The sequence below is a fragment of the Budorcas taxicolor genome, chromosome 17 (assembly GCF_023091745.1).
Source record: "Budorcas taxicolor isolate Tak-1 chromosome 17, Takin1.1, whole genome shotgun sequence".
Classification (NCBI taxonomy): Eukaryota; Metazoa; Chordata; class Mammalia; order Artiodactyla; family Bovidae; genus Budorcas; species Budorcas taxicolor.
In genome coordinates, this window is record NC_068926.1 from 53303096 (window position 1) to 53547694 (window position 244599).

The following is a 244599-nucleotide window of genomic DNA, read 5'->3' on the forward strand; positions in this document are numbered from 1 at the left end:
TTTACAGGAGAAGAGATAGGAGGTGGGGTGAAAGGGAGTGTAAACAAATCAGAGCATTCACTGGAGGCAGCTGGCAGAGCAGCCCTGGGGGTCCCCGCACCCCGGCTGGGGACCCCAGGACAAAGGTCAAAGCTAGGGCCACCCCTACCCCCCCGCCCCGTCCGGCCAGACTCGGTGGGCAAGACTCCCAAACAAGAAAACTTCCGGAGCAAGAAACAATTGTGTCTGTGTTAAGAAATACAGCTTTGTGGCCCTATAGCCGTGATACTGGTGAGCACCAAGAAAAACGGATAAGTAAATATCTCAAAACATGCATCGAGTTAACCGTCTGCTGGGACACATCGCATACACACACCCGCACGTGCGCGCGCCCACACACAGACACACAGACACACACACGCGCGCCCTTCAATGCCTCATACAACCTAACAGCTTTAAATATTAAAAAAAACAGAATCGTGAACATTAAATCAGCCAAAGGGCAGGAGAGGTAGGCCAAAGAAGCAAGAGGCCAATTTTATATCCCATGGAGCTAAAAAAAAAAAAAGACTCCCCAACATGGGGTGGGGAGAAAGCTATCGATCTCAGAGAGGTCGTGGCTGGGCCGAGCTCCACGGCCGCCCACGCAGTGGACAAAGGCACAGGAATGGGCTGCGGCTGAGCACAAGACCCTCTGCAGCCCCTCGCGGCCGGGAACGTCTCTGATTTTCCTTTGTTTTCCTTTCAAGCCTCGCAGTGCTCTTCCCCCTTGGAGGGAGACCTTGTGTCCACCCGGGGGGAGGCTGGGCTCTCATCCCACCTCCCAGGGGACACGCAGGGCTGGCCCAGCCTGTCTTGTGCCCGCCCCTCAGGAGAGCCATCCGAAGGCCTGTAAACACGTTTTCTGGGGAGGCAGAGGGGGCCGCTGGGGCGCTCCTGACAGGGCCGGAGCACAGATGAGGGGATGGAGGCAATGGCACGGCTGGCCACCCGGGGAGGACCCCCCTCCGTCCTCCATCAGCGGAGGCTGAGGTGGGGCTGCCCCCAGGGCACCTTCCACAGGCCTGCAGGAGCCAGTGGGAGCCTCCTAAAGGATCCGAACTTCAGCGGGCGGCCCGCAGCAGCCCCGCCACAGATCTGCTAGCCCCGCAGGACTCCTGGCCTGGCAGCGGGCAGCCCGCAGCAGCCCCGCCGCAGCTCTGCCGAGCCCGCAGGACTCCTGGCCTGGCCCTTGCTCGGGCAGGTCTCCATCTCAGGCAGGGAGGACAGAGGTTGAAGGGGAAGCCTGCCGGCCTCTGAACTTCACAGCAGGACATGAAAAGCACATTCTTTAAATGAGGAGGTAGCCCTGGCTGGGCTTCCTGAGTGTTAGAGAGCATCCTTCTGCCTGGAACTGCTCCCGCAGACATGGCGCGAGGAGGACTGGCCCGGGGCCCCCTCCTCCGAACCCTTCCAGGTGTAACTCCCACCTTCGGAAACAGCCTGCTGCCCCCACAGTCCTCTGCATGGACCAAAGCGGAGTTCAACTCCTGACTGTCTGATCCGGAGCCGCCTGGAGACAGCTCCGAGGCAGCCACCTCGGAGCTCTGTGTCGACTGGTCAATTTCTGCCTCCAAATGCAAGACAGGGCAGATGCTGGGGGTGCTGGCGTCTTTGGTCCAGGAACTGGGATGGATGGGCTGGGGCTCCCGGCTGGACAATCCAGGTCAGGGGACCCGGTCGATGGCAGCACCATGGAGCCTGGTGTTTCACACGCCGCACCCACAGGGCTAGTGGTGTCCATCAAGCACGGCTGTTCCTGGCTTAGAAGCAGGCGGGGTGTGAGGGGGCAGGGCCTGGCTGAGTCCCCGCCACGATTCCCGGGTTGGTGCCATCGTGACTGCCGCAACGCCAAGTGGAACCAAATCCACTTGTGAAACAGACCGTAGCACTGCCCAGGGGATCTCCAGGACTGAAGCAGCTCCGCGTCACTGGTGCTTCCATTATCCTCTGGGGCATACACACCCACTGCTTTGCATACATGTGCTGTAGGGTTTCCCGGCCCTGCGAAGCCCGAGCCGACATCCGCTCTATTAGGTCAGAGTCAGGGGAGGAAGGAAGCCTTCCAACAGCCCAGGGGTGCCAGAGACGCGACAGGAGGGCGCGTCCGACAGCAGCTGGGAAGGACCCTTACGCGTCCTAACTTGGGGGAGTGGGTGAGGCCTCCTCCTGCCCGTTGGCTCCCTGCACTGGTGCCACGCCCCCTCCCCCCCTCCCCCCGACACCCCCCTAGCAGGACAGGACAGGGAGGGGCGGCGTCCCCTCGTTTCCCTTCATCTGGGCTTCTCTGAGGCGAGGGGAGGTCGGTGACTGAGGTCGCTGAGTCAGAGTTCACAGCAAGGGGTTCCCAGAGCTGGGCTATTGCTGTTGGCAGGACCCAAACCTGCTTCAGACCTGAGCGCAGCATTCGGAGCGGCTGGGGCCACAGGAGGAGGCTAGGAGGCCCTAAAGCGGGAGAGGTGAGGGGTGCGGCCTCCTCTCCGGGGGCGGGGAAGGGTCTCCTCGGCATCCCATGCAGCCACGTGTCCACTAAGCGCTGCTAGGACTCCCCGGCTCTCTGGCTGATTCTGGTGACAGCCTCTGCTGCCTGCTCGGGGAGCTGGGAAGGGTCTGTCAGGATGGACGTGGTAGTGCTCAGGTGCCGGAGGGTGTTCAGCACGGCTGCAAGACAGAAGGGGGAGCCTGCAGATGCGGCCTGGGGGAACTAGCTCCGAGCCCCCGAGAGACAGAACATGCAGTTACATGTGTACACCCCAAGGGGCGATCCTTCGGGGCCCCCCAAAGCAGGAGACGCATGAACCCCAGGGGAGCCTCTCTGCTGAGGTCTGGACACACACCTCTGCCTTTAAGATGATGCCCAATCCTATCTGCCACCCTGCAGGAGAGTGGAGAACACCCTAAGCTGTTCCTGCCTGTCCCTGTGACCTGAATACACAGCTTTGATCCTTATTAGAAGAACTGAACATGAAAGTGTATCTGAAAACAAACTGATACAAGGCCAGGGGAAGAGTAGGTGCTCAAAAAACACAAGCTGGATCCGATCATCAGCCGGACACATGGAGACGGCAGAAGGCCGAGGCGAGGCGCTGGGAGGCACCCCCTCACCCTGCAGGGCCTCACCCTCCTGCCCCAGGTGCGTGCAGACCAACTACGGCAGAGCCTGGGTTTTCTGCAGCCGCTTCCATGGCTAACACCCCCATGCAGCCCCCACTTACTTGGCCTGAGGATGGGCAGGGAGCAGTGCTCGTCCAGCCAGGACAGCGCCGTCCGGTGCAGCTCGTCCAGGCTGCTGGTGGACACCACGCCCTTGAAAGACTCGAACAGCGGCTTGATGATGACGCTGAACTGCACGGTGCTCAGGTTAAAGAAACCATAAGCAAGCACAGAGAGCGTGGAGTCCAGTCACAGGCGTGCCCGTGACCGACACCCCTCGGGACTGGCAAGGTGTTGTGCACAGCTGGGGAGGGGGATGGAGGGGTGGGGAGAGATGGCCCTAACCGTTCCTGCGCTCAGACTGTGACCTCGGTCCCCGCTCTCAGCCTGATGCCGAGGAACCTGCCACTGACCACAGAGGTTCCGACTTGTCCCAGCTCCACTCAGGGACCAGAGCAAAGGGGGGCTGGAGCTGGTGTCGGTCATCTCTTCCTGTAGAACCCACCCAGGAGTGCACACGTGGATTCCCCCACCCTCGCAGCCTTCCTCCCTGTGAACCCCTCCTCAGCCTGTCAGTCCCATGGGCAGGGGTGCGGTGGCCGACCCTGCATGTGTGCCCACTGTGTGTGCACTCGGGCACAGCGGAGGCTGGGTGGAGACTGACAGGGCCAGAGCCGTCCCCTGTAAGGGTCCTGCTGCCATCTGGAAGGCCAAGTGCTGGGAGGCCTGGGCCCCAGGGACAGAGCCCAGCACTCAGGCATCCCTGCCTCGTTAACAGCTGTCAAGGGCATGCGGTACAAACCCAGAGAACAGCCCGGAGGGAACCAGCTTCAAATCCAGGCTCTGTCACACAGTCGCTCTGTGAGCCCCAGTTTCAGGTGGCAGGACAGAGCTGACGCCGGGACGTGCCAGAGCAGATCCCACCTCCTGGCTCCCACCAGCGGCTCCAGCCTCCTCTTCCCTTCTCAAGGACTCGGCAGTGCACAGCAGGCCTGCTCCGTGTCCCCGGGAAGCCCTCAGCCAGTACACTCACCAAGGACAGCCCCCTCCAACACTGCAGGTCTGGCCAGGCCCCCGTCTCTCTTGAGACAGAAACTAGCATTACCTGTCTTGACAAACTCAATGACAACCATTTAGAGAGCCTCTTTCTAAAGGAACCGAAGGGTCAGTGTCTGCTGTTTCAGGTCACGGGTTGTGGGCATGTGGGGGGAACGAGCAGAAAACACTCAAAGATACAATCCAGAACTTCCAATTCTGCAGAGTCCGGCTTTTCACATACTCGTCAAACATGTCTCGCATGTGATCGAACTGGCGCCGGGTGACGGGGACGCCCGTGGCAGGGAGCAGCTGCTGGCAGGAGCTGAAACGACAGCAGGAGTCGGGGGCGCTTGGCGGGGGTGGGGGTCCAGCAGGCAGGCCCGAGAGAGCGAGGGGAGGAGAGGAGGGGGCGGCGGACAGAAGCTGCCTCTACCAGCCCCCGCCTCCCCCCAGCCTCACAGGATGGTGGCGTTGAGCTCCTCGATCTCCTCTCGCAGCCGCCGGGCCTCCTCCTGCATCTGACTGCGCTCCTGCTGCAGCTTGGTGATGTACTCCACGGTCTTCTGCAGCGTGATGGCGTGGCTGGTCTGCGAGGGGGCCGGGTCAGGGCGTGCAGCACACCAGGCGCCCCCACGTGCCGGGCCTGTCGGTCCCCGTCCTGCCCGCCCTCTCCCCGACCCCCACAGCCACTCACTAGCTTGGTGTTGTTGGAGATTAAGCTGTTCAGGGTGTCGAAGCCCATCTTGATGTTGAAGCGCCTCTTCTGCTCGGCTGAGATGTGCTTCATCTGCCGGTTCTGCTGGCGAACCGGCCCGTCACTGCGCCACAGGGCCCCCTCCCCATCCCCACCCACTGCTCAGATTCTCTATAGAGAGGGATGTGGAAGGAGGGGGTAACAGGGAGCTCAGAGGCTCCAGGAGGAGACAAGAGGAGACAAGATGGGGCTAGAGAACCATCCCTACAGAACAAAGCACAGCGAGGGCCTGGCGCTGCAGGTTCGGCCCTTCCCGGCCACCCCCACACCTCAGACCCAGTTGTGACAGCTGCCAGCCCTGCTCCACAGAGCTTGGGGCCACTGTCACCACAGGGCTGGGGGCAGGTGGGGCGGGGAGGAGCCAACATGCTCAAAGGCAAAGCAGTGAATGTCCCCATTTCAGGTGTGGGACACCTGTCAGGTCCATGGGCCTTCCCAGCATGTCTCCAGTAGGGACGTAGCTGTCCCCACGGCCCCTGGGTATGCTTCTCCCTGCTTCCCAGCCTTCCGAGGGAATCAAGACCCAAGAGGTACCTTTAAAACAGCCACGTTTTTGGGGTCTGCAGGCAATTTCCCTGAGCAGTTGTTCTGGGGGGACTGAGGACTAGGGCTCTGCTCGGACGCGCATGGAGAGGCCTGCCCTGAGTTCGGGCAGTCCCGACCTGGGAAGAGCAGAGATTCCCCTTAGAGACCAGGCTGTGCCAGCCACCTGGGGACTCAACCACAAAGGGACACACACTCTCAACCTCCCAGGGTAGCCCAGAGCAAAAACTAGGCGAATCCTTGAAAGCATCTCGGGGCGGGTGCAGCGAGGCGGTCCTGGCTAGGCCTGCCGGGTGCAGTGGTCACAAGTCTGGGAGAGGAGAGAAGCCCACCTCCCAGGGCACCAGGGGCCCCTCTGCGTCTGCAAGGCTCTGGTGCTCACCCTGGGTGGCAAGTACTTAAGCTCTGTTCTTTGAACTCTATGTGTGTTTTCTTATACTGCTTTCAATTTTACCCACCCCAGAAATCTTTTAATTAGGAAAACAAATGAGCTCTTGTACCCACAAATAACTCGGTGGAGGAAGCCTGTGGCCCCGGCTCAGGAGCTGCCCCCAGGAAACCCCTCCCAGCCCTGCTCACAGCACTGACGCGCGGATGCCTGAGGCTCTGTCCTCTTGACACTGCTCTCCTCCCTACCCTGCTCTCAAGCCTCCAGCATGGCTCTGACCTCTGGGGATCCGCCTCAGTGGACAAGGTGATGTTTTCCTGAGCCCCCACATGGCGTTTCAGGGCCCAACCCATAGCCAGTCCGTGTCTGTATTTTCCCAGACAAGGGTCCTCATTCTTTAAAACCTGTCCTCGGACGAGTCCCTGTCTGACCCCTGTAAGCAGAGAGCTAGCTCCCTGCTCACCACGTTCTCTCCACTTCAGAAAGATGCTTCTGTAGAGGGCTCTGGGAGCCGCCACCCTGGTCTTCTCTAAGACAGGAAGACACTCTGGTCTCCCTCCCCGAGGTGGCATCTGGCTCCACCCCTCCCCAATGCCCCCCGCCCACCCCCACCAGCAGCAGAATCTTGGGAACATCATTTCCCAGACCTCTCAGACCTCGCTGGGCAACATCAGTCCTACCCCGGCCGTCTTACCAAGCGAAGTCCAAGCCGGGGAGGAAGGAATGGGGCTCCTGAGGTATGCTGCCGGCACACAGGCCAGGGACAACCAGCCCAACCCAGACAGGCTGGGGGTGCCCACGGCCACAGCAACCACAGGTTTGCGGTTTCTGAAAACCGCCAACGAGGACCGCTCAGTCCCTTTTGTGGATCAGGACTGGCAGCTCAGAGCCAGGTCTTTTTTATTTTTAAAAATCTTTTTTGGCATGGCATGTAGGATCTTAGTTCTCCAACCAGGGATCAAACCTGTACTCTCTGCAGTGGCAGCACAGTCTCGACCCCCGGACCAACAGGGATGACCCCATCAGTGCAAAGCCCTTCTGAAGGAGGCTGAGCGGTGTCCCCATGCGCACAAGAGCAGCCGGCACCACAAGGTGCCGGTGGCTCTCTCTCATTGATCCTGCGCTTAGCCTAGGCCACCAGCAGCTTCGGATCCCTCACCGCCCGGCCTGGCAGCCCAGGCTCCACCCGGGTACCCTTAGCAGCCTCCCCGGTCCAGGAGCGGGGCCCCTACTCCACTCACGTGGTCCCAAGCGGTCCAAGCGGAGAGCTGAGTCACTGGCGCCCACGGCAGGGACCTGGGCAATGCCCCCGTGCAGGGGGCCCTGCTCACCCTTCACCAGGGAGTCGGGTACCATGCTGGGAGGGAAGAGCTGGGACACGGGGGCATGCTGGCTACCCGGGCCGGGGCCGAGGTCCGTCACCAGGATGCTGCTGGGGAACTCTGTGACTCCAGGAGCCTAATGGGACACAGAAGAGGGAGGCCACCCCTGAGCACAGCTAGGCCAGGTGAGGGCCACCCGAGGTCATAAGATGATCAAGGCCTGTCCCAGCCACTCACCCTGGTGAGGGCAGCAGGCGTGAGGACCACGCTGGACTGGGACACGGTGGAAGCCAGCATCCCTTCTCTCTTCAGAGGGCCTGATGTCATGATCACTGCCTGCGGCTGGCCTGGGAAGGCAGCTGCCGGAACAAGGGGAGGTGAGGGCGGAGGCCCAGCTGTGCACCTGCTCCTGACACGGGTAATGAACCTGGGCCAGCCAGGCTGCATGGGGGCATGGGGGGGGGCCTCAGGAGCAGCACACGAGCCCTCTGCTGCCACTGAGACGTCGCCCCCTCACTGTAGGGCATGGAGAGACAATGCTAGATTTTTGCAACTTCTCCTTGGTGGGGACAGATTACAGACCCAGGCAAGAGATGACCAGGGCCACGTTTTTTTCCACACTGGGTTGAGACTGGAAGAACACCACAGAATAGAAAACAGACTCGATCTACACACATCATCTTTCACAACCCTTCTGCTTCCAAGATCACGACGTGTGTGTGTCACGAGTTTGCCAGCCTTGGGGACAGGAAATGTCCTGAGGGGGGGTCACACTTGCCTTCCCCCCACCTAACTCACCTGGGGTGAGGCAAGCGTTCTTCAACACCACGGACACTGGCTCTGGTTTGGGAGCAGGCACTATTTTGGGGGGCTGCTTGTGCCTCCCCCCAGGCAAGGAGACGGGCTTGGGATGCACAAAAGTCATACGGGGTTGGGGAGGCCCGACGGTTGGTGGCCGGGTGACAGGAGACAGCGCCAGGCCATAGGGGGACCCGGAGGGGGGTGGATAGCGCGTGGTGATAATGAGGCCCTGGCTCTGGCTGAAGGTAGTGGCAGAAGCGTCATGGGTGAGGGTGGCGGAGGCCGTGTGGGTGATGACGGAGGGCGACTTGCCAACTTCGGCAAACTTCTGGGGCTGCAGGAAGGCGGAGGGAGTTGAGGGGTTCAGGGCAGTGGCGGGAGGGGGGCCTAATGGCAAGACGGGGGAAGGAGGGGGCGGGGCGGGGCTGGGCGAGAGCAAAGGCATGGTAAACACAGGCAAGAAAGGCTGGGGGCCGCTCAGGGGCGGTGCTGAGGGACCCAGGTCTGCGGGCTGGATGAAGGGGTCCCCAGGCTGGGGCGGGTGTTCACAGCCCTGCCCACTCGTGGGGTCCAGGGCAGAGGCTGCGGGGGGCGCGATGAAGCTGTCGGGGAGGCTTGCAGTGGGGAGAGCGGTGGTTGGCAGGATGCTCTCCTGAGGAAGGAAGAGAAGAAGTGAGCAACGAATGCTGAGGTCACACAGCTCGCCACCACTCTCCAGCGCTACACGCCACGGAGCCCAACACGTACACCGTGTGTCTAGGACACAGCCCCAGGCAAAAGGGTCAGAGGCAACGTCTCCCAGGCCCAGGACTCCTAATCTGGGGGAGATGGAGCTGGGTCTTCCCAGGTGCTGGCAGGGGTCTTGTTTCCTTTGGGGACTTGTGATAACACAGGGCTCAGACACAGTGACTGTCTGCATACACTTGGCTCACAGCCTGGGGATATCCTGTTTCTGGAGTCCGGCGGGGTCCCCCCAAAGTCCCTGCTATCTTCTGTTACAGAGCAGGGGCAGCCTGGCTCACAGCTGCTCAGGAGGCTCCCCCAGGACACTGTCTCGTATCAACTTCTAAGAAGGTCAGGTCCTCCTAAAAGGGAAACGCTATAAGGAATCAATTGTTCTGGTCTCGGTCACTATAGAATAAGCTCTTCCCCGAGCCAGATGGAAGAAGCAGGGGCCACGGCACACTAACTAGATACTAACTGAGAGCCTCTTAAGGGCAACGAGCCGTGCCTCCTTCAGCTCAGCGGCCCCAGCTCCTGGTAGCCAACTTGTGCTGAGTGCATAGCAAAAAGGAAAAGAAATACAAGGAACTTCTTAGCAACCATATTTTTCTTTGCTATCTCACTGGTCCTTTCTTTTTTAAAAAAAATTTATTTATTTTTCATTGAAAGATAATTTCACTGGTCCTTTCTTAACTGGTCAAGACAAAGCTCGCCACATACAGGTTATCTGGGGCCTTAGTGGGGAGCATACATTTACTGAGAGCGTCTCCCACCTTGTGGACACCTATGGATGCTCTCTAGGAGGGCTAGAATAACTTCTCTACACATTATATTTGAGTCCAGCACACTTCGCTGCAGAGGTCTGATGACTGGAAGCCCGGTGCCCTTTCCCTTTCGCCAAGTTCTCTCTACCTGAGCAGGTGGGCTGTTGGGATCTGGGGCAGGCGTTGAGGCAGGTGCAGGCAGCATGGAGCCAAAAATGGAGCGGCTGGAAGAGAAAAGGTCTGAAAGACAACATCGGGGGCCTGTGAGTTCTGTGTCTGTCATTTCACTGAATAAAGATCCAAACAAACTCGGCACTGAACCCCACCTTACCCAGAGGAATGCCATGGCAGAGGGCACCCCTCCACCCCCACTGAGGTAACTCTGCTGAAACAGGCCCTCTGATTGGAGCTGTACATGCTGGCAACCAGGGTGGGCTCTGAAACACCACCAGGCCTTGGTGGCACCCGCGTTTAATGATGGCGGGAGCTCGAGGATCATTTCTAACTGCAGGGAACCGCAAGGCGGCAGCTGTGTTGCTAGCGCCCCCTGCTGCCTACAGGGAGAACTGCTCGCAGTCAAGGCCGAACCTGCGGCTCTGCGACCCACAGGGTGAGAAACACTGCAGGCCTTGCAGCTACTACCTTTGGACGAATTCTAAGACCGCTCCCTGGCCCATTCTAACAGTTCCCCTCTATGAAAGGGAAGCCCAGTCCACTCTGTCCTGGGCAAAGGGAGACTCAAGCTCTTTCTCTGCCCCAAGTCCTCACCCTGGAAGGGCTCAAAGGTGTCCATGAAGTCCAGGTTGGGCTGCAAAGGAATCAGCCCAGGTTGAATCATGTCTGCGTTTCCCAGGTGTGCTGTTAGAATAAAAAAGGAGACAGAGAGATTGTCTGGCCTTCTCAGCCCATGCTGTGGGAAGGTATCAGGGGCCCAGGTTGGATCTTCCGGGCCCTACTTGCATTCTCCTGGGAATAGGAGGAAGGCAGGCCACTGGCTAGGATTTCTCCGGGGGGTTCATGGGCATTCTCCACCCTCAGAGGGTGGGGAAGAAAGTGAGTTTGCAGGGGAAAGGTAAACTGAGCATCTGGGAGCAGACGCTCTGCTGTGAACAGCTCTGCAGAGACTGCTCGGTGCTGACTTCAGTCCATGGGCTCCTCCTGGAGGGTTAACTGGATGGCTGCAAGCTCCCAGGTGAGAGGCCAAATGATGAGTGCAAATGATTTTCTCGAGAGTGAGTCTCAGCCCTGTCACTGGCCCCAGGCCCATGTCCTCAGGTGAGGGGACAGGATCAGAAATGTGAAGCTCATTCAGACCAAACCCCCCACTGTTCCCTGGCAGAAGCACCATGGGCCCAATGGGGACCCCATACAGCAAGGAGGTCGGCCACGCCTTCTCCTCAGAGCTCCCCCCAAACAAGCGGCAGAGGCTCGGGGATGGCCCCAAAGCAGAGCCTGCCCTGGGGACTCCTCCTGGGGTGGAGACGGCACCCTTTTCAGTCAAGAGTCTGGGGGTGGGTTACCTATTTCACGGGGGTTGGGCCAGGCCACGGGCGGGTGGGAGGAGAGTGTGGAGAAGAGGGTGTCACTGAACTCCGACATGAGCATGTCCGTGTCCAGCAGCGTGTCCTCCTCCATGGGGACTGGCGTCTTCCAGCCGTCCCGGTGCTTGTGCCAGTAAAGCATGTCATCGTCCTACCACCATTGGGGGAAGGAAAAGCCAAACGGGCACCGGTGACTCGAGAGTTCTCAGTCAAGTCACGCTGGGGAGACACGTGGCCCAGTTTCTCAGAGCAGCAAGGGCTGCCAGGTAAGAGACGAGGCCAGGGGACGGGGACCTGCAGAGAACTGGCTTCTTTCCTTTATGTCCCTCCTCTGGCCCCAGGGAGAGTCCATGTCCCCACCACCTTCTACTGCGGTGCTGGGCCAGCCACGTCACTGCTGTTTCTTGTGAAGGAGCAGGTCCCATGAGGGTCCTCGTGGCCCCACACTCGCTCACCTGGGCCAGGCTGGAAAGGTCCTCATCCTTGTGCTGCTGGAGCTGCAGAGAAAGGGGAGAGTGACAAGGTGGTCCCCCAAGGCCCAGAGGGGGGACAAGGCCCTCAGCCTCTCCTCCCCAGAAGAAGATCACTTTCAGAAGCATCTAGGCCTTCTCTCTCTGGGAGGAAGGTGGCAAGAAGGATCCTGCCACTGCCATCCCCAGGCTGAAGCTGGGCTCAGAGATTCCTGACCAGCGTTTGTGGAATAAACAGCCCCAGCTCCAAGCTGGACAGACTGAGAACAAGGTCACACAACCAAAGCAGGTCACCACTTGGGCTGGGCTAGAACGAGGGGCTGCAGGGGCAATGGTGGGGGGCGGTGGGCAGTGGGTGGACAGCTCTGAGCCAGAGCCTCAGGGGTCAGTGTACTGAGTAAATATGGGCTGGAAGTCCTTTTCAAATGTATTTGGCTGCACCGAGTCTCAGTTGTGGGATGTAGGATCTATATAGTTCTCTGACCAAGGATCGAACCCGGGTCCCCTGCCTGGGGAGCACTGCGTCTTAGCCACTGGACCACCAGGGAAGTCTCCAGATACCCTTTTCTTGAAGTAGGTTCTCCACTTGTGATACTCCCGGATCACGATCTCTATGCGGCTTTTCCAGTACTTTCCTTCCGTGGTGATGGCCTGTGGGAGAGACGTGGGGCAGAGGGATGAGGCAGTATTGGGTTTTATTCACAGAGCTCACCCTGCTAGCAAACAAGCGTCTGGCTCCAGACGTCAGGCCTGGGCAATCCAGCTCTGAGTCGCCAGCTGGTTGCCTGCGGCTTCATCTACAGAGTGTGTTGGCCTCTTCTGGGCCATGCTCAGCCTCTGAGTGAAGGTGAGCTTCCACTAGGTTATCGTACCCCCCCAAGATAACCTGGGGGACTTTGGGGGCCCAGGGTCCAGAGGTTGGACTGGAGTAAGGCTCAGATAAAGTGCTAGGCAGGGGAGAAGCACAGAGATCCCGGAGCTGGAACTGCCAGAGACTTGGGCTGGCTCTCAAATGCCCTGAGGATCCGCCACATTTCCAAAGGGTGAAAACAAACAGCCAGTCACAGAAGGTTCCAGCAGAAAGTGACTTCCAAGGTCCAGCTCAACCTCCCCACCATGCAGCCCCTTTCACAGTTATCTCTGAATTCTGGTGACCAGGAATCATGACAGCCTCAGAGAGACCACCTCACTTTCACATTTGTTTCTTTTGATGGCTGCAGAATATTAAAGCAAGTCCCAGACATCCTATCATAAATGTCATATAATTTCACCTAAAGTACTTCACTACGTGTCTTAGTGAAGAATCTCCACAGTGAATACAATACTATTCAGTTCAGTTCAGTCGCTCAGTCGTGTCCGACTCTTTGCGACCCTGTGAATCGCAGCACACCAGGCCTTCCCTGTCCATCTACCAGACCTAAAAAGTGATGAGATTCTTTCCTACGGTCTGATAGCAGATCGTGTCCCTTGGCTCCAAGCTGTCTTGTGTTAGGTTACTTTCCAAGGTCCCCTTTTCATCGTAACAGTAAGACAAGCTTGGATGAAACTAAAGCAATACAGAAGAGTAGAAAGTGAAAGTGGAGTCTTCCCTCCTCGCATAATCCCACAAGTCAGGGTTCTGTATATCCTTTGACACATTTCCTACACATGTATAATCACACAGATACACGCTTCAAAAAATTAACCTGAAGATACTAAAACACTGTTGGGCAACTTGCTTCTTTTCATTTACTATGTCTTCACCATCTTTCCCTCTCAGTTTATGTAAAGATCTGGAGGTCATTCTTCAGTGGTTAAAGATGTCTGCCTTGTCCCCCCACCGCCTCCCCAGCTGACCTCCAGAGAAGCACCGAGATTAAAGGAAAGCAGAGGGTAAGTCTTGTTTGGAGGAAGCCCCAAGTCCTTGGATCAGCCTGGCCTGAGAAGGGCGAGCCTCTGCGGGGTATCAGGGGCCACGTGCCCCCACATGGCCGTTGCATCTCACGGTGTAACAGCCACCAGGACGCAGCACCCTGAGTGCTCTGCCCCGCTGCCTTCCTCTGTGGGGATCCAGCCTTCTCCCGAGTGAGGGCCCATTATCTGCCAAGTACCTCTGGCCGGCGGTGCTCGTCCACTTCCACAGAGCCGTCCAGCGGAGTGACAAAGTGGCACACGGGGTTCTTGCGCTTCTCCAAGTCTGGGCAGGGAGGGGTGAGACACTCACTGAGGAGCCCAGCCCTGCTGTCTACACCCCGCCCCTCGGGGGATCCTGAAGTGTTCTCCTTCTCTTGGAAAATGAGATTTGGGGAAATAAAGGGTCCAGGTCAAAGGAAAAGACTCTCTCGGTGATGCGGGAGAGAGAAAGGGAAGTATGCCCGATCAAGAGGAAACACCAGCCTAAGCCTAGGGGACCCCGGGCACACTGGTCTCCTGCAGGAATCACCAGACCCCCCAGCACCCAGGCCAGCCGGACACAGGCCATGGCCCGGGCCTGCACCTTCTCAGGCCCGCTGAAAACGGGGACTGTTCCGAATGTCACCTCTCAGCTGTACGCCCATCCCTTCCCCTCTGCCTTACAACACTGAGCCTCCTGTAGACACTTGGATTTGGCTTGGTTCTCCTATCTCCGCAGATTGCCTGAGAGAGACTTCTGTTTGACACGCAGGGTTCCAAGGCCCGGCTCCAGGCCCCAAGGAGCACAGGTTTCTCGGGGGCAGAACGTGCAGGGTCGTGGGTCCAGCCACGCAGCACTTACACTGCATGTACCAGGCCCGCCAGATGGCGTTGTTGAGCCGGATCTTGTCTCTCCACTGGAGCTTCAGGCCCTTGAAATTCTTCCACTTCGGAGACACCAACTTCCCACTGAAAGGTAAAATGAGGATGGGGACACTCAGTGGTTTCTCTGACAATGAAATGTGCCACCCCATCACTCCAGGCCTCAAAATTCTGGATTAATCCATACAAGCCACAGGCTAGGCTCAATAGGATATACAGTCACTTTCACTATCCCATTTAGTCGACTTTTGCATATCTTCAAATTTTTCCATAATTAAAAGTGAAAAGTCTGTGGATTTTGCCTTATACGTGTATCAAATCAGCATGCTTTACACCTTAAACTTAATGTTACACATCAATTTTATTTCAACAAAGTTAGGGGGAGGAAAAAAGAAATCTGACCACTGAAGGAAAAGCCAGGCTCCTTGAACCTGGTCTTGACACCAGTCCCCAGGAGGCACTGACAACCCAGGCACACAGATGCCCCACTGGCCCTAGAACCCGCAGGGCCCTCTCCTGCCTCCAGGCCCCTGCACTGGCAGTCCCCATTCTTCACGGAGCTCCCTCCGCTCCTGGCCAGCTGCTCATCCTTCCAAGTGATGCTCAAATACCATCTCCTCCGAGCCGGCACTGGCCTCTCCCAGGCTGCTGCCAGGCCCTTCAGGATCTCTGAGCGCTGTTCACACCTCAAGGACACACTTATCCACTCCCCGTACGGCAATGTGTCTCTACACCTCCGGCCGCCAGACTGCAGCTTCTCAGGGGAGGGCCCTTCTAGTATTCCCATCCTAACCACCCAGCACCGAACTCGGCACAGCGCAGGGCCTCGCGCAATAAGCCTTCACTGACTGAGTTAAAGAGCCTTTGCCAACAAAGCTGGTGGCAGGCAAGGGACGCTCCCTGGAGGTACAGACTGCTCAGATGGTTTAGTTTTCCACGGGCTGTGCCAGAAGCCACCTCTGAGCCGCTGGCATAGGGCTTCCCCTCTCCAGATGGCTGAGATGGGCAAGGCATTCTTTCTGGTCCATACCAAAGGGGGTTTTGTGAGTTCTATACCACTGCAGGCCACAGCCCTGCCCCGTTCTCCAAAGCCACTCAGAGAGGCCATGGGACAAGCAGAGATGTGCCAGCAGTCACAACAGCTGGGGTCTTCAAAGAGAGCGCCTAAGTAATAAACGCTCCCCAAACCTGAGCACCTGGTTTCTTCATCAGAAGCTCTTGGCAAATCTCATGCCCCATCCTCCAACCCAGCACCGGGCCAGGCTGTGGATTGTAGGAGAGAAGGCTGAGACCCCCACAGAGAAAACATCACAGCAAGTCCTCTGAGAACTGGAGGGTCAGACAGACAGCAGCAGCCTCAGCTCAAAGGGTCAGGGGCTTTAAGCCAGTCACATGCCTTTCTGCCCCTGCTCCCCCAGTCCAAAGGCACTTCGACTTCAGCTGTCACCCATGTTCACAGCCAGCAGCCTCGTGTTTCTGAGTCTCTGTGCTGCAACTGCATACTAGAAGTGAACTATTATAGCCACGTAACTCCTCTGACATGCCAGTTTCCTGGGTAAAATCACAATAATACCATTGCCTCCAGAGTGTTTTAAGAAGGATTAAATGTACACACACGCAGCCACATTCTTAAGACACAGCAGAGGTAACCCCTAAAGAATATTTTTTTTAAAACCCACAAAACTAACCAGCGGGCTTAAATAGAAACCCACCCTTACTTCTGCTTTGTTATGTAAGACGTCGTGGATGATGAGAACGTAAGAGCGCCTTAGAGAAGTCAGATGACACCGACATCTTCAATTACTTACCATGAAACGGGTGGGAAGAGTCAGAGAGAGGCCAGACCCTGGAGGCCAGAAACCCGCTCTGATAAAGTAACTTTCGGGTTCTCATCTTCTTCCCCCTAAAGTGCGGGATGCCTGCCTCTTCCGACCATGGGGACGTTCACTCCTTATGTCCAACGGCTACCAACCATCACCCCAGGCTTCTGTAATACCGCAACAGCCGACAGGCGGCGCTCAGCTGACACGAACAAGCCAGTCTGAAACCAAAACTAAAACCTAAACCGCCCTGAGAGGTGGAGAGGGTGCCAGCAGAGGCGATGGCTGATGGGACACTCGCCCACACACGGCAACCTGACTGCACACAAAGCGCTAGAAAAATGCAGGACACACATCTAGATGTCTCCTTACCGGAAGGGCTGCTCCCGCCTTTGATGTGGTGTCACTGTTAACCTTCGATGAGGACAGGAGACATTCCCCACGCAGACACCCACAGACAAGGACGGGGACCCTTTCTGTGGAGGCACCCCAAGTCTAGTTTCCCATGGGATGTACAAGAGAGGCTGCTCTAAGGAGTTCTAACGGGCAGCTCCTTGGCAGGGATCCCTAGAGCAGGATTCCCAGAAAGCACCTACGGTCAGACTTCTGCTCCCCCCAATCCCACCCCAGCTTAACTCGGCTTCCAGACACGGTTGACTGGGATGCTTCTTCGCCTAACTCAAGGTTCTGCCATATTCCTTCTTTAAAGTGTAACCACAAACACATTATTAAAATTTCTGAGGTCTTCTCTGGTAGTCCAGCGGCTAACGCTTTGTTCTCCCAATACAGGGGGCCCAGGTTCGATCCCTGGTCAGGGAACTAGATCCCACATGCCCACAATGAAGATCAAAGATCTCACGTGTCCTGACTAATACCTGGCGCAAACAAATAAAATTTTAAAATGTAAAAAAGAAAAAAATATTTCTGAGACTACTGGCTTCGCCCTCAATAAACAAAAGACCTCCTCTGGCCTTACCTCCCAACCCTGCCTTCTTAAACATCACCCCCCACACCAACACCAGGGCTTCCTGGTTAGAACAGGGACCCTGGATTCAGCCCTTACTCTCCCAATCTGACTCCGGGAAGGCCAGGGTCTGGGTCTGACTCATCCGAGCACAGTGCCTGACATGTGGGAAGTGTGATTAAATATGGAATGACTAAATGAAAGCTAAACTTTTCCATAAAGAAAAGTCTTCACACACCCCCTACCACGGCCGTCCTTCTTAGAAGACAGGTTCATGACACAGGGCAGGAAGTCTACAGCACAACAAACTCTCTCTCGAAACTGCTGCTGAGTGGAACGGCAAACTGAATTCTCTGGCAGTCTGGCAAGAGACTGCTTTGGAATGAAAATTAAAATGCAAGCCTTGCACAGACAGGAGCTGGCATTAAGAATGGGTAAGGATGAAACTGAGGCGGGGATTTGGGGTTCTGCTGGTTCCAGCAAAGATGAGCTCTGAACTCCTGGTTAGAGCATTCTCGGCAAAAGAAAGCAGGCACGGGCTCCAAGGTCTACTGCTGTGGGGCCCAGACAGTGGTGGAGTCCATTCATTTGGTCATGCAACCATATTTGCTTGTAAGGTATTACTTTTTCACCATTCCTCACACTTCCTGGAATCCCACTGGCAAAATGTTCCCAGGCCTATATTACCCAAAGTAATCTACAGACTTAAAGCAATACCTATCAAAATACCCATGACATTTTTCACAGAACTGGAATCATCTTAAAAATGCAAATGGAACCATAAAGGACCCAGTTCTGCCAAAGCAACCTTGAGGAATAAGAACAAAGCAGGAAGCATAACCCTCCCAGACCTTCAGATGATACTTCAAAGCTACAGTAATCAAAACAGCATGGTATTGGCACAAAAAGAGACATATGGATCAATGGAACAGAACAGAGCCCAGAAATAAACCCATACACCCATGGGCAATTTATCTTCATCAAAGGAGGCAAGAATACACAAGGGGGAAAAGACAGCCTCTTCAGCAAGTGGTGCTGGGAAAGTCAGTTGCGTATAAATCAATGAAAATATAACACTCCCTCACACCACACACAAAAATTAATTCAAAAATGGCTGAAAGATTTACATATAAGACATCATAAAATTCCTAAAAGAGCACAGAGGCAGAACATTCTCTGACAAAAATCGTACCAATGTTTTCTGAGGTCAGTCTCCCAAGGCAATAGAAATAAAAGCAAAAATAAATAAATGGGACCTAACCAAACTTACAAGCTTTTGCACAGTAAAGGAAACCATAAACAAGTCAAAAAGACAACTTAAGGACTGGGAGAAAATATCTGCAAGTGATGTAAGTGATAAGGGCGTAACTTCCAAAATATACAGACAGCTCCTACAATTTAACAACAACAACAACAACAACACAACCCAAACAACCTAATCAAAAAATTGGCAGAAGATCTAAATAGATGTTGCTCAAAAAAAGACATACAGATGGCCACTAGGCACATGAAAAGATGCTCATCGTCATTAATTATCAGAGAAATGCAACTCAAAACTACAATAAGGTGTCACCCCACCCCAGTCAGAATGGCCATCATTAAAAAGTCTGCAAATAATAAATGCTGGAGAGGATGTGGAGAAAAGGGAACCTGCGTACATCGTTGGTGGGAATGTAAATTGGCACAGTCACTATGTAAAACAGTATGGAGGTTCCTCAAAAAACAAACTAAAAATAGAGTTGCCGCATGATGGGGCAATCCCACTCCTGGGCATACACCGACAGAACTATCATTTGAAAGATACATGCACGCCAGTGTTCATAGCAGCGCTATTTATAAGAGCCAAGACACAGAGACAACCCAGATGTCCATCAAGAGATGAACGGAAAGGAGACACCGTGCATACACACAATGGAATATTACTCAGCCATTAAAATGTCATTTTCAGCAACGTGGGTGCAAACAGAGATCACCACACTAAGCGAAGTTTTAAGTCAGAAAGACGGATGCCACAGGATATCACTTATACGTGGAATCTGAAATACAATACAAACGAACATACCCATGAAAGAGAAACAGACTCAGAGAACAGATGTGTGGTTGCCACGGGGGAAGCAGGGTGGAGGAGAGCAGGACTGGGAGTCTGGGATTAACAGACGCAAACTAGTATAGACAGGATGGATAAACAAGATCCCACTGTACAGCACAGGGAACTATATTCAGTATTCTGAGATAAACCATAATGGAAAAGAATATGAAAAAGAATACATATATATGTGTGTGTGTGTGTGTGTAACTGAGTTGCTCTGCTATACAGCAGAAATTAAATGTAACACTGTAAGTCAACTGTACTTCAATAATTTTTTATTAAAAAAAAAAACACAAAAACACATTCCTAGCTCTGTCTCCTTCTCAGGGAGGGTGAGTTGATATGCTAAAGATTGTAGAAGGGACTGGCATGGGGGTTACAGGCCCTTCTTTCCTCTTGGGGACAAGCTGTCTGCTGAGGGCCCTGTCCCTCCCATTCCGTGCCTAGAGAGCAAGCCTGGGGTGGGGGAGGCCTCTCCTAGTTCTCGGCTGCCTGGGGCTGCTTAGAAAGACAGTCTGGGGTTCCCTTACAAGTCACATTCGCAGCTTGATCAACGACACAGGGAATAATTTGGCCAATATCTGGTGGTCATTGGAAGGACTGATGCTAAAGCTGAAACTCCAGTACTTTGGCCACCTCATGCGAAGAGTTGACTCATTGGAAAAGACTCTGATGCTGGGAGGGATTGGGGGCAGGAGGAGAAGGTGACAACAGAGGATGAGATGGCTGAATGGCATCACCGACTCGATGGACGTGAGTCTGGGTAAACTCCGGGAGTTGGTGATGGACAGGGAGGCCTGGCGTGCTGCGATTCACGGAGTCGCAAAGAGTCGGACAGGACTGAGCGACTGAACTGAACTGAACTGAACTGATAATATATGTAACATAAAAGTTACACCACGTTGACCATTTTAAAATGCATAGTTCACTGGCATGAAGCCTGTTCATAACGCCATGCAACCTTCACTGCTATTTAGCTTCAGTGCTGTTTTCATCACCCCAAAAGGAAGTACCCGGTAGCAGTCACTCCCTACTACTTCCTCCCCTGGCCTCCGGCAACTATGATCTACTTTCTGTTTCTATGGATTTGTTTCTGCTGGACATTTCACATAAACCCAACGATAAAGTATGCGGCCGTGCCTATCTGGCTTCTCTCACCTTGCGCAGCAGTTTCAAGGCTCACCCACACAGCAGCATGTGTCAGTGCTTCCTTCCTTCCCATGGCTGAATCACATTCCACTGGATGGAGAGACCACAGTTTGTTTACTCCTCCATCTGCTGACGGACGTTTGGGTTGTTTCATGTTCTGGCCACTGTGAACAGTGCTGCTGTGAACTGACTCCACTTTGATTTCCCAGTCAGCTCAGAATTCTGGTAAGCGTTACACTGGCACCAGGGCCGGGATGTGATGAAGGGCAAAAACAACTGTGACCTTTGTTGGAGGGCAAGTGGGCAACTGTGTATCAACATTTCAAAGGTGCATCCCCCCAACTTCCCATCCCACTGTTAGGAGGAGACTCTACTCCAGACCCATCTGCACATGGACACAAAGACATAAAGAGAAGACTTTAAACTACAGCCCTGTCGGTGGGAGGAAAAGGCTGGGAACAACATACATTTACATGTGCTGATGGCTCAGACAGTAAAGAATCTGCCTGCAACGCAGGAGCCCCAGGTTTGATCCCTGGGTCGGGAAGATCCCCTGGAGGAGGAAATGGCAACCAACTCCACTCTTCTTAACTGGAGAATTCCATGGACAGAGGAGCCTGGTGGGTTACAGACCACGGGGTTGCAGAGTCAGACATGACTGAGTGACTAACACTAAGTACCTAACTAACAGCAAGATCTGGAAGATGTATTAAGTGGGAAAGAAAAAAAAAAGGTGCCAAGATACACCATATGGCCACCATTTGTATTTTCAACAGAGAGACGTGCACACAGACACACACACAGGAAAGGAGGGAAGAAAACGACCAGTCAGTCTCAGGGAAGACACACAAGAAAACAGGTAACAGGAAACAGTGATTCCCTTTGGAGAGCTGAACCAAGAATTCAGGAGCCTCAGTCGGCGAGTTAGTTTTCACTGTTTACCGTTGTTTTCTACTGCTCAAATATAACATAGGAATGTATTTTATACATATATATATATTTTTTTTTTTTCTTCAAAATAAACAAGGGAACAAGACCAGGTACAGTCCAAAGCCTTACAGGGCTTCCAGTTAATTAGGGAAGGCAATTCATCACATGAGCAGATATGAAACTTGTGCACAAGTCGGTTTTGTGCCCCAGATCCAAATATGAGGATAATGGTGAATAAGCAGTTTCTTACATGAGCGAATGAGTGAGTGACGCTAGACAGGCCTCTCTTCCAGGACTCCGACTCTTTTTCTTCAAAAGAGCAGTCTCCACTGGCTTTTCCTGGGATCTGGGCCTGGTTCCACAGGCTGCCAGGAGCCAAAACTAACAGGCTCCAGACGGACAAAGGTTCATTGAGGAGCCGAGGCGTGGGGAGCGGCCCTGCGTGAGGCACGGCAGGCGGAGGGCGCAGTGTTCAGGGGAATCGCCCTGAAGCCATGGGCCCTCCGCCCTGGGCCACCTGCCCAAGCAGAGCCGCCGCCCAGGGAGCGCCTGCGAGGTTTTCAGGGCCTGCTCCCACGCCCAGGCGTGGGTCCTATCTCCTGCACCCCAAACTTATCCCCCTCCTGGGGCACTTGGCATCTTTTTTTTTTTTGAACACTCAAAGAAAGTCCTACTGGCGAAGCAGGCTCAGAGGGCGGCGGCAGCAGGGCAGGCATATGGGCTTCTGAGGGCTTCATTCCAGGTCTGTCCTACTGACAAGGTGAATGTGTGTGTGTGTGTGTGCGTGTGTGTGTGTGTCTTCATGGTGGTGTGCGGTGAGCAGGTGTGTCTCGGGGGGTATGCGTGTGGTGTATACGTGTGTGTGTGGTGTACACATGAGTGTGTGGTACGTAGGTATGGGTGTGGTGTGCGTGGTATGTATGGTGTGTGTGAGTGTGTAAGTGTACCTGCGTGTGCAGGTGTGCCACTGCATCTAGGTGTTGTGTATGAGCACGTTTGTGAGGACTGTGGTTGTCTGTTTTGTGTACTTAGCTAGGAGTGATCATTTCCGTGACAATCAAAACCTAGAGCACCTTGATGGAGCTGAGACGGGTAAAATCGGGCTGGCCGCAACAGTGACTCCCCTGGCCCTGAACGTGAAGGACAGTGGCTCGTGTCCTTGCCTGAGCGCTCCCTCTGTGTCCCAGCCACCCACCTGGGCACAGACGCCACCATGCTTACACCATTCCCAAGCAAATGAGGAAAGAGTGGTTTCCCTTTCTGGACTGCTGGCATGAGCTGTCAGAGTCCCGCCTTTGGTAAATGGATGCCGATGTCCCCTCCTCTTTAGGGGAGCCTGGGACCACAGGGGGCGTGAAAGGACCCGGCTGGCGTGGAGTAAGTGATGCCCAAGTCTGGGGCATGTTGCTGAACACTGAACTTCAGTCTTAGGTGCGTTTCTGGGTGTTAAAGCCTGGTGTTTCCTGTCCGCCTCAAGCCACAATTGGCCTTTTAGGCAGGAGCAGTGATGCTAGGCAGGGCACCAGTTAAAACCATAACCTTATGTCTATTTGCCAGGGCTATAAACTTGAACCCAGAACCCAGGGTGTTCCCGACTCCTCTGGACTGAGGATGGGACTGGACTTAACAACAGGAAAAAGTGGTGCCTGACTTCAACTGTATCACCTGTTAGTAAAACGCTTTTAAAAATCTGTGTATTAGCTATGTGTCTCTTTGATGAGCTATCTGTGCCTTTCGTCTTTTAAAAAACACTATTTTGAAATAATTACATAGACTCACAGAAAGTTTAAAAAAAAAAAAGCTATAAAGCATCCCCTGTACTCTTCACCCACCTTCCCCAGTGGTGGTATCTTCTGCAGCTGGAGCACGACCTCAAAACCAGGAAGCCAGCTTTGGGATACTGTTATTACCTAGACGACAAATCTTAACTCACTTTTCAATATGTGTTGAAATGTTAGTTGTTTTTTTTCTTGCTATTGTATATCAGTAATACTGTAATATTAATGATAGTAACACTCTGTGATACTTCTCTGCAAATGCTTCCCCTAGGTTTGGGTCTTTACTTCTTTTTATAGCATGTCTGTGAGTAAGCTGCACAGCTGTAAAGAATCCGCCTGCCAACGCAGGAGACACAGGTTCAGTCCCTGGGTCGGGAAGATCCCCTGGAGAAGGAAATGGCCACCCACTCCAGTGTTCTTGCCTGGGAAACCCCATGGACAGAGGAGCCTGGCCGGCTACAGACCATGGGGTCGCAAAGAATGGGACACGACTGAGCACACGTGCATGCCTGTCCATCCCCAACTTACCCAGAGACTGACTTTTCATTTTAACCTCTTTTTAAGCCTTTTTTAGTCTTATTTAACTTTTAAATAAGTTAGATACTCATACTGAAAGAAAATTCAAACAACACAGAACAGTACCAAGAATGAGAGCAAAGTCAACTGCAATTCCACCACCTAGAAATCACCCTTGTTTAAATTTTGGTGATAACATTGTGTACTGAGAAATAACCTTATCCAAAGAAGAGTCTAGCCCTTGCCCTCAGCTCGTGGGGGTAGGGGGTGACCTCCAGGCTGCTGGAATGTCCTGCCTGACAGTTGTATCTGAGTTTGCCTGGGGCTCAGGACAATCTCATTATGTGATGAGGATGGGGGCGTGGAGCAGGGAGCAGGGGTATCGGTTCCAATCTCCAGAGGAAGTGATGACTAAGAAGTATCGGCAGTTTCCAGGAGGGGCTGGAGACTAGAGGTCAGTCACACGGGCAGTGACCCAGCCCAGGAGAAACCTGAGGACCAAAGGCTCAGGTGCGCATCCCGGGCCGGCAGTGTCACACATTGGTGGGAAGGCGGCAACGCGGTCCAGTGGGAGGGCGGACAGAAGCACCGCATGAGGACCCTCTCAGGCCCTGCCCTACCCGTGGCTTCCCTTGGCTGATTTAATCTGAGTCTTTTTCCTGTGACAAACTAACCATGAGTCTTGCAGCGTTCAGTGAGTTCTGTGTGTCTTTCTAGCAATTACAGGACCCGAGGATGGTTTGGGAACTTGCAGTTGGTGTCAGAAGTGGGGGAAGTCTTGTGGACTGTTCTCTCTCACTTTGCAGTTGGCCCGAAGTCCTTGTCATGTATGTTTATTTGATTATGTATATGCATACATTCAGATTAAAATCTATGAAAAAATATTTAAATATATGGGATTATCTTGTTTTATAGTCTATTTTTCACTTACAGGTCATGAACATCTTATTATAGTTGGGTACAGATTTATTGGTTACAGAATATTCCATTGTGTACATTTAAAACAATCTACCTAACCACTTTTCCATAAATAGGCATTTGTTTATATTAATGGACATACACTGCTTCTGTTTTTCACTATTGTAACAGTGCTGAGAGGACCATATTGCTACTTATATTTCTGTGCAATGGCATGACTGTTTCTGTGAGATAAATTTCTAGAAACTGGAAACCTGAATCAGAGGGTATGTGTACATTTATAACGTTTTAGTCAAAGACTTTCAAGGGTTATACTAATTTACACTCTTAATAGCAGTGAACACTGCCTACTTCCCAGACCCTTGCTCATATTAGTTATTATTGTTTGCTAATCTTACAAAAAAATTCAGATCACTAATTTTTTAGTTCCCACTTATTAGTATCTTTTCATGTTTACTGGTCTCTGGGTTTTTCATGGTAACTGTCTGCACATCTTCTGTTCCTTTCCTGTCGTGTGAGAGCTCTGAATTTGGCAGAAATGTCTGCAGCATACACGGTAGAGTTAGTGTGTCTGTCTTGATTCTCTTCGCCTCGACTATTTCAGTGTGCTTTGTTTTGCTTTTTCATTCTACTTAACTTTTGCATACACGATGAGCTTTGGGTTGTTATTGTTTTCAGTTGAAATTGTTCATTAATACAATCAGAAATTTAAAGTCCTGTCTTTTATGTTTCCACCTTCTGTGTCATAATTAAAAGGGCTTTTCTACCCCGAGACGGTGGAAACGCCTATCTGTGTGGTCTTTCACAGCTTCCCATTTTGTACCGTTATTCCCTCCGTCTGGAAGTTGTTCTGGTGTCATGAAGATCCTGGGACCCTGCGTCAGCCAATGGTCCCACCTGTCCACTCAGTTACCCGACCTTTCCCCTGGAGTAAACTGCCGTCATCATCATACCCCACACTCTCATACGTAACACTGGGGCCACTTCTGAGCACCCCAGTGCTTTCGGTGTTTTGTGCCTATGTCTTAAACGGTTTCCATTTTTATATTTAACTCAGTTCACTCTTTACACACGGAGAAGGCAATTGCACCCCACTCCAGTACTCTTGCCTGGAAAATCCCATGGACAGAGGAGCTTGGTAGGCTGCAATCCATGGGGTCGCTGAGTCAGACACGACTGAGCGACTTCACTTTCACTTTTCACTTTCCTGCATTGGAGAAGGAAATGGCACCCCACTCCAGTGTTCTTGCTTGGAGAATCCCAGGGACGGGGGAGCCTGGTGGGCTGCCGTCTATGGGGTCGCACAGAGTCAGATACGACTGAAGCGACTTAGCAGCAGCAGCAGCAGCAGCAGCAGCAGCAGCAGCAGCAGCAGCAGCAGCAGCTCTTTACACAGCTCACCGAAATAAACTCCAACTGGTTATCTGATTATCTCATCTTCCCTCACTAGTTGATGACACTTCCATTAACATATATTAAATTATAATATACACTAAGGTCTGTTCTGGGGGGGCCTCCTATCACTGATTCGTGTCCACCTGTCTTAGTACTACAGTGATTTAATAATTAGAAGTTTGTGATACACTTTACTAAGGAGAGTTAGTCCCCATCATTTTTTTTTTTGAATCCTTGCCTGTTTATTCCTCCATGTTCCAACTTTACGGTCGTGGTGTCAAATCTCAAAAGAAAACTATTCTGGCATTTTGATTGGAGTTGCCCTTAACAAATACACTACTGTGGACAGCACTAACCATTTCAGCTGGGTCACCTCCACCTTAGAATGGAGTATGTTTCTCTACTTATTTGAACAACTTAACCTATTTAAAAAGAGAAATCTGAAGCTGCCCTCTTTAATTTTCTTCACACATGTCCCTTTCATTTCTAACCATAACACTTAACGTCAAAAGGAAGTTTAGAAGGTGAAGCCAGCAAAACAAAACAAAGTCGCATGGTTACACACCCAAACACAAGCACTATTCACATTTTATTGTCTCCAGCACAGCCCCACCTCGCTGATCCGGCAACTGCCACCCTCACCCCAATCAAAGTGGCCAACCCACAGGTACAGGTAAGGGGTTTCAATTATATTCAGTACCAGGAATAACTAACCACCCTCAAAGAACACGGTATTTCCCTAGCACTTTCATTAGCCTACAGGAAAAGGTAATTAGCAGGTTCAAGTATTCACCAAGGTTAAGATTTTTGTGTGGAGAATGGAGAAACTCCACCGCACTGCAGACACCTGGCATACAGAGGACGTAAATCAGCACAGGTCTCCAGCCGGAGTACACACCTGGAGACGAGAAACTGGCTGGTGGAGATGGCATGGGAACAGGTCATACTTACAAATGTTTCTGAGTTCCTATGAAGGCTGGCAAGAAAAGAATTTGTTATTATCACCATCATTAGCCATCTTTGAGGTACCGCCAGATACGTAACCTACTTAACAGGCACAGAAATCTGAAGCTGTCTGATGCATTTCAAAGGATAAGGTGACACGCTTCAGGTAGCCAAGACCTATAAATAGGCTTTAAAAAGCAGTGGCTACATTTTTAAAAGGCAACGTTGACTATTAAGAAAAAAAAAGATGGACTCTGTTCTGTACCGCATTCAAAACTCCAAACCTTTGGCAATGTGACTAGGGTCACAGTGACACTACAGTAAGTTAACTAAAGTTGCTCCGGAACATCTATCAAGTTCTAACCTTTCTGGGGCCCGAAGCTGGAGCCAGTAGTTAATTCTATGTTGCACCTATCACAGCATAACGCGTGTATAAAATGGTGCTTAACACCAGCAGCGGGCTGATGGCAAGAGATGGATACAGCACTCCTACTGTGGGCAGATTCATCCAGCTGAAACATCACTTTCTTCAGGACCCAATCCTGATCCACTCACCCAGATCTGTTATTTAGGGCGGTTCTAGGTGCAAGGACAGAGGAGCAGACGGCACCAAGTCCCTAGCCTCGTGGAGCTGACAGACAGGCAGAAGACCACATGTGTGCTGTGGAGGGGGCCCTCAGTGGTGCAGGGCAAAGGCTAGGGGACGGAGAGCGGGGAGGCAGGGTTGACACAGGGCCCCTGCCAAGGTCCCCCAGTCTTCCTCTCTGGGCTCCGCCCTGCCTGCCTCCCTCCCACCCAAGAGGCCAGAACAACCTGGACCAGGACAACACATGTCTGTTCACATTTCTCCCCCAGTGAGACTCCTTCAGGGGTTGCCCTGCTTGCTAGAGAGAATGGCTACATATTCACCCAGGTCCAGGTCCCCACAGCTACACATCTGGGTTAAACAAGAACCTTATTCACCTTCCTTGGCTCCCTCCTGGAGTAAACGACTTCTCAGTGTAAATGACTTTGTTGGCTACCCCTGTACCAACCATAACCTGCGACAGCCTCTGTGTGTGTGTGTGTGTGTGTGTGTGTGTGTATGTGTGGACTGACGGTGTGTCTTCACAACCAACTGCGTTTTCCACGAGGCGGGTAGTGACTCGTCTGTTTTGCTCACTAGTACTTCCCCCACCAGAGGGAAAATGGTCTTCCCACCTCCCAGTTCAGTTCAGTTCAGTCCAGTCACTCAGTCAAGTCTGACTCTTTGCAACCCCATGGACTGCAGCATGCCAGGCCTCCCTGTCCATCACCAACTCCCGGAGTCTACCCAAACTCATGTCCATTGAGTCGGTGATGCCATCCAGCCATCTCATCCTCTGTCATCCTCTTCTCCTCCCGCCTTCAATCTTTCCCAGCATCAGGGTCTTTTCCAATGAGTCAGCTCTTCGCATCAGGTGGCCAAAGTATTGGAGTTTCAGCTTCAGCATCAGTCCTTCCAATGAATATTCAGGACTGATCTCCTCACAGTCCAAGGGACTCTCAAGAGTCTTCTCCAACACCACAGTTCAAAAGCATCAATTCTTAGGCGCTCTGCTTTCTTTATAGTCCAACTCTCACATCCATACACGACTACTGGAAAGACCATAGCTTTGACCAGACGGACCTTTGTTGGCAAAGTAATGTCTCTGCTTTTGAATATGCTGTCTAGGTTGGTCATAACTTTTCTTCCAAGGAGCAGGCATCTTTTAACTTCATGGCTGCAGTCACCATCTGCAGTGATTTTGGAGCCCAAGAAAATAAAGTCTGTCACTGTTTCTATTGTTTCCCCATCTATTTGCCATGAAGAGATGGGACTGGATGCCATGATCTTAGTTTTTTGAATGTTGAGTTTTAAGCCAGCTTCTTCACCCTCCTCTTTCACTTTCATCAAGGGGCTCTTTAGTTCCTCTTCACTTTCTGCCATAAAGGTGGTGTTATCTACATATCTGAAGGTATTGATATCTCTCCCGGCAATCTTGATTCCATCTTGGGCTTCTTCCAGCCCAGCGTTTCTCATGATGTACTCTGCATGTAAGTTAAATAAGCAGGGTGACACAGCCTTGACGCACTCCTTTACCGATTTGGAACCAGTCCATTGTCATGTTCAGTTCTAACTGTTGCTTCTTGAGGATACAGACTTCTCAGGAGGCAGGTCAGGTGGTCTGGTATTCCCACCGCTTTAAGAATTTTCCAGTTTTTTGTGATCCACACAGTCAAAGGCTTTAGCATTGTCAATGAAGCAGAAGTTTTTCTGGAACTCTCTTGTTTTTTCTACGATCCAACAGATGTTGGCAATTTGATCTCTGGTTCCTCTGCCTTTTCTGAATTCAGCCTGAACACCTGAAAGTTCTTGGTTCACATACTGTTGAAGCCTAGCTTGGAGAATTTTGAGCATTACTTCACTAGCATGTGAGATGAGTGCAATTGTGTGGTAGTCTGAACATTCTCTGGCATTGCCTTTCTTTGGGATTGCAATGAAAACTGACCTTTTCCAGTCCTGTGGCCACTGCTGAGTTTTCCAAATTTGCTGGCATGTTCGGTGCAGCACTTTAACACCATCATTTTTTTAGGATCTGAAATAGCTCAACTGGAGTTCCATCACCTCCACTAGCTTTGTTCACAGTGATGCTTCCTAAGGCCCACTTGACTTCACATTCCAGGATATCTGGCTCTAGGTGAGTAATCACATCATCATGGTTATCTGGGTCTTTAAGATCTTTTTTGTACTGTTCTTCTGTGTATTCTTGCCACCTCTTCTTAGTATCTTCTGCTTCTGTTAGGTCCATACCATTTCTGTCCTTTATTGTGCCCGTATTTGCATGAAATGTTCCCTCGGTATCTCTAATTTTCTCTAATTTCCCCCCACCTCCTGCCAGCCCCATTCCTGCCTTCACTCAACCCACACCTCCCCACCCTTCCAGCAGCCCTCCCCGTCTCAATACCTGCCCCCTCCCACACTGAAGTCCTCCTTGGCCTCAAGTCCAGGCTCTCACAGGATGTGTTACTGTCCGTTTGTTCTCAGTTTATGTCCCCCTCTCCCCATTCCACCTCCCATCTCCTCCCCTCACCCTTTAAAATCAGGCCACAGGGCTTCATGAATTAACTGACTGCTACTTTTTCCAGGCTTGCTTCACTTTGGAGAAGACACCTAGATGAAAGGGAAGGGTTTACTCCAAACTGGAGAAGACGAAACCAGGAGGCCTGCTCCAGCCCCAGGGTCCCAGTTCTGATGTTAAACGGCAAAGGGACACCATCTCTGCCCCACAGGTCATTCCTTCACCCCGGCCTCAGTTTCCCTTTTCTCGATGGGGGAGATCTGAACCAGCTTTTCCCAACGTCCTTCCCAGTTCATAGGTTCTGAACTGTACCCCTCCCCAGAGACTGGCCCTAAGAACACAACTGAGAGGCACCCACAGTAGGAGGCGATGGGGTAACACCAGCCACCATTAAGCAAAGGAGGGATGACAAGGTCTACAGCAACCCCACAACCACAGACCTCTGACCTATTGTCGAGGACAGGGACTATAAAAGGCACGAAAACTCAAAGTGTTGGTCGCTCAGTCGTGTCCGACTCTTTGTCCCATGGACTGTAATCTGCCAGGCTCCTCTGTCCACGGGATTTCCCAGGCAAGAAAACTGGAGTGGGTAGCCATTCCCTTCTCCGGGGGATCTTCCCAACCCAGGGATTGAATGCGGGCCTCCTGCATTGTGGGCAGACTCTTTACTGTCTGAGCCACTGGGGATGGCCCCTTTAAAAAGCATCCAAACAGATGAAGAACTCTGCACAGCACTCTTCCCATAAGAGACATTTCAAAATAAAATCTGTTTTACATTTGCCTATACAGAGACTTTCCCTTTCGTCTGCTGCTAAGGATCGGTTGTCACCCTACGTCTCTCCCTCTTCTCATCCTCCTCCCAGGCATGCTTTTTAATCAACTCCTTAACCTTCTAAGTGGCAGAGGCTACGAGGATGAGCAGGACAGGTGGAGACGAGCACCCTAAATCGAAGGCAAGCTAGATCATCTCTGCTTGGTCTCTGCTTCAGAAACGCCACCCGTCTCCACCCTGGCCAGCTGAGAAGACGCCGACATCTGCTGACACTGTCTCCACACAGTTTCTCACCTTCAAAATGCCTCCATTTTCCCTTTCTGATATACTCATTTGCACCACGCCCTCTAGGTCAGAAGCAACAATTTGTTACTCATAAAACCAAACTTAAAACACAGGGGTGAAAGATGAAAAGAGGTTTTGATTTATTACCATATCCCAATTTTAACCTCTGATCTTTATGTGTTATAAGCCCAGCTGCAGAGCTTCTTGCCATCTTAACTGCTGTTGCAAATGCTTGAAAAGAAAAGTGTTTTTTTTATGGCTCCCTGAGAGGGTAAACACACCTTTAGCTACTACAGTGCTATAAAAATCAAGGTCAGGGTGACTTATCTCTTTCATTTCCCCCTGCTTCAAGGCCTCCTGGGAGAGCAGACGAAAATAAAATGGGAATATCTAAGGCACAAATAATCCAACAAATGGCAGGGCTGAGGGTAAAGTCCACCCAAAAATTGATGGAACATTTTATTTTCTCAAAATTGAAGTCCCTGCTATGCTGAGGACTATGCTCCACAATCACACACAAAAGCAACAAATGGGCCGGGCAGGAGTTTGTGGGGCAATGACAGACTGAACCAAATGGCAAGATTTTGTGCTATTTATCCTACAGATCTTTGGGGACCAGTGTGCATTTGCAGGGAAGAGGAGTTGGGGAAGAGGTACGTGAACAAAACCTGAAGCCAGCCATTTACAGGGATTTTTTAAAAAATAATAATTTTATTTTTGGCTGGGCTGGGTCTTTGTTGTTGCACACAGGGTGGGCTTTCTCTAGCTGCAGCGAGTGCGGGGGGGGCTACTCTTCAATGCAGTGGCTTCTGCCGCAGAGTGCGGGCTCTGGCCATGTGGGCTTCAGTAGTCACGGCATGTGAATTCAGTAGATAAGGCACACGGGCTTAGTTGCTCTGCGGCACGTGGGATCTTCTCGTACCAGGGATCGAACCCGTGTCCCCTGCACTGGCAGGGAGATGCTTCACCACTGAGCTGCCAAGAAAGCCCACAGGGACTTTTTAACCGTTAAGTTTCAGAATCTTTCTATTATTGCAAGGGCTGGCTACACTTTCTTGGCATAAGAAAGAAGGATAACATCTGATGCCTCTCATGTCTAAATTCCAGGTTTTACTGAGGAAATCTGATCCTGTCCACTGTGCTGTCCTGATGACAGAAAAATCCATCAACAGAGTCTCAGGCCGGGCCACCTTCATGGGTGGAAACATCACGTGCCTCACGATAAGGGCCGACTCCGAAGTACAGCAGAAATTTTTACTCAGAAGGACACTTTCCTAACCACCTGCGACTCGCCCATCCGTGTCCCTGCCTGCCGGCCATGTGGCCTCAGGCAGACAGCTGGCCTTCCGTAACTTCGCTTTCTTCGGGGGAAAAGACAAACAGTCTTGTGTCACAGAGCTGTGGCGAGAAAGAAGTGAAGAAGGTATTCAGAATGGACTGACAGGGTGTGGAACACAGGAGGTTCTTGATAAAACGGATGAACGCATCCGGCTGACATTTCCCACGACGTTCAGAACAGTTCTGACCCTAGGCTGTGAGAAAGCACAGTTGAAGGACTCTTGGTTGCCTCAGCCAAGCCTCCCAGTGACTCGACTCAAGGGACAAGGAGGGAATGACTGTTAGGGGTGGGTGATGAGCAAAGGTCCTTGAGAGCCAAAGAGAACTACCACTTAGAGATTAGATATGCGGTTCTTCAATGAACAGGCAAATTGAATCCCACCAGTACTGGCAGCACAAACACAACCGTCTCTTTTTTTATTAGCACCATTTCATTCTCCCAGCCCAGACAAGTATCGACATATGAGAAAAGCCTAAGAGCTCAACAGGAACTGAAGCCTGCCATTCCCCGTGCGCCCAGCCTCCTGAGCAAGAAAACACCGCCAGGGACCCATCACTCACCCCTCACCTCAGCTCTCAGGCACCCTTCACAGCAAGGCCCTGTATCAAGCACCACGCAGGCAGGCCAGCGAGGGGAAACCTGGGAGACAGCGGGAGGGAGAGACGGAAAACCCAGGCAGGAATGCTGAGGGTGCCGTTCTAAGCGCTGCAGGTGCACCAGGAGAAAGTGGACAGGCCAGCTGGGTTCACATTTTAAGTCGTGTCGTTGCTGTTGTTTAGTCGCTCAGTTGTGTCCGGCTCTTTTGTGACCCCATGGACTATAGCCTTCCAGGCTCCTCTGTCCATGGGGTTTTCCTGGCAAGAATACTGGAGTGGGTTGTCATTTCCCTCTCCCGGGAATCTTCCCAACCCAGAGATCGAACTCGCATCTCTTGCATTGGCAGGTGGATTCTTTACCACTGAGCCACCTGGAAGCCCTTTAGGTTGTGCAGCTGATGGCTAAGCCTCTTTCAGTTCAAAGCCCGTAATTCTAAGAATCTAAAAGAATAAAGAATAATGAAAGGTACCAAGTGAGAAACGACTGCCCTAAAATGATGAGAAGGCAGCTGCTGGAACAAATAAAAAGGGAAAGGCCACAGTTTTCATTCCTCAGTTTTTTATAAGGCTCAGAGAAATACGTGTTTTGATAAAAAAGAGCCTGCGAGTCCACTGTGCTTTCACAACCATGGAAGCAAACGCAGCCATAACTGTAGGGAGAGATCGTCTGGCGGCCAGGAAGTGAAGCCTCCCAGCAACACTTGCCAAGAGCCTGCGTACGACCCGTCAGACTCTGCGTGGAGGACTGGGCGCAAAAGCCAGGCTCCGGCCCTCGGACCTCACAAGCTAATGGGAAAGTCAGAAATGTCTTGCTTCGAGGGAGAGAGGGCATGTGTGCAGGGATTGGAAACAGCAGGGCGCCCAGTGGTGGGTTCAGGATGGCTTCCTCAAGCAGGATGCCTGAGCCGAGTCTCCAAGACGGGCGGGACTTAACCCGGGAGAGGGGCTGGAGAGAAAAGGGTTTCCAGCAGGAGTAAAGAGGTCTTCCTCAAAATATCAGCAGTTGTGGCCTCTGGTGCCCTGCCTCCTCTGTTCTTAGCTTGGGTGACGGGAGTTAAGAGTGTTGACTGTTTGGAGCCTTAAGTTCTCCACCTCACTGCTGCCTCCCCTTTTCTGGTGGGCTCAGGTCCGCTACAGTGGTTATACTCTTGGGAGAAGAAGAGAGCCGTGGAAAGTCAGCGTGTCTCTATCTCACACTTGGGTTCAGTGTAATTTTCTGAATCTGTAGCCCAAAAAGACGATAGGGCAGGAGGAAGAGCTAGCTTCTCATACCAGTTATTTAAACAGAGCAGAATGAGGGTACTTCCCTGGGGGTCCAAGGGTTAGGACTTTGCCTTCCAATGCAAGGGGCGCGGGTTCAACCCCTGGTTGGGAAACTAGATCTCACATGCCTCAGAGCCAAAACACCAAAACCTAAAACAGAAGCAATGTTGTAACAAGTTCAATAAAGACTTCAAAAATGGTCCACAGTTAAAAAAAAAAACTTAAAAATGAGAAAGAGGGGAAAGAGAGAGGAAGGAAAGAGAGGGTAGGGTTTAAGAAAGGGAAGTTTTAGAAAGAAATCTCTTGTACTATTAGGGGTTTTGAAAGTAAGAGATACAGACACATTAAGCAAGTATAGCAAAAGTTAACAAATGTGAACTGTATGGGCAGTGATTATAAACATGATGGCTGCACCACTACTTCAACTTTTCTGTTATTATTTTCTATAATAGAAAGATTTAAAAAAATGGAGAAGAAAAAACCCACATCCCAACTAAAAAAAAAAAAATCCAAAGAATTAAAAGGAAGCTCACAAATATAAAATAAATGGTCAAATTCAGGGAACAAATGATACACTACAGATCAAAGAGATGCCATTTTTTGGCTCAGATTAACAGAGCTTTGAATGCACAGTAATAATGGTACCTAACATTTCTGTAAAGGAATAGCCATTTTTGGAAACCGTTTGACAGTTTTTTATGAAGTTAAATATATACTTTACACATCACCAAACATTCCCCAAGAGAAATAAAAATATACGTCCACACCAAGGCTTGTACATAAACATTCGTAGCAGCTTTATTCGTGATAAAGCTGAAAACAATGAAAGGAAGACAAGCCAAATGTCTACCAACAGGTGAACGGATAAGACAGGTTGTGGTCTATCCAGGTAAGAATACTGATACATGGAGCAACATGTATCACAGACGAGTTAAATATACGCTGAACAAAAGAAGTCAGGTAAAAGAGTATATCCTGTATGATTCCATTTACACAAAACACTGGACAAACTTAAGTTACAGTGAGAGAGACAGAAATGGGGTAGAATGCCTGGGGAGGGTCCGGGGGAACCTTCTCGGGTGGTGGAAGTGTCCTGTATCTGGGCTGCAGTGATAATACACGTATACACATATGTGTATATTTGTCAAAATTATACAGCTGCACATCTAAAAGGGTGAATTTTATTGTTTACATATTAAACCTCAATTGAGCTGATTTAGAATGACTTGGGTTTGATCCCTGGGGTTGGGAAGATTCCCTGGAGAAGGAAAAAGCAACCTACTCCAGTATCCTTGCCTGGAAAATTCCACAGACCGAGGAGCCTGGTAGGCTTCAGCCCATGGGGTCACAAACAAGACACGATTGAGCAACTGATGGAGCACACACATATAACTGCACATCTAAAAGCATGTATTTTGTTGTTTACATATTAAACCTCAACAGAGCTGATGCAGAATTTAAAATTACAGTAATGAACAACCCAGAGCTGGGGCGGATATAGGCAAATGGGCTCTTACACACTGCTAGTGGGAATACTAGTCAGTACAACCTTTTTTGGGGGAGGCGGGTGACAGCTTTATTGTGACGTAATTCACATACAATTCACTTATTTGAAGTATACAATTCAATGGTTTTAGTGTGCTCACAGAATTGTGCAACTATCACCACAGTCGAATGTAGAACATCTTCACAACCTCAAAACAACATTCTGTACCCCTTAGTCATCACCTCCCAGTCCTGAACAACTGCTAATCCACCTTCTCCTTCTCTACATGGGCTCCTCCTGCAGGGTCCACATAACTGGAATCATACAATGTGTGGGTTTTTGTGACTGGCTTCTTCCACTTAGCATGTCTGCAAGGCTTATCCATGTTGGAGCAAGTATATCATTCCACTTCGTGGCTGACTAATATTCCATTGAATGGACAGATAACATTTTGTTTATTTCTTCATTAGCTGATGGGCATTTGAACTGTTTCTACCTTTTGGCTACCAGGAACACTGCTGCTAAGAATGTTCTGTGTGCAGTGCTTTCCTTTCTCTCAGATACATACCTATGAGTGCAATTGCTGGGGCAAATGTCACCTCTATGTTTAAGTATTTTTTAGGAACTACTATGCTGCTTTCTACAACAGCTACACTATTTTACATTTCCACCACCACTACAGGAAGGTGCCAATCTGTCTGCATGCTCACCAACACTTATCAATCTAGTGGGTGCAAAGCAGGACTGCAATGTGGGCTTGACTTTCATTTGTCTAATGATTAGTGGTGTTGAACACCTTTTCACATGCTTATTGTGAAAGTGCTAGCTGCTCAGTTGTGTCTGACTCTTTGTAACCCCATGGACTACAGCCCACCAGGCTCCTCTGTCCATGGAATTTTCCAGGCAAGAATACTGGAGTGGGTTGCTATTTTCTTCTCCAGGGTATCTTCCTGACCCAGGGATCGAACTCAGTTCTCCCACATTGCAGGCAGATTATTTTTACCATCTACACCAGGGAACCCCATATATCTATAATATCTTTAGAAAAGTAACTATTCAAGTCCTTTGCCTGTTTTTAACTGGGCTGTTTGTCTTTTTATTTTTCTTTTTTTAAAAAGTATTTTATTTATTTATTTTTTACTTTATTTTACTTTACAATGTCTTTTTATTTTTGAGTTGCAGAGTTCTTTACCTACTCCAGATGCAGAGTCCTTACTGGATACATGATTTGCAAATACTTTCTCCCGTTATGGGCTTCCCTGGTGGCTCAGATGGTAAAGAATCTGCCTGCAGTGCAGTAGACCCAGGTTTGATTCCTGGTTCAGGATGATCCCTGGAGAGGGGAATGGCTACCCACGCCAGTATTCTGGCCTGGAGAATCCCATGGACAGAGAAGCCTGGTGGGCTACATACAGTCCATGGGATCGCAAAGAGTCAGATACAACTGAGCAACTAACACTTTCTTTCTCCCATTATAGAGGTTGTCTTTTCTTTTTTTTAATTTATTTTTAATTGGAGGATAATTGCTTTACAATACTGTGTTGGTTTCTGCCATACATCAACATGAACCAGCCGTAGGTACAGGCTCCCCCTCTGGACCCTCCCTCCCATCCCACCCACCCCTCCTGGTTGTCAGGGTGAGCACAGGTTTGAGCTCCCTGTGGGTTGTCTTTTCTAATTGATACAACTTCTGGAAACCAGTCTGGCAACATATATCAAAGACTTCAGTGTTAATCTTTGATCTTACAGTTTTACTTTTAGGGGTGCATCTTAGGAAAACAACTAAAGAAGCAGAATGAGAAGAGGTAGAAATAAGAACACTCATCAAAGTACTTCTTAAACTGAATCTTAACCCTTACCTCACACCATATGTAAAAACTGACTCAAAATGGAGCGCAATCCTAAACGCAAGAGTTAAAGCTATAAAACTTCCGGAAGAAAACCTAGGAAAAAAATATTAGAGGTCCTGGGTTTGGCAAGATTTATTAAATAGAACACTAACAAGCATGAACCATTTAAAAACAACCTCCATTGGCCTTTATCAAAAGTAAAAACTTTGGCTCTTTAATGATGGTACAGGTCTATTTTTACCTATGCAGGCACAGAAAAAAAGTAAAAAGGGCACCGTGACAAAATAAATAAACCCAAGAAGAATGTTTCAGAGGATTCTGTTCTTCTAATTCTGTCTTCCTGAAATGCCTGAATACTCCATTTGACAATGAGTATGCATTTCTATACAACAAGGAGAGCTAGAAAGGAACCTTCATAAAACTATTTCCACTTAAAAAAAAAAAACTATTTCCACTTTGAAAAGGGGAAAAAGTGAATTTCCTTCTCATAATTATTAGAAAGAAATACTTAACTAGCCAGGGGACTTGGTTTATCATGTTGATTTGGAGTTGTGTTTTTTTTTTTTAATTTGGCACATTTCAGAAATGAGAACACACTGGCATTTTCTTAAGAGCTTAATATTCTTAAGATCTGCAGATAATTTCTTTCATACATACAAATTAACCCATTCAACAAATTTCAGTGATGTAACTGAATAATAATGGCTTAAAATCACTCTGAGTATAGCATTATCTCACAACTAGCTGGAGCTTAATTTGGGTACACTGAAGAAAGTGAAAATAATTCAAGACAGATAGTAAAGGTCTGTGCACTTGACTCAGAGGAGAGTCTCTAAGCCCTCACTAAGTTAATTACTCTCATTTTACACTCAATTTAACAAGTTATGCAAACCAATGGAAAATGGGAGGCCCCGGACAAAAAGGGAACGGAAATGGCAAACTCACTGCAGAACGGGTGGCAGCCAACAGCCCGGAGGAGACGGGTCATTGAAGATCTGAAAGCTCAGCTCACTTGAGAGATTTGAGATGGTTGAGCAGAGAATTGAACATACTGCCTCGGTGCAACTTCATCAAGAAGCCACTACGGTGCTAGGACTACACAGGAAATAACATTCAGAAATAGGTTTCTAAATAATCAAACATTACATTAGACTCAGTACATTCAAGGAAGCAGTGCAGGGACCTCCGTGGTGGTCCAGTGGCTAAGACTCTATGCTCCCAATGCAGGTCCGGGAACCAGATCCCACACCACAATTAAGAGTTCTCATGTGGCAACTAAAAACCCCGCACACTGCAATGAAGATTGAAGATCCTGTGTGCCAAAACTAAGATCCAGCACAGCCAAATAAATAAATATATATATATATATTTTTTTAAAAGAAAGCATTGAAGATTATTACCCATTTGAGAGGGATTTCCACTTCTCATTAAGAAGGGCTGATTTTATAAAAGAGATGATTAATGAAATAAACAACGGTGATCTGGAAAACTGGCTTGTATCAAAGGAAGCTCTACTCCTTAAGAGAACGGCAAACAAATGAGTCATTTTTGCAAACATATTTTAATAGCTACCCACCCAACTTTAATACCACAAAATTCAAAGGACTGAACTAAAGAAGCAATTCAGCTCCATTGATAGGTTCTTCTGTGCTCCCCAAGCCCCTCATGGAGGTGGTTCCCAAGACTGTATCTAAGGGAGAACTAACGATGTGGACAAGGGCATTTTACATCACCCCCTCCCGTCCATCCAGCTTTGTCCACCTCATAGACTCTCTGGCCTTTGCAGCTCCATCTTTGAGAAAACAAGCACTTGAACTTGTCTGTCTGGGGTCAGGGTCATTAAAAAAAATGTTTCTCATACTCTGCGTTTCTCCTAAGCTCTTCAAACGTCATTTCGTGACCACACTGGACTTGGAGAGCTGTCCAGATGCAGGGAAATGAAATTCCTGGCACTGGAAGCAAATGGAGGCCCAGGCTTTCCGGTGTGAGCTCCCTCACTCCCTCAGGAGCTCCTGGCAGCCTCACCCCAGCTGCTGGGATTCCCACAAAGACAGCCGGATTGGACCAATCTGACCACACAAACGTGGAACTGACGAGGGGCAGAGGGACCAGAAAGGACCGAAACTCTGGATGTCTGCCCCAGGCTCAAGGGACAGCATCTGGCTGGCTCAGCCAGCCAGAGGAAAGATTCGCTCTCCAGATTGACCCCGCAGCTTGAGGCATCATACACAACGGGGAGAGATGGTAGGCTAAAAGGTCACAGGGGAGGTCAGCTCGGCAGCAAGGCTGCGGGGAGGGCACCTTGCCGGGACAGGCGAGCGCCAGGGGAGGTTGAGGCCACGAGCAGCAGCCTGGTTCTTAAAAGCTCCCTTCCTCCAAGAGGCCAAGACAGCCGAATTCCAGCTGGGGTCCAGCAGCAGCCTGGGATGCCGGCTGACCAGGAGCAGACTGTCTGCTCTGGGTGCTTAACTGATCACCTGAGATGCTGCTGCGCAGACAGGGCAAGGGAGAGCAGTTTCTCCCCTCTGGATCAGGCAGTCCATCTTTCACCTCCCCCCGGGAACGCTGCTGAGGTGGAAGAAAAACAGCCGTTACTGAGCACTGGAGCGACGGAGCAATTCAAAGTGAACCAACTGGTGCTTTATCCCAGACAATGATGGCTTTGTCGACAGATTGCAACAGCCCAACAAACCCTGCACGCCCCTCCTCATTTCCATCTCTGGTCCCCAGGACTTGGAGACACCAGGCTAAAAAGAGGGAAGAAAGTTACTCTCAGACACTAACAGCGTGTGACGCAACAGAGGCAGGCCAGCTGCCATTCAGCGATGACACATCACCCAGGCTGGCCGTTCTGCAGTCGTGGGGCTCCTACTGCTCCCGGGACATAGCTGAGTCTCACATACTGATGCGCTTCCAGGGATCCTGGCCAACAGAGAACAAGGGCTGAAGCGTCAAGCTTGTTTACAGTGCTGCTGGGTCACTGTTCCAGGCCATTAGCGGGGCAGCTTGGTCGGGATCACTTTTGTGTTCAGTCTGGACTATGCTGTTATTTCTCTCTTGGTTTGCCTTAGCCAAGGAAACTCACTTGCCCTTAGATGGACACTGCTGCAAGGACTCTGGCTTCCCAAGTGGCACTAGCGGTAAAGAACCTGCCTGCCAGTGCAGGAGATGTAAGAGACACGAGTTCGATCCCTGGGTAGGGAAGATCCCCTGGAGAAGGAGATGGCAACCCACTCCTGTATTCTTGCCTGGAGAACCCCATGGACAGAGGAGCCTGGCAGGCTACAGTCCACGGGGTCGCAAAGAGTTGGACACGACTGAAGCGACTTAGCACTCAGAGCATTAGCACACTCAAGACCTCAGCTAGAGCCACTGAGCCGAGGTGGCTGCTCCCAGCTTTCCAGAAGCCTGAAAGCTGCCACCCTCTAGGGCGGAAACCAGAGAAGAGTCTCTCTGCAGGTAAGAGCCAGGGGGTGAGAGAGACCAGAAGATGACAGCCCTATTTCTCACACCCCGCCTAGCCCTGCTCACTTAATCCATACTTCACCAATCACCTCAAACGACCACAAACACACCCATGGCTCCAGGGAGCCAGCAATTGGCAGGAAAACAGAGATAAGCAAACAAACTTATCGGGCAAAAAAGCAGCTGGCTACATACAGGCTGGCCAACTCAACTGTAATCAGTAGGTCTCTGACTGGCCGCTGTGGGAAGCATCTGAAGGCCATGCCCACCAGGTAAGTTTCCTCAGCACCACCTGCCTGCCGGCTCGCAGGTACTGTGCTGGGACATCGTCAAGGACAAGGCAGGGGCTGAGCTGATAGCGGGGTTCTCTGCTTTTCTGAGAGCTTTTTTCCCAGGGAACAAAGTCTTCTGCCAAGGTTTCTTGTGGGGGAAAAAAAAATCATGAAATTCAAAACTAAGAGGAATTGAAAACTGGTCCAGTCACTAGGGAGCCAGGCTGGGAGAGAGCCGGGAGGCGAGGGGAGGCTCTGCTGGGCTAGGAGATGGGGGTCACAGTGAGGAGCTCTGGGCTAGAAGGCAGTCAGTGAAGCTGGATGCCCCAAGGGCAGGCGAGCCTTGCCACTGGGCCTAGGGAGTTGTAACAACCTCATCCAGCATTTAAAACATCACCCAAGTCCTCTGCCTTATATCAGACCCCCCGCCACACACTCTTGCCACCAGTGTGGGTGGGCAGACAGACAGAACCACAGAAACCCCGCAGTGGATCAGGCTGACGAGTAAGGCTGCCAGAGAGCCAGAGATCAGCACCTCTGGACTTGATGGGATGGAAAGTACTTAAACTTTTCCAGAGAGTTGAGTGAGCTCTTCTTTCCATGTACCAAGTCACACCGGCATCTGTTCTGTGACTCGCAGGGACATGCATCCATGTGGCTCCGGGCTCAGGTGAGCGTGCCCCAGCTGGGCGGGCCCACAGCTGGAACCACCAGCTTTCCTGAAGCTCAATGCTCTCTCCCTGCCTCTGGAACAACAGAAGGCCGAGGGGAGGCATCCTCCTGCTGGCAAGAGTGAGGAGCCTTGGCCTCAGGGTGGGGACGTGCGAGCTCGGCCTGGGTCCAGGCACGCAGACAGGCACGCTGCGGGGTGTGTCAGACACCCTCCCGTGTCCCCTGCCCCTCTGCAGGCTGGCAGTGCAGCCAGCCTTCCTCTCTCTGGCCTGAGGCGCAGAGCAAAGGCTGCTCTTGGGCTGTAACCTGCTCACCTCCAACCTCCACATACACCTCAGCTGAGCGGGCAGGGGCCGGGGACAGGCCAGGCCGGGGAACCCTGACCCTTTTCTTCAAGGGTCCTGCTGAAAGGTTCTCAAGGAGAGAGTTCTTCCTGTGAGGAAGGAGGAGGAGGCAGAAGGATGTTTTCAGAGAAAGTAGGGATAAGAGAAATGGAAGAGGGGCTCAGGAACACAAAAATCATGTGACATGGTCTCAAGGTCCACCAGAGAGGGATTTCATAAGTGACGGTACGTCCACACAAATGAAGTACTACTCAGCCACTAGAAAAATACTGCAGATGAGTATTTGGGAAAGGCATTCATGATCTATTAAATACAAAAACAAAACACACTTAGTCCACCTGAAAAATAAAAACCCCACAAGGTCTGAGAGAATAAACACCAGGGATACGATGGTGGTTATCTGTGGGTATTGAGTTTGGGGATTTTTTCCCTGGAAGGGGGCCCAGAAATACAGTCAAAATCCAAAAAGTAAGGTCCTAAGCTTAGAAGAGTAATACCCCCAACTTCTCAGTAAGCATGCTTGCCGTCGCTCTGAGAAGTACAAACTCTATTTCAATCTGGCTCAGGAGCAAAGTCTTGGCCTTTAAGAACCATAAAGCTACTTGCCAACACCTCTGTAGATCAGATCAAATACGGACAGAAACTTCAAGAGGTGGAAAGCCTCAGATCGTGTGGAAGGTGGCTGTGCAAGAACATTGTGTGTGTTTGTGTGTGTGTGTGTGCTGCACGAGAACGTGTGTGTGTGTGTGTGTGTGTGTGTGTGTGTGTGTGTGTATGTGCTAGGGGAAGGGTTCAAAGCAAGCACGTCCCTTCCTTTAACTACCTCAAACACACACACACACACACACACACACAGGTAGTTAACTGCAAAGCACAGCCAGAGGCCTGTAACACAACGTCCAATGTGCAGGTTAGAAACTTTGAACAAGGGCCAAGTGAGAGGCCTCTTCTGTCTAACTTCAAGCTATAATTTTGTTTCAGCGACAACCAAATCAACTGTCTGGAGTTCAGTGAAATGATTATCCCTTTCCTCCACCCTGGAATCACCCTATGAAAACAGCCCTGCCTCAGGCAGGTCTGGTGGTGAAGTTAAGGGATAACAGTTAGAAATGGAATGTAAAATGATGAGTAACCCACTGTCCAAGAACTTCACATGGAGAAGTGAAATGAAGTCAACTCTCCACCCCCAAATCATGATCATTTAAAATAACTGCCCTGGTTCCTCATAACTCTACGAGTAACTGTCTGCCAGGAGCACACACACCTCTGGGGTTTACCAGGACAGTCTTGGATTTTGTTTTCATAAGGTGATGGTTCTGACTGTATGAACAGAAACATTTCATGAAGGCACACCTAAGGGTGAGAACACCTCACAAGATATCCCCTGCGCCAGGGCTGCCCTTGTGGCAAAGAGCACCACACACTCCTTCCTCCCTTAGGCCAAGACTCAGTTCTAAACGAGATCCAACGGTGGGACTTCCCGGGCGGTCCAGTGGTTAAGACTCCGCACTTTCAATGCAAGGGGGGCGGGTTCGATCCCTGGTTGAAGAACTAAGATTCCACATACCATGCGGTGCAGCCAAAACAGATTTTGAGAATAAATTAAAAAATAAAAAGAAAGGCCAACAGATAAACAGATGCAACCGAGATTAAACTCATTTCCTTAGAATTCCTAATACTTGAACTCAGACCCAAGGTAGAAATGGAAATGTAGAGTTCACATACAAATTCAGATTTCTTCCAGTTTTCAAATATGCCAGACCTTGTAACACTGAGCTCAATTTCCCAAATAGCTAGAGTCACCTGGAGCTGGGTGATGGCTGCCCCCCTGTAGAGCCGGCAGGTACCCACCAATTCACCACAGACACCGCCCCCGCCGCCCCGCTGCTCTTCCATCAGGCAGGCCTGGTCAACTGCAGTTTACAGTTGCAGGGTTCTCATAATAAGTGCGTGCTTGTCTGTAACCATGACTCCATCAGAAGCCAGAAAATAAAAGACGGCAAACGTCCTCTTCGCCTTACCGATGACCCTCACTTTTATCTCCTGACCCTTGTGGGCATTTGACTTTGTGACCCCCTGACCCAGACAATGTTAAAAGGAAAAAAGGCCTTAACAGGATAACCTTAGGGTGATTTGTGGAGCTTTGAGGTAACCTGGAGAGCCGAATTCCTGAGTCGATTTTAATCTAGGGGAAATGCTCAGGGTAGGTCATCTTCCCAAGCAGTCTCTCATTTACCGTACACAGAAGAGATGGAAGACAGAGACTCTTGGAACTCCTAGACACTGACATATTTAGCATTTAAGATCTCAAATAAGACTCCCTAAAGATAATGTTGAAAACCTGAATGGTTTGGGTTTTCTGTCGGTGGTGTTTTTTATTGGAGAATAACTGCTTTACAATATTGTGCTGGCCTCTGCCACACATCAGCATGGGTCAGCCACAAGTGTACACATGTCCCCTTCCTTCTGGACCCCCCATCTCCCTCCCCAGCCACCCCTCTAGGGTTGTCACAGAGCACCGGGTGGAGCTCCCAGCGTCACAGACGGTAGCGTGCGTGCTTCCGTGCCACTCTCTCAATTCGCGCCACCACTCCTTCCCCCGCTGCACCCACAAGTCTGTGCTCTAAGTCTGTGTCCACTGCTGCCCTGCAAATAGGTTCATCAGTGCCATCTTTCTAGGTTCCATATCCACGCGTTAATGTCCAGTATCTGTCCTTCTTTTCTGACTTACTTCACTTTGTATAATAGGCTCTCAATGGAATACTATTCAGCTACAAAAAGAAGAATGCATCCGGGTCAGTCCTAATGACGTGGTTTTTTTAATATAACAGCTTTATTGAGACATGATTTACACACCAAAAAATTCACCTTTGAAAAGTGTTCACTGGTTTCTAGTATAGTCACAATACTATAAGACATGCCCATCATCCTGGAAGATTCCTGCTTTTCCCCAGTATCCCCTTTCAACCTCCCTCACAGGCAAGTACTGAACTGATTTTTTTTCCACTGCAGATTAGCTCGGCCTTTTCTAGAACTTCACATAAATGGACTCAATATCTAATCTCTTGAGTAAGACTTGCGTCACTCGACGTAATGTTTCTGACACATACCAGAAGCTTGTTCCTTTTTATTGCTCAATACAATTTACTCCTAAGGCTGTACCTCTCAAATACACAAGGTCCATGGAAGAAAAATAAGATTGGTAATAAGAAAAAGATTGGTCATTCTAGTCTAACCCCCACGTCCCCTCTCACTTTTTTCCTTCCTTTACAATTAAAGACATCCTGACTTACAGGGCTAAGTGACATGCTACCAACCAGCGGCACCACGTCTAGTGGTATTTGATCCATCATCTTCCCACCACGTTCACTGCAGTTCCTAGTTTCACCTTGTAAGGAAGTCCCTAGCTGAATCTGAAAGAGAACTTTACTACAGAAAATGGAATATCAACATCCAAGTAACGAAGCTACCAGGCTTCCCCAAAAAATACGCCTGTCAATGAATGGATAAGCAAAATGTGGTGCAATGACACAATGGAATACTGTCCAGGAATCAAAAGGAACAAAATATGGATGTGCACCATAAGCACAGATGAACCTCGCCAACCTCATGCCAAGTGAAAAAAGCCAGACACAAAAGGCCACATCCAGTATGATTCCATTAATATGAAATGTCCAGAAAAGGCACAGACAAGCAGATTACAGGAACAGAAAGCAGATTAACGGTTGTCTGGGGCGAAGGCAGGACCTGGGATTAAACATAAGAGAGCATGAGGGGTCTTAGTAGGGTGACGGAATGTTCTAAAGCTGGATTCCAATTATGGCTACACAACAGAAAGGAAATCAATGACCGGCACACGTACAACGACCGCATCTTAAGGTACATGAATCCCATCTTGATAAGGTTGTTAACACCAACGATAACATAAACTCGTCTGCACAAATGGAAGAAAGTCCTGCTCGAAGGCAGAGAAAGATCTGTTTAATAATGTGAAGAACAACAACAACAAAATAATAATCATTTAAAGAACAGAGGAGCCTGGGTAAAAGGTCCCACTACTCAGCTAGAAAATCGCTGTTTCAAACAGCAAGCTAATATAATCATGAACTGTTTTAAGAACTCATTGAAAGGGTTTCATTCTAATAAATAAGACGGATTTATAAATTCACTTTCCCTAGAAAGCATAATGTCTAGCTCTCTGGGCTGGTCCCAGAAGATGAGGCAGTCCATTTGCAAACGGGCCAGTGACCACCTGAGCACAAGAAGCGGTTCTTTAGGTTGTTTTTTAAAAGCCAGAATATTGGGGAAATATCTGGAAACTAGTTTAATTCTCCTACTTTCTACCGAAGCAGCTGTTTTTTGTTTGATGACTGTCTGTCCCGTGGTGATGGAGCACAAGAGGCCATCGTCTTCCCGGATGGCCTGTGCCCACAAGCCACAGAAGGAAGGAGTGGTAACTAGCTTTCAGAACAGGCCCTCCTACGCACACAGTAGTCCTCAACAGTGAAGAAGAGCGAACTAAGTCCCCGCGGGTCCCCTCTCCAGTGCCGTTCCCACCAGCAGCCTGGTTCTCCCTGACATCCCTTTCTGAGCTTTTACTTCCTGGCCTCACTCTTCACTGTTCTTCAACTGGATTCTTCTTTGTTTTCTTTTCTTTTTAATTTTTACACTATCACTTCTGAGACTCAAAAACTATCGACAAGGAATTCTGTTTCTGGAATTACTCCTCCAGATCTTGGACGTCCTTCTAGAGCTACCAAATAACCCTTTCTGCCCTGCCTCCTTCTAGAAGGCCTTTCTGATGGTGCAATCCAACCCCAAACACACTAGGGATGCTCAATTTGGAGATGTTTCCTCGTAGGGCATTCGAGACCAGGTAGTACTCTTCTACCACAACCAAACCCAAGGGAGTAAAAATATCGTTCGGGATATGAGAGTATCTGTTTCACAGAAAACAAAAACCACTGCCATCCCAAATATAAGCTCAAAATGCCAAAACCTCCAATGGCCAACTGGTCCCTTACGAGGCACAAGAGAGGTTAGGGAGATGAGATGGCGCAGCCAGGACAGAAGAAAGAATCTCGGTACTCTGGTGACAGTGAGGACCTCCCTGGACTGCAGAGCCCCCAGCACTGAACAGCCCCTTCTTAGGGAGCTGCCCCAACCATAGCCCATGCAGCCAAGTCAAGCGCACAGTGCAGGTCCTCGACACAGCTCACATTAGTCACACAGCTGACGGGCTCCCTGGCTTCCTCGCTTCAGTCACAGCCCCCACGGCTGAGACCAAAACCCTCAGGGCCACTGCTGATTCTTTGCTTACACCCCCACATCCCTTCTACTGGCAAGCCCAAACCCGCCCTGCATCCATGCACGTCTCACCACCTCCCGGCCACCATTCTGGTATCAGTTCCCCCAGCCCTCCTGTCCCTTGGTCCCCACTGCGCAGACTCAACAAGCTGGCTCCCCAAAGCAATGAACGGAATACCCCAACCTCCCACCTCCCAACCAAACCCATCTTCCCCTCTCCTCCCCCACACTCGCCCTGCCCTCAACCTGCTGGCCACCCTGGGCTTCCCAGCCCGGGAATGCGCCTGATCCTTCCACCTTGGGCCTCTGCCTCGGGCTCGTCCACCGCCTGGAATGACTGCCCTCGGCTGGCTCCCACTCACCACTCAGGTTTCAGCTCAACCTGAAATGTCAGCCCCTCAGAAGACTTCTCCAACCCGCTGAGATACAGTGTCTGCCTACCCTCCCCCACCCGCTATCACTTTCCATCTTCTGGTGTGGTTGATGTTCTTTGCGGCAGGAGCAATATAAATCTGATTTGCTTACTGATTTCCTCAACTAACTATAGACTCCATGACTTTACAATACCTGTAAGTCAGGCCATTGTGCCAGACGCCTCAAACACTCACATAGCTGTGCGCCACCTACATCTCAATAAAACTCCAACAACAAAAAGAATGCGCACACCATGTCTTGTTTACTGCTGCATTCCCAAGGGCAAGAACAGGGCCTGGCACTCATCAGAGGCCTGATTAATACTTTTGAAAGGAAAGGGCATCACTGTACGCTCTGGGGCTAGACGCATGCTCTGGGGTCCCTGAGATTCTGATCAGAGAGGGCGGGGCCTGCTGGCCTCCCTCTCCAACACTTAAGCTGGAGACGTCAGGCTAATTCAATTAGACACCTGGCATAGAGCACTGATGGTAACAGGAAGCTCTGAGCAGGTCTGTGTGCGAAACTCAGCCACCCGCGAGCTCCTGTCAGGCAGACGCAGAAAGCCCCATAGGCAGGGGCTTTGAAGCAGAGGACAGTAGAGGCAGGTGACAGCGCCAGCTGGCAGCAGCAGAAGTAAGATCCCAAAGCAAAGCAGGGTCTGAGAGAGGAGCTGAGTTACTTAAGGGGGTGAGCCTTAAGGAAAGGGCAAGCTCCCCCTGCTGAGGGCCCACCACAGCCCTGGACCCCTCCAGAATCCAGAGGTCTGGCAGTCCTGGGAATCCTGGAGGTTCATGAACACACTTCCTGATCCCCGCAGTAAACCCCCATTGCAAGGGCCAGCTTGAGAGGGGCCCTGATTCCCGCGGCCAAAAGGGTTCTGCCTAAAACTCAAGCCCTGAGCCCAGAATTCTAACCACAGACAGAATTCCAACAAGATAGAAAATATCACCTAAGATATCTGCTGTCTGAACTGCACATATTAGACCCAAGAAGTAACTCAATTATGGGCAATAGGCGCTCACACTCTGAATTTTTCATCAGCCGTATATGAATCCTTAAAGACATGTGCTGTTAACTTTCTACAATACCCTTATTCTAGGAACTGTGCTGGGGCAACAGAATAAGACCACTTTACAGACTTCCTTTTATAATGAGGGCCCTCCTATCATTAGATCGCCTGAAGCAGTCACTTCACTAAAACACTTTGCACAGTTTGACACAACGGCAGAGTGGAATGCTCAGCTCTTCTGCGGGGAAGGAGCCTGAAGAAAGACTTTTAGACCTGGGTTATGGGCTTAAACTGGAGAAACTGTTGAGGACATCCCCAGGTGGCAGAGTGGTTAGGAACTCACCTGCCAATGCAGGGGACATGGGTTCAATCCCTGCTCCGGGAAGATTCCACATGCTGTGGAACAACGAAGTCTGTGGGCCACAACTACTGAAGCCCGCCCACCTAGAGCCCGTGCTCCACAACAAGAGAAGCCTCTGCAATGAGAAGCCCATGAAGACTAGAGAAGGCCCATGCAAAGTAACGAAGACCCAGTGCAGCCAAAAATAAAATTAATTAATTAAAAACAAACAATCATTGAAACCAGTCTGTATTAGTTTCGAACTGCTGCTGTAACAAATGGCCACAAAATTAGTGGCTTAGAACAACGCAAAGGTACTGTCTCACAGTTCTGGAGAATTGGGGCTAAAAGCAAGATATCCGCAGCGCTGGCTTCCAGGACTCCAGGGGAGAATCTGGTTCCTCGCCTTTTCTAGCTCCTAGAGGCTGCCTGTGTTCCTTAGCTCACGGCCCCTTCCTCCATCTTCAAAGTCAGCGCCTTCAGGCCAGCTCCTTCTCCTGCTAGTTCCCTCTTCTGCTTTCCTCTTCTTCTTTTAAGGACTCTTGTGACTACACTGGGCCCACCCAGGCAATCCAAAATAATCTCCCCATTTTAGAGGCAGCTGATTAGCAACCCTACTTCCTCTCTGCCATGTGACCTACCGCATTCTCAGGTCCCAGGAATGAGCACGTGGATATCCTGGGGCACCACTCATCTGCCTCCCATCTCAGGTTGTGCGGGCCCCCCCCATACAAACACCACGCCATTGTCCCACTCCACACCAGCACCCCTAGACAAGAGTTCCACAGAGGGGGTTTCTTTTTGAGCAGCTGAAGAGAAACAAGGTCCACCAGAGGAGAGTTTATGATGTTGGCCGCTAGGCCCCTGAGTTTCCCTGTTCAATTCCATATATTTATCTTAACCGCCTAGTATATTCCAGACACTGTGAAACTCCATGAGAAAGTCAAAGGTGAAGAGAGCAGGAGAATCATGTCTATGTAAATAAAGATATGAGGCACAATCAATAAGGTAGTGGATTTGCCTGGCATCAAGGGGTTCACTCCCTTTGAGAGGGACCACCGGGCCACGGGCACTTGAGCTAAGGCTTGAGGGAAGGGCAGGATTTCACCAGTGGGGAAGGACGGCACGAGGAAGGGCATGGGGTGGCCTAAAGGCACTTGTTTTCCCCATCTTGGCCCCCATCTGCCAATCCTACAGGACTAGCACTTCTATCTTCTCTCTTACAGAGCTGCACGCTTCCGTGAGCTGAGGAGGAGGAGACTTTTCAGCTCCAGAGACACCACCCTGGATGAGCTGCCTCACCTCCCAGCAACAAGGCATATTAATTTTGTGCCTTTTTTTGTTTGTTTGTTTGAAAAATACAAATTTCACCAGCACCTGCCTGAGAGGGCTACTGTGACTTAGGATAACCTAGAGACTCTAGGACACAGCAGTTGCTCAGTTAGTGTGCATTTCCTTCCCTCTAGCAATGACTTCCCTCCATCCTTGCTTCCACCCCCTTTCCCCAGGCTCTTCCCAATCTGATCACCCTTCTTCGCCCTTCCATCAGGATGGCAATCAGCCAGCCAGCCTTTACATAAACAGGAAATTTGTCCTGACTACTAATGAGAAGAGACAGGTAAAAGGAATTCTTGGACATCCTGGGAAGGTGAATCGTAATTTCTGACAGGTAACACAGGGAAGGGGAGATATGTATGAGACCCTGATGACACGGGAAACTGTCCACACTGATCCCAGTTATGCAAACAGACCCACACTCTTCTGGCTTCGGGACCGTCCTCACTGCTGCTGTTAGACCTGGTTCACGTTGTTTATCACAGCCCTTGCTAACTGTTCTACAACTGCCTGTTTATCTGTCCTCCACTCCAAGTCTGTGAGCTCCTGGAGGACAGAGACTATTCTTTCTCATCTCTGGAGTCCTCACTCCAACCTAGCACGGCCCTTTAATAGACACTATATAATGATTCAAGGCCAAAGAAAGCCCAAGAGGAGAGAAACTGCTTCTCTTAGGCATGGCTGCGGAAGAGTAAAACCAGTTTAGTCATCTGTGTGAATGGTCCTCATTTACAACTAGTTACCATGCCCAAGACTAGAAAGTTCTTCCTTGGAAAACTTAACATTTAGAGGACGATTGCTTTAAACCTTGAATCCTTGGCTGTCAGGAACAGTGGGTAACTATACATATGTATAGTCAATCCTAAAGGAAATTAGTACTGAATATTCATTGGAAGGACTGATGCTGAAGCTCCAACACTTTGGCCACCTGATGTAAAGAATGACTTATTGGAAAAGACCCTGATGCTGGGAAAGACTGAAAGCACAAGGAGAAGGGGACGACAGAGGATGAGACGGTTGGATGGCATCACTGACTCGATGGACATGAGTTTGAGCAAACTCTGGGAGTTGGTGATGGCCTGGTGTACTGCAGTCCATGGAGCTGCAAAGAGTTAGACACAACTGAGCGGCTGAACTGAACTGATACATACATATTCAGGGCTACAGTTTAGAAACTTGTATCTTACAGATCCAAATTTAAAGGTTTCCTCGATTATCTGCTGGAGCAGAGATCCACTGTCCAGGGACTTCCCTGGGGGTCCAGCAGCTAATACGCCACACTCCCAATGCAGGGGGCCCAGGTTAGATCCCTGGTCAGGGAATTAGATCCCACATGATCTAGCAACTAAGAGTTCATACGTTGCAACTAAGAGCCCGTGTAGCCAAAATAAATTTTTAAAAAGAAAGAAAAATAGTTTTAAAAAAAGAAAGAAATCTACTGTCCAGAAAGCTACTGTTTATCTCTAAATACATAAAAGAATTCTCTCCCCTCACCCCACAGATATTCACCCCAAAGGTCCCTAATAAAGTTACATAAAAAGGTAGAGAAGTGAAACCAAAACCAAGCCCAGAAAGCTATCTACTAGATGTGTTCAGAATCTGCGTGGGTGACTTACATGTGTGACATTCTTCACAATGTTAAGAGGGAAAGAACCATGAACTATCTTCTAGAGGACATAGCTCCACTGTGGGGCTTCAGAGAGGATGGACAAGCCAAGAATGCAACCATTTAGCACCTGTCAAGCAGGCATTTAAAAGCCACATTAAAGACCCCGGTCAGATATGTTATTTCCCTTAGTTTATGGATGAGAAACTTGGGCTCCTAAAAAATGTCAGCTGACTGATGATGCAGAAGGGATTCAGCCCATTAAACCTCCTGTTGCTTCTTATTTGCCAGGTACTAGACCCACTCGTGGGGTTTCCCCGATGGCTCAGCGGTAAAAATCCGCCTGCAATGGAGGAGACACAAGAGACGTGGGTTCAGTCCCTGGGCCAGGAAGATCCCATGGAGGAGGAAATGGCAACCCACTCCAGTACTCTTGCCGGGAAAATCCCATGGACCGAGGACCCCGGCAGGCTACATTCCATGGGGCCGCAAAGAATCGGACACAACTGAGAAGGTAGGCAGACCCATTTATAGACATTATCTCAGTTAATCCTCACTTCCATCCTGCAGGGACACCGTACTCTCCGCACGTCCCCAGTGGTGGACAGGAAGCTTTAGAGAAGGCAAGCCATGAATTTCTAAGCTCTGCCTTGGGGAGAGGCAACTTCTTCCTCTTCAAACATCCCAAAAACTGACCTCACACTGTAGGACCAAATCAAGACATTTCACTACAGGGGGCTTTTCTCAGCATCATGGTGTGGGAAGGACGTGGATTTTACGGCCAGCTACAGGAAGCTGGAATCCGTCCACAATGTTACCTGTCCAGGTGGACCACGGGGCACCCCACACTTTCCCCAGCCAAGGTCAGTCTTGCCAAAGACCCTTCAGCAGTTCACGACTTTGCAAGTTCAGGGACAGATCATATCAGAGTCCCTAGTCCACTTCACACGACTGGGGAAAAAACAACCACGACTTCCCCTGCCCTTAGTTCCTCCCCCAAAGAGCTGCTGAACCTCATCTGGAAACAGCTGGGAGGCAGCAGTTAACAGGAAACCAAACCCAGAAAAAAAAAAAAAAAAAGGCACAGAGTGTACCAGGGAGAGTTAGGTGGCTAGAACGAAGAGGCCGGGGGACCGACAGGAAGCTGAAGTCAGAAAGAGCCCAGGCCAGAAACAGACAGAAGAGGAGGAGGCCCAGCGGCCAGGAGAGGGGGAAAATCTGGAAAACGGGGGTGAAGACGCAACATGGCCCTGAAAGGGGAGTGAGGCCACCTCTGGGGTTGTTTTCTTTCCTCCCTGCCCCCAATATCGCAACCCTCCTTCTCTGAAAGCCAGTGAGCAGTCTTCACAGGATAGCTGAGGTCAGAAACATTTGTTCTCATGCTGCTTTCTGGGCCAGAGGCTTCGGCTCAGATAACTGGTTTTGAGTCCTTCTCCTGTCAATCTGTACCCATGTTCCACGCTGCCAACTGAATTCTGGGGCCACCCAGATTAGCCTCGAGCAGAGAGGGACACAAAGAGCATCTTCATGAGAAATTCCTAGGCAGATGCCCACTGGGGGACCCGCGGTGGCAGGAGGCTCAGCACAGGGAATGACAGCAAAGCCGGACGGAGAACCAGCAGGGCTGGAGGTCTCGAAGAACAAGGTGAGCCTCAAACCAGACTAAGCGTGCATTCCGCAACCAAGAAAGCTAAATGAGCAACGGCTGGCTGCCAAAATATTTTAGAAAGAAGTGGAAAAAAAAATACCATTACTAAAATTCTTTGGTGTCATTTAATAATACGCCTTCAGGTTATTCAAACTGAGGGCAGAGGGCAGACTGGTTTATTTACCCTTTAGCAGAACTTAGGTGAGCACTTCGGCCCATGCCTCCTGCCACTCCATCGCCCATTCTCTCTTTGTATGCGGAGAAGTTGATATTAAAATAAAGACGAGGATTAAGTTTGCTTAATAGAACACATTCCTATCTTTCACCTCCAGGTTTGTTTGAAAGCTCTCTCTTTCTCACTGCACTGCTACAGTCGAGTTGAGTTTGATTCCAACGAAGTGCTCAAAATTTGAGACCGAGTCAGCAGGGCTAACCCTGCAGGAGGAAATGGCAACCCGCTCCCATATTCTTGCCTGGAAAATCCCACGGACAGAGGATCCTGGCGGGTTACAGTCCATGGGGTCGCCAAGAGTCAGACACGAGTGAGCAAGCACGCATGCACGAAGCAGGGCAAAAGCGGGCAGAGGGCTGAGACCTCAATACCATTTGGGTTAAAAAAAAAAATCTTCACAGGCTCGGTGCCAGCTCAAACTGGCAAGACCAGAGAATCAGAGCAGAGCCTAACCAATGTGCCACGCAAAGGGGGTGGGAGGAGAGCTCTGGGTAACGTACTGCAGCCATGTGGCAAACAAACCATCAGGGAGCCTTCAAGAGAGGAAATGGGGGCGGGCAGAGTGGGGGTGCATTTCAGGAACATAACAAAGGAACAAGTTGACTAATCATTTATTCCAGAGGGGGAAAATGCCATTGGGAGCTATGTATATCTAGCGTTTCAGCTTCAGGTAAATGTATAACGGGTATATCGGGGGCTCACTGCTTTCCAAAAAAAAGGGTGGGGGTTGGAGGGAAATGTTCGTATTCCTCGTGATACTGTTTCTGGAGTCTCCAAGGAAACTCTGTCTTCGCTGCCTGCAGCAGACACCTAAGACAGCCCCAGCCAGTCCAGTTACTAATGCAATAATTTCCACTCTGCCGAGATCCTATCGTGAGCTTTGTGCAGGGCTGGGCTGCTCCGCACTGCAGCTCCTCCAGAGAAGTTCTGTTCCCGAGGCAGAAGTTATCTGAAGCAAATACCTGACAAACACCGAGCAAGGGAGAGTGTAAGGGCATTTTAAGCCGTGAGGTTAAACCCAGGCATTTCTGTGACTTGGGGAGAAAAAGAGATCTCCGCCTAGAGCCGGAGCCATAGGTGAGGATGGTGTCTGGGATGCCTGCCCTAAACATCTCCAAATAATGTTTCAGGGCCAGCCCAAGGAGCCTCCAACTTGCCAGGGGGACAGCCTCCACCACCAAGGGCTAGGGCTTTAAGTCTTCCTAGGAGGCACTCAGGGCCCCTCCCATATGTAGGTAGGGGGAGGGCTTCCCAATCAAGAGGGCGTGAGGGAACCCAGCCTCCCTCACGATAAGAAAACTAGCTCACACTTCGGGAGCAACTAAATATGTGCCAGGCACTGAAATACGCACTTTACCTATCTCATTCCATCCCCACAGCAGCCAACGGAGGCAGGTAATACTGTCACCCTCTCTTTATAAAAGAGGAAACGGGCTTGCAGATTTTACACAATCAGTAAACCAGCGCTTAACCACCCTGGCTGGACAGGTGGTCCCAACCACTATTCACACACACACACAAAGCTTTGGGGGGAAGGGTGGATAAAGTCGAGTAACAGGAGGTACAGCCTGTATTTACACCTTCTTCTAGTCTGAAATCAGTGGCCTCGGGACATTGGGCGCGGGGGTGCCTACCTGGGGAACGTGAAGCCGGAAGAACTTAAGCCCTTGCAGACAGGGAAGAGGCCAGGACCTCCACCCCTCTCGTTTCCACTCGGGACCCCAGACCCATAAACCCGCTGGATGGGGGAAGACCCAAAGGGAATGCCTGAAGCTAAGAGGTCCCCGGCGGCAGCCCCCCACGCTTGTTTTGTCAAAGGAGCCCCGCTCAAGAGGTGGGGCCGGCCGGGTTCCTACCTGTAGGCCAGGGTCATGCACTCGAAGAGCTTGGTGAGCGAGGCGTCGATGGACAGGTGGCAGGAGCTGGTCTTGCCGAAGCTGTAGGTCTGGCACGTCTGCTTGTTGACCGTGTCGAAATCGTAGCCCTTCTTGGGCGGGTGCTCCCGGTGCGGCGACGACACCATGAAGTGGCCGCTGTGAATGATCTGCTGGCGGCGCGGAGGCTCCTCGCGGCCCGACCCGGCCTTGGGCGGCGGTAGCGCGGCGCTCGCCTGGCCCCTGGCCGGGGTGGCTGCTCCGGAGGCGGGCGGCGGGGACGGTTCATCCGTGTCAGAGTCGTCGTCGTCCTCGGGCACCGGGGGCTTCAGCAGCACGGCGCGGCCCCGACTGCGGGGCCGGCTCTGGGAGCACATGAAGACGTCGGCGGCCATGGGGGAGGCCCGGCCGGGGGCATCCCCCGGGGCGCCGGGAGACGCAGGGGAGCGAGCTAGACAGGGCGCCGGCCCGGGCCGGCCCGCGCGCCGACTGTCCGCGAGCGCGCGGCGGGGCGGGAGGGGGAGGGCGCGGGCCGACAGGGCCGCCTCGGCGCCGGCCCCGGGGTGACGTCACTGGCGCGTCTCGGCCAATCGGGAGCCCGCGTCGGCCTCTTAAAGGCGCAGGGGTCCTTTCCGTAGCTGGGCGGACAAAAAAAGAGGGGGAGGAAGAGCCGGAGGCCACGCCTCCAGGCCCCGCCCCTCGCCATCCCTTTCCCTTCGGGGTGCTGCGGGACATGGTGGCCAGGTGGTGTCACTTGCCAGTGTCTTGGCCTAGGAGAGGCGTTGGCCAAGCAGGTCGTGCAGATCCCGCCTCACACTCTGGGGAATGGCTCTGCCGCCTCGCCGCGGCCGGACGGGCTCTCCACGTGGTGGGTGGGGGTGGCGCTCCTTCCCCCTCCCAGGCCCCGCTTTCTCCTGCATGGCCCGGAACTGTGTCCTAATGGCTCTTCAGAGATATTGCTGGGCCCTGAGGGTTTCGTCCCCATTTTATTGATGAGAAGACAGAGTTGCTGAATACCAAAGGGATTTTCTAACGCGAAAGCAAGATCACTAAAACTTCTCACCTCCGCAGACGTAAAAACTAGCTCTTTACTTAAGGCAATTTCCCAGGACATCGCAATCTGTCAGTGGCAGAGCCAGCCACCAGCTCCTTTAACTACAACTCAAAATACTGTCATTATTGTTAAGATCTTAAACTTGGAAGGCAAATCAGCCCCTAAACCCTTCCAAAAGGGGAAATTCTGAGCCATAATTTTCTTCTCTGTCAAATGGGGATTCCTATGCCTCACAAAGTTGTGACAATTAAAAAATGACTATCAAGTGCTTTGCACAGTGCCAAGCAAAGAATGAGCACTAAATAAGCAAGACTACAGACTGAAGGGACTGAACCAGCCAGACCAAAGGCATCTAGAATTTGCCAATACTCAACCACTTTTGACTATAGAAACAACGATTTCATATGGCCCAACATGATAGTTGACATGTATAGAAAGCTGTCAAGGGGCTCAAAGCCAGCTGGCAGGGGCCATGTAGGGAGGGCAGGGCAACTAGAGGGCCAGTGGGGCCCCTGTGGCAGGCGCTCCCATCCTAGTCTCTGTAGGGCCTCCAGGGTCCTCTACAGCTGCTCCTGTGCTCTGCTTTGAAGCCAGTTTCATTTCCAGATTTGGGTGGGGTCTCAGCTTGTTACCACACCTTCCTCCTGATGAGGGAGCATGTTGGGAGTGAAAGGGACAAATGGCTCTTATCAAAGCAACTGTGTAAACTCCATCCCTGGATGTCTTCAAGGAGGGAGAGGCCAGACTGACCGGCAGCTGGTGAGAGTTTGAAGTCTCCTCCCTTGCCCAAACTACCACTCCCAACTCTGGTTGCAAACATCCTAAACACTTAAATGCCCAGCCTCTTTTGATATGGCAATTCCACTTCTATAATTTTATCCTAAAGTCTTTTCTGCATCATTTGTAAAGAGTGGACATTATAAACAACGTGATGTCTAACAAGAGGGCATACATTGAATATACTATAGTCCCTAAAATAATGAAAGACTACATTTTAAATGATGCAAATGTATATTTATTGACATTGGAAGATATCATATGTTGTTGGGTGGAAAGACAATTTTTAAAAAGTTATCAAGGGGTGGGAGGTGGAAGGGAAGTTTAAGAGGGAGGGAACATATACCTATGGATGATTCATGTTGATGTTTGGCGGAAACCAACACAATATTGTAAAGCAATTATCCTCCAATTAAACATAAATAAAATTTTAAAAATTTATTAGCGGAATTCTCTGGTGGTTCAGTGGTGAGGACTCCAAACTTTCACTCCAAGAGTTCAATCCCTGGTTGGGGAACTAGGAACCTACAAGCCACATTGGCACAGCCAAAAAAAAAAGTTATCAGTAGTTTGGTGTCAATTTTTTAAAATTCATATATTTATGTATATATGTCAGAAGTGCACCATAATGTTAACACTGGTTATCTCTGGGTGGGGCAACTATTTTCTAATTCCCAAAAGAGACAATTATTACTTGTATACTTTTTTCGCTGCAGTGTACTCTATTACTCTTTGGTTTCTTAACACAAAAGGTATCTATGTGAAAGGATATATATATTTTTTATATATATAGTTTTTTTTATGTTGACCATCTTTTAAAAGTCTTGATCGAATGTGTTACAATATTGCTTCTGTTGTTTATGTTCTGATTTTTTGGCCATGAGGCATGTGAGATCTTAGCTCCCCAACCAGGGTTTAAACCCTACATCCCCGGCACTGGAAAATGAAGTCTTAACCACAGGACTGCCAGGGAAGTCTCTACTTTAAAAAAAAAAATTTTTTTTTTAAGGCCCTGCCATGTGGCGTGCAGGATCTTATTAATTGTTCCCTGACCAGGGACTGAACCCATGCTCCCTTCAGGGGAAGCACAGAGTCTTAACCACTGGATCGCCAGGGAGGTCCCAAGGATATATACTTTAAAAAACAAAAGCAAACAAACAAAAAACAAACCCCATCAATTTCCTGAGAGGAGGTACAGTCTTAAGGCTGAAGTTGAAAACTGGCAACCTATAGGCCTTACTTGTTACACAAACATGCTTTGTTTAATCCTCCCCATAATTTCCTAAAGATCACATTAGAAAAGAAGCAGAACTTGAGGAAAAGCAGTTTAAAATGCATTTTAAAGCAGAGGACCACCAAGAGAGAGAGCTGCAGGTTGCTCCAAGCTCCCAATCATTGGCTAGAAAAAAGTCTCAAGGGCAGTTTTTGGGAAAATGTGGAAATATTTGCCAAGCATCTAGGCTGACGACTGCCCCCTCCCTCCTACTGAGTAATGGACATCAACAGCAAGCGCACAGGGGGACACCCAGGGCAGTGTCCCAGGGGAGCCAGCAACTCCAGGAAGGACAAAGAGCTTCCACACCCAGCAAGCCACAAGAACACACAATCTCATAGGATAACCATCTTCTACCAGAACCTCATAGGATAACCATCTTCAACCAAAAATAAGAAGCAGCATTCCATGGTAATCAAATCAGCAAACAGGCAGATAAAAATTCCCAAATACAGGGAATTCCCTGGCAGTCAGTGGTCAGGTCTCCACACTTTCACTGCAGAGGTCTCGGATTCAATCCCCAGTAAGGGAAACAAGATCTCACAAGCCTTGCAGCACAGCCAAAAAAAAAAAGAAAAAAACTCAAATACGAAATGTTACAGACCAGCAAAGCTCAGCAAACAATTAAGGAAAGTCAGCAGTCTGGAAGAAAGCTACCTGAGAACTAAAAAGTCAAAGGGAAACGTTAACAGAACAAACATAAGACTTTAAAAAATAAATAGACCTGGAAAGAATACAGAAGATTCTGAACACATTGAGCAACAACCAAGATGCAAAAGAAGCAAACAGAGGTCCTGGGGAAAAAATATGAATATAAAATTATGATTTCGTAGAAAAGTTGAATAGCAGAATGACTGTCTGGAAAACACAGTTGTAAACTGAAGGACTAATCTGAGAATTTATTCCCAAAGACTGCCAAAAGGACAAAGGGAAATTAAGTGACATGGAGGATTCTTCCAGCGAAAGGTCCAGCACCTGCCTGATAGTTCCAGAAAGGAAGAAGAAGAAAGGAAAAGAGAGAGGAACAATTGGAGAGAGGAAATAATTAAAGCAGCAGTAAAAGAAAATTTCCCAGGGCTAAAGAAGCAAACATTCCATATGGGTCAAACAGGCTGACGGTGCTGTGATAAACCACACCCCAAATCGCAAAGGCTTAAAACCACAAAGGTGTGCTTCTACTGAAAGCTACCTGTCTATTGACTACACATCCGTTACAGGCTGACAGTGTGCTCTGCTGGTCAGAGTTGCTCCCAGACTCGAACACAGAGCAGCCACTATGGCAAATGCTGCCCAGAAGGGATGTGTACTCGCAACTCACCGGCCAGAACTAATCACATGGCCCCACCCAAGCACAAGGGAATTAGGAAGTACAACACGATCATAAGACCAGAAACCAGCCAGTCAGAAATATGTGGTGAACAGCACTGGTGACCAAATGAGCACCAACACACACACACACACCAACTGAAAACAGACACACACAGTGGTTACCACTGATGACTATAGCTCTGGATTTCAAAGGTTTCCCAATACTATAGCTGGCTTTTGGAAGCATTATGCTGAGTCAGAGAAGTTGGACTTTAAAAGCCATATATTGTTTGATTTGATTTATATGACATCTGGGAAAAGGCAAGATGATAGGAACAGAAACCAGATTAGAGTTTGCCAAGAGTTAGAGGGTCAGGGACTAACTACAAAGAGGAACAGGGGAACTATCTGGAGTGATGAAAATATCTCTTGATTATGGGTGGTGGTTACATGACTGTGTAAGTTTCTCAAAATCCACAGAAGGCTTCCCTGGTGGTCCAGTGGTAAGAATCTGCCTTTGCTGAGCAAGGGGACACTGGTTTGATCCTGGGCTCAGGAAGATCCCATATACCATGAGGCAATTAAGCCCAAGTACCCCAACTACAGATGACACCACCCTCATGGCAGAAAGCGAAGAACTAAAGGGCCTCTTGATGAAAGTGAAAGAGGAGAGTGAAAAAGCTGGCTTAAAACTCAACATTCAAAAAACTAAGATTATGGCATCCAGTCCCATCACTTCTTGGCAAATAGATGGGGAAACAGTGGAAACAGTGACAGACTTTATTTTTGGGGACTCCAAAATCATTGCAGATGGTGACTGCAGCCATGAAATTAAAAGATGCTTACTCCTTGGAAGAAAAGCTATGACCAACCTAGACAGCATGTTAAAAAGCAGAGACATTACTTTGCCAACAAATGTCCATCTGGTCAAAGCTATGGTCTTTCCAGTAGTCATATATGGATGTAAGAGTTGGAGCATAAAGAAAGCTGAGTGCCGAAGAATTGATGCTTTTGAACTGTGGTGTTGGAGAAGACTCTTGAGAGTCCCTTGCACTGCAAGAATATCCAATCAGTCAATCCTAAAGGAAATTAGTCCTGAATATATTCATCAGAAGGACTGATGCTGAAGCTGAAACTCCAATACTTTGGCCACCTGATTCGAAGAACTGACTCATTGAAATAGACCCTGATGCTGGGAATGACTGAAGGTGGGAAGAGAAGGGGATGACAAAGGATAAGATGGTTGGATGGCATCACCAACTTGATGGACATGAGTTTGAGCAAGCTCCAGGAGTTAGTGATGGACAGGGAAGCCTGGTGTGCTGCAGTCCATGGGGTCACAAAGAATTGGACACGACTAAGCAACTCAACTGAACTGAACCACAACTACTGAAGTCCTCACGCCCAAGAGCACGTGCTTTGCAATAAGACAAGCCATGGCAATGAGAAGCCTGGGCACCGCAACTACAGAAAGACCAAAAAGCAACGAAGACCCAGCACAGCCAAAAATAAATAAATAAATATTTATTTTAAAAAATCAATATAGATGTACAGAGTCGGACACGACTGAAGCGACCTGGCAGCAGCACCAGCATAGATGTATACCTAAAAAGGGTGAGTTTCACTTTGTGTAAATTATACCTCAAATCTTGGAGGATACAGGTTAAATGTCCTTTTCCAGAGTAGGCTATGTTTGAAAGAATTACTAGGGATTATTCTCCAGCAAAAGAAAAATTAAATTCAAGTAAGAGAAAGATGGGCTTCCCAGGTGGTGCTAGTGGTAAAGAACCCACCTGCCAATGCAAGAGACATAAGAGATGCTGTTCGATTCCTGGGTCAGGAAGATCCCCTGGAGGAGGGTGTGGCAACCCTCTCCAGTATTTATGCCTAGAGAATCCCATAGACAGAGGAGCCTGGTGGGCTATACAGTCCATAGGGTCCCAAAGAGTCGGGCACGACTGAAGCAACTTAGTACAGTGCAGAAAAAAAGATATCAGGCACAAGAAACAGCTTAGAGCCAACAAATGAAATCAAACTTAAAACTGAATTTTGAAATTATGATTTTTGAAGATTTTTATAAACATAAAATATAAAATTTTGAAAGTTAAACCATGTTAAATAGCTTATGAAAAACTCTCTGCCAGCCTCTCACTCCCTGCATGCCTCCATGCCTACTGCCTCTGATTCTGGAGCTTCTCTGGTCCAGTTTCTGATTTAATTTCTCCAACTGCTAAATCTCCTGTTTGCAGCAGAAGGGAGAGAGGGGCAGTCAGCAGAGATTATGCAGGATGGGGGTGTGTGCAGAATTCAGGGGTGTAGAGGTCCCACGATCTCATATATAGACTTTTTAAACCAAACCCCATTTTCTTTTCTTATTAAAATACCTGCCTATGGGTCTGATCATACTTTTTTTTTTAATTAAAAAATGGATTTATTTTATTTTTGTTTGCACTGGGTGTTTGAAGCTGTGTGCAGCCTTCCTCTAGTTGTGGGGAGCGGGGGCTACATGGACTTCTGGTTGCAGCGGCTTCTCTTGTGCACTGGCTCACTTGATCCATGGCAGCGGGATCTTCCTGGACCAGGAATCAAGCCTGTGTCCCCTGCATTGGCAGGCGGATTCTTCCTGCCTGGCCCCCACCTTGCCCCTGCCTCCCAAGGAATTCTTAGCCACTGGGCCACCCGGGAAGAGCTCTCTTGTCTACTTTGTATATGGTGGTTTGAGGCTTCAGATGTTGCCTTATTTCACTAAATACAGCTTTTCTGCTTCTGTGTGTTATACTTGGGGTAAAAAGGATGAACATGCCTTTACCACAGTAAAAACTAATATCTAAACAAGTTTTTTTTTTTTACTTACTTGCTAACATTGAAAAAATTATGACATTTCATATAAACGCGAGGGTGTTAGAATCTTCCTGAACTATCAGAAGATCTAGCAATACTGGGCTCTTACTAGTTCCATATGGGAAAAGCTGGAGCTGAGGAGGGACAATGCCCTTTAGACCCAGCCTGGCTCTCCAGTTTTCCGCAGTCCCCACCACCCCCTACTGTTCGCAGTGTGCTCTGTTAATTCCATGACCTGCCTGGTTCCAGCAGACATTCGAGTTTGAAGTCTCTGCTCCGCTAAACCTCGTTAGTGGTCGTTAGTGGTCGTTAGTGGTCGTGTGTCTCTCGGTGGAACCGGTGACGTGGAAATCTTTTCTGTGTAGATATGGGAGAAAGACAGTCACAGGATAAAGTGAAGCTTAGAAAAGGAGGAAGGCCCTAGGGATCTAACTGAGGAAGGGGAGAAAATTAAGAAGGTGAGAGATCTCCGGCCACAAAACGTTCACAACCTGGGGATAATCAATACTTGCTTCTCTGGGTTGTCGTGAGGGCTGCCTGAGTTACTATATGGAAAGTGCTTCAAGAGTGCCTCGCACATAGTATGTGATGCATGGTTGGCTATTATTATTATTTTTGCTTTGTTGTGTTGGGGAATAACTTACCTAAAGTTCTCTCTTTTTAGTGTATTGTTTCACGATTTTGGACAAACATACTCCATCATGTAATCACCACCACAAGCAAATGTGGTGGGACTTCCCTGGCAGTCCAGGGGTTAAGATTCCATGCTTCCAATGCAGGGGGCACCCGTTCAATCCCTGGTTGGGGAACTAAGATCCCACATGCTGCTCAGCCGAACTAAAAAAAATAAAAGATGTGGAATAGTCCCAACACTCTCTCACAACACAGATTCCTTCTCAACCCCTTGCAATCAATCCCTCTTTCCGCCCCAGCCCCTGGCAACCACTGATCTGCTTCGTGTTCCTATTGTTTTGCCCTTTCCAAAATGTCACATATTAATAAATGGAATCATTCAGTGAATAGCCTTGGGTCTGGCTTCTTTCGCTTAGCATGACGCATCTGAGAGGCTTCCTTATTGCTGAGGGTGTCTATAGTTCATTCCTCTTTTATTGCAGTGTTCATCTTATGACTGTACCACAATTTAGGGCCAATTTAGTTGTTTCCAGCTTTTGGTGATTACAGATAAGGCCACTATAGGGTAAGTTCAGGCTTAACCATATAAAGATCTGCCAAACTATTCCAAATGACTGTATTTGTTTTGCCTTCCCACCTGCAGTGGAGGAGGGCTGTGTTGCTCTGCATCTTCACTAGCACTTGGTATTCTGGCCTTTTCATCTATTCTAGTGGGAATGCAATGGTATCTTACTGTGGTTTTAATTTGCATTTTCCTAGTAATTAATGATGTTCAGCATCTTTCATGTGCTCATTTGCCTTCCATATATTTTCTTTGATGAAACGTCTATGCAAATATTTGGCTAGTTCTTTTTTGGCGGGGGTGGGGGTGGGATTGCTTTATCACTGAATTTTGAGAGTTCTTCATATATTCTAGATAGAAGTCCTTTATCAGGTAAGTGTTTTGCAAAGATCGTCTGCCCATCCTTTTTTTTTTTTTCATTCTTTTAACAGTGTCTTTAGCGGAGCCTGATTTTTAAATATTCACGAAATCCAGTTTACCAATTATTTTTCCTATAGTTAGTGCTGTGATGTCACGTTTAAAAAATCACTGCCTAACCCAAGGTCCCAAAGATCTTCTCCTGTGTTTTCCTAGAATCTTTAGAGTGACATTTTGGTCTGTGAGTCATTTGAAGTGAATTTTGTTATAAGATGTGAGGTAGGGGCTGAGGGTCATTCCTTTTTGCACACAGATGTCTAACTATTCCAATGTCCACTTTGAATGTTTGCAATGATTATTATTTTTTTCTTTTCTTTCTTATTCTTGAATATTTGCAATGATTATTATTTTTTCCTTTTCTTTTTCTTTTTTTAATGGCTGCACGGCATGCGGGATCTTAGTTCCCTGACCAAGGATCGAACCTGTGCCCACTGCAGTGGAAACGCAGAGCCCTAACCCCTGGACTGCCAGAAAATCCTCTGCAATGATTATTAACACTCTCAGGATTCCTGTTCTTGGGGTGGCGGGGTACCAAAGGGGCATCTCAGCCTCACACACATCCCTCAAACCTAACAGCTGGGGCCTGTGGCTGTTCTTTGCCAGCAGAGTAATTGGTTTCAGGTCGCTTTACCTCCTCTTTCTTCCTGAAATCTTTTGCATAAAACAAACCATGAAAGGGCAGGGGTGGCCTAGCGGTCTGGCAACGTCCCTTTGAAAATAAACAAGTGCAGAAACTGAAAGGCAGCGACCATCTCTGGGGACTACTTGGAGAAACAGTTTGGGGCCGGTGCATCCGCTGCGCGTGGCTCTCTGGCCCCTGGCAGGCAGCAGGTCGGATATAGTAAAGCCAAACAGGATCGTGATTGCTTCAGATGTCACCTCTGGCCAAGGAGACCCCCGTGTCTTTGCAGGGAGAGGCAGGCTGGTGGGGAGCTGCCAGAGTTCCATGGCTCAACAGCTCTGGGCAGTTTGCATAGCCAGCTTCACACCTCTAAGGGAAATTCAGGCACAGGGGGAGGTGGAGTGGGGATGGGTGTGTGTGTGGATAGAGGGTGGAGAAATAGATGCCTGTGGGTTTGGGTTTTTTTAAGCTTTATTGCGGTGCAACCTACTTCTCATAAAATTCACCAATTTTAAGTTTGCAATGCAATGAACTTTAGTAAGTTTACTGTTGTTCTTGTTTAGTTGCTCAGTCGTGTCTGACTCTTTGCGGCCCCATGGACTGCAGCCCACCAGGCTCCTCTGTCCATGCAATTTCCCAGGCAAGAATACTGGATGGATTGCCATTTCCTTCTCCAGGGGATCTTCCGGACCCAGGGATGGAACCCACATCTCCTGGATTGGTAGGCGAATTCTTTACCACTGAGCAAGTGCCTGGGAAATCCCATGGACAGAGGAGCCTGGTGGGCTACAGTTCATAGGGTTGCAAAAGAGTTGGACATGGCTGAAGTGACTTTGCAACTTTAGCAACTAAACAACTAGTCAAATAAGTTCACACACAGTTGTATAATTATCCCCACAATCAGGTTGCTTCAAATCATTCCCTCTGACCTCCTTATGGTCAATCTTTTGCTCCCAGCCCTAGACAACTCAGTCTCTACCTTGTCTCCATACTTTTGCTTTTTCTAGAAATTTCTTCATATAAATGGGGCCATAACAGTCGTTAGTCACAGTGGTATGTCAAGCCAGAAACTAATGAGGAAGTCAGAGAGTCAGGACGGCAGGGACATCTGCGCTCATGGCTCTTCCTACCTGCTGTGCTACCTCGTGGGCACCACAGTATCTAACCTCAGTCTTCACATCTGTACAGCGGGGCTAATTGGTCCCCCTTTCATTGGAGCCAGGGTGAAATGAGGTCCAATATCTTGCATATTCATAATACTCCATGGAGACTGGAAACAGACCAAACGCCCACCAGCAGAAGCGTGTCGTGACGCCAATGACATGCAATATGGATAAATCTCATAAACATCTTACTGAGTGAAAGAAGCCAGACACAAAAGAGCACATTCTGTATGATGCTATGAATAGAAAGTTCAGAAAATGCTACATTTAGAAAACATCTGTGCAGAGAGACATCAGGATGGTAATTACCCTTCAGAGGGTAGTGACTGCAAGGGGTGGGCAGGGGGGTGTCCAGAGAATACATAATATTCTGTTTCTTGATGCAGGTGCTGGTCTTGCATGTGTACTCAGTGAAAATTCATTGAGCAACACCCTTTCATATCAATGAAAAATTCAGGAGTCTTGCATGGTGTCTGGCACATTGAGCGTGTGTGCAAAGTCGCTTCAGTACTGTCTGACTCTTTGTGACCCTAAGGACTGTAGCCCACCAGGCTCCTCTGTCCATCGGATTCTCCAGGCGAGAATACTGGAGTGGGTTGCCGTGCCCTCCTCCAGGGGATCTTCCCGACCCAGGGATTGAACCCACATCTCTTACATCTACCTGCATTCCGTAGTCAAGTTCTTTAACACTAGTGCCGCCTGGGAAGCCCATGGCACATAGTAGGTAATTATTATTATTATTGTTATTACCATTAGTCATTATTTTTTATCATATTCTTTCAACCACACAGTTTCAACAGGAAAGTGTGGTCAAGTGCAGCAGTTGGCCAGGTGGTAAATAGTTTTGACTTTGCAAGTCAGTCTCTATAGCAACTACTCAATTCTGCTGTTGTATTGTGAAAGCTGCTGCTGCTGCTGCTAAGTTGCTTCAGTCGTGTCTGACTCTGTGTGACCCCATAGACGACAGCCCACCAGGCTCCCCTGTCCCTGGGATTCTCCAGGCAAGAACACTGGAGTGGGTTGCCATTTCCTTCTCCAATGCATGAAAGTGAAAAGTGAAAGTGAAGTCACTCAGTCGTGTCTGACTCTCAGCAATCCCATGGACTGCAGCCCACCAGGCTCCTCCGTCCATGGGATTTTCCAGGCAAGAGTACTGAAGTGGGGTGCCATCGCCTTCTCCCAGTTGTGAAAGCAGTCAGGACAATATGTAAGTGAATGAGCATAGCTGTGTGCCAATAAAACTTTATTTACAATAACAGCTGGCAGGCTGGATCTGCTAACCCTGGGTCTAGTGGGAGACAGGCTGGGTTCCACAGCCTTCTTCACTGAGTACCTGCGGGACCCTGTTCAGTCACTTCCCTGGTCACAGTTTCTCATCTGTATGATGGGGCAGCTGATCCCTGCTGTAACTATCATTTAGGGTGACAAAGAGGTCAAATGAGCTCATACTTTGAGAGAGCCCTAAGGGAGAAAAGCGGAGTTTAAGAGTCTCTTGAGATTCTTTGATGCAAAGCAGACTGTTATCTCTGGTCAAGTCTAAAGAGAGAAAGCCACTGACTCCAAGTCACCCAGGGCATCCATGGGCACAAGTGTCTGTCTCAGGGGTACCCTAGAGGGAGACAGGAACAAAAGGCCTGGTACCACCTCCTGGTGCTTGCCTCCTAGAGGCCTTTTCCCCCAGGACCTGTAGAGGTAGAGCAATGATGAAGGAGAGATGCTGGAAAAATGAGCCTCCAGTGAGCTGTTCCTTGGCCTGAAGGTCCCTCTTGGGCCTGACATACAGGGCCGCCAACGCTCACAGCGGGGATGCGTCGTCACACCTCCAGCCCTTTACTCAAGCCCTTGCGTTGGCCAGGAATGTCTTCCCTTTGCCTGTTTCCTGGTGGGGTTCTAGTCATTCCACAAGGCACCACTCGGGCTCTAGATCATCTGGGGCGAGCTGGGTGGATAACTCCAGTGTTAGTCTCGTTTGGGGGAGAGGCGAGTCTTCAGGGAGCAAAGTGTAACTCAGAGGACAAGCTGAAAGCAGCTGGGGGTGGGCGATTCTGCCTTTCCTGGAGCTTCGTGGTCTAGCAGCTGGAGCTCTGGGGTCTAGACATGCAGGAGAATAGTAACTATAATAATAAGAGCAGTAACAACAGCAGTCGATATTTATTGAGATTGACTATGTGCCATAGGCTTCCCTGGTGGCTCAGACGGTAAAGAATCTGCCTTCAACATGGGAGACCTGGGTTTGATCCCTTGCTCAGGAAGATACCCTGGAGAAGGGAATGGCAACCCACTCCTGTATTCTGGCCTAAAGAACTCCATGGACAGAGAAGCCTGGCGGACTACAGTTCATGAGGGCAGAGTCAGACACCACTGAGCAACTAACACGTTCACGTTCAGGGCTTGTCTGGAGCACTTTACGTGTATTTGGTAATTTACATATATTAATCCTCACAACAATCTGAGGAAGCACCATTATTCTTTCCATTTTACAGATGAGGACGCTGGGGCCCAGAGAGGTTAAGATACTTATTTGAGGTCACCCAGCTCTGAAGTGCTGGAGCTCTGAGGATTCTAGAAAAGCCTGCTTCCAAAGTCCAAATCAGGTCTATGTTAGGCTCTATTTCCTTGTGCTCAGCTGTGAAACTTCCAAGTTCCTGTCACATGGGAGCACTGAAAAAATAAAGTCTGGAGGAAAGAGACGGTCCTTCCAAGAGAAAAACAGTCAGGGTCAGAGCAACCATCTCAACAACCATCCCTCATTCTGGATTTGTCCATGAGACCCTCCAAGCCCTTGGATGGAGGGGTGGGGGCTCAGGTGGGGAAAGACCAAGGGAAAGCTAACCTAAACGATCACAGGCATTTACTGGCTCAAGAACTTGAAAAGTTCAGGAGGGCTGGTTTCAGGGCCAGCTGCTGACCTCCCTGGAGGTTCGGTCGGTAAAGAGTCTGCCTGCAATGAGGGAGACCTGGGTTCAAGCCCTGGGTTGGGAAGATCCCCTGGAGAAGGAAATGGCAACCTACTCCAGTATTCTGGCCTGGGGAATTCCAGGAGGAATTCCAGAGAAGCCTGGTGGGCAACAGTTCATTAGGTTACAGAGAGTTGGACACGACTGAGTGACTAACACTTTGAGTCCAAGTGGTGCTCTCAGGAAGCTCACACTCACCGTCGTTCAACTCTCTCCTGTCTCAGCTTCATTCTCAGGCAGGCTTCTCCCCGCCTTGGAGTAAAGGTGGCCCCAACAGCTCCACTTAACTCCAGCCAACACTCTAGGGGAAGTGTTTCCCAACAGGTCCCACAAAAATTCCAGGGCTGACTTTCATTGGGCCACGTGATCATCCTTGAGCCAATTGCTGTTGCCAGGGAGAGGGACCCAGATAGCCCAACCACCCTTGGGGCTGAGAGTGGGTGAGGGGGACCCCTACTGGAAGAAGAGGGGAATGCAACTGGCAAAGGCAGCCAGTGTCTCCTATGAGCCTCTGGAGGAAAATAGGCATTCCTCAAGGGGCAGGTGAGGGATAAACTTGGGCGTTAGGAATTCAAATCCCTCCTCAGCCCAACCGCGGACTTCTGTGACATTTGTTGCGGTTCAGACTTGGACCTGGACCAGAGCTTTGTCTGCCTGCCTTCCCCTCCTCAAACTTGTTCCCACCTCACCTGGCTGCAGTGCCTGTTGCCTTCACACCACCTGGGGGCACACGGGCCTTCTTGCCAACTCCTTGCCTCCTGCTTCACCTACAGTCTAGTTCCATAGTTGCCCTGCCCCCACCTCCTGTCTTCTAGCTTTTTCCAGTCCATGCCATTCACTAGCAACACCGCCCCCAGTCCAGCAGGGCCCTGGCTCAGAAACCTCCAGCCACTTGTTAACATCCATGAGGCAAAATGGACTCCTTAGGCCTATGCCTGGGCTCCTCCACCATCCTAGGAGCCTCCCTGACCCCTGCCATCAAAATGCACCTCTCCCCAATTCCAAACTGTCCCCAGCATCCTAGAGTACCAGCTTATCTGCTTAGAGAGAAAGGGTCAAGCTGGAGTCAATGCTGCCCAGGGTTCAGGACACAGATGGTGTTCAAGTGATGCCTGTAAAGTCCAAATTTCCAGCCCTTGGGCACGACTGCTCCTTAATGAAGAGAGATGAGAGGAAGTTAGAAAGCTCCACAGAGACAGGGAAGCTGAGACAGAGAAGATAAAGCAGAATGTCTGAGACAAGAGACCCAGGGGCCTGGAGACAAGAATGGCAGAGGGAAGGGGAGAGATCCAGAGATGAAGATGAGTCTGGAAGGAAGGGACCTTCAGCCAGAGTTGGAGACCCAGGGAACAGAACTCAGGAATACCAGAGAGAGTGAAAGTGTGCCCGCTAAGGCACTTTTTTTTTTTTTGGTTAAGCAAACAAGGTCCCTATGATTTATGTTTTGTCAGGATGAACTTTCCATATCAGGAGTTTATTTCACTGAGCAACCAATCCTGGTAAAAACACTGGAACACCTTAAAAAGGAACGGGGTGGGGAGGAAAGTCAGACAAAACAGAACGGAGAACGTTTGCCTCCAGGTCGGTCAACACGGGTGACTTAGCACACAACAGCTAGAACAATCGTCCCACCCCTTCTGCCCCTAGCCGGTGGTTCACCTAGGGCCAGGTTTCAGGTGCGAGAGGAGAAAGAGAGACTGGACAGAGAAGAAAGGAAAAAGTCCACTGGGGGAGGGAGGCCGAGCTGGAGAGCGAGAAAGAGCCTGAGTTGTGGGGGGAGAGGCCCTGGGGCGGTTCTGGATCCAGCATGACCATGAGTCACTAGCTGTTAAGGCAAGTCAAGACAGAGCTTCAAGTCACCAAATAATCGACCCCTGAGCCCCTGCCATGGGCCAGAGCCTCCTGAAACCAGGGACACTGCCAGGATGCAAGATGGCCTGGCTGCAATTTATACAGCCAGGGTATACAGGGTTCTAATTGGCTACCAACTCAGCCTCCCAACAAGGTGGTCGACAACACCCGCCTGCAGCATGTGGGAGGCCACAGTCCCGGCGTTCAAGTTGTATACAAAGTCAGGGCCACACTGGAGACACCAGAGCAGCCCACTCTGTGAGTAAAATCTCACAGGATTTTACTCTTTACCATGACGCTCCAAAATCACATGGTGCTCATGATTTGAATTTTTATTTTCTGAAATGGAACCATTGTACATTGTACAAACCATATCTACTGATGGAATAAATAAGTGAAAAATTATACTGCTGTACAACACACCAAAAAAAAAAATCGTAAGAAAAAAAAACAATTAGGTAACGGTGAATAAAAAGGTCTTTATATCTCTAAGCAGGTCCTTGGCTGATAATGGAACATTCCAAACCATGACATCGTTGGTAATGGGAGGTCACCACCTGTGAGTCAGTCTTCCGCCTTCGGGTTATGGGTGTTAAGTGCCAGCACTTTGTGGAATGTGTAACCGCAGCATCCCCAACTTCAAGTTTCGCGGGGAGTTAAGTTTGCCCTGGGAGCCCTTTAGGCTGCGGGGCATGGTGTTGGCGGAAGGCATTCGCTTAGGACCCCCGCCTCTGGCTCGGCCGGCTGAAAGGTCTTAGATTCCGTGGTGGGAGAGGGGGCGAGGGGCGCAGGATGGTGTGGGCAAGGGCGGCGGCCCTGAGGAGCGGGCCGCATCGGGGAAGGAAGCACATGTGGGTTTTTGCAGTCTCACCATCCCGCGTGGAAGGCCTTCCTGGCCGGCGTGGATGGGGGCGCAGGGCCGCTGGCCGCTCTGCCTGGCATGGCCGTGGCGGGGCCCAGTCGGCCCGGACCCCTGGCCCGTTTCCTACCTTCAGGCACTTCAGAGAAAAACTAATGACAGCCTCGTATCCCGGGCGTCCTCCTTTGTTCACCCTCAACCATGTCCGCCCCCCTTGCCTGTCGAGGGGACCCTGCTGTTTCCACGGATGCCTGTGTTGTGATTCGTCTTCGGCTGTCTTGCTTGTCACCTCTCATTTCCCAAAAAAAATAAAGAGGAGGGAATAGATATCCAGATTCATCTTTCATCCAAATGGAGTTTTGCTGCAAATAAAGGAAGTTAATTCTAACTCTATAGGATCTGGAGGTAAAGCCGCCTTGAGATACGCTGAGAGGTAACACAGAACACAGTTCTCCGCAGAACTGACTGCCTGAGGGGCAAAATTGATAAGGATTTTTTAAGACAGAAACCTTTCGGCATCTCTAACTTCAACATGACCATTTTCAAAGTTTGTGTGTGTGTGTGTTTCCCCTTCCCTTGCTTCAGGAGACATGTTTGCATGAGGTATTTGAAATTCAGGAACATTTTGATTCTTCTTGAAGTGCAGGAAATAGATTGGCTCCCTTCAAAAACAAAGAAGAGCCTCACCCTCAGAAACGCTTAGAAAATGGAGTCTGGCAGACACTCCCCATGGTGGTCAGGAGAGAGATCCACACGTGAAAGGTGGTACTTGAATATATGCACCAATTGGCCGAAACAAAAACAAAACGAACGAACAAACAGAAAAAAAAAAACAAAACAACAAAACCCGGAACCCTCCCCCTCCCCCCTCACACAACTCAAAGGGAGTTGGAACTCCAGTGCAGTAAAGAAAGCTCAGGAGAAGGGTTAAGGGTCTGAGGAGTCCGTATAGGAATTAAGAGCAAACCAGGCCTCAGAACCAAAGAGTGAGGCAGTTCATCCAAGGTGGGGGGCGTGGGGAGAAGAGGTGCTTCTCCGTTTTAGTGACAGGAAGCTGTCCCAGTGCAGGGCGGGGATGCAGGCGGGGGAGGGACCCCAGGGCCCCCTTTCTGGAGGAGTGCAAAGCTCTCCAGTTTCTCGGGGGCCTCATTTCTGGCCTTCAAGTTCCAACCCTTAAGGCCTGCTCCCCTGTGGGGACCCTCGGAGCATCCTGGGAAAGAGACGCGATCCAACTGTTGGCTCCAGGAGTCTGAACAGTGTGCAGAAAGCCGGTGGACTCTGCATTTCGGCCGACTGCAACCTCACCTCCCCCGCGGGTGGGGCCAGGTGGAGCTGGGGAGGTAGACTAGGGCAGCAGGTGACTGTGGATTTGAAATCCAAGCAACGTCCTATGAGAGAAAGTTCAGCACCAGCTATTCCTGCCATCTGCTCCCAGCCTCCTCCGGCCCTTTATCGTCTTAAGGAGACCATCCTGCCATCAGCCACAGGAGCCAGTCCGTCTTCGGAGGTGTGGAAGGTTGCCACATGATGGGGAGGGGCTGAGGGGGGAAGTGCCAGGACAATCCAAGGGCTCTGTATGTCCCTCTGGGCAGCTGTGGGCTTGGAAACACCAGTTCAGATGCCTCAAGCAAGCCTGGGAACAATGCCCAGACATCTGAGACTCCTCGGACCCTGGAGGCTAGCATTGTCCCCAGCCAGGGCTCAGGGTGTATTCTGCAGCCTCCCAGCTGCACCTAGAAAACCAGATGGCCGGGGAGGTCCTGCTCTTCTGTGGCCTCAAGCTCTCCTTCTCCCTGCCTGGTCCACTCCAGCTGAAGTCCTGGGGCAGGGAGGAGAAAGACTCGAGGACCGGAGCAATGGCTGCCTGAACTGAACCAAGAGGGCACTTGTAAGGGGAGACGCAAAACAACCAGGAAAACATGCCAGAGGTCACCTCAAGGGCACAAGGCACGAAAAAAGAAAGCAGAAGGAATATCGGTTGAACAGTGAAAAGCCCCGATGAAAAGTGAATTCCTGATCAGTACCACCCTCAAATAGCTTATATCATTAAATAGAGGAGTGGGGAGGGAAAAAAAAAAATACAGCAGCAACACAAATGTAGTCTTGGCTTCAGAGACAGTGTCCAGACGCTCCTGAGCTGTCGACCTCGCCTTCCCCAGGAAAGTCACTTCAAGATTCGAGTGTTTTGCTTCACAGCAGAAAGTTCTTCAGTGTCTGAGAAGTTACGCCGTTCTAGGTTTTCTTGGATTTGCACTTGGTAAACTTGTTAAGTTAGTAGTTCCCTTTGCACCCGACAGGGATCTGCTCGGGTGAGGTTGTTCAACAACTAAGCCTGCTGATGGATCTCCCGTGAGACGTGGATCAGAGGACTGAACTCGGCGTCTACATCTCCTCGGAGTTCTGTTGCGAAGCCTCCAGTTTCATCTTTTTGGAGGGTGGCACTCCTTCCAGATCCTTGGGGTTGGGAGGTGGGGGAAGAGGAAGAAAAGAGAAACGCAGGTTGACACCCCGGGAGAGCAACTTGGGTCGGCTGGGAAGTTACAAGTCGAAGGTGGGCATCTGAGGTTCTGACCCCGTGGCCCTGGCATGGACTTGAAAGGGTTCACAGACCTACCGGGAGCCACACACCCAAGCTACTCCTATGTCCACCAAGTCACCTGTGTCTTCCAATTGCTCACTAACTGCAGGGTAATTATGTATGCAGTTTTAAGTTTACTCTCCAAGATCAAAGGTTAGACAAACCTGGTTGTATTGACAACAGCTCATCCAGGACTCAGCACAGACGTTTATGGAATGCATACACGTTGGTTATTCTGGGGGAAGGGTCTGTAGTGCCACCAAATTCCCAAGAAATTCCAGTGCGCGCGCGCACACACACACACACACACACACACACACACACACACACACTTCGACACTCACTCAGCTACTTCTCCCTCGACTTTCTCGCTCTATCATCCCAGCCAGCTCCAAACTAACCCATCCCCCAAGTCCAGCTCCGAAGGTCGCCCATCCTAACCAGCGCTCCCACGGCTGGCGATGGCCCTGCCATCTGCCTAGGATACAGCTGGACAGCACCCTGGAGTCCTCCCTTCTCGCCACGCCTAACTCCATTTCCAGAGACCCTTGGCCCACCCATGGCTGCCCTTGCCAGCCACCCCATCCACACCTGAGCCTCCGTTCCTTGTATGGCTGGAGCAGCAGCCTGCTCCACAGCCGCCCCACCCAGCCTTCAGCAGAGCTCAAGAGATAGTTTCAAAACAGAGATCATACAGAGCATAACACTGATCTCGGAACAAAATCCCAACTCCTCATCAGGCTGAGAAGGCCCCTCTCCCTCCCCTCCTTCCTCCCCCTTTCCTGTCCGCCTGGCTCCAGCCTCCCTGGCTTCGCCTGCCGTTCCTCAGGCTGGCCTCTGTCTCCTGGCCTGTGTGCCCTTTTCTCTCCCGCTCTCATCTCACCCCTCCCCGCCCGCACCCTCTAGGAGGGCTTCTTTGCATCACCCTGCTCTCGCTCTCCTACAGCTCGAACTGCAATCCACTTGCGTCTGCTGGCTCCTGGCTGTGTCTCCACCTCCCTGAACCCATCCTCCCTGTCTCCGTGAGGACAGGGACCATGTCAGTTGGCTCACACCGTCTCCCTAGGACCCAGCTTACTGCCCAGTACACAGTGGAGGCCCACAGGTGCTAAACAGAGACCCCCGGGCCTTGATGGACGAGGTGAGCGAGTTTTCTGAGAGTTGATATGACAGGAAGGCAGAAAGAACTGCCCCTGTCTTTCCCCTGCCTTTTCCTCATGAAAGTGATAAAAGCTCGGTCTCAACGTAACAGGAGCAGGTGGGTCGCTGTGCCTTCTGAGGAAGGGGGATACCATTCAGGCCAAGCGTCCACAGAGCATTTGCATGGGGTGGGGACAGTATGTGAGCTTGGCAGCGGACTCTGGAAAGCGGACAAATGTCCCATGAAAGAGAGGGAGCAGGAGGGAGTGGCTGAAAAAGAGGATAGGGAACCTTTCTTCGTTTTTAAATAGGCAAGGCTGAACGTCAATGTCAAGCTCTCTGCTTCAGGGCACACACCCTCTGTCTTACTCACAAACTGAGCAGCTCTGGAGACAAACGGCACGTCTATGTGAGTGTGAAAACTGCGGAAGGGTCCCCATTTCAGGTGTGGGTCCCTGAACATGGGAGTGGAGGTGGGGGCGTGTCAGAATGGAAGACCCCTGGACTTTCCAGATGCCAGTGGAGAGCACCAGACACTCCCGGGGTATGGCTCAGCATCTTGAGAGGCCAGGAGATGCCAGCTGCCATCCTGGCTTTTGTCAATTCTATCTGATGGTTGGATCTGTATTGTAATCAAATGGGCTCACGCTCCACTGGAGGCCCGGCCCTGCGTCTCACGCTGTGAGAATGTTTCTTCATTCTCTATCTGTACTTGGTCAACGTACTTTAACAGCTGCATACCGGGCTGTGCATCTGCCACTCCGGATTTATTAAATCCTTTCGAGACACTCAGGTTTTGGCCGGTTTTCTGCCATGGCAAACACTTCTTTCATCAACACTGTCCTGTCTTTGGGCCCCTGGTGGAGTCTTGGGTAGGCTGGCAGGGGGTTGCAGAGCCAAGGGTGCCAGGATATAAGGGTCTGAGAGTCTCTTCCCTTTGAGGAAGGCCTGGTTGAAGGCTCCCTACAGATCAAGCTAGTCCCCTTTCTCTGCAGCTCCTTGTTTTCGGTTTCTCCCCAGGTGTGAAAATACTCAAGTGGAAATAGTCTTATTAGCTGCAGTTTTGATACCCCTGAGTCCTCAGACCTCTTTGATGAGCACAGAGGACGGACAGTAAAAAAAAAAATCACAACAGAAGCCAAGGCAACGCCGGGGCCGCTGCTGTGCCCAGCTCTGTGTCGAGTGCTGCCCATATTCTCTCCTCTCATCCATGTTCTGGCCCCAGGACAGTCCTGTGATCTCACTGTGCCAGTAAGAGACACTGAGGCTCATGTGTGTGTCAAGTGGAGGGGCTGGGATTCGAACCAGGGACGTTTGCTCCCGTCAGCAAGGCCACCTGCATCTGCACTGTCTGATTCAGACTAGATTCCGGCAAACAGTGATAATCTGGAAAGGGACCAAGTAGTGGGGAGCGAGGTCAGGTGCAAGGCTCCAAAGGATGGTTCGTCTAGCATGTAGAGTCTGAAGACCTGTCTCCCCAGCTCTAAGGGAAGTTGACTTTGGGTCACTGAGACTGGGCAGTGCTTTTGTGGACCCGAATAAACCAAGCGATGAAGCTAAGGCTGGGATACAGGACTGACCCCAAGGGGGGTGCTGTGTGTCTCCTCTACTGTGGGACCAGTGACCAGACCAGCTACAGGACGCTCCTGGATCCTGCTCAATGAATACCAGACAGTTCCAATCATCTAGAGAGCAAACGAGAAAACAAAAACAAGAAGACACCTTTCAACGTACCCCCGACACCCCAGCAGGCTCCTGGCCGAGCTGGCTGCCCCTCTGAGACCTCGATCGAGGTACCTGAGAGATTGTGGATGTCTCTGCAGCCAGGCCCGCATCTCCAGACGGCTGCCGATCGACTTGCTCCGAACTGTTCATCGAGTTTTCCATTGAAGACTGTGAATTCTGCTCGTCGGAAGCATCTGAGGGAAAAGCAAGACGACAGAAGCTGTTTTCAGACACGGGCGATACGGAGCCAGATGAACCACTTACTAAAAATACCTGGAACTGGGTAAGTTGGGAGGCCAGGCGGTTTGTCAGGACTGCAAGCAGCTGGGGGGCTTGGGAAGCCTCTTATTTTTTAAGGATGTCATTTTAAGCAGCCAGGCCACACTCTGGCACTGGGGACTCTGACCCTTTCCCTTGCATATCTATTACCTGCCAAGTGCCAGGAGAAGCCAGGTAAAGGATGCTACAAGGCTTTATGCTGCGCGCATCTGGTGCCCTCTAGTGGACACAGCGTGCTCCAACCATCATGGCTGCAGGCCCCTCCCTCCTTCCATTAGGGAGTGCGGGGGGAATTCACAGAGGGAACTGCCCCTTTGTAAACATTTCTCTTAGTAATATGCATATTTTTCTGATTGCCATTGTAAGAACCAAAAAATACAGGGAGGGGGATGAAATCAGCAACTACCTCATGTCACCCAAGGCTGCCATGCCACTAACATTTTAGGGGATCTAGCCCTATTTTTCCAGATGTTTCTCCCTACATGCACTTCTAGTTCTGCATTCTCCCCAAATAGGGATCTCACAATATTTGGGAAGAATTCTGCACGTCTTTAAAAATTCTATAAATACGAGTGCCTACAAGATGGCTGCACAGCATTCCGTCAGGCCGTCACTTACATTTAATGAACCCCTGTCTTGCTGGTCACTTGGGCTCTGTCTCATGCACCGGTCTCCCTGCTCCCCCTACCATGTTCCGTTAGCAGAAGGAAGGTGCAGGTTAGCAGGCTGTGGGAGGTGGTGCGGCTTTGGAAAGAGGGAGCAGCCGTTGCACCTGAAGCTTATCTTAGGCACAGAGCGCACGGAAGGAGCAGCCACATCCCGCCCAGGGCCCTGCTCTGCTTGCATTCAAGATGCCAACAACATATGTCACCCTGATTTGTAAAAAAAAAAAAAAAGGAAAGAAAGAAACACACTAAAATATTCAAGAATGTTTTACGTTCTGGGGTTTCTGAGATAGAAGCACAACAGAGGGAAAAAATTTCCCAGGTCTAAGTTTTCTCTTTCTCTCTCTCTCTTTTTTTTTGGCCATGCTGTGCAGCCCGTGGGATCTTAGCTCCCTGACTGGGGATTGAACCTGCACCCCTTGCATTGGAAACGCAGAGTCTTAACCACTGAACCACCAGGAAAGTCCCCAGGCTTAATTTTTAAAGCAAGCAAGCAATTAAGAGGAAGGGGCGGGGAGAAGCAGGCAATATTCCAGAGCTTGAGCCCGGCAGAGCACAGAAGGATGGGGAGCAGGGCAGCAGGAAGGAGCTGCAGCCCTCCTTCCACAGAGGCTGAGCCCTAGTATATCCCTCCCAGCGAAGGTGCTGTTAACACAGACTCTGCTCCCCCAAACCGGCTGCTCCCCCCAAACCAGCAGCCCTGAGTGCTCAGGGCAGTACCAGGAGACCCGACACCCTGCCACAGTCTGAGCTGGGTTCTCCTCACGCCATCAAGAGGGTCATGGGGTCCCCCACACTGGGACCCCTGGGCTCTTCCTACCACCTGGTGTCTGGGTGGGGGGGGGACACAGGGTCTAGCCACAGACAGGGTTTTTAAAATTATTTAATATTTATATATTTTATTTGGCTGTGCCAGGTCAGGGTTGCAGTGCACAAGATCTTTAGCAGCGGCATGCGGGGTCTAGTCCCCTGACCAGGAATCGAACCCGGGGCACCCAGCATTGGGAGCATGGAGTCTTAGCCACCGGACCAGCAGGGAAGTCCCAGACCTGGTTTCTAATGCTGCCTCTGCCGCTTGTTCCTATGAAGCCGGGCTCCCTGTGTCAGACCCTCCCACCCTCCATAAAGTTGAGGTTGACAACAGCAGCTGTCCTGTTGAGCTGCTGTGAAGATTAAATGGAAAGATGGAAAAAGGATCCAAGCGGCAAAATAATCCCATGTGGGAGTAAATGAGGGATCATCGAGGGCAGGGAACCAAACTCCCCATAAACCTGACATTTCTTTGGTATTTCCAGTTTTACCTTTAAAGACCATGTTAACAGCAGTTCCTCAAAAACACACAATTCCTATATGACCCAGCGATTCCACTTCTAGCTGTAGCCCCACAGGAACTGAAAACAAGCCTTCAAACTGATGTTTGCAGACAAATAATCACAGGAGCATCACTCACAATGGCCCAGATGTCCATTAACAGATACGCAGATAAACACAACGTGGTCCACCCACACAGCGGAGTATTATTCAGCCACGAAAAGGAATGAAGCACTGACCCAGGCTACTATGTGCATGAACCATGAAACCATGATGCTGAGTGACAGATGTCAGTCAACAAAAGACACAGGTTACATGACTCCATTTCTGTGAAAGGACCAGGAAAGACAAATCGACAGAGACAGAAAACACAGACTGCTGGAGGCCAGGGATAGAGGAATGGGAAATGACAGCTGAAGGGTACAGGGTTTCCTGTTAGAGTGACGAGAACAGTTTGGAACTAGACAGAGGTGGTGACTGTACAACATGATGAATGTGCTAAATGGTACTGAACTGCTCACTTTAAAATGGTGCCTCCATGCTATGGGAATGTCACCTCAATTTAAATAAAAGAAAAATCCATGTTAACCTTATATTCTAGTTCATATTATAAGTTTGCTTTAACAAACCTTTGCTACTATTATCCTCCTTCTCTCTCGACTACGGACCTCTTTTTTAAAAAAAAGGAGCACTTATTTTTTTGGCTGGTGTAGGTCTTAGCTGTGGCATGCGGGATCTAGTTCTCTGAGCAGGGATCAAACCCCAGCCCTCTGCACTGGGAGCACAGAGTTTTAGCCACTGGACCAGGAGGGAAGTCGCGACAGAGCCCTTTCTGCCCTACGTGGTGGGCTTTGCAGAGAGGAGAGGGAGGTGGGGGCCCAGACACAGGCTTAGAAATCATGAAGGTGGCGAGTCACCCACAGAGTGGGTCCACAGAGTCACGCTGACCCCTTGCCTGGCCCAAGAGCACAGCAGGAACTGGCCTTGGAGCTGGCCGAGCATTCCAGGCAGGCCCCACTGCTGCGCCCTGGTTCTCTAAGCCCAAGGCACTGGAACTCACCCAGGGGAAATTATTTTCCAAGGGCCTAAATTTAGTCCAGGGACTTTGGACATTATGTCATTCCCTGAACTCACTTAGCAGTAAACAAGTTCAAAGCAAGGTCAACAGCTGGCGACCAACCTGCTCTGTCCTGCAGGAAGTGGACCCCCACCTGGGGAAGGCCCCTGACAGTGTGTAGGTGGGCCTGGCCCCCAGGGGTGTGTCCCCTGGGCAAAGGTGGGCAACTGTGCCGGCCCACAGGCCTGGCCTGGCCTGGCCGGGAAGGGACGCCAGTGTGCTTCCCATGGACCTGAGGCAGCGGGTAGGAGTGACAGGGTCCAAACACAGCAGCCATGAAAGCATGGACCCGACAGAATTCCTGCAGCCGAGCGTTGGGAAAGGAGATGCAGACCCCAAACACAGGAAAACCGAGGGCAGGCCCAGAAAGCTGAGATACGGCCACACTGGCCCTGCCCCTCATCGCTCCGCCCTCCCTCTGCCCCGCCCACCCCGCAAGCTCCACCTCCTTTCCCAGGGACCTGAAGCCTCCTTTCCCAGGGACCTGACGCGACAGGCAACTTTTATTAGTCTTGAGGAAACAGGAAGGTGCACAGAAGGTCATGCTGCCGGCCTGAGGCCACACAGCCAGCACGGGTTGGCCCAGATGTGACCAGCCCGTCCTGCATTCATGGCCCCGTCCCAGCACCTCTCCCCAGGTCCGGGCAGCGGCCCCGTGGGAGGAGAGTGCTGTACACGGGAGAAGGCTGCACCAAAGTCGCTGGGATGGAGTTCTCAACGGGTGGTGGTGTTTTCCCCCGTTCCCCTAGGGGACATCTGCCCCACATGGAAACATTTTTGGTGTCACTAAAATGGGGGAGGATGCTACTGGCATCTAGCGACAGGGAGGTTTCTCAGTACTCCACCATGCACAGGACACCCCCACAGCAAAGAATCACCCGGCCCCACAAACCTACAGAGCCCAGGCCGAAAGGCCCTGCTCTGGGGGAAGCCATTCTGCCCATGGCACAGGTGGAAAAGGGGGAGACCACTACACTGTAAATGCCCACTGCCCTTTGCCCCGTTTGCCCCCTCCAGGGCCGCATCCTCCAGACTCATTCACATCTGAGCAAAGATGCCAAGGGACGTGAGTACAAGACGCCTTTCAGCACCATCAGTGCAGGAGAAACAACTCAAATAACCCACCAACACGGAGACTATTTAAATACATCATGGTACAGTCACAGCTCTGAATGATAAGCTGGTAAAGAGAATAAGAAAGACCCGTATGTCTTAACGTGGAACTATCTCCATGGTGACTGTTAAGTGAGAGTGTTCTAAAATGGGAGGTAATCATCTCACATAGATGCTTCTAGGTACAGACTACCTCTAGAAGGCCCCACAACAGACCCAGCAGTGGTGGTCTGTTAGGGCACCTTAATCTGCTTCCTAATTCAGATCCTCCTGGCACATGGGCACATTCCCCTGACCTCCCCAGGTACTGCCCTGTGGTCCCTTCTGCCTGGATTGCTTGGTTCCCTCCTATCTCTGCTCATCCTTTAAGCCCAAGTCAGACAGCACCTCCTCCAGGGAGGCTTCCCAGAGGGCCCCAGTCTCCATTTCCCTATTGTATCTGACCACAAAGTCAAGACCCCTTATGTTCCAGGCAGTGCCAGAATGAGTCAGGTGGGCTATTTAATTCAGACTCAGATAACCTTTGCACAGAAAATCTAAAGGAATATTCTCTTCTTCCTCAAAGACATGCGCATTTCCCCCCCAGACTCTCTACTCCTAGTAGAAAAAAAGGTTCAAGAAACATATTAACTTTCTTTTAAAATCAATAACAAGAAAAACAAGCTGTGATGACAGGGTAAAACACAATTTCCTTTGGCCTCGGTGGTGGGGAGACGATAGGGAGTGGTGAGGAGTGTGGTAACTGGAGTATGTAGGCCCTCTGGGCCCTCCCTGGAGAGGCAGCCACATCTCTGCTCTAGCTGGTTGCAGCTCTATGGGAATGCAGGCTTAGAAGCTGGAGATCGATCTTATTTTAAGTGAGATTGCTCAATTTTTAAATTTTGCCATCAAGTTCCAATTAAAAATAAAAACAGCACTGGGCTTTGGGGCCACACCTGCACACACTGGATCTAGTCTGCCTGCCACCTCTGTGGACTGTAATTCTCAGCTTCAATGCCTGCCTTGCCCATGAGCTCTCGGGAGTCTGGAGTGGGACTGGGCCCTGCCTGTCACTTGGGAAAAGTCGGGAGCCTCTCACGGGGCTAACGAGTGAAGTGTGTGGAAGAGACTGGAACCAGATGTGAAGGAGCTCTCCAGCACAGGACGGCCTTCTCCCCAGGAGATGCACGCCCTCCCCAAGCACCGAAAAGCCAACAGCCTTGCCCCACCGGGTAAGATCACATCACCCCGAGCCTCTTCCTGGAACCCCAGACTGTGCTCGGGCATCTGCCGGCACCCTAGACCCACCGGCCCTGCCCCTCCACCTCTCTCCCACCACAAATGACGGCAAGGCTGTTTCTCCAGGCACCGGGAGTCACTCTCAAGCCCCTTCTCTCATGGCCCACGCACCATCCATCAACATGCTCCAAAACACACCTCAGTATTAGACAATTGGGAAGTATTCTTCATTTTCTGAGGTGCAATAATGGTCACTGTGATTATGTAAGGGAATGTCCTTATTTTTAAAAGCGGCACAGTGAAGTGTTTAGAGATAAGACGTCATAAAGTCTACAACTTTAGGTCAAATGGCCCCAGAAAAAAATATTTTTAGGCAAAGCAAAAACAAAACAAAACAAAAAACCTCAAACAACAACAGCCACCAACAAAAAAACAAAAGACCCCAAACATTAAATATCAACAATTGACGATTTCAACTGGTGAGTATACAGGAAAGTATTACACTATTCTTTCATTTTTTCTGTATATTGGAAATTTTTCATTTAAAGAGAACCTAGGGACTTTCCTGGTGGTCCAGTGGTTAAGACTCCATGTTTCTGACGCAGGGGGGATGGGTTTGATCCCCAGTTGGGGAACTAAGATTCCACAAGCCATGCAGCATGGCCCCCCAAATAAAGAAATAAACATAGAGAACCCAGAAATCTCAAAATAAACAAACCTATACATATGTATAGGGCTTCCCTGGTGGCTCAGTGGTAAAGAATCTGCCTGCCAATGCAGGTTCAATCCCTGGGTTGGGAAGATCCCTTGGAGAAGGAAATGGCAACCCACTCCAGTATTCTTGACTGGGAAATCCCATGGACAGAGGAGCCTAGCGGGCTACAGCCCATGGGGTCGAAAAGAGTCAGACAAGACAGCTTCTAAACAACAAGAATATAAGCTCTAGGCATTACCTTTCTCTACTGTTACCTTCTGGGGGCCAGCACTTGGCAGGACCTCCTTAAAGTCCCTTCCAGCTGCCTGGCTGAAAGCTGGCTATAGAGAGGTCTCTCTTGAGCTCCACCCTCGAGGGCACGTACCTTCGGCCCCAGGGAGCTCCTTCCCATCGGCCTGGGCCTCGTCCACCTTGGTGTCAGTGCCATCGCCGGGCGCAGCTGAGTTGGGCTCGGGAGCAGGGCTGGAGTTGCTGCTGTTCTCCTGTTTGATGGGGGAGGCGTCTGCGATGGAGCTCTGGTTGCTGTTATCATCTGCATGGCGAGGGAACAGAATCACAGTGTGAAATGCTGCAGCTGCTGAGAAAAGAGGGGTGGGGGGTCATGAGAGTCTTGTTCTGGGTGAAGAAACCAGGTATCTCGTGGGCCTGGCTCTGAAGCAATGCAGAGGCTGGAGCGTGGTCCCAGGAGGCAGCATCGCCAAACTGTTTCAGGGGATCTGATCCAGCCCTGGACCAACTGCACTTGACACAAAATTAAAGGGGGAGACAGAAAGAGAAACAAGTTCACAACAGAAAGTGGATATTTTACAGGACAAGGGTCCCAGGCTCACCAAGTCAATGCCATTAAAAAAAAAGAAAGAGGGTACTTCCCTGGGGGTCCAGTGGTTAAGAATTTGCCTTGCAATGTAGGGGATCGGGTTCAATCCCTGGTTGGATAAGTCCCCACATGGCTCGGAGCAACTAAGCCCCCCTGCTGTATTGAAAGATCCTGAATGATGCAACTGATACAGCCAAATCAATCAATCAATTATTTTCTAAAAAAGAGAAACGGGAAAGATCACTGTCGTATTACAGATTAAAGAAATTTAAGAGACCTAACAACTAAACATGACGTGTGGGATTTATCTGGGTCCTGTTTTGAATGCACCAGCTCCGAGAGACATTTGGGGACAACTGGGGAATTGAATACAGTCTGGAGTTTCAAAGTAAGGAATTAATTTTGTTAGGAGTGATAATGGTACAGTGGGTAGATAGAAATGTCATTTATCACTGACACATGCTGAAGTGTTTAGGTACAGACTTAAGTATCATGGTGTGGGGGAAATGTACTTTAAAATCTAGCACGGGTTGCATGCAATTGTCACAATTCCCTGAATTTTATACTCAAGAGCTGTGCAATTTTGAATTTGAAAATTATATTTCAATTAAAAAAAAAACCTAACACATTTAAAAAATAGGTGAGGCAAATGCGGCATCATATTATGAAAATCTAGGTGGGTGGGCATGTGGATTTCATCAAACAATTCTCTCTACTGTTCTCTATTATGACATTTTTTTCATATTAAAAAGGAAAAGGGGAAGAAAGTTCACTGGGCAAAAAGGGCACTAGGGGTGGAGCTGGGGGTCCTGGGGGTACAAACCTGCTTGCCCTGGACCCCTCTCTTGGGCACAAAGAGTCATTTTCCTTTCTTTTCTTTCTTCATTTTGCTGCACCACATAGCTTGTGGGATCTTAGTTCCCTGACCAGGGTTTGAACCTGGGCCCTCGGCCGTGAAAGCTCAGAGTCCTAGTCACTGGTCTGCTAGGGAATTCCCTACAATCTGTCTTTTCACACTGAGTTACTCCCCAAGGGGGAGCACCGTTCCTGGAGGTTCTGCAGTGCCAGGCTGATGTGTGCAGCGGACAGCGCAAGCTGCTAGCCCAGTGCCTTCCTCCAAAGATCCATGCACTACACTGTCCTCGGATAGAGATATTAACCTGATAAGAACAGATACCACACTTCGTTTTAGCCAACAGGCGGAGAAGCAATCAGAGAGTCATTTTAACCTACAGATACCCACACAATCATTTCAAAAATATTACTACAGCTTTACCCTGCTTTTCTGGGCCATGCTGTGCACCTGGGACCAAAGCCATTTTTGTAAAAATGAGAGAGAGAGAGAAACAGAGACACAGAGAAAGAGAGAGGGAGAGAAGAGAGAAGCAAGCACATCAACACGTCCAGGGCACCGACTACATGCTGGGCACCAGGCCAGGGCATCTACAGTCACCTTGTTTAATCTCAGAAACCCCCCAGGTGGGGAAACAGTCTCAGCAGCAGAGCCCTCACTCATGCTGGCCTGCCCAGCCCCCAACCCCAAGCCTTTCCTCTGCTTCCACCTGGCAAGGCTGCCCCAGGCAGCCCTGCAGCCCTGACTTGGTAAATTGCACCTTATTTTAAGTGTACTCTGGGGCACTCATTACACAAAAGCATCCTCTTGTGAATTCTTGGACTTAAAAAAAAAAGAAAAAGATGTAAACTCCCCCTGGTTTATCTTTCGAGAAAAATCTAAAGTTCCTCTCTACGCCAAGATATATATACGGGAGTGTGTGTGAGAAACACAGAACTCAAAGGCACAACCTGTGGGTGCTTGCATGGGGTCATGCTGATTAAGGACAGTAAGCACTCATGTTTAATGAGTCAGCTGCCCTGAACCTAGCCTGGTAACCTGGTAACGGCATGACCCTGATGCTCGGGCTGACCCCAGGTGGATCCTGGAGACTTATAAAACAGCTGGATGCAGAAACTCTGTCCCCTCACTTCCTCCCAGGTCCATCCATCTGCCTGGAGCATTCCAGATAATTCTAACCAGGCCCACAACTTTCCCTGAGCTTTCAGACTTCCACGACCTGTGGTCAGACTTGGGTCTTTCTTGGCTGCACAGGTACTAAAATGGAAAGTGAGCATGGTTCCTGAGTCAGGGACCTGGGTTGCTCAGCATTCTGAATTTTTCTGGGGAATTAAGTCTGGGCTAGTGGACATAAACTTGAATTCTCCAAAGGACCTCAGATCCCAGCACTGACACTGATGAGCTTCCTAACTCTAGGCAAGTTCCTTCACCTTCTTCAGCCTTGGTTTCTGTACAACAGGGGCTCACTACCAGGACTGAATGAGGTGATGCCTCAAATGGGCTTAGTAAGATGCTTGCCTGGCACAATGTGATGGCTTCTTAAATGTTAGCTACTGACATACCCAGGCTCTCTTATTTAATACTCATAACGACCTTGTGAAGTAGGTATTACCATCCCTGTGTGACAGGTTAAAAACAGAAAAACCCAAGGCTACATGTTCAATAACTAGCTCATGATCATCTAGAGGCGATCCTAGCAGAGACACATTAGAATCCAGCTCTCTGCTCTAAAGGTTCTCACCTGTAATTCTATGAATGAAATGAAACCAAGCCAGGCCAGGGCTCTCCTCGGTACCCAGAGAGTAGGGATGCTGACCAGCCCCAGGGAGACAGGGGCCCCAACTCAAATACCTATTTCTTTGTTTTTTTCATATTTATTTGGCTGTGCCGGGTCTTACTTGTGTCATATGAGATCTAGTTCCCTGACCAGGGATCGAACCTGGGCCTCCTGCTTTGGGAGTCTTGGCCACTGGATCACCAGGAAAGTTCCCCAAAAGCTGTTTTTGAAAATGAAATGCATCTTGATTATGACTGTATGGCCAGTTGACAGTTGAGGTATGGGGGGGTGTGTGTGTGTGGCCAGTTGACAGTTGAGGTATGGGGGTGGGGTGTGTGTGTGTGTGTGTGTGTGTGTGTGTGTGTGTCTTTCTTGTCACGTAAACCGTTAGCAAACACCCCCCTGTGCTTTTTTCTAAAGCCAGTTTGGCAACCAGCAGGAATCCTTGCCCTTGTGACTGTTTTCCAGACTAGCCAGTTTGTGCAAACGGGGAAGTCTGCTGGCCTCCCTTCCCCCAGTTAAGACAGCCCTGGGCCCGGAGAGTTAGGAACTAGATCCAGCCAATGTTCCCTTCTGACTTATTTGTTGATTTATCTAATACCACTACGTTGTGCAAAAAGAAAACGCAGGTGGTCAGAAGGACAAAAGACAGAGAAACTGGGATCGAGACGGAGAATGGCAAGTGCTGGGAGCTCTGAGACCAGTAGGGCAGGCACAGGACAAAACAGGAGGTAAGCCTGGTGGGCCTTGTGGGGCTGGCCCTCCCTGCAGGGACGGCTGCTTCTGTTCCAATGGGCTGTGGCCTCAAGGATCCATATGCCCAAGGACCGGCAGATCCGACTCCTCAGAGGAAGGGAGAAAAGCAGATCTCTGGTAGTTTATAAATATCAGAAACTCAATTTTTTAGCCACTTCCAGTTCAAATCTCTGCCGTTAGAGGTCAGGTGGTGGTTCGCCTTGATGGGGTGGGGATAGCCAGGAACGGACACCCTGTGGATTGCCGGGAACCTTCTTTTTTTTTTTAAAAAAAAATTCATATTTATTTATTTAGCTGTGCTTGGTTTTTGTTATGGCACTCAGATCTCCTTAGATCTTATAGTTGTAGCATATGGGATCTAGTTCCCTGACCGGGGATCGAACCTGGGTCCCTTACACTAGGCGCACAAAGTCTTAGCCACTGGGCCACCAGGGAAGTCCTAACCTTCTGTCTTGATTTGGGCCAGTTACAAAAGGGTGTGTAGTTTGTGAACACTTCATGGAGCCATACACTTCTGATTTGTGCCTTTCCTCTCAGATAAAAAGGTTAAAAGAAAAAAAAAAAATACCAGCAGTGTCAAAACATTTACAGACTCGTTAAAGCATGGGTCCCCAACCCCCCGGCCATGAATGGATACCCGTCTGTGGCCGCACAGCAGAGGAGGGGCAGACGAATGAACAAAGCTTCATTCTGTATTTACAACCACTCCCCATTGCTTGACTTCCCCCTGGTCTGTGGAAAAACTGTCTTCCACGAAACCAGTCCCTGGTGCCAAAAACGCTGGGGACCGCTGGACCAAAGCATGTCTCCAGCCTGGATCTGATCAATGGGACACTGGTTACAACTTTTGAAATATGACAGCAAAGGAAATTAAGCCATCAATGTAGAAGGGCAGGTCCAAGGTCCCAGAATGATTCATGTGAAGTCAGAAATCCAGTGAGAGCTTCCCAGTAGCCCAAGCAAAATAGGAAATGGGAAACAAGAGTCATTTATATGATACATCAGGCCCAGGAGAAAAAGAGATAGTTACTCCAAAAAACTTCCTGGGCACATGGGACTCACAGAACATCTCCTGCGAGGCTTGTGTCACTGGGTGAGAAAGAGGTCTTATTTAATGTTTCTGGCTCAGTTTTTTAAAATATTTACTTATTTAGCTGCACCAGGTCTTAGTTGTGGCATGTGGGATCGAGCTCCCTGACCGGGGATTGAACCTGGGCCCCCTACACCGGGAACGTGGTGTTCTTGGACCACCAGGAAGACCCACTCTGATTCATTTTATCATTCTTGGCTCGTTGCTCTGGGAAAAGAAGCTTCTTCTCCTCCGATGAGCCTCCTCCTTGGCACAGAGGCCTCCCGGTCCTGCCGAGCCTGCCCAGCCCTCCTACCCCTGGCCTGGAATGTGAACAAACCTGCTGGCAAAACAAAAACACAGCCGAGCGCTCCGGGCAGGAGACGGGCTCGGCCGGCGGCTGCAGGAAGCTCACCATGCATGTCCATCATTCCCGGGGAGGAGCTGTTCTCCGGGGTGGTCACTTCTGAGCCACACTTCTCGTCTTTGCCCTTCTTCTTGTTCTTGTTTTTCTGGAGGAGAAAAGTGATGCAGAAACCGAGTCACTGAATTGTGCGTTCGTGCACGCATAAGTAAGGCCCTGGGGAACGGGATGAGTATTTTATTCCGAGGACTCATCTTGGAGCCCCCAAGTCTCTGGAGGGCTCCACTGGCCTGGCTTTGAACATGTCCCATGAGGGGGTCTCCTTGCTTTGGGATCAAGGAGCCCTGTGGAGGGGAAGTTTCTGGGGGTGGGCTGGCGATGCTGGGGGTAACGCCGCCTTGCTTGTAGGGGCCACCCCACAGGCCTGCAAACACCCTGGCTGGTGGGAATTTCCCCTGGTGAAAAGGCTGTGGTTACTCAGCCTGAAGCTGGTACAGGAATGCCAGGTGAGGGATGGAAAAGCCAGCTCATGCATTTCAACTATCTTTAGGCCCCAGACACTGCCTTCCTTAAAAACAGTCAGCTGACTTCTGACCCGACTCTGGAGACCAGGTGAGGAGGGAAAGGCCAGGGAGGAAGCAGGGGTGAAGGGGATGCTCTTACATGTGGTTCCATTTTTTTTTAACTTATTTATTTGGCTGCACCAGGTCTTAGTTATGGCATGCAGGATCTTTAGTTGGAGCATGTGGGATCTAGTTCCCTGACCAGGGACTGAACCTGGGTCCCTTGCATTGGAAGCATGGAGTCTTAGCCCCTGGACCACCAGGGAAGTTCCATGTGGGAGTGTGTTGGAAACAACCTAACTGCATCCATTGGAAAAAGACTTGTTAAACAAAGTACAGTACATTCATTCAGTGCAAGGGTATACACCAATTACAGACGCCAGGGAAGTTCTTCCGTACAAATGCAGAAAGATTCGCAGAGATATCCACATATTAAAATACTTTGGTATCCCCGAGATGTATAAAAGATGCAGAACACGTGAACAGGATGCTGCCATTGGCAGTAAAGGAAGAGCATAAAGGAACGTGTGTGTGTGTGTGTGTGTGTGTGTGTGTGTGTGTGTGTGTGTGTGCATGCACACGCTCCCTGGAAGGATAAATGAACACTGGTTGTCTCCAAGGAAGAGAGCTGCGTGGGGTCAGAGGTACTCATCGGGATGGGATGCAGATTTACAAAAAGATAATCCTGGGGACTTCCCTGGTGGTCCAGTGGCTGGGATTCTGAGCTCCCAGGTTGGTGGGCCAGGGTTCGAGCCCTGGTTAATGAACTAGATCCCACATGCTGCAACTAAGACCCAATACAGCCAAATAAATAAAAAATATATTTTTTAAAAAAGATAAGGCTATTAAAAAATAAAGTAACATTTAAAGAATATGGAAATGTACAGAAACAGATAGTTGACTGCAGGATCTTCAGGAGAGTATGAGTTTTCTTTATTCTTTATGGGGTAATGAAAACATTCTGGAATTACGGTGATGATGGTTGCAGCACCGTGAACATACCAACACTGGCTGGCACAATTTAAAAGTGTGAATTTTATGCAGGTAAACTGTCATAGTTTTTTTTTTAAAGGGTTTATAAGTAACATTTGAATTTTGTAACATGGTTTACCTATTTAAGAGAATAAAAATTTCAAGAAAATTCTGAAGAAAAAAAATGATGTAACCATGCCATTAATGGGCATTTAAAAACATGAAAAGCTGTCCTTTTCCAATGCAGATTCCCGCCCACCACCATCAGAGATGCAGATTCAGCTGTCTGAAGTGGCACCTGGGAACCTGCATTTTGTCGAGACTCCCAGGGGATCAAGTGCTCAGCCAGGCGTGGGACCCATTGCCTGAGAGGGAGCGGGCAGGAATACTGTACATCTCAGCTCAGAAATGACAGCGAATTAGCATCTAAGCGCTGTCTGCACAGCCACGCTGAGCTAAGTTCTTCCCATATGATATACTGCCTTTGCTCTGTTGCAGAAAACCCCAGGAGCCAGATAGTAATGCTCCAGTGCACAAAAGAGGGGACTAAGACCCAGCAAGGTGGGGTCACCTGTCTGGAATCACAGGTTAATTGAGGCTAGCCTGTCCAACTCCACAGCTAGAGGTCTCTGTCCAGCCCTGGGCTGCCCTGTCCTTCCCGACACCCCATCGATTACGTTTTCTCCTTGATCACAATCCATTTGGCGCTTCCCTGATGTCTGTTTCATGCTATTCTATAATTATCTTCCCCCAACGAGATTATAAATTCCTTGAGAGCAGAGACCACATCTTCTCAAATGCAACCGGCGTTTATACAACACCTAATGATGTGCAAGGTGCAGACATGGGCAGGAGCCAGAAGCTGCCTTCCAGGAGGCTGGCCGCACTCTGCTCTCCCTCCGGAATGGCCCACACCAAAGGCCATGATGGTCTGTGTTGGTGCCTCTGGGGTAAAGCAGCCCTGGTGGCTCCATGAACCAGGCCAGGACCAGAGGGGACGACACGCCACCGCCATCTCAGCCCAGTGTCGACTCACCTAGGGGCTAACACGTGATCAAAGGGTCAAGAACGGCGCCTCAGCCCTGCCTGGAGACCCCAGACTTGTGGGGTAGGTCACTGGAAATGGCGGAGGGAGGCTTTGCCCTGCCTGTTTTTTTTTTTTTCTTTGGCCAAGCCACGTGGCATGTGGGATCTTAGTGTCCCAACCAAAGGATTGAACCTGTGTCCTCGGTAGCGGAAGCACTGAGTCCTAACCACTGGACTGCCAGGGAATTCCCTGCCCCTCCTTATGGCCCCTAGTAACCTACCAATCATGCATAGTATCACGACTGGAAGCACGTAGGTCAGTGTGAACCACCCTTGCACGAGTAGGCATGGCACTCCAGGCAGAAGAACAGCTCACGGGGAGGCTTGTTGGTGGAACCATTTTGGATTTTGACTGGAAATGATAGTAGCTGACCTGGGGGTCTTTGAGGGTAACTAGCCTGGGAGCCACAGAGCTGCAAAACTATCTGTGACATGGGGCAGCTGCCAGCCATCAATCCCTAAGATTAGGACAGCATATTAAAAAGCAGAGACATTATTTTGGCAACAAAGGTCTATCTAGTCAGAGCTATGGTTTTTCCAGCAGTCATGTATGGATGTGAGAGCTGGACCATAAAGAAAGCTGAGCGCCAAAGAATTGATGCTTTCGAACTGCAGTGTTGGAGAAGATTCTTGAGAGTCCCTTGGACTGCACGGAGATCCAAGCAGTCAACCCTAAAGGAAATCAGTCCTGAATATTCATTGGAAGGACTGGTACTGAAGCTGAAACTATAATACTTTGGCCACCTGATGCAAAGAACCGACTCATTGGAAAAGACCCTGATGCTGGGAAAGAATGAAGGTGGGAAAAGGGGATGACAGAGGATGAGATGGTTGGATGGCATCACTGACAAGATGGACATGAATTTGAGTAGGCTTTGGGAGTTGGTGATGGACAGGGAAGCCTGGCATGCTGCAGTCCATGGGGTCGCCAAGAGTCGGACACAACTGAGCAATCGGACTGAACTGAAGATTAGGCACAGACACCAGGGCTCCCCCTAGTGGTCATAGTCACTGCTCCACCTGGAACCCTCCCCTTAACAACAGCCCAGGCTTCTCTGTGCCACTCTCTGGGGTCACTCTTCACCAGCAGCTCCAACCCCCAGAAGGCTCTCCAAGAGTAGAGAGAGAATATGTGCTTTGAAGTCAGACAGATCTGACAGTTGCTGTGTGACTCTGGGGAAATGGCTTTGCCTCTCTGAGCTCATGTCTTCCCTTGTACAGGGTGGATACAGAGCTCAACTCCACAAAGTAATGTCTGACAGATGGTCAGGGGCCAGGAATGGCCCTACAATGATGGCAGAGGGCCTGCCTGTCTGCAGGTACCACCATGCCCACCCCAAAACCATGGTGCTCAGTCTAAGAGAGGGGACACTTTGGCACTAAAGTGTGGAGCAAATCGTGGGGCTCTTGTCGGAAGAGGCGACTTGCAGGGGACACTCCCCGCCTTAGTTCAGTCAGTTCAGTCGCTCAGTCGTGTCTGACTCTTTGCGACCCCATGAATCGCAGCACACCAGGCCTCCCTGTCCATCACCAACTCCTGGAGTTCACTCAGACTCACGTCCATCGAGTCAGTGAAGCCATCCAGCCATTTCATCCTCTGTCGTCCCCTTCTCCTCCTGCCCCCAATCCCTCCCAGCATCAGAGTCTTTTCCAATAAGTCAACTCTTCACATGAGGTGGCCAAAGTACTGGAGTTTCAGCTTTATCATCATTCCTTCCAAAGAAATCCCAGGGTTGATCTCCTTTAGAATGGACTGGTTGGATCTCCTTGCAGTCCAAGGGACTCTCAAGAGTCTTCTCCAACACCACAGTTCAAAAGCATCAATTCTTCAGTGCTCAGCTTTCTTCACAGTCCAACTCTCACATCCATACATGACCACAGGAAAAACCATAGCCTTGACTAGATGGACCTTTGTTGGCAAAGTTATGTCTCTGCTTTTCAATACGCTATCTAGGTTGGTCATAACTTTTCTTCCAAGGAGTAAGCGTCTTTTTATTTCATGGCTGCAGTCACCATCTGCAGTGATTCTGGAGCCCAAAAAATAAAGTCTGACACTGTTTCACTGTTTCCCCATCTATTTCCCATGAAGTGATGGGACCAGATGCCATGATCTTCGTTTTCTGAATGTTGAGCTTTAAGCCAACTTTTTCACTCTCCTCTTTCACTTTCATCAACAGGCTTTTTAGCTCCTCTTCACTTTCTGCCATAAGGGTGGTGTCATCAAACTAGGGCTGGACTATGGGGGAAGGGTAGACTATTGGGTGAGGGGTAGATCGAGCAGCCTCTCCAGCCCCAAGCTGGATCCTTCTGCTTTCCAAGTGCTCTGCCCCCGGGTCCCCACATGGAGGGTGGCAGTGGATAGCCAGTCCCCTGTCACCATAGTGGGAAGCGTGGATGGGCAGCCCCACTCCAGGGGACCAGCCCCCATACTCACATCGTCAACCTTTGGCTCCGTCACGGGGACCCACTTGTAGATTCGCAGGGATGTGTCGCCCACAGTTACCCACTTCTTCTCCCTGCAGAGGACAAGGAAGAACCTGTTACCAGGGGCTTCTGGGGTGGACCCCTGCTCACGCTGGTGGGGGGCAGCGTGGGCCACTCGCCCTTGGAGCAGCTGTGACACAGCGACTGCCCCAGGTGGGGCTGAGAGAACGTCTCTGGATCACACAGACACGGGTTTGAATCCCAGCACTGGCTGGGATCTCCCCACCCCGCCCCCTGCCGCCCAGGGCAAATCACTTCACCAGAGCCTCAGTTTCCCCATCTTTTGGACCACATGGGGTTGTCAACCTCTCCAGGTGGCCACAAGAATTACGGGAGACAAAGCATGTGGACAGCTTTCTTGTATTTGGGTAGAAGTGCTTGGTAAGATGGGAGTGGGGACAGGTCACTGCCACTGGGATGATTCCTCTGGATGAAGGGAATCGGGCCCCAGGTTCCTCCAGCTTTCACCCCCATGGAACCAGGGAACTGGGCCACCCGAGCCCTCTGGGCAGCAGAGAGACCGTCAGACCAACAGGGCATTTCCTCCAGTGGGGGTAGGGTAGGGGTGGGAGGGTCTTCACCAAGGGCATCCAGGGGCTCGCCCCACCCTCTTGGCAAGTCCTCTGAGGTGCTGGGAAGGAAGGCAGGAGCAGACAGCATGAGTAACCATCCCAGGCTCTTCCGGGCAAGTGCCAGTTAGATCAGCCAAGGGGAACAGAGCACGGGGGCAAACCTGGATGCTCAGTGGCCTCGGCCCCCAGACGCTGATAATCAGGGGTGGCGACGGGAAGCACAGGCCGGGCGGAGGGCAGCAGCCAGGTGGGAGGTTGCTCCAAGACCCTACACTCAGAGACGGGCTTGAGTTCAGGAACATCTACACCGCTGCCCCTGACCCACCCTCAGCTGCATCCTTAACGCCTGGGGCACGGCTGTCAAAGGCAAGCTGACTGCGAGAAGTAAACCACAAGCCGTGGGAAGGAAAGCAGGTGACTAGTTTTCACCAAAGGTAACGCTGATAATGACCACTCTCTCCTCCCACCTCTCTGCTCCAAGCATCATCTTCCTCCTCTAGTCATCACCCCAGCCTCCCAAGTTCGGTCCTGACCTCTCGCAGCCTGTAAGACAGGTCCTGTAGCTTCCTGCCCCTAGTACTGGTGTGACAACCAGAGACCATGTGCCTGAGGAAACAGGGGCTCAGGGAAGGTTCCCCCAGAAGAAAGGCTGGGATTCCAACCAGGTCGCTGGGGCTCTGGAGTCCACACTCCCAGCACCGGACTCTGCCGTCTCAGAGACGTGGGAGGTCACGCTAAGGAAACCAGCTGACTCAAGGGCCCCATGAGATGATGTCGGGGCCAGACACACACCTGCTGCAGGTAGCGTGGCAGCCAGGAGACCTCAGCGGGTGCACCAGAGCTGAGAATTACGAGCGGCTGCAGGCACCTTGTCCAGCCTCTCCGCCAAGACCTCGGCCTTGGGTCCTCCCCTTCATGGGAAAGCAAACCTCACGACCTAAAGGGACACATTCCCACCAGCTGGCACCAACCCACCATTGGGACTTCTGGGGGCCCAGCTAACCAAAACCATAGACACTTCCACGCCCCAAACTGTGCCCACATGGTTCCCAAAGTCCTCTGCTGGAAGAAGCTAAGGCCTGGCTTTTTTTTTTTAGTTCCCCAACCAGGAATCAAACCATAACCCCCTGCAGTGGAAGCACTGAGTCCTAACCAGTGGACTGCCTGGGGCCTGGCTTTTCTCAACATACACTCTGCTATGCAGAAGACTTCTGAAAGTCCCTTGGACTGCAAGGAGATCACACCAGTCAATCTTAGGGGAGATCAACTCTGAATACTCATTGGAAGGACTGATTCTGAAGCTGAAGCTCCAGTATTTCGGTTTGGTCATCTGATGCAAACAGCCGACTCACTGGAAATGGCCCTGATGCTGGGAAAGACTGAGGGCAGAGGGAGAAGAGGGCGTCAAAGGATGAGATGGCTGGATGACCTCATCGATGCAATGGACGTGAACTTGGGCAAACTTTGGGAGACGGTGAGGGACGGGGAGGCCTGGCTTGCTGCAGTCCATGAGGTCGCAGAGTCAGACACAACTGGGCGACTAAACGACAGCAACAATAATTCTACTGTGACCGTTTCTAGTGCCTTCTGTGTGATAAGCACTATACGCACTTGCTTTAATTTCCCCATAATCTCTGGTGACAGTAAACAGTCACCTTTCCTGTTTGATAAAGAAACTGAGGTAGGGGGAGCTGGAGTCGTTCTCACCAGTGTTCACACCTCCCTGCCACGCTGCTTTCTGGACTAGCTCCCCTGCCCCCATCCCTGCCCCTTTTAGCCTTGAGAGAATTAAATAAAGGCAGGTACCTAAGTCACTATCCACCTATCCCCTACCTCCTGGAGGCAGGATGGATGACCCACAACCCCAGTCTGTGCCCATCTCCATTCTGAATAATTAGAAGGTGCCTGGAAGGGACAGAGACATTCCAAGAAACAACCTCGGAGACAAAGCAGCCATCACAATAGCCATTGTGTGCTGAGGGCTTACTTCATGCCAAATGCTTTATTTACACAGGCCTATGAGAGGGGAACTATTGTCATCCTGCTTCACAGAGGAGGAAACGGGAGGCCCAGAGAAGTTATACCACTAGTTCATGGTCACGCAGCTAGTGCAACAGCAGAACCGCGGCTGGACGTGGGCTGTACCCCTGGTATTCTGTCTCCCGTGAAAAAAACTAAGAAATGACTCCGCAGAGCTCATCAGCCACAGAAGCTGGAAAAAGAGGCACAAACGGCTCCAATCCCACCCAAAGAGCCACAGGCACTCACTCCTCACAAGCTGGTTTCCTCTGCCCAGGCCCCAGTAGGTCAGCAGATCCAAGGCTTGATTGTGTTTAAAACAGAAAAAAAAGTAACTGACTTGCAATACACAGGACACCTCTCAAGGTATAAAGGGTGCCAGACCTGGGCTTCGCAGGCCACACGTGAGCCGAGATGAACGTGGCAAGCTGCAGGTGCAGGGAGGTTATGGACCCCACAGGTTCTGAGCGGAACACAGCTGGGTGGCCCCAGTTCCCAACTCGCTCCAGGCATTAGAAACTGTTCTTTAGTTCCATTTCTAGGTGTAGGCACTGAGGGGCCAGGGGTCAGAGGGAAGAGCACTGAGATTCTGATCATAGTCTGCAGTCCAGCCAGCAGCCACCCAGGGAGAGACAGGCCCTGGAGTTCAGGGGCAAGATGTTGAGTGAGAACCCAGTACTTTGTAGACACGTCCAGGGAGTGTTGGGTGTGTCATCAAGCCAGCGGCTCGGCAGTGCCTTAGGAAACGACACACAGACCTAGAGGAGCAGCGAAGCGTTCCTACCACCACTTCCAAAGCCATCACCCTAGAACTCGCAGCCCCCTCAACCCCCAAGGAGTGTATTAAGTTGTACTTATCACCTTACATTTGTGGTGGCAGACAAGCGGCCAAGAGGCACATTTTGTCTGGCCTATATACATGGTACTTTAAAAAATTGGAATCCATTGGCAGACTTGGAAAAATAAAACCAACAAACAAGTCAAACCCCACATTCAAATCCAGATTGCTGGCCATTCTTAAAAACACAATATGGCCATCAGGGACCCGCACGCCCCAAGGAGCAGTGCCTCTCTCAAGATGGGGCCGTTGGGTCTCTCAGACCCCTGAGTCTCACCACCTCTAGGCACAGGTCTGGATTCACAACCTCCAGGCTGCAGCCCGACCTGGCCTTGATGGCCACGCCCACAGCCCTCCTGTAACCAGCCAGGCTGAAGTGCCTGTCTCTTCCCCACCAGGCTGGGTTCCTGAACAAAGGAAGTCAGCTGGAGGAAGAGAGCCCCAAACGCCCTACCCCAGCACAAGCTCCTGTGTTAACTACGAGCACCCTTCTCCATAGATCCTCCAGGCCAAGGCCAATTCCTAATGTTGCCTCAGGGTCAGCTCCGAATGCTGGCCAGCCAGGGAGACCTGACCCCCGCAAAGACCGCTCTGAAGCCGTCACTTCCTCTCCACTTCCCAGGGCTAGTCCTTGATGCCAGAGAAGGTCTGGCTATGGCTGGCTTCATCCTAACTAGGCCCACGCCCGCTTGACCTGCCCTGTGCCTGGCAGGAGGTGCCCCTGCAGGTACTGAGGCGAGGGTCTAGGCACAGTCAAACCCTCCTCCCCCAGGGACTGTGGGAGGTTTCAGGGAACAAGCCTCTCTGCAGCTCCACGAGTCACTGAGGGGCCCTTCAGACTGCGGTCCCAGGGGGTCCCTGGGCCTAAGCCTACTTCAAGGCTCAAGTGTTTTACCACTTGCCCAGTGACTCCCACTTCCCTCTCTTCTCCACCACACCGGGCCTCCTAACCCTGCCCCAGTTTCCCCCCAAACGAGCCCACCATTTTGCTCTTCCTTCAGCCATGATCTGGCTGCCTTGCACTCCACCAGCTGGCCTCGCTGGGGTATCAGACAGAAAGGAGAGGAGAAATAGCCGGTAGCTATGTACAGGGCAGCACAGGGCTTTTTCCAGAGGAGGGGAAGGGTAGGGCTTGGCAGAAGGGGGATTTTTAGGGGTCACTGGAACTGAGGAGAAACACCACCCTAGGCTTACAGGGTGTGGTATGCTAGGCACCTCCATTCTGAATTTTTTAAAAAAAAAAGAGAGAAACGGGATGTTGAGTTAATTTCAGATAAACAATGAATAATATTTTTTAGTATAAGTATGTCCCAAACAGTGCATGGGACACACTTACACTAAAAAAAAAAAAAAAAAAAAACTACTTAAAAATATTATTTTGTTGTTTATCTGAAATTCAAATTTAACTGGGTGTCTGTAATTTTATTTGCTAAATCTGGCAACCCAGTGTCCCAGCCAGTAGGACGTCCCAGACACGGTTGGTGGCCACAGAGTTAATAAACAACCCCAAACCACAAGGGCTGACTGGAAGACACATTCTAAAGGCAGAGTGAGGGTAGGATTTGGCTTCTTGGTGCTGGGGAAACCTATGAAATTGGTAAAGTCCCTTTTGCTTAGAACGGGCGGGAGGGGGAAAAAAAATCAGCAAAACCAAGCTTCTACTTGACAATAAAGGCAGCATTTAATGACCAGGGAAATGGCTCCCCACTCCAGTATTCTTGCCTGGAGAATTCCATGGACAGAGGAGCCTGGAAGGCTATAGTCCATGGGGTCGCAAAGAGTCGGAGATGGCTGAGAGATTCACACACACACACCCCTCCCCGTGTGAAGGATTAAGTGCTTTTGGAGACATGGTATTATTCCAGGAGGGGAGAAGGCACACAGGGACCCTTTGCTGTTATGGTTAGAGAAGTTATGTGGTTAGCCCAAAGTCACAGCAAGGAAGTGAACTGGAAGTCCAGTCATAAGATCCCAAAGTCTGAGGTCTTTAATGTACTTGACTCCTAGTTTCCCAAAACACAAAAAGGGAGGGAGACATGTTCTCCTCCCCTCCTCCCCAAACCAGAGCCTGCTCAGCAGCACTGAAGGCTTCCAGGCTGGCTGCTCTGGGGCCCCCAGGGTGGAAAAGCCCACAGCTCCATCTGCCCTCCCAGCAGAGCAGCTGGCGGGTGGGCCCTCCAGGAGCAGCTGTCAGGGTGCAGGAGCCTCTGCCAGGCTGGGAACCTGGGGCAGAAGGCCCCACCAGGCCTCCCAAAGCACAGAAAGGCAGCGTGCCCCCACCCCTTTCTCACCTCTAGGCTGGTAACAGAAGGAACTCAGGCCCAGACAACAGCTCTTTCTTTGCCTAGGCGCTCAGGCAGGGGACAACTCCAGCTTGCCTCTGAGAATCCCGCTGGAGAGGGGGTGGTGGGCTTGTTTTCCTGTGTGTGTTTTGGCCTGCAGCTGTTTCTGCCATTTTTAAATGGCTCCAGTCCCGGCACTCGGCGCCCTGCGCGTCAGGGGAGCTCCCACGGCAGGGAAGACTTGGATCTCAACTTTGGAAGGCCTCCCCTTCTCACGGTTCTGAAAATTCTTTGTCCCATTGGAGCCAAACCCAGCCCTCGGCTGGGCATCCGGCCATCTGCAGACAGCCCTTTCCATAGGAGGCCCGGGAGCACGTGGACTTTATTGATTTTCCTCTTGCCTTTTTTGTTGGGTTTGACTCAGAAAGGACAGTTAACTTGTGACACGGCTAGACTGGAGGCTCGCCCCCAGTGGTTTTGAGAGACCCAGGCGTTACTTGAGAAATGACACCCCTAAACATAAACAGAGCCCGCCACGGGGCCTTGCCGGGTTTTCAGGCTTTAAATAAAGGGTCAGAATGAGCCCGCGGGCACTGACACTCGAACGTCGCGGCGGCTCTTCTCCCTCCCTGACCCTGGTGAGGCCGTGGGAAAAAAATAATAAAGTTGAAATCCGGGAGCCGGGAGTTTTCAACAAGTCTGCCCCAACCTGACGATCGGCTGGCGTCTCGGGCCTGGCCCTCGGGCCGATTCCGAGACAGACCCGGACGAGGCCGGGGAAACGTTCAGTCGTATTAATTACAACCAGGCCACGCCGGACGGAATCTAACGTGAGCCGGAGAAACCCGCACGGCCCGACACTCGAGTCCCCCTCGCCCCCCGCGCAGAGAACAAAAACAACAGCTCTCTCCGCAAAACAAACACGAACCACCGGGTTTGGAGCAGCACACGCGGCCCAGGACCGGGGTCTGGCCCCAAACGTTCGCTCGCCCGAGCCCCCGAGCCCGGGTCCCGGCAGAGCTGGGCGGGAAGGGGGGTGGGGGGCTCCGGGAGCCCCGGGCCCCGCGGCCGCAGCCAGCGTTTCCTCCTCGCGCTCGCCCCCATCTTTCTTCGTCGCCAAGAGCCCTCGCTCCAGGCAGCCCAAAGCGCTAAATTTAAACGGCTCGCGCTCTACAAACTCCGCAGACTCGAGGGCGCCGAGCCTGGGAGGCGGGGAGCGAGCGAGCGAGCCAGCCGGGGAGGGAGGGAGAGAGGGAGGCCCGGCGCGGGCAAGGGCGCGGGGGCCGGCGCTGCGCCGCCCGGGGCGCGCGGGGAGGAGACGGAGACGGCGGCGGCCCGCTCGGTGCTTGCACAATGGAGCTCGCGCTCTCCCCTCCGCCGCCGGCATCGCGGCCCCGGCGCGCGGGAAGCCGCTTTCATGTGACTTGCACAAAACGAAATGGCTTCTGGGGCCGGCCCCGAGCCCCCCTCCCGGGAGCCAAGCGCCGCGCCGGGGACTGCCCGCTGCTCCACCGCCCGGCCCGGGGCGCCTGTCGCCTCCAGGCTGCCGCCGCCGCGCCAGGTGGGCGACAGGCGCGAGCGCACCTGGGCAGCGGCCGCGGCCCCCGCCGCGCGCAGGTGACCCGGCTCGCGCGCCGCCCGCCCTCTCCAACTCCCGGGCCCGCGGACGGCCCGGGGCGCTGCGCCCCGCCGGCTTTTTGTATCTGGTTTCGGGGTTCGGGGCGGCCGCGGCGCCGAGCCGGCGAGCGAACGAGCCGGCGCCTCCGCTTACCATTTGCGCACTTTCTCGATAGCCGCCATGACCCTCTTGATATCATCTTTGGCCCGGCTCCTGGTCTCGGCTCGAACCGACCTGCCCGACATGGTTCTGGCGGGGAGAGAGAGGCTGGGGGAGCGCGCCCGCCGGGTCCTGCTCGCGCTCCGCGGCGGCCACACTCGCGCCCGCCCGCCCGCTCACTCACTCACACACGGACACACACACACACACACTCGCACACATACACACACACACAAAGCCTGGTGCCGCCGCGCGCCCAGGGCCCAGTGCGCAAGCGCCGGGCGGCAGCTGCACCAAGCAGGGGGAGCAGCGCCGCCGCGGCCGCCGCCAGTGCGGCCTCCGGGCGCCGCCGCCGCGGAGCAGCGCCGGCAGCCTCTCCGCCCACCCGGGGGAGGCGCCCGCGACCCCCGCTCCCCGGGGGAGGTGGCGAGGGCTCCTGGCTACCCCCGGCTCCAGGCACGCGGGGTCGTAGGGGAGGCGGGCTGGCGGGCGGAGGTGCGCGCGGACACTTACTCGGAGGCCGCAGGTGCCGAGGGGTTCCCCGTGGAGAGCGGGCCGGCTGGCCGGCCGGCCGGCCGTGGAGGGGACGCATTCCTGGGGAGCGGGCGCGGCCGCCCGTCCGCGGCCCCCGGTGTGTGGCAGCGGCTGCAGTAATGCAAGTTTCCTGTGGGGCTCCCGACTTCTCAGAGTTGAAGGCGCCGATTCGGGACGCGAGGTGCTCTTGGAAAGAGTTGAGAAACGCGGACCTCTGCTGGCCTTATGCCGGGTTTAAATACGCGAGCTAGGACGTCGCTTCCCTGTCTTTCGTCCTTTTGGAAAACTAGGGTAGGAGGAAAGGAGCTTGGGGTGACTACGAGAAACATTCGACCTTGCTTCTTAAATAGCTTTCGGCGCAGGAAAAGCTCGATGATTATTTATCAGCATTTCAAGAGGGGCTTTTAGACATTGCCTCTAGTGATAAGTTGCCCTCACCATAAATAAGGGAAGCGGGCCCATACCCGCTTCTGTCCTAAACCAGATTTGAGCTTAAGCCACACCTGATGTAAGTTCCAGGCTCAGCCCAGCTGCTGCTACCGCACAAATGACCCTGGCAGGTAAAGTAGACTGGCCGGCTACGAGGAGGACTTCTGGGATGGTGTCTTCCCCGCGGTGCCTCAAGACAGCTCTGCACCAATCTACAATTACCAGGATAAGCCATCCTTGTGTTCAGCTGCAGCTAAACTGGTATTGAACAGAGCGGATTCACGCCCAGATGGATGTTCTGGAAAGAGAATGACCCCTGTCAGTAAACCCAGTGCCTTGGAGATCAACTAGCCCAACAAGCTGTGAGCTGGATGTGTGACTACCACTCATTCTTAAACCAGGCCCTTTGCCCCAAGGCTTTGGTGTGGGGGAGAAAATTTTCTGGCGCTATGGAGTGGAAGCTCCACTGAAGGCCTTTTCCTAGGCATGTCCTTTTACCATCCTGAACCCCACGTTCCTAACGTGAGGACTACATGGGAAAGCCTGTCACAGCAGGTCATAAAACACAGGTCCACATCACTGGTGCTCTGACTTACCTGGCCCGCAGATACATCCTTAAAGTTACACATAACATTTAAATACATACATTTGAGTCCAAAGTAGAAGATATATTTTAAAATCCAAATACTGAATGGACAAATGTGCATATTTAATACAGTGGGATATTATTCAGTCATTAAAAAGGAATAAAGTACTGGTACATGCCACAGCGTGGATGAGCTTTGAAAACATCCTAAGTGAAAGAAGCCAGTTACAAAAGGACAGATATTGTATGATTCCACTTACATGAGTTATCTAAGCTTGGCAAATCCATAGAGACAGAAACCAGATCTGTGGTTGCCAGGGACTGTGGGGAGTGGGGAATGGGAAGTGACTTCAAATGCGTATGGAGTTTCCTTTCTGGGGATGGAGGGCTGATGAAAAAAGGTTCTGAAAGAAGATAATGGTGACTGAATGGCTTTATGCCACTGAATTGTATACCTTTAAATTGTTACAGTGTTTGGTGAGGTTTTTTTTTTCTGTGCCACTCAGCTAGCAGAATCTTAATTCCCCAACCAAGGATCAAACCTAGGCCCCTGGCAGTGAAAGCACTGAGTCATAACCACTGGACTGCCAAGGAGGTTCCACAGTGGTCCATTTTATGTTATGTGTATTTGACCACAATAAAAAGAAATCCAAATATCCAGCTTCTATAGACATGTCAGATCTGCAAACTGGGCACCCTGTCCACATGGCAACAATCAGCTGGAGCTGAGGAGCCCTGTACCTTTTGGGTACAGCTCCCAGGTCACCCATGTGTCACCTAGTCACTGTACTCATTTATGTTACCACATGGCCCCTGAAGGCATGTATGTTTTTCATCTCCGACTAAACTACAAAGCTCTCTACAAATGTTCTTTATAAATCTAGTGTGGCACTTTTTATAGTTTCCTGTCTCCTGCCGATATTTTTACACTTCTTCCTTTCAACAAAGCACAGTTGTTTAATAGTCTGTGTCTGACCATTGATATTTGAAGTTTCTGAGAGTCTGTTTCTGCTAGTTCTTACTCATGGTGTCCTATTTCCTTGTGATCTGCCTGATTTTCTTTGACCTTGCTGGACCCTGTATTTCCAAATTTATTTATAGGGATAATTGGAGGCCTAGAATGAAGCTACCTTTGTCTCCAGATACGTTATATTTGTTTCTGCCAGGCTCCTGAGGGCACTGCTAGTGCACAATGACCAACGTCCTAGGTCAGGGGGCTTCCCTGGTGGTCCAGTGGCTAAGCCTCCAAAGGAACTAGATCCCACATGCCGCAAGTAAGAGTTAGCATGCTGCAACTAACAAAAAAGATCCCCCATGCTGCAACAAAGATTGAAGATTGCATGTGTCTCAACTAAGACCTCGTGTGGCCAAATAAATATTTGACATCCAAATTCAGGGCTGGTGGGTCCCTGGACCCCCAGGTGATACTAATACAGGTTGCCTAAGTGATGAGACTGATTTGCTTATTGTACCCAGGGTGGGGTCAGTGCTGACAGGCCTACATATCCCAACTCTGTGTTCAGTGACCTCATGTCAATAGTTTGAAATCACGTTTACAGAAATTGGCAAGTGCTATAGACAGCGTTAACTATGATGGCATCAGAGTCAACAAAAGAGTCCGAAATGCAGTGCTTGGATGCAATCTCAAAAATGACAGAATGATCTCTGTTCATTTCCAAAGCAAACCATTCAATATCACAGTAATCCAAGTCTATACCCCAGCCCGTAGTGCTGAAGAAGCAAAAGTTGAATGGTTCTATGAAGACCTACAAGACCTTCTAGAAGTAACACCCAAAAAAGCTGTCCTTTTCATTATAGGGGACTGAAATGCAAAAGTACGAAGTCAAGAAATACCTGAGGTAACAGACAAATTTGGCCTTGGAGTACAGAATGAAGCAGGGCAAAGACTAAGAGAGTTTTGCCAAGAGAATGCACTGGTCATAGCAAACACCCTCTTCCAACAACACAAGAGAATTCTCTACACATGGACATTACCAGATGGTCAACACCAAAATCAGATTGATTATATTCTTTGCAACCAAAGATGGAGAAGCTCTGTACAGTCAGCCAGAACAAGACTGGGAGCTGATCGTGGCTCAGATCATAAACTCCTCATTGCCAAATTCAGACTTAAATTGAAGAACGTAGGGAAAACCACTAGACCATTCAGGTACGACCTAAGTCAAATCCCTTACAATTATACAATGGAAGTGAGAAATAGATTCACAGGATTAGATCTGATAGACAGACTGCCTGAAGAACTATGGACGGAGGTTTGTGACACTGTACAGGAGACAGGGATCAAGACTATCCCCAAGAAAAAGAAATGCAAAAAGGCAAAATGGTTGTCTGAGGAGGCCTCACAAATAGCTGTGAAAAGAAGAGAAGCGAAAGGCAAAGAGAAAAGGAAAGATATAAGCATCTGAATGCAGAGTTCCAAAGAATAGCAAGGAGAGATAAGAAAGCCTTCCTCAGTGATTAATGCAAAGAAATAGAGGAAAACAACAGAATGGGGAAGACTAGAGATCTCTTCAAGAAAATTAGAGATACCAAGGGAACATTTCATGCAAAGTGGGCTCAAAGGACAGAAATGGTCTGGACCTAACAGAAGCAGAAGATATTAACGTGGCAAGAATACACAGAAGAACTATACAAAAAAGATCTTAATGACCCAGACAATCAGGATGGTGTGATCACTCACCTGGAGCCAGACATCCTGGAATGTCAAGTGGGCCTTAGGAAGCATCCCTATGAACAAAGCTAGTGGAGGTGATGGAATTCCAGCTGAGCTATTTCAAATCCTAAAAGATGATGCTGTGAAAGTGCTGCGCTCAATATACCAGCAAATTTGGAAAACTCAGCAGTGGCCACAGGATCAGAAAAGGTCAATTTTCATTCCAATCCCAAAGAAAGGCAATGCCAAAGAATTCTCAAACTACCACACAACTGCATTCATCTCACACGCTAGCAAAGTAATGCTGAAAATTCTCCAAGCTAGGCTTCAACAGTAAGTGAACTGTGAACTTCCAGATGTTCAAGCTGGAGTTAGAAAAGGCAGAGGAATCAGAGATCAAATTGCCAACATCCTCTGGATCATCGAAAAAGTGAGAGAGTTCCAGAAAAACATCTACTTTTGCTTTATTGACTATGCCAAAGCCTTTGACTGTGTGGATCACAACAAACTTGTTGAAAATTCTTCAAGAGATTGGAATATCAGACCATCTGACCTGCCTCCTGAGAAATCTGTATGCAGATCAAGAAGCAACAGAACCAGACATGGAACAATGGACTGGTTCCAAATTGGGAAAGGAGTACGTCAAGGCTGTATATTGTCACCCTGCTTATTTAACTTATATGCAGAGTACATCATGAGAAACGCTGGGCTGGATGAAGCACAAGCTGGAATCAAGACTGCTGTGAGAAATATCAATAACCTCAGATATGCAGATGACACCATCCTTATGGCAGAAAGCGAAGAGGAACTGAAGAGCCTGTTGATGAAAGTGAAAGAGGAGGGTGAAAAAGCTGGCTTAAAATTCAGCATTCAAAAAACGTAGATCATGGCATCTGGTCCCATCTCTTCATGGCAAATAGATGGGGAAAGAATGGAAACAGTGACAGACTTTATTTTCTTGGGCTCCGAAATCACTGTAAATGGTGACTGCAGCCATGAAATTAAAAGCTGCTTGCTCCTTGGAAGAAAAGTTATGACCCACCTAGACAGTATGTTAAAAAGCAGAGACATTACTTTGCCAACAAAGGTCCATCTAGTCAAAGCTATGGTTTTTCCAGTAGTCATGTATGGATATGAGAGTTGGGCCATAAAGAAAGCTGAGCACCAAAGAATTGATTCTTTTGAACTGTGGTGTTAAAGAAGATTCTTGAGAGTCCCTTGGACTGCAAGGAGATCAAACCAGTCCATCCTAAAGGAAATCAACCCTGAATATACACTGGAAGGACTGATGCTGAAGCTGAAGCTCCAATACTTTGGTTCACCTGATGTGAAGAGCCGACTCACTGGGAAAAACTCTGAAGCTGGGAAAGATTGAGGGCAGGAGCAGAAGGTGGAGACAAGATGAGATGGTTGGATGGCATCACTGACTCAATGGACATGATTTGAGCGAACTCCAGGAGACAGTGAAGGACAGGGAGGCCTGGCATGCTGCAGTCCATTGGGTTGCAAAGTGTCAGACACGACTGAACAACAAAATAATGTATCAGGACCCTTCCCCAGCAAGCCAAGAGCTGGTGATAAACATCTGCCACACACCACTGGTGAAGCCCATTATTGAGGGCCTTCTAATAAGCCTGCATGATTGTGGGCAAGGTCTCATCTCCCCACTATGTGGATCCTGGACTTCGATTTCTGATCTCTTGCCTCAAAAAACCATTCACACTAAAGTTCAAATATGCTACGCTTGGCAAATATCTACAGGCTTCAAGTGGCCTTCTTGCTGGATTAGTTTTCAGGATTCTTTTTTTCCTTGAGTTTCGCCTAGTCCTTACTATCTTGTCAGCATGTGGTGGCTTTTAGGATGTTTTTAAAATATGTTTTCTAGCATTTTTAGTTGCTTTCAGCTTGAGTGTGTGTCTGAATAACTAAGTTTCAGGGCTGGAAGTCAAGCTCTCACTGAATGTTTGTGATTATTTCAGACACATTGAAAGAGTGACTGTTAGGTTCCAGAAGTGAGTTATTTAGCCGTGACTTGTGTTTTGACCTTTCTGTGCCTCATGTGTAAAATGGGGGTGAAAATAAGACTTGCCTCATAGAGTTATGTGAATTAAAAACAGTATTTGTCAAGGAAGGAGGGTGGGATAAACTAGGAGTTTATGATTAACATATACACGTGCGTTCATGCCTGCTCACTTGTGTCCGCCTCTTTGTGACCCCATGGACTGTAGCCTGCCAGGCTCCTCTGTCTATGAAATTTTCCAGGCAAGAATATTGAGGTGGGTTGCCATCTCCTACTACATGGGATCTTCCTAACCCAGGGATCGAACCTGCAGAAAAGGATACTACCATCCCGCAGTGAGTCTGCAGAACTGGCAAGTGGATTCTTTACCACTGCGTCACCTGGGAAGCCCAACATATACACACTGCTATGTATATAAAATAGATAACCAATGAGTACCTACTGTATAGCACAGAGAACTACACTCAATATTTTGTAATAATCTATAAGGAAAAAGAATCTGAAAAAGAATATACACACACATATACCCATACACACATATAACTGAATCATGTGGGGTGTACACCTAACATGACACTGTTAGTCAACTACACTTCAGTTGGAAAACATACCAAAAAACAAACAAACAGTATTTGTCAAGAATTTAGAACAGAGCTTGGCACATTGTAAGTGCTAGATACCAAAACGCATGCTAAGTCACCTCAGTCTTGTCCGACTCTTTGCAACCCTATGGACTGTAGCCTGCCAGGCTCCTCTGTCCATGGGATTCTCCAGGCAAGAATACTGGAGTGAGTTGCTGTAGCCCTCCTCCAGGGGATCTTCCCCAAATACCAAAAAGTATTTGTTAAATACCACCCTCTATGATCTTCGCATCAGTATGCCCCACGCTGGGGACTGAAGTCAAACTACTCTTCCTAGGACTGGTAAATTCAACTCTTACTTCACTTCTCCCCCTGAGATGAAGGCTCATTCACCAAGGGGTGGGAGTTTGGGGTGGGGGAAGGATAAGAACACAGATGGAGACATGTGGCTGTGAGGAAGATGCAGACCCAGCCTTGGCGTTTCTGGGTAGACTTGGTCCTCGCCTAGCAACTTGCAACCGAGTACTGTTTTCATAAACAGAGGAGCTATGGTGTTTGGGGAACATCATTAGCAAGGCCCAGCCAAGGGGGGAACTTTGAAGGGAACACTCTAACCACAGGATGAAATACAGCCCCTTCCTCAGAGACAGAGACAGAACGGATGAGCTGCGGAGTTGGAAGCCTCCCTCCTTGTGCAGAAAAGGATACTACCATCCCACAGTCAGTCTGCAGAGTTCCAGCCAGAGCCCCTCTCTCCTGAGCCTCTGGACTGTGCTCCCCACTCCATAGGCATCAGAATGTGGACAGTTGTAAGTCAGCCCCCTGTGAGTGCTCTCGGGACCCTCCTGTCCCTCCCTACCGAGAGAGGATTGGCAAACATTCACCAGCACGCCATTGGTGGAGCCCTATGTGGTCCCAGTTCATTGCAGGGAAGGTCTCCCCGACAATGTGGGCCTGATGATAAATTTCAGAGATTGGGCCAGTAAAACTTTGCGGGGCAGCGGCACTTCCCTGATGGTCCAGTGGCTCAGACTCTGCACTTCCAACAGGGGGCCTAGATTCGACCACTGGTCAGGAAACTAGATCCCACATGCCACAACTAAGAATTTACATGCTGCAACTAAATATCCTGCATGCCACAGCTAAGACCCGGAGCAGCCGAATAAATAAATAAATATTTTAAAAATTTTTTAATAAACCAAATAGTCCAAATTGCTTCTATGCCTACTTTTTCTTGCCTATAACTACCACTCTAAAAATGGTTCCCAGCTCAAATACTAATAGATTGGCAAGCTGCCAGACTAAAAGTTAGGCCACTTGAGGCCATATTCAAACAGAGAGATAGTAGCTATAAAGTGCTTCAGAAGACAGATGTGTTCAAAGGTGAGATTGTGTAACACAGTCGCTCTTCTAACAATGAATGATTGGACACGGAACATCTGGTCATGACCCAGTGACCCGGAGCAGAGTTGGAATCCGTCTACCGACGCGCTTGGTGAGCTCTTAAGTCAGGAATCCAGATGGCTGCCCAAATGTCTTCTCCCTTGCTCCCACACGTGCGTCATTTTGGCTGCCTCTGAAAACCTTTCCTAGTTCTGGTGAACCTTTAGGGATGGAGGCTGCCCCCTACTACAGAAGCTGGGGGATGGGGGCCATTTCACTCTTCTACCTGGGAGTTCTAGGTCCTGGGCATGGGACCTAACCTTGATCTAGTAGGCGGATGGTCTAGTCAATTGATTTTTTTTTTTTACTGATGTATAGTTGATTTATTATAGTATTATGTAAGTTTCAGGGGTACAATGTAGACATTGGTTCCCTTTTCTCCCCACCTGCACCAACATTTGTTAGGTTCTGACAGGTGTGAGGTGATATAGCTCTTTGTGGTTTTGATTTGCATTACCCTGATAATCAGTGATGTCGAGCATCTTTTTATGTGCCTGTTGACCATCTGTATGTCTTCTTTAGAAAAATTTCTATTCAGGTCTTCTGCCCATTTTTCAAGTGGGTTGCCTGTTGATTTTTTTTATATAATAGCTTTATTGAGACATAATTAACATACCATAAAATTCACCCTTTTAAGTTTTTTTTAGTATAGTCACAGAGTTGTGAAACCATCACCACAATCAATTTTAGAGCATTCTTGTCATCCAAAAAAGAAACCCTCTACCCATCCGCCATCATTCTTTCTACCCCTCGCCTTAGCTGACTGAGAGTTTATTTCCTATTTCTATGGATTTGCCTCCACTGGACATTTCATGTAAGCAGAATCATATAATATGTGTCATTTTGGGTCGGACTTCTTTTTCTCAGCATATTTTACATCCATGTGGTAGCATGTATTAATACTTCATTCTTTTTATGGCCGAGTAATATTCCATTATGTGGATTTGCCACGTTCATTGATGGACATTGGGTTGCTTCTACTTTTTGGCTATTATGAATAATGCTGTGATGATGATTAGTTTACAAGTTTTTGTGCAGATGTGTATTTTCATTTCTCCCAGCTACATACCAATTCACCAGAGGGGAATTGCTGGGTCATATGGTAACTCTATGTTTAACATGTTGAGAAACTGCCAGCCTGTTTTCCAAAGCACCATTTTACATTCCCACCAGCAGTACAGGAGGGTTCCAGTTTCTCCACATCCTCACCAACACTTGTTATTGTGTTTCCATTTCTTTTTCATTTTAGTCTTGTGGAGGTAAAAGGGTATCTCATTGTGGTTTTGATTTGGAATTTTGAGGGCATATGGGGCAGTGGAGAAATGACTTACAGCAGAAATGGCCACTGGAGAGCCTGAGGTATTGGAGGCAGTGAGCTCCCAGTGGCGCCATTGGCATCCTGGCTGTGGTTGCTTCCTGGCCATTTACTGAGCTGGCTTCTCCAGTCTCTCCACGGAGCCTATGGTCCTCAAATAACGTCACTTTCCACTGAAGCTAACCAGAGCCAATTTCTATTGCTGCAAACCAAGGGTCATGATTGATACTATCTTTGATAACATTTAACTTTTTCTTTATACTTACTTCTCCTGAGTGCCTTTTCTCTCATTGCAGTCCTTCACTTCTCCCCAGAGTACTGTGATAGTCTCCTTGCTGTGGTCCTTTTCCCCAGACAACCCCTCTTCCCCATCACCTGACCGTAGGCCCCGGAGATGCAAGTTTGATCTCCTTCTCTCCCTTCCCTTTAACATCAAGTTTAACCTCCTTGCTTTGGCACACAAGGCCATCCATGTGACCACTGTCTTCCCTGAGTTGCTCTCCTGCCACTTCCCCCAGGCACCACTCAGATAGGCTTAGAGCGAGTGCCACATTTATGTAGCTTCTCCGCCTCTCCCTGGTCGCCTTCTCCTGCTCCTCCTCCTTCCCACCCTGTCTGCTCTGGATGCCTCTATGTCATATCACAAAACACTGTAGTTATTATTGACATATCTGTTTCCCTCACTATGATGTAACCTTCCAAAGGGGAAGAGCCAGTGCTTCCTGCCACACTTTATCTCTGGGCTTAGCATGCTGCAGGGCACACACAGTTACACTGAGGTTGCTGTTAGAGGATCTGGCACCAGTTTCTGCTATTCTGTCCTCTTTCCTAGAACAGTGAAAAGGTGGAGGGGATCCACAGCACACTGAGGGAGAGGTAAGTGGCCAGCATCTGGTGAAGCTTCACTGTATGCCTTTGGGATACCACCAGTGACTCAGGGGAACGTGGAGTTAGACCTGACTGCAAGAACAGACAACGAGATCATGGAGAAAATTGTGTCTTTTCAAAATGTTGAAATTCCTGGGGGAAACTACGAAGGATGAATTCATGCTGACTGAGGGCTTAAGGTTTATGGGGCTGAAACCCACTGTGAACTTTTGCACATGTGTCTACTGTCACGTGAGATAACACACCAGCTTCAGGGCGGCTCCACCTGTGACTTCTCTACGGTCTTTCCTGGGATCCTCTGAGGGGCAGCCTATCCTATATCTGAAAGCGAAGGGGATCATCCTCTTGAATATGCGGGCTCCCTCCCTCCCTCCCTCCCTCCTGCCCACATGAAAACATACCTATTCAGACTTGGGAGGAAGGACCACGCCACAGTGGTACTGAAGGGAAGGGAGAAATGGTTCTAGACTTCTGTGTACCTCGCCTTGAGCTTATGTCCCTTTCTAGGGTCTGACCATACAAACCTTTGGCTCACTGAATGAGTCTGGCCTTGGTGTGTCAGGGGGTTCCACGAGTCTGCTGGCCCAGCTTTCCTTGTGTGCACGTTTAAGGCAACCAAGATACGTTTATTGAAACTAAGAAATTAAGTTTGGACCAAACAGTATCAACTAAAGCACAGACTTCCTCTGGGTTTCACCAGTTCTTCCTAATGTCCTTTTTTTTTTTTCTGATCCAGAAAACCAGGATCCTGCTTCACATTTCGTCATCGTCTCCCTTTAGGCTCCTTAGACCTGTGACAGTTTCTGAGTCTTTTCATGTTCGTCATGACCTGGGCTTTCTTTTTCTTTTGGCTGTGCTGCGTCTTTGTTGTAGCACGTAGACTCTCTAGTTGGGATGTGCAGGCTTAGCTTCCCCGCGACACAAGGCATCTTAGTTCCCCAACCGGGGATCAAACCCGCATCCCCTGTGTCAGAAGGCAGATTCTTACCCACTGGACCACCATGGGAAGTGCCATGACTTGGGCATTTTTGAGGAGTACTAGTCAGGTGTTTTGTATAGATTCGTCATATTTGTAAAAATCTGTTGGATTCATCCTGGCCAATGAGGTGTAGCAAACTCCAGCCTGTGGGATGGATCTGGGCTGCCATGTCTGTGTGGTCTGCAAGCTAAGAATAGTTTTCACAGTTATTTGTTTATTTTTGGTTTGTTTGTTTGTTTGGGCCACCAGGCAAGTGGGATCTTAGTGCCCCAATCAGGGATGGAACCGCAACCCTGCTGCAGTGGAAGCGCAGAGTCTTAACCACTGGACCACCAGGGAAGTCCCAGTTTTCACATTTTTAAGTGGTTGGAAAAAAATATCAAAAGAAGATGATTTCATGATATGTGGAAGTTCTCATGAAATCCACATTAATTTCAGCATCCATAAGTAAAGTTTTATTAGAATGGGGCCACACTCATTCTTTTCTGGACCAAAGTTCTGTGTGGCTGCATTTGTGTTCCAGCGGCTGAGCTGAGGTGTCCGACAGCCCACTGGGTCCACAGATCCCCACTGTTTACTCTCTGGCCCTTTCCAGAGAGTCTGCTGACCCTGATGCGGATGGCCTGTGGGGGCCGGATTCACTTTGATTCAGAAACTAAGTCAGCTATTAAAAGAGCACTGAAGCTTCACGCTCATTCATTCAATCGTTCTGCAAATATTTATTGAGGGCCCTTTGTCAAAGCTTGCAGAGACCCTTATTTGAGCAAGTGTTAACTGGTGCTAAGACCCTGGAGTTGGAAGAGATTAATTCTCATCAGACATCTTCCCGAGTCTCAGGCACAGTTTCTGCCGGCAGTAATAATAGCTGCCATCCTATTTTGAGCACTACCTTATGCCAGGAACACTTTATTTGCAATATCTCTTTTAATCTTCACCACCACCCCAGGAATTGTTCCAGGAGGAAACTGAGGTTTAAGAGATTAGCCACACCCGAGGGCACATAGGGTGCTACTCAGTGGCAGAGGCAGGACTCAGCCCAGCCTGGCCTGTGGGGCCAGTGCTGGGTAAACAGAATGCTCACCCTGCACCGGAGGGGCCGGGGGTTCTGGAGGAGAGACTGGGGGGTGGGGGAGGCTCTGAGTGGTTCCTGGATGACTATGCCTTTTCCACCTCCAGAACTCTGGAAGCAACAGGCCAGGATGCAGAGCCCAGTAGCCAGAGGCCCATGTGATATGCTATTATCTTTTCAAAAGCACATCACATGGTGCTTTCAGAGCGTCACATGGTGCTTTCTGGTGTCCAGCGTGTGTCCCCACGTCTTGAGGTACAAGCCCAGTGAAACTGTTTGCCATCACTCCTTCCTCCTTTTCTGGTGTCCCTGCTGTGCCAGCCACGCGGCTGGGAGAGTCTGGGCTCTCTGCTCACTTGGCAGGAAGGTGACCCCGCTTCCTCCCCTGGCCTGGGGCACTGGGGCCTGCTTCTCCACTGCCTGTGCGGCCAGCTGGTGGGCCTGAGGGGGATGGAGGTGCAGATGCCCTCTGGGGGCCAGAAGGTACACCTGAGCTGCTCTTCTTCCTGGTCACACAGGCTGAGAGACACCCCAAGAAAAGCACCAGCAGGAGCTCCTCTGGCCAGGCTGTTGACACGGTTCCTGCTGCCCCTGGCTACTTGGGCCTTCCTGGGTGGACAGCTGCCCTGACCCTAACCCTTACCCTATGTGTGTGTGCTCAGTCGTGTCTGACTCTTTGTGACCCCATGGAGTATAGCCCACCAGGCTCCTCTGTCCATGGGATTTCCCAGGAAAGAATATTGGAGCCGGTTTCCATTTCCTACTCCAGGGGATCTTCCCGATGCAGGGATTGAACCCATGTCTCTTGCACTGGCGAGCAGATTTTTTACCACTAGTGTCACCTGGGATGCCTGACCCTCTCCCTAACCCTTCCTGGCCGCCACCAGGACCTCCCCCTCCACATACCGACTCAGCACAGAGGGACTGAGGCTCAGCCTGGGCCTGAAGGTGGTTACTGCTACTGGCCCAGTCACAGCAGGTCCAACTGGTCACAGGCCTATTCTGCTCCACACAATGACTTCAATATATATGTCTTAATAAGAAGCAAAAAAGAGGAGCCAGATCCAATGAGAGAAGCTCCCTGTGGGTGTCCAGAGGACATCCAACTCTGAGCTATTTTTTTTGGAAGGAAACAAGTCATTGGAGAGTTTTCTGTTCCCTAAAGCGTCCCCAGGAACCTTTTAACCAGCTTGATAATCTATCTCTCCTAAGCCCTCAGCGGCTGCAAAGTTGATTCATAAAGCTTGTTTTTCTTCTTGGGTTTTTCAAAAAGAATGCAATGTAAACCAGCTTGCAAGCCCTGAAGGTAAAATCTGACCAGTGGGGTGCCTGCTGGACCATGGCCCACACCGGCTGTCCCAAGGTCACGGTGACACAGCCTGGCTGGGGAGCTGGCTCTGTCCTGTGTTCCGGGGTGTTCCGAGGACTCACCAGGAGCCAGGTTTCTGAGTGGCCGCCACACAGGGGGCTCCGTGCCAGGAGAAGGATGCTGAAGCCGTCCTGTTCCTCTCACATGGAGCTCTGCCCCTGGGGAGGAAGGACCTTTACAGAGGTCAGCGACGTCATCTCAAAGGCTGGTTTCTCTGGGAAAGGCGCTGGTTCGGGTGGGTGGGGGTGTTGGACTGAATACATGTGAAGGATAACCTTTGGCCCACTGGCCTGAGAGAGGCTTCATAACCGAGGACGAAATCGGACCATAACTTTCATCTGTTTATAGGCGGGGGTACCGTCTTTTCAAGGTCAAAACAGCGCTGCAGCCTTAGTCACGCTCCTGAAACAACCCCTGAGCTGGGGATCTGTTTTTGCCTGCTAGGTGCTCTGCAGCCCAGTGGAGTTCAAGGCTGTGAGCCAAGCAGATGGGCCCGTGCGATGTGTGTGTCACGGGAGAGGGTAGCTGACACGGGCCGAGCTCTGCCCCGGGGAGGCTGGCTGTGTGGTTTCTAGTCCAGGTGTGCACCCACAGGGCTCTGGGGGGCAGGGAGCAGGGCTTTTTCTGCATTCTCTCTGGCAGCTGCTACCAGGGTTAAGCTTGGCCGATGATGCTCTTCATAACGGCTGCACACAACTGCTCAAGGGGTTTACTGATAAGAAGCCACAAGCCAGGGCTCTCAGCAGCACTGAGCACCCAACACCTCCCACCCCAGTCTAACAGCAGACTGGGATGATCTGGATCTGGCCATGTTAGGCTAAGGGTCCAGGTGCCACTCGAGACGATGGGAATCAGGCCACACGTGTCACGAGGAAGGACAGCTGCTGGCCGAGGCCCTCTCTGCCCCCGGGGACCACGCCACCTCCTCATCCTGGCAACCCTGCTCCAGGCAGCACGGGATCAGGCATGGGGATGGCAGTCGGGGTTTCCAGCCACCACGTCCATCCAACCCCCAGTGTTTTTCTTGTTTCCACCCACTTTTCTATTTTGGACAGAGTGGAATGTCCAATTCTGTGAAATCTGTTGCTTAACAGAAATATGCTTTTAATGTCTAAACGTTCTGAAGATTAGAGCAGGGGTAGGGAAATGCCAGAATAGTGGTACCTCTTGGCGGGGGGGGACCACACACACACACACACACACACACACACACACACACACACACACACAAAGTCCTTTGTGCTTCAGAAACTCTGCTCGGCTTCAATGATCCTAGGATCTTGTCTAGAATCTTGGGAAACGGTTAAGCCAAGAATTTCAGTCGTGAATATTTCTGCAGTGATTTCGTCTGGAAGTTCTTCTTCTAAGCAAATTTCGGAACCTAACAAACAAGAGAAGAAAGCAAATGCCTTCATAATGATTAGGTTTCTAACTCAGAAGCATTTTCCAAAAAATATGAGGAACTGATACGAAAGAGAAGTGAGAGGCACTCTGTGCAGGGATTTGGCTCTGGCTCCTTGAGAAGTCCTGGGGTGGAAATCGGTCAAAATCCCTCCTTTGTGGTTTGGTTTTGGAGCACTCTTACCCAAATCTCTCTGCACACGTTATTGGAAAACCTCAACTATATGGCATCATTGATTTTACTGTTTTGAGACACTTAGGAATACTGTATCCATGTATGTGCGTGTGTGTGTGCATGCATGTGTGTGTGTGTGTGTGTGTGTGTGTGTGTGTGTGAAAATTACACTCTGAGATACCAAGTACACAAGGAATGGGGTGGAGGAGCTTGCAGGTTCGAAATGACAGATCAGACACTGGAGTCTAGAACTGTCTGAGTTAGGAACCCTGTTCAATTTGAAATTGGGAAAAGACAACAAAAGGAGAAGAAGAAGGAAGCCCAGTGAGGGGTCTTTGCTCCTGACTTCTTGGGGGGGATGCAGCGGGGCAGCCCTCGGGGGTTGTCCACAGACATGTTCCAGCACACTCGGGGCAATGGACTAAAAGAAGGAGGTGGGAAATCCTCATATAGGAAAGAAGAAGAGGATGATCTTTTTTGGCCACACCACACGCGTGTGGGATCTTAATTCCCCGACCAGGGATTGAACCTGTGAGCCCTGCAGCGGAAGTACCAAGTCCTAACCACTGGTCCACTAGGGAAGTCCCCAGGAGGATTTCTAAAGACATTCAAGTTCTGGCAACTTGGGTTCGGGCTCCTGCCTGCCCCCGGTCCCTGACCCTCTTGTCCTCCAAGGCTCTCCTGACTATACCTCCCCTGAAACGACTTCCAAACCGTATTCTCAATTAGTGGCCAGTGTTCGCCTACCCTGGTTGGAAAGATGAGGACTGCGTCGGGGGAATAAAGGGAAAAACAAGGCCAGAAGACACGGGGGATGTCAGAGCCCGCGAACAAAGGCTTTCATCTCTTCAACGTGACCACCGCTCCCTGGTCCTTTCATAACTTATTCATGTTGGGTTCCCCACAGACCTGCTTTGTTGTGTGCGCAGTATGAAGGAGAGTGGCTGGCACCAGTCAGGAGACATAAATGCACTCAAGTCAACAACAAATTAGCGTGCCCTGGTTACGTGCCCAGACAGAGCCCACTCGCTAGTAGTACCTTTGACAGAGGAGGCTGCAGGCTCGGATTTCCAGCCCTCGGGATTCAGTCCAAACAGTGTGGCAAAGCAGTCCGTCATCTCCTCTTCCGTCATGTGCTCACCTGGGCATCGCAAAGCGAAAAGGAGGCGGTTCAGCTTGTGGGACTGAGCTTCCTATCAGAGCTTAGCATCATCTTTCTAAAGTCTTCCAGAGAATTATTCCACGGGTTTCTTTTTCTTAAGATACAAAAGCCACCTAGGAAGTCCCGTGTTACGGTCACATAGACTTCCTTATATGGCGCTAAAAGTGGGGCTCCAACCTGGGGGACTGTGTTGGGGCTTGTGCAGATGGGGAACAGCTTTCTGATAAAGACTGCACTTGGCTTCATTTCAGTTTCCCTCATGTTAGAAACACCAGTTTTGCTGAGACGAAATGATCACCCAGAGAAAAAGGAAAAAAAAAAAATTTTTTTTTTTGGTCTTTTGGCTGTCACACAGCATGTGGCATCTTATTTCTCTGACCAGGGATTGAACTCGTGCCCTCCACATTGGAAGTTCGAAGTCTCAACCACTGGACTGCCCAGGAAGTCCCTAAAACTGATTTTTTTTTTCACTTTGGTGTGGTTTTATCTCACAAATGTAACCCAATCTCATGGTACCTCATCGTGAGGTTGATGGCTGACACTTGTATTCCTGCTTTATGAGTGCTGTGCTAAATTGCTTCAGTCATGTCCGACTGTTTGCAACCCCATGACTGTAGCCTGCCAGACTCCTCTGTCTATGAGATTCTCCAGGCAAGAATACTGGAGTCGGTTGCCATTCCCTCCTCCAGGGGATCTTCCCAACCCAGGGACTGGACCCATGTCTCTTCTGTCTTCTGCATTGGCAGGCAGGTTCTTTACCCCTAGCACCACCTGGGAAGCCCAAGGTGAGAGGAAGGCATCTAGGGCCCTGAATTGCGCACTCCCAGGAAGTTGGAACACATACTCCATCCTTCAGGTCCCTGCCATCCTTCCCTTTATTCCTTGTTTACCAGCCATGTGAGTCAGTAAGCAGCATCCTCAGGGCTGAAGCTCTGTCAAATCAAAGATGCGGGTGTCCCAGCTCAGTTCTCTCCAGTGGGATGGGCCCAAGGGTGTTACGAGACCTACCTATTTGTGTATTTACCTTTAGTTTGAAGCAGATTCAGAAAATCCTCTCTTTGAATAGCCTTCTCTCCCTTCGAATTGGTGAAACCAAGAATGTCAAAGCTCTGCTGGATGCCGCTCATGGTGTTACCGAAAGGTGGCCTATGATTGAGGTAGACTTTGAAGAAATCTGGTAAGTTGATTTTGTCGATGAGCTTTCCAGTGTCCACATACTCACTAAATCTGATTTCGTTAAACATATCTTCAATCTAGAAAAGAGGTTTGGGGGGAAAAAAATGGACCACAGTAAGCAGATGGATTTCTAAGAATTGGAGCATAACAGACAAATGTTCGTAGTTAGCTTAGAACATGTCTGCTATGGGTTGACTGTCTCCTCCCGCCACCCCAACCCAAGAAAGACAGGTTGAAGTCCTAACTCCCCATCTCTCGGAATGTGACTTTATTTAGAAACAGGGTCATGGCAGATGTAACTAGTATGATGAGATCAATATTAGAATAAAGTGGGCCTTTAATCCAATATGACCGGTGTCCTTGTATAGCAGTGGGGCAGGTGCAAGCTGGTAGTGGGCCTACTCAGCCATTGGTCGGTGCCACAGTGGGCCCCTCCCCAAGCAAGCAACCATTAGCGAGCAACTGTCAACGAGAAACAATTAGTGGTCCTGCTCAGCGATTGGTTGGCGCCACAGTGTGCCCCTCCGTCTTGTGTATAAAAGGAGCTCGAACTGGGACTGAGGGGAGATGATTTTTTGAGATGCTAGTCTGCCATCTTCTTGGTCTGCTAGCTTTACGATTAAAATCGTTATTCCATGTTCCAACAACTCATCTCCCAATGTATTGGCCTGTCATGTGGCAAGCAGAATAAGCTTGGCTCAGTCACATTCTCATTAAAAGAGGAGAGAGACACTCAAGGCCAAGATGGACATATGATGGTGGAGGCAGAGGTTGGAATGATAACAGCTTAAGCCAAGGAAAGACAAGGACTGCTGGTAACCACAGAAACTAGAAGAGGCAGGGACGGTTTATCCCCTATGTGTTTCACAGAGAGCCTGACCCTGCTTGACACCCTGATTTTGGATTTCCATGAGAGAATAAATTCCCATTGTGTGAAGCCACCCAGTTTTTGGTACTTTTTACAGCAGTTCTGATCCACTGTCCAACTGGCCAATACTATTAGCACTGGCATGAACAGTGTTTCATTTTATCACTTTTCACCTAAGTATCAAAGGTCTGTATAGTCAAAGCTATGGTTTTTCCAGTAGTCATGTACTGATGTGAGAGCTGGACAATAAAAAATGGCTGAGCACCAAAGAATCGATGCCTTTGAACTGAGGTATTGGAGAAGACTCTTGAGAGTCCCTTGGACTGCAAGGAGCTCAAACCAGTCAATCCTAAAGGAAATCAACCCTGAATATACATTGGAAGGACTGATGCTGAAGCTGAAGCTTCAATACTTTGGCCACCTGATATGAAGAACCGATTCATTGGAAAAGACCCTGATTCTGGGAAAGACTGAAGGCAGGAGGAGAAGGGGACGACTGAGGACGAGATGATTAGATGGTGTCACCGACTGGCCCCAGGAAATGGTGAAGAACAGAGAAACATGGTGTGTTGCAGTCCTTGGGGCTGCAAAGAGTCAGACATGACTGAGCGGCTGAACAACATCAAATCTTGCACTGTATTTGCTATGTCCCTGCTTGGACTGTGAAGAAGGCTGAGCGCCGAAGAACTGATGCTTTTGAACTGTGGTGTTGGAGAAGACTCTTGAGAGTCCCTTGGACTGCAACGAGATCCAATCAGTCCATTCTGAAGGAGATCAGCCCTGGGATTTCTTTGGAAGGAATGATGCTAAAGCTGAAACTCCAGTACTTTGGCCACCTCATGAGAAGAGTTGACTCATTGGAAAAGACTCTGATGCTGGGAGGGATTGGGGGCAGGAGGAGAAGGGGACGACAGAGGATGAGATGGCTGGATGGCATCACGGACTTGATGGACGTGAGTCTGAGTGAACTCCGGGAGTTGGTAATGGACAGGGAGGCCTGGTGTGCTGCGATTCATGGGGTCGCAAAGAGTCAGACACGACTGAACGACTGAACTGAACTGAACTTAACTGCTTTGTGAAGAAGCTGTTTTGTGCCATGTGCTCAGCCGTGTCCCACTCTTGGTGACCCCATGGACTGTAGCCTGCCAGGTTCCTCTGTCCATGGACTTCTCAAGCAAAAATACTGGAGTGGGTTGCCATTTCCTCTTCAAGGGGATCTTCCTGACCCAGGGATCAAACCCATGTCTCATACGTGTCTCCTGCATTGCAGGTGGATTCTTTACCTGTTGAGCCATCAGGGAAGCTCACAGAACCCTGAATAATTTAGACATTAGTTTATATAAATAAGCAAATAATTCAGTGTGAAACTCAAAGACAGGACTGATCGCTTATGACAACTGCATTGTAGTTCTTTTTTCCTTTCTTTCTTTTCCGTGTTTATCCTGCAGTCTTTTATACACACCAAGATATTTTGTAACATACACATGACTTATGTGATATAATTTTTAAAATGAAGACCTAGGAAGCCATCATTCATTGAAAATATCAACACAGTTGACAAATATTACGTGAGACTGACCATGAAAAAAAGACCCCAATTTTTAAAATCATGAATGAAAGAGGGAATGCAAGTATTGACACCAATCTTACAGAAATTAAAAGGAGTATGAGCGACTATATGCCAATAAATCAGATAACTTAGGAAAAATGAACAAATTCCTAGGAAGATACAAATGACCAAAACTGACTCAAGAAAAACTGGAAAATCTGAACAGACCTATAACAAGTAAATAGATGGAATTAGTAACTTTACAACTTCTGTGAAGAAAAACCAAGGACCAAATGACTTCATTGGTGAATATGTCTTCCTCCACATTGAGAGGTTTTGAATTTTATAGAGAAAGACAAGGGAAGAGAGAGAGAGAGAATAAGAGCCATAGAATAGTGGGAAATAATGGTTTCCCCCAGAACATAACTCTAACTTGGTCTGTAGGAATGAGTTTGGAAGATAATCTGTATTTGTACACGATATTTACTGGTAGATAACCAATTTCTTCCTGTCCACTAAATAAATGTAGAGCAAAAACTGAAAGAAGCACCAGTGGGAAGCAATGTCAAATATCAGCCAGTCTGGAGCATCCCAGTGTCTTGGTCTTGTCCCAAGTATCAAGAAGAAAATACAAACCTCTTGCAGTCCACCCATCTTGATCATAATTACTATGAAGGATCTGGGGCACTTTCTTTACACTTTTTCCCATGCATACAAAATACATGTGTCTATTTTTTTGCAAATCTGGTTTGTGTATATATTCTTTCTGTATCCTGCTTTTTACACTGTATCTTAGTAATCACCTAATATTTTCAAAGAAGCCACATATTTTCAATGCAACACTCCCAGGAATGGTCTTTAGACATAACATCATTGGTTATGGATACAAATGAACCTCAATCATTACTATGTCAGCAGCTCTAACTGGTAACATTTTCATGTATAGCATTTATTGAGTTATATTATGTGTAACTGATGTTAAACTATGTATAATTTTCTGTATTAGTAAAACTATATGGTAGCATATTATTTACAGATTGTACCATACAGATTTTTTTTACTATTTATTTATTTGCCTGCTTTGGGTGTTAGTTGCAGCATGCGGGATCTTATCTTTCATTTCAGTGTGTGGGGTTCTCTCTAGCTCTGCCCCAGGGTCTCCAGAGTGAGCACGGGCTTCAGTAACTTAGGCATGTGGGCTCTCCAGCTGTGGCACATGGGCTCCAGAGCATGCAGGCTCAGTAGTTGCAGAGCACAGGCTTACTTGCCTCACAGGCCATTGGATCTTAGTTCCCCGACCAGGGATCAATAAAGAGTCCCCTGCATGTCTGGGTGACTTTTTAACCACTGGACCACCAGGGAATTCCCTGCACCATATGATTTTAATAGCATGAGTATATGCATGTGCTACCACTTACTATGAGCCAGAGGAGACTGCAGCTAAAACTGCAATCTTTGATGACAGATCTCTATTCGAACCCTGGTGCTGCCATTTCCCACGTGACTTTGGGTGAGTAACATGATGTTCCTTATCCTCGGTTTCCCTTTTTGAAAAGGTGGGTAATACGGTGAACGATTTGCAATAGAGCTGATCTGCAGCTTACTGTGACAGCATATCTAAGTGTAGACATAATGCTTAAGACACAGTCAGCACTCAACAGCCATTAAGAGTTCTTGTGATTATGGTACTTTCTACGCCCTTGCTGATTACAATGCACACAATTATATCATTTATAAACATAGAAACTATAATGTAAATGATATGTGTACATTATAAACACAACATGTGACTTAAATTCAATTCAGAAATAGGACAGTAACTCAAAGATGACAGAAAGAAATCCCAAAGTGCCTGGAGTTATTCATACTCAGAGCATTCCAAAGATCTCAGGGAACATGCTTGGCACAAATCACTCTGTAGGTGATTCACCTCTTACCCTCTTTCCTTAAATGACTGATCAAAACTCACTGCTCAACAAGCAGAGAGCTGGCAGCTTTAGCATCACGACTTTCTTTCCCAAGCCTAGTTTGCAAGTGTTAGTTGAAGAGGCAGGTTCTGCTACGTGTCTGAACAAGGTTCACGCTTGGGAGAGGAACCCTAGAGCTAGAATGAAACACCACAGCCTTCCCAGGGCCCCGATGGGGGGGGGGGGGCGGCGGAGGGGAGGAGCGGGAGCCCCCAAGGCCACCCAAAATGCTCTGGCTGGCTTCAACTTGGTCTTTTATTGGCATTCTCGTGCTGGGCTGTCATCTGCTAAGGCAGGGGTTCATTTGATTCACCCGGGAGCTTTAAACATTCTGAGGCCCAGGCCCCGTTTCCAGAGATCCTGATTTAATTGGTCAGGGGTGGAGTATGAGCAGTCATAGCTTAACAAAGCTCCCCAGGGGATATGAATGTGTGGCCAAGGTTGAGAAGTTATGGCTTTAGGGCAGGGGAAATCAAACTATATCAGGCATCAAGATGACTAGGAGGCCCTGTTAAAACACGGACTGTTGGTCACATCCCCAGGGTTTCTGATTCTGCAGGTCTGGGATGGGGGCCGAGAATCTGCTTTGCTTACAAATCCCCCTGTGAGGACTGTGCTGCTGGTGTTGGGGGCCACAGCTTTGAGAATTGGTTCTTACACCGTGGTGCCTGGCGGAGGTGATACTTGTGCCAAAAAGAAGCAGCACCAGCTCTTGTGACTTTCACTGAGGGTAATGATGGGTGGCAGCTGTGATGCATGGTCTAATTCTTCGGGTCTACATCTGTCTCCTCCATTAAGCTGTAGCAATGGCATTCATCTCTATTTCCACAGCAGCTTCCTCATTCAGAAGGCCCAGAGAAATGTTTACTGAATGAATGAATGAAACACTGTGGGCACAATGTAAAAAGTTCTGTTAAAACTTACAAAAGGCCTGGGACTTCCCTGGTGGTCCAGCGGTTAAGACTCTGAGCTTCCACTGCAGGGGATGCAGGTTCGATCCCTGGTCAGGGAACTAAGATCTCACCTGCCACATGGTGCGACCAAAAAAATTAAAAAAAATTAAAAACCTCACAAAAGATGTATTTAGAATAACCGCTTACTGCCCTAGTTAATTTAGTTCAATCTACTAGAAGTTACTGAGCATTTGGATTGGCACTGGCAAATGGAAGACTAGTCATTTAATTATTACTAGGCGGCCCTGCATTCTAGGATTGTACAGTTAGCCAATCAGTCAGCAAAGGTTAAGCACCTACGAAGTGCCAGGCACTGGTCTGGGTCCTGTGAAGAAACACTTAGGGGACTACACATACACACACACACACACACACACACACACACACACACACACACACACACACACTCACTCCAGCTAGAGTAAACTAACAGGGAGGCTCCATCACTGGCTGCTTGGCCCTGTGCCCACACCTAGGGGCTTTTCAAAACTATCCAGGCCCAGGCTCCACCCCAAAGTTCAACAGATTAGAGGCTGAGCCCAGGTATCAGTACTTTTTAAGTGCCCCCAAGTGATTTTAACATGGTTGGACTCCGTGGCTCTAAAAGATCTCAGTGCCTGAATGCAGGAGGTTGACATCCAGGGCTGGAGGAGTGTTCAGTAAGGGGGACTTGGGAAGACTGCCTCAGAAGAGGTGGGCCACTGAGGATCCAGGCAGTGAGAAGGGAGGGGAAGGCACTCTAGGCTGGGAAACAAGTGTGAGGAGGCGGGAAGCAAGGGAAGGGTGCCCACGAAACACTTCCAAAGCACCCTCTGTGTGTCTCCCATTGCTGGTATAACAAACGATTACACACCTAGCAGCTTAAAGCACACAGACTGACCTCACAGTTCTCAAGGCCACAAGTCTGAAAAGGGCTTGAAGGGCCAGAACCAAGGTGTTGTTGGTAGGGCAGCATCCCTTCTTCCTTCTTTCCTTTTCCAGCTTGTGGAGACAGCCTGCATTTCTAGGCTTGTGGCCCCCTCCCATCTTCAAAGCCTGCAAGCCCATCACCCTTCTGAAGCTCTTCTTCTCTCATCGTGGCTCCTCCTTAAACTCTGGCCCTCCTGCCCCCCTCTTATTTATTTGGCTGCTCTGGGCCTTAGTTATGTCATGCAAGATCTAGTTCCACCACCAGGGATCAAACCCTGGCCCCCTGCACTGGGCGTGTGGAGTCTTAGCCATTGGACCCCCAGAAAAGTCCTCTGCCTCCCTCTTATAAAGACGCTTGTAGTTACACTGGGCCCACTGGGTGATCCAGGATAATCTCCTAATCTCCAGACCCTTGATACAATCATATAAGTGAAATCCCTTTTGCTGGGTAAGGTAGCATGTTCACAGGGAGTTGCCCACCTATATTCTATGCCCCTCAATTCTAGGCACCACTCTGGGAATGCTGAACCCCAGGATCCCCTCCCTGGATAACCCAGGCCCATTCCTAGGGCCTGTGGGGGTCTTGTCCTGAAGTCGCCCGCCTGAGAGGAACCTAAAGTGGTGATGGTTGCATGACTCTGTGAACATACTAAAAGCTGTTGACTTGCATACTTTAAAAGGGCGAATTATGTGATCTGTGGTATAGCTCAATAAAGTTGTTTAAAAGGGGGAAAAATACAGAGTTCCCTGGTGGTCTAGTGGTTAGGAGTCTGTTTTCACTGCATGGTCAGAGGAGATCACGCAAGCCACGCGGCATGGTGAAAAATAGTAATAATGATAAAAGGAGGGACCTCCCTGGTGGTCCAGTAAGAATCCACCTTCCAATGTAGGGGATGTGGGTTTGATCCCTGCATTGGATGTGGCTTGGGGAACTAAGATCCCACATGCCTTGGGACAACTAAGCCTGTGCTCCAACTACTGAGCACACGGGCCACAACTAAGACCTGATGCAACCAAATAAATAAATAAACACTTTTTAAAAAAGAAAAATAAAAGGAAGAAAAATAATACAGAGGTGAAGCAAGGGCAAAGACAAGTAACAAGGCAAATAACATCAGTATTTTTGAAAATATATTTTTCACTATGATTATGATCTATTCTTTTATCATCCTTAAACCAGTCAAGATGACAACATGCTTGTAAAAAAAATTCAAACATTGGAGATGCAAAGGATGGAAGTAAAGTGCGCTGTCATTCCTCATCCTGCAGCAATAACCAATGGTCGATGTCCTGACTTACAGGATTTCTTCCTCATTTGCAGTAAGAGGCACATGTCAAAACAGAATGTGGGGTCTGAGGCCAGCCTGCTGTGGTGCAGACCCCGGCCCTGCCCTCAGTAGCTCAGTGGCTGTGCGGGCTTCCTCCTCCCCTGAGACCTTCCTTTCCCTGTTGGTGAACGGAGATGATGAAAGCATTCCTTGCTGTGAGGACTGGACGCCAGGGAGGCTGGCGTAGTGCTTGGTGCCCAGCGAGCGCTCAAGCGAGAAGAGCTGGTCGGCTGCTGCCACTGTCGGTGTTATTACACTATGACCAGCTGTGTTCTCTTTCAGTAGCCGCACAGCACTTCAGGATTTCTTTCTCTAGATGCTGTGAGTGCGGCAGACAGAAGTCCTGCCCTGATCTCTGTGGGGAGGCGCAGCGCTCCCTGGTGTGGGGTTCTCAGTGGACCAGGAAGGCCTCTCCACAACACTGATTATTGCTGCGGGATGAGGAATGATGGTGCATCGTTCCTCTCGCCTTCAGGATGGAAACGCCTCCTGGTATTTATGTCTCAGAGCAAACCCAGCACACCAAGGACGTCTCTTCAAAGGGCGCATTTCCAAACTCCCCTGGGGTTTTGTCAGAGCTACCCATGACCCTTTGCTCAGATTTCTCCTCCCTGTAGAGGGGCCACTGTACCACTTGGCTATGCCCCCTCCATCCCAGCTGGGACCATGGTTTAGCCACAAAGATTAGTGCACAAGGCTTTGGGAGGATTTGTTCATTTATCTTTCTGGGTTTTGTTCTGAATACAAAAGCAATACAAGCTACTGCCTGTAGTTAAGAAAAATTAAATTCTTCAGAAATGTATGTAAGATGCTCCCCCTCCCTGGCAATTTACAACCAAACCATCTATTAAGGAGGGTGGATGCAACTAAATGGGAAGTTTTGTCGTTTGTAGACCCTGGCTGTGGGCTTATGCTGCAGATTTGGAAATACAAGCGAAGAGTTGAGTTGGCATGGCCAGCAGAGGCAGAGGAAGGGTGCTGCTCGGGGAGGGAAGAGGGGAGCTAGGAAGCCCCCCGGGAGTGGTCATCAGGACTGGGAAGAAGGTCTAATTAGCAGGGGTTTTGGAGGGGGCGTGGTTTATTTTTCACTTTTTGGCTGCTCCACTCAGCATGTGGGATCTTAGTTCCCTGACCAAGGATTGAACTCTTGCACCGCCCCCACCCCACCCCCCACCACCGGCACTGGAAGCACAGAGTCTTAACCACTGGAGTGCCAGGGAAGTACTAATAAGCAGTTTTAGGGAAACTGCTGTGAAATGTGGTTACGCTTGAAACTTTCTGGTGATTCCCAGTTTTTCAGGAAAGCTGTCTTGCATGGATTGGGCTTTCTGCTTTTGTGGAAACGGAGGAAGGAGCTGAGTGTCCAGTCTGGAATGACCTGGAGTCTGCACACACACATGAGGGAGGGGCTGCGAGCCCAGGAGAGCAAGAGTCTCCAGGGCAGCCCCAAACTCTGATGGACCAGGGCCAGATTCCAGCTGGTACTGGAGGCCCCAGCTGACAGAAAGTGATGCACAGAAATTAAGGTTTAGAAGCTCTTATGAGTTCCATGCCTCAGAAGTCAGTGTCGCTAAGCGTCTGGAACAAGTTCTTTCAGTTTTTCTAGGTGTATACGAGATCTACGTGTTATTGTTAATGAAGGGAGGCCATGCTTTACATACTGTTTTGCAACTTGCCTTTTGTCCTTCAGTAACAAAACCAGCACATTCTTTCTGAGTTAAGGATCACAGGTCGGCTTCCCTGGCGGTCCAGTGGTTAAGAATCCGCCTGCCAATACAGGGGACCCGGGTTCCATCCTTGCTCTGGACCGGGGTTCCATCCATGCACCACAACTCCTGAGCCTGTGCTCTGCAACAAGAGAAGCCGCTAAAGGGAGAAGCCTGCTCATCGCAACTAGAGAGCAGCCCCTGCTCACCGCAATGAGAGAAAGCCTGCACGCAGTAATGAAAACCCAGCACAGCCAAAAATAAATAAATTTAAAAAAAAAAGAATCATAGGTCAGTTTCACTGTTCAGTAACTACTAAGTATAGGTGTGTCTGGCTTGATTTATCCCATCTCCTGTCAACAGACGTTACGGTTCTTTTAATTTTTCATTATTATAAACTATCCTGCAGTAGTTGTAGCTCAGATGGTAAAGAATCTGCCTGCAATGCAGGAGACCTGGGTTTGATCCCTGGGTCAGGAAGATCCTCTGGAGAAGGGAATGGCAATCCACTCCAGTGTTCTTGCCTGGAGAATCCCATGGATAGAGGAGCCTGACAGGCTACAGTTCGTGGGGTCGCAAAGTGTCGGACACGACTGAGCGACTAACCCATTGCAGTAGTTGTATGTCACTGTTACCCTTGCCTGAATTTTTCTGTAGGATACATTCCTCAAAGTAGAGTTGCTGGATCCAAAATGAGCATATTTAAAAAGCTAAGCGATTATTTATTTCATCTCCAAATTCTCTTAAACAAGGCTAAAGTTGCAGAATATACCAAATACTTATTAATTACTCTGAGATCAAATCATGAAGTCAGGGATTCTATCTTCCTCATTGTCTTTGCAGTCAAACATTACTGGTGAGCATCATTCAATTATTCATTTATTCATTCAACCAAGATTTGCTGAGCATCCACCATGTGAGCTCTTGTTGGGCCCATGCCTTTCTGCCAGGATTGGCCTTAATTGGCCTAAGAGGTCACACTGCTGTAAAATCACTGTGAAAACATCACGAATGTATAACGCTCGGAAAGCTAAATAGGAACATAGCCACAAGGGACCAGGGAACACACGTGGCATGAAGCGTGGGCCGAGCCCAACAAGATATTCCAAAGACCCGGAAGAGGAAAGAATACACCTATAAAGATGGAAGACAAAACTTTCTCATGGGACTTCCCCGGTAGTCCTCTGGGCAAACTAAGCCTGCACACCATGACCACTGAGCCCACGTGCCTCAACTAGAGAGAAGCCGACGCAACCAGAAAAACACTTTCTTGCATGTGAAATCAGCTATACAGACTTGTGAAGGAACCCTAACTTAGGAACCCAAACCTAAGTTTGAGCTCCTTATACAACATCATAAACACTGCAGACCTTTCTTTTGAAAAATGAAGATTTGTAGGAGCAACCCACCCCCACCTCTTTGGCTGTGTTCTGCAGAAGACGGGTGGGGTTAGGGATCCTTTAGGGAGGGTTATATTCTTGTATAATTTGGCTTCAGTTTGCCACACTGATCAGATACATATTCCAAGGCAGTTTAAATGACATAAAGAAAAATATAAATAATATCTAGCCTTGGGCGGGGTTGGGGGTTGTTAGCTTGAAACTCTGTCTTTCACGTAGCCAAGTGCTACAATATTCTATGAGCTTGGCCTACTTCTTCATGGAACTTCTCGGGGGAGGGGGAGCAGCTGCATCTCAGTAGGAAATGTTTCATGAACCAGGGTAAAGCCTGGGTCTAAAAGTTTCAAAGCCCCCAAAACATTTTTTATTAAAATTGCTATAAATCTGATGAGAACAAGAGATCAAAAAGTTCTCCCCGAGGAGCTTCAGCAATAAACGCGCTCCTCAATGAACACATCTGGATCGGGGGCCTTCAGAGAACATGTCCAGAGAGTAAACGTGTTTTCTAAGTGGATGAAAAACCCTGGAGTCCAGGGGATTTATGAAGACACTGGGGCACCGGAACCCCTTTTGTGGCAGCCGGGGTGGGGGACTCATGCAAGAGCCAGCGACAAGCCGGCAGTGACCATTTTCATCTATTTTTGTTTCTATGTGGGTAAATGATATTCAGTATCACTTTGCAACATTTGTGGCAGGCTGACCTTTTTTTCCTGGTACTTTTTTTGTGGGGGGGTGGGCACACCATGAGGCTTGTGGGAACTTAGTTCCCTAACCATGGATAGAAGCCCGGGCTCTCAGCAGCAAAAGTGTGGAGTCCTAACGTAACTGGGCCACCCGGGAATTCCCTCTGGGTACTTACTACTCATCAGCAAAAATTTCGATAGGTGATTAAGCTTTATTATTTTTGCCCAAAGATAGGACAATGGAGTGAGCCTTCAGTGATTACACTTCTTACTTCCAGAGTAAGCAGAAAAACCACAGTCACTCTGTGCCACCCTTGAGCACTTTGCGTGGCAGGTGGGTGACAGTCACAGAGGTTAAACATCCAGAATTCACTTCTTGACAAAACAGTACTGCAGAGGACACATTTACTTGAGCCCAGGGTTTAAAATCAAGAATCCTGAGTGGCAGGGACCTCGCTGGTGGTTCAGTAGTTAAGAGAGTCCACCTGCCAATGCAGGGGACATGGGTTTGATCCCTGATCCAGGAGGATCCCACATGCCATGGAGCAACTGAGCCCATACATGTCACAAGTACGGCACCAGTGCTCTAGAACTTGCGAGCTGCAAATACTGAGCCCACGTGGGGTAAATACTGAAGCCCATGTACCCTAGGGCCCGTGCTCCTCAATAAGAGAAGCGTACGCACCGCAACTAGAAAAAAGCCTGCACACAGACACGAAGACCCAGCACAGTCAAAACTAAGTAAATAAATTAAAATTTATATATATATATATATAAAGAATCCGCCTTGCAGGTTTGATCCCTGGTCAGGGAACTAGATCCCTCATGCTGCAACTAAAAGTTCTCATGAAGCAAATAAAGATCCCTTATGCCACAACTAAGACCCTATGCAGTCCAACACATAAATAAATGTTTTTTAAAAAATAATAATACACAAACAGAAGAAGGAGGAGAAAAAATTTTTTTTGAAAAGGAAAATGCAGATCCTTAGGTTCCATGGAGATTCTGATTGGCTAGATCTGGGATGGGGCCAGGGACTCTGATTTTTTAGTAAATGCTCCAGGTGATTCTATTGAACTTGCCAGCTTCAGAAAATAGGGTTCTAGGCAATACGCTTTAGGAACACAGCTCTTAAAAAACACTTTTATGTGGGTTGCACAAACTTTCTGGATAGTTTCCATTTCTGGCCACATACTTTTACAAAACGCACACTGGTCAAAAGACTTTAAAGGAGCTTAAAAGAGTCTCAGGTGTTTTTAAGGTGCTCATTCAAGACCCAACTTAGGTTTACAGGCTCTGAAAGTTCATTTCTCCAGACTCTATGTGGAGAATAAAAGCCATGTTCTAGTCACACTTGGAGAATTAAAAAAAGAGGTGACTCTGGGGAGGCCACTGAGGCCAAGGGAAATGACCAGGGTCATAGCTCACATCACTAAACTGTGCTCAGACACCTGAGGTGAACATCAAGTCTCAGCTGGGTTTTAGGAGTTATGTGTGATTGAGGATGAGCCGTAAAAGGCTACATTTCTAGAAAACTATTTGGCAACTGGGCCTTAAAGTTCTGATCTGGTAATTCTGGTAATATTATCTGATCTGGTAATTCTAGTTCTAGGACTTTGACTGAGGAAAACAATCAAAGAAGTACAGAAACCATATGCAGAGATATTCATCATAGCCATGTCTCTGACAGCCTAAATACTTCACACAACCTATGTGTCATCAACTGAGGAATAGATCAACTGAATGTATGGACTTAAGAAAGCATGTTGTCTATAGCAGACCAAAAAGCTTATGCACAGGAGAAGAGATGACTGACAAAATGAAAAAGCAACCTATGGAATGGGAGAGAATATTTCCAAACCACACATCCGATAAGGGGTTGACACCTAAAATACATAAGGAACTCACAACCAATAGCAAAAAAACCAAGTAACCCATTTTAAAAATAGGCAGAAGACCCGAGGGGATATCTTTCTAAAGAAGATATTCAAATGATCAACAAGTACATGAAAAGATGATCACATCACTAACCATTAGGAAAATGCAAATCAGAAGCACAATGAGTTATCACCTTGTATCTGTCAGAATGGCTTTTATCAAAAAAAGAGAAAACCAATGCTCACAAGGATGTGAAGTTAAATGGGAATTCTTGTGCATTGTTGGTGGGAATGCATAAAGAAAATATGGGCTGTGTCTGTGTGCATGATGGAACATTACTGGGATATTATCCAGCCATAAAGAAGAGGGAATTCTTGCCATTTATAACAATGTGGATGGACCTTGAGGGCATTATGCTGAGTGAAATGTCCAACAGAGGAAGACAAATACCATATGATCTCAAATTGTATGCGAAATCTGAAAAAATAAAACTAAATCAAACTCATAGAAACAGAAGACAGATTGGCAGTTGCCAGGGGAAGAAGGTGGAGAGTAGGAGAAATGGGTGAAAAGTGGTTAAAGGATATAAACTCCCAGGTATAAACAAGTCCTAGGGTTAGAAGGTACTCCACTTAACAATACAAAGGACTTCCCTGGTGGTCCAGTGGTTAAGAATCCACCTTCAATGCAGAGGACACGGTTTCAACCCTGGTCAGGGAGCCAGATCCCACATGCTGCAACTAAACACCCCACATGCCACTAAGACCCAGAGAAGCCAAATAAATAGGGAAGTAAAAAAAAAAAAAAAAAGCGCTGTATATTTGAAAGCTGCTAAAATAATAGATTTTAAAGTTCTCAACATACACAAAAGATTGTAACTCTGCAAGGTGATGGATGTGATATGTTAATTAACTGAGTGGTGGTGATCATTTTATAATATATATGTATATAAAATCACTACACTGAATACTTTAAACGAACACTATGTTATGTCAATCAGATCTTCATAAAGCCAGGGGTACAAAAACACATTATCAAGTAATTTTCACCACATGCTCACAAAACAAGAGTTCCTGAGAATGCTGCTGTGCACACACACGTACACACATACTCTGTAGAATGTTGAGACATGTGGCTTCCCTGGGGGCTCAGATGGTAAAGAACCCGCCTGCAATGTGGGAGACCTGGGTTCAATCCCTGGGTTGGGAAGATCCCCTGGAGGAGGGCATGGCCACCTACTCCGATATTCTTGCCTGGAGAATCCCCATGGACAGAGGAGCCTGGTGGGCTGCAATCCATGGGGTAGAAAAGAGTCAGACACGACTGAGTAACTAAGCATGCATGCATTTGTTGATATACACCTACATACACCATACAACAACAATTCTTTGTTTAAAAATTTATGTATCTATATCCAAACAGAAAACAATAGACAGAAGTCCACCAAAATGTTAATAATGACTACCTCTGAGTCATTTCTCTTTTCTTCTTTACAGTTCTATTTTCTAAATCAAAGTTATAAAATTAAGCTATATCCTTTAAAAATCAAGTTTTCAGAGAACTGTTAATGAAATGGGAAATGTGTATGACAATACCAAGTGAAAATATACGATGAAAGTATATATCCAATGTGGTACCCATTTGTTTTCAAACATTATGTATACATGCATTATATATAAATCAATCCAGGAAGATACCAATAACTGAAGTCTCCATGTAGAGGAATTACAAGGAATTATGTTCATTTCACTTGTGTATCTTTTCCAAACTCTCTACAATGAGAATGTGTTAGCATTTTAAGTCAGAAAGAAAACCCAGTCAATTGCGTTTTTTTTTTTCCGGCTGTTCCTTGTGGCATGCAGGATCTTAGTTCCCCGGGTGATGGAACTCAAGCCCCCTGCAGTGGCAGTGTGGAGTCTTAACCACTGGACTGCCAGGGATATTCCAATCAGTTGCATTTTAAGCCACAGTTTCCATGAGGAACACTTCCTCTGGTCATTGTTGGGAGCCCCTTGCATTTGGGGGTGAGCTGTGAGGTGCCAAGGAAGTGCTGTATCTCCTGAGCTCCATCCCCAGCCTGGGATGAGTAGCCACCTCAAGGGCAGCCCATTCACACAGGCCAGGTGAACTGCAGCTACACACGGAAATGATCACAACAGTGAACATCTACTGAGATCTTTCTATGCAGCCTACTCTGTGCCAAGCGCTGTGCAGGCATCACTTCCCTGAACCCCATGAGGCTGGTCCTCATGCATTGAGGGGCCTTCTGTCTAATTCCAAAAAGGTGGCGCTAGTCGTAAAGAACCCGCCTGCCAATGCAGGAGGAGGTAAGAGACACAAGCTGGATCCCTGGATCGGTAAGATCCCCTGGAGGAGGGCATGGCAACCCACTCCTACATACACCATACAACAACATATATTCTTGCCTGGAGAATCCCCATGGACAGAGAAGCCTGGCAGGCTACAGTCCATGGGGTTGCAGAGAGTCGGACGCGACTGAAGCGACTTAGCAGGCATGCATGCTCTCACCAACCACATCAAACTCTGGCAAGGAATCCGCCTGACAGGGGTATCTTTACGGTAAGTCTGTTTCTAAGCAATGCCTCAGCTATGCCCAGAACCTCCTTTCTGATCCATTTATGTAAGAATGGTGTTAGATTTTTACTTTGGCCTATGATGACGGCTCCCTGAGGTCGTTTTTTTATAAATAACACATCCTGCCTGCGCTTGTTTTCCCTCTACCTACCTCTCCTTCCGATGGGTAAAAGCCAATTGCTCTCATGACAAAAGGAAGCTCCGACAGGCAGATGTGTTCCGACACCTTTCTGGTCTCCATTGTATCGATACCTTGACTACGGAGCTGAGAATAGTAAAAATAGTCTTCCAGCTCCTACGTGGAAATAAAGTGGAAACACAACATGCATTTTTGGCTTCAGTCTGAACCAGCTATTAAGACTTCAAGGGCATTTTCTAGAAAGTACATTTTGAGCTCAGTGGGGAAAAGAGCTTTGGGAAAAATTTTAAAAAGCAAGAAGGTTAACCCCAGGCACATCTGTTTTACAAACTTAACTAGATGTTACGGGGAAGTGTTTATTCTGAGGACAATTACCCTGTAGAATTTTCCTTCCCTGCCACCAGACACCAGACCGTAGAACGGGGTCAGGTCTTCGCCCCCGAGAGAAACCGCTGCCTCCAGGGCACTAGAACAATAAAAGAAACATCGCTATTAGAGAGCACTCAGGCGGGAACATGATGGCCCACAAGTCCTGCAGGCTGCAGTCCTGAAGGGTATTACAGTGCGGATACAACTAGGGTCTCTGTAAACTTGCTAAGCGAATTCCCTCCAATATGAAGCTGCATATGGAAAATTCAATTTTAAGTGTGGAACCCGGTGGCTCAGGGCCCCCGTCTTAAAGATGGTGATACTCTCTTTCGGATGACAGAACAGGCGCCTGGCAATCTGTCTGCAGTCTTTGGGGAAATCCTCTGGAGGGAGAGGAGGGTCCCCATGTGCTGAGCCCATGGACCGCCCCCAGCAGAGCGGCCGTGCTGTAACCTTAGATCTGCGTGTGACCAGAGCCAGGGGAATGGGATGTGGCACCCGTGGACGGCCAGCGCTAATTGCTTCCATAAAAACTCAGGAGGCCACAAGGGACCCACGCTGGTCAGATAAAAATAACCCTCTGCTCTCTAACACAGGGTCAGATGTTTCCAAAAATAGGCCCTTTAAGTTGTAAGAAAACCTACTTTTTATGTGAGGCTGACTCTGTCTCATACAAAATGCTAATAATATAAAATCATTTTAATAATCCACTGACTGGATTTCTGCTCATCAGACCACTAGCTTATTTGGAGGATGATTAAGACACACTTTATAGAGACTATGGTGGGGAAGTGGTTAAGTATACTGAATCTGGAGTGAAAGGGACATGCCTGTGAGCCCTGGCTCTGCCTCCAGAGAGCAGGGTGATCATGGGCAAGTGACTTTACTACTCAGGGCGTCAGTTTCCTATTCTGAAAAATGGGAATAATTACAGGGTCTGCCTCACGAGACAGTTGTGAAAATTAAAGTGAATGCACATAAAGAATTGGACACGAAGCCCTTTGTTTTTCTCCTATGATGACTCTTTGTTGAGGTGTGGAATTGAATCAGGAAGATAGCATGTGAATCCACAGCCTCACCACCTCACTCCATGGCTGGGGCAGTCCCTGAGCCCCTTGGAGCGAGTTTCCAGACCTGTACAACGGGGTTGTCAACAGTCCTTATGTCGCTGGATAGCTGTGAGGATAAATCAGGCAATGCATGGAAAGCACGGGACCCAGGGTCTGGCCCAGGGTTATTAGTACTGTTGACCTGGGTCAACACCTCCACTGTTCCTGCAGGAGTCAGCCACCAAACAGTCCTCAGTTCTCAGTCAGGACCCCGCACAAGCCCCACCCAAGCAGGCTGCTGGTGGTCTGTGGAGCTGGTGTACTCTCCAGGTGGGCCTGGGCTCCAGGTGGGCCTGAGGCCCGTCTCCAGCTGGGCTCAGCCTTCACCCAACTCTTGGCTCTGACATTAGCTATCGAGGCAGGAGTCTGGCTAAGAGGGTGCCTGCTCTGAGGCTCCCAGGCCAGCCTCAAGCCCAATCCCGACAGGCACTGTGGGCAGGGAGGCCACGGTTAGCCACGTGGTTCTGAAGCAGGGCCAGTTTAAAGGCCCGATGTAACATGGAGGACCCTGTCACTACCAGGAAATCCCCAGGGAACAGGTTCACAGAGCTCTGGATCCTATGGGAGCAGCCCTCCACTGGTCAGAGCTGCAATATGCTCCTGGCTCCGCCACCGTCAGCTGATGGGAGAGCCAGCGGGACTAACTGGGCTTGTTCCACCAGAGCTGGGGGATGAGCCTTCCCTCAGCTGTGCTGTGAAATCTAGGAACCATCAGAGGCCATGTTTCCACCGAGTGATGAAACCCGCCTCGGCAGAGTGACAGCGGGTTATGGCAGAGGCGAACAGAGAGCCAGAGGGCGGTCCTGGCTGCTGGGATCCTGAGATCCCAGGACAGGACTGGTCCTAACTTCCCATTTCTCCTTAAGTTGGGTTCTAACACTCGCCACAAAACAAGAGGTCATTGGGGAACAAGGTGGAGGCACATTTACTGAGAATGCTTTTCCTACTGTGTGCCCAGGAATATAGTCAGTACTTTGGGGAATGATCCAAAGCCGGAGTAGCTGTGAGGTGGCAACCAACACAGAGCAGGTGCTCAGTAAAGGTTCCCTAGGGGAGGGTGTCGGGAAGGGGAGGGGAGAGGAGGGAGAGGGGGAGGGGGGAAGGGGGAGGGGAAGGAGAGGGGGAAGGGGAGAGGGGGAGGGGAAGGGAGGAGGAGGGGAAGGGAGGGGGAGGGGAAGGGAGGAGAAGGGGAAGGGAGGGGGGAGGGGAGGGGGAGGTGATGGGGAGGGGAAGGGGAGCAGGGATAGCAGTGGTAGCCATCACTTAGTTCCCTAGTAGGGGAACTAAGATCCCACATGCCTTGAGGTGCAGCCAAATAAATATACTGCCAAGTGCAAAACACAGGTGCAGATGGGTACATATAGCATGCAATATGAATATATATTTTTATATTTGTATAAAGATATCGTGGAGGGAGAATTCCCTGGCTGTCCAGTGATTAGGGCTTGGCACTTCCACTGCATTGTTTGATCTCTGATAAGGGAACTAAGATCCTGCATGTCCCATACTGCAAAAAAAAAAAAAAGAGAGAGAGAGAGATAAAAAACAAACAAACAAATAAATCAGCTCTGAACACAGTGGTAATGTTTCCATTTTAACAGATGGAGAAACTGAGGCTCAAGGAAGGGAAAGGACTTGCCTCAGGTCAGCAAGTAGCAGGGGAGGTGGGATTTGAATCTGGGTCTTTCTGGCACTTGTCTGAGCAAGACAGCAGGATGCCAGGTGGGCGAGAGGTTGAGCACAAAAATGGGGGATTTAAAAACAGATGCCTGACAAGGAGAGAAAAAGGGTGGCCTGCCACCCAAGATAGGGGAAGGGAAAGTACGAGTCAGGGACTCGGGGAAAGATGAAGGGAAGGGGTCTCCCCGGGGAAGTCTGAGACGCTGCAATGATAATTCAGGGGCCTAGGAGTTTGTTGGTTAAGATGATGTGAACGTGACAGGATTTATCACCTTCATTTTACCCTACAACTCGCCATCAATAGACCTAGTAGGAAATTTCACTTGTTTACTTGTTTTGGGTTTTTACATTTCTTCCCATTAGTGAAGCACTGAACATATTAAAACACCAGAAGCAGTGATGAAGTGCTAATTAGTTTATAATGATCCTTTGTCCCCACAACAGATTAAATTGAAATTCTCGCAAGCCTGGATTCTGGCCATGTTCAGGAAAGCTACTGGAAAGCGAGTGCTCTTTTTTTTTTTTAAATCTCTGCCATTCCAGATCTCAAGATGATTGAGATGAGGACAAAAATGGAAAAAAAAAAAAAAGGATTCTGTCTTCCCACCAGGATGTCACTTGACCCCATCCATCCGGGTAACAGGCTATAGGTGTCAAAGGATTAAGCACCTCATGCTGGAGACGTGATGAGTAAATTCTTTTCAAGGGGAGAGTTCACCTTCAGCTTCTAAATCCCCCAAATCTGCCCTTCTGGGTGAGAACAGAGGTGAAGGTCAGAGTTTCAACTGCAATCTGAAACCCCCTCGAGGTTCCAAAGCGGATTTACCTGGCTGGTCTTGCTTCTATTCACGTGAAGGGGAGAAGCTTCGATGTCTGCCACGGAAGAGGGATGTGCACTTGGCAGACGGTGGGGGTATACTTTCACTTTATGTTTTATTTAGCTTTGGCTGCGGTGGCTCTTTGTTGCCGTCGCGTGGGCTTTCTCTAGTTGCGGCGAGTTGGCGTCTCTTCTCGTGGAGCACCGGCTCTGCGGCTTCAGTAGTCGCAGTGCACGGGCTCAGCAGTTGGGGCACACGGGGCTTAGTTGCTCCATGGCATGCGGAATCTTTCCCGACCAGGGATCAAAACTGTGTCCCCTGCACTGGCGGGTAGATTCTTATCCACTGCACCACCAGGGAAGCCTAGAGGGTATTCTTTTACCCAACAAACAAATTGGGTTTGTTCTTTTAGGAAGGTACCTTTCTCTGGGCTGTTTTTACCCAGCTCCTCACAGGACCCTGCCAGGAAGAGGGGCATAGAGAAGGTGGTCAGGAAAGGAACTGGCTCCGCCCTGTGGCTGTTCAATGAATTTGGAGAGATGAGAGGATTACTTTAGTGGTAATCCTTCTTTAAAAAAAAAAAATTATTATTTTTTGGCCACACTGTTCATCATGTAGGATCTTCGTTCCCCAGCCAGGGATTGAACCTACAGCCCCTGAGATGGAAGCATGCAGTCCTAACCACTGGGCAGCCAGGGGAGTTCCTAACCTTTTTTAATAAGAAAGATCCTGCACTCCTAAGCAAATGCCTTTATATGAAGAAGAGATGAAAGGAAATCATTAATTTACTGTCTTTAGCTCAGTGGTGTGTGCTTTCCATAAGGATCCTATAAAAGTCCCTATTGTTGTCCCCTTCTGCACCACCACCCCCCTCCATTGCACAGACAAGGAATCTAAAGATCTGAGATGCTAATCTCTGGGACCTAGGGTCCCACAGCCAGCAGACAGTAGTCTTCAGATTCAAATCCATGTGTCTCTGACCTCAAAGTCTGTGTCTCTCCTATGCCCGATCACGGAACTCTTCAGCCTCACCCTAGGCAGAAATTCACAGCTCAGGGCAGGGTGAGAACACTGAAAATACACATTTCAGATAATACTCTTACTATTTCTGTAACACACATTTTGGAGATTTGGGCTTGATCTCTCTAGCTGGTGTGGATTTTCAGGCGACACAGTGAGAAGTATTTTGGGGGAAACGGGCATGGGTTCACGAGGTAGGATCACACGGCTTCGCCTGCAAACACCATGGGTCCCTGAGACAGAAGAGTAACCTTCTGTCTGCCCCTTAATATGAACAAGTGTCTCGGGGAGCACCCTGAAGGCCATGCCTGAGTCTTGGCTGTCTTTATACCTGCAGGCCTAGCACAGTGCCCAGGATGTTGTAGGGTGTTTTTGTTTTTATTATTTCTAATATTTATTTATTTGTCTGTACCGGGATAAGGGATCTTTTATTTTTTTCAGTTGCAGCATTTAGGATCTTCAGTTGTAGCATATGAACTCTTAGCTGTAGCATGTGGGATCGATCTAGTTCCCTGACCAGGGATAGAACCCGGGCCCCCTGCATTGGGAGTGTGGAGTCTTAGCCACTGGACCACCAGGGAAGTCCTGTCATAGGGGTTTAATACCTGTCTGCTGTTGCTGAGTGAAAAGGAGGAGTGTATACGTTTCACCGTCCTTAGGGGGCCAAGCTTCTCACCGCAGTACGCACCTTAAGTTGATTTCCCACTGCACCACTGACCGATCCTGCCCTCCTGCTGTGAAGGCATAGCAGCCGTCATAGGAAAGGGCCATGCTGGCCACCCCATTCGGGTGGCATATGAGGGCAGAGGTCTTATGTGGATTGCCATCAACTGGTAAGATCTGAAGTCCAACCTAGAAAGGAAGAAAAGTGAAGTTGCTCAGTCGTGTTCGACTCTTGACTGTAGCCCACCAGGCTCCTCGGTCCATGGGATTCTCCAGGCAAGAATAGAATACTGGAGTGGGTTGCCATTTCCTTCTCCAGGCTCTCCTGCATTGCGGGCAGACACTTTAACCCCTGAGCCACCAGGGAAGACACGAAAGGAAGAAGTAACTAGATATTCAGACTAAGATACCCAGGCCCCAGGCCAGACTTGGCACAGTCAGGTGTCAGCTCCAGATCTGTTTATGCAAAGGACCTGTGGGTCCGGAACTGCCTTCTCAGTGAGGGCTGCATTTCAAGCATTTCATATGGCTGGGGCTTCACATACACTGCGCCCTGCAGGGTGGCCCCTTGGAAGAGGGATGCCTGGTTCTACCAGGGACACAGAAAGGAAACTTCCCTCCTACCTTCATGGTCAAATGTCCAGGCTTTTCCAGGATAATTATGGCATTTTATGATCTTATACTTTTCCATGTGGACTTGTAGATTTTTTTAAAAAATTATTTATTTTAGTCAATTTATTTATTTGGCTGTGCCAGGTCTTAGTTTCAGCATGCAGGATCTTTAGTCGTGGCATGTGAACTCTTAGTCACTGCAAGTGGGATCTAAGTTCCCTCACCAGGGATCAAACCCAGGGCCCCTGAGTTGGGAGCTCACAGTCTTAGCCACTGGACCACCAGGGAAGTCCCTAGATTAAGTCATTAAATGTACAACTAAGTGTAACTAACTTGTCTTCATAAGAAAAGGAAAGGAAAGGAGAAATCCTTTGGTGTACTTTGGGGAGTAGAGAAAACAAGGGAAGTCTCCTAAGAGTCATCCTCACTCAATTATGGCAGTTTGCAGTGTGGAGCAGGATGAGAGTCTTGGGCTTGGGGAAAGCCAGTGTTCTTAAGTCTGGTAACACCTGTGGCTATTTCCCACTCCAGACACTCGGTCACCTTAGCGGGGCAGAGGGCAAACCACTGGCACCTTGTCTCTGTTAATAAACACCATATAGCGCTTCTGCAGTTCCAGAGTGGATTTCACTGGGAGGATTTGTATCTGCTCAATGGGAGATCCATAAACCGGCCCGAGGAGTGTCTTCCTGCAAGAGAAAAAAAAGAAACGCTTTCTAAATTCCACAAATCTGAACGCAGGTTTTATGACTTGTTCCCTTTCACGATCCCTCATACATTTTAAAGATCTTGTTTTTTTCTGTTTGTTTTTGATGTGGATCATTTTAAAAGTCTTTATTGAATTTGTTACACTATTGTTTCTGCTTTATGTTTTGGTAGCGAGACGTGGGATTTTCACTCCTTGACGAGGGATTGAATCCGCATCCTCTGCAATGGAAGGCAAAGTCTTAACCACTGGACCATCAAGGAAGCCCACCCTCTATGTTTTAAATTTTGAGTTTCTTGTCACTTAACTAAGCCCATTGTCATAAAGACCTCACTCTCAACCGCTAATGGTGGCTGCAAATCAGGGGCAGCAGCTCTAGATGTTTCAGGGAAATTTTGCTTGTGAAGGATGCTCTTCTTGGCCAAGGCTCTGACTCTCCCCTTGACAGATGAATGAAGGGAACATCATGCCTCAAGAACACGTACGTGAACAAGGGATGCAGAAAACGCTGCAAGGACGAGACGAGCATGGACAGGATGTGAGGAAACAGCCCCATCCTCCCGGGGTTGCCCAGGATCTTAGAGGGAGACCCTGTCTGGTGCCCAGACATCTGACAGCAGGTCTGAGAGCAACTCAAGGGTCCCCCCAAAACTCTGTGCATCACACTCTAATGAATTGCACCCTTACAGTCAGATTTCTGAATTTAGATTCTCTTACAGTAACTAGGAACCTGATCCGAGGTTAGGCTGCCAGAAGTGACCTCAAGCCTGGAGCTGGCGTTGCCCTGAAGCTGACAAAACCTGAGCTGCAGGACCCCTCCCTCATAAATGCACCTTCTGAGGCCTGGGAGGGGCCCTTGCCATTTTTAATTTATTTCTAATTATATATCTTTTTAATTAAAATTTTATATATATTTGTTTATAATTAATATTAACCAATTAATCTGGCTGCATCAGGTCCCAGCTAATGGGATCTTTGTTGCAGCGCACAGACTCTCTAATTGTGGTGTGCAGACTCAGTAGTTTCAATGAGTATTTAGTCGCTCCCAAGCATGTGGAAGTGAAAGAGGAGAGTGAAAAAGTTGGCTTAAGGCTCAACATTCAGAAAACTAAGATCATGGCATCTGGTCCCATCACTTCATGGGAAATAAATGGGGAAACAGTGGAAACAGTGGCTGATTTTATTTGGGGGGGCTCCAAAATCACTGCAGATGGTGATTGCAGCCATGAAATTAAAAGACGCTTACTCCTTGGAAGGAAAATTATGACCAACCTAGATAGCATATTCAAAAGCAGAGACATTACTTTGCCAACAAAGGTCCGTCTAGTCAAGGCGATGGTTTTTCCAGTGGTCATGTATGGATGTGAGAGTTGGACTATAAAGAAAGCTGAGTGCAGAAGAATTGATGCTTTTGAACTGTGGTGTTGGAGAAGACTCTTGAGAGTCCCTTGGACTGCAAGGAGGGAGATCCAACCAGTCCATCCTAAAGGAGATCAGTCGTGGGTGTTCATTGAAGGACTGATGTTGAAGCTGAAACTCCAATACTTTGGCCACCTGATGTGAAGAGCTGACTTATTTGAAAAGACCCTGATGCTGGCAAAGATTGAGGGCAAGAGGAGAAGGGGACAACAGAGGATGAGATGGTTGGATGGCATCACCAACTCAATGGACATGAGTTTGGGTAAACTCTGGGAGTTGGTGATGGACAGGGAGGCCTGGCGTGCTGCGGTTCATGGGGTCGCAAAGAGTCAGACACGACTGAGTGACTGAACTGAAGCATGTGAGATCTTAGTTTCCCGACCAGGGATCCAACCTGCATCCCTGCATTGGAAGGCAGATTCTTAACCACTGGACCACCAGGGAAGTCTTTACATCTCTTTTTTAATTAAAAAAAAAAAAGAGGACTCACAAATTCAAATACACTTCACATCCCACAAAACCTGAGTCTGCCCCTGAATAAGGCCAGCAGGTTTTTCATCTTATATTTTAAGCCCCTTGTGGTTTGGATGTGTTTTCTCCCTGTATCTCCTGTATCTCCTGTATCTGCCCATATCTGGCAGGGACAGAAGACACTCCTTGTACGACTTTCTTGAGCACCTCTCTGTGCCAGGCACCGTGACAGGGGCTCGGGACTCAGAAATGAGTGAGAGGTAGTTACTGCCATTGAGCTCACAGCCTTACAGGGACAACAGCTGTGGAAGCACCACAAGGGGAGAAGTGAGGTGACAAGCAAACGCCTGGCATGCAGCCTACGCTGGGGAAGGAGTGATAAGACATCTAGCAGGAGACATCTGAGTTTGCAAAGGCAGAAAAAAAAATAGGGCAGTAACAGAAAAACAGGCAGTGGGAACAGGAGCTCAAACATATGGGATGTGGACTATTGCTTGAAACCTGCAGAAACGGTAAAGGGGAAAGGAGTTGGGGGAGGAGGGTGAAGGAAGGTAAGACCGAGATGGTGAGCACGGGCAAACTCTGAAGTTTGACTGTGACCACTGGGCCGCAGGATGCAGGAGGGGCCAGGCTGGATGATCCATGATCAGGCTCATATACACAGAGAATTAGGTGAAGTGTTAAAAATACTAAAATAACCAGACGATAGATAATGCATCAGCTAATTTTAAGTCATCTTTATCTAATCATTTGAGTAGAAACGTTTAAAGACCTTCCTCAGATATCACTGAGTAGGACTTCCCTGGTGGTCCAGTAGTAAGGACTCCATGCTCCTAACGCAGGGGCCCGGGTTCAGTCCCTGGTCAGGGAACTAGGATCCTGCATGCCACATGGTATGGCCAAGCAAAATAAAAACCAGTAGTATTCAACGGGTAGATGTAAGGAAGAGGATGGTTAAGAGCACAGACTCTGGTAAGAATCCCAGCTCTGACCCTTAAAAATTAGGGGCAAGTTGTAGAGAAGCTAGAACCTTCATATATGGCTGGCAGGAAATGTGAAGTGGTGCAGCTGCTGTGGAAAACAGCGGGGCGGTTCCTCAAACGGTTCAACATAGTTACCATATGATTCAGCAATTCCACCGCTAAGTCTGTATCCAAGAGAAATGAAACAGATGTCTACACAGAAACCTGTATACAGATGTTTGTAAGAGCCGAAGAGTAGAGACAATCCAATTGACAGCTTCTGGATGGACAGACAAAATGTGGTCTGTCTATACAATGGAATATTACTTAGCTGTTAAAAGGGACGAAGCACTGACACAGACTACAACATGTTTGAACTTTGAAAGCATGATGCGAAGAAGCCAGACCCCAGAAGTCACATATCATATGATTCTGTTTACATGAAGTATCCAGAACAGAAAAATCCATAGAGACAGAAAGTAGACTAGTAATTGCCAGGGATGGATAGTTGTGGTGGGGTTGGGGGGGGAGGCGGTCGGAGGGAAAGAAAGGGAATGGGGAATGACGGCTAGTGGGTTTGGGATATCTCCTTAGCGGGTAATGACAATGCTCTTGAATGGAATAGTGATGATGGTTACACAACCTTGTGAATACAGTAAAAAGCCACTGAAAATGGTAGATATCACAGTATATGAATTCCAGCTTAAATTATAAATAAGCAAAAGGAAAAAAGTTAAGCCATTCAAGCCCTCTGGGCCTCAGATTCCTCATTGGTAAAAAAGGGATCATGACAGTATTTACTCCATAAGACTACAGTCAGCATTAAACAAGTTAATATATATATAAAGCATTCAGTACAGTTCAGGAGATAGTACGGTACTCAGCTGGACACGACTGAAGCAACTTAGCAGCAGCAGCACATAGTAGGAGCTATGTAACTGCTACACAGTACTGCTGAATTTCTAACAATTTCATAAAATTAATGTCTTTTTCTTCTGATGGAAAACATTTTACATATTCATTGTGAAAATTTTCAAATATTTAGACAGAAAGTAGAAAAATCTACCCATAACTCTACATGACTACACCCTTTATTCCAAGATAATCATGGGTAATAATTTGCTGTATACAACTTTATATATATTCTAGACTACTTAGTTATAATTTTAGATGAAAAAATATAAGTTATATAAATATAATTTTATATGAAAATATATTCATGCTTCTTTGGCAATTTACTTTCTCTCATTTATGTCTTACAGATATTTCCATGTTACTATGCAGAGAGCTATCTTCTCTTTTTTCTTTTTCTAAAAGCAGCATCATGTTTCAGCGTACTGACAAGCCATCATTTAACTAATCCCCTATTAATGGACATTTGGAGTGTTTCCATTTTAAAAAATATTTTCAAACAAGACATCCTTTTACTTATGTCTTGGCATCCTGTGTGAGTACTTCTGTGGGCTACATTCCTAGAAGTCAGAAGACAGGCTGTAATTTAATAGAGGGTAACAAACTGCTCTCCCAAAAGGTTGTCCCCATTTACACTACACCCCCCAACCCGGCCGCTAGCAGCCTGTTACAGCGTCTTACGACTTTGCCAACACTTAACGCTATCGATCATTTTTATCTTTGCTAATCTGATTTGTGAAAAATGAGGTCTTCTTTCCATTTTCATCTTTGATGTACTGGTAAGCATCTGTTCATAGGTTTATTGGCCTTTTTCTCTGAACTGCCTCTTCGTGTTCTTTCAAATATTTTTAAATGTATTTTAAAATTCTTTTGGATTTATCATCAAAAGGCAATTCCTTCCCAATTAAGTTGTGGTTACAGGGCTTTATTATTCCTACAGCTTAAAAGATGCTTTATGCCAGGGGTTTTACTTTGGAATGATGAGAATGTTTTAAAACTAGATGGAGGTAGGTGGTGAAAGGACTAAATACCACTGAATTGTTCACTTTACAATGGTTGGTTTTACGTCATGTGAATTTTACCTTAATAAACTATTTTTTAAGAAAGATGCTTTATACTAATTTCCAATTGCTCTTCAATGGCAGAAACACCTGATTTCATGGCTCTAAATGAAAGCATTAATTTGAAAAGATATACACACCCCCATATTTACTGCAGCATTACTTACAATAGCTAAGATGTGGAGGAAACCTACATGTCCATCAATAGATGAATGGATAAGAAGATGTAGTGCATATATCCGATGGAATATAAATCTTGTCATCTGTGATAACATGGGTGGACCTGAAGAGTATTACGCTTAGTGAAATAAGTCAGATAGAGACAGGTAAATACTGTATGATTTCAGTTATATATGGAAGCTAAAAAAAAAACAAAACAAGTGAACAAATATAACAAAACAGGAACAGAGTTATAGACACAGAGAACAAACAGGTGGTTGCCAGAGGGGAGGAGGGTTGTGGGGGAGGAAAGAAATAGGAGAGGGAAATAAAGCGGTCCAAACTTCCAGTTACAAAATAAATGAGTCCCAGTTATGAAATGTACAATGCAGAGAATATAGTCAATAACTATGTAATATCTTAGTATGACAACACATTGTTGTGATCATCTTGAAATATATAGAAATAGGAATAAATGCATAGAATCAGTATGTTGTGTAACAAGAAATAATATAGTGTCATAGGTCAGTTAGACTTCGAAAACAAACAAAGAAACTCATAGAAAAAGGGACCAGATTTGTGGTTATCAGAAGGCAGGGGTCGGGGGGAGGGGGAGTTGGATTAAGGCAGGCAAAAGCCACGAACTTTCAGTTGGAAGAAAAATAAGCACTAGGGGTGTAATGTATAACATGATAAATATAGTTAAGACTACTACATGCTACAGATGAGAGTTCTTAAGAGAATAAATCCTAAGAGTTCTCATAACAAGGAAAAAATGTTTTACTATTTCTTTAATTTTGTAGCTACAGGAGAGGATGGATGTTCACTAAACTTCCTGTAACAGCACTTCATGATGTACGCAAGTCAAATCATTATGCTGTACACCTTAAACTCACATAGTGCTGTATGTCAATTATATCTCAATTAAACTGGAATAAAAAATAACAGCAACAATAAAGGCAATAGGTGGAAACATTCTTTAAAACAAGAAAGACGCTCTACACCAATTTCCCATTGATCTTCAATGGCAGAACCTCCTAACCGCTCAGCTTTGAGTTCTCATTACTAACTGTGAGGAGGGACTCCAAGTCTGGGCAGCGCCATCCCCCAGCCACCTGCTCAGCCAACTCAGAGCTTCTCAGAACTGGGCACATCTATGGGATATTCTTTTTTTTTTAATGTTTATTTATTTGGCTGTGCTGGTTCTTAATTGTGGCATGGGGGAATCTTCAGTTACAGCATGCAAGCTCTTCATTGCAGCATGTGGGATCTAGTTCCCTGACTAGGGATCGAACTCGGGCCACTGCATTGGGCGCACAGAGTCTTAGCCACTGGACCACCAGGGAAGTCCCTATGAGATAGTTTTTATCCAAAAAGCTTGTGTCCATTAAAGATGATGTACCAAGATTCTGAAATCTTCCTAAAACTCCTTTTTACATATTTCTTTCAAATGTCTCCTTCCCGGTGTTTTAATAGCTTTAAAAAAAAATTGTGCTGTATTTCTCTCCTGTCCCTGCCACATGACATGGCATGTCTCAGTCATTTTCCCATGGGCCCTTCTAAAAAGGGACATTAAAAACAAAAGACCCTGAGTGATCTTGGCCTTTTGAAGACCTGTCTTATCTGAGATACATTTCCAAAGGAAGGTCTTCCTCAAGCATGGGGCCAGCTGCTGTGGTGTTTTCCGACTTCCTCCTCCCAGGTGGGGTCGCCACAGCATCCTCACCTCCGTGAGGGCTGCATCGGGGACCAACGATGCCAAAGAGAGGACAGAGTCACAGGTGGGTTCAAGGGGCAAGTCCTGCCCTGACCAGCTCCGTGACCTTGGGCAAGTTTTGTTACCTGTCTGATCCACAGTGGCACGATCTTTTTGCAGGACTGCTGCAGATGAAATGGGATGATGAATGCAGGGCCCTGACGAAGGGGTCATGCACTGATCAGGAGGAGCAAACCCTGGACTCACAAGCCTAGCAGCGCAAGAGGGCAACCACAGGTGTAGACGTATTTTGGGGTGGAGGCACCACTGCTCTAAGATGCTAAGCTTTGGATACCCTGGGCTTGGTCCTTTAACCTCTCCTCTATCCACCTTTCCCCTCCTGAATCTTCTCTTGTCTCATGCTTTAAACCACCAAGTATGCTGACCTCAAATATGGATCTCCAGCCCAACCTCTAACTTGAACGCCACTTCCCCCAGTAAAATGTAAATCTAAAAAAAAAAAAAAAAAAAAAACCCCGCAAATCTCATGGTGACAGCAACATTGTTTTGTCTTCATTCCCATCTTCAGCACCTAGAACAGCACCTGACTCAGGTAGGGGGCTCAGTAAACACTTACTGAGAGAACAAAGGGGGCTTCCCAGGTAGCACTAGTGGTAAAGAACCCACCTGGGTCGGGAAGATCCCCTGGAGGAGGAAATGGCAAGCCATTCCAGTATTCTTGCCTGGAAAATCCCTTGGACAGAGGAGTCTGGAGGCCTACAGTCCACAGGGTGGGCTATAGTCCATATAGTGGACTTGAGAGAAGAAAGAATGCTATCAAGTTGAATTTATAACTTCTTTAAGAACCAAGAATAAGTAAAATCAAACAGCTGCTAGTATTCAGGTGAAACCGCTTTTTTCCAGGAGAGAAAAACAGGAGATTCCATTGCACATGAGCAGCTTTTCTGGGGCCGCGGGGTCTGATTCCTTTGTTGAATCTCCATCTCCGAGCTCTGAGTACCCTATCCCTGTGAAGTGCTGGGCTCAGAAACAATGTTTCTGGGTTTGAATCCTGCCTCTGGCACTTCCTTTTAAAAACTTTTTAGATGCTACCAATGCAGCTTATTATTTACTTATTAAAATTACTTTTGGCTACACAGCTCTTCACTGCTGCACACGGACTGCCCACTGTGGATGCGGGCTTCCCTAGTCGCAGCACACAGGCTCTAGAGCGCTGGGGCTCAGTAGTTGCGGTGCGCAGGCTTAGTTGCCCCACAGATGTAGGATCTTAGTCCCCCGAACAGGGATTGAACCCGCACCCCCTGCATTGGAAGGCAGATTCTTAACCACTGGACGGCCAGTGAAGTCCCTGCCTCTGGCGCTTTCTAACCATGTGAACTTGGGCAAGGACAACTAACCTTATCTGTCTCTCAGTTTCCTACTTTGCAAAGTAAGAAGGGTTGTAATGGTAGGCAAGCTCTTTGCAGGTCCTTAAGGTGGGACTTGAAATAACCTGGGGACCGAGAAATTGATTTATGCACCATTTTGCGGGAATCTTCCTGGCTTACCTGCACATTTTTGTGGTAGAATTAAAAAGCTTCACTTTGTAGCCACTGTTGCAAATGAGCAGGAAGAGCTCCTTGGTGAGTGGCGGATACCAGACCATACAGGTGGGATAGCTGCCCTGGTCGGTTCGGTGAATGTCCAGGACTGCCAGGTGGTCTTTGTAGCTCTTGAGTAGGTTATACTCAATCTACAGAGAAGCCCAGATGAACACACATGAGGACTGAGGTGAATGAAGTCAGTCAACAATCCTTTTCTCGGGGGAGACAGTATCAGGCCTTTTAAGAGGAGAATTGCCTGAACTTCTACACCTAATAAACTACCAATATGGAGTATCCATTATGAGCAAGATGATGCCATTTAATACAACTCCCCAGTGGTGCAGTCCTGCTATGCCCATTTTGCAGATGAGAAAACAGATGTTCAGAGAGACTCTGTGGTTTTCCCAGGGTCACACAGCCAAGGAGTGGTAGAGTGAGAATTCAAATCTAGGTCCAACTAACTCCAGAACCTGAACTCTTGTTAACTTTGTTGTCCTGCTTCACTTAGCATTATCGTGGTAACTTTCTGTGAGTAGGAACTAATTCATAGCTAAATCTCTGCTCTTGAAAGTCATACATTAGCAGCCTGCTGAATTTCACCCATAGGTAGGTTTTGGTGGACAGACCAGGATGGATGGAAGGAAGGAAGGATGGATAGATGATGGGTGGATGGAAGAATGGACAGAATAGGGACTTCGCTGCTGGTCCTCTGGCTAAGACCCTGAAGTCCTAATGCAGGGGGCCCGGGTTTCATCTCTGGTTGTGGGACTAGATCCCACATGCCACAGTGAAGACTGACAGTCTCATGTGCTGCAACTAAGACCTGGCGCAGTCAAATAAATAAATAAAATTTTAAATATATATTTTTTAAAAAGAATGGACAGAATAAAGGAAGTAAGGGGAGGAAAGAAAGGAAGTTAAGATGGATGCACAGATAAATCAACTGGCTTTGAATCCTTTGGGCTCAGTCATGTAACATCACATCTGCCACGGTCACTGCCTTTACCTCTCGATCCTCTCTGGGTTGTCATATGGAGGTAACGGCCTGGCCCTGACCCCGAGACACGGGAATCGTGAGTGTTAGCTTCCAAATGTCCACTGAGAGGCAAAGGTGGCTGAGCTGTCCATGCTGTGGGGAGGACCACCTCCGCTCCACCGACATGCCATTTCCCAGGGCCCTCCTCACTCAGGACACGAGTCCCTGTGTGGTGTCAGAGCTGCATGAAAGCCAAGTGCCAACTCAGAATGGTTTTCGCTACTTCGTCATACATTCGCTTTCTTTTTTAAAAGACATTTATTTATTTAATTTATTCATTTGGCTGTGCCAGGTCTTAGATGCAGCATACGAGATCTTCACCTGCCAACTCGAACTCTTGAGTTGTGGCACGTGGGATCCAGTTCCCTGACCATGGATCAAACCTGGGCATTGGGAATGTGGAGTCTTAGCCACTGGACCAGAATGGAAGTCCCCATATATTCATCTTCTCCAACAAACACACATACTGGTTCTGTGCCAGACTCCAGAGAAATAACAAGAATGAGACACGGTCCTGAGGGCCAGGCAAAGGAAAGCAAAGGAGCTCACCAGGAGTCTGTCTCTGCCGAGGCTCAGCAGTCGGGGCTCGTTGCTGTCCAGATGAACCCCGAACAGGACGCTTCGAATGCTCTTGCGGTGAGAGCGAAGCCTTGCCAAGTATTCCCAGACCCTTTGTCCATGTTTGACTCTCACCACATAAACAGCCACAGTGAAACTGACATCCTGAGTATGCGGGAAAGAGCCGAAGTTACTCGTTTTTGATTTTGTAAGTTAAGAGTTATCACTGTGTTTTTCATGCTAACTTTGCTTTTAGAGAATTTTATCCAAAAAGAAAACCTCTGTCTATTGGAACAAGTGGTAAAATAATACCCATTTTTGCAGTTGAGAAAAATCAGAGTTCAAAGAAGGTAGTGGCAGGCAGTGGGGTGGGGAGAGGGGTGGTGCGGTGGGCAGAGATGGTATTTGTCTAACATTATGGTCTTACTATCCTTGCTGGTCCCCATGTCATTCTCTGTTGGAAACTGAAATCCCTACCTTTTCTGGCTTTGTCCTCCCTTCTCTTTATCCAGCTGCACAAAATTTTAAAAGGTATGATTAAAAAATACATACATGATGGCTGAGAGCTAAACGGGGATCAGGCGGGAACAGCCTGAAGGGACACGGGACACCTGAGTTGCTGTGCTGATGGGAAGCGAGTTGGAGTCAAGGGTGTCAGCAGCTACTTCCCCGCATCCCCACCCCCTCTCCCAGGAGAAGCCGGGGGAAGGGAGAGGTCGGGGGTCCCGAAAAAAATCTTTACTGGGATTAAGAGCCCTATTCACAGAGGGAAGGGACAGAATCCAAAATGCTCTGCGGAAGACTTTGCCTTGAGATAAATGAGAAGGTCATCTCATCAGAAATCAAAGGGAAAGATGAAAGCCAGGATGCAGAGAGAGGATTCCAAAAAACTCACAAACCAACATGAGCTGCTGGAGTGGCAGAGTCCGGAGTCGGGGAGTTCGGGGAGTTCGGAGGCCCCACCCACCCACTGCCCCACTTCCCCCATCCCTTTCTCTTTTTATAACAGCTTTATTGAGATATTAATTCACACCACACACAATTCACCCGCCAGAGATGTACAATTCAACGGACTTTAGTATATTCACAGAGTTGTGCGTCCATCATCATGGTTTTAGAGCATTTTCATCGCCTGCCTCCCAAAGAAACCCGTACCCTGAAGCCCCTGCTCTCCCCCCTACCCCCCTGCATGTCCCAACTCCTCCCTCTTGCGGCTTTAAAGGAGGTTGCGAAGTCACTGGACCGCACTCACTGATGATACTCACAGCCGTCGCCATGTACTGGGAGTCATGGGAGAAGCTGATGTGAGTCACGCTGCTTCTGGAATATCTGAAAGGCTCTGAGATTGCACTTTCTAAGGACATTGCATCAAAAATGTAAACAGTCCCCTCTGTGAAGCCAGCTCCAAGCAGAGCTCCTGAAATCACAAGTTGGAGAACAAGGGTTGAAAAACGCTTTCACTGGTACTTTCCTGGTGGCCCAGGGGCTAAGACTCTGAGTTCCCAGTGCAAGGGGCCTGGGTTCAGTCTCTGGTTAGGGAACTAGATACATGTGCTGTAGCTAAGAGTTCACATGCCACAACTAAAGATTCAGCATGCCGAAACTAAGAACCGCACAGCTAAATAAATAAATTACATTAAAAAAGAAAGAAAAGGACTACATTGACTCAAGAAATATCAACTCTGTGCCAAGCCTTGTCCTAGGTGCCAAGGAGACAGCAACGAACAGGATAGACAAGGTCCTGAGAGGAAGAAGCCAACTGGAAAACATGGCACCATGGGATGAGACCAGGCGGTACAGAGTTCTGCAGCATCCAGGGGGACCAGGCATCCCATCTGGCCTGGTGCGGGGAGTGGGTCAAGGTCACCTTCCTGGAGCTGCTACAGCCAAAGGCGGAGCCATTTGGGTCTGTTTTTGGTTTAGAACCCAAGACAGGTGGATAAGATGAAAATACCTTCAGGGTTGTAGGTCAGACTCTGAACTCCAAGCCCCTTCTCAAAGACCCTGCTGAACAGGTATTTTTTCTGTTCATAATCCCACACTTTGATTATCCCGCAGAAACTTCCGATGGCGATGAGGGGCTGGTATGGGTGGCAGGAGATGGCACAAATGGCATCCCTGGGCTCGACAAATAGCTTCTCAAGTTTAGTCCCATCTACTGTCAAGTGGTACACTGACGCATCTGATGTTCCGATGATAAAATTCCTGTTTGCCAAGGAGAGACCAACCCGTATCAGCACTTGCAGGGAACAGGGCATGCCAGAAATTCTGGTTCTAATTGCACACGAAACGCCTCTGTCGTCTGTAATTTAGTGACATTATTAACCCAGCATCTCCAAAAATACGCCACCAAACCCCAACAGCCTCTATTTGCAAGTGAAAAAGCCCACATTTCTACATGTAAATTGAGTCATTAAGTATGCAGATGGACAGTCAGTTGTACAATTAGCTAATCTGCACATGCAAATATTCATTTGTGTATGCAAATATGGTGCTGGGTGCACACATACAGATGTGCCTGCAAATACGGCAAGGGTAATTAAGCAGGCTCACAGATAATTCTGTCTTGAAATGTTATGGCTATTCACTATCAAATCCCTTTAACCACAGAGCTAGGGCAAACTCAGCTCAGAGAAAGGAGACCAACCTACAATGAAGGACTCCAGAGGTAACTGAGATCAGAGCCGTTTCCAGCTTCCTATCACTAAACATTCTTAATAGGAGAATGATGTTTCACTTAAAAAAAAAAAAAGATTAGTGATCGTAATCAGCCAAGGAGATCCATCTCTGACCCAGGGAAAGGCCTAACTAAAAAGGCCAGGTTCCCTGTATTTCACGTCCCAGGAACAGGAAGAGGATACCACGGTACACAAACTATAAGAAGACACAGCTTTTTGACTGTTCCAATGATGGGGTTCATGAACAACTTCAACTGAGCGCTGAAGAAACGATGCTTTGGAACTGTGTGCTGGAGAAGACTCTTGAGAATCCCAAGGAGATCAAACCAGTCCATCCTAAAGGAAATAACTCTGAATATTCACTGGAAAAACTGATACTGAAGCTGAAGCTCCAATATGTTGGCCACCTGATGTGAAGAACCGACTCACTGGAAAAGACCCTGATGCTTGGGAAAGACTGAGAACAGGAGGAGAAGGGGACGACACAGGATGAGATGGTTGGATGGCGTCACCGACTCACTGGACATGGGTTTGAGCAAACTGCGAAAGATAGTGAAGGACAGGGAAGCCTGGCATGCTGCCTGTGGTCCATGGGGTCGCAAAGAGTCGGACACTTAACGACTGAACAACAACAGTTAACAACTCACCTTACAACAAAATGGTCACTTTTTAGAGTGCAGTCTGGAGGATAGTTTGTATTTTCGGCCGGAGGGGCTGCGGGGGTCTTTGAAAAGGACAGGGATCTTATGCAGCTGAGTTTGAAGTGGCTGTACCAGTTCACAATGGAGAGGGTGTGATCATAGAACTTGATGTTGCCCCGAATGTCACCTGTGACAATATAGCTGAAAACAGAGGATAAAGTCAGTTTGTTAAATAGTGGTGGTGGTGGTTTAGTCGCTAAGATGTGTCCAACTCTTTGTGACCCCATGGACTGTAGCCCGCCAGGCTCCTCTGTCCATGGGATTTCCCAGGCAAGAGTACTGGAGTGGGTTGCCACTTCCTTCTCTAGGGGATCTTCCCGACCCAGGGATCGGAGCCAGGTCTCCTGCATTGTAGGTTAAATAATGATACTGAGTATCATCTATTGAACACATATGTCAGCCTCTGGACTCCGGGCGTTGTAAAAACTTTCACTGAATATGGCCCCATGTGGCTGATTTTCCTGTCATTCCCAGTTCATGTTTAGGAAACTAAGGTTTAAGGCCTGGGATTGCCAGATTTAACAAGTAAAAATGCAGGATACTCAGTTAAATTTCAATTTCAGATGAACCATGAGTAAATTTCTAGGGTAAGTATGTCCCAAATAGTGTATGCTCCCAAATGCAATTGCCTCATGCAGTATTTGGGACATATATATATATAAAATTTATTTTCTGCATCAGGTCTTAGTTGCAGCATGAGGGATCTTGAGTTCCGCATTCAAATCCTTCATTGTGCAATGTGGGATCTAGTTTCCTGACCAGGGATTGAACCCAGACCCCCCAGCATTGGAAGATCAGAGTCTTAGCCACTGGGCCACCAGGGAAGTCCCGGGACACACTTAAACCTGGCAACCCTATCAGGGCCACATGGCTAGGCAGACTGTGCAGGGGTCCAAGTGTATGGGACACAAAGTCCATGCTCTCTGCTTTCCTCTGCCCTGCCCTCTAAGGTCAGTTCTGTGCCACGGCAGTGGGCAGTGATTTCCATTCTCCACCACAGACTACAGATGACAACAGAGTCTGGCTACCGTCCCTCTGAAGTCACACAGGCTGGCAATGGGACGCAGGGAGACAACTGCTGTGAGAGGGATCATAAAACCCTGTCCAGTCATCACAGCCAAAGGCAGTGCTGTGTGACAGAATGGTTTTTATTTCCTCAGAGCCATCCCAATGAGCTTTTTTTTTTTTAAGCCTCTGACATAATCCTAATCACGGGGGGGAGGTGGGGGATGAATTTTCTCATATATATATATATATATATATATGAAAAGTGATTAAATGTGGTTTCTGATTAATAAGCAAGGCAAGTGGGCAGAGTAATTGGCTAGAACGGCGTTCACTGCCCTCTGCTGGACAGAAACAGCAAAACAAGGCAAAGTTTGTTTTTTTTTCCTCCTGTGTTTCTTAAGACTTTTTCCTGCAAGGGCTCCCTGGTCCTGGCTGGGGTTTTTTGTTTGTTTGTTTTGTTGTTGTTTTGGCCGCACCACTCAGCATGCAGGATCTTACTTCCCTAACCAGGGACCGAACCCTCGTTCTCTCCCTTGGAAGTGCAGAGTCTTAACCACTGGACTGCATGGGAAGTCCCCTGGCTGTGTTTTACTTAACATGGAGAGAGGGGAACCCAGGCATGGTCTTCCCTGGGTCCTATTCCTCAATGATTAAACTTGACTGCTTCATCAAGTGTGATTCTACTGCTATCTTTTCCCACCAACTGGGTGAAGATGACGATTTGTATTTCTCTTTGCAAGCCACTCCAGGGCCTCACCGTTATTAAAGAAAAGGGAAGACCTTTAATATAGACCCTGTATTAAAGAAAGGGGAAGGGGAGCAACAGGCCTTTGGAGAGCAGAGGGCACAGTGACTCCCACCACGTGGGCAGGGTCCTCGTCATGAGGAAACTGTCTCCAGCACTTTGGGGAACTTCCCTAGCACCCTGACAAGGGCTGTTGTACCTAGAGCTCCCCTGTGCCAGAGAGTGTGCTAAGAGTTTTACACTCCTTGGGACGTTCCCTTGTAGCCCAGTGGTTAGGACTCAGTGCTTCCATTGCAGGAGACATGGGTTCAGTCCCTAGTCAGGAAACTAAGATCCAGCAAACCATCCTCACACAATCACTCAGAGAGGGACAGTGTTATGATGCCCACTTTACAGATGGAAGAATGGAGGTTTGGCACATTTAAGTCCCTTGTCCCAGATCACTCAGCAAGGAAATAATGTATTTGGCATGTGAACCCCTTTATGTCTGAGGCTAAGGCATAAGGCTGAGATCAGTTGTGGATGCCCACAGCCCCTCAAAATCAAGGAGTTAAGGAACTCTATAAAGTTTTGTTGTATTTTATCTTTTCATGATTGGCAAATGTTATTTTGTCATCAGAAAAAAAAAAAGCTCTTTATGCCATTTTCTTCCACTGAAAGAATGTAAAATTTAGGGTGCAAAATAAGTCTAACTAGGGTAGAAGAAAAAAAACCAGTTACTTTTTGTTTCACCAATCCAAAAGGGTTGGGTTTAAAAGTAATGCATGCCCATGCAATTTTTTAAAAAATAAAAGCAACCCAATTAGTACAAATGAGACTATAAAAAGAAGTAAATCCACTCCTGTCCTTAATCTTGGTTCTCAGTTCTTTTCCTCAGAGGCAGCCAGTGTTCCCAGTTAAATTGGTTCTCCCCAGAAACAATCTTTGCATATACAAAATATGTATCTACCTCCAAAAGGGTTTTTAGATAAGTTTATAATCATCTACAGCTACTTTTTCATTCACTAATTACCTGTCAACTGTAGTGAGCACAGTGATACCCTCCTTCTGCAAATGAACCAGTTTGCAAGGTTTGATATGGGGAAAGCCCATGGAGGAGGAGGCAGATGGCGGTGGGCGGTAAATGTCCCAGACAACCAGCTTCCCTTCCATCGTTGCGGACAGTATTTGGGTTAAATTCAAATGAAAGACAGACTGGCTAAATTTTCCCACGAGCTTGTTGAATGTCTGTATTTCAAAAGACAGGTTACATGTTATATGTACAAGTTACCGTTGATGGTAAATATAAAACAAAACATTTATCAGCACAACGTTTTATAATGTTTCACCTAAATATAGTAGGAAAAAAAATAAAGTTAAAAAAATCACTTAAAAAACACTTCCCTGAGGATTGTCATGATCCAGGCAGTTCTGAACCTCTGAGGGTTTGCTAAGAGCAAGTGAAGGGCTACATACGGGCTTAATTAAATGGTTTGCTTAAAGCAGAAGAAAGAGTGGTTAATCATGGTTTATACCTGCACAACTTCTCTTTCAGAGTTTTCAGAAACTGATAAGGAAACTAATGTCTGTCATGAACAAAAGCATGCTCCAGCTGTAAAAAGTCATAAAACAATTCTCCTAGTCTTCTTCTGATCATAAATCATCTTCCCATCAGTGGAAAGTAAGTGCTTTACATAGAAATGCCCCTAAGATCCCTTACTAAATGTATGCTACGTAGGATAAGGCACCAGGCCATCTTTCTCTGACAGTGTTCTAGAGATGAAGTATAGAAAGAACGCAGAGCAGCGAGTGAACCCTTGGCGAATGTTTACTGAATGAACACAGGAAGGATGTCAGTGATCTGTCATATCATACAGCAAGTCTGCTGTCTGGCTCTCTACTTAGGCAGAGAAAATTCTAGGGTGGGACCTCTTTGAGGTCAGTAGAAGTACAACTGGTCAAGCTCGAACAGCACATTCTTGTCTAAAAGCAGCCCTGTTCAACACGAGGCGTTTTTATCATTTCAAACTGCAGCCGATTCTCATTCTTTGTGGATTCCATTTTCATGAATTTACCTGTGTGCTGAAATGTATGTGTAACCTCCAAAGCAATCCTCGTGGCACCTCACAATCATTTGCAGATGTGTGTGTGTGCCAAGTGGCAAAACACTTGACATTCCCATCTGAGGTCAAGCAAGGCAATTCTCTGTCTGGTTTCAGCTCTCAGGAAGCAAGTGTCCTTAACCTGGTCTTTACTGCCATGATGTTTGCTCTTTTTTTTGGGGGGGGGGTACTTTTTATTGGTGATTTTGGTATTTAAATTGGCTCCTGAACATGGTATTAAAATACCATATGGTGCTCTTGGAGTACGAGAAGTCTGTGACATGCCTTCCAGAGAATTCACCTGCATTAGATAAGCCTCATTCAGCATGAGTTCTACCTGGTGCTGTCAACCTTGAGTCCAACGTTAAGGAACCAACATTATAAATTAAATATTCTGTCTTTAAACAGAAACATACATAAAACAAGGTCATGGATCTATCAGCCGATGAAAGTATGGTGACCCTAAGCTGGCAGGAACCTGTTCTTACAATTCTCCTAGGAGCAACGATTCAGCGTCCACTAACTCAGGTCTGCAGAGACCGTACAGAACGTAACTATGGCAAATAATGAGAATCGACTGTATTTAGCTTTTGATACTTCAAGGTATAAAAAGCTGAGTTTGCAGACAGAATCATCTTCTTGCCTTGTGTCCACTGTCTCTCTCTCTCTATTTTTCCTTCCTGCATGCTTGCTTGAAAAGTAAAGTTTTATAGACTGAATCAAAAAAAAAGAAAGGAAACAGAAAAACCATCATAAGGTGCACCCTGAGAACAGATTACATGAGTATCAGAAACAGAAACGGATGCAGGAGACGGGACTCAAGGTCCACCCCTGGTGTAACTGCTCAAGGAAAGCCGGCAGGATAAAATGTTTCTGCGAACACCTGGCTCACCACCTTCCTACTGGACCTTAAACAGCTAAACACCCAACATCAGTTTTTAAAATTTAGTTTGGCTGCGCTGGGTCTTAGCTGTGGCACGCAGGATCTTATGTTGCGGCTCGGGGGCTTCTCCAGTTATGGCACATGGGCTCACTTCAGTTGCGGTGTGGGGCTTGGTTGCTCTAAGGCATGTGGGATCTTAATTCCATGACCAGGGAACAAACCCACGTCCCCTGCATTGGAAAGTGGATTCTTAACCACCAGACCACCAGGTAAGTCCCTCCATATCATTTTTTAATTGTTCTGAAAACTAAGCAGCTTAAGGGATCCACTCATGTCCAGTGACTTCACTTACATCACCCCAAATTAACTTTCATCCTTTGTCACAGACACACATACATTATAAAAGCCACCTCTTTCTTAGGTATTTGCTTGTGGTCGTAAAATTCCTTTGCCATTTATTTTCAATATTGCAAGATAAATTTATAATTTTTTCAAACTTTTAATTTTGTATTGGGGTATAGTCAATTAGCAATATTGTGGCCATTTCAGGTGAACAGCTAAGGGACTAACCCATATATATATACATGTATCTTTTTGCCATTTATTTGTATTCTATATTATTTTGAAAAATCCTTCCATTATTTTAAACCGACCATTCAGTATGGTGAAGGACCTAAGTAAAAATTTCAAGTTATTTCCCAATATCAAGACACACACAGAGCACCCCAAAGATACTAGGCTGACACACACATACTCATTTCCTACAAAGTCAGGCATATAAAAGCACAACAGGCATACTCACTTTTTCTGTTAAAACTGGGGCACTGTGAGCAAGTATGCCTCCCTCTGGATACTGATAAGCACAGAAAAAAATAATCACTACTTTAAAAAAAGACATTTCCAAAAGAAAAGCAACATAACAGCAAAATCAAAACAAATGCATCGAAACAGGGTCAGAACTTTGCAATTTCTACAGGTAGGAGAACCTGCTGTCTCCAGGAACATCTAAAAACATGCTGAAAGAAAATAAATAAATAATGCCACAAATGATTGTGATTTTAAGTGGTTGTTAATGCAGATCTGACTTCTGCATTTATAAGGTTTTAAGCTATCATTAACACCTGAAGTAATGAGTTATCACTGTAAATCAGCAACTAAATTGTTTTGCATTTTTTATTGAGGGAAAATTCACATAACATAAAATTAACCATTAACCATTTTAAAGTGTACAACTGAGTGGCATTTAGTACATAACCAATGCTGTGCAACTGTTACTCTCTTTGGTTCCAGGACACTTCCATCACCCCTAAAGGAACCCCCCTATCATCAAGCAATCACCCCCATCCCCTACTCCTTCATTCCCTGACAACCACCATTCTTCTTTCTGTCTCTATGGATTCAGGTATTCTGAAAGTTTCCTATGAATGGGATCATACAGTATCTGGCTTTTTGTGTCTGGCTTCTTTCATTCACCATAATGTTCCCAAGTTGCAGTAGGTATTGGCACTTCATTCCTTTTAAAGACTAGGTTATATTCCACATATGGATAGACCACACTGGGTTTATCCATTCATTAGTTGATGGACATTTGCTCCTACCTTTTGGGTATTGTGTATAATGCTGTTGCTGTCAACATCTGTATATAAGAATCTGTTTGAATGCCTGTTTTCAGTTCTTTTGGGTATATACCTGGAAACTAGTGGGTCATATGGTAATTTTATATTTACATTTTGATGTCTTTTTTATATCATGATTTTGCCCTGTGTCAGTATACATTATCACCAGTCTGCTAATCGGGGGTTCAGGATGGGGGACACATGTACACCCATGGCTGATTCATGTCAATATGTGGCAAAAACCACTACAATATTGTAAAGTAATTAGCCTCCAATTAAAATAATTAATTTAAAAAAAAGGGAAAAGAGTCCAAGATTTGAAAACTCCTATATCTTAGGCCTTAAATACATTCAAAAAATATTCATTTCGTTAATTTAAAAAATTAAATAGAATTTAAAGTATGTGCTTCTGACTTAATATGCTAATTTCCAGTGGGACTAAAATAAATGCTATAATTAAATCAAAACACTTTAATATGTTTATTGCTTTTTAAGTAGATACTATATTGTTATATTGCCAAAACATCTGTACTCAAAGAATAAACAGATACTTGTCCATATATTTAAAACAAATGAAAACAGTTCTACTTACCCACGTATAATATATTGCTTGTGTTTTACTATTGCTCACCAATTCTTTATTATTTGTTGGATTAAAAATTAGGTAGTTCTGAAATATAAAATATTAAAATATATTACTATCAAAAATTTTCTGTTTCTCTCTGGTTAAGCTGAATGTTAAGATAAATAATATTTTGGGGACTTCCCTGGTGATCCAATGGTTAGGTCTCTATACTTCCACTGTAGGGGGCATGGGTTCAATTCCTGTTGGAGGAACTAAGATCCCACAAGCCAGGTGATATGGCCAAAAAATAAAATAAAATTAAATAATATTTTTTATGAAAATAAATAACTGAGTAGGAATATAAAACAGAAAACACATGGCATTTTATAAGCAATAGGATATAACTGAAATACTGAGTGTGAAAATTAATGAACTTGAGTTTCCTTTCTTATTTAGTCTTATTTACTGTAATTCATCATCTATAAATCGGAACAAGCAAAAGTAAACCAGTATTCACCAATAACCTTTATTCTGTGTCCTTTTGGACAAAGGCTGTGGTGTACTGATTTCTAAATTTAATGGGGCCACAAGGGAACTTGGAATGAATGCAAAATATTGGAAAGATTTTCTGACTCCTGCCAAGATGGTGAATAGCATGGGTTGCCTGGCTCTCTTCCCAAAAACCAACCCTGTGGATACTATAGAAGTGAAGGAAACCTGAAATGCAGAACAACTACAAGTGAGGAATCCCTGGGGACACTTAAGTGCAAGTCTTGAAATGGTGCGTGTGCAGGAGGCAGGTGGCTGCGATCTGACAGGAAGGGGTGCACAGGAGGCAGCTTTGAGAGACAGGTTCAAGAACTGCTTTTTAGGTTCCGTTCCTGCCCCTTCCACCCCATCACCGACTCCTTGTCCCTTGCTTGCTGCATCACTTCAGGAATGTAAGCTACCATGGCTAATGTCTGAGGGTCAATTTCAGAACAGGACAAAGGTCTGGGTGGGGTGAAGACCTGGTGAAAGGAAGTACATGGACAAGGCTTCACAAAGGCTGAAAATCAGCCTCAAGTCACCTCAATCTCTGATTAGATGGAGGTGATTGCTTTGCCAAAGGCCCAAAAGAAGCAAAACTAAGTCTTCCTTGGAGGAAGTTATTATCATTCTGAGCCTCAAATTATTCCTATTCTTTTTAAAGTACAACATCAGGCATTCAATGAAAAATAACCAGGCATGTGAAAGAGTCATATTACTGAAAAGGAGGGAGATGAGTGATCTACAGAAAGAGAACACCAGGTAATTTTTATGGCTGAGTGTTCCACTGAATGTATGGACCACATCTTCTTTATCCATTCATCTGTTGATGGACACTCAGGTGGCTTCCACATCTTGGTAATTGTAAATAATGCTACTTTGAACATTGGGGTGCGTGTATCTTTGTGAATCAGTAATTTTTTTCAGATATATGCCCAGGAGTGGAATTTCTGGGTCATATGGAAGTTCTATTATTAGTTTTTTGAAAAACCTCTATATTGTTTTCCAATGGCTGCACCAATTTACATTCCCAGGTGTACAAGGGTTCCCTTTGCTCCACACCCTCACCAATATTTGCTATATGTGGCCTTTTTGATGATAGCCATTCTGATATGTCTGAGGAGATAGCTCATCGTGGTTTTGATTGGCATTTCCCTGATGATTAGCTACCAGATAACTCTATTTTTAAAAAGAATCAAATGGAACTTCTAGATCTGGAAAAAAATAGCTTTAAAAACTCAAAATATGGTTTAAGAGAAAATTAAATATAGCCAAATAAATAATTCATTAGCCGAAAAGGAGCTACCAGGGAAGCCCAATTAACAGTAAAAAAGGAAGATAAATTATGGAGAAAAGATCCAGAATGAAGCATAAAGACACAGAAGAACAGAAAAGAGAATAAAAGACCTATGGGACAAGCTGAAAAGGTCTAACTTACATATAGCTGGAGTCCCAGAAGGAGAGGAAAGAAAGAACGTGGCAGAAGTAATGTTTGAAGAGACAATGGCCAGAGTTTTCCAAAATTGAGGAAACATGGCATCTCAAGTTCAAAAAACCCAAAGGATAAAGTTTTTTTAAAACAACAACAACAACAACAACATGTCCATACACACACAGATACACCATCCATCGAAAAACTGTTGAAAACCAAGACAAAATCTTAAAAGCAGTCAGAGGTGGGGGAAAAGATACATAACTTTCAAAAAAATTTAGCAGTAAGATTGACAGTTGTGGGACTTCCCTGATGGTCCAGTAGTTAAGAATCCACCTGTCAATGCAGGGGTCATGGGTTCAATCCCTGGTCCGGGAAGATTCCACATGCTAAGGAGCAACTAAGCCCTAGAGTCTGTGTTCTGCAATAAGAGAAGCCACCTCAATGAGAAGCTCTCACACCACAACTAGAGAGGAGTCCCTGCTCACAACTAGAGAAAGCCTGTACGCAGCAACAAAGATCCAGTATAGCCAAAAAAAAATTTTGTCAGATTTTAAAATAAAATCTATAAAAACTAAAAACTAAAAATGGGGAGACCCATTGGGAAGCTATTAAAAAAAAAAATGTCCATTTGATTGGGGATACCAGTGACTGTGAGCAGCCCAACTCTGTTAGAGCGGTGGGTGGGTGGAGGACAGATGGGAAGAGGGAAATGTCCATCCACAGAGGATGGATAAATAAGTCCTGCAACACTCGAAGAGCAAAAAACAAAACAGCAGGGAAGGTGAACAGGGATTACAGCTCAAGGATTGACATGAGCGATTCTCAGAAACAACGCTGAGCAGATCAAACAATTATTCTGATTCCAAACACATGCATGCTTGGTCATTTCAGTCATGTCTGACTTTTTGCAGCCCCATAGACTGCCTGCCAGGCTCCTCTGTCCATGGGATTCTCCAGGCAAGAGTACGGACCGGGTTGCCATTTCCTACTCCAGGGGATCTTCCTGACCCCAGGCATTGAACCCACGGGTCCTGCAGCTCCTGCACTGGCAGGTGGATTCTTTACCACTGAGCCACCAGGGAAGACCCAATCACAAATATCGAAAGGTCAAAAACAGGTAAAATGAAAACAGATAGTATTGAGAGATACATAGGTCACCGGAGAAAAGTATAAAGGAAAGCACAGGCATGAATAATACAAAATTTGGGATAATGGTTAACTTCAGGGAGCAAGACTGAGGATGAGATCAGGAAGGGGAACACAGGGGGCCTCTAGGGTTAAGGTAAAGTTCTATTCCATGATCCTGTGATGAGCACACAGGTACGTTTTATTTTCTTCTCTAAAATGTACACGTTTTGCATGTATGCCTTATTTAACAATAAAACACAAAGAGGTCAAATATTTCCTGCAAAAAAATAAAAAATAAAAAGGAAATGAGATGAGGAAGTAGAGAAAGCAAGTGTGGATGGCGCTTCTGAGACGTTTCCCTATAAAGAGGAACAGGGGGCGTAGTTGGAAGGAGATGTGGGGTCAGAGCATTCTCTCAGGATCAGTGGTCCTAAAGCATGTTTATGCGTAGTAGAGGGGGAGGTGAGAGCTGCAGAAGGGCCTCAGGCAGCCAGGAACTAGTGCACTGGCCCTTCACTGCAGTCAGAGGGGGAAGAGAGAAGGTCGAAGGTGTGTGGCAGATTTACAGGGCTTCCCAGGTGGCTCGGCGGCTAAAGGATCCACCTACAATGCAGGAGACACTGGTTCAATCCCTGGGTCAGGAAGATCCCCTGGAGGAGGGCATGGCAGCCCACTCCAGTATTCTTGCCTAGAGAATCCCATGGACGGAGGAGTCAGGCGGGCTACATTCCATGGGGTTGCAAAGAGTCGGACATGACTGAAGCAACTTAGCGTGCACACACACACACACACACACACACACACACACACACACACGGCAGGTTGGGGAGGGAGAACAGGCTGGTGTTTGTATCTGACGGCTTCCATTTTTCTCAGTGAAACAGGAGGGGTAGGGGTCATCAGCTGAGTATGGGAGGCAGGGCAGTGGGAGATGGGAGGAGCAGGTATGAAACTGTTGTCTCTAGAAATGAAAACGACAGCCTACCAGAGCAGCCAGGCCAGGCTGAGAGCCCTCTTGAAAGTCGTGACTGAATTTTAAGTAAGATGAATCTGCTCAGTTGGGTGGTTCTCATCAGCCACATTCAGCCCTCTGGGGCCTGGATCCAGAGGAGGCTGACGGTGGGACGCACCCAGGGTTTGCAGGGAGGGGGCCGGGAGTCTGTGCAGTGCTGTCCACAGTACTTCCTGAGGGGATGGAGATGTTCTATCACGTATGTTTTCAACAGGGGTAGCCACCGGCTCCACGTGAATGACGAGTGGTTGAAGTGTGGCTAGTGAGACCAAGGAAATGAATGTGTGCTTTTACTTTAACCAATTTAAATTGAAATAGCCATGTGTATTTAGCAAAGTTTCTATTAAATTATAGAAGTCAGTTGCATTTCTAGACACTAGCGATGAACATTCTGAGAAAAAAATTAAGAAAACAATTCCACATAAAAAGCATAAAAACATAAGTATAAAAAATACTCAGGAATAAATTTAGCCAAGGAAGTGAAAGATCTGTATACTGAAAATTACAAAACACTGCTGAGACAGACTTTTTGACACAGTAGGAGTGTGAGAAGGTGGGATGATTTGAGAAAGTACCATTGAAACACATATACTACCATATGTAAAACAGTTAGCCAGTGGGCATTTGCTGTATGACTCAGGGACCCTGAAGCTGGTGCTCTGTGACAACCTAGAGGGGTTGGGTGGGGAGGCAGTGGGGGGTTCAAGAGTGAGGGCCATACATATACATATCTATAGCTGATTCAGGTCGATGTATGGCAGAAGCTATCACAATACTGTAATTATCCAATTAAAAATAAAATACAACTAAAAACCTGGTGAAATTTAAAAAAAAAACACTGTTGAAAGAACTTAAAGATGATATAAATAAATAGAAAAACATATTGTGCTCCTGGGTTGGAAGGCAATACTATTAAGATGACAATACTACCCAAAGGAATCTACAGATTCGGTGCAATGTCTATCAAAATCCCCAAAATATTTTTGGTATCTCGTCCCAAATATCCAAGTATGACTGGTAACTCTAAGAAGTAAGGAAATGGGGGACTTCCCTGGTGGTCCAGTGGTTAAGACTCCAGCTCACAATCCAGGGAAGTCTGGGTTCAATCCCTCATCAGGAAACTAGATCCTGCTTGCTGCAAGTAAGACCTGGCACATCCAAATAAATTTTTTTTTTTAAGTAAGAAATTACTTTTTTCTGGGAGCAGGAAGAATGTTGGCGGAAGGGGAGAAAGAGAGAAAATGGATATAAAACTGATAATGATGTGTGTCTGGCTGAGTCCAGTCACCCAGACCCCCTGCTTGGGTTCTAGTTCACACAAGCAACATACTTCCTTACCACAGTGCCTGGCACACAGTGGAATAAGCGCAGGTGAACAAAGGCTACGAGGTTGACTGAGATGATACAGAGCAGCAGAGTCATCGCTCTTGGTGCCCTTGGCAAGTCGCCTCATGCAAATTAAGAATACTGATAAGTGCCCTACATGAAGAGCAGTTCAGAGCATGCTTCTAGAATAACAAAAGCTGGGTGACTGTAGACCGATTATTTGATAATTAATAGCAGTAATATTAATTCCACAGTAACCTCTTTCTAGCATGTTGCATAGATTATGTGAGATACTGCATGCAAAGAACTTAGCAGAACCTGCGCATAAGAAGAGATTTAAAATAATAGCTGCTGCTACTGCTGCTAAGTCGCTTCAGTCGTGTCCGACTCTGTGCGACCCCATAGACAGCAGCCCACCAGGCTCCCCCGTCCCTGGGATTCTCCAGGCAAGAACACTGGAGTGGGTTGCCATTTCCTTCTCCAATGCATGAAGGTGAAAAGAGAAAGTGAAGTCGCTCAGTGGTATCTGACTCTTAGCGACCCCATGGACTGTAGCCTACCAGGCTCCTCTGTCCACGGGATTTTCCAGGCAAGAGCACTGGAGTGGGGTGCCATTGCCTTCTCCAAAATAATAGCTATTATCACCAAAAATAAACTAAGGACATGGATGCGTGCATAAGTTGCTCCAGTCAGTGTCCAACCCTTCGCAACCCCCATGGACTGTAGCCTGTCAGGCTCCTCTGTCCATGGGATTCTCTAGGCAAGAATACTGAAGTGGGTTGCCATGCCCTCTTCCAGGGGGTCTTCCTGACCTAGGGATTGAACCTGCATCTCCTGTGTCTCCTGCACTGCAAGCAAAATCTTTTCCACTAAGCCACCAGGGAAGCCCAAGAACACAAATAGGAGTTTTTAAAAAGCTCTAATGCACCATAACTAAGCTCCAGCAAAACAAAAAGGAGTTTTGACCTGGCTTCAGGGTAACTTCAGGTGGATCTTTACAGGTTCAAATTGAACTCACCTGAAAACCATACTCCTTGGGGAGGTCAAGAGTGCACGCTGGCGTTTCTGCCGCTAACGTCCACTTCCAGATGCAAACTTTCTGTGAGTGAAAGCAGACAAAGGAGAAAGAGAAGGTTCCTGAACACTGCTGAAATCACCTACACCTCTCGTGGTAACCCAGTGACTTCCGCTAACTGAGCAATGCACAGTGAGCTTGGCCTCAGGCAGGGAGCCCCCATGGGAATCCAGTCATTCGTCCACCCAGATAACCAGAGATGCCGCACTGCCTGAGGCAGAGCTGCTCACAGGGGAACGTTTGACAGGCTGGCTGTCCCAGTGGGCCCCGTACCTGGATTTCGGCATCTGAGATGGTTGCCAGATACTTAGCGTCGCGGGTGATGGCCATGGCCCTAATGCCATTGTCTTCTGGGCAGCTGTCGAATATCGTGTGCACAGGAATGCTGCAAAACACGATGGGGGACACCCACTTCAGGAACAGGACAGCTGTGGTCTATCCACACTACGGAATGCCACTCCGTCACAAAAAGGAGTGAAGCGCTGACCCAGGCGACAACACGGATGAACCTTGAAGACATGGTGCTGAGGGAAGGGAGCCAGACACCAAAGGCTACGCGTTGTATGGTTCCATTTACATCAAATCTCTGGAATAGGCAAATTCATGGAAACCGATCACAGATGTATGCTTGTTCCAGGGGGCTGTGGATGGAGGGTGGGGGAGTGGGTTGTGACTGCTGATGGTTTCAGGGTTTCTTTTCGGGGAGAAGGAAATGTTTGGGAACCAGATAGAGGCGATGGCTGCCCCCCACTGTAATTACACGCAATGCCACTGAATTGTTCACTTTGAGCGGTTACTCTTGAGACTTCCCTGGGGGTCCCGGGATTAAAACTCTGCGCTTCCACTGCAGGGGGCCCAGGTTCAATCCCTAACTGGGGAACTAAGATCTCACATGCTGCATGGTGTGGCAAAAAGTAAATAATAAGGTGGTTACTTTTATGCTACATGAATTTTGGTGCTAGTGGTTTAGTCACCAAGTTGTGTCCGACTCTTTGCAACCCCATGGACTTGTAGTCTGCCAGGCTCCTCTGCCCATGGGATTCTCCAAGCAAGAATACTGGAGTGGCTTGCCATGCCTTTCTCCAGGGGATCTTTTCAACTTAGGGATCAAACCCCCATCTCCTGCGTTGCAGGCAGATTCTTATACTGACTGAGCCATACATGAATTTTGCCTTAATTAAAAAAAAAAAAAAACCCACTCTAATCTGGCCCTTAACATTTCTCAGCCATAAAAATGAATGCTTTTAAGTCAGTTCTAATGAGGTGAATGAACCTAGAGCCTATTATACAGAGTGAAGTAAGTCAGGAAAAAGAAAAACAAATATATATTAACACATATACGTGGAATCTAGAAAGATGGTACTGGTGAACCTATTTGCAGGGCAGCAGTGGAGATGCAAACACAGAGAACAGACTTGCGGACACGGAGGGTGGGAAGGAGATGGTGGGATGAATGGAGAGACTAACATGGAAACATATACACTGCCATACATAAAATAGATAGCTAGTGGGAATTTGACGTATGACTCAGGGAACTCAAACCAGGGCCCTGTGACAACCTAGAGGGGTGCAACGGGGTAGGAGGTGGGAGGGAGGGAGGTTCAAGAGGAAAGGGGCATGTGTATATTTATGGCTGATGCATATATTGATATACAGCAGAAACCAGCACAATACTGTAAAGCAATCATCCTTCAATTAAAAATAAATTCATTTTTTACAAAAGCTCAGGGCAGCATGTAAATGTGCTATTTGTTCTCTGTCTAAGCCCAAGTCTCTCCGTGGTTATCAAGGGCCAGTTCTGGGCCAGGAGTGAAGGATGAAACAAACTGCCTCGGACACCATCCCAGCTCACAGGAAAGCCACAACCTCCTCCAGAAGGCGGAGAATAAACAAGCATAGGCTTTCTCCACAGCAGCTCAGCTGCATGTGTCAAAGTCTTCAATGCACAGATCTTAAAGGCCACCAGTTTCACTTCTACAACTTGTTTTTTTCCCTAGAGAAATAATAGCAAAAGTAAACAGAGATAAATGCCAATTCACATTCATTGTGGCATGGCTTTCACAGCAAAACTTTGGAAACAACACAGATATCCATTGATATGGGGTTTATTTAACAAATAGCATGGTAAAACCATATAAAGAAAAACATATGTCACCTTCAAAAAGAATGAGGTAGATTTGAGAAAATGACTAAAATTTTGTGAAAAAAGCAAATTGCAAAGCGTATACGTAGCATCATCCTGAGTGTGTGTGTGTGAGTGTATGTGTGTGTGAGTGTATGTGTGTGTGTATTTACAAGTAAAGAAAAAATCTGGAGGAATGAACTGCAAACTACATGGTGACTCCGGATATAGGCTTGGGTGAAGGGGGACTTTCTTTTTTTTTTTTTATTTCTACATGTTTGTATTATGTCACTGACAACACTTTACAATGGTATGAAGCAGACAAAGCCTTTACATATGCACAATTAGACAGTACATGAATATCTGAGAGAGTCAAAGTAACCAAAGAAACAGTTGAAGAAATGATGGGAGTGAGTTGTGATGTGGGGGAGGCCCTGACCTCCACTGGAAGAGCAGGCGGTAGGAAGACTTAATCCAGGTACACGGGCTGTGTGGGTCCATGGGTTTTCTTTTTTATTACTTACTTATTTGGCTGCACCAGGTCTTATCTGTAGCACGGGGGGTCTTTGACATTCGTTGTGGCAGCACGTGAATTCTTAAATCTCAGCATGCTAGATATAGTTTCCTGATCAGGAACTGAACTCAGGCCCCCGGCTTTGGGAGTCTTAGCCACTGGACACCGGAGAAGTTCCTGTAGTTGGTTTCTCATAATGGAGACCTTAATGTAAACAGGTCTCAGTATGTCACATTGGTGTACCAATTGGCTGGAACCAAGTCCACGTGCTGGCTGAGGGCCTGTCTGGTTCTCTGTCACTTGAGAAATTTTATGCCACTGAGAAGCAGCCCCCAAAATTCCCTTGAGAAGGGAGTTCTAAAGTTGTTAGGAATGCCATACTGATGTCCATTGTGGGGAAATGTATCTCATCTCTGGAGATCGAATTAAATGTAGAGAAGATGAAGTCAGCTGGACCTGTACTATTAACATTCGTGATAGATTTATTTTTTAAAGGACTGAGTCATGTTTAAGAGAATTTAACATATCAGAGTCTCTGATATGTTAACAAACAGATTAATTTGTGATTCTAATTTACAGCCTGTAGTTGATTTAGACTTGTGATTTTAAATTCAAATTGTATTAGGTTTATAAACAATATTAGAACACTTAAGAGAACTTAAGACTTGCCACATTTATGTCTAGCTTATTGCCATATTTATGTCTAGTTTATTAGATTTATGAGAATTACTTAAGTACTGATGAAGGATTTATTTGTTAATCAGACTACTAAAGAACTTAAAGATGAAACTGAATATATTCCGATTCTAAATGCAGTTTACAACGCTTAAAAGGAGATAATAACAAAATTTGTGAGACCAAACACTAATCAGAGCCCCCGTTATAGGCAATTGCAAAAACATGCTAGATTTGCAGAGTTAGGATTCAGGTGAACTAATAATCTCAAAAGAAGAAGTACGGTTTATCACTTTAATAAATGAATATTAATTCTAACACCAAATATCCTTTCTGGGTTCCCCAAGTCACCATTTGAATATCATAAACCTCGTTATCGATGAATCATTTGCATTGTTAACCAGAGACACACTTTACTTTGCAGGTAAAGAAAAAAATTACTGCAGAGTCACCCCCAGTCTAATGGGGGAGACAGTTCTATAAACGAATAAAAAGCAAAGGATAAACACAGTTTGAAAGGAGGCCAGCTCTGCCTGGGCAAAGGGTGAGAGAAGAGACCCAGTGAGAGGCCCGCCCTTCCTGCCTCAGGACAGCTTTGTCAGGCGGCTGTGTCATCACCCGCAGCTGAAAAGCTCGTCATTGCTACAGATGACCGCTAGGCACACAGAATTTCACTTTGTGGCAGAAGTGTTTGCGTGGCTAGTGTGTGAGGTGCGAATCCCCTGCAACAGGGGCTGAATTGGCAATGAGCCGTCCCTGGAGGGTTCTCAGAAGGGGAGCAACACAATCGGATTTTGCATTTGGCTCAAAGATCAAGCTCAAAATGTTGTGGAGAGGGACTGCCTTGGTGATACAGTGGTTAAGACTCTGCACTTCCAAAGCAGGGAGTGTGGGTTGGATCCCTGGTCAGGGAACTAAGATCCCACATGTCACACGGCCAAAAAATAAATTAAATAAGATCTTAAAAAAAAAAAAAAGTGGCAGAGGAAAACCATACGATGCTGTTGGCCACATGTGTATTTAATATAACAGCAAATATTCTGGAACGAAATGCTTCAAATTGACTAGAGGACTAGGATTGGAGATGGTGGCCCAAGGAGACTAGCTTCCAATTAAAATGTATGAAAGTAACTTAAAAAAATCAACAGATGAATAGATAAACAGTATGTATATTCATGCAATGGAATCCTAAACAGATATAAAAAGGAATGGAATATTGATTCATGCTACAACATGGAAGAATTTGGAAAATATTATGCTAAGTGAAAGAAGCCAGACACAAAAGCCACATATTGTATGACTCTGTTGACATGAGATGTCCAGAACAGGCAAATCTACAGAGATAGAAAGTAGATGAGAGGCTACCAGAGGCTGAGGGGAGGGAGAATGAGGAATTCATTCCTTCAGGTTTTCTGGTTGGGTGATGCAAGTGTTCTGCAACGGTGGTGATGACTGCTTAACATTGTGACTGTAATTAATGCCAGGGAAGTGCATGTGTAAAAGTAGTTCAGGAGCTTCTCTGGTGGTCCAGTGGTTAAGATTCCATGCTTCCACTGCAGGGGGCGAGGGTTCGATTCGTGGTTGGAGAAGTTCCACATGCTGCGCAGTGTGGCCGAAAATAAATAACTGAAAGAAAAAGTAGTTCGGTGCCATGAAGGGTGGGTTGAAGAGCAAAACTGCAAGGGGAGCAGGAGAGATCTGACAGGAGGCTGTTGCAGGAGACCCAAGCAGGAGAGGATGGGCAGAGGCAGAGGTTATTTGGAGGCAAAGGCACAGGACTTTTGGACATTTTGGCAGAGGAGGCCCATGGGACCGGCAGGTGGAACGCCCTCCAGCAGTGCCCCCTCAGCAAACACAGGAAACACTGAGAGTAAGATGGTCTGGCTTCAAGCGCTGGGTGTGCTCCTGCCCGGCTGGAGAACATCACCAGCAGTACCTGCATCCCCTCATGCCACAGCTAAGGAACGGCCAGAGGAAGATAAGGCTGAGAAGAATCTGAGAGCGAACAGACAGCACTGGGTGGAGAACCAGGGGCACATGGTGTCAGAGGAGCCAAGAGGAGTGAAGGGTGTTGAAAGCCACTGAGCAGCCAAGTGGGGTAAGGACTGCGGCTAGGTAACACAGCGCTATGGACGCCACGGGCCACCCGGAGGAGGGAAGTTCCTGTGTCCAGAAATTCAGTGTAACTTCCTAACCTTACTCTCCACCTGGACTCGTCTAACCCACCTCACCTCTCCCCACCCCACCCCCCACACCCAGTCAAGCCCTTACAATCTTGTCAGTGAACCTGACACTGCCCTCTATCTCTAGGACCAGGAATTACAAAAGGACACACATCTGTGAGCATCTGCCCTGGGCCAGGGATTGTGCTCTGGATCTTCATCACAATCCCGTAAGGTAAGTAGTGTAGGTCAGATGGTGCACCCCTCAAAATTCATTCCATCCAGAACCTCAGAATGTGACTTTACATGGAATCAGAGTCTCTGCAGGTCTAATTAGTTAAGATGAGGTCACACTGGCTTAGAGAGGACCCTAAACCCAATGACTGGTGTCTTTAGAGGAGAAAAAACCTTACAGAGAGATACGGAGGGGAAAACGCCACGTGAAGCAGAGGCTGGAGGGACATGTCTACAGGTCAAGGGCCACCAAGGATGCCAGTGACTACTTAAAGTCAGGAGGGGAGCATGGGACAGATTCTCTCTCAGGGCCCCAAGGAGCTCCCTGCAGACAGCCTGACTTCAAGATGTCTGGCCTTACGAACAATGAGAGAATAAATTTCTGTAATTTATGCCACCTAGTTGGGGGGTAATTTTTTTGATATATATTTATTTTACTGTGCCGAATCTTTTAGCTGCAGCATGTGGGATCTAGTTCCCTGACCAGGAATCAAATCCCAGGCCCCCTTCATTGGGAGCACAGAGTCTTAGCCACTGGATCACCAGGAAAGTCCCTAGAGGTAATTTCTTACAGCAGCCCAGGGAAACAAAGACGGTATGATTCGCCTTTTTATTTTTATTATTATTTTTTTTTGCAGATGGTGAAAGTCACACAACTTCTCTGGGCCCCCCAGCTGGGTGAGTGTGAGTTGGCCTCCCCTCAGGCCAGCGTGCCTGGTAGCGTCAGTTGCTCAGTCGTGTCAGACTCTTTGCGGCCCCATGGACTGTAGCCCGCCAGCTTATCCATGGGATTCTCCAGGCAAGAACACTGGAGTGGATAGCCATTCCCTTCTCCAGAGGATCTTTCTGACCGAGGGCTCGAACCCAGGTCTCCTGCATTGCAGGCAGATTCTTTACCATCTGAGCGACAGGGTTTCTGGCTTAAAGAGCCAAGAATTGTCCATATGAAATTCACCAAAGTCATGTCACTCCCAAGGGCCTTGAGGCAGGAAGACAAGCTCTCCTGGGACCCTTGCACCTTGCCCTGCATCCCAGCACCGGCTTCTCTATCCCCAGACCAGCATGCCTCATTTTTTGTGGGTTACAGTGGCCCGTTACTGTACGTAAACGAGGAGGCGGCGGCTCTGGTGTGCCTACCCTGTGAAAGAGTCCCATATGATGATCAGGCAGTCGGGCCCTTTGTCGGCCGTGGCGACCCAGCGCCTGTCTTCGCTGATGCAGAGGCAGGAAATGATGTTGGGGTGGCCCTGCAGACGTGGAGAGAAGATGCTCTGAGACGTGGAAGGTGCAGCCCAGCCCTGGCGCCAGCAGGAAAGGTGGGACCCCAGAGAGAGACGTGAGCTCCCTGTCCAGTCTCCACCTCTGAACATCCAACTCCTGCCCACTTTCCTGGTGTTACTCTACAGCCAGAGGTTTTCAGACTTTCCCTTGAAACGCTTGTGGGAGGGACTTTCCTGATGGTCCAGGGGTTAAGACTTCACCTTCCAATTCAGGGGGTGTGGGTTCCATCCCTGGTCAAGGAGCTAAGATCCTACACGCCTTAGGGCCAAGAAAACATAAAACAGAAGCAATATTGCAACAAATTCAACAAAGACTTTAAAAATGGCCGACATTAAAAGTAAAAAAAAGTATTAAAAAAGAAAAAACAAAACACTCACAGGATAAGCTACACTCCCCACAAGAACAGTGGCTTCCTAGGGGTCAAGGCATGTACCTGACTCTGAACCCTGGTTGAGAATAAATGTCTGGGTCCTCTCAGGTCCCACCTCCTTGGACTCCCCTGCTGGCCTCATCTCCTTTAAAACTGCTCACTCGGGTCCCTGAGCAGCTCTGGAGCCAAAGCCTCCTTGCTGGCCTCAGCTTTCACTTGTATCCTCCTATAATCCTCCCCACACAACAGGAATCTTCTGGAAACACAAACAAGAGATGGCAGCCAGGAAACCACCCCTATTGCCCTCTTTCCACGTCACCCCCTCGCTCACTGGCCTCTTCTCTGGGCCCCACACAAAAGGCCTGAAAATCTGGAGCTCTCTCTGTCGGGGATGCTCTTGCCTGCAAAACTGCCCCTGGTTGGCTCATGCTCAGCCTTCAGGTCTCAGCAAAAATAGCACGTTTCTATTCCCTGCCTACCAGTTCAGAGGAAGTCTTCTCAGACCTTGATTTTTCTCTTTTAGAGCACTTTCACATACCCATTCCAGCGATTATCATCTTTATTTGTAGGCAAGTTTATTGTTTATTTATTTATTTGCCTGTGCCAGGTCTTTAGCTGCAGCTCGTGGGATCCCCAGTCTTCAGGGCGGCATGCTGGACCTTTTAGTTGGGGAGTGGGAACTCTTAGTTGCAGCACACAGGATCTTCAGCTGTGGCATGTGGGAACTAATTCCCTGACCAGGGATGGAACCCAGGCCCCCTGCTTTGGGAGCACAGAGTCTTAGCCAGCAGACCACCAGGGGAAGTCCCCAATCTTTAGTTATGTATTTACGCGTTCACTTGGTTAAGTCTGCCTCTCCATGGTGGGGGGAACTAGGTCTGTTTTGTTCATGATGTCATCTGAAACATAGTGGTTATGACAAATACAAATGGAAATGAATGACTGGCCGAGGCCCCGCCCAGCCACCCCCTCTGGGGAGGCTGGACGCCTGCCTGGCCGCTCCCTGCTTCTCAGCCCATCTGCCCCTCCTCCACATCCCTACCATCACACTGTCCCTTCTCCCCCTGCTGCACATTCAACTAAGCGCCAAGAAGAGTATGCTGACTGTGTATGTTTCAGGACTTCTAGGAAGCAAATTCCTGAAGTTACACCCACTTGTCTTGGATCCCCGGCAGGATGCTGAGTACTGGTTGACCTCTTGGAAAAATACTTGGTGAAGCTTCTGATCTAGGCATTGACCGAGGAAGGTCCTTATTAAAATATAGGGAACTGAAAGGGGGTGATGTGGAACTGTTTATCAGGTTAACTAGTAGAAATTCAGACACTGGAAAAACATTTGGACAGGTAAAAGAAAACGAAAGGGGTCAAAAAAACATCCGGAACAGAGGAAGCAGTGCAGTGTGGGGGACGGAAGGTGTGTGGGGCATTTAGGGAGGCACTTAGGGGGTGTGAATAAAAACAGATGCTGGAGGGAGGCGAGGGAGGAGGACAACTGACCTACTTAATACTTTCAAGTTAGGAGACCTGAGCCTAAGACCCGGCTTCACCACCTGCTAGAGCAGCCTTGGGCCAGTCAGCTAAATTGACCTGAGCCTCAGTTTCCTCTCCTGTGAAATGGCGATACTAACACCCACTTTTCAGCATGAGTAGGAGTATCAAAGCCCTGAGAGCTCTGGAAAGGAGGCTAAGGGTTAACGAGGTCTGAATCCCCACTGAAGAGCTTCCCTTTGCGTTCATCACTGTCCCATAGAGACAACATGGTCTCTCCTGACCCCATTTTTACAGAAATGTAAAAAAATACAGATGCTTTAGACTCTAGTTACTATAAAATTAAAGTCAACTGCTATTTGTAAATTGATTCTGATTAGAATCAGAAAGACAACAAACAGCAAAAGTTGTTTGCAAACAGAATTCGCTATGGTTCAGAAGGGAGGAAGGAACACGTGACTGAGATAGAATGAGGTTGGTCCTAGAAATAAAAAACAAAGTGCTGTATTCAAGTTAATGACAACTTCTTTCACCAGAAGTAAGAGAAGCCTGCAAACCTGAAGATGGTGCTGGTTGTTCTTGAGGACGTTGTAGATGACCCCAGTGTGACCACTGGCGTAGAGAAGGACTCTCTGGTTTTCTCGAATGTAGTAAACAGGAAGGGTACTGTTCCACCCGAATGACCAGGTCATAGTCTGTAAGACAAAGGTAAAACCAGCAGGACACTATGGTGTGTGAGCCCAGAGCTGGGCTGCGGGGCGATCCTAGCACGAGTCCTGGAGGAAAAGGGTTCACATCATCAACCAATAAAGAGATACCACGTTGGGACTTCCCTGGGGGTTCAGTGGCTAAGAACACACCTTTCAACACAGGCTATGTGGGTTCTATCCGTGGTCAAAGAACTAAGATCCTGTGTGCACAGGGCAACTAAGCCCTCAGGCTGCAACTCAGATCCAAAACTGCCAAAAATATAAAACTACCAACAAATAAAAATTTTTTTAAAGAGAGAAACATCACCTTGAGAAGTCCTCAAGAACATGCTACTACGTGGATGACCCCTAAGAATGTGATGCTAAGTGAAAGCAGTCAGATGCGAAGGACCACATAGTGTATGACCCCATCTATATGGAAATGTCCAGAATAGGCAAATCCATAGAGATGGAAAGTAGGTCAATGGTTTCCAGGCGCTGGGGGAGGAAGTAGGGAGTGACTGCTTACTGTGTATGGGTTCTTTTTGGGGTAACAGAAATGTTCTGAAATTAGATAGTGGCAAACATCGCATAACCTTGTGAACGGGCTAAGAAACCAAACAATTGTACTTTTTTTTTTTTTGGCTGCGTCAGTTCTAAGTTGTGGCATGCAGGGATCTTCATTGGATTATGAAGGATCATTCATTGCAGCACACAAACTCTCTAGTTGTAGCAATGAAGACCTAGCTGCTCGGAGGCATGTGGGATCCTAGTTCCCCAACCAGGGATTAAAACCCGTGACCCCTGCATTGGCAGGTGGATTCTTAACTACTGGATCACCAGGGAAGACCCAATTGTACATTTCAAAAGGGTAAATTTTCATAGACATAGAAAACAAACTTATGGGGAAAGTGGGTTGGGAAGGAGGGATAAACTAGGAATTTGAGATTAAAATATACACATTACTATATATAAAACAGATAACTAACAAGGACCTACTGTATAGCACAGGGAACTATGCTCAATATATTATAATAATCTACAAGGGAAAAGAATCTGAAAAAGATATATATACACATACACATATATATACATACAAGTATATATTATATATAACTGAATCACTTTGCTGTACACCTGAAACTAACATTGCAAATCAACTGCACTTCAACAAAAATAACTTTAAAAATTAAAATAAACGTAAAGGGTACACTTTACAGGGATGTGAAGAAACTGGGACCTTTATGCATCATGGGTGGGAGTGTGAAACGGTGAAGCTGCTGTGGAAAACAATATAGAGGTTCCTCAAAAAAACTGGAAATAATCCCCGTGTGATCCAGCCGTTACACTTCTGGGCACATTCGCAAAAGAACATCAGTCAGAGTCTCGAAAAGGTACGTGTACACCCATGTGCAGAGCAGCATGTTTTGCAATGGTCAAAAGGCAGAGGCAACCCCAGGGTCCGTGGACATATGAATGGATAAACAATGTGTGAATATTATTCAGCCTCCAAAGGGACAGAGATTCTGACACATGCTCCAACGTGGATGGGCCTTTAGGACATAATGTAAGTAAAATATGCCAGTCACAGAAAGACAAATACGAGCTGAATGGTTCCACTTGTATGAGGTACTGGGAATAGTCAAATTCATAGAGACGGAAAGTAGAAGGGTGTTGGCAGGAACTGGGTGGGGGCTGGGGAGTTGGCAGCTGCAGGTACAGTGTGTGTTTCACAAGATGAAGAGAGTTATGGGGATGGCGATGATGACAGTTGCACAACTCTATGAATGTATTTACTGGGTTGGCCAAAAAGTTCGGTTGGGTTTTTCCATAACAGCTTATGGGGTTTTCCCTGGTGGCTCAGTTGGTAAATGATTCACCTGCAATGCAGGAGACCCACGTTCGATCCCTGGGTCAGGAAGATCCCCTGGAGGAGGAAATGGCAACCCACTGCAGTATTCTGGCCTGGAAAATCCCATGGGCAGAAGAACCTGTGGGCTACAGTCCATGGGGTCACAAAGAGCCAGACACGACTTAGCGACTAAACCACCACCACCTAACATGGTTTTTCCTTACAGAAAAACTAGAACAAACTTTCTGGCCAACCTAACAAAATCATTTTACATGTAAAAATGGTTATGACGATAAGTTTTATATTATGTGCCTTTTAACACAATCTGATTAAAACTATTTATTTATTTATTTATTTGGCTGCACCAGGTCTTAGCTGCAGCACGTGGTATCTTTAGCTGTGGCATGAGAACTCAATTGTGGCATGTGGGAACTAGTTCCCCGACTAGGAATAGAACTTGGGCCCCCTGCATTGAGAGTCTTAGCTACTGGCCCGCCAGGGAAGTCCCTTACCATATTCTTTTAAGAAACAGTTAAGAGGGTGGATTTTATGGTATGTGATTGATAACTCCATTTAGAAAGAAAAGCAAAGATGCAAGGTAAACACAGGTATGTTTACTGTGTAAGAATTCAGTGAGTTCTACACTTGTGTGTGCACTTTCTCTTTGTATATTTCAATAAAAATATTTCCTTTAAAAATAAAGGAAAGCCTTCAACAGTAAATAGAAACAACTTCCTATTTACCTACTCCCCAGAACCTAGAACCCAGTTCAGTAATCAGCCACACAGTGAGCACTGATTGTTGTGAAATTCAATTTACTGAATGAGAGTATGCAGAATGGATAAGTTATAATAAAGTCACTAAGTAACTTCTTAAGGAAGGCAATTATTTAGCCTGAGTACTTGTTCCTTATTCACGATTCTCCCTGGAAGGACAAAGTATTCAATATAAAGAGATAAAATTCCCTTAGGAGGATTAAAAACCCCATGTTTCTAGTAACAAGTAAAATAAAACAAAGTTAAAATTTCCTGAAATGAAAAATAACAGGTACTATAAATATGACTATTGCTTTCAATTAAATAGCAGTTTGTTTATGTATATTTTTGTTTTCAATGTCTCTTACAAAAATTATAGATAAACTGTGGTACATTCATACAATGGAGTATCATTCAGTGATAAAAAAATAAATGAGGGGGGATTTCCCTGGTGGTCCAGTGGTTAAGACTTCACCCGCCAATGCAGTGGGTGTGGGTTTGATCCCTGGTCCCGAAGCTTAGACCTCCTGGCCAAAAAACCAAAATGCAAAACAGAAACAATACTGTAACAAATTCAGTAAAGACTTTAAAAATGGTTCACATCCCCCGAAACAGAAAGCAATGAAGGAATTCTCTGGCAGTCCAATGGTTAGGACTTTCCACTCTCGTTGCCAAGGGCCCAGGTTTGATCCCTGGTCAGGGAACGAGGATCCCACAAGCCACAAGACATGGTCAAAAAATTAAGTAAAATTAAAATTTTAAAAATTAGAAAGAAATTAGCTAGTAAGCCAGAAGAGACACAGAGGAAACTTAAAGGCATGCTAACTAAGTGAAAGAAGCCAATCTGAAAAGCCTATATAGTGTATGAGTCCAACTACATGACATTCTGGAAAAGGCAAAACGATGGAGACAATTTAAAGAAATTAATGGTTGCCAGTGGCTGGGGTGCTAAGGGAGAGGGGGAGATGAACACGTGGGGCACAGGAGATTTTTAGGGCAGTGAAACTGCTCTGCATGAAACAACAGTGGTAGATATGCGTCATTATGTATTTGTCAAAGCCCAGAGACTACACAGCACACAGTGAACCCAAAGGTACACTATGGACTTCAGGCAATACTTATGCTTCCCTATTGGCTCATCCACTCTGACAGATGTACTGCACTCATGCAAGAGTAACAGAGGAGACCGGGGGGAAGAAGGCACAAGGGACTACACGGGGATTCTCTGTTTTTCACTCTATTTTCCTATAACCTAAAACTGCCACCCCCACCCCCCATTAAGTCTATTTTAAAAATTAACCAAGGCTGATGTGGTAGAGTGTTTAAAATAATGGTTATGTAATCAGCTACCAAAACTCAGTGAATTATATTGGAGCATAGAGATGAAATCTGGTGCATTTCCTTTCTGATGTTTGAATGATACTTAAGGTTAAATGATGGACCATATATTTCTCCCAAGACAGACAGAGTGGGCAACGTGGCCGACTTCTCTCCTACACACTTCATTCTCCATTGTCTCCTCATTCCATCTGCTCATTTGCTGTAACTTATATTTATATTTAGATCTTTTATTGCATGGGCGTGAGTGGTAGAATTATGGAATCATAATTGTCTCAAGCTGCACCTTCTAGGAATGGAAATATTCCATATCTAGCTGGATCTTTTTTTAAATTAATTTAGTTGGCTGTGCTGGGTCTTAGTTGCAGCACACAGGATCTTCACTGTAGCCTGTGGGGTCTAGTTCCCTGACCAGGGATCAGACCAGCGGCCCCTGCATTGGGAGTGCGGAACCTTAACCACTGGACCATCAGGGAAGTGCCCTCTAGCTTCTTAAAAGCCAATTTCTTCATGTGAGAGGGTTCTTTTAGAAACCTAGTAATTCTAAAAGGCCTTATAGTCATCCTGGAAGTTTATTTTCCAATTTAACAAATTAGTTATAAAAAGAACACATTCTTAACTAGACTCCTGCCTCCAGGTAAAACAACTCTTCCAAGATGAAAACTAGATGGACCTCACTCAGTAGTCACAGAACTTCCTTGAGCAGCCCTATCATTAACCAAAATCACACAGGACTCATACTCATTGCATTTTGCACTAGTTTCAACGTTTATGATGGGTGATCATGGGGACAGTCACCTCTCGTATTAATCTTCTAAAACATGGTGATCTGGAAAACAAAACTTGATTGTCAAAACCAGATTTTACTATATTTGATAGTCGTATGATTCCTTCTCATAAACTCACGATACTTTGTTTTTTTGGATGGAGATGGTATCCACAGTTATGCCTATTTACCATGAGCACTTCAACTTATGACAGGCCTCTGGAATAAGGCAGGGGACCCTCTGGAAAAGGAGGGTGCTGCGGCACATAGAGAAGTATACGCACTGAAGAGTTAGGGGAGACACACTGACTGAAGCCACCCATCCTGGCCAGGCAGCATAAGCAACCGCTGCATGAATTATTTCACAACAGGAGGTCCCAATAAGGAACACAACCCTCCTCGCTGGCACCCATCTTGGCTGAGTAATGCCTGCGCCACTGGGAAGGACCCTGATTGGCCAGAGACAACCTGGACACTAATCCCATCACCATAAGACCTGAGACTGTGAGCCATGTGGCAGAGCAGTTGTCCTGGGTTCCCTCACCCTCCTGCTCTCCACCCGGGCGCCCCTTCCCACTAAAGCCTCTTGCTGTGTCAGCACGTGCATCTCCTCGGACAATTCATTTCCGAGTGTTAGACAAGAGCCCGTTTTCGAGCCCTGGAGGAGGTCCCCACTCCTGCAACAGAAGCACCTTTGGCGAGGGCAAGAAATTAGAAACAGCATAAATGGCCATCAATAGGGAAATCGCTGAATTTAAAATGAAGTGGCTACACATGAACTGATACAAAAAAATCCTCTAAGAGATATTAAGTGCAAAAGCATTTTACAGAGATTCAGAATATCTCACTGGTAAAAACAAAAACTGAAAAACAAACTCGTGTGTGTGTGTGTGTGTGTAGATAAATATTTGTACATGTACCAGAAAAAGTCTGGAAAGATACATGGTTATACCAAACTGCAACAGTAATCACCTCAGGAAAATGGTTTTGGGTGAGAGTGTGTTAAAGAATAGGAACCTTTGCCATATATATATATGCTTTTCTTTTTTAAAGAAAAAAGAAATAAAAGGTGAATTTTTTAAAGAAAATAAATACAGACTATTTATTTATTTATTTGGCTGCACCAGGTCTTAGTCGTGGCACACAAGATCTTTGAGCTTAGGATCTTCAGTTGCACCCTATAGGATCTAGTTCCCTGACCAGGGATCGAACCCAGACCCCGTGAATTGGGAGCACAGAGTCTTAGCCACTGAACCTCTGTGTGTATATATATATTTTTTTGTAAAATAAAGAGCACTTATTCATTTTAACAAAAAGAAGAAACAATAAAGGCAAAAGGAAAGGAAAAAGAAAGCGCCCTCAGAGAGTTAAGCAAACTTGTAAAGGGGGACAGCCTCTGCAAGTCTGGTTCCACAGCAAGCCCAAGGCTAAACAGGGGCCCAGACCTGCATGGTGGCTTTTGTCAAGTCCAGGGAGCGGGGGCCCTGGCACAAAGATCGCTTGCTCTCATCAGTGATATCACCTGATTTCTGGTTAGTCGGCTAAATAAGACCAATGTCCTCATGGGCTCTAAAAAACTCAAAGTTATTCTTTCTTTCAGACCAAGCAACTGCAAGCTTGAAGCTTTAACTCCACTGCTCAAAGCCAGCCACATCTACAGAAAGGAGGCTGTCAGTTTCTCCGCACTTCCCCTCGGCATCCTTCCATTACCACCACCACCACCACCCATTCATCATCTGGTTGTTAACACTTGTCAAGTGCTCACTCTGTGTTAGGAACTGCATTAAGTATACACACTCCATCACTTACGAATCTTCCAAAGGCATGGATCTACAGGGGAGAGGCGGGGGGAGGATGAATCCCAGGAAACAATTTTCAGAAAGCAGCAGATGGAGGAAGAAGGGGGAAAAGAAACCTCCTCTTCCTTCTCTTGGCAAATGATAATATTTTTATTCCTCGCAGATGGCACCTCCCTGAAATGCTGTCAGCGGCAGCAAAGGCAGACTCCATTGGACCAACTGGTGCTTTTCCTGGTGGCTTTCATTTCTTCCAGACCTTTTGCTTATTGATCCATCTTGGGGTGGCTAGTTTTTAGGAAACTGTCATGGTTTGAGGAGCTGCTAAAAGCATCAAGCCAGTTATAGGAGAAGAGGTGAGGAGAGGAGGAGAAAGAGAAGAATTGGTGGCTGGAAGAGAAGTATCAGAATATCTAAGAGAGAGAGTGGGAAGGAAGAGAAACAGAGAGAGGGAGAGAGATTTTGAGTCTCCTGCAAGAAAACGACACCCTGGGCTTCCCTGGCGGTCCACTGGTTAAGGCTGCGTGCTTCCACTGCAGAGGGCATGGGTTCCATCCCTGGTCAAGGAACTCCCCACATGCCTCGAGGTGCGGCCAAAAAAAAAAAGAAAGAAAGAAAATAACACCCTATGCAACAGACAAACCGCTTCCGGAATTTCTTTGCCTGCAGAACAGCATTGCTATTGAACCCAGATGCAGTGCATTCTGTCACACACGTCCAGCAGAGCTCTGAACTGAACTTTAAAAAGACCCAAGTCTATGATTAGCTTAAAATGGATCTTTCTGGTGGCATTTTTTCCATAGGCATAAAATTCCCCTATTTCAAAATACTCTCAAAGCACTGGGGGCCATTTGGCAGCTTGGATGGGAGGAGGGTTTGAGGGAGAATGGATTGAATGGCTGAGTCCCTTCACTGTCCACCTAAAACTTTCACCACATTGTTAATCAGCTATACCCCAATACAAAAATAAAAAGTTTAAAAAAGTAAACACATAAAAGGACGCCACACTTACCAAGGGGTACGTGTTGGCACTCTCCCTGCTTTGGAACAAAACGTCCTCAGTGGCGGTGGAGACCAGTGATGCCTTGGTGATCCTTGCTTTGGGCTGTGATTCTTTTTCACTTTTCTCGCTGATATATGATACCCTCTTTTCTTTTCTCCTTTCCCTCTTTTCCTGCTCCAAGTCTCCCCTTTCTGGTTCCAAGTCTCTCCCTTCTTCTTCTTCCAGTTCGTCTTGGGGCCTCTGGTCAAGCTCGCCTGAAGGCTGCCTTTCCGGGAAACTAATCAGTGGTTCCCCAGAAGTGGTTACATCCAAATCCAGAAACTCTAATTGTGAGCCAGGGCTTCTTGGAAGCTCAAACGTTTCTAAAAGCTCTGATTGTAATGAATGCTTTGACTCGCTACCACTGTTCTTTAAAAAAAAGAAATAAAAAGGAGACTGTGATGCCAAATCCAGTACACGCTGCCACATGCCCTCATTTAGTCTCCTTTCTTTTCCTAATCAGCCAGTCTTAGTGTTAGCCTCACATCAGAACTATGAACTGCTTTAAAAGAGAGCCTGGGACGTTTTGTACTCAAATAACAGGAATCGTGGGTGTGTCAAGTTTATTCTCAGCTTACTAGCAGACCCACAACAGCAAAATGATTCTTCTAAGTGGCCTTCAAAACCACCACAAAGTCATAGAGAGTCACTTCTCCTTGGGGCTTCCCAGGTGGCTTAGTGGGTAAAGAATCGACCTGCAATGCAGGAGATGCAGGAGACTTAGGTTTGATCCCTAAGTTGGGAAGATCCCATGGAGGAAGGCATGGCAACCCACTCCAGTATTCTTGCCTGGGAAAGTCCACGGACAGAGGAGCCTGGCAGGCTACAGTCCACAGGGTCCCAGAGAGTCAGACACGACTGAAGCAACTGAGCACGCAGGCACACACTTCTCCTTGGACCACAGCTGAGTTTTATAGGCTGACTCTGTTTAGATAAGCAGACTCCAGCTAACCACTGTCCTTTAAGTCAGCTCTGGTACACACTTCCTCCAGGAAGATTTCCCTGATCATCCTCTAAGCTGGGTTTTCAGCCTTTATATAGATACATATCTCTTATGCATCTCTCAATCACTCCACTTAGTTGTTTGTTTTAATATTTATTTGACTGTGCCAGGTCTCAGTTGCCATATATGGCATCTAATTCCCTGACCAGGGATCCAACCCAGGCCCCCTGCATTGGGAGCTCAGGATCTTAGCCACTGGACCACCAGGGAAGTCCCCTCACTCCACTTAGTTTTCTAACACTTGCTCTTTGGTTATGGGTCTGCCTCCCTACACACCTTAGAGCTCCTTAAGAGAATGGATTGTGTATTATTCGGTTTTATATTCCCATAGCCGGGCAGGTAAGTGGGTAACAAGCATGCGATTAATGATTAGGAATGAATGAACGAATGACAATTCCTACTTACTAGGGATGTTTCTGACAAGACTGTCTGGGAATCAGTCTGCATAAATCTCTCCAAGCTGATCATGGACGTGGTGATTTCTTCGGGCTCCACTGTGCTTTCTTCCTGTGCTCCTGAGGCCTCCTCATCTGCCTCCAGTGCTTCCTCTTTGACAGCCTCCTTCCCCAATCCTTCCACCACTTCCTCTCCCTTCCCTGCCTCTTCCTCCTCATGCTCCTCCACTCTCTCCTCCCCTTCCCCTCCTTCCTCTCCCTCCTCCTTCCCTTTCCTGTCCTCCTCTTCCTCTTCTCTTATCTCCACCTCTCCTTCCTCCCCATCCTCTGCTTCCGCCTCTTCCCCAAACTCCCTCCCTTCTTCTTCTCCCTGCTCCTCCTCCCCCTCCTCTGGAGACTCTATCCATGCTAATGTGTTAACTTCTTTTAATTCCTGTTGCATATTTTCTAGCCCTTCAAAATTTGGATATTCTTCTTCTTCATCATCTTCTTCTTGCATTTCTATTTCTCCATATTCTTCTGTTTCTTCTAGCGGGTTTTCCTCTGCATCTGACATTCTTCTCTTTGGAGTTTTCCCTAAAGAAATTTTGAACATAATAATCAGCAGGGCCCTCTCTGTCCCACTTTGATTTCCTGGGCCACAAACATATCAATGAAATGGCCAATGCCAGCTCTGTCCCTTTCCATGAGAATGAGAAGAATGCCAGACTCCTGGGAAAGCTTGTCCAGAATCTTTCAAAATACTGATGCCCAACACCCCTTCTCCCCCTGCCCCCGGGGATCCGTTCCTTTCTAGGAATAATTTTAAAGCCCTCTAACTCACTTTAAATATACTCATATTCCCACAGGCAGCAAAATGATAACCCAGGTATTGGCGACAATTCTAATCATATGAATCAAGGAAGAAGCAGGTGGTGGTTAAAAGTGTTGTCTTTTCAGTCAGCCTGTGCTGGCACTGAATCCCAGTTCTACCACTCAGTAGCTCTGTGACCTCGGGCAAGTCACTTTACCCCTCAGAGTCTAAATTTGCTCACTGGCAAAATGAAAATGATAAGCCTACATTCTGGGGGTCTTGTGAAGATGAGGCAGCATACGTAAAATGCTCAACACAGCTGCAGCACAGAGTGCTTGAGAAATGGCAACAGTCGTTTAGGAAGTTTAAAAGCATTTTAACGTATTCTCTCGTTTATTCCTCATAGCAAACTTAAGTCTGAGGTGCTGAGAGGTGTAGTGACTTATTCAAGGTAAAACCCCAAGTAAGCAGCAAGGTGCGGGCGGGGAGGGGTGGAGTGGGGGGAGCAGGTGTCTGGGCCCTTGGGGGCCTAAAGCCCAGGCGCGGTGGAGGTCTCCCTGGAGCTACCTCAGGCCGGGCCCAGGTGGGGTGAGCGCCCCCCGCCTTGCCGGGGACCCCGCTCCTGACTCACAGAGCGCACCCACCCTGGTCCTCAAAGGCCGGGGTCGTTCCGCTGTGTAAAGCCCTCTTCCCACCTGCGGCCGCTTTCTCCACAGGCTCCCTAGTTACAGTTGGCAACCAAGCCTCGTCTCCATGGTAACCGTTGCCGCCGCAGGCGACGCGCCGTAAAGCGAGAAGGCTGGACCGAGATCACGTGCCCAGAAAGAGGCGGGAGCGGGTCGAGCACGCCCCCTGGCGGTCGGTGGGGAGAGGTGCCGCGACTTGGCGCCCTGAAATTGGCTTTCCTCCTCTTCCCGTCCCCAACTTTTTCCCTTGGCGCCATCCACTGAGAAGCTGCATGGCCTAATCCTAGCAATTCTGACTTTCTGAAGGCTTGACAAAATTAAGTGAAGAAGTACGAACTGTTTGATAAAATTCTCTTTGTCAAAAGCAAACTGAATTTTCCGATCTCGTTGATGCAGCATTACAGCTGTCCTCCAAGGCTCCTTGCCCGGGGAACTACATGTGTAGATCATTTTAGCTGGCTGGGGTTAAATATTACACAGGTTACATTATCTTGCGATTCTTATCACAAAATGTTTCTATCAAACCAGAGTGGTAAAATCCATTAGGATGATTCCACCTCAAAGCGACCCTCCACTAGCCCCTCACAAAAGACAGCCCGCCTGCATGTCCATCCTGAGGTTTCTGAAGGAAGGCATGAAGGAAACAGCCAAAGGCATTGAGGCAGAAGACTCTGTCTTAGGAGGGCAGAAGACTCTGTCTTAGGAGGGCTGAATGCTTCTCCCGACCCCACCACACCCTCATATCACAAGGCTGGTTGATAAGCCTGGCTGTGTGCTCAGTCCTATCCAACTCTGCAACCCCATGGACTGTAGCCTCCATCCTCTGCCCATGGAATTTTCCAAGCAAGAATACTGGAGTGGGTTGCCATTTTCTACTCCAGGGGATCTTCATATACACACATCTCAAAAAAATAAAAGGGATTACTGGATGGGACAAACCATGTTTATTATAGCCTAGGGTTTATAAAAAGAGATTGGAAAACACATGGAATTAGAAAAAACAATTTGAACAGCAAACACTGGTAAACAGTACATCTGTGACTACAAGGCGGGGAAATCCAAGTGGAAATTTGGCTAGGGTACATGGTTTGGGGCACGTACTCAATAGGAGGTCTTTCCAGTTGAGCATGAGAGCCCATGGATAGGAGCACACCCAGTACTGACTCTTGTCAGGACGACCTGGTATCTGTATCCAAGCCAAGCAAATCCAGTCCTGAGGAACCGGAGTATGTGTTCAGCAGAATGTGCCAATGCCCTCTGAAACAGAAAGTGGTCTAGCAGAAACTGTGGAGTCACAGCATTGTAATACGATGATGAGAGAAGGAAAGTAAAACAGGGAGTCACTAAGTATCACTTAAACTCACGTTGCCATGTTCAAGGAAGAAAATAAAAGGCAGGCAGGAGGAATCAGCATTTTCAAGAAGCCAGGTCTGCACACCCTGCTGATTCTCAACAGTAACGTCAGCACACCTTAGGAGGTCCAATTATGAAAAATCATTAGAGGCTAACTTGCAGGGTCTTTTATTCCAGAAAAGGACCTTTCTGCTCTCAGGTGGGTTATGGAAAGGAAGCGGACACCATACTGAGCTACCAGGCGTGCTTCCTGGCTCCCCTTAGAGGGAGCTGTGGCCCTAGAGATCCAAATGCTGAGGGTGCAACTTCTGTAGCCAGAGCAGCAGTGCTGCAATGCAAAAGCAGATGGTGCAGCCTGGGTGCTTAGAAACCTCATTCACTGAAGAATCATGCTCCAGAGATATTGTTAGTCAAACGCAGCACAACTGTTGATCTGTTCTGCCCAACTTTCTATGAGGAGGCTCTAACTCCTGTCTGAGCTTTGCTTTGAGAGGTTCATAGGAAATTCACCAAGGGTGATAACATGATCATATCAATACTGTAAAACTGGGTTTATTTGGGGGAAAAAAAAAGATTTCTAGGAGAACAAAGTCACATCAGCACCTGCCAGAATAACTCCCGCCCACTTCCTCACCATCCAGAGGAGTCTCATTTAGGGTCATGGCCTAACCTGCAAGAGATGTGAAACACAAATCAAGTTTTTAACAATGCCTTAATCCCGAGAGATTAAACTGAGAGGCCACAGCGTTTCCACCACCTAGAAGTTCAGGGGTCCAGTCTCTTTGAGATCCTTGAGTTTCAGGCAGAAAAGAAGAGGAGGAAAAGCCCACTAGACCCAGGTCTGGGGCAAAGGAAGATGCTTTGCTGTTTCCATTCCTCAGGGACAGTCATCTTTGCAATGGAATAATGTTGCAGCTGGAAGAAAAAAAGGAAACAGTATGTAAGTTTGGTGGCTCCGTTCAGAAGATCAGAAGTGATCCCTTCTGAGCTTTTCACCTACGTGCTTTCTCATTCATTCAACACAAACACCCAGTTAATGAAAGACCCAGAGTGACCAGGGCTCCCTTCATCTCCACACCTGCAATCTCAATCCTGCCAAAAAGATTCATCATGAGTTGCTACAGGTAATCTGGAAATTCCCTTCCTTCCCCGAAGACCCCACCTCCTGCCTACAGCTTTATGTCTAACAAGCATGCAGCAGACACTGCAGTGTGAATGAATGGACACAGATACTTTACCCCAGCAGTCCTTTTCCCGCCCAGCGTGTTGGCACGAGTCTAAGCTGGTGTTTCTCCCCTCTGCGCATCACTGTCACATTCAGGGGCCTCTGAAAGGAAAATAAGCTCATTTTATGTTCAGCCTCCTTAGCATTCAAAGAGATTCAGGCTAGAAGGCTGAGATACTTGGGGGGGTGGGGGGGCGGGAGCGGTTGTTTGTTTTGTTTTTTGCCCACCAGATTGGTAAGGAGGCTTTAAGAAATATATTTTTTTTGCTTTTATTTATTTATTTGGCTGTGCCAGGTCTTAGTTGCAAGATATGGGATCTAGTTGCCTGACCAGTGATCGAACCTGGGCCCCCTGTATTGGGAGTACAGAGTCTTAGCCACTGGACCACCAGGAAAGTCCCAGGATGCTTATTCTAAACATAATTTCTGCAACTGGCAAGAATGTGGGGGACTTGGCACTCTGGGGGGAGCCAGTGGGGCTACAGATTTGGTACCATCCTCCTGGAGAAACATACCTCCCCAACAACAACAACAAAACCTTTAAAAGGTGCATACAAGATATCTTTTGCAAAAGTACAAGATGATAAAGAAACAAAGCATTCATCCCGGACTATTTAAAAATTCCAAAAACTGAAAACACCCAAAATACCCCTCAATAAGGTATTGTTCAAATATAGTACAGTGAATAAGTAGGTTTAGTAAAAATAAAACAAAACCAGCGAAGCATGAATCCATGAATATATGTCCTAAAAGGTCCCATGTGTTATAAATCAACTATATTCTTCAGGGACTTCCCTGGGGGTCCAGTGGTTAAGAATCTGCCTTACAATGCAGGGGACATGGGTTCAATCTCTGGTTGGGGAAGCAAGTTCCCACATGCTGCGTGGCAACCAAGGCTGCTCACTGCCACTACAGAGCACAAAGTCCCCGTGTGCCACAACTAAGACCCCAGGCAGCTAAATAAATAATTAAAAAAAATAAATCACCTCTTCTTCAATTAAAAATAATAGAAATTTTGAGACTTCCCTGGTAGTCAATGGTTAAGACTCCTCGTTCCCAATGCTGGGAGCCTGGGTTCGATCCCTCGTCAGGGAACTAGATCCTGCATGCCGCAACAAAGATCCCAGGTGGCCACAACTAAGACTCAATGCAGCCAAATAAATACATATTTTTAAAAATAATAATAAAGTATACAATTCAGTGGGTTTTAGTAAATTCAGAGATTGGTCCAACCATCACCACCTAATTTCAGAGTATTTCCGTCACCCAAAAAGAAACTCCGTGCCCATTAGCAACCACTCTCTAGTCCCTCCTCCCCAACCCCTGGAAACCACCTCTCTACTTTCTGTCTCTATGGATTTGCCTCTTCTGAACATTTCATATAAATGGAATTCTAAAATATGTGGCCCTTTGTGTCTGGCTTCTTTCACTTAGCACAAATTCTTTCAAGGATTGTTACTGTTATAGGATATCAGTACACCATTCTTTTTTTATGGTTGAATACACACTATTTTTATTAAAAAGAAATATTGTTTTAAGATTTTTTTTCCTTTGAAAATACATGCATTTGATCCAGAAACTCACCTTTAAAAACTTATCTACAGAAACAGAGATTTGTCTACAAGGGTGTTAATTTCCAAGTTTCCATAAAATTGGAAACTCCCTAAATGTCTAACAATAGAATGCTATGGGGTTAAAAAAAGATTTTATTTTTCCAATTCACAGAGCAGACCATGAAAACCCAGATCCATGATTCTCAAGCTGAGCTCTGGTTCTAGGAGGACCCAGGGCCCTGAGAGTGTGATACTGCCCCCACCCCACCTCCAGCCCATCCCAGCAGTTCAACTTATCTGTTTGATATATTGGAATTTATATTCTTTAGAATGAAATTTCCTATAAAATGTTCAATAACTGCCTTTATCAAAAAGGACTCATGCAGTATTATTAACTAGTCACCATGCTGTACAATATGGAATATAATAATATTCTCTTGCATATTTGAAAGTTGCTAATCTTAAAAGTACACATCACAAAAAAAAAAACCTTGTAACTACTATGTATGGTGACAGATGTTAACTAGACTTATTGTGGCAATCATTTCGCAAAATATAGAAACATTGAATTATTATGTTTTACACCTGAAAATAGTATTCATATAATGTTATACGTCAATTACACCTCAGTGTTAACAAAAACAGATTTTTTAGCTATAAATAGCCTAAGACTGTATTTAACTAGAAGAGACAGATTAGAAACCAGTAGCTATTATGAGTAACCACCAAAAACTGGAAACAACCTAAATGTCCCATGCTGGGAAAATGGATGAAGAGTCTGGGGGTCATTATGCAACGGATTACTACCCAGTGGTGAAAAGGGATGAACTACAGATGCACATGCCAGCTTGGAAGAACCGCAGATGCAGGACGCTGGGTGAAAGTAGCCAGACTTACAGGACTTTTTTTCAGCCGTGCCACATGGCACGCAGGGTCTCAGTTCCCTGACCAGGGACTGAACCTGCACCCCGTGCAATGGAAGCACAGACTCTTAACCACTAGACTGCCAGGGAAGCCCCTTAAAGGGCTTTATACTACACAGTTTCACTTATGCAACATTTTGGAAAAGGTAAAGCCACAGGAGTGGAGCACAGATCCGTGGTTTCCTGGGCATGAGGCATGGGGAGAAGTTAACTACAAAAGGATGAGGCCATTTTGGGTTGCAGAACTGTGACGTATCTTCATTTGGTGATATTTACATACACATACAGTTGTCAAAACTCACAGAACTACACACTGAAAAGGGTGAATTCTGCTGTGGGTACATCAGGCCTTAACTTAATCAAAGCATCCAGTAGCTCTGTATGCTAATGCACAAAGAACCTGTCCCTGGAAGGACACAGTTGGAAAGCAGCTGCCTTTGGAGGAAAGGAAATGAACCTGGAGGAGAGGGAGGTTTTTCATTATGTTTTTTCATCCTGTTTTTGCCATTAGTAAGTACTACCTCTTCCAGGGGGCAAAAAAAAAAAAAAGAGAGAGAGACATATTTACAACACAAACCAGTAACAATGAGCCCAGACAACTACAAAGTTTAAAAGTATTGTTACATGTAGCAAGGTACCCAAGGAACATGAGTAAACTCTAACACACTAGCAAGCTGGGGAGGTGGGGTAGGGAAGGAGTAAAAAACAGAGACTTTGGTTAAAATAACACAATGCATCATCTCTAGAAACCTCACTAAAATGGTGATGGGACAGTAAAGAGATGACAAAGGTGTAATGCCACAGTGATAAATAAATGCTTCGAAATTCTTTCCTTCTAGAGTTAAAGCCTAATTCCTTTCCTTTTGAGTGAGGACTGGACTTGCTTCTAACAAATAGAAGACGGCGGAATTGATAGTGTGAATCTTCAGAGACTGAGTCAGAAGGCGCTGCTCTCGGCTCTCTGCTCTCACTTGGACTGCCCACTCGGGGAGAAGCCAGCCACTATGCTGCGGGGGCACTCAAGCAGCACTGTGGAGGCCCACATGCTGAGGACCTAAGTCTCCTGCCAACGGCCACGTGAGTGAGGCACCTCGGACACAGATTTTCTAACCTCGGTCAAGCCCTCAGATGACGGCAACCTCTGCTTTCATCTTGATCACAACCTCATGAGAGACCCTGAACCAAAACCACCCAGCTACATGAGTCCTGGACACTGCCTGACCCCCATACTGTATGAGCTAATAGATGCTTGAAGCTTCAAGTTGCTGAAGTTTTGGGGTGATTTTTTTCACTCACCAATACACCTTTTCTGGCAAAGGGTTAAAGAGAAGCAGAGCAGGACAAATGGATTTGTTCTAGGAAACCCCAGAAAGGTTCCAACAAACAGACCAAAGAAACAAAGAATCCCACATACAAAAATCATATAACAGATGTGGCAATATAAAAGAGTGGGTAAAGTACTAACTTTTCAATACACAATACTGGAACAACTACTATCCATTTGGGGAAAAAATATGTCTGAGACCCTGCTTCACACCATTCACAAAAATTAATTTCAGATGAACTATGAATCCAACAGAAATGAAAACATATGTGCACACACAAACTTCTATAGAATGTTCACAGAAGCATTACTCTATAATAATACCCCAAAAGTGGAAACAACCTGAATATTCGTCAACTAATGAATGGATAAATAAAGTATGGCCTATCCATACAATGGGATACTATTTGGTCATAAAAAGGAATGAAGTATTGACATATGCTACAACATGGATGAATCTTGAAAACACTACACTAAATGATACATATATATCACTTAGTATATATACAGGATATATCACAGTATATATGTGTGTATATATATATACAGTATAAATCACATACTATACGATCCTATTTACATGAAATATCCAGAATAAGCAAGACTGTGGAGAAGGCAATGGCAACCCACACCAGTACTCTTGCCTGGAAAATCCCATGGAGGGAGGAGCCTGGTGGGCTGCAGTCCATGGGGTCGCAAAGAGTCAGACACGACAGAGGGACTTTCACTTTTCACTTTCATGCATTGGAGAAGGCAGTGGCAACCCACTCCAGTGTTCTTGCCTGGAGAATCCCAGGGACGGGGGAGCCTGGTGGGCTGCCGTCTATGGGGTCGCACAAAACCGGACACGACTGAAGCGACTTGGCAGCAGTAGAGACAAAGAGTAGTTTAGTGGCTGCCAGGGGTTGGTAGGCATGGGGAAAATGGGAGTGACTGCTAGTGGGAATGAGGCTTTTTTCTGAGGTGATTGTAAAAAATAATAAATAAATAAAAATTTTAAAAATAAATAAAACTGATTGTGGTGACGGATGCCCAACTCTACGAACAGACTAAAAATGAGTAAATTATGCACTTTAAATGGGTGACCTGGAAGGGATGTAAACTGTACCTCAGTCAAACTGTTATAAAAAATAATAATAAAAGATACATGCCAGATGGATTAAAGAAAAGCTAAAAACAAACCAATAAAAGCACTAGAAGACTTTCTTTAAGGAGATACAAGCCATAAAGTGCAAAACTAATGAGTTTGATAAAAAACAAAATTATAAACTTCCATCTAAGTACAGACCGAATGAAGGTGTCAGTCAGTGTGGAAATGAGGGCCTGACTTCTAGCAGGGCACCGACACCAGCCAACTGCTTCTTGGCCCGATGCCTGCCAGAAATCAGGGGGATAAGCATTCTAGGCGGAGGGAACAGCCAAAAGGCCCTGTGCGGGAAGGACTGTGCTTGGGTAACAGCCCCCCGAGGGCAGCTGGCCCACACCCCAGCCACAGCTCCTGCCCCGGCAGTTCCGGGGTCACTGGCCAGACTCCACACGCTCTCCAGCTCACCCCCTCACTGTGCTGGACCACACTGCCGATGTTCTGCAGTGACTGGAAGTTCTGGGTGTTCACAGAGCCAAACTCCAGAATCTCATCATCCACTTGCAGACCCTAAAGAGAGCAGAGAAAACAGGAAGTCAGGAGAGAGCTTCAGTGTGCTTCACCCTCTCAGACAGTCCTAACTTAATGCACGCATTTTCAGTGGGAATCTGCTGTGTGGCACAGGGAGCTCAGCTCGGCGGTCTGTGGTGGCTGAGAGGGGTGGGATGGGAGTTGGGGTGGGAGGGAGGCTTACGAGGGAGGGGATATATGTATATGTATGGCTGATTCACTTCACTGTACAACAGAAACACAATGCTGTAAAGCAATTATACTCTGATTTTTTTTTTTTTAATAATGAGCATGTTTTCCACAGAGAAGAATGGCAGGCACGAAGCAAAGAGGTTAGGGTTTAGATACATCGGGCAGGGAGGGGCAGCGCGTAACTGGGCCAGCTCCTCCAGGGGTTCCTCCAGGCACAAAGTGAGCAAAAGGTGGCCGGTCAGGTCTGCCCACTGCCTGGTGAAAGCTGGCAGTGGTGCAGGCCTTGAGGAACATGAGGCAAAGCTCTCTGGTCCTGGTCCTGGTCCTGACCCAGGTGCGGGGGCAAGGAGTGGCAGGCCAGTCTGGCTTACTTTGTTCAGGAATCAGCATTTAGACACATTTGCCCTAGAAGGCCCCATTCTAGCAGCCAGGGGCATAACGCTGACCCAGGACAAGAGTGACCCTCAGAACACAGATCACAGTTCCTCCATCCCTTCCACAAATACTCGTCACGGATCAACGACAACTCTGTACCAGATGTTGTGTGCACTGCTGCTGCTGCTGCTGCTGCTAAGTCGCTTCAGTCGTGTCCGACTCTGTGCGACCCCACAGAGGGCAGCCCACCAGGCTCCGCTGTCCATGGGATTTTCCAGGCAAGAACACTGGAGTGGGGTGCCATTGCCTTCTCTGTGTCGTGTGCACAGTGGTGGATAAAACATGTAACCCACAGTCTTACGATCACTAAAGATGACTGGCAGGACCCAATTCTGCCCTCTAGAAGCTATGTGTCCTGGCAAAAAGTACTTCAGGGGTTCAAGGCTTTTCCCCATGGGTGAAATGGTACCTATTCCAGAGGGTGGCTGTGGTATTCAACATAAATTGCAGCTCTATATAAAAATCTGTATGTCATGTTCACAGAGGCATTATTCATAATAGCCAGAAAATGGAAACGAATTGATGAATGCATAAACAAAGTGTGATCTATCCAGACACCATACTATACTCAGAAAAAGGAATGAACATGAGAGAGAGATAAATTGGGAGATTATATACAACTATGTATAAAATAGATAACTAATAAGAGCCTGCTGTATAGCACAGGGAACTCTACTCAGTACTCTAATGGACTGAATGGGAAAAGAATCCAAAAAGGAGTGGATATATGTATCTGTATAACTTCTTCACTTTGCTATATACCTGAAACTAACACAACACCATAAATCAACTATTCTCCAGTAAAAAACTTCAGAAAATGAAAAAGGAATGAAGTTGACATACATGCTCCAACACAGACAGACCTTGAAAACACGATACTAAGAGGGAGAAGCCAGACACAGAGGACCACATATTGTATGATTCCATTCACTCATATATGAAATGTCCAAAGCAGGCAAATTCATAGAAACAGAAAGCAGACTGGTGGGTGCCAGGGGTTAAGGGAGATCGGGGGTTGAGGTGTAATGCCTAATTGGTTTCTTTTCAGAACAATGAAAATACTCTAAAATCTGACTCCTAATTGTTAATACAACAAAAGCCACTCAATCATATATGTACCTTAAATGGATAAAAGTTACGGCATGTGACCTACATCCCAATTAAAGCTGTTAAAACTTGTCAAAACACACCAGGCGAGCTCACTTGGCAGGACACGTGTTGCAAAGCAAGGGCTCAGTAAGTGGCAGCTATTGTTGTCACTCTCCTGCCTGTTACTTAACGCCCAGTGAAAATCAGGCCCAGGAAGAGAGCCTCCTTCCCTCCTGTGACATCTATCGCCTTCCACCTTGTGGCCCAGGGTTTCCCTCATGGCTCCTTGAGTGGGCAGCACGGCCTAACTCCCGCTGGCCCTCCCTGGTGTCTGCTGCCCTGGAGACAGTGTGGGTCTGTCTGTCCACAGTGCCCCAGCCTCAAGTCCACCTCAAGGCACCCTCAGGCTGTGGGCTCAGGGAGTCAGCCCTGGCTTACTGCGGTGCTGGCGGGGGAGCCGGGGCTGACACTGTTCACTTTGGCAAAGGCCTGGGCAGGGCTGAGGCCCTGGCTCTGGTCGCGGCTCAGGGCCTCCCTGTGGGCTTCCGCCAGGTCCCGGGCCTGCTTCTCCTTGTCGCGAGCATGCAGCTGGTGTAGGGCGTCTTCCACCTGCTTCATCACTGCCTTGTGGTCATTCTGCAGGCCTGAAGGAGAGCATCGTATCAGGGGCCAAGAAAAGACAGCAGAGGACATGAGACATGTCCCCCACATTCATTCACTAAATATTTAATAAAATATTTTAACCCAGAGGTTGAGCCAGACACTGAGGGCTCATCTACAAACAAGACAGAGGGGCTGCCCTCATGAAGCTTACAGTCCCGCAAGGAGAGCAGCCAAGGGATGAGTGATTACAATGACACCTGATGACCATGATGCGGGCTGACCCGCCCATGGGCCCTGACCTGGCTCGTCTAGAAGATCAAGGAAGGCCTGCCAAAGGTAGCACCAGTTCAGTGGAGGCCTGACAGGTGAGCAGGAGGAGGGACTCGTCCAGCTGAATCCATGGCCAGAAGCTCAAGCGTACACAAGGGGCAGAGCCATGAGCAAGCGACCAAGTGAAGCAGGCTGGAGCCAAGGAGGACCTCACTTTTCTCTTAACGCTTCCAGAAGATGCCCCATCTAGCAACACCCGACTGGTGGTGCTCAGCATGGGAGAGGCAACAGTGAAAACAGCTGGAAACCAGGAGTTTGGGGATGAAGTCCTCTGATTTTTTTCAGTACTGCCAGTTAATTCAAAATGTGGGGAACAAAGTAAGTCGAGTAAGCTGTCTCTGCAGGCCAGCCCAGCAGAGTGGCTGGGGTCTGGGTAACTTTTTTTTTTTTAACCTAAAGACAACTTACACCAAAGTATGCTGCAGATAGAGTCAAGATTCACACAGGTAAAACAGAAGTCATCAAGGGGATAAAGTAGGACTTCCCTGGTGCGCCAGTGGTTAAGAACCCGCCTGCCAATGCCGGGGACACGGGTTTGATGCCTGGTCTGGGAAGATTCCACATGACGTGGGGCAATTGAGCCCGTCTGCCACAACTACTGAAGCCCAGCCCCTAGAGCCCATGCTCGGCAACAAGAGAAGCCACTGCAGTGAGAAGCCAGCGTGCTGCGGCGAAGAGGAGCCCTAGAGAAAGCCTGAGTGCAGCAACAAAGGCACAGTGCAGCCCAAAAGAAGCTAATAAAGTGGGAGGAGTAATGCAGATGATCAGCTCCCTTCTATCTGATATGCCCTTGCTGTAGAAATCACTGGTTGCCTAGCTGTGGCAGCATGAAAAGTGGCCCCAAGGAAGGATGTTCACATCCTAAATCCAGACCCTGTGAATCTGCTACTTGACATGGCAAGGGAGGCTGTACAGGTGGGATTAAGTTAAGGGCCCTGAGATGGGAGGCAATCCTGGATTATTCAAGGGGTAGCCCAGGGTGATCACAGGGGTCTTTATCAGTAAAAGAGGGAGACAGGAGAATGAGAGAAAGACGTGATGACAGCCTCAGAAACTGGAGAGAAGTGACCAGTGGCTTTGAAGATGGAAAGGCTACAAGTCAAGGAAGGTGGGCAGCTGTTAGAGGCTGGAAAAGACAAAGAAATGAATTCTCTGGAGGGAACACAGCTCTGTTGACACCTTGATTTTAGCATAGCGAGACCCACGTGGACATCTCACTTTCAGAAATGTAAGATAATACATTTGTGACTTTTTTTTTAGATTTTTTTTTTTTTTTTGATGTGGGCCATTTTTAAAGTCTTGACTGAATTTGTTACAATATTGCTTCTGTTTTATGTTTTGGTTTTTTGGCCACAGACGTGTGAGATTTTAGTTCCCTGACCAGGGATCAAACCCACACCCCCTGCACTGGAAGGGCAAAGTCTTAACCACTGGACCACTAGGGAAGTCCCAACTTGTGACATTTTAAACCACTAAGTCTGTGATGATTTGTTACAGCAGAAACAGAAGTCAAATAAACTACCCAACCTCTATTCACTCTCTCTGTTCCTTGATAATAAACACATACATACATACTATACTGTTGTTTAGGTGCTAAGTCATGCTCAACTCTTTGCAACCCCATGGACTGTAACCTGACAGCCTCCTCTGTCCATGGGATCTCTCAGGCAAGAATACTGGAGTGGGTTGCTATTTCCTTCTCCAGGGACACACTATATACACCTATATACATAAGATATTTTACTTAAGATAGCAACATGCCCATTGTGGGGTACATTTCTTGCAGGCGGGGGAGCCTATACGAGGAAAGCAGAAACTGATGCAGGACGTGGGCATGGGACTTGCAGGACAGATCCTTAACAGGAGGTGTACCAGCTGGCACAGGAGCTTGTGTCCTTCCTACCTTCTTCCTCCCCTTTCTTCCCGCCTGCCACATGGATATGGTGACCCTGAAGACGGACAAGATTTCCTAAGGATGGCAGAGCCTGGGTTTCTGAAGACCAGCCCTGCACGGCCGACCTCCAAATGTCTTTACTGAGGAACTGAGCTATTTTCAGCTTGAATGTCCATAGTCGGGTCACTATCATTAACAGCAAAACATACTTCCTCACATGTAACTGATTTGATTGGGATTGTAAGCCATAGCTGCCTTGGGTTTCTGTTGTTACTGCAATAAAAGTTTCCACAATGAAGCAAGGTTCCTAAAAGCAAAATGAAAAATGAAACCACAGGACTTCCCCGGAGGTCCAGTGGTTAAGACTCCATGCTTCCAATGCAGGGAGCATGGGTTTGATCCCTGGTCAGGGAGCTAAGATCCCACATGCCACATGGTGAGGCCAAAAAATAAAACAAACTTTTAAAAAAGGGATTTTAAAAAAAAGAAAAATGAGACCATAAATATAGACCCCTAGAGTCTATCCCATTCCCATAGTTCTCAGTCTCTCCATGGGGACAAGGAGATGATCCCATCAAGGGAGAGGAGGGGGAAGCAGGCATATGGAATACTGGTGACTTCTTTGTGCCCTGTACACCTCCTGCTGCAAGGTGGGGGAACATCCCCAGCCAGGGTCACTCACAGACAATGTTGTGCCTTGCAGTTCGGACTTGGTACAGGTCCACATCTGCCCGGGGGTAGCCCTCACAGTCCACCAGTGGCTCGTTCATCCCGATGCCTTTTTGCTGGAGGGAAGAAACAAGGTCAGGAAGATTTTACAGGTATGAAGTCCTCGAGCCCTCCTTCCCCTGACTCTGCTCCTCTGCAGTCGTGACAAAGGTGCCAGTGACCACAGCGGCCATGTACGGATCACTTCACACAGGCCGGGCCCTCTCCCACGCCCTCCCGCCACTGCCCTTGCAGGTGGGCACCATTGTTTAGCTGACTTTTAACAACACCAGTAATGCGTGGACCCACTCTCTTTTCTGACATTAGAGCAGTACAGATAAAACTAATGACTCCTTTGAGCATCACCCTCAAGGCCAGTTGCTACCTCAACTCCTCCAGACCCTCCTTCCTATGGGCAGCTGACACCTGGCTTGTGACCTTGGAGGTTAGAGGAGGGTAAAAACCCCCAAGAGCAGCCAGCTGAGGCAGGACTTTGGTTCTTCTGAAAATAAAGAGAGATCTGAAGGGACCTTCAAACAGGCCTTTCATCCCTGGAAGGATACACTGATATTACCAGTTGCCATCTGGGGTAGAGGAAAGGGGTGCCTGGGGACAGGGAAGGGAGAGAGACTTTCCATCTTATATCCTACTGTAAATGTTGAATTTTGACCATGGCAATGTATTCCCTATTGAAAACAATACATTTGTTATAATGTTTTGTTTCTTTCAGCTGTGCTGCATGGCTTGTGGGATCTTAGTCCCCGATCAGGGGCTAAATTCATGCCCTCGGCAGTGAAAGCACAGAGTTCTAACCACTGCATCACCAAGGAATTGCCATTTTCATATTTTAAATTTTAATTGCCATTTTCACATTTTAAAAGTCTTTTCCTACCTAAAACAGAGCATGGTGCACAACAGCAATGAATCATATTATATGACATACAGCTGGGTTTTTGCAGACTTTGATTTCAAGTTCAGTTCGGCTACATACAAGCTGGGTGTCCTTGGTTAATATGTTCACCTCTCTGGGCCTCAGCTTCCTCAATTATAAAATGGGAAAAATGACACTCACCTCACTTCACACCTGTTCTTAGAATTAACTAATTGACCTACGTAGGGTGCTTCCAGTACTCTTACTTGGAGAATCCCAGGGACGGGGAAACCTGGTGGGCTGCCATCTATGGGGTCACACAGAGTCGGACACGACTAAAGTGACTTAGCAGCAGTAGCAGCAGGGTACTTAGCACAGTGCCAGATACAATCACAGAGTGGTGAATAGCAGCCCCCAAAAGATATGTCCCAGTCCTAACCCCGAGAACCTGCGAACGTGACCTTATTTGGAAAAATGATCTTTGCAGATATAATTAAGTGAAGTATCGCAAGAGATCTTCCTGGATTTCAGGTGGCCCCTACATCCAATGACACTGCCACCAGCCAACGATGGCCAGGAGCCACCAGAATTTAGGAGAGAGGCAGGGAATGGCTTCTCCCTCAGAGCTCCAGAAGGAATCAAACCTACCAACTCCTTAATTTCACACTGCTGGTCTCCACAACTAAGAGAGGATAAACTTCTGCTGTTTCAAGCCACCAAGTTTGTGATCATTTGTTATGGTGACCCCAGGAAATTAATACACACAGAAAGTAATAAATGAGGGCTGTAATGATCAGCATAGAGACCAACTGCTGAGTGTACACAGGTTCCAAGGGGAGGGATTCCATTCACGTCTCTCCCTTTCTTTCTGAAAGCCTGTGGGTTACACTTACTGTTTTCTGTTCATGGGGAAGGGGGTCTCGTATACTCCCTTAACCCAGGACTCTCTATAGATACGGTATAAATATGCCAGGGGCTATATATCTGTGTCTGCCTCCTGTATGCTCACAATGATTAAGAGTTGACTGGCCTTCCTGACTGCAGTAAGGCAATACTGCATCAGAGACTGGTTTCCAACGTTGGGACCTGGGCCACTGGCAACTCATATACAAGGCATTTAATAACCCTGAATCTAAAATACTTATTCCCTTTCCAATTATCATCAACCCTCCAGTAGTCAAGGAAAAAGTGGTGTTGGTCTCCATATTATCTCCAGATCACTTGTTATATCTGGGCCTCTCCATTTTTAAAAACAGCTTTCTTCAGATATAATTCATACACTATGGAATCCACCCATTTAAAGTGTACAATTCTGAATTTCCCTGGCAGTCTGCTGCTGCTGCTGCTGCTGCTAAGTCGCTTCAGTTGTGTCCGACTCTGTGCGACCCCACAGATGGCAGCCCACCAGGCTCCCCTGTCCCTGGGATTCTCCAGGCAAGAACACTGGAGTGGGTTGCCATTTCCTTCTCCAATGCATGAAAGTGAAAAGTGAAAGTGAAGTCATTCAGTCATGTCAGACTCTTAGCGACCCCATGGACTGCAGCCTACCAGGCTCCTCTGTCCATGAGATTTTCCAGGCAAGAGTACTGGAGTGGGGTGCCATTGTGGTTAAGAATTCTGTGCTTCCACTGCAGGGAGCACAGTTTCCATCATTGGTCAAGTAACTAAGATCATGCTGCGTGGTGCAGCCAAATAAATAAATGTACCATTCAGTGGTTTTTAGAATATTGATAGAATTATGAAATCATCACCACAATCAATTTAAAAACACTTTCACCACCCTCCAAAAAGAAACTCTGACCCACTAGCAGCCACTTCCATCTCCCCCTCCCCTCAGCCCCTGGCAACCACGAATCTACCTTCTGTCCATGAATTTGCCTATTCTAGATATTTCATATAAATGGAATCATAAAATGTGTGGTCTTTTGCGATGAATTTCTTTCACTTAGCTTTCAAAGTTCATGATCTTTTGTAGCATATGTAGCACTTCACTGTTTTTTATTTAAGTAATATCCCATTGTATGGACAGACCACATTTCATTATCCATTCATCAGGTGAGAGATAAATGGATAGATCACCTTTTGGGGGGATCACTTTCATTATTTCATATTTAAGGAAAGAGATTCTTATGTTTTCATATGCTGTGAAGTTACAAAATTTCCTTTAAAAATAAAATTAAGTAAAAAAATATGAGTTAACTTAAAGGAAAATAACAAGGGAGTAACAGTACAGGAGGTATACAGACACAGCATCCTGCCTGCAGTAGAAAAATAACTCAGGTGTGAGAAACCACTTGAAAGCACAGATTCTGGATTCCCTAGGCATAAGATCTAAATCTCATCTTGTGACTTCCCCTTTCTGAGCCCCAGAGTAACATATCAACTTCATAGAGCAGTTAAGAGGATTCCAGGATATACCATACACATAAACCAGCTCAATTCAGGCACACAGTCAGCACCCAGTGAAAGGGTACCCTGGCCTCCACATGATACTTCATCTTATAACCATCACCTACATTGCACTTCATCCACCCTGTATAGCATGTAATTCATTTACTTTTCCTCGGCAAATTGATTTGTGGTTTTACGCTAGGTGGCTTAAGAAAAACTGTATCCGTTTTGGAGCCAGGGAGACCTGAGAACTAACCCCGTCACAGCCACTTCCGACGTACAGGACCCTAGGCAAGGGTTTGCCCCACTCTTGGCCCCAGTTTCCTCCTTATACCGTAAGGATAATAAACCTTTCCTGTTATGTTCTTACACCAGTGGCATCAGCATCGCTGGGAATTTGCAGAAATGCAGTAGCTGTTTCCACACACCCGTGCATCATCAGAATCTGAATTTTAACAAGATCGCCAGGTGATTCGCGTACACATTAAAGTTTAAGAAGCTCTAAGGTAAAGTGGTTACAGGACATCTGGTAACTGTACGACTGATGACAGAGATGATTATCACCCTGCCTCTGCAAATTTATTAGCCCTGAAAGAGGCGGACACGACTGAGCGACTGAACTGAACTGCGACTTCAGGCAGGTTTAAGTAATGTCTCTTTCTCCATCCCTAAAATGGGTGAAATAATAGAACTCACCTCAAAAGATTATTGGGAGGATTAAATGCGTTAACCAATGTGAAGCGTTTAACACAGCTCCCAGTGAGGGCTCCATAAATGCTTGCTAGAACATCGATTCGAATCCTTCCTAGTTATTCACGTTACTTGCCTCATTGCCCGGCCTGGGGCCGCGTCAGGAATGCGTTGCGGGGCCTCCCAGCCCGCCCAGGAGCCCAGTTCCCACACTCACGCTCTCCAGCACTTCATAATTGGCTTTGATCTGGGCCTCGATCTCCTCCTTGCGCCGTATCAGTTCCTGAATGTCGCTGACAGTTACACCGCCGGCCTCCGAGGAGCCCCCACTCTGACTCCCTGCTTTCTCCGACATTGTGCACGTCTACCCGGGTCCTGGATCAGCCGGTTTCCCGGCCGCGGACGCCCGAGGAAACTGTAGCTACGGCTCCGCGCGCGGGCCAAAACACCTCGGCTGTTCGCGGGAGCCCGGAAAAGCAAAAGGTGTGGTTTGTCTGTGGGGCGTGGTCACCAGAAACCACACCCTGCTGGAACACGTGGTCCTGTGGTAACTCTTGGCGGGAGGTATGAGGACGGATGGATTCCCAGTCCCACCCAAGCGCTGGCCCAGACCAGGGCATGATGAACTCTCTCTAGTTGACTCGCTTTCTTTTCTCATTCATTCAGCTATGTATTGAGCGCCTCCTGTATGCATGGGGCAGCGCACTGTGCGTGGCGCTCCACTTCAGCGCTGCATCTACGCAGTCCTTGAGGGTTTACAAAATACTCAGATTCCTGGTTTTACAAAGCCTATAAGCTTGGGTTCAAATCCCAGCTCTTGCCTCTTACTGCCAGTAGTGGCCTAGATAAATCACTTCACTGAGCCTCCGTTTCCTCATCCGTGAGTTGGTTGGCTATTGATAGCAATCTATCTCATAGTGTTGACATTCATATGACATATGATATTCATATGACATAGTGTTGACCTGTTTGCAAAATGCAAACAAGTATTTATTGAATGCCTCCTTTGTGTCATACACTGTCCTAGGTGCTAGAAGGGCAAAGTAGTGAGCACTGGACTCAGTGTGTCTCATATTAAGGTCTCTATAAATATCAGTAAAAATAGTATTGATGACAACAATAATATCAATACTAATAATTTATCAAATACAATGCATTGCACTGTTCTAAGGGCCCTATGTGTATTAATTCAACAAATTTGGGACTCCCCTGGTGGTCCAGTGGCTAAGACTGTAGGCTTCCAATGCAGGGGGCCAGGGTTCCATCCCTGGCCAGGGAACTAGATCCCACATGCCTCAACCAAGAGTTTACATGTGGCAACTTAAAAAAAGATCCCGCATGCTCCAAAGATTTGAAACTCAGCACAGCCAAATAAATTTTTTTTTTAATTCAACAAACTCATAAACCCGGATTATTATTACCCTCATTTGACAGCTGAGAAAAATCATCTAATGACTCACTTGCCCAGCTAGCAAAATAAGCAGCCCCGATTTGAACCCAGCTTAACCAAAAGATGACACAACCTCTTAACATGTTCCCGCTGACATTTTGCACTGAAAAAGACACACCATCACCTACCTAGTAGTCAAACATGTTTGCTCTGAATCTAGTCATGAAAAACAAACAGACAAACCCAAATTGAGGGACATTCTTCAAAACTACTTGGCTGAACTCTTCAAATATGTCATTATTGTGAAATATCCACACAGAAGCTAGGCAATCACCTAGATTAAAGACTAAAGGGACTTCCCTGGGGGTCCAGTGGCTAAGACTCCACACTCCCAGTGCAGGGACCCCAGGTTCAATCCTTGGTCAGGGAACTAGATGCCACATGCTGTAACTAAGAGGCCACATGCTGTAACTAAGAGTTCACATGCTGCAACTAAGACCTGGCAATGCCAAATAAATAAATATATTTAAAGACTAAAGAGACAAACAATTAAATGCAATATGTGAACACTAATTAGATCTTGGTTCTCTAAAAAAAAAAAGACTATAAGACATCCTTGGCACAGTTGGGGAAATTTGAATATGGGTAAAATACAAAATTTAGTTATTATATTAGCATATATTAATATATAGTAGTATATATTAATATAACTATATTAATACCAAATATAGTTCAATTTCCTGATTATGATACTTGCATTGGGCTATATAAGACAATGTCCTTAGAAAATACACCCTGTAGTATTTAGGGGCAAGAGAAGCAACTTATTTTCAAATGGTTCAGAAAAAAATCTGTATATATATTTGTAGATAAGAAAATGAAAAAAAATGTGACAAAGTATAAATAATTGGTGACTCTGGGTGAAACACACAGGAACATTCTTTGTAATTTTGTTGCAATGTTTCTGTAACTTTGAAATTATTTCAAAATAAAAAGTTGCTAAAATAATCTCTACATAGAAAAAAGTAGAACCAATTACATTAGGCCTCCTACATTTTGTTCAATTACCTAATCACCATTTTTCTTTTTGTGCACCAAACGGCAATGAAAGTGCCAAATCCTAAACCTCTCATCCACCAGGGAACTCTCACCTCAATTACCACTTTTAAATAAACATTTCTAACATTGATGCAAGAAAAAAAAAAAAGACAAAAGAGACACAATAACTGCAACACATAATCTTTGAATTTTTAAAAATAAAATTAAAAATACAGCAGCTTTAGAAGACATTTCTGGGACAATTGGTGAAATTTGAATATGGACTTTATATTAAGGTGTATATGTGTGTGTGTGTGTGTGTATGTGTGTGCTCAGTCATGTCTGACTCTTTGCAACCCCATGGACTGTATGTCGCCCACCAGGCTCCTCTGTCTATGAGATGTCCCAGGCAAGAACACTGGAGTGGGTTGCCATTTCCTTCTGCTGCTGCTGCTGCTGCTGCTATGTCGCTTCAGTCATGTCCGACTCTGTCTCCATTATAGTATCTGGATATTAAATTTCCTCAGGAAGTTAACGGTATTGTGAATGTGTTAGAAAAACCTCCTTATTCAAAAGAGATGAATGTTGAAGTGTTTAGAGGTTCAGTATCTTGGTTTCTGAAACAAATTTGCAAGTGGTTCAGGAAAAAAAGCTATGCATACAAACACATATGTATACATCTCTGTATGTATAAAAACAGAGGCACAGAGAAAAAGAGGGGCAAAATGTGACAGTAGGTAAATCTCGGTGAGGGTATATTGGGTGTTCACGGAAACTATCTTGCAACTTTTCTGAGGTTTGAAATTTTTCCCAAAAAAAGGGAGGGGAAAAGATTCTCGCCTTAACCGTCAGAAACCAGAGCTATTGTTTAAGTCCCTATATTATGTTGTTATTGTCAATGTTATTATTATAATGACGTAGATCCTGTCCCTTCTACTGCTTTCATAGCTCTCAAAGCCATTCCATCACCTCCTCCTCTGCTCTCATGCCATCACCCCAGATTTCTGAGAGCTCTGAATTTGTCTCAGCTTCTCACTGTCCCTTTCATCCATTCTCTGCACAGCAGCCAGAATAACCAACCCAAAGAACAACACTGTCACTCTGATGCTTAAAAGCTTTTAATGGCTTTCCAGCACCTTCTCTTATCTTTCAAGACCCTTCTGATCCCTGCTTGCCTTTTGACCCCTCCAACACATAGAGACAAAATTATTTCCAGCCACCCTAAATTGATAGTTTCTGGCCCATTTATTTATTGCTCAGTCTCTCTTAGCACTGGGTCTTAGCTCCTGCAGATTCCGTTCCTAAGACATTGTCTCAGGCCAGGCTGGTTTGAGAGATCCATCTAGCTCAAATATCACCTCTCCTGAAATTCATTCTCTAACCTACCTCAGAGCTGGACTGTTCAGTGCATTTCCATCTGCTATCCTTAATGTATGTTTACCTGTGTGTCCCACGTACTTAGGACTCAGAGGATGTGGACTGAGGCTTAGCCTCAGTTGTTTGACTGAGTGGGGTTTTTGTTCATTTGGGGGGTTTTGTTTGTTTGAGGGGGCACTTGGGGGCCACCTGCACTGCACAGTATGTGGGATCTTAGTTTCCTGACCAGGGATCAAACCCGCACCCCTTTATTGCAAGCTTGGAGCCTTAACCGCTGGACTGGCAGGGAAGTCCAAGTGAGTGTTGAATCAAGGATTCTAAGGGAACCAACAGGGAGAATAATCTGCTCCTTCCCCATTCCAATTGTTCTACAGAGTTTACCTGCGGTGGCCATAGGCAAATAAGAGAGCCTTTGCTTTACAAAGCCGCCAAGATCTAGGGGAACTTACATTGTTTGCCTCTTCCAGACATCCACGTCTTTCTCATTTTCATTTCAGGAGGAGGCCAGGAGAGATGGAATTGAGATAAAGACCTAAGAGCTACCTACAATACCTGGGTGGTCACAGTCATACTGCCAGCCTCCAGGACTCTGCAAATCTTCCATATTTTCCATCTGCCCTGGCCTACTGGGAACCGGAAGTCCATTACCCTCAGTTCCTGCATCTGTAAACCAACAGGCTGAACTCCAAGGTGTTTTGGTTTTTGCATTTTTGTTTTTTGGCTGTACTGCGAGGCTTATGGGATCTTAGTTCCCAGACCAGGGATTGAACCCAGGCCCTCGGCAGTGAAAGCATGGAGTTCTAACCACTGGACTGCCAGGGAGTTCCCCAAAACAAAACAATTTTTAAATCAATGGATTTCACATAAGAATTCACATTTTCAGCTGCTCTTGAACAAAACCTGGCAAAACTGGGCCCACATTCCTGCCAGGGATAAATGGCTGGAGCTGAATAATCATTGTCCTTGTTGCCAAGGCATGAGCCCTATGACTCCACAGTCCCACCTGGCTCTTCTCTCTTCTTTGTCACTCTCCTGGCTTCTAGGGCATTTGGGTTTCAAGTTGCAGAACTAATGATTTCTCAGACTCCTATCACTATAAAAATCTTGGAGATCTCCAGATGCAGGGAGACACGTGAGAAAAAAATAAATGAGAAATTTGGACTTGGAGTAGACAGAATGAATCCAAACTCTACCACTTACTAGTATGAACCACTTAGCTTCTCTAAGCCTCAGTTTCCTTAACTGTAAAATGGGTACAAAAATAACACCTACCTCGTAAGGCTTTTATATTAAATGCCAAGCATTGGACACATAATCACTCCTATCCCTGTAGGTACCAGAGACTCACCACAGCTCTCCCTAATATTCAGATATAGATAAAGGCGGTTCAGAGAGGTTAAGCAATATACTGAAGGCAACACAGCAAATCGAAGGCCAAAGCTAACTCTTCTGTTATCCTTGTGAAGAATGAAAGTCAGCTTTCCGAACTGAAGGACGGCAGATGTTCAAAAGTTTAGGGACTCTGGATGATGGGGTCACAGGTTCAGTCTGGAAGGGATCAGCGGCTGATCTTGAGTAACTTCACCCTCAGTTTATGCAAATAATGGAGTGACTGACGTCATAGTTGTTTGGCCAGAGAAGGAGATAGAAAACCTCTTTGATGTGCCCTGGGCCTTGATGTTATAACAGCTTCTCCTCCTCCAGGGCCACTGATGGCCTCTGCCCTTTCCCTGGCCATGGGGGCCTCCTGCTTCCTACACCTCGCACAGCAGTTCCTACTGGCTCAGGAGAGCCCACTGTGAATTCTTCAGGAAGTTTGGGAGATTTTTTTTTAAGACAGCAGAGTACTTAAAATTAAATTATGTACATTAAAAATTACATTAAAAAGCAGAAAAAAGTTTAATATACACTTACAACTAAACTCTCATGAAAAACAAAGGTAAAAAATGTTCAAATCTCATCACTTCCTAATTTCTTATTTTACTACATTTTCATCTTTTTTTTCTTGCCACACAGCTTATGGGATTTTAGTTCCCCAACCAGGGACTGAACCAGGGCCCTCAGCAGTAACATCACAAAGCCTTAACCACTGAACCACCAGGCGATTCCCAATTTTATTACATTTTATTACTACCTAGGCTTTTGTCTATTTTTCTGTGTGATATATTACTGCACATATGATTCTCAACTCCAAGTTCAAACTACCTTTTGTTAGCAGTTTGTAACTGGCCATAAGGAGTCCTTTTATTACAGAATTCAACACTGCTACAAACTAAAGGTTAATTGTTTTATTGATTGTCTAGGGCTGGAGCAAGCGAACTATATTAACTCTCAGTCCGAATATGGATGCTTGTCTCTTTCTGCTCATTGCCTGTTTTTGCAAATAGTTTTTGTAAATAAAGTTTTATTGGCACACCATGATGCCAATTCATTTACATACTGCCTCTCACTGCTTTCGAGATACAATTGCAGAGTTGGATAGTTTTAGCAGAGGCCATATGGCCCTCAAAGCCTGAAATATGTATCACCTGGCTCTTTATAGAAAATGCTGGCCAGAACCTGCTTTTGACTTTAAAAATCATTAAGTTTGGATCACAGCCTTCACATACATATTCCTCCAATGGTTGCTAAACTTCTTGACACCTTGAAATAAAGGGATTGGTTTTGACAGTAGCAAACATAATGATATAAAGGTGATCTGGTTCCACCTTCTGGTTCAGCATTTTCTAATCACAGTGGACAATTGATCACTTAGGCAAGTCTTCAACTTTCTGAGTCTCAGTTTCCTCATCCATAAAATGGGAGAACTAACAGTGAGCTGAGAGGATAAACAGGCCCAGTGCTTGGGAGCGGCACACCCAGTGGGGAGAGGCAAGGAGTCCTGCCCACTCCAGGCGCAGGTAGTAAGGCTGGTCACAGAATAGGTTCTTCAGAAGGAGAGACTGAGACAGAGCATGGGGTACAAGATGTTTTTAAGGATTCACACCAGTGAAATGAACATGGAGAAGCCAGACTTGGGAGAAGGAGAAGTCACTGGTGGAGGCCCAACAGGATTTGATCATCCCAAACAGGGACTCTGGAGACAGACTTGCTGGTCAGAACTGTCCCCCACTGGGCTGAAATGGCCACCTTTACTCCTGCCGTGTTCAGCTACCACATGGAGGCTGCTCTGGGCAGAGGCAGCCTGGGGCAAAGTCTGTGCAATGGCAGGAGATCCCATAGGAGCTGACAGCTAGCCACTTCCCCCATCCCCCCAAGTCCTTCCTTGAAAGGACCTTCCATACCCACCACAGAGGTACATCATCCATAGGGAATTTTAAAATAATAATCAAAACTGCCATAAGTCTGTTGACTTTATCATTTTGTGCCAGCAAGTCTACATCTATATTTTTTTTTTTGGCTGTGCTGGGTCTTTTTTGCTATGTGTGGGCTTTCTCTAGTTGCCGGTGAACAAGGGCTACTTTCTAGTTATGGGGTGCAGGCTTCTCATTGTGGTGGCTTCTCTTGTTGGGAAGCACGGGCTCTAGACTGCAGGCTCAGTAGTTGTGGAACACGGGCTTAGATGCCCCATGACATGTGGGATCTTCTCAGACCAGGGATCAGACCTCTGCATTTGGCAGGTGGATTCTTAACTACCAAACCACCAGGGAACTCCAATGCCAGCAAAGCTAATCAATATCAATGCCAGTTGCTGAACAGACAGCTGCCAACCAACTTTGGTGCTTGATATTGAATAAGTGCTCATAGACAGTTATTGTTGTTGCTATTATTCTCTTTGTGTCAGAATTAGTGGTTGTAAATGCCAGAAACCCAACTCAAAGGAGCTTAAGCAAAGGAGGAAAAATTCTTCACTTACCCAGAAGTATGTCTAGAACAGGTCACTCAGATATCAGGAATCTGTCTCCTCTCATCACTGCTTTCTCCATGCCGGCTCCACACACAGGCACGTTTTCCCTCCGTGGAGTCAGACATGGGCACCGCAGTAGTGTTCCATTGGCTCAGCAAACTCAGACCCCAGAGAGAGCCTCTTTCTCAAGCAAAAGTCCCAGAGCAAACCCACACTGGCCGGCTCTGGTCAGACACCCAAACCTGAACCAATCACAGAGATTCTCATTGGCCAGTCCTGGCTCATGCATGCTCAGTTGCTTCAGTTGTGTCCAGCTCTTCACAACCCTATGGACTATAGCCCGCCAGGTTCCTCTGTCCATGGGATTCTCCAGGCCAGAATACTGGAGTGGATTGCCATGCCCTCCTCCAAAGGGATCTTCCCCACCCAGGGATAGAACCTGTGTTTCTTACGTCTCCTGCATTGGCAGGCAAGTGCTTTACACCTGGGTAGCCCCCAACATGTTCCCAAACCACATGGGCAGAAAGGGAGAAGGGATGGTTCCCCAAAGGAAGAGTAAGATGCTGTGGCTAGAGGAGGAATGGATGCTGGACAGGCCAAACCAACAAAATCCAGGACAGCACTCAACGCTCCAAAGCCGAGAACAGAGGACAGTGTTCTGTCCTGGGCACCTCAGATCCTGGGGACCCATGGTTTGGGACACTGAGACTCACTTCCACTGAGCTGGAAGTGGCCTAAGATCACAGAAGTATCCAGGACTTCCCTGATGGTACAGTGGATAAAAATCCACCTGCCAGTACAGAGGACCGGGGTTCCATCCCTGGTCCAGGAAGATTCCACAAGCCTCGTAGCAACTAAACACACGAGCCACAGCTACTGAGCCCATCTGCTGGAACTACTACTGAAGGCCATGTCCTGCAACAAGAGAAGCCACCACAATCGGAAGCTGTGCACTGCAACTGGTCCACTCGGAACTCTCTGGACCCTCCAGGCCATCACTGACGCCTGGTGCTACAGCTGCCCATCACCCCAAAGTTCAAGCATGTGGGCCCTGTGCCCAAAGAGATAGAGACCAGCCCCACCCAGCTGGCCCTGCCCAGCTGCACCAGCCCTGATAATAGCTGGGCACACTGGCCAGCCCACATGCCCTCTGTTCTCCAACTGTTATTTCAGCCCTTGTTGGGGAGTTTGTGGAGCCTGGCAGGGGATGGGGGTGGTTCTATCCACAGGCTTTTGCTCCTGTATCCTCATTTAATTCTGTTTGGAGGCCTACAGTTGTAGATCCCAGAAAACAGAACACAGGGCTGTTTGACTGTTTTGGCAGTCCAATTTTCAAATGAAACTAAAGTCTTTTAGTTTATTTACATTCCCCAGATATAATGTTGCTGTTTAGTCACGAAGTCGTGTCCAACTCTTTCTTGACCCCGTGGACCATAGCCCGCCAGCCTCCTCTGTCCATGGGATTTCCCAGGCAAGAATACTGGAGTGGGTTGCCATTTCTTTCTCCAGGGGATCTTCCCAACCCAGGGAAACAAACCCAGGTCTCTTGCATCTCCTTCACTGGCAGGCAGACTCTTTACCACCGAGCCACCAGGGAAGCCCCCAGATACAATAAAGAATCATAAATAGGCCAAGCACAGCAGTTATCCACAGCTTTTCCCCACGTTGACCTTGAGCAGTGAAGCGTTTAAAGTCTTGACGATGTTGCAACTCTGCTACAAAACCTTCAAAAGCTCCCCCATTGCCTCAAAGATAAAGCCCAAACCCCCTAATCTGACATTTGTGACCCTCCCACATTCCTCATAGGCTTCTGGGGTACAGCTAGTGGTAAAGAATCCACACGCCAACTCAGGAGACACAAGAGACGCAGGTTCCACCCCTGGGTCAGGAAGATCCCCTGGAGAAGGACATGGCACCCCACTCCAGTATTCTTGCCTGAGAAACCCCCCTACAGAGGAGCCTGGCGGGCTACAGTCCATGGGGTTACAAACAGTCAGACATGACTGAGCGACTAAGCACACACATTCCTTATAAGCATAATTGGTAACTATTAATTAACTATATCAGTAGCCATTAATTGAGCCATGCCAGGCATCAAGCAAAGCACTCTACGTGCATTAGCTCAGATGATTCTCATAACGACCCTATGAGGGAGGTGCTACTATAATTCCCACTTTTCAGATGAGGCTCAGAGAGACAAAGTGACTTGCCCAAGGTTGCTCAGCAGAAGCCCCCACCTCTGCCCACACAAAAGCTTTGCTCCTCTCTAGCCTATCCATGAAAGCCCCCTGCAGACTCGCAGCACTCCTACCTTCCCCCTCTTTTCCCCTCCTTCACCCCTGCCAAGCCAGCCCTTCCCACTTAGCCACAGGCCAAAGGAAGAGGAAGCTTCTCCAGGGTCCAGGAGGCTGGTTTCCTTCTGCTGCTTGAAAACGGGCCCAGGGGTCATTTCCAAAGCATTTTCCAAAAACAATGACAGCATGGCAGGAAGTGGCTAGCATATAGACTTTGGAGAGAGTCAGGTGGTTGTGGCAGTTTAGCTGCTAAATCATGTCTGACTCATATGACCTCATGGACTGTAGCTCACCAGGTTCCTCTGTCCATGGGACTTTTCAGGCAAGAATACTAGAGTGGGTTGCCATTTCCTTCTCCAGGGAATTTTCCTGACCCAGGTATTGAAACTGAGTCTCCTGCATTGCAGGCAGATTCTTTACTGCTGATCTACCAGGGAAGCCTGAGAGAGTCAGGCTTGGGCTCAATTCTCAGTTCTGTCACTTTTTAGCTGTGTTCATTGGACACCTCTCTAAACCTCCATTTTCCAATCTGTAAAATGGGGATGACAGCACCTACCTCCTAGGGTTGTTAGAGGATTTAATAATTAAAGGGCATAAAAGCAAGTACACTCCAATAAAAATTTATTTAAAAAAAGAAAAAAGACCACAGCATCTAGGGTGTTTAGCACAGTGTCTGGCTCATAAAACAAAATGACCAGAAAATCTAAGTTTTTGTTGTTGCTGCTATTATTATTATTTTGAAAAAGTGCTCTGCCTCCAAAGGTGACAACTTGAGACAGATCACACTCTTTCAGGTGAAGATATTTTAAGTTAAGAAATCAGGTCCCCTTCTTACATACAACACCAAAACCACAGGTGACCAAAGAAAAAAATAGTAAGTCAGACATCATCAAATTTTTAAAAATCTGTGCTGCCTGTCATTTCATCAAGTGAAAACACAACCCACAGAGTGGGAAAAATGATATTTGTAAATCATATATTTGATAAGGGACTTGATTCCTGATAAGGGACCACATAAGGAACTGTTGCAACTAAGTGACAGAGGACGAGATGGTCGGATGGCATCACAGACTGAATGCACATGAGTTTGAGTAAGCTCTGGGAGATGGTGAAGGACAGGAAAGCCTGGCATGCTGCAGTCCATGGGGTTGCAAAAAGTCAGACAACCGAGCAACTGAACAACAACAACTCAGTAATAAAAAGACAAATAATACAATGAAAAAGTAGGAAAAGGATATGAGATATTTCTCCAAAGAATGTATGAAATTAACAATAAGCACAGAAAAATTTCAACATCATTAGCTACTGCTGCTGCTACTGCTAAGTCACTTCAGTCGTGCCCGACTCTGTGCGACCCCATAGACGGCAGCCCACCAGGCTCCCCCGTCCCTGGGATTCCCCAAGCAAGAACACTGGAATGGGTTGCCATTTCCTTCTCCAATGCATGAAAGTGAAAAGTGAAAGTGAAGTTCCTCAGTCGTGTCCAACTCTTAGTGCCCCCATGGACTACAGCCTACCAGGCTCCTCTGTCCATGGGATTTTCCAGGCAAGAGTACTGGAGTGGGGTGCCATTGCCTTCTCCTCATTAGCCACTGCTGCTGCTGCTGCTGCTGCTAAGTCGCTTCAGTCATGTCTGACTCTGTGTGACCCCATAGACGGCAGCCCACCAGGCTCCCCTGTCCCTGGGACTCTCCAGGCAAGAACACTGGAGTGGGTCATTAGCCACTAGGGAAACGCAAATCAAAACTACAATGAGGCAGGGCCAAAACAAAAATCAAACAAAAACAACAACAGCAAAACTCTGGGAAACCAGTGCTAGAAAACTCTGCTCAGCAACAAAAAGACACACAATCCACGTAGAGGCACCAACATGGAAGACTCTCAAATGCATTATGTTGAATGCAAGAAGCCAGACTCACAAGGCTGCTTACTGTCTGATTCATTTACACAAAATGCTGGAAAAGGCAAAACCCACAATCTGTCCATATAACAGAAAATAGATCCCTGGCTGTCAGTGACTGGGTGGGGGAGGGTTTAACTACAAAGGTACACAGTGGTGAATGGGTTGTTGGGTCTGTTTTGGGTAATGAAATTGTTCTAGATCTTGATTGTGGTTATAGTTACGTGACTGCATATGTTTTCAAAACTCACAGAACTGAATGCTGAAAACAGTGAATGCCATTCTTTATAAATTACATTTCAGAAACTATGATTCTCAAAAAGCCATATTTACAATTTCTAAAATCGTGTAAATCATGCAAATGTTATTTGCTGTAGAATCAGAATGGCAATTAGACCTGAACAGAAGGAAATGAACTTTTTGGTCACAATAGCCTGGGGTGAACCCAAAAGAAGATTCCAAATGGAAATTGTTGAACTGGTTCTCTTTATTTAAATTCAGGTTCTCTTTATCCAATTCAAAATGGATTGACTTTGCTGTACACCTGAAACTAACACAACATTGTAAGCCGACTGTACTCCAAGTAAACTTGAAAAAATAAATTAATAAAGTCCATTCAATGGCTGACAATCATTGGCATGTTTTGCACTGTGGGAAACTGCCAGCATGTGGGATTTTAGTTCCCTGACCAGAGATCGAATCTGTATCCCTTGCAGTGGAAGCATGGAGTCTTAACCACCGGATTGCCAGAGAAATCCCTCTTGATCTGTTTTTATAGTTACTTAGTGTTTCCTTGTATTTAACCAATACAAGGACATTTAGGTTGTTTACAATATCTTCCACCATGGTAGATGAACTAAGACAAGTGAGCAGCCTTATAAATGAGGGTAGGGATTCATGTGGATATTATCTAGAGCACGAGACCTTCTGCCTTTTTTTCCTCCCTTTTTTTGCCATGGACATCTTTGCATGTCTTGTGAAACCTCTGCATGGTATGATGTGCCAAAAATTCCAGACTCTCAGAAGCATGCTGGTGATCTGCATAAACCACATTGTTCAGTTTAGACCAGATGAGCTTCTCTTATCAGTAATTTGTCAATTATTCCTCGATAAAATTGGGGGTTGAAAGGGGGAGTAACAGCATCTCTTCTGCTGTAGCCAAGCCAGACAGCCACATCCCAAGTTCAAAAGACAACCAAGGTTTTCCCATACCCTTTTTGTCATGTTGGTCTTAGAATACAAGCCGAGTCCCACAAAGATATGCAAGTCATGGCACATTATGTCTAAAGATCAGGCATATGATTTCACAGGAGCTCATTAGCAACCAAAGACTGTGTTTCCAAACCTCAAAAGTGCCTCTTCATTTAGAGACTGCCTCTTTTTCACACTGTCTCCATTAAAAATATATATTTATTTATTTGGATGCACTGGGTCTTATTTGCAGCATGTATGATCTAGCTTCCTGATCAGAAATCGAACCCAGGCCCCCTGCATTGAGTGCTCCAAGTCTTAGCCATTGGATCACCAGGGAAGTCCCACATTGTTTTTTGTTTTTTGTTTTTTTCCCCAGAAGGACCCAATAGGCAAGGACTCATAGTATGAACTGTTCTGTTTTCGATACTCAACTCAAATTCCAAGCTGCCCATATGGTGAAATGCAAGAAAGTTTTGTCCTAGCAATGGTTTTTGTCCTTGCAGCTCTCCCTAATTGTGACCATCCCTCTCGTATTTATGAAATTACAATCATATAACACTTTGTATCTGCTTTAATCATATATTCATATGTAATAGCTATAAAATACACACACACAAAAAAACAAAAAACCTTAAAAAATTCCTCCCCATTTGGCACATCCCTGGTGGTCCAGTGCATAAGAATGTACTGCGACAACTAAAGTTCCTGCATGCCGCAATGAAGACTAAAGATCTTGAGTGCTTCAAATAAGACCCAGAACAGTCAAATAAATGATTTTAATAAAAAATTCCTCTCCCTAGTCTTCCCTGGTGGTCCAGCAGTTAAAACTCTGTCTGCCAATGCAGGGGACACGGGTTTGATCCCTGGTCCAGGAAGATCCCACATGCCTCAGGGCAAAAAGGCCCTTATGTCACAACTACTGAGCCCACGTGCTGCAACTACTGGAGCTCGTTCGCCTAGAGCTCATGCTCCAAAACAAGAGAAGCCACCACAGTGAGAAGCCGTGCACCACACTAGAGAAGGGCCCCTCACAGCAACAAAGACGCAGCACAGCCAAACATAAATAGATAATAAAAATTTTAAAATACCTAACCTGAGGGTGCACCTAAATAAAAATTCCTCCCCCTTTATTTTCACTGCAAATTTATTTAAGCTCTTAGCAGGATATTCAACCCTTACAGTGGGGAGGGGAGAGGGAGACTATGGCAGCAACAGCTAGAGCATCTCCCCTGCCCTTTTCCTCCCTCTAGTTTACCTAAAGCTTTTCTCCATTCTGGGAAAAGATTTAACATTTTCTTTCCACTTAGTGAAAACAATAATGCAAACTTTCAACATTTGGGGGCCACCTAAAGCTCTCTTTTGGGAATGTTTGACCTCTTCTTCCTCTCATCTAGAGGAGAGAACAAAACACCAAAGGCATCAGAACTTCCAGTGGTTAATAATCTGCCTTTCCACTGTGGGAGACCTGAGTTTGATCCCTGGTGAGGGAACTAAGATCTTGCATGCAGCACAGTAAGACCCCCAAATTTTTATTTTTTAAATAAATAAGTAAATAAAAGCACACTGGGCTTCCCCACCTCATTTCAAGCCATTGCAGTCTCAATAGACCACAGGGATGCAGCTAGTCAACTCTCCTGGGACTCCATCTATTACTGTTGAATCCCAGAAGTAATTTTTACTTCTCATAACATATTTGCCTGCAGATAAGCTACTGTCTCACACCACAGGTAACTCCACAGCCACCCAGGCTTTAAAGGCTGATCAACTGTTCCAGGAGGCCATGCAGGCCACCCCAAGGCCTCTGGGCAGGTTCTGAGTGTTCAGCCAGGTCTTCAAAAAGGAGCTCAGGACCAAGGCCACCTAGGTCATGGTCCTGAAGAAGAAGATAGCCAGTGCTTACACAGCTAGGAAACTCAAATGCAAACTCATATGCACATCTTAGGAAGGACATTCCTTGCCACTCCATCCTTCCTTTCCCCAAACAATGTTTCCACCATCTTTCAGTGAGTCAGGATCCATAGGTTGAATCCTACCTAGTCAGGGAGGGGTCCCAATACCACCACCAAGTTTGATTATGTACTGGGAGGAATCACAGGACCCACCATATAGTCATGCTTATGACTAAGACATATTACAGGGACTTCCCTGGTGGTCCAGTGGCTAGGACTCCACACTTCTAATGGAGGGGCCCCGGTTCCATCCCTGGTCAGGGAACTAGATCCCACAGGCCACAACTGAATGTTTAAATGCTGCAACTAAAGATTCTGCATGCCACAGTGAAGACGGAAGATTCTGTGTGCCTCAACTAAGACCTGCCGCAGCCAAATAAATAAGTATTTTTTTTAAATACAAAGGCATATTACAACAAAAGATGCAAACTCAGTCCAGGAAGCAGGCATATAGGTGAGGTCCAGAGGAAACCAGGGGCCAGCTACTAAGGGTCTTCTTCCAGTGAGGTCTCACTGGATGCCCTTACTTCCTCCAGTGAGAGATGAAGTGTCTACTAGGGAAGGGTGCCTGAGCCTAAAACTCCAGTGTTTCTATTGAGGCTGGTCTCAAAGGCACCCACTGCACAGTGGGTACCAAAATCCCAGGCTCCCAGGAGAGAAGCAGGTGTTTGGCATAAGCCATATTATTTGCATGGTTTAGGCCCAGTGAGTGACTCTTACCATTTCTGGGGATGGTGGGAACCTTCCTGAAATACAAGTTTCTCAATGTCAACCAAGGCTCAACCTTGTAAGCAGCCGTTCCTAGAAACAGCAGCCTTAAGGGACTTCCCTGGCCATCTAGTGGTTAGGATTCTGCACTTCCAATGCAGAGGGCTCAGGTTCAATCCCTGGTTGGGGAACTAAGATTCCACAGGCCTCGTGGTGCAGCCAAAAAAAGACTAAAAAAAAAAAAAAAAAAAAAAGGCCAAGATTCTAAATAAATGATTATCAAATCTTTAGGATAATGGCTGGCTCAACTATGTTAAAAGAAAAAATATATATTTCAAATCAGGGGTTTCCCTCATGGCTCAGTGGTAGAGAATCTGCCTGCCAGTGCAGGAGATACAGGTTCGATCCTTAGGCCAGGAAGATCCCACGGGCTGTGGAGCAACTAAAGCCCTTGCACAGCTACTGAGCCTGTGGTCTAGAGCCCACATCCCACAGCTACTGAAGCCCAAGCACCCTAGAGCCAGTCTCTGCAACAAGGGAAGCCACTGCAGTGAGAAGCCCTGGCACCACAACTAGAAGGTAGGCCCCCGGCTCGCCAAAACTAGAGTAAAGCCTGCACAGCAGTGAAGAACTAGCAGAGCCAAAAATAAAATTTAAAAATTATTTTTTACAAAATGAAAGAAAGAAAAACAGCTTCAAGACTGCTGGGTTCCGTCTCGTCTACACACCAGGGCACAGGAGGGTGAGGACATCTGGGTTGTGGGCTCCTTGAGCAAGCCGTCTGGAACCTCACTCCTAGCACAGGATGGCCATGGACTGGCCACTCAGGAACAAACAGCCAAGGGCCGTACACCCGCCGCTAACCTTCTCCAACTGGGCCCAGCCTGAGACGGAGTCCCTGGAAGGGGACCAAGGGGGCTCCAAAGACTGGGTCCTGCAGGTTCCCCACCCCCACCTCTCCCACAGATGGGAGAGGCACGTAGGCGTGCTTCCAGCATATGACTGAGACCCCACAGTGTTTATGGAAGCAAAGTCCAGGGGGTAGGAGGGATGAAGATACCAGCCCTGGTCAGCAGAGCCGGTCACTTACCTTTGGCACCCGAGGCTGCTGCTGACATGTTTCCTTGATTCAGCAAACATTAACTTTGAGCCAAGGGCACAGGGCAGGTCAGGTTCCAGGGGAGAGGATTTGAGTTGGCCGGCGCAAGCAAGGGGACACAGTGTTCCTCTGCACCTGGGATGGGAAGGTGCACTGAGACCTTCTCCCATGTGGAAACTCCTGGCCCGTGAGTGCCACTCTGGGCTCCATCCACTCCCGTTTTCGGATGGAAACCTAGACTCAGGGGACCAAGGTGGACGCAGAGGCAGACTGGCCCAGTAGGGGCAGAATAAAGAGGTGGGGCCACCTTGCCTACCTTCATGTTTGCCCAGGAAACAGAGAAAAGGGAAAAGATGTCTGGACTGGTGGGAAGCAAATAGAAGCAAATAGGCCGGAGCTAGGATCTCTGTTCTTACAACTCCACAACCCTAGGGGCATATGTTCCCTCTCCGAGCCTCAGTCTTCCCATCTGTCTGGTGGGGGGGATCCATATCTCCCACTTGCCTAGAAGGTGATGCCTACAGTGATGAAAGCGGGGGGTGGGGGCTGGGGGGGCGGTTCTGGGGACTTCCCTGGCAGTCCAGAGGTTAAGATTCCGCGCTCCCACTACAAGGGTTCTCCAGTTCGATTCCTGGTTGGGGAACCACATGCCATGCAGAGGTGCAGCCAAAAATAAAAAGTGTAGGCTCTGGAGTTAGAATAATCCAGTTCACATTCCAGTTCTATTCTGACTGGCTTAGGAAAGTTCTCTGATTGTCCCGGGTCCCACCTCCCAGGGGTTTGCTGACTAAGGCTGACCCATGGCAGCTAAGCAGCTGAACCTCTGACCTGGAGCTGGGGAGTTCTGAGAGGGCTTCCTGGAGGAGATGGAAATTTGAGAGTGGACCAGGGGACCTAGCAGGTCTTGCTGAGGAAGGTGGGAAGGGGTACTCCTCCCTGGTACAAGCCTCTCTCTGCTCTCTGGTCGGGAGGGAAAGACAAGAGAGGCAAGGAGGGAGGAGGGGGTCAGGAAAGAATGAGGGGAGTAATGTCAGGGACCTTCTTGCTGTTAGTCTGTTTTTCTTATCTGAGAAATGGGAACATTGGATTGAATGTTGGACTGAATGATCCTCAAGGTCATAACCTACCAGAATTATCTGTTTATTGGTATTAAAAAAAGAAAGAAAGAAAGAAAAAAGGCAGGGAATTCCCTGGTGGTCCAGTGGTTAGGACTTAGTGCTTTCATTGCTGGGGCCTGGGTTTAATCCCTGGTCAGGGAACTAAAATCCTGCAAGCCAAAAAAATAGAAGAAGAAACAAAATAAAAATTTTAAGGCATCTGACACCAAAAACAAAAACAAAAACAAACAAATAGGACCACATCAAACTAAAAAGCTTCTGCACAGCAAAGAAAAATCATCAACAAAATGAAAAGGCAACCTACTGAGTGAGAGGAAATATTTGCAAATCAGATATTTGATAAGGGGCTAATATCTTTCACTTTTCACTTTCATGCATTGGAGAAGGCAATGGCAACCCACTCCAGTGTTCTTGCCTAGAGAATCCCAGGGACAGGGGAGCCTGGTGGGCTGCCGTCTATGGGGTCGCAAAGAGTCGGACACGACTGAAGCAACTTAGCAGCAGTAGCAGCAGCAATATCTAACCTACAGGAAGAACTCACAACTCACTAGCCAAAAAAAAAAAATCATAGTGCTTCCCTGGTGCTCCAGTGGTTAGGAATCTGCCTTGCAATGCAAGGGGCACTGGTTCGATCCCCGGTCTGAGAAGATCCCACGTGCTGGGAAACAACTAAGCCCATGCGCCACAACTGCGGAGTCTGTGCTCTAGAGCCCGGAAGCCGCAGCTCCTGAGGCCTGAGGACCCTAGAGCCTGTGCTCCAAAGCAAGAGAAGCCTCCTCAATGAGAAGTCCACGCACTACAATTAGAGAGTAGCTTCTGCTCACTGCAACTAGAGAAAGCCCATGCGCAGCAATGGAGACCCACCACAGCCCCCCAAAATAAATAAGTAAATCTTCAAAATATTTTTAAAACAATGAGCCATAAAAGGGAATGAAAATTGTGCCATGTGCAACAACAGGGATGGGTTGCAAGAGCATCATTCCAAATGAAATCAGTCAGAGAAAGACAAACACTATATGATCACTCTCTCTCTGTCTCTCTTGTTTTGGCCGTACCATGAGGCTTGCAATACCTTAGTTCTCTAACCAGAGATTGGATCCTCAGCAGTGAAAGTACCCAGTCCTAACCACTGAACCACCAGGGAGTTCACGGTGATTTTTTTTTTTAACAGGGTTGTTGGTCTTGGCTTCGGGTATTTATTAACTTTAAGACATGGAGAGCCATACAGCAGAGATAGGGCTACATCCAGTGTTATAACTGGGATTAGTGTTAAAGCCAATGGGATACTCATATGGTGAGTGTGAAAAGGTAAAGAAAACCTGGGTGCGGATGTTCTGGATTTCACACCCAAGTTTTCTTTACCTGACTAGTGTGCTTATCCTCCCTTCTCTTGAAATTTACTTTTTTTTTTTGGCATATGGATCTTAGTTCCCCAACTAGGGATTGAACCTGTACCCCCTACAGTGGAAGCATGGGTCTTAACCACCGGACCAATAGGGTAGCCCTCCTATGATCTCTCTTACATGCCGTATCTTAACGCATTAGTAATAGTGGAACTTTTGCAGAAACTAACATCTGTGACTGGTGATTTGCTATGTAAGTGATACTGCTAGGTCTCTGGTCAATAATGTTCAGATAACAAAAGATGTATTAATACACCTCTGGTCAATAATGTGTTAAAAAAAAAAAAAAGAAAGAAAAACAAACAAAGCAAAACACACCATACACCAGGTTCACAGACACAGAGACCTGGCCTGTGACTGTCAGAGATGGGGTGGGGGATGGGGCCGGGAGTGGGCGAAATTAGTGAACTCTTTTTTTAGTTTATATAAATTGGAAAAAACTATGAATGATTTGCCACTGGGGCAAAATAAATATTACTTTCAAGAGACAACAACAAAGGCTAATGCAGGACATTTGGAGAGCCAAAATGCAAGACAGTGGGTGAGGGGTATAGTCACAGGCTGAGACTGCCAGCATTAGGGACTGGAAGAACTTTTTTTCAGGCAATGAGGATAGTTGATGAAGTCAGTTCCCTAGGAAGACAGCTCAGCAATGGGGTTTCTGGGGACCGGGGTGGAGTTAGAGGAGGGTGGGGGAGCTGTCCTGGAGCCCTCAGGTAAATGCCACAGCTGGCCAGCAGTCACCACACCATGTTCCAGGAAACTGAGCCTTGAAGACTCAGGTGTGGGGGGATTTGGGGGAAGAACCCAGGCCTTCCTCCCCCCAGGGTGATAGCTCCCACATCCCACCCACTCTGGGCCAGGGTAGGGCCACAACCTCTTCCCCAGTACCCAAGCTGGGACTTCTCTGTTGGTCCAGTGCAAGGGACGCAGGTTCAATCCCTGGTGCAGAAAGATTCCACATGCTGAAGAGCAGTGAAAGCCCATGAGCCGCAAGTACTGAGCCCCAGTGCTACAACTACTGAAGCCGTGTGCCTAGAGCCTGTGCTCTGCGCCAGGAGACGCCACTGCAGTGGGAAGCCTGCGCACTGCAACTAGAGAGAGCCCATGTGCAGCGACAAAGACCCGGTGCGAGCAAAAATGAGTAAATAAATAAGTTTAAAAAAAGAGAGAGAGAGAAGCCAAGCACCACAACCAGGAGTAGCCCCTGCTCGCCACAACTAGACAGAAGCCCATGCAGCAATGAAACCTAGTGCAGCCAATAAAGAAATAAACATTAATAAGTAATACTTTAAAAAAAAACAGGCTGGGGCAACATCGGTTCAGTTCAGTCACTCAGTCGTGTCCGACTCTTTGCGACCCTATGAATCGCAGCACGCCAGGCCTCCCTGTTCATCACCAACTCCCGGAGTTTACCCAAATTCATGTCCATCGAGTCGGTGATGCCATCCAGCCATCTCATCCTCGATCGTCCCCTTCTCCTGCCCCCAATCCCTCCCAGCATCAGAGTCTTTTCCAATGAGTCAGCTCTTCGCATGAGGTGGCCAAAGTACTGGAGTTTTGGCTTCAGCATCAGTCCTTCCAATGAACACCCAGGACTGATCTCCTTTAGAATGGACTGCCTGGATCTCCTTGCAGTCCAAGGGACTCTCAAGAGACTTTCCAACACCACAGTTCAAAAGCATCAATTCTTCGGCGCTCAGCTTTCTTCACAGCCCAACTCTCACATCTATACATGACCACAGGAAAAACAATAGCCTTGACTAGATGGACCTTTGTTGGCAAAGTAATGTCTATGCTTTTTAATATGCTATCTAGGTTGGTCATAACTTTTCTTCCAAGGAGTAAGCATCTTTTAATTTCATGGCTGCAATCACCATCTGCAGTGATTTTGGAGTTCAAAAAAATAAACTGTTTCCACTGTTTCCCCATCTATTTTCCCATGAAGTGATGGAACCAGATGCCATGATCTTCGTTTTCTGAATGCTGAGCTTTAAGCCAACTTTTTCACTCTCCTCTTTCACTTTCATCAAGAGGCTTTTGAGTTCCTCTTCACTTTCTGCCATAAGGGTGGTGTCATCTGCATATCTGAGGTTATTGATATTTCTCCCAGCAATCTTGATTCCAGCTTGTGCTTCTTTCAGCCCACCACTTCTCATAATGTACTCTGCATATAAGTTAAATAAGCAAGTTGACAATATACAGCCTTGACGTACTCCTTTTCCTATTTGGAATCAGTCTGTTGTTCCATATCCAGTTCTAACTGTTGCTTCCTGACTTGCATATAGGTCTCAAGAGGCAGGTCAGGGGGTCTGGTATTCCCATCTCTTTCAGAATTTTCCACAGTTTGTGGTGATCCACACAGTCAAAGGCTTTGGCATAGTCAATAAAGCAGAAATAGAGATGTTTTTCTGGAACTCTGTTGGTTTTTCCATGATCCAGCGGATGTTGACAATTTGATCTCTGGTTCCTCTGCCTTTTCTAAAACCAGGTTGAACATCTGGAAGTTCACGGTTCATGTATTGCTGAAGCCTGGCTTGGAGAATTTTGAGCATTACTTTACTAGCATGTGAGATGAGTTCAATTGTGCAGTAGTTTGAGCATTCTTTGGCATTGCTTTTCTTTGGGATTGGAATGAAAACTGACCTTTTCCAGTCCTGTGGGCACTGCTGAGTTTTCCAAATTTGCTGACATATTGAGTGCAGCACTTTCACAGCATCATCTTTCAGGATTTGAAATAGCTCAACTGGAATTCCAACATCAAGGTCCCCTTATTCTCCATTAGTTCCTCCAACCCCAGAGAAACATAACCAATTATAACCATCATTAACAGAGATCTTACTGTGTGTTATGTTTATCTCATTTAATGCCCTGCCACACTACCATTGCTCTCATCTTACAGATGGAGAGACTGAAGCTTAGAGGAGTTTGGTAACTTTCCCCAGTCACATAGTATATACTAACAGCAGCTCCAGGATTCAAACCTCCATATCCATGCCTCTAACCACTATGGAATGCAACCTTTTTACCTAAATATAATGCACACTTGCTATACAAACAGGGCTTCAGGACCAGTCCCTAATGCCCCTCAAATTCCCCTTAATTATGAATTCTGGAGTCACCTCTGCATGCAAGCTGGCCCTGGCTTCTGGGCTTTGAGTTCTGGAGGGCAAAAATCGAAACCCCAGCTAAGAGTCCTGGAAAGAATGTTGTGCCGTTGGCATCTGGGCCTGGCTCTGTGTCCCACTGGCTAGTGCCCTTGGGCGTGTCACTCCCCCTTTCCAGGCCTCGCAGAGTCACCCTGTCCAATGAGGCTGTGGCTGGATTAGAGGTCTCCAGGCCCAGGAGCCTCCAGGATCAGCTCCACCCCCAGGAAGGCCAGGAGGCCAGGGGTGGGGCAAGCTACATGTTAAATATTTCTGTCCAGTACTCCACTGGCCTCTAGACCCAGTCTTCTCAGCAGGAAGTGTGACCACGATCAATCATGGTAAGAGCCTGCCTGGGGTAACAACCTAGAGGGGTGGGACGGGGTGGGAGGTGAGAGGTGGGAAGGAGGCTCAAGAAGGGGGGGACATATGTATACCTATGGCTGATCCATGGCGATGTATAGCAGAAACCAATACAAGATTGTAATTATCCTTTGATTAAAAATACATGAATCAAGAAAGAAAAACAAAAAGCCTAAGCTTGAAAAAAAAAAAAAGAGCCTGTCTGGGGCCATGGCGGTCTTACCTGATGGTAGGGATCTGTGGCGAGATTTCCATAAGCACATTGTGTCCGAGTGTCTGTGTCTTACTGTTCTTTTCTTTCTTCCTAGACGACTTACAGCGACAAAGGAGAGAAGGTAAGCAGGAGGGGAAATGTGGGGTCAGGGCCCTGGGAGCCTGGGATGTCAGCAAAGAGCAGAAGAGGAATAGCTTCAGTGGGTATATGTCATTCTGAAGGTTCATTTCTGCACTCCCCTAACCTCATCGCGACTGAACCCAACTCAACCTTGCCTTCCTAAGAAAAACTTTTACCTCTTTTTAAATTCCTGCCAATCACTTAATTGTGCCTGGAAGTTTTCTAAGGTCTAATTGAAATCCTTGCTGCTGTAACATAAGACTGTTCACCCTGTGAAACCTGGGCAGGCCTCCTCAGTGGGTGGGGCTTACCAATCCTAAGCCCGCAGGAACTCTGTTTCTACATGAGCACCCTCTTTCAAGGCTTGGCAAGGCTTCAGGGCAGAGGGGTGGGGTGAGGCGACTTGTTCTCACTTCTGGGATTGAGGGTGGCACAAGGGAGGGGGCTAGGGGACCCCTCTCCACTGACACTTTTCTAGACCCACTTCTAGGGACTCAGTCTTGCCCCTTCTCTCCTGCAGCCTGAAAGAGGCCGATTCCTCCACTTTCACTCTGTGACCTTCTGGGTTGGCAATGCCAAGCAGGTAGAAGCCGGGGCGAGGTGTTGGGATTGGGCAGAGGGCAGGCAAGGGGGCCTCCAGGACAGGGGCAGGCCTCTGGCCGGGTCTGTGATTGGCCCCTGGGAGGGAGGATCCTGGCCAGTGTCGGGAGTGTCCTGGAAGGACAGTCACTCTTTGGATCCTAATTACACAATCCAGGCTGCAGACCCCAGCGGGGAACTTAAGGGAAATCAGCATGGGCCAGGGAGCCAGGCTTTTTTCCCAGGAGGAACAGTACCTGGGGCAACGGGGCAGACACGCTGTGGGGGTGCGGGCCAGCGCCTCACCCCTCACAGGCCTGCCTGCAACTCTGTGATTCAGGCTGCATCGTATTACTGCAGTAAGCTGGGCTTTGAGCCCCTAGCCTACAAGGGCCTGGAGACCGGTTCCCGGGAAGTGGTGAGCCATGTGGTCAAGCAAGGGCAGGTGAGTCTCCACTCTGGGCCCCCACTGCTCCAGCAGGCCCGTCTCTCCCCCTGCTGGTCTCTGAGCTCCCTTGTGGCTCTGGCACCTCTGGGTGCAGCAGACCATGAGGCCCTTCCTCCAGGCGGCTGGGTGCTGTTCCAGGCTGCCTGGTGTGGTTAGCGGAGCCTGTGCTGAGGTCAGCCCCCATGGGCACCTTTGTACAACGTGCAACAGGGACCTTTTTGGTTTGGTCTCCTTCTCAGCCTGGCCCAATGCTGGTCTCATGGATGTTCAGGAAAAGTGGGCAAAGGCCTCCAGCATCAGAGCTTTAACTCTGAGCCGTGCCCTGGTCTGTAGGTCCCTGGAGCTCTCCCCACAGGCAGGCTTGACCACCAGCTCATCCTGGGACCCCAGGCGGCTCTGACATGGGGGAAGCCCCCATCCCTCAGGGCCAGAGGGGAAACTAAGGCAGAGAAGGGGCAGGAACCCAGGATCAAGGGTCCTCGGGAATTCCCTGGCAGTCCAGTGGATAAAGATTCTGTGCTTCCACTGCAAAGGGCATGGGTTGGAACCCTGGTCAGGGTACTAAGATCCCATACGCCACATGGCATAGCCAAAAAAAAAAAGAGTCCTGCCTGGCAGGGAGGAGGTGGTCCTAATGCCCCACCAGGCGTATCTTGCTGGTGGGCAGGGAGAGGGGGGCTAGGGGTACACCTCCACAAGTTCACCTGCCCCACCAGTCACATCCCCCTTCTCCTCTACATCTTAGATCGTGTTCGTCTTCTCCTCTGCCCTCAACCCCTGGAACAAAGGTGAGGGGGCCTTGGAGGGTTCAAGGTGCCAAGGAGTAGAGACATGGTATTGTGGGTGGGGGTCAAGGACACAGAAGTGGGTTAGGGTTGAGGGAGGGGGCCTGAGCCCAGACGGAGATGGAGCCCAGAAGGCTGAGAGCACGGGGGAGGGGCTGTGACTCCAGCATCACCTGCCTCCCCTGCTGACCACAGAGATGGGCGATCACCTGGTGAAACATGGCGACGGAGTGAAAGACATTGCGTTCGAGGTGGAGGATTGTGACTACATTGTGCAGGTGAGACCGCACCTGGGCTGGTGTGGAGACAAAGCAGGGAGCCTCAGCCTGCCCTCTGTCTGCCAGAGGGACCTCCCATCGGTCAGGGCTGGAGGGCACTGCCACGCTGGAGTGATGTGCCCAGGTGCTGGTTGACACATACCTGAGTTCCAGTGACATCTGCCCCTTGGTAGCCAAGCAATCTCTCTCCAGGCCTTAGTTTCTGCATCTGTAAAATGAGAATAATCACCCATCTCACTGAGTTATTACAAAGAGGAAATGAGATCATAATTATCATTTCATGAGCATGATTCTGTACCAAACACTGTGTTCAAGAGGCAGTTTAGGGACTTCCCTGGTGTTCCGGTGGCTAAGATTCCGAGCTCCCAAAGCAGGGGGCCTGGGTTCGATCCCTGGTCAAGGAACTAGCTCCCACATGCCACAAGTAAGACCCAGTGTAGTCAAAGTAATTAATTCTTTTTTTAAAAGAGGCAGTTTAGAGGTTTAAAGTGTAGATTCCAGAGGCAGACTACTGCGTCTGAATCTTAATTGCTGTGTGACTTTAGGTGAATGACTTACTTTCTTTGTGTTTCAATGTCCTCATCTTTTGGTGAATGACTCCATTCATAAAAGAGACAATAATAGTGCCTTTCATGTAATGCTGCTGTGAGGATTTAAGAGGTTAATACTTACAACAATGCCTGACATGTGATAAGCATAGACATCCAGTAATGAGGTTTTGCTAGATAAATACACGAATCATGCATGTAAGGCAACTGGCAGAGGGTCTGACACATAGTAGGTGTTCAGTAAGTGCCAGCATGGGGCCTTCCCTGGTGGTACAGGGGTTAAGACTCTGCCTTCTAATGCAACAGACATGGATTCAATCCCCGGTCTGGAAACTCAGATCTCACATGTTATGGGGCAACCTACATGCTCCAGAGCCTGCCTATTACAAAGAAGAGCCTGTATGTTGCAACTAAGACCCAATGCAGCCAAATAAATAAATAAACGACAGCTGGTATTTGACTTGTCCAACCACCCTTTTTCACTAATGAAGAAACTGAGGACTAGAGCAGGGGCAGGGCCACAGAGTGAGTGAGCACAGGACAGGCAGGACAGACCTCCACCCTCACCTGGTTTCTCCCCCACAGCCCCGGGCCTCAGTTTTCCAGTCTGCCAAATGGGCATGAGGCATGAATGTCAAAACAGCTAAAGTTGGTTGGAGTTCCTGCCTGGGGCTGGAAACACTGGAAGAGGCTGTGGGGACCACAGAGAGGACCACACAGAGAGGATTCAGCAGGGACAGCCAAAGGGCAACCTGAGGATCCAGCACTGACCGCCTCCCTACCCCGTCTCCTCTGCAGAAAGCCCGGGAACGAGGCGCCAAGATTGTGCGGGAGCCCTGGGTAGAGCAAGATAAGCTTGGGAAGGTGAAGTTTGCTGTGCTACAGACGGTAAGTTAACTTCAGAGCCTCCACCTCGCCTACACCCACAGAGATGCCAGGACCCTCCTTTCCTAACCCCTGACTCCATCACACCATCCCACTCTTTTGCCTCAAAGCACAAACATTCTCCCTTGACTCCGATCTCCTGTATTCTTGGCTGGTGTCCAGAGGCTGAGGAGGGCTCCCAGTCACCCCTCTCTGGGCTTCCATTCCTCCCCAGTTGGGGTGAGAGCATGGGACTGCAACAGCAGGCAGGGGCTCCAAAGGAAGGAGATGGGTGGGTCTGGGGAAGGAGATGGGATGGAAGCCCCTCCACACGCAAGCTGTGTGGCTTTGGACAAATCACTTCACCTCTCTGCAAGTCAATTTAAATGAGCAAGGACCACCTGTGTGACCTGCCAAACACTACTTAACAGTTCTGGGCCTGTTCCTTTAGCTGTGATCCCTCCCTCCAGTCATTTTAAGGATCAAATGAGATGATTCACACATAGTACTTAGCACAATAGCACTGGCATATCATAGACACCCAACAAAGCCTGTTTAGCACCTGAGACCATCATAGGTCCTTCCTCCTCATGATTTATGTTTAAAAAAAAAATTTTTTTTTTGATGTGGAACATTTTTAAAGTCTATTGAATTTGTTACAATATTGCTTCTGTTTTATATTTTGGCTTTTGGCTGCAAGGTATAGGGGATCTTAGCTCCCCAACCAGGGATCCAACCCACACCCCCTGCATTGGAAGGTGAAGTCTTAATCACTGGACCACCAGGGAAGTCCCCCTCCTCAAGATTTACTACAACTTGGAGAAGACAATGGCACCCCACTCCAGTACTCCTGCCTGGAAAATCCCATGGGCAGAGGAGCCTGATAGGCTGTGGTCCATGGGGTCGCTAAGAGTCAAATATGACTGAGCAACTTCACTTTCACTTTTACTTTCAAGGATTGTTAGGGTCTTCCCACGTGGTGCTAGTGGTAAAGAATCTGCCTGCCAATGCAGGAGATTTAAGAGATGCAGGTTTTATCCCTGGGTGGGGAAGATTCCCTGGAGGACGGCATGGCAACCCACTCCAGTATTCTTGCCTGGAGAATCCCATCGACAGAAGAGGCTGGGAGGCTACAGTCCATAGGGTCGTGAAGAGTCGGACACGACTAAAGCGACGCAGGACACACACATGCAAAGATTGTTAGAGTGATTGAAAGGATCCTTCCATATAATTAGATCCAATGCCCTCATCATTCTTCATTCAGACAACGTATTTGTATTGAGCACCTATGATGAACTAGGACAGTATCATGAGCAAGACGTCATCCCAACCCCCACAGAGCTTCTGGTCCTGTGGGGAGACTGTCAAATTCCCAAATGTCAAATTGCAGTTCGTTTCAGAAGGGGAAGTGACTTGCTCAAAATCACACTTGGAGTTAGGGCCAGGTCTGGGCTGGAGCCCAGGGCTGTGTTGGCGCCATGCAGTGTGGCCTGAGTTCAGCAGGGATGGGACCTCAGGCTGTTTGCCACCCACAGTATGGGGACACGACACACACTCTGGTGGAGAAGATGAACTATACTGGCCAGTTCCTGCCTGGATTCGAGGCACCAGCATTCATGGACCCCCAACTTTCCAAGCTGTGAGTGCCCCTTGGAACAGGGGAGGGTGGAAAGCAAGGCCCTTTCATCCATGCAGGGCGGGCAGAGCATCTTGGGACCTGCTGGGGGAGCCCCTGAAGGTCCCCCAGGATTGGCTTGAAGAGGCAGCATAGACGCGTAGAGCATAGGCTCTAAGCATAGACTCTTCGCCTATGCTCTAAGGCAGGAACACAACTGCCTTAGTTCAAATCTCAGCTGTTACTTCCCAGCTATTTAACCTTGGCAAGTTACTTTTCTCTTTTCGGCTGTGCTGGGTCTCCACTGCAGCACGTGGGCTTCTCTAGTTGTGGCTCACAGGCTCCAGAGCACGCAGGCTCAGTAGCTGTGGCACACAGGCTTAGCTGCCCGGCTGCATGTGGGATCGTAGTTCCCCAACAGGGATCGAATCTGCATCCCTTTCATTGGCAGGCGAATTCTTAACCACTGGACCACCAGGAGTCCCAACAAGTTATTTTTCTAAGCCTCAGTCTCTTTATCTGTAAAATGGGGCTAGTAATAGTATGTGAGTGGTTCCAAATAAAGTGTCTATAGTAAGTGCTATGGATTGGTGAGCAGTTATTGTTATTGAGGGGTAGGGAGAAGGAGATTTAGGGAGTAGCCTTCTCCTCACCCACTGTTTCCCTCTCCAGGCCCAACTGCAGTCTCGAGATAATCGATCACATTGTGGGAAACCAGCCTGATCAAGAGATGGTGTCTGCCTCTGAATGGTGAGTTCCTGGCCCAAGCCCTTCCCACACCTGTGACAGGACCACTCCCGTCTTATCAGGAAATAGAGCACAAGACGGGGGAGGTTAGCCTGAGGTCGCTGGTTCATCTGTTCTCTGTAAAATTGTCACCATGGAGATCTGATGATTTAAGGCCCAAAGTGACCCACCAACCCTCCCTCCAGGAACCCTTGGAGAATCAGCACTGGGGGTGTCACAGTTCAGGGAGGCTTGAAGGAAGGTTTTGTTGTTGCTCAGTCACCAAGTCATGTCCAACTCTTCCCAACCCCATGGACTGCAGCACACCAGGCTTCTCTGTCCCTCACCATCCCCCGAAGCTTGCACAATTTCATGTCCAATGAATCCGTGATGCCTTCCAAACATCTCATCCTTTGTTGCCCTCTTCTCCATCTGCCTTCAATCTTTCCCAGCATCAGCGTCTTTTCCAATAAGTCAGTGGAGGAAGGCTACCACTACCCAAAGAGCTCATGGGTGCAAATCAGAAGCAAGTAGCCCTTCTCAAAAGGACCTGCAGGGACTTACCTGGTGGTTCAGCGCTTAAGATTCCACGCTTCCATTGCACAAGTGGGCACAGGTTTGACAGATGGGAAACTAAGGGGCTTCCCTAATGGCTCAGCAGTAAAGAATCCACCTGTAAGGCAGGAGCTACAGGAGATGGGGGCTTGATCCCTGGGTCAGGAAGATCCCCTGAAGGAGGGCATGGCAACTCACTCCAGTATTCTTGCCTGGGAAATCCCATGGACAGAGGAGCCTGGCAGGCTACAGTCCATAGGGTCACAAAGAGTCAGACACAACTGAAGCAACTGAGCACACACACGCGTGCAGAGAACTAAGATCCCACATGTGCACAAAGTAGCCTAAAACCTAAGCATTATTTTTTAAAACTAAAATTATGTTTAAAAAATCATTTTCTAAAAATAAAAATCATTTCTTTTTAAAACATAAAAATTTTTTAAATAAAATAAATAAATGATGCTTTTAAAAAAAAGTTTCTCCATCTGTTGGTGTGTCATCATGTGTACCGGTCTTGTTACCAGATGTTTTACTTCCACCCAAAGGAACACTGTCCTAAAATCCATGATGTGTGTGATGGGAAAGGCAGTTCCCTTTTTGATGCCTGCTCAGGGAGCAAATTCTGGAAGGTGGAGTAGGGGCAGAGGGCCAGTCTGAGGCCAGCACTCAGAGCTGGCGGGCCCTTCCGGGAACCCTGCAGGTACCTGAAGAACTTGCAGTTCCACCGTTTCTGGTCCGTGGACGACACGCAGGTGCACACGGAGTACAGCTCTCTGCGGTCCATCGTGGTGGCCAATTATGAGGAATCCATCAAGATGCCCATTAATGAGCCAGCACCAGGCAAGAAGAAGTCCCAGATCCAGGTGAGTTCTGTCTCCCACCCCGGGGACCTTGGCTGGGAAAGACGGAAGTGGGGAAGAGGCGTGAGGGCTCTCACAGCTGAGGCTCTCGCAGCTGAGGCTCTCGGCTGGAGCCCCTGACAATGGTTTCCTTGCTTCCCTCCTGCAGGAATATGTGGACTATAACGGGGGCGCTGGGGTCCAGCACATTGCTCTCAAGACCAAAGACATCATCACAGCAGTGAGAAGCCCATTCCTGGTCCTAATTCACCTCCCATTCAGCTCCAGAGCCAAACTCTGCAAACTGAGTCAGGGGCCAGGGATGGGGGTGGCAAGTGGCAGTCCTGGGTCCCCTTCACCAGCCCAGACAGCTGATGGGGTTCCCTTGCAGGCTCCTGCCACTCATGTGTAGGCACACTGCCACCCCCAGAGAGTTCTGTCTCTCTGCTACAGAAGAAGCAAGTGCCAGAGTAACAGGACGCCTGGATCTAGACCCGGTCCTACCTGTGACTTGCTGTGTGTCTCCAGGGATTCAACTTCCTCTCTGGGCTTCAGTTGTCTCAACTTGAAAATGAGGATATTGAGTCACAGGATCCAGTAGGTCCTTTCAGTCAAATTAAGTGTCCTGAGTCCATGGCTCCAGCCTCTGGGGAGGTTGGGTGACCAAGTGGACAAGAGCCTGGCCTGTACCATTCAGTCCCAGCGCGACCAAGAATTCACTGCATGACCATGGCAACTTCATTTCATTCATTTTTTTCATTTGCTCAATAGATGCTTATTGAGGGAACTCCCTGGTGATCCAGTGGTTAAGACTCTGTGCTGCCAACACAGAGGGCATGGGTTCGATTCCCAGTTGGGGAACTAAGATCCCACACGCCATTTGGTGTGACATAAAGATTAAAAAGAAAAAAAGAACAGCTGGCACAGAATGAACAAAGGAGAGAGGGGTCAGGAATGAGGTCACAAGGTAGGAGTCAGGGCAGATGGTGAGGACTTTGAATTTGACTCTGAGACACCACGGTGGGGTAAGAAGACGAGTGACACAAGTTGACTAGTATTTTAATAAACCCCCCTGGCTCCTATGTTGAGAATAGATACTTAATCTTTCAAGGCCTCAGTTTTCCCAGCTATGAAATGGGGAGAATAATCAGCCAAATGTCTCCGAAGATCACTGCATCAGCATAAGGAGACAGTACATAGAAAGTGCTTGAGACAGGCACATGCATGTGTGTGTGCGCAGTCGCTTTAGTCGTGTCTAACTCTTTGTGACCCATGGGCTTTAGCCCACGAGGCTCCTCTGTCCACGGGATTCTCCAGGCAAGAATACTGGAGAGGGATGCTGTGCCCTCCTCCAGGGGATCTTCCTAACCCAGGGATCAAATTCAGGTCTCCTGCATTGCAGGCGGATTCCTTGTCACTGAGCCACTGGGGAAGCTGAGACAGGCACATCGTGAGGTTCCATTAAGTATTAGTGATTGCAGTTCTTCTCATGAGACGCACAAGGCTCAGAGGTGGAAGGGGATGAGGTCACATCGCATCTTAGCAGTTGATGGGGCTGGGAAAGGGACCCTGGCTCAGCACTTCTACCTGGCTGGTGGTGTTGAGCATGGAGAGAGAAGGACTGACCTTGACCCTGCTCTGAGACAGATTCGCCACTTGAGAGAGAGAGGCGTGGAGTTTTTGGCTGTTCCATCTACATACTACAAACAACTGCGGGAGAAGCTCAAGTCGGCCAAGATCCGGGTGAAAGAGAATATTGATATACTAGAGGTAAGGTTTGTTCTTGCCTGGAGAATCCCAGGGATGGTGGAGCCTGGTGGGCTGCCATCTGTGGGGTTGCACAGAGTCGGACACGACTGAAGCGACTTAGCAGTAGCAGCAGCAGAGGTGAGGTTTAGAGCCCGATCCTGGGTCAGCCAAGGAGAACAAGCCCTGAGTTCCATCTTACCTCACAAATGTCGTCTAACCCTGGCATCAGGCTCTGCGATGTGGGGGAGAGGGAGGAGAGCAGACCAGGGCCCTGCCATCATGAACTTGCATTCTAGTGAGGAGACAGACAACAAACAAATAAGTAATACAAACACCATTAGAGAGAGAGAGAGCTGGTGCTTAAACTGACTGTGACAGAGAGTGACCTGGGGCTACTACATAGGAGGCAGTCAGGGAAGGCCTCTCTGAGGAGGTGACATTTCAGTGAAATCTAATTCAATGCCCCCCAACCTTTTTGGCACCAGAGACTAGTTTCATGGAAGACAATCTTTCCATAGAGCAGGGATGGGAGGAAATGATTTGGGAATGATTCAAACACATCATATTTATTGTGCACTTTTTTAATTATCATTATATCACCTCCATCTCAGATCATCGGGCATAGATCCCAGAGGTTGGGGAACCCTGATCTAGATGATGAGAGGCAGTTGGCTGCATGAAGGTCTAAAGAAAGAACAGTCCTGGCAGAGGAGATAGCAAGTGCAAAGGCCCTGAGGCAGCAGCAAGCTCTGAGTATTTAAGAACAGAAAGAGGGCCACAGTGGATGAAAGGAAATGTTTGAAGAGTGGCCCAGGTCACAGAGGCAGACAGGAGCCAATTCCTCTGGTAGGCTATTTAGGAGTCTGGATTTTTTCTTCTGCGGTCAGAAACCACTGGAGGTTTGGGTTTGGTTTTTCTTTTTTTTTTTTTTTTGGAGGTTTTCTTGGCTTTATTTTTAACAACTTTATTGATATATAAGTCACAGAACATGTCATTTTTTTAAAAAAAACACAATTCAGTGGTTTTTGGCTATTCACTATATTATGCAACAATCATCAAAATCAATTTTGGAACGTTTTCATCACTTTCAAAGAGACCTCAGACTTCTTAGCCACCACCTCCCAATCTCTCCATCTACCTTCTCCTCACCCCTAGCCCTAGGCAATCACTGATTTCTGTCTCTATAGAGTTGTTTTCTTCTAAACATGTATATAAATAGAATCATATACTATGTAACCTTTTGTGACTGACTTCTTTCACTCAACATAAAGTTTTCAAGGTTCATCCATGACACCTGTGTCAGTACTGCGTTCCTTTTTATAAAACTGAATAATATTCCATTGGATGAAGAGCCCACATTTTGCTTATCCATTCATCCACTGACAGATATTTGTTTCTACTTTTTGGCTCTTAGGAATAATGTTGCCATGATCCTTTGGGTATGAGTTTTTGTGTGGACAAGTTTTAATTCTCTTGGGTAGATACCCAGGAGTCAAATTGCTGGGTCATATGGTAACTCGACTATTAACTTTCGGAAGAACTCTCAGACTGTTTTCCACAGCAGCTGTACCATTTTACATTCCCAGCAGCCACATAGGAGAGTTCTAGTTTCCATTGCTGAATGGAAACAGGGGAATGAAATGATGTGATTTCTAAAAGATTTCTGTCTGTGTGGAAGACGGATTGTAAGGAGACAAAAGTAGAAGCACTGGAGAGCTGTGTGGGTGGTACTTGGGTGGTCCACACCAGCCTTAGGTGGCTGACACAGGCACTGAAGTGGGGAGGTGCTAAGAGGACAGTTGGGGGATCTATTTGGAAGTGTCTGGAACTGCTGCAGAAAATGGTCTTTTCTTGGCTTTGGGGGTGCAGGAACCCCCATGGCCTTTCTAAGAATCCCACCATTTCAGGCTGGGGCGGGGCCAGACTGCCCCTTACCTAGTCCCCTGCCTCCTACCTAGGAGCTGAAGATCCTGGTGGACTACGACGAGAAAGGCTACCTCCTGCAGATTTTCACCAAACCCATGCAGGACCGGCCCACGCTCTTCCTGGAAGTCATTCAGCGCCACAATCACCAGGTACCACTAAGGACCGCCTGTCCTCCGCGGGTGGCTTTCTGGGCCTCGCAGCTCATCTCCTTTCTCGCACTCCAGGGTTTTGGAGCCGGCAACTTCAACTCACTGTTCAAGGCCTTCGAGGAGGAGCAGGACCTGCGAGGCAACCTCACCGACATGGAGCCCAACGGGAATGTGTCCAGCATGTAGGAGCCTCAGGTCCCGCAAGAGCCACCGAGGCCCCGCCCGCCCACCTTCGAGAGCGGGGCGCAGGGGACCACGCCCCCTCGCCCTGTGCTCCGCCCACTCCGCTGGAGCTGATGGGAGCCCTCCTTAGCGACCACGCCCTTTTAGGCCCCGCCCACTACCCGACTCCTGGATCCCTCCCACACACACTAAAGGTTCCGCCCACTACTTACCATGCCCCTTCTTTGGGGCCTCTGCCTCTCCTGTCCTCGGGTATAAAGCAAAGCAGAGTCCAAGGCAGTGTCCACGCGTTTGTGTCGGGCTGGAGCAGTGACGTCCTTCGGCCGCCAGGGGGAGCTCAAGGCGGCAGCGCTGTAGGAGGCGTCCGCTTCACCAGTTCAGAGGCTGGGGAAGCTTCGGAGGTGCCTGGTGCAACCCTGTGCTAAGTAGGACCAAGTAGGTTGGAGGGGAGTTATGGAACCAAAGGGTGAAGAGGGCTTACACTCTAAAGGAAAACACAGACAATATCTTTTTGTGGTAAATGCTGAAGTTCTTCCGAAGAGTTCTTTCGGAGAGTTCTTCCGAAAGTTAATAGTCGAGTTACCATATGACCCAACAATTTGACTCCTGGGTATCTACCCAAGAGAATTAAAACTTGTCCACACAAAAATTCATACCCAAAGGATCATAGCAACATTATTCCTAAGAGCCAAAAAGAAAATAAAGCGAGCGATGAGCTTGTGTAGAGGTAAGGGTCGGAGGGAGGGCCAATTTCTATCGAGGGAAGGGCTCTCTGGGAGGTGATATTTGGGAAGCAGCCATGGGAAAATCTGGGGAAAGAGCATCCCAGGAGAAAGGTACAGCAAGGGTAAAGACCTTAAGGTTTGACATCGCTTGGCAGCATCCTGTCCGATGGCGTTATGATCTCTAAGGATGTACTGTCTTCAAATTTGCTGCCCTAAGCCCAAACTTCTGGACAGAGAGGTGTTAGCTAAAGGACCTGGGGGAATCATACTTGCTCAACCACGGGACTTGGCTCCTGATGTGAGAGCCGGTAGGAGGGATCTGAGCCCTTCAGCTTCTGCCCTCTACCCTCAGTGATGAAGAATCCACCTGCTGATGCAACAGACGAGGGTTTGATCCCTGGGTAAGGAGGATCCCCTGGAGGAGGAAATGGCAACCCACTCCAGTATTCTTGCCAGGAAAATCCCATGGACAGAGAAGCTTGGCCGACTACAGTCCATGGGATCTCAAAGAGTCAGACACAACACAGCAACTGAGCACACACTCAGAAAGGCAGACCCTAGTGCCCCCAACCCCACTCCCAAATGCAGCCCCATTCCCCCGAGCCCTGCTCCTAGTGTGCATTCCATTTGGAAAGAGGCTGGTTCATACTCAGGTGTCAATGAATGGCCCTTGCAAAATAATGATTCAGTTGGGAAAGGAGCTACTGGTCCTAAAACACTTGGAAGGAAATTTTTCTTCAAAACCAGAGAAAAGAAGATGGGGGCAAATAGGATCTCTTCTGCTTCTGATGCTTGACAGCCCCCCCTGAGGAGGAGTCAGATCAAAACTACAAGCTGGTGTAAGGAAAAACATTGGAGTTGATATAATGAAGGAGTTGGGATGACTTTTTTTGGGGGGGGGGTCAGGTTATAGAAAATCGGGCTTCTAGAATTATGAATTCAGGAATGAAAAGAACAGCAGTGAGAAACCCGAGGAACAATGGCAGCTCCCAGGCCTGTGCTGCTGGTTAAAAATACACTCCCCGTTTCCCCGTGGTTTATGCAAAGAAGGAAAATTCTGTGACACAGGAGGTTGCCAACTGGTGGCTCATGGGCCAAAGCTGGCTCACAGATGTATTTTATATCATCTGCCTGGTTTCAACAAATTCAAGTCAACATTTCAGAAGATCGGGATATTTCACATACAAATTCTAAGATTCTGGTTTTACTTGGATAACCAGGCAGGTTTTTTCTTTTTGGCTGTACTGGGTCTTTGTTACTTTGTGAGGGTTTTCTCTAGTTGCAGCAAGCAGGGGCTACTCTTCATTGCAGTGGGTGGGCTTCTCATTTCGGTGGCTTCTCTTGTTGCGGAGCAAAGGCTGTAGGTGCGTTCAGGCTTCAGTAGTTGCAGCACTTGGATTCAGTAATGCGGTGCACGAGCTTAATTGCTCTGAGGTGGTTAGAATCTTCTTGAACCAGGGATGGAACCCATGTGCCCTACATTGGCAGGCAGTTTTTTTTTTTAATACAGTTGTATTTATCCATTTGAAAAAATCCAATTAAGTTGAAGTTTTTAAAACTTTTTATTTTGTATTGGGGTAAGGCCAATTAACAAATAATGTGATAGTTTCAGCTGGGTAGGCAGATTCTTATTCACTGCACCATCAGTGAAGTCCAGTCAGGCAGTTCTGAACTTGCCTTCCTATGCAGCAACAATCAGTTGGTCCAAAGCAGTTGTTGCCTCTTTAGATGGGGTGTGGGCAGAGCAGATCCACAGGAACGAGCATAGACTAGGGGAGCCTCACGACCTGGGTTCATACCTACATCAGCTGCTTGCTAGCTACGTGACCTTGGGCAAGCTACTTGGTTCCTCAGTGCCTCAGTTTCCCTCACTTGTTAAATGGGGATAATACCTGCTAGCGCTTGCACTACTGTGAGTTTAATGTCAAAGATGTTTCACACTGTGGCTGGCACAACATCAGTGCTATGTGCTTGCTCTTTTTATTTTTAGAGAGGGGTGAGGGGCTCTCGCCTGAGTCTACCTGGCACTTCCTCCCCTCTAGCACAGCCCCATGTGCCCTGTGCATGCAGATGTATGGAGTTGAGCCTCCATTTTCGGCCCCCACAGCAGATGAAGTGAAGAGAGGACTCTGCCTGTGGGACTAAGGGGCAGAGGGAGGGGTGGATGAATTTGAAGAATACGGTAGAAGCAGAACCATCAGCCTTGGGAGGTGAGGGAAAAGAAGTCTAGGATTTCCAGCCTTTGAGCTTAGGTAACCAGCGGCAGCAGTGGTGGGTGGGCGGAGGTATGGAATAGAAGTGCCATTGATCAAGGTGGAAAATATAGCAGCAGGTTGAAACATGAACGAAACTGAGATTTGGAAGTGTCTTTTGTTGAGCCTTGAACTGGACACCCTGGCATGTTCCTGTGCTGCCCTGCAAGGCCTTACAGCATCTGCCTCCCCCATGAGATACCTTTCAGACCTCATTTCCTTGCCTCACCCTTCCTGTCAC

At 47.8% G+C, this 244599-nt stretch overlaps 5 protein-coding genes and 1 pseudogene across 7 annotated transcripts; 1 reads left to right on the forward strand and 5 right to left on the reverse strand.

The window, feature by feature from the left end:
- Positions 1 to 489: 489 nt before the first annotated feature.
- MLXIP (MLX interacting protein) lies at positions 490 to 56428 on the reverse strand. The gene is made up of 17 exons (XM_052654846.1): positions 55945 to 56428; positions 14250 to 14356; positions 13606 to 13691; positions 12077 to 12166; positions 11501 to 11542; positions 11025 to 11196; positions 10273 to 10362; positions 9653 to 9744; positions 8015 to 8669; positions 7454 to 7575; positions 7136 to 7352; positions 5498 to 5625; positions 4904 to 5005; positions 4669 to 4796; positions 4408 to 4531; positions 3234 to 3363; positions 490 to 2679 (listed from the first exon to the last, which is right to left on the reverse strand). Exons 1-17 carry the CDS (start codon positions 56355 to 56357, stop codon positions 2558 to 2560), a joined length of 2820 nt encoding a protein of 939 aa, XP_052510806.1. The 5' UTR covers positions 56358 to 56428; the 3' UTR covers positions 490 to 2557.
- A 15386-nt stretch (positions 56429 to 71814) lies between these two features.
- Positions 71815 to 102563, reverse strand: BCL7A (BAF chromatin remodeling complex subunit BCL7A). 3 transcript variants are annotated; one of them, XM_052654527.1, is made up of 6 exons: positions 102364 to 102563; positions 94832 to 94913; positions 89828 to 89924; positions 84505 to 84672; positions 77795 to 77916; positions 71815 to 74733 (listed from the first exon to the last, which is right to left on the reverse strand). In XM_052654527.1, exons 1-6 carry the CDS (start codon positions 102453 to 102455, stop codon positions 74662 to 74664), a joined length of 633 nt encoding a protein of 210 aa, XP_052510487.1. In that variant the 5' UTR covers positions 102456 to 102563; the 3' UTR covers positions 71815 to 74661. The 3 variants fall into 3 exon arrangements, with proteins under 3 accessions (XP_052510487.1, XP_052510485.1, XP_052510486.1); XM_052654525.1 differs by having other exon boundaries at positions 77732 to 77916; XM_052654526.1 differs by lacking the exon at positions 71815 to 74733 and adding an exon at positions 77532 to 77682.
- Positions 85989 to 86169, reverse strand: LOC128062662 (uncharacterized; annotated as a pseudogene).
- A 14937-nt stretch (positions 102564 to 117500) lies between the features above and the next one.
- CFAP251 (cilia and flagella associated protein 251) lies at positions 117501 to 188819 on the reverse strand. Its single transcript, XM_052654455.1, has 23 exons — positions 188614 to 188819; positions 188448 to 188559; positions 188254 to 188393; positions 186836 to 187229; positions 179185 to 179322; positions 176626 to 176735; positions 170055 to 170166; positions 169725 to 169805; positions 163305 to 163382; positions 161899 to 161949; positions 159145 to 159359; positions 156326 to 156520; positions 154955 to 155205; positions 154266 to 154417; positions 152992 to 153165; positions 151371 to 151555; positions 142991 to 143105; positions 141830 to 141993; positions 136521 to 136611; positions 136158 to 136301; positions 120019 to 120247; positions 118872 to 118973; positions 117501 to 117637 (listed from the first exon to the last, which is right to left on the reverse strand). The coding sequence occupies exons 1-23, from the start codon at positions 188817 to 188819 to the stop codon at positions 117501 to 117503; spliced, it is 3576 nt and encodes a 1191-aa protein (XP_052510415.1).
- A 1860-nt stretch (positions 188820 to 190679) lies between these two features.
- Positions 190680 to 207364, reverse strand: PSMD9 (proteasome 26S subunit, non-ATPase 9). The gene is made up of 6 exons (XM_052654726.1): positions 207195 to 207364; positions 203000 to 203102; positions 199929 to 200134; positions 197673 to 197774; positions 192334 to 192422; positions 190680 to 192010 (listed from the first exon to the last, which is right to left on the reverse strand). The coding sequence occupies exons 1-6, from the start codon at positions 207330 to 207332 to the stop codon at positions 191983 to 191985; spliced, it is 666 nt and encodes a 221-aa protein (XP_052510686.1). The 5' UTR covers positions 207333 to 207364; the 3' UTR covers positions 190680 to 191982.
- A 22649-nt stretch (positions 207365 to 230013) lies between these two features.
- Positions 230014 to 241384, forward strand: HPD (4-hydroxyphenylpyruvate dioxygenase). Its single transcript, XM_052654456.1, has 14 exons — positions 230014 to 230019; positions 230112 to 230138; positions 230658 to 230720; positions 231057 to 231161; positions 231910 to 231952; positions 232145 to 232227; positions 233574 to 233663; positions 235175 to 235278; positions 235927 to 236004; positions 237236 to 237398; positions 237544 to 237615; positions 239022 to 239144; positions 241082 to 241198; positions 241274 to 241384. The coding sequence occupies exons 1-14, from the start codon at positions 230014 to 230016 to the stop codon at positions 241382 to 241384; spliced, it is 1185 nt and encodes a 394-aa protein (XP_052510416.1).
- The last annotated feature ends 3215 nt before the right edge of the window (positions 241385 to 244599 follow it).

What these genes read in the sequence shown, in the direction of transcription:
- HPD (XM_052654456.1), top strand. An exon ending in ATGGTGTCTGCCTCTGAATG is followed by an intron (nt 236,005 to 237,235) that starts GTGAGTTCCTGG and finishes GGAACCCTGCAG; the next exon opens with GTACCTGAAGAACTTGCAGT. An exon ending in AGAATATTGATATACTAGAG is followed by an intron (nt 239,145 to 241,081) that starts GTAAGGTTTGTT and finishes CCTCCTACCTAG; the next exon opens with GAGCTGAAGATCCTGGTGGA.
- CFAP251 (XM_052654455.1), bottom strand. Translation starts at nt 188,819, where the DNA reads ATGTCAGATGCAGAGGAAAACCCGCTAGAAGAAACAGAAGAATATGGA. An exon ending in ACAACCAGCACCATCTTCAG is followed by an intron (nt 176,736 to 179,184) that starts GTTTGCAGGCTT and finishes CCACGTCTGCAG; the next exon opens with GGCCACCCCAACATCATTTC. An exon ending in CCCAGTACATGGCGACGGCT is followed by an intron (nt 153,166 to 154,265) that starts GTGAGTATCATC and finishes CCGCATACTCAG; the next exon opens with GATGTCAGTTTCACTGTGGC.
- MLXIP (XM_052654846.1), bottom strand. Translation starts at nt 56,357, where the DNA reads ATGGCCGCCGACGTCTTCATGTGCTCCCAGAGCCGGCCCCGCAGTCGG. An exon ending in GCGGGCCTGGTACATGCAGT is followed by an intron (nt 13,692 to 14,249) that starts GTAAGTGCTGCG and finishes CTCCCTGCCCAG; the next exon opens with ACTTGGAGAAGCGCAAGAAC. An exon ending in GAACGCTTGCCTCACCCCAG is followed by an intron (nt 7,576 to 8,014) that starts GTGAGTTAGGTG and finishes TTGTTCCGGCAG; the next exon opens with CTGCCTTCCCAGGCCAGCCG.
- BCL7A (XM_052654525.1), bottom strand. Translation starts at nt 102,455, where the DNA reads ATGTCGGGCAGGTCGGTTCGAGCCGAGACCAGGAGCCGGGCCAAAGAT. An exon ending in GGAGCTCCCTGGGGCCGAAG is followed by an intron (nt 77,917 to 84,504) that starts GTACGTGCCCTC and finishes CTTTTCCCTCAG; the next exon opens with ATGCTTCCGACGAGCAGAAT. An exon ending in AGCCTGCTGGGGTGTCGGGG is followed by an intron (nt 74,734 to 77,731) that starts GTACGTTGAAAG and finishes CCCAACCCCAAG; the next exon opens with GATCTGGAAGGAGTGCCACC.
- PSMD9 (XM_052654726.1), bottom strand. Translation starts at nt 207,332, where the DNA reads ATGTCGGAGAAAGCAGGGAGTCAGAGTGGGGGCTCCTCGGAGGCCGGC. An exon ending in ATTATGAAGTGCTGGAGAGC is followed by an intron (nt 203,103 to 207,194) that starts GTGAGTGTGGGA and finishes TCTTCCCTCCAG; the next exon opens with CAAAAAGGCATCGGGATGAA. An exon ending in GCGGGAAAAGGACTGCTGGG is followed by an intron (nt 192,011 to 192,333) that starts GTAAAGTATCTG and finishes TTTTTCTTCCAG; the next exon opens with CTGCAACATTATTCCATTGC.